This window comes from Anabrus simplex, chromosome 1, assembly GCF_040414725.1.
Source record: "Anabrus simplex isolate iqAnaSimp1 chromosome 1, ASM4041472v1, whole genome shotgun sequence".
NCBI classification, from domain to species: Eukaryota; Metazoa; Arthropoda; class Insecta; order Orthoptera; family Tettigoniidae; genus Anabrus; species Anabrus simplex.
The window spans coordinates 318647004-318911055 of NC_090265.1; the positions used below are offsets into that span (position 1 = coordinate 318647004).

Below are 264052 nucleotides of genomic sequence, written 5' to 3' on the forward strand. Positions count from 1 at the left end.
AGTATGTAAAAATAAAATTTAAAAATAATATTATACACAGAAATATAGAAAATATGTTTTCAATCACTCTAAATATCCTAATTTGTAAACATATAACAAAATTTGAACTGTAGCTAATGAAAAAAGAAACCTGTATTTACATATTTACACATAACACAAACACTACCAAACACTACAAAAACATGCAATAGTGAATACCTCCCTTCACATAAGGATAGTGTCAGGAAGTGCATCTGGCCATAAAATAGGGCCAGATTCACATGTGTAACATTGTTTGCACCCATAACCCCATAAGAGTGTGGGAAAATTGGTGGAAAGAGACATAAGCCTGCTCTCAATCACAATAAACTGAGTAACGTATTGGGTTTTTGCAATGGTTAATACATCTTGAGAGCTTCTGCCCTTCGACCTGTAAAACCTATGAAGTAGGTTTAAGAAGGCCTATCTCTATACATGAAGCACATGGTTGAAATTATCATTTAGTCCGCCTGGTGGCCATGATCATTAAGGGGTTGAAGTCTAAATGGTCTGACACCATGGTTAGCCAGTTCGAGTCCCGTTGGTCGAAAAAATTTTCATCATCAGAATGTTGGCCAGCAGGGTAGGAGAGGTGGTGGTATACAATTTCTAGTCACTGGATTGCGTGCCAAAAGCCTGGATTAAATTCCAAACCTCTCCGCAGTGATCATACGGAGTGAGGGCACATGACGATGTTGATGGTGATTCGTCTGTCGGATGGGGATGTTCAGCCTTGAGGAGACCCCTTGGTGCTATTCGACAGGAGTAGGCCATGTGCTGACACCCGGTTCACCCTCTCCCTTCCTACTATCATGTATCACGTCGTTCATTTCATCTCATTAACTCTTCTGATGAGGTTGACACCAGGAAGGGCATCCGGTCATAAAATTCTGCCCCGACAGATTGATCTCATCTTACACCCGACCCCGTACAGAAACGGGATAAGGGTTGGACAAACAAAATAGTTGAAATTATCATTTTAATTTTGGAGAGAATAAAAATAATTTACCTGTAAATTTTTCATCCCAAGTGCAAGATCTACTACTTCTCGTGTACTTCTCACATTAGTGAGTATTGCTTTGCATAAGGGATCATCAAAACGAACACTGGCTGCTGCATTAAAAATAATGTGTACATGTTCTTGTAAAAGCTGACGATCTTCTGAGCTGAGACCCAATCCCAGTTCTGCTACATTTCCTCTTATTAGTTTTATTTTATTTAATGCATCGGGCTGTACTGTTCTTAAGAGGTCGAATATCTGTAAAAGAAACAGAATAATTTGATATAAAAGAATGCAGACACACATGGATTAATGACTCTACAATAGTATCAAACAGTTATCAATGATCTGTGTTTAGGGCTGTTGCCCAGGTGGCAGATTCCCTATCAATTGTTTATCTAACTTTCATTAAATGTATTCAAAGAACTAGGAAATTTATCAAACATTTCCCTTGATAAATTACTTTGATCCCTTATTCCTCACGCTACAAATGAATAATTGCCCCTATTTGTCCTCTTGAATTCCAACTTTATCTTCTTTCTTTTAAAAGCTCCACTTCGCCGATGGTACGAACAGTTCAAAACCACGGGATGTCTGTGCAAGGGAAAATCAACAGGCCGGCCTAGTGTACCTGAAGAAACGGTTGAGCGTGTGCGACGCAGTTTGAACGTAGCCCGCAAAAGTCAACTCGTTGAGTGAGCAGGGAAATGAACATGCCTCGTTCGACCGTTTGGAAAGTCGTAAGGAAAAGTTTGCAGTTGCGCCCTTACAGTTTGCATCTGCTCCAAGCAGTGTCACCAGCTGACAAAGTGAACCAGTTTGAGTTTTGTACAAGTTTTCAGGAGCGTATGGAAGATGATGGATTTTGTGACAACCTTGTCTTCAGTGATGAGGCAGCATTTTTTATGAGTGGTAAAGTTAACAGGTACAATGTATGAATTTGGGGGACTGAAAATCCCCATACCTGTGTGCAACACATTTGTGACTCTCCGAAGCTCAATGTTTTCTGTACCATCTCGAAATTTGAAGTTTATGGTCCCTTCTTCTTCACTGAAAAATCCATTATGGGGCACATCTACCTGGATATACTGAAGAATTGGCTCATGCTACAGTTGGAGACTGATAGCATGAACTTCATCTACCAACAGGATGGTGCTCCACCTCATTTCCATGTTGATGTTCGTGACTTTCTGAACAGCAGACTTCCAGAAAGATGGATTGGTCATATCGGGAATGAAGATCACGCCCTCATGTCATGGCCTCCACGCTCTCCTGACCTCACCCCTTGTGACTTCTTCGTATGGGGCTATGCGAAAGGCACAGTTTTTACGCCACCATTACCGGCTGATCTAACAGAACTGCGGGCTTGCGTTATCAACGCCTTTGGTCAAATTGACAGCGACATGCTACGTCGGGTGTGGGACGAACTTGATTATGGAGTTGATGTGTGTAGAGTCACTCATGGAGCATACATCAAGCACTTGTAGGCTCATTGTGAGTTTTTCTGTCCGTCTATATAATTTTGTAATGTTACAACAAATAATAAACAAACAGGAATTTTTTGAAACCGCTCAAATCATTTGTACGCACCCTGTAGATATATCTTCATTGATATTATTTTCATTTTCTTATTTTCATATTCTATTCTGTACTGATGTTAGATTCTGTTACTTTTTTGTTTCACTCCATTTTCATCACTCAAAATTTTATTCCAAAACTTATAGAAGAGATAACACCCTGGCTTCTTGCTTTTCATACCTAAATTATTTATAAGGTTCAGCAGGTACTCAACTAGAATTACTACTTACTCCTGGAGTAGTACTCACTAGACTAAGAGCAGCTTTCATTCTTTAGATGGGACTGGTAGTGTGGGGTCTATCAGAACACATTGCAACATGGCTTGAAAATAATGCTACCTTCTGCTAGGAGTTTAGTGTCCCCAGCTAATACAGAACGAATGTGAACAAAGGTATATGGTGAGTGCAGTCTATCTGTCATAAAATGGGGAAACTATGCTTAAATAAAACTGTGATTGGTCACAAAAGATCACACACCACCTCTCACAGGTTATCTATTTCTGATTTAAATAATAATTTAATGAAAATGAGAATCAAAATTTGACTTACCACATGGTTACAGTATTCTTTAAGACGATCTCCTGGATCGACACCTTTACGGGTTCGAACAAGCAAGTAGATGTCACCTACATCTGGGCAGGAACGCAACAACTTTTCAGTTATTACCTTGCCAAGTAAACCTGTACCTCCAGTTATGAATACATTTTTTGCAGCAAAATACTCTGGAATGCTCTGAAGAGGTTTCATTTTTCCAGTGTTCTGAAAAGAATAAAATTTAAAGATTAGAATAGTGCTGTATCTTATATTTTGATATGAACTAACCTTTGTTTTCTGTCCCCTTTGAACAAATATTTCAAAGCTACTAGTTAACGCTATAGTCTTCAAGAGAAGTTCCTGTACATTGGGGTGATATTGGGTGATTTCCGACTTAAGAGTAGTGTTACGAAAATGTTGCGAACTTTGGATTGGAAAGACTTGGGAGTAAGGAGATGACTTGCTCAGCTAAGTTTTATGTTCTGAGCTGTCAGTAGAGAGATGGCGTGGCATGACATTAGTAGATGAATAAGCTTGAGTGAAGCTTTGAAAAGTAGGAAAGATCATAATTTGAAGATATAGATGGAATTCAAGAGGACAAATTGGGGCAAACATTCATTTATATGACAAGGAGTAAGGGACAGGAATAATAAACTGTGAATCAAGGTGATTGCATGCATGAATGTGTCTTAGAATACTTTGTTACGTGGCAAGGATTGGCATTAAGAGAGAACTTGAGAAGTGCCATGGCAGGAAATCGAACAAGGAGAGTCTCTGTATTGTAGTGCAATGCAAATGGAAGCAATTTATCAAGGGAAACGTTTGATGATTTCCAAGTCCTTTGAAATATTTAAGGAAAGGCTTGGTAAATGACTGACAGGTAATTGGCCACCTGGGCAGTAGCCCTAAATGGAGGTGATTGATTGATTGATTGATTGATTGATTGATTGATTGATTGATTGATTGATTGATCATATAAATAGTACATATGACATTACCTGTTTGATATCCTGAAAGTATTAAAGAAAATTTCCTATGTTAACATAGTTCAATGTAGCTGTTATACTGTACTTTGCCATGTGCAGGCAGTACCATGATGATGTATTCCAAAAGTGAATACAGTAAATTATAAATTTCCTTAAAATCATTGAATGCACCTGCTGGCTCAAAATTTATAACATAGACACATGTCTGATTTTATATGGTAACTGTATGAGTATCTGTTAAGTTCCCATCAGTTATAATTCATGCACTGGGCTTCAAAATTATACTTTCAGTACTCCTCTGAATATCATTGAAACTATTTATATCCATATTGATCAGAGGAATAATCCTAATGATAAGCTTAATATACTATCCAAAAAGTGAAACATTCTTTTTGATGGAATATACACACAGCTTGGCTTCAGCTAGCAACATGCAATCTTCACCTAACCTTACCCCCTCCCCCACCCCCCCAAGTTAGACTTGAGCTGTTATTGCATGAATACCGTTTTCAAGTTTCCCAGTCCCTTTACTCTAACCCAGTCTGGTCTTAGTTCACTAGGATGCTGCTAGAGGTCAGAAGCTCACTAAAGTTGGCACCACCCCCTGTGGGTGGGGGACAGCAGATGAAGAATACACCCATGGTATCCCATGCCTGTCATAAGAGGTGACTAAAAGGGGCGGCCAAGGGATGATTATATTAGAACCATGAAACTCCTTGTGATTAGTACCACCACGTGGGGAACACCATGGGTTGCATTAACTTGCACATAGTACCACTATGTTAGGTACCAAATAGGTTTGTGAATAGTAGCAAATGAGAGCACGACGGCTTTTACAGTACCTGTGATTAGTAGCACTATATGAGCAACACCATGGGATGACGGAACCCATGGTTCTGGCTTGCCTGTGATTAATATCCACTATATGAGGAACACCATGGGATAGTACGAGTCCCTGTGGTTAGTACACTTAGGTGATGAACACCATAGGTTTGCGCTGCCTGTCAATGGCACCGCAATGTGCGAAACACAGTAGGTCTGTTATATATGTGCGAATTTCATTACCTGTGAGTAGTACCATCATATGTGGAATAGCGCGGATCTATGCTACTCTTGATGAGTACCGCAACATGACAAATACCATGGTTCTACTTTTCTAGTGATAAGTACCATTATGATGGGCCGATGACTTGGATTTTGGACTCCTTTCGACTACAAGAATCATCGATTCAGTATTGTTCTATAGAAGCAGTCCCTTGGTCAGTAATACTATTGTTTTACGCCAGCTTCTGTGCATGTGAGGCACTGTGTGTCAGTTCCACTGATCGTTTTAAATTCATATCCATCCATTAATTCTTCATCCTCACATTTTGAATATATTGTGGTCAGTGGAGGATTTCGGGTTTTTAATTTTCATTTTGTCTCATTTTGTACCATAAGGGGCCGATGACCTAGATGTTAGGCCCCTTTAAACAACAAGCATCAATCGGTCATCAATCAAAGTCGGCACCATGTGCTATTCTGTTATTGCATGAGGCATGTTTCACAAGTGAGTTCAGTTGCTGCCAGTTCTTTGGTTGGACAATATGTCAGCAAGTGGAAGGGAAGGATTTGTGAACAGTCCAGAATCATTTAGTGCAGTAATGTCATCACAATTATTAAAAGACTGGGTATCAGCATTGTGATCTATGTTTCTAAGAATGCCATCTGCTAAAGGCAATAAATTCATCATACAGAAATTTGTGCAACTTCATTACCATAATGGTGTTGTATCAGGGTCACAGTCCTACACTCCTAACTATGTACCATTTACTGTCTTAAGGAGAAATGTTAGCTTTCTCAGTTTTAATTATTTGAGGCTACTTGACAAAAGAAAATCTGGTGTAAAAGCAGACAAAAATGTTGATGTTCTTTCACTAATGAAATACTTAAAACCTGAAAATGTTGAGAAATATGAGAAAGTCATGTCTGTGCATAATGATTCTGTAGAGCCTGATGATGAATAATCATGATTTTGGATAATGATGTGGCATTAGCAAAATATTTTGAACAACAAAATAATGCAATATCAAAATTCAAATTATATTATTTGTGATCTTGTTTTTTGTTTTCTTTTGTTTTTGGAAATCACTTTGTAAATAAAAAGAGGAATAAAAGTTATTGTTCAGAAAGGAATATTTCTAATTTTATAATGATCCTTTTCTTTTGTCAAAGAGAGAGGAATGGGGGGAGGGGGGGGGGGTTGCAGCGACTGTAGCCTAATACCTTAGCTGGGGAAAGTGCAGAGGCAAATCTCTCTCAGCCTTTCTTGCAACAACCAAAGAAGAAAAGAGGTGAATAATAAATAAAGAAAAATCAATTTAAATTTTTAAAAATTTTTAAAAGTTAATACATTTTCAGTTTCTTTAGGAATCTGGTAGACATTTTAGAGGTCCCAGTTGGGATAATTTGCCACTTCTGTTCTCCTATAATGAGTGATCATGCTTTCCTAACTCCCTGAGCAATACTTGTACAAGGCCCACCCGGAAAGTAGTACCCATTAGCGCCGCATGAAGCGCTGACGACTCGGGTAGCCGCTGGGCAAGGTCAGACCACGTCAGTGGCTTGTCTGCCTGCTCTGTGCGAGGTTGCGTGATCCTAGCATTGTCTGTGTTGTGTCTGTGATCATTTAAAATGTTTAAACAAATTGAGAACCCCGCCAGTTGTGAAGTGAGGGTCGTGATTAAATTTCTTAATGCACGAAACGTTCGACCTTGTGATATTCATCGCCAATTAACAGAGGTGTATGGAGACAGTGTGATGGACGAGTCGTCTGTTCGGCGCTGGTGCCGCAACTTCAACCTGGGGAGGGGGAATACACACGACGAGGAGCGTTCAGGGAGACCATCTGTCATTACAGACCAACTGCTGAGCGCAGTAGACAAATGCGTGAGGAACGATCGGTGCGTCACAATTGATGAACTCTGTGAACATTTTCCTAATGTGTCTCGAACAATTGTTCATGAAATTGTCAAAGACCATCTGCATTATTCAAAAATCTGTGCAGGTGGGTCCCTCGCATGCTTGCAGAGGAGCACAAAACCAAGCGTATGGCTGCAGCACTGAAGTTTCTGGGACGTTATTCCGATGAAGGAGACTCTTTCCTGACTCGCATCATTACTGGAGACGAAACATGGGTTTGTTATACATCACCTGAGAGTAAACGACAGTCAATGGAGTGGCATCATGCTCATTCACCAACCTAACCAAAAAAATTCAAGACAGTTCTGTCCACCAGGAAACTCATGACAATCGTTTTCTGGGATTGCTGAGGTGTACTGCTCATTGATTTTATGGCCCGTGGAGACACAATTAATGCTAATGCATATTGTGAAACATTAAAGAATTTATGGTGAGCAATACAAAATCGACGGCGAGGTCTATTGTCTACAGGCGTCATTCTCCTTCATGACAATGCCAGGCCTCATGCAGCTGCGATAACACAACAACTTTTGCAGCAATTCAAGTGGGAAACCTTCGACCATCCCTCGTATAGCCCGGACTTGGTCCCTTTGAATTTTCATCTCTTTACGAAGCTTAAATACTTTTTCTGGCGGGAAAAAGACTTGACAACGATGAAGGACTTAAACGAGCCGTGACTACGTATCTCAATACACTGGCGGCGGAGGACTATGATGCTGGAATACAAAAACTCGTCCCACGTTATGACAAATGCCTAAATTTGCTTGGAGATTATGTGGAGAAGTAGTGTAAAGTATGCTCTTTCCAATAAAAATGTGTATGTTTGTTAATATTTACTCCTGTGTCTTTATTGCACAAACGGGTATCACTTTCCGGATGGCCTTCGTAAATGACAAAATCTAATATTCCTGCTTCATGCAATAAAAGCATGCAAAATAAAATTTTAAATAACTCTGTCTTTCTTATTAGTTAAGTATTGAATCAAATTCTTTGAGAAATAAATTTCCTGACACCATTAAATGTCTCTAAATAAAATTCAGTTTGATTCCAAATATTACCGTTAACATGGAACATTTATAAACTTCATGCTTCTGTTTCTCAAAATAATGTAAATCTACTTATGCTGTTATTGCATCCAACTCCTCAATTATCCTTTTATTTTAGTTTTTAATTTTTAAAAATATTAGAAAGGGAAGAACATTATTTGTTCTGTTTTTTATAACTTATTAAAGATTTTTCCATATTGCACTTTGCATGTACAAGTTTTTTCTTCTATCAGTCAATCTTCAGTTATCTGCTTTTAGTGCTGTTACCCAGGTGGCAGAGTTCCTATCAATTGTCAAGTCCGGCCCCGTGGTGTAGGGGGCAACGCGTCCGCCTGTCACCCGGCGGCTCCGGGTTCGATTCTTGGTTGGGTCAGGGGTTTTTATTTGTAAATGATTAATATTCCTGGCCTGGGGACTGGGTGTTTGTGTCATCCTTAACATTCCTTTCCTCACATTCAACACTTTACACTTCCTCCATTCCAGTTACACGCAGGTTCGTTTCACATGGTGCAAGTAGTGGCAAAAGATCTCTATAGGTCGATGTCCTGAACAAATAGCATAAAAAAATTAAAAAAATCAATTTTCAAAGTAGATAAGTTTCATGTTCCTATTGATGATGGACAACTGTGGTATGGGGGTAAATCAACCTAATCAATACAATGCTGATGATGCACTATATGTTCTATGATATGTTAAAGGAACCCACAAACAATGTAACAGCATTTAACTATATCTAATTGTCCAATTGTACACATAATCAATGTCTGTATTTCCACTCCATGTTTCATAGCCAAACATAACTGATAATTCACCATTGTGTTTTGTGTTGCTATATTTAAGATATGCTAGCATTTTTAAAGTTGGCCATCAGCAAACATTAGAATGTAAATACATCATCTTATTAGGTACCGGTGCTATACTGATTCATTTCTAGGTTAACTTATAAGGCTGTTGATGACCCCAACTTGGGTCAAAACTGGTCCCATATCTATGTATATATGTAAATGTAAATAATACAATGATTTAGTAAATAAATTTGTATCAATTAGGTGGATTTAAACCCATACCACAGTTTCCTATCAGTTGTGTACCTAACCTTTTCTTAAATAATGCTTTGGAAGAATTTTGAAAATTTAATCAAATTATAAATTATTCCAATCCCTAACAATTCGTCCTCTAAATTAAAATTTGTCCCAATTTGTTGTCTGGAATTCAAACTTCATCTTCATATTTTGATCTTTCCTACTTTTAAAAGTTTTGCTTTTACTTATTCGTCTACTAATGACATTCCACACCATCTCTCCACTGATAGCTTGGAACATGCCACTTAGTTGAGCATCTCGTCTCCTTACTCTGAAGTCTTCCCAGCCCAATGTTTGCAACATTTTCATAACACTACTCTTTTACAAGTAATATAGGCTATGACATGTTTAGCCAGTATTTTCAACTTTGAACAGTTTAAGGATATTAACATTGAACGTTCCACCTTACAATACTTACAAAAGTTTTTGTTCTTAAAGCAAAGTTATAGGTACATTATTTAGTTTATTTTCCGGATTGAACCGTGTTGTTGTTGTTGTTGTCTGTACATCACGTACAGTTCACCGATGTTTCGAATACATTGCAGTATTCTTTGTCAAGGCGACTGAAATACCCCTACCGATCCGAGGTAGTCAGTGCTACTCGATCCGAGATAGTCAGTGCCTGGGAGACTGACTACCTCGGATCGAGTAGGGGTATTTCAGTCGCCTTGACAAAGAATACTGCAATGTATTTCAAATGTCGGCAAACTGTACGTGATGTACAGACAACAACAACAACAACAACAACAACAACACGGTTTAACCCAGAAAATAAACTAAATAATTCTTCACACTGTGGAAGCTTCACCTCTAAGGTTATAGGTACATATATTGTTTCTTTGGGTCATCCTCAGCCTAGTGAAAAACGAAAGTTAAATAGTAAAATTAGCATATCAAAAATGTAATTTACATAATCTTAGTGTGCCATTTGACAAAAATGGTGATGTGAAATCCATTTGAAACATCTCATCATTATTCAAGTATAAACAAATCTTACGTTTGCAGACACACAGGTTAAGAGAGAAATATCATGACTTGGTCTTGGTTCTATGCTGCTATTCATAAAATGTGTTCCATTAATGGGTTAATGGGTTATAAACATCTCAATATTGAACAAGTATAGAATGTTATGTTTGTTCACATACAGGTTAAGAGAAAAAATCATGACTAGCAGTTCAGTCTTGGTTCTATGCTGCTAACAATAAAATTAAGCCAGGGATACCTATGTCATGTACATTCTTCGATACATCGTTTTTCATGACAATATAACAGAGCTCAAGAAAAAGCCCATTATTGACAATAATGGTATTTTAAATAATCAGAAATGTACCATAATATACTTCTATAAAAACAAAGCAAATGCTAGATTGTGCTATGGAGGAGGGGTATGACTTAGAAGTGGGCAGTTTTATGAAAGAATCTGTTTCAATATACTGTTTAATCAGTGTTTACATTATTTAAAGAAATGGAGTGTGTCATTTTCAGAATTGAAGTGTTCTGAGTGGATGAATTTAAGAGGTTATGTTCATGTAAATGATATTCAGAAGTGTGTTTAGTTTTGGAATGAAAAGGGTTTAGAGGTTGATGATGTAAAGTGTTGTGATTAACTGTGTAATTTAATATGAAAAATTACTGGCAGCCATATTGTGAGATATCTGACACATGTGATTCAAGACATCTAGCAACAGTTTATGAAACTACGGTACTGAGCAAACTTAATCTAAATTTATTGATACTCTCAAAGGGTACAATGTCTGTTGATTTATACTACTAAGTTACGAGTAACTTCTCCTCAGTTACAGATCATCATCTTCATCTTCATCACATCAGTATTACCATCAACCAACCTGCCTGGAAGACTGCTGTGAAGTTAAAAACTAGCTAGTGCAACTCCAACATCAGCTAGTTAACAGAATGGATATCAACTCCACCTCATGGCATAGTGGAAATTAATAATCCCTCCTTAAAAGCTGCAGGATTCAGTCTAGCCTGCCATGCCTGGTGTAGTTTTAAACCATTTAAGATGTGGAGTAGGAAGAACTGCTGCTACTCTATACAGTTGGGAATAGTCAACTTCCCACTTCTGTGACTACAGAGAAGTCCAGCAAACAATAAAGCACATTGTGCTAGATTGTCCACTTTGTGCCTTCCCTGGAAGTATGGAAGACCTTCATTCAGCTTTGCCTGAAGCATTGCAATAGATACAAAATCTAGATCTCCTTCTCTAGTCCAGTCTGAAGTGATGTAAATGCTGGTAGTAATGAGAAGTTATTCACATCTTCTGTTGGGTGTATATATTAGCCATAATATAATTAATCTAATAATGTTATGATTCTTTTTTTTATTTTTTATTTTTTACTTCTAGGTGGAGCTTTTCTTGTAACAAGTTCCTCATTTTTCTTCATAATTACTTTCTATTACTTTGGTTACTCAATTATACTTATAGTCCACTAGTATTTAAGTTATTGTTATTTTAAAATTTCTGAATGTTGTCATGTAAGCATCATATGCTAAATAAATAAATAACCACTAAGGTTGATAATACTGTATGTGAAATATTGTTGCTTAAGAATGGAAAATTCAAAAGTAACAAAAACCTGATTTTACAGGAGAGTGATAAAGCTGTCCTACAGTTGAAAATGGAAAATTGTATCAATTACAAGTTATGAATTAAATTTGATAATATTCATATTGATTAGCACAAAAAGTTAATTTTGTTCTATTAAGATTTTCACGTTGCACTGTAAAGTATTTGCAGATAAGGTCATAGAATATGGGATGACCGTGTTGGTTCGCATCAAGCAATTCTATTGGATATTTTGTCATGTGGTCTCCACAGAACAACGTCGAGACTTTATATAGCCACAGCAAAATTCTTAAATGACATTATAAAACATACTGTCACTTACAACAAATTACTTATTGGAAATTGAAAGAAACCTATTTCTTCCAGTCTTTAAATCTGATACACTAGTACTGAAACAGATAGTGGGAATGCACTAAGTAAGGCCATTGGAACATTATATTTCATCTTTGGTGCCTGGGCAGGAATAGTGGGTATGTCACTTAGCTTGCTAATTTGAGTAGAGTTAGGACAACTTGGATATTTAATTCGAGATGACCAAATCTACAACTTAATTGTTACAGCCCATGCATTTGTAAGAATTTTCCTCATAGTAATGCCTATTATAATTGGGAAATTCAGAAATTGATTAGCCCAACTTATACTTAGTGCCCCAGATATAGATTTCCCTTGTATAAACAATATAAGCTTTTGGATATTGTCTTACTATAAATCTGATACATTAGTACTGAAATGTTTTCTTTTCAAGTAAGAGTTATTTATCCTTGTCTCTCTGATCATGCTGGGGTGATGTTATTATAATTTACTTCAACCTGGTAAAACAAAGGAAAATTTAAAATCTCTGGTTTTAATTAATATTAGAAAAATTACAAAACAGTTTATTGAGTTACTTAATAGTTATTTAGTGCATATGTTTTTAGAAAACTGGGCTAAAGAACAATATTCTGCTCCAGAATGTTGTAATATGTTTTTCAGCGTCATTATTGAAGCGTTTAAGTATTATTGCCCTCTTATATGGACTAAGAAATCTACTGATCATCAGAAAACTAAACATGAGATAAAATGGTATACTGCTGAGCATGAAATTTTAAAAAGAAAGGTAATTCTATATACTACATAAAATCCAGAACACATTAAATACTGAAAGAGAAGATGTTTGCATATGAAAAAAATATAAATTGGCACTTAGAGAAGCTAAAATTTCTGCAGATATTAATTTTATACAAAATTCTAAGAATTTGGGTAAATCAGCTTGGACAGTAATTAATGGTGTCACATCTTCTAATCTTCCAGTGGCTACAAATGACCCTAATTTGTTTAATAATTACTTCGTCATTCAGTTAAGACATCTGTTCTAAATTTTGACAAACAAGTAGAATGGCTATTGAAAAGCTGACAAGCTTAAATTTCAAAGTGACCACATGTGACATTTTAAATGGAGAATGGTCAACAGTGAAGAAGTGGAAAAAGTTGTTAATAATATGAAACCTTTATCAGCAAGGATCACTTTGGCTTTACCAATAATATTTTAAAATTGCTCATTAGTTCTATCTCTATTCCTCTGACAAAGTTCATAAATGAATGTCTTCAAAATGGTTATCTTCCAGAGCAACTAATCATTTCTAGGGTAGTTCCAGTCTTCAAAAAAAAAAAAAAAAAAAGTGATAGGTCAGAATGTAGCAGTAACGTTCACTCTCTGTTGTTCCGATTTTCTCAATTTTTTAAAAATATGTGATGCTAATACAAATTTGTCAAAATCTCAGTATGGCCTTATACCAGGAAAATCAACAATAAATGCACTGGATCCTGTTATTAAATATGTGACTTACTTGACTGAATTCCTTAAACTCGTGTTGAGGAGCATGGGGCTGAGACAAGGTTTCGCCATCTGGTTCTGTGATGTGCCATTTGTTTCAGCTTTCCCCATGTATAACCAAGCTGCTCACTCACTATCTCTACTGATCTCCTCCATGTCATCTTAGGTTTTCCTTTCCTCCTCTGCCCATGGAGATTCCACTTGAGAGCTTCTTTTGCTATGCTGATTAGTTAATGAGTAATTTTGAGGAAGGGTCCGGCTCCATGGCTAAATGGTTAGCATGCTGGCCTTTGGTCACAGGGGTCCCAGGTTCGATTCCCGGCAGGGTCGGGAATTTTAACCATAATTGGTTAATTTTGTTGGCACGGGGGCTGGGTGTATGTGTCGTCTTCATCATCATTTCATCCTCATCATGACGTGCAGGTCGCCTACAGATGTCAAATCAAAAGACCTGCATCTGGCGAGAGCCGAACTTGTCGTCGGACACTCCCGGCACTAAAAAGCCATACGCCATTTCATATATATATATACATACGTATATATATATATTTTTTTTTTTTTTTTTGAGGGAGGAAATTATGTTAAGGTTTCCCTATGTGACCTTAGTAGGGCTTTTGATTGTGTACCACTGATATTCTACTTGATAAATTAGCATATTATGGTATTTCTGGAAATCAACTTAAAATTTTAAGGTCATACATATATGGTTGAACCCAATAAGTGGCAGTAAATGGAGTGTCCCCAAAAGAGCGAAACACTAATGCGCGCACGACGATGTTGTACAAACAACTGGAGTTTAATTCCAGTTATGCGAATCGCCTTACTAGAAACAACAGAACGTCGTCAGTAGGCTGCATGTATAGTGAAATATGGGATGCCTTAAGGGTCTATCCGTCCCTTTCTCTTTCTCATCAAGATGAATTACTTAAATGTGAATGTACAAACGAATACTGTCCTATATGCAGATGACTCTACTTTTCTGAGCTCATGTAAAAATCGTGATGAACTATTGTTGTTGTATGAGCACACATTTGAAGAAACTAAATCATGGTTTAAAATAAATAGTTTTCTCCTTAATGAAGGGAAGAGAAAACTCAAAACTTAATTTTTAACCTCAAAAATCAAAGGAATGAATGAATGTTAAAATTCTTGGATTACATCTTGACACAAAGCTGACATGGAAAGCCACATTTAAAGATATTTGTGCCAGGCTATCCCGAGTAACATTCCTACTCTGTAATTTGAAGCATGTAGTAAGTAAAGCATATGTTCAGTTTGCATATTTTGCATTTTTTCAGAGTATTTTTGGGTATGGTCTAATATTTTTTGGCAACAGTGTGCACATAAGTGATATGAAAAGAAAAATATTCACACCATTGCCGGCATATCCCCGTACTCTCACTGTAAACTACTATTCATTGAGCTGTCTATGTTAACAGTAATCAGTTTATATGTATATAATACTGAGCTCAATAGCTGCAGCCGCTTAAGTGCGGCCAGTATCCAGTATTCGGAGGATAGTAGGTTCGAACCCCACTGTCGGCAGCCCTGAAAATGGTTTTCCGTGGTTTCCCATTTTCACACCAGGCAAATGCTGGGGCTGTACCTTAATTAAGGCCATGGCCGCTTCCTTCCAACTCCTAGCCCTTCCGTCCCATCGTCGCCATAAGACCTATCTGTGTCGGTGCGACGTTAAGCAACTAGCAAAAAAAAAAAAAAAAAGTATATAATCTTCTGATACATATGAAGAGTAAGCCCAGTAATGATTTGCCAGGATGTCAGAACACTATACATACCTATGGTACTAGGTCATCTTATCATCTTGATATGCCATGGTGTAGGTTAAAGAAAACTCAAAAATATCATATGGTGTTAAGTTCAACCCTCTATAACAAATTATGTCAAGAATATCGTCAGCTACCATTGAACATTTTCAAACAACATCTTTATAAATGGTCATTGGTAAATCTATGGTACTCAATTGCCGAGTGAACTGAAGAGGACTGGAGCGGACTACACTAACTTTGAGTGTTAATTCCTAGGTTTGTATATATTCGGAAGGGGTAATGTCTTCCACTGTATTTGCTTAAATACAATGTGTATCTAGTTATTTAAATATGCTATGTATAACGGGATTTATTGACAATATCTTTAACATTTTATTTCTTTCTTCCTGATTTCAGTTGAATGGCCACTATGCATAGAACTGGATGAGAGTCCTCTGCCAGATGTTACTAGGATTTAGAGCCGGGATAGACTGACAGAGTGTGAATGGACAGCAGCATCGCTGTACCACCAATGGACTTTTTTTACAATATTACAATTAATTTGTTGTTACTCGCACCAGTCAATTTACTTGAGTACAACTAAGTTTTTTCAGAGCATAAATTTATATTCATATAGAAGTGTATCCATTGGTATGTAAGATATTTTGAGGTGTATATAGTTTTATTATTGGAGTAAGCTTGTTTAATTTATATGAAGAATATCTATATCTATGCAGGGTATCTCAAACCTTTTGGGTCAAATTGAAACAGTTGATAGTGGGTCCACAACCGCTTATGTTAAGATAGGAACCCAATGGTCGGAAATGCATATTTACTGTGTTATGGACAAACACAGTGTACACCACACAACAACAACGTAGCTCATACTAATTATTCAGAGTGAATACCGCCAGTCTCAGTGCATGTATTGCAACAGCGGAAGTAGTTCTGACACACTCTCGCAAAGATCCCGGGTGTCTGTTGTACACTGGAACAGAGAGCGCACACTCCTGACCACCAAACAGACATACTATACACAGCTTAGCTCATAGCCATTGCATCAGACAGCTTTTGATGTGTCCATGGTGGGGTGTGTTACTGTGTGCAGTGCATGATGTGTTACTCGTCACTCTAGTTGGCAGAGGTGCAGTTAATATATGGTGCGGCAGGATGTAGTACCCGTAATGCCGAACGAATGTACAGAGAATGCTTTCCCAACAGGCGTCATCCTAAATGGCAGAAGTTTATCTCTGTAGATACCAACTTACAAGAGATGGGGTCATTCACACCACAGAGAGCTGGCCAAGGTTCCCACCAAAGACATGTCCGAACACCATACTTTCGGGAGATGGTGTTGGGTTGTATGGCTGACCACCCAGCAATAAGCACCCGTCAACTTGGCTGTGAAACGCGCACTTCGAAGGATACAGTGTGAAGAGTACTGGCGGAACAGGTATTTCACCCCTATCATGAAGAACTTGTGCAAGCACTGGGACTAATGGATTTTGAGCTCCGTGTTCACTTCTGTCAACGGATTATCCACCACAGTGCTTTTGTACCAAACTTCGTACAGTTTGTATTGTTCACGGATGAGGTCTCATTCACCCATAATGGTGTTTTCAACAACTGCAACAGCCATGTCTGGAGTGAGGACAACATGCGGTTTGCACCATTTCAGTGGCCACCAGTAACAATTTTCTGTCAGCGTATGGGTGGGCATTGTCCAAGATCATCTAATAGGACTTTATTTGCTGCCTGCTCGTTTGACTGGTCCATGTTACCTGGTGTTCCTGCAAGATGTGCTGCCACAGCTCCTGGAGACTGTACCCCTTGTTGTCCTCAAACAGAGGTGGTTTCAACACGATGGTGCACCAGCCCACTTCAATGTTAATGTCCGCGAGCACCTGAACAACACATATCCTCATCGTTGGATTGGAAGAGGAGGTCCTGTCCCATGGCCAGCGTGATCGCCGGATCCCACTGGACTTTTCCCTCTGGGGTTATATCAAGTCGTTGGTGTATGAAACCCCCTTAGAAATGGATGAAGAACTGCTTGCTAGGGCCCAAGCTGCCTATCTCCCGCTACAATAGACACCAGGGATCTTTGAGAGAGCGCAGCAAAACTTCATGCGCCATTACCATGCATGCATTGAGACTGGCAGTCATCACTTTGAACAATTACTATGAGCTATGTCTTTGTTATGCAGCTGTAAGCCTTGTATGTCCGCAACGCAATAAATATACATTTCCGACCAGTGGTTCCCTAACTCAATACAATCGGTTGTGGATCCACTATCACCTGTTTCAGTTTGACCCAAAAGGCTTGAGACACCCTGTATATTAATGTATTATGACAAAGGCTATTGCATTTTTTGTTTAATGCCAATTCAATTATTCAATAACTCATATTACTTCTGAAGCCCTTGAATTGCTTTAGATTATGCACTGTCACTTATTAAAAAATTTCCTTTGCATCTTGTGAATTGTACTTTATATGCAGAGACAGATTTTGAATATATCTCTGTGTAGGCCCACTGGACACATGCCTAGGTGTGGTGGCATTGGGGGACAGCAAATTTTGGCTAATACTATTTGTTTATTTTTACCTACAATAATATTTTTGTATTCTTTATGTAATTGCAATAAGAAGTTCCTGCTTCATACTTTTGCTATTCATTCCTAGAATAATACACCCATCTTACTTTCCTAACAGATAAGAAACAAACATTTAACCCTAGACCCAGCGTCCTGGTTGTTTTTGTCAACCAGCGCGCCATTTTACGCCGTAATTCCTAGAACTGTCAGTCTTTCACCACCTCGCAATTAATACCTTTGCTATCACTCTTGACCTTCACTTCAGTTGAGTTTCGACAACAGTAGAAGCGATACGTATGTAATTATTTTGAGCGAACTCTTGGAACCCGAAGCTGGTTGACTTTGTCAACCGCGCGCCTGGTCATGTAAGTAAAATTTATTTCTTTAAAATTTCCTTTCCTCTGTACTTTTCGGGTAATTAGGCAAAGTCAGGCGTAATTACATGTAGTATATTTCTATTTTAGGTTTCGTTTTATCAATAATGAAGACATACCTGACATTTTGAGCCAGTTGTCCGATGAAATAGAGGACTCTGCCACAGATTTTTTGGATGGGGAGGAGGAAATTCTAAACGTATCGGATCAGGATCATAACAGTAATACGGAGCAGGAGGCTAAATTGGACAGTGAGATCGGGTGAGATGGAGGAACAATTTGGTCCATGACGGACTTTTCAAAACTTACTTCGAGGGTAAAATCAATGAATATTGTAAAAATACTGCCAGCACCGGAAGAGGAGGTGAGGAACGTATCAACAGAAATTGACCGTTTCATGCAGTTGAATAAACTCTGAGATGGTCGATAAACTATTATACTGGACTAATTTGTACATTTCTAGAAAGCGGGACAAAATGAATTACAGCCATAAGCGCGATGCTAAATGCGCGAACTGCAGTGAAATTATGGCATTGCTTGGGGGATAAGGTGTGAAAGATTTGTTGGACATGGCAACAAAGTTTATTTTTGATCCAGTCATCTTTTTTGCTATTTTATCTGATCATTTCATTGTATAATTGTGCAAATATTAAAATATGACCATTATTTTAATTTAATTATGTATTTACTGCTTAACTTATTTTAAATAGGTGCAGTATTCATGTCCCTATCAGAATTAGTTCACATGTTCATGATTATCCATTTTAAGTACATTCAGTTTAATCACTAATACAAGTTTTTAATTTTATTTGGAGAATAACATTGAAACAAAAGATAAAACGCAGTTATCATAGCACCCTGACTACTTTACCGTCGCTTTCCATCATGGATTCTGCTGCAGGACTCTTGTGGAACGTTTTGCTGACAGCGGCTACCTTCCCAGAGGTTCGGTCAAAACTTCTCCTGCTTTCTTCCACAACCCTAAATGACACCACCAGGAGAAAGCCACACTTCTCCAACTCGGTGATTGCTCCCGGCAGCTTGTTGAAGTTTGAAGATGCTCCCGTTTATGCAGGGGGATATTAGCTCCAACCATTGCAGTGCACAGGTCTATAAAAAATTGTTGTTTGTCGCTGTGTACAATGGACAGGTAGGAAAGCTGCGATGACACAGCTTTCAGTACTCATGTCAAATGCATCGCAGTATTTCTATGTTCATCAATATGGTATTTTTTCACATTTTGTTCTGAGAAATAATGAAATTGATTTAAATTACAATGTTCCTATATCTTAAATCTCTCCAGGTGGGCTAATTGGCAATAATGCTTAGTATAATCATACATTAGTTTCATAAGAAAAAAGAGACTATTAGAGGTGATGTTTCTAGAAGTATAAAACTTTAAAGTAGGATCAAGAGAATTCGTAATTTACATGGAAATATGCCCTCAAAAATGTTTAGTTATAATTTGACAGTTTCCTGTCGAGTTCACCGGGTGAAAAAATAATAAAAATGACGTGAAACTATACCTGAGTAGCGTAGAGGAGAGATACTTCATATATGATTGCCAGGGACTCGCCAAGCTGCCCCTAACAGTATTCTTACTTACCCAGAGAAGAATTAAAATGGAGGCACTATAAATCTCAGATTTGTGAACATTTTACATGTTGCTATTCGCCGACTTCGGTTAGCCGGATCAGCTGTCATGAAGACTATTTTCTGTTGCCTGCAATAGATCCTGCATCATTTGTGCCCACAAGGCTGCCACCCTCGTTGAAAATTAGAAAACTGCGTGATTTGAAATTGTCGTGGCATGCGCCCATAATCTTACTTTTTGTCACAATTTAGCAAGACTCTAGATGGGATGCTAGAGCTTACGCACCCCAGACTCTCTTTGCTTGCACCCCCCTCCAGCACAACGGTTACTAACCGGACCTCACCAATCCAGAAGAACGGTCTTTTCACTGGCCTGATCTTGTAAAGATAGTCTTTGCAGTTTTGTAAAACATGCTGTGACATTGTCCAAGCCGTGCCATCCTGTATGTCTAGTCTCTGTGACAATGTCCCAGCGTCCACCACATTCGATCTTCACCCTATGTTTCGCTAAGGCTTAGCGGAAGCGCAATAGAGTTCACTATAACCTACACATAGCGCCGGTGAAAGTTACTCATGATTTAAAAGAATTAAATTTCAGTTGTAGTCCGCTTCTGTGGTGTAGTAGTTAGCATGGTTAATCGCCACCCACGGAGGCCCGGGTTCTATTCCCGCCTCTGCCACGAAATTTGAAAAGTGGCACGTAGGCTGGAACGGAGTCCACTCGGCCTTGGGAGGTCAACTGTGTACAGGTGGGTTCGATTCCTACCTCAGCCATTCTCAAAGTGGTTTTCCGTGGTTTCCCACTTCTCCTCCCGAGAAATGCCAGGATGTTACCTACGATAACTTAAGGACGCGGCCACTTCCTTCCCTCTTCTTTGCCTGTCCCTTCCAATCTTCCCATGCATTCACAAGGTCCGTGTTCAGCATAGGTGAGGCTGTCTGGGTGACGTACTAGTCCTTCTCCCCAATTGTATCCCCCACCCAAAGTCTCACGCTCCAGGACACTGCCCTTGAGACTAGAGGTGGGATCCATGGCTGAGTCCGAGGGAAACCCTACTCTGGAGGATAAACAGATTAAGAAAGAAAGAAAGAAAAATAAAGAAAATATTTGTTGTAAATTTCTATTTTCACAGGAAATGAATCAGTGTTCAAAATACCGATTTTTAATTTTCATACACTCTGTGACAAAAGACCACCGACATTCTAACTCCTAGTTCAGTAATTAAATTATTTAAATTTTAAATTTAAATTTTAGCAATATAAATTATTGAAAGTTCACGACTAATATAGCATTGCAACAAAACAACTTTCCACAATACGTAATTTAATATTCCTATAAATGCTACAATAAAATGCGATCATAGTTCAGTCACAAAAAAAGGATAAAAGGAACAAACGAACTTACTACAGCAAGCTTGGCAGAAGACTACCCTTTCATCCGTAGTGAAATTGGGATCACCTGTGGTCCACCGCTTCAGCCTGTAGGTCTTCGACGATTTTTCTTTGCAAATGACAATTTTTTTGCGTCACGCCGACACAGATAGGTCTTATGATGACAATGGGATGGGAAATGCCTAATAGTGGGAAGGAAGTGACCGTGGCATTAATGAAGGTACATCCCCTGCATTTGCCTGGTGTGAAAATGGGGAACCAGGGAAAAACATCGTCAGGGCTGCCGACAGTGGGGCTCGAACCCACTACCTCCCGGATGCAAGCTCACAGCTGCGCGGCCCTAAGCGCACAGCCAACTCGCTTGGTGATTTTTCTTTGGGCATTGCCACAGACACACTTCTTCTTCACAATAAATCACAACACGTTCTGAAGGTAAAGCGTACGCGTACAACAGTTCACATCGAGAAGGAGGTATAAGGGATATGGGTTATGCACCGTAGTTCGACGTTGTCAAATTGTTCCTTGTTTCTCATGACGGAAATTTCCCAAGAACGATTTCTGGTGACTTCTGAGAATTCCCATTTTTGTTAACGGGGTAAACAGATCATAAGAAATGAGAAGATAATTCTGTCGAGCACATCAGTTACTGGAAGAAAATCGGCTTCTTTAAAATAGATTAAAAAGGCATCAAATAGGCAAATATACTCAAAGTAGGCACAAACCCCTGAAATAGGCATTTATAGGCACAATAAAACAAATGTAATCTAGCTTAATGGACCCTAAAACGGATTTATATATCAAAAGCCTATGTTTCTGAACACAGGAATAAAATAGGCAAATAGGCAAATTCCCGTCTCTATTAATAACGTACCTGTCATTCTGAACCCCTTTCTATTTGTCAGTTTTGTTTCACTGCTGTTTGATTGTATGTCGGTGACCCCTTCCCCTTGTTAACCACAATCTCTAAAGAGGAGCAACCTGTCCAATATCTACTAGAAAATAATGAAGTTTGGTTGGTGAGTTTTCTACTGTCAATGTGAGATGGAAACCTCAAGGGTGAATTTACCTTTATTTTTAAAGTTATCAGGTTCTGAATACTCTGGTTTTAAATATTATTTATACAATATACCATATTCTGTTGTTATTTCAAGTACTTGATTATTACTGTTTTCTGGAAGGCACATGGTTTGACTGTGCCTAGGGGTGCAGAAACACTAAATTTGCCACTATTTATACCTATTCTGCACTTTTTAAAAGTATTAACTTTTTATATCTGAAATGAAAATAACCAACACACTTGAATATTATCCAATATATAATTACTGTATTTAATAGTAATCTCTCTTCCAACCTATTACAGTGAAAATGTCAGCAAATCACAGGCTGCATTTTATAATATACTACAATAGAGTAATTATTCAAGTATGATATTTGGTTAAGAAACATATATCAACTTACTGGATACAACAGAATGTTCTCACTGGCTTCTTCTACCTCACTGCAATGGCAATGAACTCAACAGAGACAGTAAAAGACACAGGAAATGATAATTAAGAAAATCCACAGTCATTAAAATTGCTTAAAAAAAAATTTGTTTAGAGGACATTTGCATATGTACATAAGAAGTTCCTGTGTGAGTTCAGATCACAACCAATCATTGTATGCTAATCACTGAAAATACACATGTTTATTCTACCAGCAATTCTCATGTAGCAATAAATTATTTGTGAAATGGAAAATTATATATTCTCATTCATTATATCCTGTACTTCTATAAGTATAGTACGCAAACCTTTTCTTGAGCCCTAAGCTCCATAGTGCTGAATGGGAACTAGGGCTCAAGAAAAGGTTCACGTGCTATATTGAACACCTACAATAACAGTTATGCCTGATAACTGACATTTTATTATTAAATCTGCAATGTGTGTTAATAATAATAATAATAATAATAATAATAATAATAATAATAATAATAATAATAATAATAATAGATAAATCGATAAATCAAAAAGATCCGCATCCCTTATAGAAATTGCTTGTCCAAACACCTCCAATCTGCAAACAACAATAGCCACAAAGATATCAAAATACACAGAACTGGCAATAGAAATACGTCTGTGGAAACTAGAATCAGTCACCACAGTTCCAATAGTAATATCATGTACCGGTGTTTCCAAAATGCTTGCACAGCTCTCTGGCCACATTAAACCTGCATCATCACACATACGTAGAACTACAGAGAGCCACCCTCCTGAGCACCTGCCACATTGTGAGAAAGTTCTTAGGAATGAATATTCCTCTGACTTAAAGCCAAACAGCATGAAGTTCCAGGCCGCAGTTCCAGTAATACTGAAGAACAGATTCCCAAAACGGGGAGATAAGAAGTTGTCTGAAGTTGTTTGTATTTATTGTATAAATGTATATGTTGTAATTATTTCTGTTGCAAATATTTGTAGATATATGCACCTGTAGTTTCATAATCAAGAGGGTGACTCCTTGCTTAGGCCGAGTCAGCCCATTATGTTACCGGCACAAGCCGAGCCTTCCTAAATTGATACAAATAATAATAATAATAATAATAATAATAATAATAATAATAATAATAATAATAATAATAATAATAATAATAATAATAATTATATATATTTTTTTACGAGGGAAGTGTGAGGGTCCGCACTCCACAAGTGTGTGAGATTCCTACTCACTAAAACCCACACACCCTTTTCCCATGACGTATATCTCCGCCCCGGAACCGCTCTCGCATTACTTCAGGGCGGTGTCGTGCTAAATAATAATAATAATAATAATAATAATAATAATAATAATAATAATATGGGCTCACTCCTTGATTGAGCACTGCAGCCTTCAGTTCACAGGGTCCTCGGTTCAATTCTCAACTAGGTTGAGAATTTTAGCATCTAATTAAATCCCTTAGTTCGTGAATTGGGGGTTTGTGTTCATCTTAATACACAACTTTTCATTTACACGCACCACACCACATTGGCAACTACTACAGAAACATACGATAATAAATGCATCTCTCCACATAGGGTTGGCAACAAGAAGGACATCTGACCAATAAAATAGGGCCTAGTCCATTACATGTGCAAGTCTATGATATCCGAAGCCATCTCTTTTCAGTTTCGACTCAGTTTTTTTTATAACTGTTACAGTAGGTTCTGCAGTCTGCCGACGCATTCTACGCTGGAGTGGAGAAGAAAAAAAAGGCTTCATTAAGTTCTAGATTTTCAATTCATGAGTATTTAAACAGAAATAAACATAGATGTTTATACATTTCTAAATATTTGAGTGTGATTTGATAGATTCTGATGATGTTCCGTTAAGAAAAAAAAATGTCATTCTATTTTAATTAAGTTGTTTCTTTTCCAAGTATAATACCTTTACCATATTATTTTTTTGCAGGTAGTTTATAAATTTATTACTCAAAATTAGTTTTGACAGACTGAAAGACCTAACAGTTATTAATCAAAATTTTAGAAAAGGAAGAAAAAGAATCGCAGAGCCATGGCTATTGTGTGCAGAATGAATTGTAAGTACTTTTGATTCTTATCAAGTGCTTTTAGAATAAATCAATGGCATCTCTGCCATGCAAAAGTTGAGGGAGGGGACAGAAGATGTGTATCCCTGTCTGTGTTCACTGCGGTAAAACTTCATTTTGAAAATGTTGAATTATTTATTTATTTAATCGTATGGTGATTTTATACAATATATACACAAGGCAAAATCAAACTTTAAAGTCCATCCTTCTCAGCCATTCAGTTAAACCGGGGGTGAGAGCGAACAAATCGTCAGGAGTGCAAGGGTACAAATGAAGAGGACAGCATTGGACCAGGTGCTCAATCATCTGTTCTTCCAGGTTACAATCACACATTGGTGAACTATAATAATTTCGTGTGGCTATTTCTAGCCGAGTGCAGCCCTTGTAAGGCAGACCCTCCGATGAGGGTGGGCGGCATCTGCCATGTGTAAGTAACTGCACGTTATTGTGGTGGAGGATAGTGTTAAGTGTGGTGTGTGAGTTGCAAGGATGTCGGGGACAGCACAAACACCCAGCCCCCAAGCCATTGGAATTAACCAATGAAGGTTAAAATCCTCGACCCGGCCGGGAATCGAACCTGGGACCCTCTGAGCCGAAGGGCAATACGCTGACCATTCAGCCAACGAGTCGGACAATGGTGAACTGATCCAACCCCACATGTACCTGAAGTAATTGCAACAACCATGTCTAGTACTTAACCTGTTGATACAGCACCAGAGATTCCTCGGTAGGTCAGAACCATTTGGCTTCTTTGTGGGATCAAGATGGTGGACACTTGTTCCCAATGTTTTTGTTGACCACTCATGCTTCGAGCTTTCATTTAGGTCAAATCCATCTGCAATGAGTTGCCCTGCAGTGACACTTGCTGGTCTTCTTAATTGCAGTCGCAGCAGTGATGGATGACAGAATTCTTGGTGCATTGGCAAAGAGGGTGATGCAAAGATTTTCTTGGCTTCCCTTAGTAGAGCTTGCCTCTGTCTTAAGTGAGGTGGAGATATGTGACTCAGCACGGGTAACCAGTGACATGGAGTTGATTTGATGGTACCAGTAATGCAGCGCATGGTATCGTTCAATTTTGTGTCTACCATCTTCACATGTACACTTTCCAACCAGACAGGAGCATAGTACTCAGCAGGCGAGTAGACAAGGCTGATGCCAGTTAAGCGTGGACAATCAGCAGAGGCTCCCCAGGAGGTACCACAGAGCTTATATAGTATGTTGTTTCTTGTGACAGCTTTATGAGAAAGCTTAGTGATGTGCTCTTTGAAGTTTCGGGTTGAAAGTGGCTCCAAGATATTTTGGAAAAGGATTGTACCTCAGCATTTGTCCACTGAGCAGAACTCTTGGTTTGTAGTTTGCAGCACGATTCACTGGATGGAAACAAGAGACTTCAGTATTTGGTGTGCTGGGGATCGATCAATCGATCGATCAATCGATCGATCGATCAATCAATCAATCAATCAATCAATCAATCAATCAATCAATCAATCAATCCTGATCTGCATTTAGGGCAGTCACTCAGGTGGCAGATTACCTACTGTTGTTTTCCTAGCCTTTTCTTAAATGATTGCAAAGAAATTGGAAATTTATTGAACATCTCCCTTGGTAAGTTATACCAATCCCTAACTCCCCTTCCTATAAATGAATATTTGCCCCAATTTGTCCTCTTGAATTCCAACTTTATCTTCATATTGTGATCTTTCCTACTTTTAAAGACACCACTCAAACTTGCTCGTCTACTGATGTCCTCCCACGCCATCTCTCCACTGACAGCTCGGAACATACCACTTAGTCGAGCAGCTCATCTCCTTTCTCCCAAGTCTTCCCAGCCCAAACTTTGCAACATTTTTGTTACGCTACTCTTTTGTCGGAAATCGCCCAGAACAAATCGAGCTGCTTTTCTCTGGATTTTTTCCAGTTCCTGAATCAAGTAATCCTGGTAAGGGTCCCATACACTGGAACCATACTCTAGGTGGGGTCTCACCAGAGACAAATAAGCTCTCTCCTTTACATCCTTACTATAACCTCTACTCTCATAACCATGTGCAGAGATCTGTACCCTTTATTTACAATCATATTTATATGATTACCCCAATGAAGATCTTTCCTTATATTAATACCTAGGTATTTACAATGATCCCCAAAGGGAACTTTCACCCCATCAATGCAGTAATTAAAACTGAGAGGACTTTTCATATTTGTCAAACTCACAACCTGACTTTTATCCCCATTTATCATCATACCATTGCCTACCGTCCATCTCAGAATATTATCGAGGTCATTTTGGAGTTGCTCACAATCTTGTAACTTATTTATTACTCTGTACAGAATAACATCATCTGCAAAAAGCCTTATCTCTGATTCCAATTCTTTACACATATCATTGATATATATAAGAAAACATAAAGGTCCGATAATACTGCCTTGAGGATTTCCCCTCTTAACTTTTACAGGGACAGATAAAGCTTCACCTACTCTAATTCTCTGAGTTCTATTTTCTAGAAACAGAGCCACCCATTCAGTCACTCTTTTGTCAAGTCTAATTGCACTCATTTTTGCCAGTAGTCTCCCATGATCTACCCTATCAAATGTCTTAGACAGGTCAATCGCGATACAGTCCAATTGACCTCCTGAATCCAGGATATCTGCTATATCTTGCTGGAATCCTACAAGTTGGGCTTCAGTGGAATAACCTTTCCTAAACCCAAACTGCCTTCTATCAAACCAGTTATTAATTTTGCAAACATGTCCTATATAATCAGAAAGAATGCTTTCCCGAAGCTTACATACAATGCATGTCAAACTGACTGGCCTGTAATTTTCAGCTTTATGTCTCCAGGTCTTAAAAGAAAGTTGACATCATCTTCAGGTCCTCCATAAGAATTTGTTCACCGTCTTCAAAGTTACTGCTCTGTGCTACCAGTGCGATGTCATCAGCATATATGAACTTAGTTGATGTTGTGGTTGGTAAATCATGAATGTACAAATTGAATAGCAAGGGTGCTAAAACAGATCCCTGTGGTAGACTGTTATTTAGTTTTCATTTGTGGCTTTTAGTATTACCTAGAAATACTTCAAATTGTCTTTCACTAAGCATGCTAGATATTAGATTCACGATTTCTCGACTTGGTACAACTTGCAGTAGTTTGTAGATCAGTCCCTGTCGCCAAACAGTATCATATACACATGCCAAGTCGATGAAAACAGCTGTTGACTTTAGTTGTCCTTGAAAACCAGCTTTGATATGTATAGTTAGGGCAAGAACTTGATCGGTGCAGCTGCGTCCATGTCTGAATCCAGCTTGTTCAGGAGGAGTAACAGCTTCAATGAACAGAGCTATTCTGGTTAGGAGGATTCGTTCAAGAAGCTTGAATATGCAACTAAGCAGTGCTATTGGTCGATAACTTTTGGGGCTGTCCTCAGTTTTGCCAGGTTTGAGAATGGCTATAACTTTTGACAGTTTGAATTGTCTGGGCAATCTGTTCTCTTGGAGTATGTAAGTGAAGAGAGAAGTGAGCCAGTATATACAATGCGGGCCCATGTTCTTAATAAATTCATTATAGATATTGTCGGGACCAGCAGCCTAGCTGATTTCAGTTGTTTAATTGCATTTTCTACTTCCACTGTGGAAAAGGGTCTGGAAAGCAGCTTGTTTCTCGGGGCACTGTGCTTGAGTTTAGAAAGGTTACATTTTACTATTCTGGTATGATTCTTGTCCCTCTTTGTCCTTGTGGGGTATACGATCCTGTTGGCAATAATGTCAGGACTCAGTTTAGGATGCAACTTTTTGGGGTGTTGTTTGCCAGTTAGCCCATTCAAGATTCTCTAAGCTTTCCTGCTTGACTTTGCGAAGTTCATTTCTTTGAGTGTAGCTTCCCATTTTTCTCTTCTGCTCTTATTTAAAGAGTGGAGTAGCTGTGAGCCCACTGTTTGATTTCCAGAACTTTGGTATTCTTGGTATAGGGCCTCACTATCTTCATTCCATCCAGGTACATATTCCTTTCTGTAACCCCTAGGAATGTTGGACTTGTCAGCTTTGATAACTAGTTTAACAAATTCGTCGTAGTTATTTGCTGTTGGCTGAAGATTCTCCGCAGCTAGACTGGAGTCAATGACTTTTGTGAATCCATCCCAGTTGGCTCTTTGAAAGTTCCATCTGGGTAAGGGCATTGAGTTTACAAGGGGAATTTTCAAACCAATTTCCACCCTAAAAGGTCGGTGTTGACTGTTTGGGAAGTTGGACAGAACAGTGCGAGTGGTGTTGAGTGGTTGGTCTAGTTGATCTTTAGACATGAATGTCAAGTCTAGGTTGTAATCCTTGTTCCGGCGTACGGAGTGGAAGGTTCCCTTGTCTTTTACATCAAAAACCAAATGCATATTGTTAGTTTCTGCCCATGGAAGTAGAGACTCCCCATTCACATCCACGGTGACATACCGCCAGTTTGTGTGATGGCTGTTGAAGTCTCCAGTGTATATAGAAGGGTGATCAAAAGCTGGCAGTACTGTAGGAGCCTAATTCACACATGGAGGCTTATATAGATTGACAATTTTTTAGTCATTTATCTGAATTGCTATGGTGTAAATGTAGCCATCTTCAGTTCAACCAATTACTTGCACTCCGTTTAAACTTGACTTCACATAAGTGGCTATTCCATATTGTGGATGGTGGATAGCTTCGACCAGTGTATAACCGGATATTCATCCTCTACTCTGGAGATCCTGTTCATCTTTGGTATGGGTTTCTTGAATGTTGAGAACATCAATGTTAAGGTCATGCAGTTGTTATTGCAGATACTCGCATTTGGCAGAACTTACGCCTTCAATATTAAGTTGCATAATGCAGACTGGGTGTTTCTCACCTCTAGTTTGATGGTTCTGAAAAGAACCGTTACTTGTTATGTTTCTGGGCATATTGTATATCACCTTTAATGCTGTTACTCGTTTAGCACCACCCAGGGGTCACGTGTAGGGTAATTTGTGGTAATATCTATGGCCGTGACTAACCAGGTACATATTCCTTCCTGTAACCCCTAGGAATGTTGGACTTAGCAGATTTGATAACTAGTTTAACAAATTTGTCGTAGTTATTTGCTGTCGGCTGAAGATTCTCTGCAGCTAGAGTGGAATCAAGGTCTTTTGTGAATCCATCCCAGTTGGCTCATTAAAAGTTCCATCAGGGTAAGGGCATTGAGTTTACAAGGGGAATTTTCAAACCGATTTCCACCATAACAGGTCAGTGTTGACTGTTTGGGAAGTTGGACAGAACAGTGCAAATGGTGTTAAGTGGTTGGTCTAGTTGATCTTTAGACATGAATTTTGAATGAAATACCTCAACAAATACAACAAATATTTGACATTTATTATTTCTATGCATCTGTGAAGAAATATTCGTAGATTCTCGGTGAGAATTATCCCCCCTGGTCACAATTTTTCCACACCCAGCTAGGGACTCTCATGATAGTATTCATTTACAATTTTGATATTAATCTCTTCATCGTTAACTCCATCTTTCATTGAAGAAAGTTTGCAACTTATCATGTAACATGTTTGACTAGTTGCATTCATTGCAAATAATCTTCTGGTTCATAGCTTGATTGACCCAGCGTTCTACCAATTCTCTTTTTCGTCTGGTCTATTCATTGCATGCATTAGGATCTTCCTCAAGGTTTTTGTGCTTCAACTTTCCCTTAATGATGGTTTTCTCCAGGTTGTCTTCTTGCCATTGTACTAAGTGTACTTTGGCCTCTTGGCAAAGATCAAAGAATAGACCTGCAGAGTTCTCTGGTAAAAAAATGGAAGATAAACATTTCTTCACATCTAGTTCACTAAGAATTGATTTGTTACATTTCTTCTCCCTCCACAGTAACCATGACATCTTCCTATACAATATCTCAAAAATCATCAATCCTTTTCTAAACTTCTGCTCTGACTGTTCAACTTTCTGCACTATAAAAGAAAACTGGGAAAACAAGGGTCTTCAGCAGCCTTAGTTTGGTGTATCTACAGTGTTTATCATATGATCATTCCAGATGACTGTCAGGTCTGGTATATGCCCTCACTACAGTCTCTAAAGCATATCTCAGGTGCAGGGAAAAGAAGACGCCCAAAGAACATCCTTGAGTTATGCCCTTGTTCATAGAGAAGGCTTCTGAACTCCCTTTTAAAGCAGAAGTTCCTTGAATGTTCTCTTGGAATGAGACGATTATGCTGAATAGTTTTGAGAGGGCAACGGATGTTCTAAAAGCAACCTGAAGAACCTGCTCTTACTGACTAGCACAAAGACTATTAAAAGAAGTAAAAAACAAATCGGTTCCACCTGATTGATACTGTTTATTTACCTACTTCTTTTAACAGTATATAACTTTGATACGTAAAATGCGGATGATCGCTTAGCACAAAGGCTTTCACCAAATTAACAAATGAAATGAAGAGTGGTCTCTCCTGCTTTAAGCACTTCTCTTGAAGCTGATGTAATGTAAAGATCATGTCTACTGTGGACTGGCCAGCTCTAAAGCCACATTGTGACTCTGGGTAAACATGAACAGCAAGTGTTTGTAGGCGCATTAATATTACTCTTGCACAGTCTTTCCCAACTATGCATAACACATTTAGTTCCATATCCGAACATGGTCAGATTAGGTTTAACATGTGTCAAGTCCCAGATCTGAATTCACGCCAAATTTTTATGTTGGGGCCTATGACCTTTCATGTTAGGCCCCTTTAAACAACAAGAATCATCATCATCATCATCATCACTTTTCAGGTTCAAAAGTATGTTAGATGACACAGTCTATAATTTGCCAGTAGATAGTGGTAAGATGAACATTTTACTGCAGCTTGGGGTAATTTCCTGTGTTGCGGGCTGTGTGATCTAAATAAACATGTGCCTGTCTCGAGGTCTCTGAAGTGCAGAGTTGTATTCAAGTGGCACTGAATTATTTAATGAATAGTCATAGCAAGCAAAAGAAATCATGCTAGATCATCTTGTGAGCGGTGGTGGCAGTGGTGATTTTTGTTTTAAGAGGAAGTACAACTCGGTAATCATCCTCTTTGAACAAATGAAGTGGAAAAGAAATTTAAAATAAAACAAAATTTATTCAACGAAGGAATTTGAAAACTAAGTACAAAATAAAACAAAAATTATAGAATTAAGCCAAAAAAATTACTAACGATTCAAAAGAGAACATGCATTCCCTGAGTAACAGTACACTTGTAATTTACATACCCTTGATTAATCCACTGTCACACGAAAAGCGAATGATGAGATCAGAAATAGTTGCACCATAGGCTAATATGTGTTTGTTTCCTGCAGGCCGAGGCTCCGTCTTAGGCACTCTGTGAGGATGTGGGCCACGCTGAAGTCGGCACCACAAGAACCCACTGGGGGGTCTTCCCTCTTTAGGAGATAAGAGTGCGTAGATCGTCCATGATTTATTCTCCACAATACTGTGGCCTCTCTCCATGAAGGCTGGAAAGAGGACCGCCACACGGTGGTTGTCTTCTTAATTGCTCTCAGCTTGTTGGGAGTTCGGATAGCTAGCCACTCCGATTCCCAGGATGCCAAGATGGTTCAACGTAGCTGAGACGTAGCAGGTACATTAATAGGTCTTGGAGGTACAAATATCTTTAGCAGGTACATTAATAGGTCTTGGAGGTATAAGTACCGCTTCCTTTGCAGCTTTATCCGCAAGTTCATTTCCCGCAATCCCAACGTGGCTTGGAAGCCACGTGAAAGTGATTCTGGTGCCAGCATCACTTAACCGGGCTTAAAGGTCATGAATCTGCTGCACCAGTGGATGTTGTGAGAAACAGGTTTCAATAGAGTGCAGAGAGCTTAATGAGTCAATATACATAAGAAAATGGTTTCTTTTGTCACCCAGTGCAAACTGCAAAGCTTGTAAGATGGTGTAAAGTTCTGCAGTATATACGCTACATACACTGGGAAGCGAGATCTTCATGCTCGCTTGATTTGTCAGGTACAATGTTCTTAAACTTGGACATGTCAATTATCTGTGTGAACAGAAAGAGGAAACGAAGTGTAAAAATTTTGTTTTGCAATTTCGAATGTCTACTAAACATGTGGAATAAGTGTGTGCGTGTACTTACTACCACGGCTAGCTTATCGGTGTATGCTGTTCGGGAGCACGTCGTGCACTGCTCCGTGTACGCCTGGGGCTGGTGCTTGTGGCTGTGGAGGGGAGGGAGTGGAGGGGCAGCACTCTCAGCCAACACATCAAGGAGAGCCAAGCACCAACTGAGCCAGCACCCTGCTCCAGCCAGCTCACCTACCGCCAAGCGACTCCTCGAGTACCCGCACAGCCTGCCAGCCAACCAGAGGGCAGTTCCAAGACTGGCAGCCAATAGCAGCCAGAATTCAGCCACATTAGCCAGTCTGCCTAAACATTGTGCAGGTAAACAAGCAATTTGTCTGGTGCTCAGTGTGGTTACCAGTCCGTGTCTTGTCTCGGCATGATCCGATTAAAACTAAACCTGATACGACTGGTACCCACTGAGTGTGCCAAGTTAGATGCAGGTCCTCACAAGAGTTTGACCATTTCCAGTTCTTCATGCCCCCAGCCTTCCAACCATGGACCCTAACCACGCATATCCACCTACTTTCGACTACTTCCAAGCATGATATAGACGTTGATTCCCATAGGAAATCTGAAATATTTGTCCTGAATGAGTAAATTTATAATACCAATATAAATGGTCCGTTATTGAACTTTATAAATTTTCCAGCTAACCAGTCATACCAGGAATGAGTTAGCTGGAAAATTTATAATGTTCAATAACGGACCATTTATATTGGTATTACTTCCAAGCATTCGGCAACCTAGCAAATCCTATATCATCCCCCAGTACCGAACCCACTACCTCCTCCTACCCACCAAGTATGGACCATTCTGGTGGACCGAGTAGCTGGGACCCATACAAAACCTCATACCCTACCGAACCTACAGAAGAAGAAGAAGAAGCCACTGAAGTAGACATCTATGAACAACCGTACCACTACTTTAAATATGACACTCCCTTCCCAATATCCCCGAAATGCAAGGCAATTATCCTTCACCTCATGAACCCAGGACCAGTACCAATCACACACCGCCTAATAATTGAAGTTCTCGAATCAATCATACCATGCTACATAGCAATAACAGAAGAAACCCACAACAACCTCCTCATCATAACCCCGATCAAAAACATATTCCTAAATACCATCCTGAACCGCCTCGCAGGTATTGAAATCCCTGCTCCATTCGTAGTCAACCCACTAAATAACACCTCAAACCAGCCAGAATCCACAGAAACAACCACATCATCTCCTCCCCCACCCACGCAGTCCACCGAAACACTAACCAACCCGCCACCACCTACCGAGTCATCCGAAGCCCAAACCAACCCACCACCATCTACCGAGTCAACTGAAGCCCAAACCAACCCACTCCCCCCTCCCCTGCCACCACCGCTCCCACCACCACCCACCAAGTCCACACAGGCCCAAACCAACCCACTACCACCACACACAGATACATCCACGTAGACTGGGAGCAGGCGTAAAAAACTTACTCCCAAGACGCACACACAAAAAGCACTACCGCCAACACGAGCCAACACACTCCCACGCCCATCCCTAATCACACAGTGCATTAATTGCCTCAAATTAAATCACACAGCAGCTTCTTGCTCTGAACCCACCTGCTGCAATAGGTGTGGCATTCCCCACCGCCATACAGATTGTAAGGTGCCAAGGGACCAGGCGAAGTGTGCCAACTGCCAAGGCAGACACACAGCTTCATTTCCTGGCTGCCTATTCTTCAAAGAGGCAATTAAGGCACATTACAGACAGTCCTGTCACCTACATCCAAATCCAGTACCACCCCCATTACTCAACCTCCCAGTCTAACCCCCATCACAACCGAACCCAAGACCTACCGCAACCACCCCCACTCCACACACTTCAGACACAATCACCCTGCTTCACCTACTAATACTGAACCTGCTCTCCAACGAAACCAGTCTACCACTCCCCATACCCACAACCCAAGTGCCAACACATCCCCTGACCCCCACCCATAACAAAGTATGAATCCTGCCAAGCCCAGGTCTCACTTCTGTCCAAGTTTTCCTACCAAGAAACCAAGTCTGACCTGGCCTTCTAGTCTTGTATCAACCCCACAAACAGATCACAACCTCAATCCCAAATTGCTAAACCCACAACAACAGTAACCACCACCACCACTACCGAAGCACTAGAAGCAAACAGGACGCCGAGGCGGGATGCACACTCATGCTGCAACTACAGATGCTAAATTGTTTTTCAAAATTTATAGTGCCAATTAACAACCGGTACACGCGAATAAATAATATTCTGTGAAAAAACAGTGACGGGGCCCACTGATGCTAATATCGCTACTCCTGCAGTTAAGCAACATTGGGCATGGTCAGTACCTCGTTGGGTGAACATCCAGGTCTACCACCCGCCACTGAAACAAACACAGCTCATTAAAAACAAACACAACAGCCATGGTATAACACACTGCGAAGTTCGCCTTTCCAAATAACATTCAAGTACAGTAACTTTTCCTGTGAATGCTAATTTCCTAATTAACATTATTATTATTATTATTATTATTATTATTATTATTATTATTATTATTATTATTATTATCTTTATACTTATTTTCCAAACAGTCCAGGTGAGGATCGCTAAAGCAAAACTGGTACTGGAGCTCAAATTAAATTACAGTACATTTGGATGGAGGTGCGGTAGAGCGGGGCATGTCTTCTGGCGGTTCCTTAATGTGTACCGGGTTTTGTTTTTTGACTCTTTTTAGGTAAGTGTTTTTTAAGGGAGGAAATTTGGTTTGGCGTACTGGTCCATACTGATATAACAGTCTTCCATTATATTGAGTAATGGGCCCTTGGGGTTTATACTTAGAATCTGCATGACATTTTCAATGCTTGTAAATTTATGTTTGTAATCCTTAATATGTTGACCTATGGTTGAAAAGTGATTATGTTTTATGGCATTAATATGTTCATTATAGCGCATTTGAAAATTTCTTCCAGTACGTCCGATATAACTGGCTTCACAATTGTAACATTTCATTCGATACATTCCTGAATGGCTATATTTATTGTTATCATTGATGGATTTAGTATTGCGTAAAATTTTGGCATTGTGTGGTTTTGTAGGCTATTTTTAGGTTGCATTCTAAAAAAAATGTTAGTTATGGAATAGATGTGGGTGTTATTGAAAGTGAAGAGTACGTAATCTTTCTTGGATTTGCATGCTCTGGTTAGTTTTGATTTAGGTTGATGTTTTATCTTTTGAATAATTTCATTGATCTTTTCTTTCTTGTATCCATTTTGTTTGGCTATTTTGTGGATCAGGTTTAGTTCTTTGTTTAGTTCTTTCTGTGATAGAGGTATGTTGAACACTATATATATCATGCTATGATATGCTGCTTTTTTGTGGGTGTTAGAGTGGATTGAATCTATTTTTATTGTGTTGGATGTTTGTGTAGGTTTTCTATATATTTTGTATGTTAAATGATTTTCATGTCTAGATATAGATATGTCTAGGTAATTTAATAGTGTGGTTATTTTCTGTTTCCATTGTGAATTTTATGAGTGGGTCTATTCTATTTAGTTGTCCTAATAAATGAATTTCATTGGTGCATTTATTATCTAAAATAACAAAAATGTCGTCTACAAATCTGTATTGGAAAAGAAATGTTATCAATTATGCTAATTTCTTGATACTCTAGGTGATCTATATGAATTTTGGCTAGTAAACCTGATGCTGGGGATCCCATTGGTAGACCTTGTTGTTGGCAAGTGGTGTCATGAAATTTGAAATAGTTATTGTTAATACCAAATTCAAGTAAGTTTATAAATTCTTCTATTTCAAGAATGCTTAAATTACTGTAGTCTTTAAAACTGTTTTCTATTAATTTTATTGTTTTCTTTGTAGGTATATTAGGGTACATATTTTTTATATCATATGATACTAAGTTGTGGTGTTGCTCAATTTTTAGTTCTTTTGTAATATTGCAAAATTCTATTGAGTTCTGCACTGTTTTTTAGCTAAAAATACATAATGTTTTTTAAGGAATGCTTGAATGAATTGTGAAAATTTGTAAGTTGGACTTGATCTGTAGTTTATGATAGGCCTGATGGGTACATTTTCCTTATGAATATTCGGATAAGCTTTCGCAGTCAGTAATTTAGGGTTCATTATAGTCAGTTTTGTGATTACCTGTTCATTTAAAAGAAAGTGAGTATTTTTTAATAATATTTTAAGATTTTTTGGATGTTGGTGGTCGGGTCCTTATGATTGATTTGGAAGGTATTATCTAGGAAACACTGTTTAGTTTTTGCTATGTATCTGTTTTTGTCTATAAATTACTTAGACATATCTATAACTAGACACAAAAATCATTTAACATACAAAATATGTAGAAAACTTACAACACAAACATCCAACACAATAAAAATAGATTTAATCCACCCTAACACTCTCAAAAAAGCAGCATATCATAGCATGGTATATATAGTGTTCAACATACCTCTATCACAGAAAGAACTAAACAAAGAACTAAACCTGATCCACGAAATAGCCAAACAAAATGGATACAAGAAAGAAATTATCAATAAAATTATTCAAAAGATAAAACAGCGACCTAAATCAAAACAAACCAGAACAAACAAATCCAAGAAAGATTACGTACTCTTCACTTTCAATAACACCCACATCTATTCCATAACTAAAATTATTTTTAAATGCAACCTAAAAATAGCCTATAAAACCACACACAACAATGCTAACATTTTACATAATATTAAATCCATCAATAATAACAATAAATATAGCCATTCAGGAGTGTATTGAATGAAATGTGACAATTGTGAAGCCAGTTATATCGGACGTACTGGAAGAAATTTTCAAATGCGCTATAATGAACATATTAATGCCATAAAACATAATCACTTTTCATCCATAGGTCAACATCTTAAGGATTACAAACATAAATTTACAAGCATTGAAAATGACATGCAGATTCTAAGTATAAACCCCAAGGGCCCATTACTCAATATAAAGGAAGAATTTTATATCAGTATTGATCATTATGCCAAACCGAATTTCAGCCTGAATGAAATCACAGATAAAGTAAATATCCTTTTCAATACCGTTATCCCTTCCTTAAAAAACAATTACCTAAAACGAGTCAAAAAACAAAATCCGGTACACATTAAGGAACCGCCAGAAGACATGCCCCGCTCTACCCCACCTCCCTTAACAGCTACTCCTTCCACCCCTCCACAGCCACAGCCACAAGCACCAGCCCTAGACGTACACGGAGCAGTGCACGATGTGCTCCCGAACAGCATACACCATTAAGCTAGCAGCGGTAGTAAGTACACACACACTTATTCCACACGTTTAGTAGACATTCTAAATTGCAAAACAAATTTTTTACACTTCGTTCCCTCTTTCTGTTCACACAGATAATTGACATGTCCAACAACACAACTGTGAAGAGGGAGCATTCGCATTTACTAAATGCCACACAATGAGCCATAAAATGGAACAAAATAATATGTCATGATATTTCAGTGCAATTAAGTAACAAAAAACTGAGGAGTGCACGTCTTAAAACAAACAACCCACACTGGTGAACATACCATAACATTACTTTAACTCACTTGTGTATTTATAAAATGTTTTATTAATATAGATTAAAAGTTTTAATGTGGATCACAAGAACGCCATGGAACAATTCCAAGTTTAAGAACATTGTACCCGACGAAATAAGTGTTACTGATGAGTAGAATAGTGGAATTTTTAAGTCACAAATGCAGGTCATGCGAACTTCGATGATTGTTTTAAACACTACAACTCCATTGTTCATATCATTTGACATTCTTTACTGGTTTTATATTTATAGTTATGTTAATATCAGATAATACAGTATGAAACATTAATGCAATTAAGTAGCATAAGAACTGAGGAGTGCATGTCTCGAGACCAACAATCCACACTGATGAAAATACAACAACATTGCAGAAACTCACCTGTACATTCACATAATGTTTTATCAACTCAGATCAAAAGTTTTAATGTGAACGCAAGAACACTATGAACATTTACAAGTTTAAAAACATTGTACAGTGAAACTCGGTTAAGAAGTTCCCGCATAAGAAGTTTTCCCGCCTAAGAAGTGTGATATTCTTGGTCCCTTGATCAGTTGTATTAAGATGTATGTATACTTTTCCCGTTTAAAGTGTTCTGTTGTAAATATATTTTCTGGTTAAACAGTTCAGATTTTACAGCCCCTTGAGATAGAAAACATCCGCTCCAAGCAGCCCATGGTTAGAATCCTCCAGTCTCTGCGCAAGTTTTACCCTGTGTTAGACCGTTCGCATGCTCGCGGTGTGTCTCCGGTGTCACGGAAACTGTGCGGCACATTCTCTTTGCTGTGCGGGCTTGCCAAAGCCATACGACGTCACGCTATGACAACACGGACACCAGATGCTCACTTTCACCTTGTGGAATCGAATTGAACCCATCAGTTGAAATTTCCACTCCACCGTTCCATCTAGCGGAATAGAATCAAACGGGATTCTACGTTGGAGTTGGAAACATAAAGCACGCAATGGATGGTTTGATAAAACTTTAATGCAGTAATTTGCGGGCCACGACAAGGTGAAGTCATTAATCGAGGTGGCCTAAACATTAATTAAAAACCGTAAAGTGTATTTGTCCACAACATTACTGTTAATCTACCACAAAATTGAATATTCTAACCTGTTTGATTTTTTTATTCCCTTGCTTATTTCCTTCCAGGCATTCTCTCTTACGTTGTTCTTGCAATAATACTTATGGATCTTGCCATAGAGGAAATTACGTTTTTGAACTAAACTGATAAGATTTTCCGTGTCCATTATTAGTGAGGTGAACAAAAACAACTTCCCGACTCTATGCAGGAAACAGCCGACTTGCCAGCAGCCAGCTGATACACATGCCGCCAAACAGCCGGCCGATAGATCCCGATCGTTTACGAAGTTGAACGAATGTTGATAGCCAACTGGGTGTTGGTGGGAGGCACACAGAGGCATTGCAATACCACGTGTTGGCATAAAATTGAAAGTTATTTTTAATTTTACCTTTATACGAGCTAAACATTGTATTATCGTGTCACTCGTAATTATTACATCGCATTATTAGAACATAGCACAAGGATGAGGAGACATGAAATAAAATTCTCGCGGGGAAAGAAAGTGTTTAGGTTTAAATGTGCTAGCGTTGCTACTGCGCCTTTATCACTCCCACGTAATACCCCAGATACTTTTCCATGCACTCATTTCTGCAACTTCGAACCTGTGTTTCTTTTCTTCATTACCTATAGCATGAAGAGGATTGAAGTGGGTGAATAAACTCAATACTGGCTTGGCCATGCGGTACTTGTGAAACAGCCAGAAACTACACCCATTGCCGTGACAACCAGTAGGAATTCAGGGGCGAATTAGGCTTAGGTTCTAAGAATCTCTAAGAATAAATTGCCAGATTTCCCATTTGTTGCCGTTATCCTTGAAGCAGGTGTCGGGGGTGTGAGGAAGATAGAAAGCACATGCTAACAAACTGTAGTACTCGTCTTGTCTTTGCGTCTTGTAAGCCTAAGCTACGGATTGCCAAGCATAGTGTAGCATCATAATTAGTATGAATAGGAGTCGGTGAAGTTAGTTGTACTTGTAATATCAATGTACAAACGTTTTAAGTGAAAATGAGCAGAACTCAGAGGAAAGAGATCAAGCGAAAGGCACTAACAATAAAAGACAAAGTGGAGATTATAAGGAAAGTGGACTCATCTACACTTTCCTGTGTTGCTTTGGCAAAGAAGCTGGGGATGCCGTTGTCTACTTTGAACGGCATTATAGCGAAGAAAGAAGAGATCTTTGCTTCTGCAGGGAATACTTCTGCAAATTGTAAGGAAGTTAAATCTGAAAAGGATGATGAAATAGAACAAGCTCTGCTAATATGGTTTAAACAGCAGCAAAGTTTAAACATACCTTTCAGTGGGACTATTGTGCAGGAGAAAGCCCCATGCAAGAAAAGGGTACTTTTTACCACATCGAACGGGTGGCTGGACCGCTTTAAAAATTGAGCCGGCATCGTTTACAAAACAATTTGTGGCGAAGCAGACAGTGTAAGTGCGGAGGAAAGGGAAGCGTGGAAGGAAATGGTTCTGCCTGCTAAAATAAGCAAACCTTGCAACGTTTTTATATAATATGTTCCCTTCTCTTATCAACTATATTTATAATACGGTATGTTCAATTATTTTACTTTATCTCTAAAAATATTGTCATGATAATAAAATTTTTATATTGTGGCTTTCTGTTAGCAGATCTTATATATCGGCCTATTTCATTATTGTTCACAAACAAGGAAATCTGTTGGCAGTGTGTTTCACATGTATTTCAAAGTACAGAATAAGTTTTTGGGCATTACCCCCTTTTAAGAAGTTTCCTGCTTAAGTTTTTTTTTTGCAGTCCCTTAAAAAACTTCTTAACAGAGTTTCACTGTATTTTAATTAATCATGTTATTTATGAGTAGAATAGTGAAATTTCAAGTTTCTAATGCAGGTCATGTCAACTTCGACGATTGTTTCAAAACCATGAAAAAAACATTATATTAATACTATAACACCAATATTCATAACATATTCTTTATTAGATTATGTGATGTTTTATAATTATATGTTACATTAACATTAGATTACATGACCAATCCATCCTAACGCCCACAAAAAAGCAGCATATGGTAGCATGATATATATAGTGTTCAACATACCTTTATCACAGGAAGAACTAAACAAAAAACTAAACCTGATCCACAAAATAGCCAAACAAAATGGATACAAGAAAGAAATTATTAAAATTATTCAAAGGAGGTCAAAACCGGTCCTGTATATTAATAAGACAAAAATAAAGTATTGATTAGGTGGAAAGCTTCCATCTTTATAATTGTGTATTCCCTACTCAGACTGGCATGAGCCAGAGTGACATGAAATTCTCAATAAACATTGGCAAATTTCCCTGAAATCCCCACTTGTGTAATGTGGAGAGAACCCCATTTCGCCAGGTAGTATTGTAAGCTTTCTCCAGGTCAAAAAACACGGTGACTGGGTGTTCCTTCCAGAGAAAAGCCTCCTGAATGGCGCTGACCAGATGATCGGTGGCAGACCGATGAGAGCAAAAAGTACGCTGGTAGTTAGACAAGAGGCCTTCCTATTCCATGACCCACGCAAGACGCCAGTTAACCATTCTTTGAAATAGCTGAGAAAGGCCATTTGTCAGGCATATTTATCGTTCTCTATATGCGATTTTTTATTCTACAAAATAAAAATATCCCACGAGAACACGTTTACGTATTTCTAAACAACTTTATTATCACTACGAAACTTATCCTAGTCTCGTCAAACTCTACTTTTTAAACAAAAACACCACAGTCGTAACCTTATTTCTTTACTGCCAGAAGAAAAAAAAACAATCGCTCTCTAAAACAATCTACATAGAATATATACATGTTTCACATCAGAGACCTAATGGTGCTGTTTCTTGACGCCATATTGGAAGTCTGTGTGTCCGTACGTCTGTTGCTATGTTAACCAGGATAAGCATATGTACGTTATACGTCCATGGACACGAAACATAAATATATTAACATAATACTTTCGGCTCATCGTAAAACTTCAAAATATGATTATTGAAGGTTTCATCATAATTAGGATATCTGTCCTACGATAATTATCCCCCCTAAAACCTTCAATACTCATCCCGGACCTTCCCTTCTCCAGGTCCCAAATTACATCTAGGCGTCTTGATATCTATGTCTTCAGCTATTCCATCCTCTAGGACAGGCATCGGTGCATGTTGATCCTCTCCGAAGTCCGTACTCCTCCGGGACCCCCCAGAGAGTGCCCACTCTCCGGTCCCTCCGCTCTCCTGTAGGGGTCGAGATAACATCTTCTCCTTGAGAAACCTTACTGCCATTTCAGTCGTCTTTTTTCTTTTTCTTGGAAGATTCACCTGTTGTATCTTCTAAGCTTTTCTCACCATCCTTCTCGCTTTTTTTCTTATTTTCAGCTGTTTTACTATCTGATTGATCCTTCTCTCCAGATGCCTTTTCGGCCCTTGCTTCTTTTTCAGCCTTTTTCTTGCCAACTTTTTCTGAAGAAGTCTCTCAGCCTCTTTGCTAAGAAATCTATCTTCACGATAACGTACATATTGCAAGTAATGAAAATCATTTTATTTTCCGTATTGAAAGAATCTCAATAATAATAATATAAAAGAATTTATTGGACTCCAACCTATTCAATACATTACTGGATGTTAACATTTTTAGTTAAACATTGTTAAAAATGGAGACATGTTTCGCCCTCCATGTGGGGCATCATCAGTCATATCAAAGCACCTCAAAATTAAACCAGACGTCTGGTTGGAAATTATGAGCAATATTTGTAAGAAAGAATACATTAAAAACACGTACAAAGTCCTATCCAAAACGAAATAACAACAGACTAGTTACACATAGTAAAATACGCTAGTGGTTTCTTAATATTAAAATGAGGTTATCATATGCACAGTATAAAAATGGAAGTAATCAAAGTCCGTATGATATTGAGTTCGATGGTAGTTCTGCGTAGTATATACAAATGTTGGCAAAATAAAACACAATTTATAATTACTGTACACTTATTTCTAATTGTTAAAAATGATGAGGTAAAACATTCCAATTTCACTATTTGTAATTTGGCTCCAACCAAAATAATTCGCCCTAGGATTCATGAGGTAGTCAAACTCCGTTGGTTACTCTCTATTTGAATGGAGTGCACAGTGCAAGTGAACAGCTTTTGTTGATTATAAAACGAGGCTGTGCTAAGACAGAGTTAAAACAACACCAGCTTCAAATGAAGATAGTTAAAAACATCATTAGGTTCTTCCTAGTTGACTAAAAATTTGCGTATATTTTGTTGTTGAAGTGTGGGAAAGTCAGTTGTTGGTTGAATGGGCAATGGTCGAAAATGTTGTGCAGTGCAATCGGTGTTTGAGCTGTCCTACATGTGAGGGAAATCTGAAAATGGAGGATTTGTCTTAATTAGTTAAGTGAAATGACGGAAAAAGAAAAGAAACGGGAAATCATTGAGAAATGAAAAATGTGAAAGTTAAAAATTTACCTTGAAAGCTGTTGAGCTGTTGCCTAATTGTTAGGAGGTTTGTGGAGCACTGGCTGTCGCTAATGTCCTGCTCCTCGTGTTGTACGTGTGACGTCTTAGAGGAGGGGAGTGGATTTGAGAAGGCGGCGCTGTGGGTATGTGATTGGCGCTTGGGGAGGAGTTATGTGTATTGGAGGGAGAATAGGGGCGTGATGAGTTGAGCGGCTTAGTGGGGGTGCTTGGAGAGCTTGTTTTGAGGATGTTAACAAGTCTTTTGTCTTTCAGATTTAAACTATTGAGCGAAAATATTAATTGTTCGTAAAGAGGGCTTCGGTTGTCTATTGGATCATTTAAATTCTTATTCTTATTATATTTTTGGTCCAAAAAAATGTATAAATTTTCGAACTCGGTCATGAGCCTGCCTTTATCTAGTCTTTTTAAAATTTGGAGATCCTGTTCGATTGTGGTAAAGCTATGTCCGGTGTCTTTCATATGGATGCTCATGGCTGAGTGTTTATTGTGCTTTTGGGCATTGAAATGTTCTGCATATCTAATTGCAAAGCTCCTCCCAGTTTGACCGATATATGAACTGTTACATTCAGCACATTTCAGTCTATAAATGCCAGAGCCCGAAAATTTATTGTTGTCCGAGTTTATCTTATTGTGGTTGAAAAATAGCTTTTGATTAGAATTATGGGTCTTATAGGCTACCCTAATATCATGTTTTTTTAGAGGGGTAGCAATTTGATGTATAATGGGGTTAATGTAGGTGAATGATGCATATTTAGGCTTATTAATTTTTATTGGGGAGAGGTTTGTGGCCAATTTCAATTTCACTTTATTGATTATTTTCTGTATGATTGAGGGATTGTATCCATTGAAAACAGCTATTTCTTTTATGGTACTTATTTCTTTTTTTAAATTGACGGTTGACATGGGAATTTTTAACGCTCTGTACACTAAACTGTAAAATGAGGCTTGTTTGTGCGATTGTGGGTGAAGAGAATTTTGTTTTATGGTTGTGGGAGTGAATGAAGGTTTTCTGTGAATCTGGAAATCGAAATTGTTTAAGGTCCTGGTGATTGTAATGTCTAAAAAATTGATGATATTATTGTCCTCATCTTCTTTAGTAAACTTGATGCAATTTTCAAGGCTGTTTAAGTAAGTTAGTATGTCTTCACTATTATTGCAGCTTTTGTCTATTATTGCTAGTGTGTCATTGACATACCGTAGCCAATGACACAAACCGTTAATGCTGTTTGTTATTTTACTATTTTCGAGGTTGTCCATATAAATTTCGGCGAGTATTCCCGAAATGGGATCACCCATGGCTAGACCTTCTTGTTTGTATATCTTATTATTGAACGTAAAATAATTGTTATGAAGGACGAAAGTTAGTAATTGTAAGCATTCTTCTATTTCTAACTGACTTAAGGTGCTGTGTTTAGAAAGATTAGTTCGTATGATTTCGATAGTTTTTTTAGCGGGAATGTTCGAGAACATATTGGTAATGTCAAATGAGCACATTATGTGGTTAGGCTGCAAATTAAATTTATTTAAAGTTTCGCATAATTCTATTGAGTTTTTAATAGGGTGTTTATTGTGAAATGTGAAGTGTTTCTTAAGGAATTTTTGGAGGAACTGAGAAGTTTTGTACATTGGGCTATTTCGGCTATTTATGATGGGTCGAATGGGAACATCATTTTTATGTATTTTTGGCAGTGATCTGACGGTGGGTAATTTGGGATTTATATTGATGAGTTTTTGATGTTCGTGTTCATTAAATAAGGTGAATTTTTTAGGATTGTTTTTAAATTACGCTGAGTTTTTAAGATAGGATCTTTTGAAATTATTGAGTAAGAATTATCGGAAAAGAAATCCTCCGTTTTTTTGACGTAGTCGTGTTTATTCATTAGGACTACGGCATTGCCTTTGTCGGCTTTCGTTACTATAACATTATTGGTGTCTACCTTTTTTCTTAATTCGTGGGTTTGTTTGAGAATGGTGAAATTATTGATGTCGGAAACTTCTTTTATAAGGGTCGGTAATTTCTTTTTTATCTCATATCTCACGTCATTTTGTCTGTCGAAGGGAATTTGTTTATTTATATTGGATTCAACTTCGGCTATTGTGGTAATTATATCCTCGGCTTTATTTGGACTAGGCCAATTATATTTTAGGCCTTGGTCAAAGAAATTGATTTCATTATCCGAAAATGTGGTGTTACATAAATTGATGGTGGTTGGAGTGTTTTTCCATGAGGGGGTGAAAGTTTCTCTATTTTTGTTTAGGTTTATGGATTTAGGTTTCTTTTCTAATAGACATGTCAACTTGTGGTCTAAGGTTTTTTGTTTTTTGTCTAATATGTTCTGCAATTTACGTGCAATGTGTCTTTGGTATGAGCTCCATTCGAGAGGTGATAATGATTGAGCAGTGATCAAATGTTCCCGGTAAAGCTGCAGGTTTAATAGAGATTTTTTTCTATACATTAGTTTAATTTCATTTCTAAGCCAGATGGTGTTGACTTTATTTTGGACGTCTTTAGATTTGAGTGTTGGAATGTTTTTCCTTTGAGTTGATTTTAAGAAATTCGGCACCAGACCTAATCTTAAACATTATTTTAAGAATAAGATATCTTTTGAAATTTTACCGATTTTGATTTTGAGGTTTTGATATCTATTTTTATTTTTATTAGCCTGGTTGGCTTTATCATTGCAAGTAATGAAAATCATTTTATTTTCCGTATTGAAAGAATCTCAATAATAATAATATAAAAGAATTTATTGGACTCCAACCTATTCAATACATTACTGGATGTTAACATTTTTAGTTAAACATCGTTAAAAATGGAGACATGTTTCGCCCTCCATGTGGGGCATCATCAGTCATATCAAAGCACCTCAAAATTAAACCAGACGTCTGGTTGGAAATTATGAGCAATATTTGTAAGAAAGAATACATTAAAAAACACGTACAAAGTCCTATCCAAAACGAAATAACAACAGACTAGTTACACATAGTAAAATACGCTAGTGGTTTCTTAATATTAAAATGAGGTTATCATATGCACAGTATAAAAATGGAAGTAATCAAAGTCCGTATGATATTGAGTTCGATGGTAGTTCTGCGTAGTATATACAAATGTTGGCAAAATAAAACACAATTTATAATTACTGTACACTTATTTCTAATTGTTAAAAATGATGAGGTAAAACATTCCAATTTCACTATTTGTAATTTGGCTCCAACCAAAATAATTCGCCCTAGGATTCATGAGGTAGTCAAACTCCGTTGGTCACTCTCTATTTGAATGGAGTGCACAGTGCAAGTGAACAGCTTTTGTTGATTATAAAACGAGGCTGTGCTAAGACAGAGTTAAAACAACACCAGCTTCAAATGAAGATAGTTAAAACATCATTAGGTTCTTCCTAGTTGACTAAAAATTTGCGTATATTTTGTTGTTGAAGTGTGGGAAAGTCAGTTGTTGGTTGAATGGGCAACGGTCGAAAATGTTGTGCAGTGCAATCGGTGTTTGAGCTGTCCTACATGTGAGGGAAATCTGAAAATGGAGGATTTGTCTTAATTAGTTAAGTGAAATGACGGAAAAAGAAAAGAAACGGGAAATCATTGAGAAATGAAAAATGTGAAAGTTAAAAATTTACCTTGAAAGCTGTTGAGCTGTTGCCTAATTGTTAGGAGGTTTGTGGAGTACTGGCTGTCGCTAATGTCCTGCTCCTCGTGTTGTACGTGTGACGTCTTAGAGGAGGGGAGTGGATTTGAGAAGGCGGCGCTGTGGGTATGTGATTGGCGCTTGGGGAGGAGTTGTGTGTATTGGAGGGAGAATAGGGGCGTGATGAGTTGAGCGGCTTAGTGGGGGTGCTTGGAGAGCTTGTTTTGAGGATGTTAACAAGTCTTTTGTCTTTCAGATTTAAACTATTGAGCGAAAATATTAATTGTTAGTAAAGAGGGCTTCGGTTGTCTATTGGATCATTTAAATTCTTATTCTTATTATATTTTTGGTCCAAAAAAATGTATAAATTTTCGAACTCGGTCATGAGCCTGCCTTTATCTAGTCTTTTTAAAATTTGGAGATCCTGTTCGATTGTGGTAAAGCTATGTCCGGTGTCCGGTGGCACAGAACTTCGTTCTATCAGACAGTGTATGCCGGAACTCTTCAGTTTCCTCTAGCATGTCTCCATTTTTAACGATGTTTAACTAAAAATGTTAACATCCAGTAATGTATTGAATAGGTTGGAGTCCAATAAATTCTTTTATATTATTATTATTGAACGTACATATTGTCGTAAGTGTGCCCTTGAGTAATAATGGATGGTTAGAACTCTCTCTTGTTCTTCATACCATGACAAGTAGGTACGACACAAATCATAGTAATACACCCCCATCTTCCAGGCATATTCAGCACCTATGGTTTCAGTTTTGGCATTAGATTTGGGTTTGATTTCCTTCTCTTCTTCTCCCCCGGCTTTCTTTTCAGCTTTTTCATCTCCTCCGCTTTCTCCTTCCTCACCATCAACAGAACCTACTGAATCAGAATCATAAAGTTGACAAGGTTGAGCTCCTTTTCATCATCCTTTAGACCACTCTCTTCATCGTCACTCTTGGATTTGTCAGCCAAGAGAGCCTTGAACTTGATGTGATCCAAGGAACACAGATTATGTTCATAACACATTAGTGTATTGAATCTTTGTTTACACACCTGGCAATATGGATTCAAGAATTTCACCATATTCTCATGATCCTCAGAAGTCATGTGTGTTGATTTTGGGCTGCTTGTAATTGAGCTTACAAATGGCACAGAACTTCGTTCTATCAGACAGTGTATGCCGGAACTCTTCAGTTTCCTCTAGCATGCGTTGCTTTTGACATTGATTCATACGCATTCGCTGCAAGGTCTGATTATGTAATAATGATTGTTTCCTCATGGCATTTATGTGTTTAGGTGAACAGAGGTGCATTTTGTACTCCTGTACTGTGTCACATTGTATTAAGCAATGAGGACAGGACAGATCGTACGCAGGTTTCTTTTGTTGACCTTCAGTTGTAGAATGAGCATCAAAATCTTGATCTTTTGCATTGTTAGCCTCTGAAATGGTTTTCTCTTCATCTTTCTTCTTCTAGACTTTGTTTTCCAAGGTGTTCATATCACTCGCTACTTTATCTACCGGTACATCTAATTCTACGCTGTTGCTTTTGTCATAAATTTTTGAAATATCCTCTTTCAGATCTTTAACCCAGGAATCGATTCGGCCTTTTATCTCTTGAGACTGGGCCTCGATTTTCCCTGCGAGTTTTTCAGATTGTGTCCCGATCAAAGTAGTTAATTGCATAAGCATAATGCCTACCCGGTCTTTGGCTTCCTTCTCCGAGATGACTTCAAAATCGAAACTGTCCGGGTCTTCCTCGTTTTCTATCAGATCCTGGTGCAGCTTCTCTTGTAGTTCCGCCTTGCTCCCAGCCATCGGTAACACTTGGGATGCCAGTGCCTTTCGTAAAATCACTACGGTCATTTAATCAATCTTCATCGTTAACTTTCGGAAGTCCTGTCGCGGTCGCCAATTTATCGTTCTCTATATGCGATTTTTTATTCTACGAAATAAAAATATCACACGAGAACACGTTTATATATTTCTAAACAACTTTATTATCACTACGAAACTTATCCTAGTCTTGTCAAACTTTACTTTTTAAACAAAAACACCACAGTCGTAACCTTATTTCTTTCCTTTAAACATAAGAGTTTCATTTTTGGTCCGTATTGAACTGAGAATGGAAGATAGGAAAGACTAGAAAGGGTCCACCTTTTCAATACAAAAATGTTATAGTTTATTTATAACATGTATTTGTACTTGGGACTAGTTTCGACGCTGTGTTGGCGTCATCATCAGCCAAAAAATGGGAAAATAGGCCAGTGTGTAGGCATTCATATTACACAAGGTGTCGAAACACAGCGTCGAAACTAGTCCCAAGTACAAATACATGTTATAAATAAACTATAACATTTTTGTATTGAAAAGGTGGACCCTTTCTAGTCTTTCCTATCTTCCATTCTCAGTTCAATACGGACCAAAAATGAAACTCTTATGTTTAAATGAAGCAGCCAACCAGGCAAAGTCGGTAGCCTATCAATACTTGGGCTTAAAAATCAAAATTGGGAAAATAGGCAAGGATATAGTATTCATCAAACAATGCATTACACAGAATTTAACCCCTAATTTTTTGAAAAGCGTCACGAAACAACGTTTCGTCCCTCCCCATCAACAGAATGTTCAGGTTAGGACAAACAAACTTTGGTTAGAAAATGAACTAAAATTTCTCTATAAGAAAAAGTCGTTTTTAAATCATCGATTATATGAAACTCACTTAGAGGCAGCCACCTTACTCTCAAATGCTCAATGGAATCTTTTTCAAGACGAAGTCCAACTCAAGTTGTTCAATATTTTGTCCAAAAAACAGACAACACTAGAGAAAAAACTTGAAGCACTTAAAAATAAGGTAAAACACAGCAACTCCCCTCCAAAACCGAACAGCAAGCCTAACCTCGCTAATGACACTCTACAACAATTCCACCCACCAGTAATTAATCTTTCCACCACCAACTTAGATGAAGACGATATAAGAATTCTTTCGAAAGGTCCAAAGCACAACTGGCCTTGTTTCAACTTGGCCCTTACAGCCTCCAAACTTGTAGTTGAATCAGAAGTTGCTATCAGCAAAATGCCACATGAACTACAAGACGAACTCAGAATGGATGTAAAAAAACAATTAAACAAAAGTTTTTTCTCAAAAAATCGCACTGCGACCCCTATCACCAAAATCAACAAAGATTCCCTTACTGAAAGAAAGCAAATTCTCAATCTTAAAAAGAAAGTCAAAGACAACCACCTCATCATTACAAAGGCCGACAAAGGCAACACAACAGTCATTATGGATAAAACAGATTACATTCAAAAAACCAAAACTTTCTTAGATAATGACTCCTTTTCGATAGTTAAGAAAGACCCAACACAATCAATTCAAAGGCAACTGAAACAAATTCTAAAAAGCACATCTTTTCTCCTCACTGAGCAAGAAAAACAAAAGTTAATTACCATGAACCCAGGCCTACCAACAGCTAAAGCACTACCCAAAATCCACAAAACCGGTGTCCCTATTCGACCCATAATAAACTACAGACCAAGCCCCTTATATAAATTATCTCAGTTTATCCAACAATTTCTTAATAAACATTATAAATTCTCATCAAATAAATCTATCAGGAACACTATAGAATTAGTGAACAAACTAAACAATTTCAAGCTTCAACCATATCATTCAATGCACTCCTTTGATATAGTCAACATGTATCCCAGTATAAAAACCAACTCATTATTCCCGATCATCGAAAAGAACTTACTTGCTAACAATCAACTAAGTGAACTAGAAGTTCAAGACTTTATGACCATACTAAGATTACTAATTAACAATAACTACTTCACATTCGATAAGATCATTTACAAACAAGATGGTTTGGCTATGGGTTCACCAGCCTCAGGAATTTTAGCAGAGATCTACCTTGATTTCCTAGAGCACACCGCCATCGACAATAACATCAAATTTGCTAATATCCAATTCTGGGCGAGGTACGTAGATGACACATTTATAATCCTAGACGAACGCTCCATAGACGCACCATCCACCCTCAAAAACCTTAATAACATTGATCATGACATTAAATTTACCTTAGAATCAGAGACAAACAACTCCATCAACTTCCTAGACCTAACAATCAATAGGCACCCCTCTTCGTTCACATATAGTATCTATAGAAAGCCCACTCAAACGGCCACTACTATAAGAAATGACTCACTACACCCCCAAACACACAAAGCGGCTACATATAATAGCTTAGTAGACCGAGCATTCAAAATTCCGATGTCAAGAAAAAACTTAAATAAAGAATTGAACACCATCCGCTCTATAGCAAAATTCAATGGATATAATGAATCCTTTATTGAAAGAATAATCAATAAATTCAGACACCGCCCAAAAACCACCCTAATAAAAGACAATACTAGCACTGCCACGTTTTCCACATTTACCTTCAATAAAGAAATTTACAACGTCACTAACGTCCTTAAAAAACACAACGTTAAAATAGCCTTTCGTACTAACAATAGAAGCACAGAGATTCTACACAACTCTTCATCAATAAATAAAAGTAGTCCTTTTTCTAAATCAGGTGTATATAGGTTTTCTTGCCAAGACTGCAAAAGTTCTTACCTAGGGCAAACAGGACGCAGCTTTAAAATCAGATATGCAGAACATGTCAATGCCATAAAACACAACCGTTTTTCCGCGGTCGGCCTACATATAAAAGAATTTAAGCACAACTTTACTGAAATAAATCAAGATCTTGAGGTACTAGATATTCTAAACAAAGGTTCTCTCCTAGACGTCACTGAAAACCTCTATATTCATTTAGACCAATATTTCAATCCCAACCTAAACTTAAATGATATCTCAGAGAAACCAAAGATCCTATTCGACTTTCTCATTGAATTTTTCAAAAACATGAATATCCCGAAAAACAGATCGGTCTTTCAGATTATGCATAATACTTTGTCACGCCACACACTTTCACCACATCACCCTCCATACTTCCCTTCCTTCCACTCCTCCTCCCCTACCACTCCTCCCCTCCCCCCTCCTAATCCAACAATGGCCGCTACCCAGACCTAAACTATACAACACGCTCTGTTTCTTCTTCATCTCGCGACATAGCTTTTCCGCTTCATGTCCCGCAATAAACACCACAGAAACCTGCCCCCCCCTCCTACACGTAACGCTGCAACAATACACCACAAATACTGGCACAGTCAACCTCCGAACTCTCAAAAACGTATTCCTGAATACCAATTTTATATTCTTGTCGAGCTGAATACCGGACCTGTGAAGATTACAAGATTATTTTGTGCATCTACAGAATGGTGTGTTAATGAAGCTATGTAATATAGAGAGAGACTTTCATAGGTGATTAAATGAAGAAGTTATATCATGTTCAAGATCATGCTTTCACATCTCTACACAGTATTTAAAATACAACTCTTCTCAGAAGAACTCTTAAGGTTTCACCTTACTCTTTCCTGCCTGCTGGCTCTTTAGAAATGTATGCGCGTGCGTTTTTGTATTCAGGTATCATTCAAGGCAAATATTTTCGCACTGCAAGTTGTGTGGTTAAGCTCATTTTTAATATGCATAACGATGCATTTGTTTCTACATTCGGCCCTGTTTTCATCTCCTCGTAAGATGTGTATTGTTTAATGTAACACCTTGTGTAAAAATTGGGTTAAATGAAGGAGTTATATCATGTTCATAATCATGCTTTCACGTCTCTGCACAATATTTAAAATGAAATTTACCGTTTGTCTTTATAGCTATTGTTGAAAGTGAAGGATTATTTCCTGTTGTATATGTTTATCAGGAACTCAAGTGAGACTTCATTAGCTAGTCGGAACATAGAAAAAACGATGAACTCTTCTCAGAAGAACTCTTAAGGTTTCACTTTACTTTTTCCTGCCTGCTGGCTCTTCGGAATTGTATGCGCGTGTGTTTTGTATTCAGGAATCATTCAAGACGAATATTTTCACACTGCAGGATGTGTGGTTTAGACTATTTTTAATATGTATAACTTTCCCTGTTTTTATCTCCTTGTAAGATGTGTATTGTTTAATTTCCTATTGTGTATGTTTATCAGGAACTCAAACGAGACTTCATTAGTTAGTCGGAACATTGAAAGTATGATGAACTCTTCTCAGAAGAACTCTTAAGGTTTCACCTTACTTTTTCCTGCCTGCTGGCTCTTTAGAAGTGTGTGCGCGTGCGTCTTTCATTCAAGAATCTTTCAAATTCAAATATTTTCGCACTGCAAGTTGTGTGGTTAAGCTTATTTTTAATATGTACAACTTTTGCTCTCTCAACGATGCATGTGTTTCTACATTCGTCCCTGTTTTTATCTCCTCGTGAGATGTATTATTTAATGTAACACCTCGTGTAAAAAATGGGTTAAATGAAAGGAGTTACATCACGTTCAAGATCATGCTTTCACGTCTTTGAAAAATGAAATTTACCGTTGGTCTTTATAGCTATTGTTGAGAGTGAAGGAGAATTTCCTGTTGTGTATATTTATCAGGAACTCAAGGGAGACTTCATTATTTAATCGGAACATAGAAAAAATGATGAACTCTTAAGGTTTCACTTTACTTTGTCCTGCCTGCTGGCTCTTCAGAAATGTGTGCGCGTGTGTTTTATACTCAGGAATCATTCAAGAAGAATATTTTCGCACTGCAAGATGTGTGGTTAAGGTTATTTTTTAACATGTATAACTTTTGCTTTCTCAACGATTCATTTGTTTCTATATTCATCCATGTTTTTATCTCCTTGCAAGATTTGTATTGTTTAATGTAACACCTTGTGTAATATGAATGCCTACACACTGGCCTATTTTCCCATTTTTTGGCTGATGATGACGCCAACACAGCGTCGAAACTAGTCCCAAGTACAAATACATGTTATAAATAAACTATAACATTTTTGTATTGAAAAGGTGGACCCTTTCTAGTCTTTCCTATCTTCCTTATTTCTTTCCTGCCAGAAGAAAAAAACAATCCTCTCGAGAGAAAACAATCGCTCTCTAAAACAATCTACATAGAATATATACATGTTTCACATCAGAGACCTAATTGTGCTGTTTCTTGACGCCATATTGGAAGTCTGTGTGTCTGTACGTCCGTTGCTATGTTAACCAGGATAAGCATATGTACGTTATACGTCCATGGACACGAAACATAAATATATTAACATAATATATTTGGCTCATCGTAAAACTTCAAAATATGATTATTGAAGGTTTTATCATAATTAGGATATCTGTCCTATGACATATTGGCCTATAACTATCCAGAAGTTTTGGATCTTTACCTGGCATGGGATATGGTATCACAATTCCCTCACGCCACTCAGATGGAAACACTCCCTCACTCCATATTCTGTTAAATAGGGTGAGGATATCCTTGAGACATTGGTCACTCAAATGTTTAATAATTTTATTGAGGATTTTGTCCGGTCCAGGAGCCGTGTCTCTGCACAGCGCGAAGTGCACTCTGCAATTCACATTCCGTAAAAGGCACGCTGTAGGAATGTGAAACACTAGAGGTGAAGGAGAGATGGTGTGCCTCTGCCTCGCTCTTAATTGGTAGAAATGCAGGGTCTATCTCCCAGAGCTGAACGTATCTGCGAAATGTGACACGATGTCGTCTGCAATGACTGAAGGAATCATAACTATATCTCCATTAATGGAGATTCCAGAAACTGAGGTCAAGTTGTGAACTCCAACAATACGGCAGAGTTTTGTCCACACTTGTGATGACGGAGTGTGTGCCGTCATGGAAGACACATATTTTTCCCAAGTAGTTTTCTTACTTTCTCAAATAAAAAAACAGGCCTTTGCGCGCAGACGCTTAAATGTGATATGATTGCCCATCGTAGGATTCCGATGATAATGCTTAAAAGCCCATCGGTAATCACGTATGGCTGCTGCAATTTCGTCGATCCACCACGGGACCTTTTTCCAGCGAGGAATAATGGACTAGGAAGGAATTGTTTCCTCTTCAGCAACTAGAATTCCAGTAGTAATGGAAGAAACATGGTCATCAACAGACTGCAGCATATCATCATCGGCCATCACTGCACATTTGGAAAATTCTGGCCAATTCGCTCACTGAAGTAACCAGCACTTGGATACTTAAGACTGTCTGTGATTCAAGAGAGATAGAATAATTGGGAAGTCATCACTTTCATAGAGGTCATCGTGTACTTGCCACTGAAGCAGGGGAACTTACGCACAGCTGCACAAAGTGACATCCAGGTGTGAGAATGTGCCATGTGCACTGCTGAAATGTGTCAGTTCCCCTGTATTTAGCACGCAAAAATTGAACAATCGCTCAAGCATCCTCCCCCTAGCACAGGAAGACGGAGAACCCCAGAGTGTGTTACGGGCGTTCACATCTCCCAGCATGAGGAAAGGGGGAGGTAACTGAGCGTTCAAGTCTTGTAGTGCATGTATTTCAAGATCAAAGTTCGGTGGAAAGTATATGTTGCACACCGTTGTCATTACTGGCAACGGAGCGTGAACTGCAACTGTATCTAGCTGAGTACGAAGCTGAACTTTGTCACTGAAGATGTTGGAGCAAACTAGAGTACAAACGCCCCCACTCGCTGCGCTATCCACAGCTACTCTGTCTTTGTAATACAGACAATATCCTTTCATAGTCGTATCATGTACAGGTCTCAAACGAGATTCCTATAGACAGACTATGGAGGCCGCAGAAATGGTTATCAATTGACGCAATTCAGCTAGGTGACAGTGATAACTATTGCAGTTGGTAGCATTATGAAATTAGGACATTTGCGTGCCCTTCTTTCGGTCAACTATCTGCCAATTTCCGCCATCTTTGTCGGTGTCCTTTTTGTCATTGTAACCATCTACAATAATGATGGCTTCAGTCTCCATTGTGTCCTCAGCAGAGGGTGACTTGGAGACTGAGTCCTCTGATTTTGAATGGAGGGCCATCTTCTTGGGAGAACTGAGTTCCCCAGAAAGGGATCGAACATGAGACCGTCGGGGACGTTTCCTTATTCTTTGAAGGAGAACCAGCAGATGGTTTGCTGGTCTTCTTCGGGGATGCTGTGATCCCCGATGGGGTTGAAGAAGACTTTTCTCCAACTTCTTAGGGGAGCACTGGTGCTTCCCTTTCTCCCACTGTCACCAGCCCTGAAGATGGTTTTCCATGGCTTCCCATTTTCACACCAGGCAAATGCTGGGGCTGTACCTTAATTAAAGTCACGGCCACTGCTTTCCAACTCCTAGGCCTTTCCTATCCCATCGTCGCCATAAGACCTATCTGTGTCGGTGCGACGTAAAGCCAATAGCAGAAAAAAAAATTCTTCTCTTCCTTGACATATGTTTTGGTAGGAAGGCTGGAAGAAGATTTTCCAGTCGTATTTGGGGAAGTCATTCCTCCCCACACTTGTAGGGGAGGATTTCCCAGCAGAAGATGCCTGGGAAGTGCCCTTTCCAGATGTTTTCGGCAATAACATGCTTATTACACGTTATGAGTCTCATTATGATAGCCGTATTGGAGTACAAAATGTAAAAGTTTCAAACAAATTTATTTAAAAACCACCATTCAACTACTTTAAAATCTCTAAGTCTAAGATACAAATACTACATACAGGTTAAAATGGGACATGTTTTGCTTAGGCTTTGTAAGCATCTTTAGCCATACTTAATATAAAGCTAAGTCAGGGCCCTGAACTGGGTTTGTCATTAAAGTATAATAGTACAATAGTACAATAGTACGTAAAGCCAATAGCAGAAAAAAAAATTCTTCTCTTCCTTGACATATGTTTTGGTAGGAAGGCTGGAAGAAGATTTTCCAGTCGTATTTGGGGAAGTCATTCCTCCCCACACTTGCTTTCTCTAGGTCTACTAAACATAAACACAACTGCCTATTCTTCTTGTAGCATTTTTCAATTACCTGGCGCATACTGAAAATCTGATCCTGACAGCCTCTCTGTGGTCTGAAACCACGCTGGTTTTCATCCAACTTCCTCTCAACCACTGATCCCACCCTCCCTTTCAAGATGCCAGTGAATACATTGCCTGGTATACTAATCAATGAGATACCTCGATAGTTGTTGCAATCCTTCCTGTTCCCTTGCTTACACACATTCACATAAACAAATAAAATCTAGTTTGTGGAAAAAGCAATACTTAAATGCAAATAAAATTCAATAATGAACTTGTCATAGTATTATTTGTACATGGAATGAATACTAGTGTTCATCTAAAAAAGTACACGTTAGTTATTTGTAGAACGAGACAGTCATAATGATCTGACATACATTTGGATTGTACAGATTGTTTGATATTAATGAAGCGTGGATTAATTAAAAATGTCGAAAAATAAATCTTCGAGCGTTGTTGACTGAGAATCAGGTACATAAAATACAGTAGAGTTGTTGACTCCAAGTGCTTATGTAATAAGGTCAAAAGGCACTTGAAGCATCAGTATAGAAGTGTTGTGTCTCCTCTAGAATAATCTTTGTAATAGATTGTAGTCGCGAGCTGTCTAGCATAGATTCAACAAATAGGGTGTTCAATAAAGCCTTAGATGTGGGAGAAAAAATGAATTTTGCTGCTTTTACCTTTACTGACCCGGCTATATATCGTATAACCAGTCCGCTAAAGAAATATGACGTCAAAATCGAGTATAAAACTCGTAACATGAATCGTAATATATTTTTTAACTCCAATAACGTAAATTCAATACACAATAAATTTTCGAATTCACATAAACAAGCATCTTTTCACAGTCTGATTTATAGAGCACTTAGAATCCCATCCGCTTAAGATGGAATGACGTGGGGTATGTATGTATGTATGTATGTATGTATGTATGTATGTATGTATGTATGCATGTATGTACCCTGTCATATGCTTTCTCTAGGTCTACTAAACATAAACACAACTGCCTATTCTTCTTGTAGCATTTTTCAATTACCTGGCGCATACTGAAAATCTGATCCTGACAGCCTCTCTGTGGTCTGAAACCACGCTGGTTTTCATCCAACTTCCTCTCAACCACTGATCCCACCCTCCCTTTCAAGATGCCAGTGAACACATTGCCTGGTATACTAATCAATGAGATACCTCGATAGTTGTTGCAATCCTTCCTGTTCCCTTGCTTACAGATACGTGCAATTACTGCTTTTGTCCAATCTGAAGGTATCTTACCAACACTCCATGCTAATTTTACTACTCTATGAAGCCATTTCATCCCTGCCTTCCCACTATACTTCACCATTTCAGGTCCAATTTCATCTATTCCTGCTGCCTTATGACAATGGAGTTTATTTACCATCCTTTCCACTTCCTCAAGCCTAATTTCACCAACATAATTTTCCTCCTCCCCATGAGCATGGCTGTTCACAACACCACCAGGATGATTTCCTTTTACATTGAGAAGATGTTCAAAATATTCCCTCCACCTCTCCAGTGATTCCCTGGGATCTATTATGAGTTCATCTGAATTACTCAAAACACTGTTCATTTCCTTTTTCCCTCCCTTCCTAAGATTCTTTATTACTGTCCAGAAAGGTTTCCCTGCTACTTGACCTAGTCTTTCCAGGTTGTTACCAAAATCTTCCCATGACTTCTTTTTGGATTCAACAACTATTTGTTTCACTCTGTTTCTTTCATCTACATACAAATCCCTGTCTGCCTCAGTCCTTGTTTTCAAGAATCACCATGTTGGCTTCACCGTTAAACAACCTTCGGCTGATGGCCGGAAGCGCTATCTGTCAAGGAGTATATAAGTCATATATCACATCCGGGGAAAATATCGACAAAGATGTCGAGGGCAGTCAAAGAGTATGATAATTACCAGAAGTGCACCACCAAGGCAAGCTTGATGCGGCACATGGTGTGCGACTCCACTAATACGAATGCGTTAAGGCATTAATTTTTTTAAATGTGCTCAAGTTACAACCAGTGAGCTGTGCTGTGTTATAGTGTTGGAGTACAACTTTCAATTGCACGCCGGTTCATTTGGCAACTAAGGTGAGTGTGATGAGGTAATTACGTTACTTCTGCTTTACCCTGTTCAAAAGGTGACCTGGAGTATAAACATGCTCATCTGCCCAAAGACATTAGCTCTCTTAGGGAGTCAGATTATTTACCACCATCCAACACACAGCGTTGAGCTGCTGGCTGGATGGTCAAGTCCATTACTGTAGCAGGATGTCCTGGTCAGACACATTACACTTCAACATACATCCTGGCCAATCCAGGCTTAAAAATCATGTCATGAACTTACAGCCAGGGGTGCCCAAATTCTCATAATTTTAAGACAATTATGAATGCATACTGTACCTTATATCCTTTCAAATTTCAGAAAGGTTCATTGTTCTCAGCCTTATGAGCAATGGCAGGAAAGAAATTTTGGACCAAATAGCAATACATGGAGTGAAATAACCAAGATACAGTAACTTGGAAAGTAGACAACATAAGAAAAATGGGATACAGTAGATTCCTATTTCAGTCAAAAGAGGTGCAGTTCTACCTATTCACAATCAAGCACAGAAATAGGATTTTCAGGAGAAACAAAATTTTAGGGTTTGTTCTGGTGCTGGTCATGTTGTTTATAGGCATTTGTAGATTTTGCTTAAAAAACGTTCAAGAGAGTTAAATGTTACAGCATATCACTGGCAAAATAGTTAATGATCTTGGCATTGTTGGCGATTATTGCTGCTCTTCATGTTCAAATATTGCACTGTTCACGTACGGTCAAGAAAACGGAAATAATAATTAATCTCTGATTCCTGTATTCTGATATTTGTAGTTCTGCATAGTTCAAGCCTCCAGTCTGCTTTGTACCATAAATCTTTCAGTATTTAAGACAGGAAAAAACAGGAGAAATAAGTGTTATTTATTTTTAAAAGTTATTACCTTCGTACAGTAATATGTGGAACGGGCTGAGAAGTGCTATACGATATATCATGTCTATTGCCTCCACAAAAGTAAAAGCTGTGGAAGTTACAACTCCATATAATAGCCTGTTTTTATAAGTATTCTACCAACACAACTACACACAAAAAGTGAATATTATTTCCTATTAACCAACCCTAAGTCGAAACAAAGAAAACCTAACTTATGTAACCTAGAGCATGTAATTATAATGATCACCTACCTTCCAACCTAGCTGCTCTATTTGTCCTGCATCATTTCCAAAGCCAGAGCTGTGAATACCTTCCACTATCTCTACACTACAGCTTTCTGGAACACCCACATGTGTATCATACACCACCCATCACTAATTCTACACGAACTTATTGTACATAAATCTACAGCTGGTGACTTCTACTATGTCAGCTCACCTGCTCTCCTCTTGACCTTGACCTGTTATATCATAATTTCTTCTTCTCACTGGCTGACTTATTTCCCAGTGTGTGTATACAAGCTGATCCCTCCCCTGTTATTAATGTTATGCTACCACTGGAGAGAGATATTAACCGCTCATCTGCAGGCTGAGCAAGATAGGATATTGTATTTCTTCAGTCCTCAGCCCGAATGCTGGTTGGATCCTCAACAGCTCCTCCATTTGCTGTCATAGAGCACCTAGGCATCACTGAAGGGATGTACTAGGGAAATAAGGAGTGAGGTAGTTTCCCGTTGCTTTTTTCAGTGAGCCAGAAATTGCTATTACATATCAGTCTCTCAAGCCTACTAAAATGCATGCACCAGCTGACCCTATCAGCAACATTTTCACACCATTCATATCAGGGACTGGCTGCATAAGGAATGGCATTTCTAGCATTGCTCATACCTCAGTTGCTTTCATATTGTCAAAACCAAGGATAAGACTGAGAAAGATCAATGAAAGTAACAAAATTTCTCTAGCTTATACCAGAAGTCATAGCACACTTTAAGCACTAGGTTTCACCAGCAAAGGTGCGAAGTTATTACTACTACTGTACTAAGTTGTTTTAATTCCTAACCTGAAAGGGGGGGGGGGTAACTTGGCCAAGGTTGTATTACGTCAGACAGAATGTTCCATTCTTTTCCATCGTTAATTTCTTCCAGATGGATTAATGATATGAAGAAATAAACCACATCACCGTATAGCCTAATTTTTTATAGTCATAATTCCCAAGTTTCATGGAGATCCGTTAAAATGTACGAAAGATATTAGCAATTATAATTCCCAGGGGATACTGAATAAATAGACAGGCATTTTGCTTGTCAAGCCAGTCTACCTTGTGCCACAGTCGAGGCCGGTCGGTCGGCTGTTGGTCATGCTGTTGCCGTGATGTTAGTCACCAGTTTGACTCTCCGATGGAAGTTTAAGTTCGCGTACTATTGAACTCTGATTCTACAACGCATCTACAAGACTTAGAAGTATTACAGTATCGTTTACGTGTGGTAATAGAAATTGCATATGAGTTGAAACGTGAACAGTTAAGGTGTTTAACTATTTAAAGGAACAATGTGATTCGAACTAGTACGATACTACGTTACCAAGTACTCAAACGTAATTTGATGTTTAAATTACAAGAGATGATAGAATTTGAATGACAGTGTTTAAACTTCACAAAGTGATTTAACATTAAATACTAAAAGTGATAAAACCTTGTTGTTAGTGGAACTTCAAAACTGTACATAATTTTGTATTTAACCCTAACAAGTGATAAACCTGTGCTAATAGCGAGACGTAATTCAGTACTTCAAACTGTACAGGTGATTGAATTTTGTGACAGTGTTACTCTACCAAGGTGTTAGAACATTTCGTCAAATTATACGTTTATGTTACATGCTACTGACACAAGTAGTTGAATTTAACAGTGCTATCGAACTTAAGATTTATTTTCCAAGTGACCATATTCACGATAGAACATAGCCTTAGAACTGTGGTTAAATAAACTGGTACAGTTAACATTTCTTGTGTTGAACCCAGGACGGTTCTTGAAAGGACAGTGTTTTCTTTATTTAATTGTGAACGGGACTAAATTCATCCCAGAACAAATTCTTTGGTTTCATTTATTTCTAGAATTAATTCGAACTTGAACTGTGTAAAGTTTGGAAGTGGAATATTTTATTTTTTACGTCACTATTCAGCCGAAGTTCTCATATTTAACTTTGATAAAGTGACGTATTTATTTTCCGTGGTTGATACCTCACGGATGTAATTTTGAGTTAAATTCAAGCCATCAGCAATAACGGTGTTCATTAGTTAATCCCACTGTGAAGTCAATTGAGTGCAGACCGCTACTAACTATTATCTCATTTGTGCAGACCAGTTACTTAGGATCTATTTCATGCCCAGTGCCACGTTACAACCAAGACTACGGTTGCTCCTAGACCATCCAAACCTCCGAGATATTCGAGACCTTCCAGATATTCAAGACCGGCTCGGAAGATGGTGGCACCATAAGCAGACATTGTGACCCGCAATGTATCAGGGCCAATTCCGCCCCCAAGGAGAAGTACTCATTATAACTGCTGTGCTGAGGTGATGTTGAAATCTGACTTTATTTTATGAATAAACTTTTTTTTAAACAATTAGTGTTCCATTATACTTATCTGACTTCCCTCTCCTCTGTAACAATTCAGATAGTGACCGGTCACCCCTGGGCCGAGTTTTATGTTCAGCTAGCCATCAAAACAAACTTTTACGGTTGCAGTATTCAGATTTGTTATGCAAGCCATTTCCACTGTGGAGCTTTATGTATGACAGTGATTAATTCCCCATTATTTACTTCAGCATGCTTGTCTTACAAGTTCATTATTGCTATCAAGTACCGTGGTGACATCAATTGTTCCAAAGAATGAAGTTGTCAAAATTCCAAGGAAAAGGAACATCGTAAACTCCTTTTTCTCCTGAAACTCCTATTTCTATGTTTGATTCTGATTGGGCAGAACTACCCTCTTGTGCCTGGAATAGGAATTAATTGTATCCAATTCATCCTATGTTGTCTACTATCGAAGTTATTGTATCCTGGTTCTTTCACTCCATGTATTGTTATTTGGTCCAAAATGTTAGGGTCTGTTCTGGTGCTGGTCATGTTGTTTATGTATAAGCATTTTTGATTGTTGTTAGTTGTTGTTTGAGTGTTGTTTATGTATAAGCATTTTTGATTGTTTTTCGTGCTATTGCACTAGTTTATTAATTCTCAAAATTACTTTCTATTGTTGTAAGCATTCTAATTTGTTCTTAGATTCTGAAATATCCAAATTGAGAAAGAAAGTATTTGTATGGTATAATAAAAGATTTCTTTGGATTTTATCATTCCATGTTAATCAAAAGACATTATTTGGGACAATTTATGTAGCAGTATTCCTTACCTCGTGGAGTGATTCAAATCAGTCTTGTTTGATCATATTCACTTTTCTATTCCTGATCACATTATCCTCTCCTGAGCCCTCAGCTTCCTGTTATGCTTAGTGTTCTTACCTCTTTTTGTATAGGACTTATAATCATGCGACGTTGCAAACCATAATCAAACAACTACCCCTTTGCATAACCTACCAAATACTAACAGAGCTACTCAATGTAAAATTTAAATAAATATCACCAATCTCGATTACTAGCAACAAACACTAAACAGCAATACTGTATATATATATAATTGGATGCTGGTATATTTGAGATTAATAGACTCAAAAACTACTGGACCGATTCCGCTGAAAATTTCATAATTTGTTCTTATTACTTCTGAGAGGGATTATGAAGTGATTCAAAAGAAATCAAATAGGTACTTTTGTTATTATGAGTAATTTTATGTAATTTTATTAAATTGCAAAGCCGCACCAAGATTGGATCAACTTGATGGACGGACTGTCACTAGGCGACAGCAGCTTATGCTATACTATGATAGTCCGGTAATAAATGCTGTATGTAGGAGGATGGGAACACACCACCATGTTTTATAAAGTACCTTTTTTTTTTGATAGGAGGTTCATTCTTATGCCTGTTATTTGGAAATAGCAATTCAACATGCCGTGATCAAGTTGTACTGTACTTTCATGTCATAGGACCAACTTTGATAGGTCTGCCCAGTTTGAAGAATGTAGCTGTGTATTAGACGCATAAAATATTTAGGGAACTATGAAAAATATTGAATATCAACAATGGAAAGACATGAGTTATCATCCACTCCTAACAAAGAGCAACTGGGGGTTCTCAACAAGCAAAGGTGAGTCTATGTAATCTATATATATGTCATTATAAGTGGATGTGTATGTATTACATCTTAGAAACCACTGGAGCAATTTCAACGAAACTTGGTACACTTGTATATATATATATCTGCCTGCTGTCATTTCTTGATGGATACAGTACTTTTGCATCCATCTCTTGGCACAGGCCAGAGTAAAGTGTAGCTTCCACCGAAGTCCCAGTCAACATCCATGGCTGTGACAATATGGAAGCTGCTGGGGTATGAGTAGTGCTGAGTAATGACATTCAGAGCACGACTAGTGCGTCTGAGTGTTACGAAAGGTGCTGCTCATAGGGTCAATCATGCTGCAATAGTACTTTCTGACCCAGTGAGGAAAGCAATGGCAAACTACCTCACTCCTCATCTTGCCTAGTACACCTCATTTTGGTGCTGTCATTGGTTTTTGGGGTTTCCTTATAACCGCATAACCTTTAGTGGTGCTATTTGAGGATCCAACCAGCCTCTGGGCTGATGACCTAACAGACACACACACATATATATATATATATATATATATATATATATATATATATATATATATATATATATCAGGTGGCTGGCCCAGAGATGCAAGTACAAAGGGAAGATGTGAGACAGGCCATCAAAAGTATGGGAATGGGCAAAGGCAGAGGACCATCAGATATGAGCACTGAGATTGTGAAGGCCTTAGGAGAAGAAGAGTGGGATTAGGTATTGGGCTTGTTTTGCAAACTGTCTGGGATGAGGTGAATATCCCAGATTGAAGAAAGAGCTGCATCATACCAATACAATTGTAAAGGTGAAGTCAAAAGCTAAACCACTGTTCTCTTCCTGGGAAGTAAATGAGGAAATTAGAAGGAAGAGGGGATGAAAGAAAGATTCAGGGAGAGAATTGTTTAAGGACTAAATGAACAAGGAGGGAGAATCACCAGTACTGGATTTATAAATGAGCCCAGGGCACCAAACTTCAGGTGAGCAAAATTTGCTATGAGGTAATGATTTATTAACGTTGCTCTATAAAGGAAGAATAAAGGAATATTTTAATTGTATCATACATTGAACTAATTTAATCAAATTAATTTTATATTTTTGCCTAAAATTATACAGTTGTTAGTAACTAATATTTATTTTATGAATAATGTTTTCAAATGATCAGTGTAGAAGTTAGGGCAAGTGCTAGGTGAAGACCGATAAGAGAGACAATTATGTATGATATGTATCTTGTGCCTGTAAATTGGAATAGTTAATAAAATTAATAAGAAAGACAGAACTGACATACACACATCTTCCTACCCAGAAGAGTGAGAAACTTTTAAATTTAAATTAAATAGGGTTTATCAAATACATAATACAAATAATATATTGAAGGGCCAAGTGCAGAAGATGCCTTTGTCACCTTTCTTAGTTTCATGGGAATTAGGATTTATTTGAAATGTTATTTAAATTAACATTGTTCTCCTGAGCAAGTCCGTCCGTCCGTCCTGATCTGCATTTAGGGCAGTTGCCCAGGTGGCAGATTCCCTATCTGTTGTTTTCCTAGCCTTTTCTTAAATATTTTCAAAGAAATTGGAAATTTACTGAACATCTCCCTTGGTAAGTTATTCCAATCCCTACAGCTCGGAACATACCACTTAGTCGAGCAGCTCGTCTTCTCCCATTTCTTCACATCCCAAACTTTGCAACATTTTTGTAATGCTACTCTTTTGTCGGAAATCAAATGCCGGGGCTGTACCTTAATTAAGGCCATGGCCGCTTCCTTCCAATTCCTAGGCCTTTCCTATCCCATCGTCGCCATAAGACCTATCTGTGTCGGTGCGACGTAAAGCAAATAGCAAAAAAAAAAAAAAAAAAAAAAAAAAAAAGTCATCCTCCCCAGTTGTATCCCCTGACCCAATGTTTCACACTCCAAGACACTGCCTCAAGGCGGTAGAGGTGGGATCCTTTGCTGAGTCCGAGGGAACAGCAACCCTGGAGGGTAAACAGATGAAGTAAGTAAGTAATAGTAAGAGGCACCAACACTCAAAAGTGCCACAACCTACCTATTGACTCTAAGTTCCAGTTAACAGTATGTTATGCGAATTAATCATCAAAATCATAGACTATGAAGTAAAAAATGCACTAAAGAAACAGTGCATAGTATCATTCAATGGAAAGAGAGTCCAAGTTTTGGGATTAGCACTTGCATACGTATAGAGAAAATAAGGAAGAAAGTATGACAGTTAAGGTAGTTGACATTAATTGAAGATAGGTTAATAACTGAGGACAATTGGATAGGATGAATATGTAAATATCACATAGATGTATTGGAAAATGAAATGTTCCTCATTAAATTCTATGAGTTAAGGATTTATGAAAGCGTTATACAGAGGAGAAATTTAGGTGCAAGTATTCTTAGGTATTCAGATAAGAAGATGACTTGTGATGTAATTACTAAAGCCTAAAGAAGAAAGACAGAAGTAAGAAATTAAAGCAGAAAATAGATGTAGAAGAGAAATATGGAAAAAATTATAGTAAATGCCAGAAAATGCCTTACAATGTGAAATAATGGGTTACACTCCATGGTACTGTTGAAATATTAACAGCCACGCTTAGTACTATTTGAAGACAATTGTAACCTCCAATAGTATTCCACAAATATTCTGTAGAATAGCAGCTTGACATATCTCTTACTTTCTACCCAATGGACAACCACAAGATTACAGGTATGATGACAAAAATTGCATTACATTACTTCCCTGCTGGCAAGCAGCCAGAGACATTGCCATGGTAACCAGTAGATTCATTGTCGGTCTACGAGGGTGTCTGTCACTTGGCGCAGAGTATGAAACCTGCAGATAATAGTAATTTTCTCTGTCATTTGAAGAGTAAGTGAAATTATGTAGATAACAAAATGTATTTAAAATGAAGGGACGTTTCACATATAGTGTACAGATTTTAGAGAAAATCAATAGTATATGCAAAAATATCAAATAACCCATTTGATTTTCCCGACAAATCCCCAGTCTATTAAGTGATTTTAAAATCACATGCATATCAAAACATGCTCCTGGTAGAGCAGACACTAAATATGAAGTTTGGTTGAGATCTATCCAGCTGTTTCAGTATGATGGTGGAAGAGACAGACACAACAGCAAAAAACTACTGATATGGTCTTTTGAGTTGACCTAAAATGGATAAACATCTGAAAAATTGGCAAAAAAAACACAATTACAGACAGCGGACCCCCTACAACTTTATTTATATAGATTAATACAAATTTGAAATAAGTGTATTAAAGCATTTTACATGTACAAAAATATCACCCCTGAAGGTGAAAGTAACTAGAATCTATTCTTTTAATTACCTTCTTGATTAAATTCTTTATTTTAAATAGAATAATTGTGAGATGGGCAAGTTGTGTGTCAAATTCATCAATTTATTCAATATCATCCTTATTACCTTGATCATTACCATTGTCGTCACCTCCCTTGGCCTGTATGGTTTCATAGGAAATTGTCTTTTTACTCTCTGGTATATACTGCAAGAGGTGCAGGATATTATCAACTTCCTTTGAATTTAATGCAATATAGCTTGAATAAAAGAAAGATAAGGTATTGCAATCCCTCTGTAGAATCTTTTTACTTTCATTCTCAATTGGTTACACACTGAAATGTTATATGATCAGTCATGATGTATCCGTCAGATACAGGTATGATGTTGCCTGAAAGTACTCAATTTTTTTTAAGAATTCAATTTATTAGGATATGGCATTTATTCATTTTCAGAGAGTTTATTAAGCCCCTTTCTAAATAATTAATATATCATAGATATACACAAAATGTAAACACCAAAGATTAATATATAGGCTACACAACTTAGAAAATACCAGTTCACATTCATGAACACAATGAGTGTTATAGTTGAAGTGTCCATCTTTATGATATATACCGTACACATTTTACAAGGAATATACCAACCATTTTCAGTAAACAATCAGTTTACATGAACATGCACACACATACACAGTGACAACCTACAACACAACAGACTTGATAATACATACAAATACACATATTAGAAGTGAATACGATGAGTGATATTGATCTCTTTACATTTCTTCTTGTCATGTCCACTAGCCATCACTCACTTCCCAAAAGATGTACAGATTATTTCAGCATGTTCCAGACATAAATACTTCTGATATTTTACACATTTGTACTTCATCAACCTTGTCCATTTCAACTCATTCTGGCATGTAGACCATCACTTCCCTTTTGCCACTTCTGCTTTCTTGTTTCCTTCCATTAAATTTTCTTCTGCTGGATTACATGACCCCTGCATAGTTTCTCCCCTTCTCTGAAGATATTTGCTTACCAGCTCAGCAGATAACCTCTTCAGGAAGAGTACACAAGTTTTTATTTCATTCTAGATTACCTGAGAATTTATTCTACAGATATTGAGTATTGCATATAAAACTACACTACATTGTAAGTGGCAGACATTTTATCCACAACATTGACTCCTGATATTTCTCCATGGTAAAATGTCACAATTTCTGGTTTTTCCTGTGGGGCCTGTCATCACATCTGTGGTATCATCATAATGCAAAGTCCGACTCGTTGGCTGAATGGTCAGCTTACTGGCCTTCGGTTCAGAGGGTCACGGGTTCGATTCCTGGCCGGGTCGGGGATTTTAACGTTAGTTGGTTAATTCCAATGGCACGGGGGCTGGGTGTATGTGTTGTCTTCATCATCATTTCATCCTCATCACGACGCGCAGGTCGCCTACGGGAGTCAAATAGAAAGACCTGCACCTGGCGAGCCGAACCCATCCTGGGATATCCCGGCACTAAAAGCCATACGACATTTCATTTCATTTCATTTCATTTCATCATAATGCAAAGATGATTTCAGGTCTACATTCTTGTACTTTATGGGTACATAAGAAAACAATAGTCACCTTTTCCTTGAAGCCAAAGAAGCTTGATCCTTCTGGCCTGTTTTTAGTAGATACAAATTCAGCAAGAAATTACTTCTTGTCTTTTCTTCAAGGTTGATGACGACTCCAACTGTTCCGTGCTCCCGATATATATGTGTTTTTTCTTACCTTGTGCATATTTCTTCGCTCCTATAGACATTGAACTCCTACGTTTTCCGTCCATCTGCTGCCTTGTCTGCCTTACGACTGTTGTGCTCCCTCCCCCTCTCCGCGCCACCCCCTCTGACGTCACCTATTTCCAGCACTTTCCACGCCTGCCCTCTCCGGCCTATATTAACTCGGCGCTTCGCCTTGATCGGCGATCAGGTGTGTGCTTCATGTTGTGATAAGCAGTGGGAGGTTATACCGTTCGCGCGGCTGGTCCATGCTGGTTTTAAAACCTGTGTGGAACTTTCTTCTTCTGGCTGGGTGAGCAGACTCATATTTTATCATGTTTTCATGTTAACATCTTTCTTGCTCCTGGTAGACTTTGTTACGATTATCAACTTCGAACCTTGGTCTCTTTTGGACTTAACTGCGATATGGAGCACTGCCCTCACTTCTGTGAAGGTTAACAACGGTGATGAGGGAGTTATGGTTGGCAGATTAACAAGTGACTTGGAACTTTACTCATGTGTTGAAATGAACCTTATTTCGAACTGCGTATTCGCAGCCTGATCCCTGTCTGTTCTATCACACCTTTACCTGTGTTATTGTTTTTTCTTATCCTTTCCCTTGCTCTCTTTCTTCTCGTGTTTTGCCTTTATCACTTCCTATTCTCCTTTTCCTAATGAGAAATTGTAATGGTACTAAATGGTTAATCGTGGTCTGTGAATCTGATAGGTGTTCTTTCCATTCAATTGTTTAAAATGGTGCCAATCTTGTTCTTAAGTTAAATGAATTCAGTTCGGGGGATTAATATAATAAAATAAATAATAAATGCGTAATTGCATCTTGGCATCCCAATGCTTACGGAATATATCATTCCTTTTGAGTAAAAATGAATAGGACCCCTTTTTCTAAAATATCTTCGTGGCACGTACTTGTTACGATGTTGGTATCATTGTGAGAATTTGGACCTAGTCATCTGTGTGCTACTATAAATGTACTTGTACATATAGCCATTTTTAACTTTATCTTCTGTAATTTCTACTACTCTTGTACCTGTGAAATACCAAAGATAATGAGTTCAATTACTATGTACCATGTCTGTAAGTCCTTTCTCTTGATACCGTTGTAATATATGTCTTGCTTTCTTAAAACTTGCTCCCTTGAGTTTTATTATTTATTTGATGTCCCTTTCACATTAATTCTAATGCTCCTACCACAGAACACCTCTAGGAAAGGGCCTTGCTTTGTGTTCTGCACGCTGTGTTTGTGATGAATTGCATATTGCCTCGTGCACGCTTCCTTCTGCTCAGCTTGGCCTGTTACCTACTGTAAATATTGTTCATTACCTTAAGATTAACTGGGTTCTCCCCTTCTCCTAGCTTGACATCGTGGGTGAACTGATCTAACTAAAAGATACGTAACACAACTCAAGTCGAAACTAGTCCTATATCTAGGTGTGTGTGTGTGTGTGTGTGTGTGTGTGTGTGTGAATAATGCAGTGATTTAGTAAACAAATTTTTATTGATTAGGTGGATCTGACTCCATACCACAGCACAACATTTTACAGTTATTTACAAATTTTGTGAACAAATCCCGAGCTGCTGCAAGGCAATCAATTTTCCTTCTTTCTTCCCTGCTCGAGTGGTCATTGAACCTGATGCACCTGATAAGAAATTTGAAATGTCGTAATGGATCATAAGCCTAAACTTCTTACCACCATCACCATCTGTACCCCGCAATTCCTGTAAGTTCTGCTTGCTGCCTCTCATTGCCCTGCCACATAGAGTAAACCAATAAAAGCTTTTATTTCTACTTTGCTTGTGAACTTTACATCCCTTCCTCTGCTGAAATTGACTTGAACATCTCCTATGTACTGATTTGTGTACTTAACTACATCATCCAGCATATCTCTTCCAACACTAAACAGCTCCAAGAATCCAATGGCGTCTTTGCATTTCTTGCTTCCCTAATGGCTTCAGGTAGCTTAATCAGCATATTCTGAGACCTCTGACATACTTGGGAAGAACACTGCTCCTTCTCCAGCTTCATCACACCATCTTTTCCTATAAAGTATGTACCAGGCTAATTTATAGAATAAGAGTTATCCACATTTACCTCACTCTGAGCCATTTTCTCTTACCTCACCAATATCATCACTTACGGATCCCTTGTCACTGATACACATTATCATCATGACTGTCGCTTGCACATAAAATTGAACAAATTAATTCAGCATCATGTGTGTTTTCTGGGTAAAAGTGCTCCATGTTTACAGCCACTAACATACATACTCAAGGATGCCATGCCTCATCACAATCAGTGAGCTGTATCCCACAGATACGAAGACAAGACTAATATGGAATGTAAGGACAGAAAGACAGGAAACTCTGACAGGGGATTCCCAGAGCAGCAATAAGCAGCCACAGGAAAAGCATGGGCCATCAGAACATATAGAAACATGTTGTGATAAAAGACTTGCATATCTCACAGATACAGCGCAACTGACGGAGGGTTAAACAGAGCTATTTTGTATATTAGTTCTATCATGGTCTCCCCAGCCTAGGGTTTATGTCTAGCCAACATTCTGCTAATTGGCTATGCCTGAGACACAGGTCTTTAAAATTCTTTCCAAATAAGATTCTTCAATCCAACACTAACTACTCATTTATCTGTCATGTTTCTGTCAGCACAAAGACTGTGTTCTACACAAGCAAACTGAAAAGGATTTTTGTTCCGCATTCTTTTATCGTGTTTATATAATTACTAGCTGGTACCCACAGCTTCGCTTGTGTGGATTTCGTAATTTGATAAAAGTAATCGTTCCTCAGTACTGCGCTGAGACATTATCTGAAAATCCTTAAGGTATAAAAACTCACCGAATAATTGAGTTTCATTTACCCCAGAACCTCTTTGTAAACCATGTTTGTGGTATTGTTTTCTGGGGCTAAGATGACGAGACTACTCGCAGAGCTAACTCCGGAACATGTGACATAGAACTGTACATGTGAGAAACAATTCTCTCTCAAGTCTAAAACAAGAAATACTTGTTTCTTTATTTTTAAAGGAGATTCCAAATACCTATTTCCACGTCTGAATCATCTTCAGTTTTTGAGATATAAGTATCCCCATTAAAAGAATTCAACCCCTTTATAAGTCCTTCTCCCCCTAATCCCCCCCAACCCAAGTGGATTTTCCAAAAACAAAATATAAATGTTTCTTTATTTTTGAAGAAGATTCCAAATACCAAATTTCACATCTGTAACATCTTCAGTTTTTTGAGATATAAGTATCCTCATATGAAGAATTCAACTCCTTATTAATTATTCAGAAAGGGGCTTAATAAACTCTCTGAAAATAAATAATTAATATATCACAGATATACACAAAATATAAACACCAAAATTTAATACATAGGCTACACAACTTAGAAAATACCAGTTCACGTTCATAACCACAATAAGTCTTATAATTGAACTGTCCATCTTTACGATATATACCGTATAAGGCTTTTTTCAAAACAAAAAAATACATGTTCCTGTATTTTTAAAAGATTTTCCAAATACCAATTTTCATGTCTGTAACATCTTCAGTTACCAAGCTCGATAGCTGCAGTCACTTAAGTGTGACCAGTATCCAGTATATGGGAGACAGTGGATTCGAATCCCACTGTCGGTATGGTTTCCCATTTTCACACCAAGCAAATTCTGGGGCTGTACCTTAATCAAGGCCACAGACACTTCCTTCCCACTCCTAGCCTTTTCCTGTACCATCGTCACCATAAGACCTACCTGTGTCAGTGCGAAGTAAAGCAACTTGCGAAAAAAAATTCAGTTTTTGAGATATAAGTATCCCCATTAAAGTATTCAACCCCTCTTTCAGTTCTTTTCACCTCTCCCCTTTAAGTGGATGTTCTTAAAACAAAAATACGTTTACTTTATTTTTAAGGCAGATTCCAAATACCAATTTTCACGTCTGGTACATGTTAAGTTTTTGAGATATACTGTAGATATACTCATTTTCAAAATTTACCCACTTTTGAAAACTTTTCACCACATTAAGTGGATTTTCCAAAAACAAAAGACACATTTCTTTATTTTTAAGGAGATTTTAAATACCAATTTTCACATCTGTAATATCTTCAGTTTTCGAGATATAAGTATCCTCATAAGAAGAATTACCCATTTTTCTGTCCTCTTCACCCTCTTAAATGGTTTTTCCAAAAACAAAAGAATATGTGTGTTTTTATTTTTAAAGGAGATTCCAAATACCAATTTTTATGTCTGTAACATGTTAAGTTTTTTAGATATATTCATTTCAAAAATTCACCCAATTTTCACTTCTTTTAACCCTTCCTAAGTGGATTTTCCAAAAACAAACAAATATGTGTGTCTTTATTTTTAAAGGAGATTCCAAATACCAATTTTTACATCTGTAACATGTTAAGTTTTTGAGATATATTAATTTTAAAAATTCACCCTATTTTTCACTTCTCTTCACCCCCTTGAGTGGATTTTTCAAAAAAGAAAAATTGTTTCTTTATTTTTAAAGGAAATTCCAAGTACCAATTTTCATGTGTATTTCATCTTCAGTTTTTGAGAGATAAGTATCCTCATAGAAAGGATTCAACCCCATTTTTACTTACAGTATTTTTACGTTAAGTATATTTTCTGAAAACAAAAAACACACGTTTCTTTGTTTTTAAAGGAGATTTCGAATACCAATTTTCAAGTCTTTAAACTGTTAAGTCTTTGAGACATAGATATACTCCTTTTATTAAATTCATGCCCCCTTTTCACCCTCTTAGTGAAGGAATATCCAAAATTCCTCCCGTGGTGAGCACCTACACTGTAATATTAATGTATCCCTAAAATTTTATTTCTTTACATCCAGTAGTTTTGGCTCGGCAATGATGAATCAGTCAGTAGTCAGTCATACAGTCAGGACATGTTATTTTATATATATAGATAATAAGGATTATGCAGTTTGTCTTCTTTCTTTAGTGCTCTGTCTGTTAAGTCTTCAGCATGGAAGCTGTTTGGATTCTCAACTAGCACCACCAAATGTTTTGCAGTTATAAGGAAGCCACAGAAACCGATGGCAGTGCCTTACTGAGGCGCATGATGTAGCACGAGTGAGGGAGTTTCCTATTGCTTTCTTCACTAGGCCAGAAAATACTGTTGCAGCGTGATAGACCCTATGAGCAGTATTGTTGTTGTTGTTGTTGTTGTTGTTGTAACCTACGACTATGACTTTATTGGTAAGTTACTCCAATACAAAGCTGATATCTCTAGACAACAGAAATATACATATAACGATAACACTGTACAGATGTATTAGGGAACAGAGTCTTGTTTCATCTTGTTTCTGCCTGTCCAGTATAGGGCTGGTAAATTGCCTTGTTTTTATTGGGTTGGGTTGAGTCCTGTGCAGTGAAGTAGGTGTTTCGAGTCCATCACTAATCCAGTAATTTTGCAAATGGTACACTTTTCCGTGAGATATATTTTGATTCTAGCTAGAAGTGCAACTAAGCAGTCATGTCCTTTTTCCAATCTGAAGATCACCATTGCTTCTTTCCTCAGCAGTATTGTAGTCAAAGGAATATGCACGTATATGCCATATGCCCTCTGCTCAACTCCACTCATTAGTGTATGCTTTCACATTTGGTTTCTTTTCTTTTTTAATTTCACCATTCTGTCAGTGTTTTAACACTGTAACTATCCTGTCGTGTTTTTCGAAATGTCATACTTGTACACAACCTGAATATAGTCTCAATAAATTCTAAACAATTCATTCAAAGTGTTACAAACAGTATTACCTTCAGGTATATGTGAAGTCTGTTTTCACCTTTGTACAATTGATATTGGTGTACGAAGGAAAATATCCTCTTTTGATTGTGCAAGTTTCTGCTACTTTCTGAAGTCCCAATGTTTCCCTGACCTCCTAGAAGGCATGTGATGTCTTGGTCGTTCTGCCTTTGTTCCTCTTTCAGAAAATCAATAAATCTCCATAGCGATGGATGGTGCACCACCATCAATTTTTGAAACTTGTTGTGCCAACCTTCCACAGCATTGTTGATTCTGTGTGATCCACTGATTGTTAAACTGTACACATTCCAAACATCTGGAGTGAAGCAAAGGTTCACCACTCACTTTCATCCTTGAGTTTGATGACCCCTGAAGTACGCATGAAATGTCCTATTGGATGAGAAAAATATTGGACATCTTTTAGTATTGGACATGATTTCGGATGGATGAAAATCTTGGATGATGTGCCCTGAAACCAGAAATGGTCATAAAATGGACTTAGGTATTTCTCACATTTGGGCCTTCAATTATCACTCTCATATCATTCAAATGTTTTCATGTATTTCAGAATTATAATTTTGGAATCCCTTTTGTAGTTATTCATTGACTCGGTACGTACAATTAATGTGATGATGACAATCAATGCTTTTCAAGTGACAACGGTAATATATGTGCAGTATCAATGCACAACTTAGGAGAAACCAGAACTAACTGATGAATGGCAGAAGTAAAATTTGAAATGGCGTATGGCTTTTACTGCTGGGAGTGTCCAAGTACAAGTTCGGTTCACTAGATACAGTTCTTTTGATTTGATGCTCATAGGCAACCTGTGCATGATGATGAGGATGAAATGGTGATGAAGATGACACATGCACCCAGCCCCCATGTCAGCAGAATTAACCAATTATGTTTAAAATTCCTGACCTTGCTGAGAATCAAACCTGGGACCCCTATGACCAAAGGCCAGCACACACTGACCATTTAGCCATGGAGCTGGACAATGACAGAAGTATAAGAATGCAAAGACTTATGAGGGCGAAGGAGAGTACATGCAGCTAAAGGGTAATAGTTGAAAAAAAGCTTGTAGTATTACATGACTATTGTTACTCTGGTTATAGCTGTAGGAACACAAACATTATGTAGAATCTAAACTACAATAATGTGACTTTTCATTTCAAGAATCTGCATTTGTTGGCCAGAATTCAAACCACAGCTGCCTTCTTGAGAATCCACTGGCAATTTAATTCAGCTACTGCATTGCAAAATGGCTGAAATAGAAGTTTTTGAAGACTGCATGGCTGAAAGAAAGGGGAATTCTGAAGTCTGGCCTCTTGGCTGAATGGTCAGTGTTGAGGCCTCCAGTTCATAGAGCCCTGAGTTTGATTCCCAGCTGGATCAGGGATTTAAATTGCATCTGGTCATTTCTCTGACTAGGTGACTGGATGTTTGCCAATGCACTTCTCTTCATATTCAAACAATACATCACACCACCAACCACCACAGAAATACGCGATAGTGAATATATCACTCCACTTAAGTTTGGCATCAGGAAGAGTATCCAGCCATAAAACAGGTCTAAGTCCACAAGTGCGACCTAGACCAAGGAGTGGGAAATGTGGTACCATACAAGAAAAATAAAATTGTGAAGACAGATGCATGGTTTGGTCATGAGGTCAGATGGGAAAGATAAACTGGAAAGATGGGTGGAACACAGAGCAGCTGTCAAGGAGAAGAAGTAATGAACTGGAAAAAGAGGAAGCTGTTAATGCAGGTAAAATGAAAGGCACAATTTTAAGGTCAGAATTTGCAAGAACACTGAAGATCCATCGTAGGAACGAGATACTCTGCATAGTTGATACACATTTAATGGTTGGAAGCAGCCTTGACAAAGATATTATATTTAGCATATAAGATTTTTAAAACATGTGAATTATTATTTGGTTTTAAAAAGAATGTGATTTTCCCTGAGCTGTAGAAAACAGGTGCTGACATGTGTGGAAACTACTACACCATCATTTTAGTATTACTGTTACATACAATTTTAACACAAAAAGAGAGAGCCAAATGAATGAGAACTGGCAGAAGATCAGTTTTACGTTTGAAGAGAAATAGGATCACACAAATCAAATTACTGACTGTATATCTGATTGAAGTTTTGCCATATATGCTGCTGTATTATCTCAGTCCACAGAGAATTAGTGGAGTTGCTAAATGGTATAGTACTGGAGAAAGTAGGTGTAAAACATTAATTAAATTTTAGAAATAAGTCGTAATGAAGTCAAGTGATATGAAAAACATCACATTTGGTGGAATAACCACAGGGTGGCTAGATTGAGAAATGTTCAGGGGCATTCTAGGTTAAGAGGGTCCATTTTACTCCTCAGGACTCAGGATATCTTATTATAAATTAGAAATAACAGATATGAAGGTAGTGAGAATGATTGCTGGTATAAGCAAGCCCAGATTTAGGGTGCTTAGTGCCCTGAATACAACCCATTTTCATACTCTGAACTGTTACATTTTATGTGGAGCCTACAGAATAGTAATAAAAGTAATAATTTTAGGATATGTGAAAATTTTAATAATAAGGCAGTCATAGTTGAAGTTTTATGACTAATTTATAAAAATAATGTAGTAGCTATTTTATTTCAGTTAAATGGAAAATAAATTAACATTAAAATATTATGCCATTAAACTGAACTGCAAAGTGATAGCATTCCGAAGCGTTCCCGGTAGAAGCCAAGAAAACCGTTGCCGTCACTGCAACGAGATAGAAACCCTCCCTCCATGTTCCTACAAACCCTGTTTTAAGTACTTTGAAGAAAAGTATTACATACCCACCAGTTGCTGGGAAGTGATTGGGTTACTCCTCAGTGCACGAGGATCTGTCACAAAATTTTCAATGAATTTCTTTCTTCATTTTGGTATTCCCATTTTGTATCTAAAAGATATTTGTTTAGATGTTTTACGAGATTCATTGGCAATGGTAAATCATCATTTGTATGGTGTGTGTAAAGATAAATAAAGTTTCCCTGATTGGGATTAGCTGTAAGGCTACAACAGGGGAAATTCCAAATGTTAAATATACATATAAGCTCATTTTATCCTAAGATAAATAGTGAAAAAATTAATATTTATTTGATGCTGTTATCGTGTGGTATCCCTCGTTCTAGGACAGCTATCCCTTTTGGATTCTCTCTCTCTAAATGGCAATAATAAATTATTAAGTTCTGGCCAAATTTGCACCCCTCAAAATTATGGCACCCTGAGCCCATTCATAAATCTGGCACTGGGTTCACAGGTGTGGAAACAATGGTAGGAGGGCATTCAGAAGGAGTTAACTTTATGTGTATATAAACTGGCTTCGATGGTGGGGTCATGTGAGGCAAGTGGTGGAGTGGAGTGTAGGTTACCTGGGAGAATAATGAACTCAGCCATGGAGGGAGAGACCAAGGCAATTAATGATTTAACACGTCATCACACGCTCCCGCGGCAATTTGCCGCGTTTGAACAATAATGCTAATATCTTCCTTTGTTGTCTCCAAGAATGAGCCGGCTGTCAGGTATTCTTCCCCCCACATCTATGTATAACGACCGTAGCCTAATCCAGTTCGTCGCTGTCTCCCCTCTACGTCAGTTAACATTTGTGTTGGTGGTGTCACGTTATGTGAGTAGAATGCTAACGTGCGTGCTATCGCGTACAAACATAAGTGAGCATATTGCTAACGGGCGAGTTCTCGCGTATATTTTATATGATACAGTTGTAATATTTCTGTTTTATTGTTTGCGCCATTATCTGGAAACGGATCCGTACGACGTACAACAAGCTACAGTGAGAGATTTAGTGGACAGTGTTCCAGAATGTCATTCAAGAGAATTAGGTAAAGATACTTCTGATTATAGTGACGTTGATGAAACAGATATTTTAGAGCATGTTAATAGTGACTTAGAGAAGAGTGTTTCAGAAAAAACAATGCAACCGTGTGAGGTTGGTGACCAACACCACACCCCACCGTCCAACGAAGAGGGACTGGACCTTTCAGTAGGCGCTCAGGGAAACCATCTTCAGGGCTGCCGACAGTGAGGTTCGAACCCAATCTCTCCCGAATACTGGATACTGGCCACACTTACGCGACTGCAGTTATCAAGTTCAGTAAGGCTGCTTTCTGTAGCAGCCATATCCATCGAGGATTCTCTTGGTAAGGTAATGTGGTGGTTTTTCATTGCCTTCTACACCGTAGTATCATGGCCGATGACACCAGACGAAATCCAGTGAAGAGCCGCTCCAAAGTCATTCTTTGTACACCCGAAGTTGGTAATTACAAGCACTGTTGGCCACTGTTAATGCAACTTGTTTGAAAATGCCTAAAATATAGTATGCGGCAATTTGCTAACGGGGCGTGCTATGATGTCAGGTCACAGCCTTGGAATTGCGGCAGTTTGCTAACATAGCGTGTTCTCGTGTTGCACAATATTTTAAATTACTAATAAAGATTTACAATTCTAAATATGATGTTTTGGTAAGTAAATTCTCTTTCTTACAATGCTGTTAAAGTTTTAGGATTGTTCTCTTCATTTTAAAATCAGAGCAACAATATGTAACGTGCGTGAGCAAAAGTGCCGTGGGGCGTGCTGTCATGTAAAAATAAGGGGGCGTGTGATGACGTGTTAATGATAAGTAGTTTAGAACTAAATTAGGCCATAGAACTTGTTACAAATAGAGATCTTGGAGGTATATAATTAAGTTGCAGAAATTTGCAAGCTGAATGCTGAAATGCATAACAATTTATGATGAAGATGTCTGTCTGTCTGCCTGTTAGGTTTATCAGCCCAGAGGCTGGTTGGATCATCAAATAGCATCCCCAAAATTCATGTGGTTATAGGGATATTACAAAAACCAATGGTGGCACCAAAATGAGGCATACTAGGCAAGATGAGGAGAGAGGTAGTTTGACATCGCTTTCCTCACTGGGCCAGAAAGTGATATTGCAGTGCAACTGACCCTATGAGTAACACCTTTCATAAGAGTCAAATGCACTAATCATGCTCCGAATGTCATTAATAATCACCACCCATACCCCATCAACTTCCATATTGTCACAGCTATGGATGAGACTGGGACTTTGATGGAAGCTACACTTACTCTGGGCTGTGCCAAGAGACGATGTTAAAGTACTGGATCCATCAAGAAATGACAATAGGCAGAAATGAAGATACAGGGTGTATCCCTGATGATGTTACAAACTTTCAGGGATGATGGAGGATGGCAAATGGATCATTTTGAGATAAGGAACCATATTCTGGAAACGATCGAGTCAAAAGTTAAGCAAACTTCTACTCATTTAAGTCCCTTTACCTGCACAAGTTTCACAAGCTGCCTCCATTTACAACAAATGCTCAAAATGGCATCCCCTGTGTCAGTGCAGGCATGGCATCATCGAACAAAGTTCTGTCACAGCCGTTTGAATATCTCTGGTGTCATTTGAACAGCATTACAGGCAGCAAGAATTCTTGCCAAGAGATCCTCTTCAGTCTTGGCACGTGTCTAATGTACAATCCCATGTCGTTGGCTTCCAGCACGTTAAAAAACTACTGTGGGACAAAATTCTGACACCCCGACATCTGTTAAGAATGGATGGACATTAAACAGCTTGGATTATTAATAACCTTTGACTCGAAGGTTTCTGGACTACGGTTCCTTATCTCAAATTGATCCATTTTTCATCCTCCATCGTCCCAGAAAGTTTGTAACATCATCACGGATACACCATGTGTATTAATTTGTGTAGTAGATAGCTGTTTTAAAAGTGGAGTGATTATTATATGGTATTTATATTTGTGTACCTAGCACTCTTCACCTCAAACAATGAAAAACAAAATGACACTGCAACTTCAGTACGGCTACCAGATATTTGACTTCTACCTACACTATGCAAGATTTACTTCTATGCATTGAGCATAGAGGTTAAAAATTATTTACTATGCTCAAGAAGGATGGAATTTTAAGGTACCATATGACTATGTTAATAACATTAAAGACCACCAACACTGAGGTAGACCTAAACGATGATGACAGGACACCATCAATGCAGAAATGAGAATCTGTAGTACACATCTGACTGAAGCTAAGAACAATACAAAGTGGTGAAGAAAGATCCAAAGAACAGACCCTGCACCAATTGGGACAACACTAAGAAGATGATGATGATGTTCAGGATGATATGAAAATATTACAATAGCTAGAAATCAAAAACATTATGGACAAATATTTTGATAGAAGGCAGTTTGGGTTCAAGAAAGGTTATTCCAGTGAGGTTCAACTTGCAGGATTCCTGCAAAATATAGCAAATATTTTAGATTTGGGAGGTTAAATGGACTGTATCACAATTGTCCTATCCAAAATCTTTAATAGGGTAGATAACAGGAGACTGCTGACAAAAATGAGGGTTTTTAGACTAGCCAAAAGAACAGTTGAATGGGTGGTTAAATTTCTGGAAAACAGAACTCAGAGAATTAGAGTAGGTGAAGCATTATCTGATCCTGTAATGATTAACATATTCAATCCCAGCCATTTCCTGAGCCAGCATGTTTTCTGGTGTGGTACGCCCTCTGTGGGGTGCATGCAATCAATCAAACACAGTGATGCCGTGTTTCTTTTTTAATGGCAAAAACAGACCTACATTCAGAGGCCATCCATGCTTACCAACCACCGTTTATTTTCCATTGGCCCTCCCCATCCAGTTACCACAGGCTTCAGGAGTATGTCTGGCTCACCCTAAAAGACATTACTGACCTATGGTCGTGCAAAGTATACTTTGGCCTTGCAATATGTACCCATGGCCAGTAGACAGTAAAAGCGAAGTGTAGTAATCACAAAAATTCCATTATGGTAAACCACATCATATTCTAGTGTTAAGGTATTAAATCCAAATAAGATTTATTGGTAAACCTAAGATGCTAAATGCATATTGAACTTTTGAAGCTTGAAATTTTTCTCACCAAATGCCTTAAGGCACTGGCAAAATTTTATCTGACTTAAGTCGGATATAGGAGTGAATTTGTTAAGATAGTGGTCCCGGAGGGCAGTATTATTGGACCTTTATGTTTTCTTATGTATATAAATGATATAAATAAATAACTAGAATCACAATAACTAAAAATATACTTTGTGATATCTGAAGCCATCTCTTTTCAGTTTGGACTCAGTTGATTTATAACTGTTAGGTTCTTCAGTCTGCTGAAACTAATTTTTAATAAATAAATTTATAAGATGCCATAAAATGGGGTGAATCCGATAAAAATGGGGAATTTAAAAATATCCATTCACTGCAGTTAGATCGCAATGTAAATTTGAATTTTTTACAATTCAGCTTTGATGATGTTAGATCCACAAATTAATTTATATTTTCTTCATATTTTCACCTATCATTTACACTTAATATTTGATTGGTTTCACCTCACAAGGTTGGGTGAATCCGATCACTAACTTATTTTGCAAATAAAAACAGAATCAATCTACCAATGTGAGAATCTCATCACTGTTATTTTGTAGTTTTAAAATGTGTGCTAAGTATTTATAACTATGTATGAAGGTACAGTCTTAGTTTTTAAAGACAGGATAATACACTTGACTCTAACAGTTTTACGAATGATTCCCAAACAAATCAAACTGCACAATTTCTAAGTGGTAAAATGATATACTGTGAACATTACGGATGATTTACTCATTAGCATAATAATTTATGGCATTAAATCTATGTATATAAAAGTGAAACTATGTGTGTTTGTCTTGAATGGACACCAAAACTATTGACCAGTTTTGCTGAAAATTTCACAATTTGTTCTCATTACTTTAGAGATGGTTTAGGAAGTGGTTTGAACAAAATCTGATGGGTAGTTTTTTTATGAGTAATTTTATATAATGAATTTAATTGCAAAGTTGCACCAAGATTGGATCGACATGATGGACAGATTCACAACTATATATTTATTTATTTTCCACCTAGTCGATACAATGATTGCTTAAGGCAATTTAATGGTTAAAAGTGGTACATGTTTCGTATATTATCAACATCTTCAACCACATAACACTGTTTAGATGAATCAATCTTATGTTAATTTTAAGGACACTTCCTCTAAAGCATTACTTTGTCAATTTATGTATTTTTCATTTAAACAGTGTTATGTGGCTGAAGATGTTGATAATATACGAAACATGTACCACTTTTAACCATTAAATTGCCTTAAGCAATCATTGTATGAACTAGGTGGAAAATAAATAAATAGTTGTGAATCTATGGAAGTGCAATACGGACCATGAAGCTGATTTTATGAAATGATGGACAGATTGTCGCTAGGCGATAGCAACTTATTATAGTCCAGTAAGAAATGCTGTATGTAGAAGGATGGGAACATGTCACCATGTGTTATAAAGTGCCTTTATTGCTAGGAGGTGTATGACAGTGCCTGTTATTTGTAAATATCAATCCAACATGCCATGTTTGAGATGTACTTTCATGTCATAGGACCAACTTTGATAGGTCTGCCGAGTTTGAAGTATATAGCTGTGAATCAGATGTAAAACAATATCTAAGAAACTGTGAAAAATGTAGAATATCAACAGTGGAATGACATGAGTTATCTCCCACTCCTAACGAAGAGCAACTGGGAGTTTGGAGGCATAGTCCCCAACAAGCAAAGGCGAGTCTATATAATATAAAAATTGAAGTAAGTAGGCTATGAGTATAAATTACACATCTTTTCCTAAACCACTGGAGCAATTTCAACCAAACTTGGTACACTTATGACTTACTATCTGGATACAAATACTGTGGGGGAAGCCACTCCTAGGGAATGGGGTGGGTGGGTAGGGGTTCACATATAAAAATAATCGTATCTACAGTCAGTTTTCATGGTTGCTGAGATGAACAGTGACACTAGAGATGTCATTTAATTCCAAGTTCAGCCCCCATTGGCATAGAGGGTGAGAAGGGGTAAAAAAGAAAATGTCCAAAAAATGATTGAGATTGTGTGTGTTCTTCTCATGAGACAGAGAATAGCTCTCAACCAAACTTGGTACACATATGACTTACTATATGGAAAAAAATACTATGGAGGTGAGAAATATGCTAGGAGTAAGGAATGGGAGGGGATGACATGTAAAAATAATTAATAACCAATATTAATGTTGAATCTATTGTTTATATATCACTGAGATGAATTGTGATGCTCTAGATACTGTTTAAGTCCACGTTCAGCCTCCATTCGGACAGGGGCTGAGATGGTGTGAAAAGTAAAGTAAATAGTCTAAAATGACCAAGATCAGTGTTGAATCCACAGTTTTTGGGGTCGCAAGGCTGATTGGCGACAATCTTAATGACAATTAGAATTGTGTACACCATGTCTATAGTGCAACAGTTTTTTTTCTGAAACAGCACATGTCAATAAATCTTAGTTTGGAGATATCCACCGAAAACGTACAGGAACGGTAAATAATATACACATTGTAAAAGCACTATGCTTTATAGGTAGAGGATATTGAAATCTGTGTTTTTTATTGAAAAATAAAGGAATTAATATTGCAGTAGTTTAGGTTTGTCGGAAATTATATCCCCTTGACATGTGCTGTTTTACCAAAAAAAATGGGTGACAGAAATTAATTTGTTACAAAATATCTTTATTTTCACTGTTTTACAAAACTGTTTGGTCAGTATTCATTCTAGTCATCGCCGAACACATCTTTGGTAACTGGCCAATTAACAATCTCATTGTAGAAATCAAGATGCTCTTCTGGAATATACTGCATTGTTTTCCTTATATTCTGTATTTTCTTCTCTTGAATAGGCAGTCTTTCTCCTGAATATGCTAACTTTGTAGGGAACGTTATGACTCTCATTGAATTCCTGATACCTAGATTGAACGTATGTACCACTAGACCATCAATGAAATCTCGAGCTTGAACAGTATTCGGCATTTCACTTGAGTATGTGAAGTGATTGAAGAATGATATCTGGAACGATTGTTTTTGGTCTCGTGGAAGTCTGCGATTCATTGATTCCACAGATAGGCAATTTTTTTAAAAGAATGAAGGCCACCAATATTTGAAGTCAATAATATCTTTGAATTCAACCATTTTAACTATAAACTTTCTTTGACTTGTGGACAGTACAATCATCTCTGTATAATCTTTGGGAATGTAAATTCTGTTATTTTTCCTTACCACTCTTTTTACTGCAGCAAAATGCCTGTCATTGGATAAATAAGAGTGTCCTCTTTGAGGAAAATACTGATTAATTGTCTGAAATCTGCCCATAGTAACCAAAGCTAAGAAAAATCGTATGACCGTGTGGTTATGATTTTGTCCAGGGCAAGAGTCTGAAAACACATGGAGGTGTTATATCGAATTAGGCATTTCATTGTTAATGAAGTCCAAAATAAAAGAGACAACCTCATTCAGACCTTTATGTCCTTGCCCCTCATGATATGTATAAAACTTCGTCTTATTAGGACCCAGTGATGTGACGCTAAATATATTCACTGTTAACTGACAGAAGTAAAAAATATCTTGCACAGGGATATCTGACAGAGGCAAATTTTGCATATAATTAAATGTAATAGCAGCAATTGAATGGTCTTCCAAGCATTTCTCTTTGACAAATTTCATTTTGGAGTAAAATTTCTTTGCCCTCCTTTTGTGTATAAGTAATTCTGCTGCTGCAACTTTCTTTGCTTTGTCATTTAAAGATGGGTTGTTAATTTTTACTGAGAGTTCTTCACAATGGGAACATGTATCCACTTATGGACGACCAAAGGACAGGGTTAATCTTTCCTTAAAAACATTTCTGAATAAGCTATAAGATACTTTAATGCTAGGATGTTTTTCTTCAAAACGTTTGTGCATCAATACTAAGTTCAGTTTAGGATTAAGATATTTCACTTCTTTGCTTGTATAATGAGCTATTTTTGTAGGAAAACTCTTGATATGGTCAATTATTGCTTGTATAACATCACCTGGTTTAGCATTGGCGGGAGTAGATTTTCCTCTTCGATCAATGGCTGGAGTTGAGAGAGCAACATGGCTACAAATCCTACGTAGTCGTCCAGCGGTGACAGCTAAAATATGCATAAGTGCCTTTTTTGCATACCTGAATTCTACCATGAGAAGTAGTTACACTACATACAAACGTGTATCCTTTTGGTTTCTCCCTGTCCCCAAGTCTTGGACGTTTACTTTTAACGTCCATTCTTGCAACAAGCCCCAGCAGAAATGCGTCTTGTTCATCCTTTGTTTGGAACTGCCGGAACTGGGTATGGATCTGTTCCCTGTCTTCAGGAGTTGTACACTGGAAACACATCCCACGACACCTATTTGAGAACATTAATATAATGTAGTAGATGGCTATAAAGGCATTTAACACGTCATTTATGTTGTACAAAGAATATCCCCTTAAAAGTCTTATCTGCAATCTCCTCTTGGTTTTCTTTCAGGTACAATGTTGCCTCGATAATTAATATATCCTTCTCCAGAAATCCTAGCCTTTTTAATTACTTCTCATTTATATATCTTCCTCTTTCTTTTCACATTCATTTCAACGATTTCCGCATCTGCACTGCACTCCATGTCTGTATATTGCACGTTCACGCTCATTTCAATTATAGGTGCAATGTCTGTCAGCTGGATTCGTGGAACTGCCGATTGGATACAGCAAGCCAGTTCATTTTACGGATAAAGTGCACATGTCAGTGACAAGTGCTGTTTCTCCAACAAACTATTATTACCAGGCAGAGCTACCGGATAAAGCAATGCAGTGACCTGTGTAGTTTCTGCAGAAAACGATAGATCTATACTTAAAGACTGTATTACTTGCCTTAACTCAATTGTGGCAAAATCTTGACATGTGTCGTTTCAAAAAAAAAAAAATTTATACATACTACTTTTTGGAAAGGATCATACATTTCCCAGTCAATCTGGGCTTCCACAAGGACAAAGTTTTACTAAAAAATGAAATAATCTAAAACTTGAAATCAAACATATATAAATAACTCTAACACTACATAATGGATCATAAAATATCAACCGACATCTCAAAAAGGAATTCTACAAAAATACACTTCACACATAATTAACAGGCAATACAGATCTTAAAGGTAAACATTCACAAATTATCTGGGCAATGCTGGGTACAACAACTAGTAGACTATATATACCATGCCTTCTACCTTCACATTACCTAACCTTGATGTAGAGGAGCATGAGGTAAATGAAAATAGAGGAGGAGGATAAAGAGAGTGCAGAATTAGAACTATATGATATCACCATCGTAAATTCTCCTACAAAAGGAGGGTTGTTATTGTTATTATTATGATCATTATTAATGAAATGCGCACAAACTTTGCAAGTAAATGATTACAGTTTTAATCACTGAGACATTGGATAACTGGTTTATCTCTTTTTTGACATTGGAAAATGTGGTATCTCTCACAGAAAAGCCTACATAGTTCACATATGTATCCTGGATCAGGTTGGTGGTGCCCATTCATCTTGCATATTCTATAGTGATAGCCAGGCTATACCCATGATGTGGGGTGGGAAATTACGAGGGTTCACACCCTCAAATAAAAAATGACTTGACAAATTTAAACAGCACATACTTTGAAAATTAATCTCATTAAATGAAAACTATTATGAAATCCAGACTTTGGAAAATAAAACAACTGAATTTTAACCTACAAAACTGCAGTCTTTAAAAGTTTCTCTATGAATATAGCAGTGTCATATACTGATGGCTACCAAGGCTATCGGTGAACCCCAAACCTCAAATAAGAACGATGGACATCTAAAGAACATTATAATGTAAGCATCTGATAGATCGTTCCATTTACAAAACTTGTAAGCAATGAGAAAAAGCATCGCTCATATTTCTGAGAGCAAGGCATCGGAGACTGATATTGCAGTCCAAGCACTGCGTCCCTCTCCCCTCGCCACACCTCACACATCCTGCTGCTGAAATCTGATAGGTGCAGGGACCGAGGGGATAAGTGTACTAGGCTTCAGTCTCTCAGATCACCACTGCTAACGAAGGAGTGATAGCTCAAAGACTCGAAGTTCTCTGGAAGTTTTGATCTGGTGAACAACCATGCGTTTCTCCTCGTATATACTTCTGACTTAATTAGATAGATAACAGAGTGCTGATATTTCACTCCTGTTTACTTCTATATCCTTGTAGAAAAATACTGCAAGGCTGCTGTTATAGGAGTAATATAGTTTTCCTTTTATAGATATTATTATTATTATTAGCATATGGCAAGCAAATTATATACATAATATACAATATATACACAATAACAAAAAAACATTGATTCACTTCAGGCATTAGTGTTATCTCTTATATCTGAATGTCCAATTTATCAATCTACTGTAGTGCTTCCACTGTTGGAGATAGGAAGTCTTCCAAACTACCTGGATAAGCCCGTAGTTGACACTCGCTTACAATGTGGGGAATAGTCTGGCGAGGGGCTCCACAGTCACATTCTGGAGATGGTACAAAGTTCCACTTGTAGAGAGAATCCCTGCACCTTCCATGACCTGTCCTGATCCTGTTCAGTCTGGACCAAGTTGCACGTGGCAGTTGGGATCCATTTACAATATTTTCCCTTCTGAAGATGTTATGCAGGGGCACGTCGGGAGAGTTATTCCAACAGCCTTTCCACTCCTCCAAAGCATTGAAGTTGGTGGACGTCTTCAGAGCAGCATCACAAAGGGGTGGATGTCATGATTTCAGTCTTTTGAGACTAAGAGCTGGTATGTCATTTAGAACAAGTAGCAGAGGATTCTTGCAGGTCTTGTACTCTCGAACAAGAGCTCTGGATCTTCGTAAGTCAGGAGGCATTATTCCTGACGACAGTGGGAGCCAGTTAACTGGAGTTGATCTGATGGTGCCAGATATAAGACACATGCTGGTATTCAATTGTGGGTCAATATACTTTGTATACGGACTATTAATCCATACTGGAGCACAGTAGTCAGCAGCAGAGAAAACCAGTGCTAAGGCTGAAGAGCGTAGGATGTTTGCAGTAGATCCCCAAGTAGTACCAGTTAGCTTCTGAATAATATTGTTTCGGGTTTTCAATTTCTTCGACAAGTTCAAAAGATGTTGTTTGAATGATAAAGTCCGGTCCAAGGTAACACCGAGATATTTTGGATACCTATTGCGATTAAGTACTTGATTGGAGAAGGTAATATTTAGTTTTAAGTTAGCGAGCCGGTTGCTCAAATGGAAGCAAGAAACCTCCATTCTGGCTGTACTGGGTCTGAGTCTCCATTTCCTGAAATATTCTGCCAATGTGGATAAGTCCTGAGTCAAAATGTCTTCAGTTTTCTCAAAGATCTTGTGTTGTGTGGCCAGGGTCAAGTCATCAGCATAGCAGAACTTCCTGGATATTGTTTCTGGAAGATCAGAGATGTACAGATTAAACAGCAGTGGCGATAAAACTGATCCTAGGGGCAAACCATTATGCAGTTTTCTCACTGAGCTTTTCTTTTCACCTAAACAGACCTGGAATTTCCTGTCGCTGATCATGTTGTTGATAAGCTGTGCAATCGTTCTGCAGGGTATAGCTCTGAGTAATTTATAAATCAATCCTTCCCTCCAAACGGCATCAAAGCCAGCAGTGAGATCCACAAAGACAGCAGATGTCTTAAGCATTTGCTGGTATCCGGCCTCAATGTAAGATGTTAATGAAAGTACTTGATCACAGCAGTTTCGGTTAGGTCTGAAGCCTGCCTGATCCACAGGAATGAGTTCTAAAATGGTTGATCCAATTCTGTTGTAGATAAGCCTTTCAAAGAGTTTGTAGCAATAGCTAAGGAGGGCTATTGGTCTGTAACTTTCAGGTCTGTTTTGAGGTTTTCCAGGCTTCAATATGGAAATAATTTTAGCTTTCTTGAAGTCAGGTGGGATTTGTCCAGTCTGAAGAATGTCCGTGTAGAACTGTGCCATCCATCTCTTTGCATTGTCTCCTGTATGTATGAGGAATTCTGGATGAATTCCATCGAATCCAGGTGCCTTACCAGGTTTTAGTTCTTTGAGGGCCTCTTGAATATTAAGGGCTGTAAAGGGACGTGAATAGCTAGAAATGCGAGGTACTGATGATTTCAGAGAACGAAGCTGGCATCTAACATACTTTGTATGCTTCTTATCAGCTGGAGCTCGAGAAGTTGTTACAATATGGGAAGCTATTTGGTCAGGTGTCACCTGAGGTTGACCCTTCACTACTGGTGCACCTTCTCCTAGCCTTCTAAGAAGGCCCCAGGCCTTTCTGCTAGAATGAGTCAAATCTAAGCTTTCAACAGTTTCAACCCACTTTTGTCTTCGACGATCATCCAAGCTAGCCAGAAGTTTGTTAGCAGTTTCCGCATCTCTGTTTTGTTGGAAATTCTTAAATAATTCCTCATTCTGGGCATTCCAGCCAAGAACATATTATTTCCGATAACCTCTGGGCATACATTTCTTAGCAGTAGATATAACTGTGCCAACAAAACGTTGATAACTTTGGTGATCTGCTAAAATGAAATGCAGTCTTTCAGTGTTAGTGTTTTGTTGGTTGGATTCGAACCTGTAATCATGGGTTGTACACCACCACTGATCTACTGAAGAAGTTAATAAGCCAGAGAATGATGGGTATGATCGCTGGTAATGTTGTAAGATTGTACATTTTAATTTAACAACAACAACAACAACAACAATAATAATGCATGGCATCTGTATAGGCTTGGTGGTGACCTAATGAGAATGAAATTAATGGCAAAGACGTCATAAACACCCTGTACCTAATCCAGCGGAATTAAGAGTACAAGGGGGTTGATCCTGAGAATTGAACCTGGGCTGTCGGACCAAAGGCAAGCATTCTATGCATTTAGCCATAAAGCCGGACATTAATTTGCTAAATCTTAGGCTAACATCTCCACTGATAGTATTGGAGTATTGACAGTAACAAAGGCCAAGGCAGTTGTTTGACAACACAGCAGGCTACTCTGTTGGTTATTGGCTCCAGCTAAAAACGCTTAAGGCTTGACATTCACTAAACCAACTATCAAAAAGGAGTAACTTAAGTCTAGTGGTAGTCTATGTTTTGATCCCAGCATACGCCATTGGAATATAGTTAACAAATTTACTGAAAAATTAATTAAAATATTAATTTTAGCGAGATTTGCTTGCTTTTAATATTTTAAAAACATTTTCACTATCATTCAATTATTTGTATTTACACATTGGACCAAGTTATTCTTGTCTAAAATGTTTTGATTGGGCCTTTTATTAGGGTAGTATAAATACAGAAAATGGGAAACATAAAATATATTGTAAGTGTTAAAATAACTATGTATTTCAATAGTTATATGCTTAGAAACTTACCATAATCTTCAATTTTTGACTCCTTTATTATCAGTTCATGTGGATCATGTTTCAGACATAGGAAGTTAAGAGATTTTTCTACTTTCCTGGCCTTTTCCCAATTATCTGGGATCAGCACCAACATTGATTTAGCCCTGTTTTATGGATGCCAGATGCTCTTCCTGAAGCTAATCCTATGTGGGTGAGGGGCATTTATATACTGTTCTATGTTTCTGTGATGATTAGTAGTGTAATATGCTATGTGTAGGGGAAGGTGCAATAGGATGATCAAAAACACCGTCTCTGAACTAGAAGAATTAACCAAACGTGGTTAATATTCTCGGCTCATCCTGGGAGCCCGACTTTCAGATTTAATTTAAGAGCCTGAAATAAACATTCTTAAGATCATTTTTGATAATTTATAGTGAAGGGTTCAAATAAATTCTTTTTTTTTTTTTTTTTTTTTTTTACAAAATATTCAGTTCTTAGTCTTAAATTTTGCAGTGTTCTACTAGATTTCATCCAGAATGGATGTTGCTCATTCATGCTTATAAATAGGAATGAATTATTTTTAAACAGTTTGTGATGGTCACTAAACAACATAATTTTGAATTTTCCTTAGAATGTATGCATTTTGTAAAACACTTGCTTGTGTCAGCCGATTTACAAAAGGCCAATGACATTCTAAATAAATATAATCTCCTTATGAGAAATCTGGTTGCATTGAAATCACATTCCTTTCAATTAACACACGTTGTCATTTGTAATACTCTAACTTGTTCATACAACAGGTCTATAATATTAATGTTTGATACCTTTACATCAGAATACAGCTTCTGAATTCTAGCCTCATTAATACATTGTCTCATGAATTATTTTATGATTCTCTTAAGCCTTCAGAACTCTGACAAGTTTCTTGTTTGCCTCAGCCATAAATTAGCTGTCAATAACTAAAAACTACCTTACTATTCAAGAATATGCTTCAAATTCACATTCCTATCTAAGTTAATGTAATCATGGAATGAAGCATGTTATATACAACTTTAACTAGTTCTAAATAAGACTACAAGATCTCGCATATCACTTTCAGCTAGGAAAAACTCATTTACGAAGACATAAAATAATATTAACCCATATACGTTCTCACATTCAACAGCAATGATACGGGTCATGATAAACGAAATGTTGGAATTTAGTGGGGAGAATTGTGATATTAGTGAAGTAAGTTCTGCCGAAGGGGAATTCGTAAGTGACAGGAAATTACGTGGAATAAGTACTGCAGGCTCGAATATACAGAGTTTGGGTGTAGCTGATGCGAATGTTCAGCAGTCGCAAAAGAGACAACAAATGTTCGATTCCAGTTCAAGTAGCAATCATGACAGTGACAGTTGTGATGATAATACTGATTACATTCCAACCATTGCAAGTTCTTCATCAACTTATACTTTAAATGGACAAATTCCTGCTTTGATCCAAATTTCCATCGTGATGTAAAAAGAGTGCTTTTAGGGAAAACAAACCTGAGTGAAATATTTAAATTACTTTTTATGACAAGATATGCCAGAACATAGCTGAACAGACAAAAGATGCCGAGCAGGACCCACATAAAACCCAGTTTAGTAAGACAAAAGGAAGGAATCGAGATCAAGACCGTGTCTGAACAAATAAGGACGAAATAAAGCTGCTTATGGCCGTACTGTTGCCGCAGGGGATTGTACAGAAACCTAAATTAGGACACTATTTCTCGCAATCGCTTGTTCACTATGTCTATTTTCTATGAGCTGATGACACAGAAGAGATTCTTTCTCACCAGACTGAGTGGCCTGGCCGGCCTCCTGACCCTAACTTGACAGGTTCGATTCTGGCTCAGACCGGTGGTATTTGAAGGTGCTCAAATATGTCGGCCTCTTGTAAGTAGATTTACTGGCATGCAAAAGAACTCCTGCGGGACTAAATTCCGGCACCACAGTGTCTCTGAAAACCGTAAAAGTAGTTAGTGGGACGTGAAGCCAATATTATTATTATTATTATTATTATTATTATTATTATTAGATTTCCTCCACAGCTTTATACATATCTCTGACAATGAGGTGAATAATGCACAACTTCTTCCAAAAATATACGAGATAAATCCAGTATTTGACCACCTGTTAGCAAAATTATCGGAAGCTTATACCCCTGATGGCAAAATGTCAATTGATGAGAACCTCTTGCTATGTAAAGGGTGGCTAGGGTGGAAAGTTTACATAACAGGAAAACGATCGCGTTTCGGAATGGAATTATATAAATTATGCGAAGGCGATACAGGTTATATAACATGACCGGCTTCCGTGTGTATCATAATGAACAACTGCTAATTCTATTCAATAAACCAACAGTATTCAGATATTAGAAGTTAATGCAGACATTTGTAAGGTCTAACAAAGAAATTAGAGATATAAGCAAGAATCTTGAAAAGAAACATAATCTTGTTTAATTAGAAGGCTTTGAAGGTTTCCCAGGGTGAACAGTCTCCACCACAGCCAACTTCCAACAGAGAGGAGGAAGATTGTCCTCCTTCAGAAGAACAACTGTACCAGTAGCTAGGTTCTCCTTGGGACAGGTCCATTTTTTCCTCTGCTGCAGTGAGTTCAGGTAATCTGCAGACCACCTCTTCCACAACTGCTGCTGCATTGACTGGATACGCTGCCATCGAGACAATCTGTTGATGGGCAGGTCAGTAATGTCAGGCTCAGGGATGGTTGTAAAGGGGGCACCAATTAGGAAATGAGCAGGTGATAAATAATTAAGGTCACTGGGGTCATTAGATATGGCAGATAGGGGGCGAGAATTAAGACAGGCTTCTATCTGTGCAGTAAGGGTACATAGCTCCTCAAAATGTCAATAGCGCATTACCAGCAACTCTTCTCAAGTGGTACTTCATGGACTTGACAGCTGCTTCCCACAGTCCGCCAAAGTGTGGAGAGCTGGGAGGTATAAAGTGCCACGTGATGCCTTCCATCGCTAATGAATTCCTTATCTCTTCACAAAAGCTGGTTGAAAGGAATAGTTTTTGGAGATCCTGCATTCTTCTATTGGCACCAATGAAGTTAATCCCATTATCACTATAGATGATGGAGCATTTCCCACGTCGAGCTATGAATCTCCTCAGGGCTGCCATAAAGGCATCAGTAGAGAGATCACTCACCACCTCCAGGTGAAGAGCCTTGGTAGCCAGACAGATGAATAATGCAATGTAGCTCTTCGTTGTCTGTTTGCTTCTCACATTTCCCCTCTTGACGAAGAAAGGACCAGCATAATCAGTTCCTACATTAAGAAATGGGCGACTCTGTTGCACTCTGGTAACAGGGAGCTGTCCCATCAATTGTTCAGCTGTTGACGCCTTGAATCTAAAACAGGTCAGGCACTTGTGGATGACTCTTCGAACAACTGCCTTAGCCGTGGGAATCCAGAATCTTTCTCTTAACGATGCAATTACTAATTGAGCACCTGCATGTAAAAGCCTAATGTGTTCTGCCATCACAACAAGGTTTGTGAGAGCATGCTGGGGAGGAAGGATAAGCTGGTGCTTATTGTCATAAGGTAGTTTTGAATTTACTAGTCTTCCTCCTACCCTTAGCATTCCCTTATCATCTAAGAAAGGATGTAAATCTGAAATTTTACTTTTCCTTGAAATGCAACACTTAGAGTTGAGACTGGCTATCTCTTGAGCGTAACACACTTGCTGTGCAATTTTGATACAGGAGTGCAAGGCCATCTTCAGCTCTTGTGTACTTAATATCCCTAACCTCTTGTCTTGAGGATTGGCACTATTGTGAATAAATCGCCAACAATATGCAGTAACTCGAGTCAGTCGGGACAGTGACAAGTACTTCAGCATAAGTTCATCCCAGTTTGTACCTATCAACGTAACTACAGGAAGTGTGCTTCGTGACTCAGGTAGTTCCTCTTCTGCATGGGCTGAGCTTGTGTCTGGCCATGATTCAGTGGGCTCAGTTAACCAGGATGGTCCGTGCCACCACAGGTTCATACCTCGTAGTTGTTCTGGAGCAACACCTCTGGATATTAAATCTGCTGGATTACAACTGGTAGGAACATGTCTCCATTCAGCCTTGTGAGTGTATTCTTGAACTGAAGAGACTCGGTTGGCCACAAATGTTTTCCAGCGAGTAGCAGGAGATGCGATCCAGGCTAAGACAATGGTGGAGTCCGTCCATAGGTACAGCTTGCTGACTGGCAGAGACAAAGCTGGAAGGGTCTTGTGGAGTAGTCGGGCAAGTAGTAGCGCTCCACACAGTTCAAGTCTTGGTAGTGTCAGTTTCTTCACCGGTGCTACTCTGGATTTAGAACATAATAATCTGACACAGGTCTGTCCCCCTTTGTCGACAGACCGTACATAAAGACAAGCTCCATAAGCTTGTTCTGAAGCATCAGAAAAACCATAAATTTGTATATCAACAGGGGGTCCCTTACATGTGACTAACCGTTCAATATAAAATTCTCTTACTGCCTGTGGCTTAAAGTGAAGTTCTTCCCATTCTCTGACTAGTTGAGATGGTAGTCTGTCATCCCAGTTCAGATTGACTAGCCAAAGTTTCTGCATAAAAACCTTGTAAGAAATTACCAAAGGGCTGACCAACCCAAGTGGATCAAATATTGATGCAATAACAGATAAGACCTTTCGTTTAGTTACATGAGAGTCAGCATGATAGGGACTGTCTGAATACAGATTGCCACAAATGAGAAAATGATCAGTAACTGGATGCCATAACAGGCCTAAAGATTTCACGCTAGTGCCTTCATCAAGACTTAAAGGCAGCTGGGTTTCCCTGTCCTCTTCTGAAACTGCTTCTAGTAATGCTGGGTGGTTTGAACACCATTTCCTGAGGTGAAATCCTCCACTCTCTAGTAAATTAATAATTTCAGACTGCAACTGAAGAGCATCCTGGATATCGTCACAGCCGCTTAATAAATCATCAACATAAAAATCTCTGCGAACAACTTGTGCTGCTCTGGGGAACCTCGATTCTTCATCTTCAGCAAGTTGCTGCAGGCATCTGGTAGCTAGGAAGGGTGCTGGTGCTGTACCATATGTTACAGTTGTCAGTTCATAGTGAGAGGGTGGGTCCCTAGGTGATTCCCTCCAGATAATCCGCTAAAGTTTCCTATCATCTGCATGAACCATGACTTGCCGATACATTTTAGCAATATCTGCGGTGAAGGCAAAGGTATGCATTCTGAATCTTAGAATGATAGAGTAAAGATCCTGTTGTATTGTCGTTCCAACCATTAATATGTCATTCAATGAAATGTTGTTAGAAGTTTTAGAAGATGCATCAAATACTACCCTAGTTTTGGTAGTCAAGCTACTAAGCTTAAAAACTGGATGATGGGGTAGATAATAGCTTCCACCTTCATTCCCTGACTGAGTAGATGTATCCACCTTGACCATATGCCCCATCGCCTCATACTCGTGAAGAAAGTTAGAGTACTCGTGCTTAAGTGAGGGCTGCCTGCTGAAACGCCGTTCTAATTGAGTTAGTATTGACATGGCATGATTGAAGGAGTTTCCCAGAACCTCAGGTTTCTGCTTGAGGGGTAAGCGAACTATGAATCTACCTGTAGCATCCCTAGTAGTATTCTCTGTAAATGATTTTCTGTGGCTCTCTCTTCTCTTGTCATGACTTGTGACGTAAGCTCTTCTATTTCCCAGAACCGTTGTAGTTGGGTGTCTAACCTGTCCTCTGATTTCAAGAAACATGTAGTTAGAGTAGGATTTTTCTCTTCCCTACAATGGTAGTGTCCAGCAATAATCCATCCTAGTTCAGTGTCTTGAAGGATAGGATAATCTGGTGATCGAGTTCTGTGCCCAGGTTTCAGTAATGAAAAGAAATGTTCTGCGCCTATTAACAATTCAGTGTCACCTGGCTGGAAGAACTTGGGGTCAGCGAGCTTCAAATCAGTGGGCAAGTTCCAATGCTCATGCTGAATGTAACTACTGGGCATGTTACCTGTGATACGTGGAAAGACAGAGCAAGTCATACTCACAGTGAAGTTACTTACAGTGGATTGCAATTCTAACTGAACACTGTACCTTGATTGAGAAATTGAATCATTTATGCCACTGATTGGTATGGGATTCTTCATTTTCTTAAGGCCTAATCGCTGTGCTAGACTTTCGGTGCAAAGATTAACCTGGCTGCCACTGTCAAGAAGTGCCCGGCAGACCTGCATTTGCTCCCTAGAATCTAGTACCTTGACCATGGAAGTGGACAGCAGAACCCCTACAGGGTCTCTTGTATTGCAGTATGTGTGAGGGGAGTTGGATGCAGTTTGATGGGCTGTACCTCCCTCTCTACCTGATGGATTATGTAATGAGGTGTGATGCTTCCTACTACATAATTTACAGCCACGTGATTTGCACTGTTTGGCAGAATGCTGTGTACGCAAACAGTTAAAACATAAGTCCATTTCTTTAACCCTTCTTTGTCTATCTTCCACACTCAGAGCTGCAAACCCTTCACATTTAAATATTGGGTGATTACCATGACAGCAGGGACACTTTATGAGACTGGTAGTGGTGTAAGTGTAACGTGGTTGAGTATCCCCTTGAGGTTTAGACTTATTTCTGTCAGCTTGTTGTCTGTGCGATGGTGCACTGTGCTGTGAGCTAGGGAAGTTCTCCAGAGCTTGCCGTTTGTGCTCAACAAATGACAGCAAGTCATCAAGTGATGGAACCCGAGTGTCTGCCTGTGATAATTCCCAGTCTCGTCTGGTACAAGCATCAAGTCCTTGAGCATACAGTTGAGTCAAAATAACTTCATGCAGTGGAATGTTAAGTTCTAGGGCCTTGAGTGCATTCAAATGACTATTAAAAGTGTTAGAGTACCTTAACAGTTCTGTGGCTGTTTCACTGGAGACTGATTTTAAAGTTAAGAGTGCCTTAACATGAGTAGCTGCTATTAGTTTCTTGTTCTCAAATCTGTCCTTCAACATTTTCCACGCTACCTCATAATTTGCCTCTGTGATGGGTAAATTTTGAATTAATTGGCTGGCTGGGCCCTTGAGAACAGATGCTAAGTAGTGAAATTTCTGGACACTTGGCAGATTATTGTTGTTATGAATCATAACTTGAAAACTGTCTGCGAATGAGAGCCAGTTTTCGTATTTTCCATCGAAATGTGGAATGTTAATAGCCGGTAACTTTAAACTCGCGACACTGCTGACCTGAGTTCTTCCTGAATCTACCGTGTCGCGTGATGACTCTTCAAGGCTCGCTATTATTTTACTCATTTCGCCCTTTACCTTGTAGTATTTGGCTTCGAATTCGGCACGCACCTGATCATGAGCTTGCTCGTTTTCAACGTCTCCTAATTCTAATTCTGACTGCACGTCATCAAACTTCGACATTAATGCACTCATGTCTTCGTATCGCAGTTTAATTTCATGCGAATTCGAATGTTGTTGAGCGATGAAATTCTCAACGAAAGTTTCCGAGCGAGTAAGTTGCGCTTTAAATCGCGACCTCTGCTTAAGTAGCCTTTGCCTTGTTGAGGATTCCATGATGGAGGGGGTAAGACAATAACAAGGAGAAAAGGAGAGCCTTAAATGAATAGTACTGACCTGCCTTCTCAGTTTAGTTTACCTCTGGTGCAGGAACATCGAACCTGGGACTGCCAGATGATGTCATTAAAGTGAACTTCCAAGTATTTCCATGTTACTGTAGAAACTAGTCGTCCATACTACACGCCACGCTGCTTTCACAAGGTCCTCGTGGTGTAGATAATCCGGCCCGTAATTGGACCATGTTTTGAACGTAATTCACTCACTTGATTAAATAACAACATTTATTACATTTACAACACTTATAACACATTATTAATACATAATACTGAGTACTAATGGGCTGATGCCCTCGGTAATAGTCAGTCACATGTTCCCGTCTCCTCACGCACGAGGCACCCAAGCTTAACAGTCTCTCATTCCCTTCCGTCCACACCACTTCCGGCTGGGTGCTGAAGGGTGCTGCTATCTGTCCTAAAGTGGTAACGAGTAACTAGGTGGTCCAGCCATAGCTAGGCCGGAACACTTCCTAAAGTTTTGTTCTATCTTTTCAATGAGAGATTTTTCGTATTTACGTTTCTCAGTTCTGAACACCCTAGCTGCTTGGTCACGTTGGGTTTTGTAGGTTTCCCAATCATTTTCTGATTTCGTAGAGTAGTACTGTTTCCACGCATTGAGTCTTTCTTGGAGGACTGAATCGCAGGTACTATTCCACCAGGCATGCTTTTTGCTTCTCTTGATTTCTGCAACGTCTTTGGCGCCCTCAATAAGGAGACTTTTGGCGTTGTTAAAGTCACAGTCATTTGGTCTAGCCTTCTCCTGGAACTCCTCGACCCTTTGCCAAAGTTTATCATTGTCGAAGCGTGTGATCTGTTTGGTTGTCTTCCTTGTGTTTGCGGGAATTGGTTTGAATTTGATAAGAGACACATAATGATCTGAGGCCACATTGATGCCTTTCTTTACCTTGACATTCATAATCTCAGGGCTGTTTCTCCTGGAGATTGCAACATGATCAATTTGGAACTCTCCGAGAGCTTGGACGGGAGAACGCCAAGTCATTTGCTTTCTGGGTAGATGGCGAAAGTGGGTCGGCATGACTTGCAGGTTGTGATTTTCGTAAATGGACACCAGTCTTTTGCCGTTGGGATTGGTTTTTTTGTGAGCAGGGTAATTTCCTATAACTTTCTTGTACTTCTGTTCATGACCTAGTTGGGCATTGAAGTCACGCAAAAGAAGCTTAACATAGTGTTTGGGGATTTTGTTTCATTTTTCATCCAGTAGGTCCCAGAAATTATCAACTTCGTCTGGATCAGACTTGTTCTTATCGTTTGTAGAAACATGTGCGTTAACTAGGGCGTAGGTTTTGTTCGCGCATTTAATTGTGAGTATAGACAATCTGTCATTCACAGGTTCGAAATTTGCAACCGATTTAAGGATCTTGGTTCTAACAGCAAACGCGGTTCCAAGCATCACAGCTCCATTGAGGATTCCTCTTTGCGCTTTGCTCTTGAAAAATCGGTAGCCTTCGGATTAAAAAATCTCAACATCTGGGTACCTTGTTTCCTGTAGGGCCATTATGGATATCTGATTTTTGTGAAGAGCTTTGGTGAGGGTTTTCAGCTTGCCAGTTTGTGTAAGTGAATTTATGTTGAAAGTTGCTAGAAAGGTTTTAGATTTTGGCCTGAGTTTTTGACTTTTCGGGGTAAACCGAGACGCTCCGACTCGTCTCTTGCATGATGTCGAGTCTCCCCCAAAATCCGAACAAGACTCGTGCACCGTGGCGTTCACGAGGAGGGATTTATCTGAAGATTTACCCCCTGGGGTATGTTTCTTGAAATGTTGTGCCATCATGCTTTTTGACTTCACTTTGCTTTGGACGGGTACCCATCCTTTTACAACTAGGGTTGTTAGCCCTAGAGGTTGCCTCAAGATGTTTTCTGGCCTCTGGTCATTTACCAGTTTTCGCCGTAACCCTGGCAAGGGACCAGTTTTTTTTTTTTTTTTTCACGGTGGTATTTTATTTCCCTACAACCCTCTGACTCTGCTGGCGGCAGAGCCAGCGAGCTTCCCCAATTCCAATGGGACGCGCCCAATGGAGGTAACCGGTAAATCCCCACACGGTTGTTGTCGTCGTCGTCGTCGTTGTTGTTGTTGTTGTTGTTGTTGTTGTTGTTGTTGTTGGGCAACCAGCCTCCATCTACTCCAATCAGAAGGAATGTGGAAGTTGTCTGAACTTCGAAAAATGGAGGCATCAGCAAAAGGGAGGTCAATATAGGGGGGTTAAAATGAAAGATATCCTAGGCCTTGCAAAGTTAATAATGCCAGAGTCAAAAGAGAACAAGTATTGACCAAGGGTGGTCAGATAGGAAAGATGAAAGTGAAGAGCCAGACACAAGTAAGTGGAAACAATGCTAGACTCATCTATGGCAACCATGGATGCCAACCCACGCTCCCAAACTGAGAGCCCTAGGCCCCCTTTTTAGTCACCTCTTATGACAGGTGGAGGATACCGTGAGTGTATTCTGCCACCCCCATCCACAGGTATTTTATTGCTCCTATAGTGTTTGTCTTTGGAGCCTCTCCCCTTGCCAAAAAATCATTCCCCTGCTCAAAAAATATTCTTGGGGATGGCCTTGGTGATAACCATGCACTACCAAAATGTTGGAGCTCTTGATTCATGCCTGTCTAAAATCAGTTCATCAAGGTCTCTGTTGAATAGAATTCCAGCCAAATATCCTTACGCTTTTCCTCTCTTTTTTGTAGTAGTCATGTCCAGCAAAATGTAGCTCAGGTCAAATTCAAATTGTAAATTTCCAATTAAGAATGTCTAATAAAAAAAAAAAAAAAAAAAAAAAAAAAAAATTGAGAAAGAAAGTTTACTTTGTCTTTCTAAAAACAAACATGCATCTGAGGCAGAAAAAGCACAAATTGTTCAAAAGGTTGTCTAGGATACTTGTTTTCGAGCTCGTCCCAGAATCTTCTTATATATTAGCATGATCGGATTCACCCAACAAAATTTAAATATTATAATTAGATACAGATTCACAAATGTGGCACACATGAGAAACATCTGCTGACAGTTACAATTGTTAGTACTGTGCACGACAACTTACCATTATTGTCGACCAGTTCATCTAGAACTCAAAACAGTGATCAGTTATGGGACTGTTGTCATGGTACCGTGTCAACATTTCCTATTATTGACAAATAGGCAAATGGTCAGATTCACACAATCTGATCAGAATCACCCCATTTTATGGTACCTGAAACAAAGAAATGGTAACAAACCACAGTGGAAGAAATACAAAACCGAATAAATGGACAGATGCAACTGAGCCCGTGTTGTGGAACTTTTACACACTTATTATTTGTATGGGGCTAGTTAGGTACCCTAAAATATTGAAGTATTGGTCAAAGCATTTCTTATACTGCTTCTGTTCTTATATTTTTATGTATTTTTTATATAGATAGATAAGTCTTTATTGGCGTACTTAAAGCCATTGGGCCTTATCTTACACTAGAAGGCCTTAAGGCATGGAGTGTGCATATTGAAAAGTTTCTTAATTAACGTATCTCCAGGTACCCCTATTATGTTCCCCATCATAAGAAGTTAGTTATTTTTCCTTCTGTACAGACAAACCAGAAAGTTTGAAAGCATAATCTGTGAATGATGCACAGTGTGACTCCATTACATACAATGCTTCATGAGACCCGCGGGTCTCACTGTCCAGAAGTAAAGAATTGGCGTGATCTCCCAGTGGGTGTCATAGTTGCCAATGTGTTAATTCCTCCAGCTTGGGAAGTGGATGTTTGTGTACGTTTTAATATACATCTTCATTTGCATACAGAACATCACACTACCAACCACCACAGGAACATGCAATAGTGAATACATCCCTCCACATACAGTAGTGTTGATGTCAGGAGAGGCATCCGGCCATAAAACAGCGCTAAATCTATACAAAGTACAAACTCCAGGTAATTAGGAAAATGCCAAGAAGAAGAAGAAGAAGAAGAAGAAGAAGAAGTAGAATAAGAAGAAGAATATTGGTTCAGTTCTGGTTCATTTGTATTCCAAGCCACACGTTTACATCTTCAAATGTACAACATTTCAAAAATATATATTGTCTTTCTTTCTGCACTTTTTGCTATTTCACATCCATGTAAATGTCATGCTCTAGGCCAGGGATGGCAAACCTTTATTGTTGCTAGTGGTTTTACGTCGCACCAACACAGATAGGTCTTATGGCGACGATGGGATAGGAAAGGCCTAGGAGTTGGAAGGGAGCGGCCGTGGCCTTAATTAAGGTACAGTCCCAGCATTTGCCTGGTGTGAAAATGGGAAACCACGGAAAACCATTTTCAGGGCTGCTGACAGTGGGATTCGAACCCACTATCTCCTAGATGCAATCTCACAGCTGCACGTTCCTGACCGCACAGCCAACTCACCTGGTGGCAAACCTTTACCGTTTAGCATGTCAGTTAAGGTCTTGTATATTATCTTTTGCTGCTAGTGTGCCATCAGTTATATTCTTTTAAAATCATCATGAAATTCCTCTTTTGACTTCAGTTAGGTGACTGCATAACATATAAATCCATTTGACTGAATTTTCATGATTTATTTTGTAAACATAACTGAAAATTCAATTTTTAAAACAGGTTAATTTTAAGAGTAAGGTATACCTTTGCTTTAACGTAACAAAAAGTGCAAAAAATATGGGAATACTTCTTTATTAAAGTGTAATGTTAAAATATGCTATGTTTTTCGACCTATTTATTACACGTTAAATCATCATCATTGTACAGTTCCAGTTTCCCGGGTACTGTTAATGAGCTTCTTCCACTTCTTCCTGTCCATATACAACTTGTCATGAAGAACATCATTCACTGTCCATCCTCTGGTAACTAGATCAACCTTGATCATGTCCATCCATGGGGTTTTATGTCTTCCTGCAGGTCTTTACATGTTAAAAACATTAGCATATGTGGAATGTTGTCTGACGTGCTACAGAAGCCCTGTTTGAGGTGGCACTCGACAAAGGTTCGCCATCCCTGCTGAAAGCAAATGTCTCTGGAGATCTTTTCTTTCCTAATACCGTATTGATATTGTGAGAAAGTTTCTCTTCTTCTAAAAAATTTTCTTTACATAGATTAGCCTACATTCTATTTTCTCCTTTTCCTGCAATCACTACTTATTTTCTATTTAAAACTTCCACAAAATTTCATTTCTTCCAGCGCATAGCAGCATAGAATTAGTGGTTTCTGGTAAAATTTCAGAGAGGCTGTTCATTGGATTTCTAGATACTCAAGAAAGTATTCATACACGTGAAAATGCTAACTATTTATACATTCATGGTGTCTCTGGATATATTGATATGCACAGGGACTGTAGGGATTACTATAGAATGAGGCATAATATCTGAACGTTCTTTGCCCCTTTTCATTGCATCAAGAGGTCTAGATCGTTGATTGTACAGGTTGAGTCTGACATTATGCACCTCATAAAAGTATTCCTACACCAAGAAAAGAGTTCCTTGGAGTCACATGCAGGGCCCTTCCCAGGCCTATGTACATGCAGTGACACGCAAGTATTGCAGTCCATGTACAATTGCTGTGTACGCCTGCAGTTGACGCAAGGTCCAAACAAGCACAATGGGGCAAAAAGGGCATGAAACAATGGAAGAGGAATGGAAAATAATTATTAAGCTTCACAACGAAACAAAGTCCCTGTCTGAGATTTCACAAATAATCAATCGAGCGTCTAGGAGAATTTTTTTGTTAGTATAAGGAACCGCAAGAAACGCCTGGAATTCACTTTAAAATGTGTGGATAAGACTGACGAATTTTGGAAGCATGTGATTTTCACCGATGAAAGTAAATACAACATATTTGATTCCATTGGGAGAAGATAAATGTGACAAAAACCAAACACAGAACTGGACCCCAGAAATCTCACTCCTACAGTCAAACATGGAGAGCACTCCATTCTTGTCTGGAGGGCCATGAGTGCTGCCAGTGTTGGAAATTTGTGTTTTATAGATGGAACCATGGATCACAAATGCTACATAAATATTCTCAAAACACATACCCAGTGCTAGGAAACTTGGTTTGGAACATAATTTCTTGTTCATGCTGGACATTGATCCAAAACACATCGCCCATAATACAAAGATGTGGATACTTTTCAGTGTGCCAAAGCATCTTCCTACAGCCCCTCAGTCCCCCGACACCAATCTGATAGAGTTAGTATGCGAGATACTGGACAGAAAATTATGATCCTCGGTAATTTCCAACAGGAGTGATCTCCAAACTGCCATACTGGAGGAATGGAACAACATTGCATCATCAGTTACCGAGAACTTAGTTGCTTCCATCCCACGACAACTGCAGGCAATAATAAAGGTAAAGGGGAACCCAGCAAAGTATTGAAAAGTGAAGAAATGTCTCAGACTGGATATGGTGTACTAATACTTTTTCCATGTGTAATTCTTTAGGTTTTTTGTTTCAGACATACCTTTATATTCTAAGCAATTATTGATGATAATAAATAACTAATATTCCTAATGATGCAATCCCTGTTTTATTTATATTATCTTTTGATATTTGCCCTTAAATCTACACATATATACATCCTGTTCTCGCATAATGTGATGTGTACAAATACTTTTTCGAGTATCTCTATAAATTTCTATCCCAACATTACTGAATAATTTGTATTTGATAAACAATGAACACAGAGGTTTATTAACAAGACCAGCATTTACCCACAGCTTCATGTGAAATTCCTTCCAGTTTGACATGAATTTCAACCAACAGTAACGCGCACCTATTCTCCCAAGAAACAATTGAAGTACTTCAGAGCTTCATGTGAACAGTATGTAAAGCTTGTCAGTATGAGTGTAGCCGGCAGAAGCAGCATGCATGATAGTCCCTCGACCAGGCATGGAGAAGTTTGAAGAAGTCTGGACCTTGTGGAAGCGGGTTACCTTTTCTTACTCTTTGCCTTTGTCTAGTAGGATGAGTAATCCATACAAATGATGGTGAGCTGAATCTTCCATAGAAGAAGCACATGTGACTTTTTAAACACTTATTAAAGCATACTACTAATTGAAAGCAAATATTGTATTATATATTGTAGAAATGAAATTCTGTTCCTTATTGTGATTAACTTCTGTTCTGTTCATTTTCAGAAGATCTTGGAGGTTTTTACTGTACTCATCATGCATTTTACCTACAGCTTTTCTGACTCTGTGCTGGACATGTGAGATTCCTCCGCTGTATGTTTGAAATGCCTCTTTAACATGTAAAAATGGGCAATGTTTTGGCAAATCAGCAGAGTTACGATGAAAATGCATGTGAACATTTGTATAGGAAATGTAATTCTAAATCTTGTATGTATGCTCCTTTCTTTGTAAGACTAGCGGATTATCAGTTATTTTGGTTTATGTTGGATAAATCATGCAGCAAAATATAGAAAAGCATTTTTTTCCTGAAAAATTGTTAGAAAGAAATTTTTTTCTAGGAAACTGAATATTCTCAGTTTACTTAGTAGGCTCCATAACTTAATAGAACTAACCGTTAGGCAGCTTATGACTATTTAGTTCCCAGGTGTATACTTTACTCCAACTTGCTTGAATAGTCTTTACATGAAGGAAAGACAGACAGTCAAATAGACCAATATTCAGATTTATATATTAGTAAGAATGAATAATGTTTATACCATGTGAACATACTGACTTGTTTCAACAGCTGTTTCTGGAATGGAGCCCCATGGTAGTGCTGAGAGACCTGGCACACAGCTCTGGATCAATATCTAGACCAGATAATCAAAATATGTAAGGATGATTAACACACATGAGGAACCTAACCGCTTTAAAGTCAGGAAAGCACAATATTGTTGATACCTGACAATATCTAGCTTATATGCACAATATTAGCTGCTCTTATTCATAGGAAACCAATGGAAATTTGAGTGGTGTGAAAAACAACTGTTTCAGAGTAGGAATATATTATGAAATGAAAACCTACAACTTATTTTCCAGTAAGTAACCAGGTGAGGGATGGAATGAATGAAGCCCCCATCCTGCGGCAAGGATAGGAATTGTGGCGGCTACAGAAGCTTGTTGCACTCCTTTGGGGCAATGATTAGTGACTGACAGATGAAATGAAATGATATTGGAGAATGTTGCTGGAATGAAAGATGACAGGAAAAGCCAGAGTACCCGGAGAAAACCCTCTCCCGCCAAATCTCATATAGAGTGCCCGGGATTTGAACCACGGAACCCAGCAGAGAGAGGCCGACGTGAGAGGTCGCAAAATGATCACGAGCAGCAAATGAAGAATGAGGCCCTAAAAGTAAATTAAAAGTGAATTCTTTTGGTGTGGTAAATCTTTCAGGATTTTTCATCATCCTGAAGGAGACTGGTTTTGATTAAAATGGATTGAACATTTGTATAAGTGCAAGGATTAATTCTTCATTCACTGTTCATTGTACATTTCGAACTGTCCATTTTGTGACCTCTGACAATGACATATTTGTGGGCTTCTATCTCCTGTAGATCATCATCCTATTCAGAGACAGATGCTTTGCACCACACCAAAGATGAACTTTTCATCATTCACCTGAGGGTAAGGTTTTTTTTCATTAACAGTCATATTATGTATGTGAACTAAATGTTCCATGATATTTGCACAATATCAATAATGTTGTTCTTTCATAACTGTGGAGTGCAACAGGTTCCTTGTTAAATGGTCAAGATCTTCCTATCAATTCTCATGTTGGAATATTTACCTGAAAAAGAACACATGATGCCAAGAAGGTCACTTAACCTTAACTAGCTCTTTGAAGTTTGGGTCATCATGTGTCACGATGTACATTACTTTTATCCATCGGTGCTGACTTCGCAAACTTCCCAAAACTGCAGAATAAATAACTAAGTTTTAGCCCATTTTACAGAATTAATAGTAATACTTTGTTCAAAATGAAATCAAGGATTGAGGGCATGTTTTTAATTTATAATTGTTAGGTTCTTCAGTCTGCCAAAACTAACTTTGAATAAATAAATTTATAAACAACCTGAAAAAAACAACATACAGTAACAGAATTATACCTAAAAAGAAAGAAACAACTTAATCTAAAAGCTTAATTTCAAATTGTTAAGTTGTTCATGGGAGTGTAGTGAGAGTACGAACGAAAGAAAATAAATTGGGATATGATTAAAGTAAGCAGAAAACAAACTCTGGTATGCTTATTACTTTGTATAGCATGCAAATACAACAAAAAATTTATCTTAGGTTTTAGAAATAGACTATCCTTAATGTGTGATTTTACAGGAAATGTATTGACTCCATCTTTTGGGGTATTCAGCTGACTAGACTCAGGTGACTTCTTATAGCTCGTACTCCTAGCCAAGGAAGCCTTAGTTGAAATGGACTCGGCTCAGATGCCTGCTTCCTGTAAGAATACTCTGAGGAACACAGGTCTTGGCATTGTTTTAGTGACAAAGAGCTTCATGAGATCTTTTTATCAACTCTTACCCTGAAAAAAAAAATTCTTAATTAATAATTGATCTATGCCATCTGCCTCTAATTGATGAAAAGAAATACATTAAGACTGAAGAAAACTTCTAGATCATTCAGAGAGGTAAGGGAACATGCCAATTTCAACATCTATTCTATTCTATTCTGTACATTTCTACCAACAACTGCCAAGAATTCTTTGCTTATTTTAAGTTTTGACCTCAACCTTGACTCCTGTTTGTGAATTCAATTGTGAATGCATGAAGCTGATTTAATGGGAGCAAACAGAAATTGCCAGTAATGGAATAAAACATACAAAACTGAATGAATTGCATATTGTTGTTGCATAGATTTACCATTAATTTCCATAAATCCAAAGTTCCCGTATATTGTGACACTGCATTGTTTAGTTGACCAGCGGTCAAGTTACTCATTGGTTTCTATCATATTTCTCAGTGGAGAAGGCCATCATCCACTTTGGGAACATCCGACTGAAAATGGCTCAGGTAATCTATCCTGTAAGTTTGATTTTCTTTACGAATAGAAGATATTTTAATTCTAATGTAAACAACTTGTGAGTGATTTAGAGAGGAATATTTCACTGTATAATATTTCACCAGTTTCAAACGAAACCTAGTTTTACTGACGGCCAGGGAAACATTTTCAAGATAAATTATTGCTGGGAATTTGACTCCTTGCTTAATTTTACTATTATTACTTCTTATTTTGGAGCTAGCTAGTGACTCTTTGGCTATCAGCAATTTGGACTTATATGTATTGAATTGCATTGAATCATCTTGAGCCTTCTGTGCATTTTCTTAGCTGGAAATTAAACTAATTTATTTAATTTATTTATTTACTTACTTATTCATCAAAGTATCCTCCTTTTTTCTATGACCTTTAGTCTATCCAATAGCAGCAATTGGGAATTAGAAGTGGTGGGGAGGGGCACACAAATGTATAGACAACAAAAAGTACCTGGGTCCAAAGGATATAAAGGGGGAGGTGGGTAAACATCAAAATTGCTATAAAATGGTAAGTTTTTTATGCTCTCTCAGCAAATTTCAATAGGTACATAAAGGTAATAATTGTACCATACAATAAAACTTTCACCAAAGGAACAATAATTACGCATGTATTACAATTAAATAGAGGTTCGGTGTGATCATACAGATAAAAAATCATTTAGTACTTGGCTACTCACTAACAAAGTACCTAACAGACACTGGATAGAACTGAATAGACACATTGACTGAGCGAGAATGACAGACTACAAATGCGTGTGACAAGCGGGTGTCCTTGGCAAAAATATACCCCTGCTACCCTTCGTCAAAGAACGTGCTGCACATTTCTCCACAGTCTCCACTACTTGCTGTGGCACTCGACAATTTAGTTAATAATTAAAGAAAAGAATCAGCTCAAAAGACAACAGAGTTTATACAAATTGTTTTTAATAAACATTTAAGTTTTTCTCCACAAAGTGGAGGGGGAGACTCCCCCCTCCCCCCCTCCCCCCCACACACACCACACCACACCTCTTCATCACTACTGAGTCTATCTTTCCAGCAATATTGAAACTCTCAGAATAGGATAAGCTTGGAGGAGAAGAAAAATGTTTATTATCACTAAACTATTTTGTATTCAAAGATTCTGTAGGGACTGAAACAAATGAAAGTTAGGTGATGCAAAGGCTGCAGATAGGGGATATGTTAAGACCTACATAATGTCGCACAACTTTCAATCAATCAATCAATACTGATCTGCATTTAGGGCAGTCGCCCAGGTGGCAGATTCCCTATTTGTTGTTTTCCTAGCCTTTTCCTAAATGATTTCAAAGAAATTGGAAATTTATTGAACATCTCTCTTGGTAAGTTATTCCAATCCCTAACTCCCCTTCCTATAAATGAATATTTGCCCCAGTTTGTCCTCTTGAATTCCAACTTTATCTTCATATTGTGATCTTTCCTACTTTTATAAACGCCATTCAAACTTATTCGTCTACTAATATCATTCCACGCCATCTCTCCGCTGACAGCCCGGAACATACCACTTAGTCGAGCAGCTCTTCTTCTTTCTCTCAATTCTTCCCAACCCAAACATTGCAACATTTTTGTAACGCTACTCTTTTGTCGGAAATCGCCCAGAACAAATCGAGCTGCTTTTCTTTGGATTTTTTCCAGTTCTTGAATCAGGTAATCCTGGTGAGGGTCCCATACACTGGAACCATACTCTAGTTAGGGTCTTACCAGAGACTTATATGCCCTCTCCTTTACATCCTTACTACAACCCCTAAACACCCTCATAACCATGTGCAGAGATCTGTACCCTTTATTTACAATCCCATTTATGTGATTACCCCAATGAAGATCTTTCCTTATATTAACACCTAGATACTTACAATGATCCCCAAAAGGAACTTTCACCCCATCAACGCAGTAATTAAAACTGAGAGGACTTTTCCTACTTTTAAAACTCACAACCTGACTTTTAACCCCGTTTATCAACATACCATTGCCTGCTGTCCATCTCACAACATTTTCGAGGTCACGTTGCAGTTGCTCACAATCTTGTAACTTATTTATCACTCTATAGAGAATAACATCATCCGCAAAAAGCCTTACCTACGATTCCACTCCTTTACTCATATCATTTATATATATAAGAAAACATAAAGGTCCGATAATACTGCCTTGAGGAATTCCCCTCTTAATTATTACAGGGTCAGATAAAGCTTCACCTACTCTAATTCTCTGACATCTATTTTCTAGAAATATAGCAACCCATTCAGTCACTCTTTTGTCTAGTCCAATTGCACTCATTTTTGCCAGTAGTCTCCCATGATCCATCATGATGTTTGTATGAGTGACCAAAGGCATATGAGGTCTTGCTTCTTGATGGAACACAACTCCATTATTTTTCTGTTGACTAGTTCTGGCCTCTTCTATTGAGTGTTTTTAATTCCTCCAACTGGCTAACATATACTTGTGAATTGTGATTACTTAGTGACCTAACAGTGCAGAATGTCTTTGAAACCCCATCAGACATCAACTGTTAATTGTTTCCCGGACAGGTTGTGAAAATAGAAGTGTTTTGAAGCTTCAATAAATGTTAGGGGTGTCTTACCCACTTGTCTGTGGTTTGAAACCAACTAATGCACATGGGATTTTAAAAAATGAAGTCATATCCTTGTGGTTCAGTTTCCATATAAAACTAGATCTGCCTGTTGCTTCTTAAAAGGTGCCATTTCTTGCATCTGTCTCTTGGTACAGGCCAGATCAAAATGTAGCTTTGATTGAAGTTTCAGTTTTATTTATAGCTGTGATAGTATGGAAGCTGCTGAAGTATAGGTGGTGCTGAGTAATGATGTTTGGAGCATGGTTACAGCATTTGAGTGTTATGAAATATGCTACTCAGAGGGCCAGTAGTTCTGTAATAACATTTTCTGGCCCAATGAGGAAAGCAATGGCAAACAACCTTGCTCCTTATCATGTCTTATACACTTCCTTATAGCGCTGCCATGGTTTTTGCAGTTTTCCTTTAACCGCATAACATTTTATGGTTTTATTGAAGGATTCAGCCAACCTCTGGGTTGAAGACTTAACACATTGAACACTGAGAAGGTGAAGTTAGATCTTATACTGTGGACTGAGCATTTTAGTGCGTATTCATATTTTAATACAAAAATAACTGATAACCTTACTTATAATCACAAACCTAGTTTGGATTCGGCAACGTTTGAGCTATGCATACATACCTTGTTTTTCAAAATTGGAGCTAAACCACTAATTTTATAAATAAATATAAAAAAACTTTTTTCTACTTTCAATTTTTTCATTTCACAATGCATATTAAAACATGAAAAGTTATGTATTGACACACACCACAATACATTTATGAAACACAACATACATACTAGTCATTGAGAAACTAAACAAAATACATTAATTGTGGAAACTGGCTCTAGTCGTTGGCCGTGCGAGACCATGTGGCTATGAAGCTGCCTCGGTAGTACCAACTTAGTATCATAATAGAATTAGGTTCTGATAGTGTGCTGCTACCTGGTATATTTTTAATGAACTACAAGCACTGTGGAATGTGTTCGAGCACTATGCTAATGTTTGTAGTATGTTGTAGCGGATATATAAGCACTAGAACTCAACGCCGTACGGCGTATGTCCCTCGTCCTCTACGGAACATTACCATCGATGTATGGCACACATTGCTCCTCTTCAAAGTGTTAAAAAACTAGAGGTTCAGTGGCTATGATCATGATGTACACACTCAAATAAAACTACAAACTTGCTTTCTTTACTAAACATTCATGGACAGTCCTTTAGAAAATTCCCAGAATCTCTACTAACTCTGAAGTCATTAACTATGTGCTGGCATTTGTGTGTATCTTTATGAATGATTATCCACTGCTGAAGGTCTTCTAGAGCTCTCTTAGTTTTCTTGGCAAGTACCCTTCAGCTCTGAATTCCAAAAACCATTCCTGAACTACAGTAAAGATTCAGCAGCAGCAGTCCTTTCATTTACCGGGCAACTTGGCCGTGCGGTTAGGGGCGCGCAGCCGTGGGCTTGCATCCGGGAGATAGTGGGTTTGAATCCCACTGTTGGCAGCCCTGAACATGGTTTACCATAGTTTCCCCATTTTCACACCAGGCAAATGCTGGGGCTGTACCTTAATTTTTTTTTTTTTTTGCTAGGGGCTTTACGTTGCACCGACACAGATAGGTCTTATGGCGACGATGGGATAGGAAAGGCTTAGGAGTTGGAAGGAATCGGCCGTGGCCTTAATTAAGGTACAGCCCCAGCATTTGCCTGGTGTGAAAATGGGAAACCACGGAAAACCATTTTCAGGGCTGCCGATAGTGGGATTCGAACCTACTATCTCCCGGATGCAAGCTCACAGCCGCGCGCCTCTACGCGCACGGCCAACTCGCCCGGTGTGTACCTTAATTAAGGCCACGTCCGATTCCTTCCCATTCCTAGGCCTTTCCTGTCCCATCGTCGCCATAAGATCTATCTGTGTTGGTGCGACATTAAAGCAAATAGCAAAAAAAAAAAAAAGAATCATTTCATTTATTCCACAAATATCTTTATTCATCTGTGCAATATTTTTAACCCTCCTTATTAGTATCATATGCTAAAAATGTGTCTATGTTATCTGTGTACATAATTCAATGAGAGACCGTAGTTTCTACTACTGCTACTGAATACTGAGAGGCATAATCAAGAGACAGTTTCATGTGATTTTACCACATGTGTAATATATTATTATTTCCGTATGGACCCTGTTGGATCATGCATTACATTTTTGATTCACCTTTCTAACAGACCATATTGCTTTTATTCTTTCACTGTGTGCCTGTTTTCTTTCCTCCAATCTTTTAGGGACTTCATTCTCTGGCTTTACTACTCATCTATTTACCTTCTGATGGTAAATGTTTCTGTCCAGTATTTCTGACGTTTCTCTTTGGGCCTTTTCCAGATCATTTTTAACATCTTGTATCCATGGTACGTTCTTAAGTTTTTCAGTATATGTCAAAATCTTGTGGGTTAGCCTTGAAGACAATAGTCTGTGAACATGTCCATAGAATTTCAATCTTCATTTCCTGATGTTTGTGGCAAGGTTGAACAGTCTTTCTGTATCATTGCATGATTTGAGTCTATACCCTTTGTCTTTTGTTTCTGGACCCAGAATTTTCCTCAAGATCTTCCTTTCCTCCTTCAAGATGTTTTCTAGATCACCTTTATTATTAAGTACTAAGATTTCACTTGCATACAGCACTTCAGGTTTAATCACCATATTATAATGTTTGATTTTTGTATGTATGGACATGCATTTCTTGTTGTCACGGGTTCTCCAATGTGCTCTTTTGATTTTTTGTAATCGGACTTTCTGTGCTTCCTTTTCCAACCCTGTTCATTCTAGGATCTCAATGAGATATTTAAAGTATGGAACTCATTTGATCTGCCCATATTTTTTTTGTAATTCCTGAATGTTGAATTTAGTGCAAATAAATTTGTCTTCTCGAATGAGATTTGTAGTCCAGTTTTCTGAGCACAATCCTTGAGGACTTCAATCTGTTGGATCGCTGATATGTCACTGTCTGTTAGTATAGCTAGGTCATCTGTGAAAGCAATTGACCTGTATGTCATCGTTCTTTCGTCCAAGTTGAATGGGTTTCCAGTGCTTCTGAGCTTTCAATTCCTTCTCCCATTCTCAAATGAATTTACCAAGAACAAGGTTGAAAAGCAGCAGTGACAATCTGTCATCCTGTCGCATGCCAGTCTTAATCGCAAAGGGCTTAGATACTTCACCCATGAATTTCACTTTTGATACTTGTGTGATATACACGGTGCCCACAAATGATTGGAGCGGTTTCAAAAAATCCTGTTTGTTTATTATTTGTTGTAACATTACAAAATTATATAGACAGACAGAAAAACTCACAACGGTTTATGTGCCTACAAGTGCTCGATATGTGCTTCATGAGTGACTCTACGCACATCAACTCTATAGTCAAGTTCGTCCCACACCTGACATAGCATGTCGCTGTCAATTTAACCAAAGGCGCTGATGATGCAGGCCCACAGTTCTGTTAGATCATGTTGGCATAAAAACTGCATCTTTCACATAACCTCATACGAAGAAGTCACAAAGGGTGAGATCAGGAGAGCGTGGAGGCCATGGCATGAGGGTGTGATCTTCATTCCCAATACAACTTTTTGGAAGTCTGCTGTTCAGAAAGTCATGAACATCAACATGGAAATGAGGTGGAGCACCATCCTGTTGGTCTCCAACTGTGGCATGAGCCAATTCTCCAGTATATTCAGGTAGATGTGCCCTGTAATGGATTTTTCAGTGAAGAAGAAAGGACAGTGAACTTTAAATTTCAAGATGGCACAGAAAACATTGAGCTGGGAGAGTCACGAACGTGCTGCACAGAGTACGGGAATTTTCAGTCCCCCAAATTCGTACATTGTGCCTGTTAACTTTACCACTCAGAAAAAAATGCTGCTTCACCACTGAAGACAAGGTTGTCACAAAGTTCATCATCTTCCATACGCTCCTGAAAATTTGTACAAAACTCAAAACGGTTCACTTTGTCAGCCGGCAACAATGCTTGGAGCAGATGCAGACAGTAAGGGCTCATCCGCAATCTTTTCTTTACGACCTTCCAAACGGTCGAACGAGGCATGTTCATTTCCCTGCTCACTCAACGAGTTGACTTTTGCGGGCTATGATCAAAACTGCGTCGCAAATGCTCAACCGTTTCCTCAGGCACACTAGGCCGGCCTGTTGATTTTCCCTTGCAGAGACATCCTGTAGTTTTGAACTGTTGATACTTTGTTCTAAAATTTCATCGCACTGTTGTCACAGATTGGCTGGAATGAAATTCCAGAACAGCATACGCTTTTTCACTGTTAATCGCTATCTTGGCAACTGTTGGAGTAGAGGATGCATCATGTCTGCCGGATGTTGCCACTGTTGCGTTCTCGCGGGCATTGGGGGAAGCACAATGTCTGGAGGGCTATTCAAACAAAACTTCAAACTTCAAAATTCAAACTTCAAACTTAACTTTGAGGAATACTTGGCTTACAACATCAAATACCATCACCATATCTCTAATAATTTGGCTAGAAATAATTGACAGAACCGCTCAAATCATTTGTGTGCATCCTGTATATATAGATACAGATAGTATAACTGGGTGTGGAAAATTTTTCTCTCACCTAAATATCAGTCGATGAGAGATGTGGAGAAAAAGCAAGTAAGGAAGCATGCTAGTAGTTTTATGCAACTCTCAATATTGTGATTATAGCCATTGGACCTGCAATTTTATGTGAAATCTTAACCACACAGATCTGATTTTTCTTTTCAAAAATCCTATATGCATTGATCAAGATTTGCACTGTAGCTACCTTGATGAGAAGTCAGTGATCATTTCATTTGATTACCACACCCTCAGATAATGAAATAGATGGCAGTAACTCTCTAGACAAGATCTTTTAAAAATAAAAGTTAACTCATTGCATGAAATTCTCAAAAAAGATGAACATTTCAATTCCTCCCTACTATTCCTTCCTACTATGACAATACCATTTCCACTATAATTATCATTTCTCCTTATCCAGATGCAGCCAAGTCAGGATAAACAGAATTCCTCTCCACAACTCTTCAACACCATCACTATAGTTTTGCTAAGGTTCCATTCTTTTATGCTGTTCTTAAGTAGGTCCATCCAATGTAATCTGAGTCTTCTTTTGGCTTCTTCCCTTTCATTTGTAACTCAGTAGTTTGTTTTGTATTCTATTTCCAATCATCTAGACAGATAGATAAAGAATGGGTGAACCCTGCCTTCGCAGGGCTCCACACGTAGGTCTGTGAAGACCCTTTGTGTCCCTTAAACAGGTTTGCCTAGCCCAGCACTAGTGCTCCTATAAAGGATACCAGTGTCCAGATGTTGGCATTCCTGATGTCTTCCAGGCTCACGAAATGTGAGCCAAGGTATCGATGTCTAGTGCTTGCAAGAGCCTCGCACTGACATAACACATCCGCGGAGGTCAACTCCTCCCTACCGCATCTTCTACATATCGGATCCTGACTGATTTTCATGATGTGTAGGTGTCTCTGTAAGGTATTGTGGCCTGTCAACAGTCCAACTACCATTCACATTCTAGTCCTATTCAAATTTGTCAGGACCTTTTTATAACTTTGGCTAGGCCCTTTGATAAGTTCACGTGCCTGCCTTGCTATAGTTAACCTCTTCCAAATGTTTAACTGAGACTGGTTTGTCCAGTGGGATATTACCAGTTTCACACTTTGGAGTGACACTCCCAAGAAGGGCTCTGGTCCTATGAAAGGACCTTTTGAGCCTTGTTTCGCTAGTTTGTCAGCTTCTTCATTTCCACTGATACCCATGTGCTCAGGGACCCATAATAGGGTAACTGAGCTAAGTTCACACAGCTGATCTAACATCCTTTGGCATTCCCATAACATTTTTGATGTTGTTTTAACTGCACATAGTGCTTTTAACGCTGCCTGGCTATCGCTGCAAATGGTGATGCATCTTCTGTGTCCAGGCATGTTCCATATATATACAGCACAGGCCAGTATTGCGTATACTTCGGCCTGGAAAACAGTAGCGTATTTACCCATAGGTAGGGAGAGCCTTGTCTTAGGCCCCCAGACCCCAGCGCCTGTGCCCGTCTCTGTCCGCGAGCCATCTGTGTACCATGTACACCCCCCAGACCTAAGACAGGCCCCAGGATCTGCGGCCCACTCCTCCCTTGTGGGTATCACCACTGTGAACTTATAATTCAAATTAAAACTGGGCTTCATCAGGTCCCCGATCATCATTGTCGTAGGGCAGGTCTGGTGAAGCCTTGTAAGAATAAAGGCATGACCTCTATTCAGATTCTTGAAGGACCATCCTTCGAGTGACCAGAGGCGGTAGGCACTCATTCCCGCTATTTCCTTAACATATAAATGTAAGGGGAGAAGACCTAGGATGGCCTCCATTGTACATAACGGTGTAGTATCCAGTGCCTCTGTTATTCCTAGACATGCAAGTCTTTGGACACTGTTTAACTTGGTGGTCACAGTTTTACTCTCCAAACCTGGCCACCAGACTAAAGATGCGTAGGTGATCGTGGGCCGTACAATAGAAATATAGAGCCACTGGACCACCTTAGGTCCTAGGCCCCAAGTCTTTCCGACGGCCCTCCAACAGGCCCACATAATCTTGCGAGCCTTATCCACTTTATGGTCTATATGTTTCTTCCAACTCAGTCTTGCCTCAAGGATTACCCCTAGGTACTTAACTGAGGTTGTCTTAACTAATTTTTTCCCAAATAGGAAAGGCTCTGACAGTCCGTCTATCCTCCTCCTCCTCCTGGAAAAAAAAACCGCGAGCTCCGTCTTGTCGGGATTAACCGACAAGTCCGTGTCGTGGCACCATCTTTCCATCCTACGTAGGGAGCTCTGTACGAGCTCTGAAACCGTACTGGGGAAATTTCCTACCACCATCAGGCTAATGTCATCTGCATAGCCTTGGGCGTAAATTCCTCCAACATTTAACCTGGTAAGTAGTTCATCCACTACTAGACACCATAATGTTGGTGATAATACTCCTCCCTGTGGACACCCCCTGTCTATATTAGCTCTCAACATTACTGCATTGAGGGTAAACAGAACTTGACAGCCCTGCAGTGAGGCCATAATACATTTTATGAGCATCCTGCTCACTCCTCTTCTCTCTAGACTAAGTTCTATGGAGCCCAAAGATGTGTAGTTAAAGGCCCCTTCTATATCTAGGAATACAACCATAGCAAGTTGTTGCTGATCCAAGGCACTCTCCAGCCTAGAAACCAGCTGGTGTAGTGCCGTCTCAACCACTTCCCTAGTTGATATGCATGTTGATGAGGATGCAGGGGACAGTCTCTTAATACTTTCTCCCTGATATGTCTATCCACCAGTCTTTCCAAGGTCTTAAGAAGAAAAGACGTTAGACTGATGGGTCTATAATCCTTAGACCTTCTGGGTTTGGGTATATACACTACCTTCGCCTGACGCCACAAAGAGTACACGTACCCCATAGTGAGACAGGCTCTAAAAATTCTGACCAGGTATGGTATAAGGACCCCACTCGCTTCCTGAAGAAGCGCCGGGAAGATCCCATCCATTCCTGGGCTTTTGTAGGGGGCAAAAGATTCTAATGCCCACTTCACACTTCTTGGGGTAACAATCTCTGCTGCTTCCTTCCAGCCACTTCTATCGGGGCTGAAAGATCCGCTCGATTCTATTTCACTATTCATGACTGCTGAACCTGGAAAGTGGGCATCAAGCAGTAAGTTCAGGGTCTCCCTCTCTGTGGATGTACATCCACCCGAAGGTGACTCCAGTGAGCCCAGCCTTGCCCTTCCATCCAAGGTTAGAATTTTATGAAGCCTTGCCGCTTCATGTTGACTTTCAATGGAGTCACAAAACTGTCTCCAAGATTTCCTAGAAAACTTTTTGACTTCTGACTTGTACCTTCGTTGTGATTCTTTATAAGAATCTAGGCTTTCTTGATCCTGAAGTTCCCTGTATTTATTCCAGAGCCTTCGTGTGTTTCTCCTCAGGTGTTCAAGATAACTATTCCACTTGAAGCTTCCTGTTACTCTTTTTGCCTTAAGGACTGGGCAGTTTAATTCATAAGAGGTAACCAGTGTCTGTGTGAGAAAGCTCACACTGAGCTCCAGCTCCTCTTTGTTCTTAATTATGTTTGAGGGTCCTCCTTCCAGTCCCCTCTTCATGTCCTCCCTGAACAAAGTCCAATTGGTTCATCTAGGGTTTCTATAAGGTAGGATCTCAAAGGAGCCATCTATATGAAATACAATGTGTCTATGGTCTGACAAGGAAGGCTCCAAAGAAACTTTCCACTTTAAATTCCTGTATGATTCCCATGGAACCCAGGGCAAGATCTATGATGCCCTCACTCCTGTTATTGATGAAGGTAGGGGTATCACCTATGTTCATGATCTCAAGATCAGTTGTACATAGAAATTATATGAAATGCTCTCCCCTTTGGTTTGTATGTTTACTTCCCCAAATGCTGTGATGAGCATTGGCGTCACATCCTACTATGAGGTTTAGTCCTTGTTTCCTACAGTATATCACCAGTCTCTTGAACTCCTCTGATGGGGGTGGAGGTTCAGAGTCTCCTGGGAAATATGCAGAACAGACAACCAGTTCTCTTGGCTGTCCGCCCTCTTCATATCTCACTAGAACTGCTACAAGGTCTCTAGTAATGAAGCCTGGTATAGCCCAAGCGTTATGATTCTTAACTAGTATACATGCTCTAGGCTTTTCCTCTGCGACTCCACTGAATAGAGTGAAGCCTGCACATTTTAGTCCCATGATATGCCCCTGTCTAAGCCAGGGTTCTTGTATCAGGGCAACCGAAAACCTGCCTTTCTGGATACTTCTGATAAGTACCCTAGAGGCCGCTATACAATGTTGTATGTTTGCCTGTATGAAAGTAATCATTTCTTACTTTTATGCAATACTTTACCTTATGTGGTCTCCGGAACGTGCAGCTCCGTCTCCCGCAATGAATTTTGAGGCTTGGCTGGCCCTGGTTCCTGTCCGGGCTCCCGCTCTTCGCCCCCGCTGGTCTCAGTGTTGTCTGTGGTGGGGTTGGTCCTCTGCTTGTCGCGCTTGCCGCCACCAAGGTGAAGGTAGAAACATGCACCCCGCAGAAGATCTTCTTCCCCACCACTTTCTCCACATCTCTGGAGTCCATGCAGACCACAAGTCGGACACCTCTCTTCTCCTCCTTGCGGTCGTAGACCCTCCAGCTGTTGGGATTTAAGCCATGGTTCTGGCATGCCATTCTTCCCAAAAGGACGTTATTGTCCTTTGGTTCTCCTGGTATCCAGACCATGACTCTCTTATAGGAAAGGAGTTTATCCATGCCCACAATTGTGAGCCTAGCTTCTTCCCACGGTTGTATACCTGTAACAAGACTAGAAAGCCATGCTACAGTCTCATCATTCTCTGCAATAATGATGGCCGCACCTCTCGACAGATAGCAATCCAGGAACTGAGGCTTAATGGGCCCCTGCTCCGGAAGCTTGTCTATCAGATTGGCGATAGCCTCCTCCACAGATTCCACCAGTTTCTCGGTTAGCTGCTGGTCAGGATATCCTACAGATACTACGGACATCCTGATCCCAGCTTTAGCTATCCTAGCATACTCCACGTTGGGTTTTTTGTGGGTCTGCCGATCTTCTTCTGGGGTTGCCCCCAACAGAAGTTGTTTTCCCACTGGCATCTTGGTGGGTGGAGTCCTCTGTGCCCTAGAAGCAGAGCCCTTTTCAGGGTCCCGCCTTTTGTGCCCATTGGATCCCCCCACAGTCGTTGCTGTCGTGGCAGTAGAAGGCCTCTCAGCTCCAGGAGTTAGGCCCTCTTTGGCCTGCTCCCGGGCCTTTAAAGCCTTCTTATACCTCCTCTTCTCAGCGCCAGAGCACTGTTTCTTCTTTTTCTTCTGGACTAGTAGATTGCCCACCTCTAGAGTGAGCTCTCTTACTGTCGAGGTCGTGCTGTTCGAGGGTATCTCCGAAGAGTCCCCATCGGTTGTTGCTGAACTAGTGTTCCTCTTGGAGGCCCCAGAAGAGCTCTCCGGTTTATGGGTAGCTACGGTACTCATTTAGGTCCCACGAGTAGCTAGGGAAATATATGTCTGCCCAGGCAGAGCCCCGCATACCCGGGTAAGGCTACTTGCTTCAAGAGGGCGCCAAGTATCTCAAAGGCTCCGTTCAGGACACATCTCCCGTGTGCCATGCACCCCATCGGCATGGGTTGCGTTACCCCTTAGGGTTGGGTGGTGCTTTAGCTTCCTCCTCCTTGTATACCAAATGGTTACCCAGTAGGGCTCCATTCGGCATCGCAAGAAAGGAGCGATTAGTCCCCCTCACCACGCAGAGGATCTTCAATTGAAGAGGGTAACCAAGGTTAACCCCCTACAATTGTAGAAGCACACACGAGGGGGTTCCATTCATCTATTTAAAATGTCCAAATATCAGTCTATATTTCTCCATTTTGTCACTCAACAAGCTCCCTGTATGGATCAGGGTGCCATGCCACTTTCTACATAATATCTGTAGTTGTCATTCTTCCTACTTATTTTGAAATTTCATGTTAAAATATGTTTAGATTATTTCACATTTATTTTCATGTTTTAAAGTCTTCCCTTATAATTGTTAAGTGTTAACCTGCCTGTACAAGGTTAAGTGTTGAAAACAGAAGAGAAAAACCACAATACAACTGTAATGATACTTTAATTGCTCCTTAGAATTACCGACTGGGGGCGGGAGTCATCTTTGATCTCTAATGATGACACAGAAATAACATGTGCAAGAGTAGCTCTTGCAGTAGAAGTAGTAGTAGTAGCAGTGTTATATTCACTGTGTTATCTCATGGTTCATAGGTTTCATTTGTTTACTTTATTGTCAATCATAGGTGAGGTATTTTATTAGATTTTGATTAATCCAAAAGTTCATCACTTATCCTTTTGAGGGACTTGAGGAGCTCTCTTAAGAATGTTATCTTTACTGCATTACATCATGATCTAAGGGTTAACAAATCTTTACTGTATTACATCATGATCTAAGGGTTAAAAATCCATGACAAAAATCTTATATCGAAGAATTGATTCTTCCAAGAGATAGAAAAAATCCTCAAAGACTTGATGACGGCACTGAAATCTTGCTTTTGTCAGCTCCCGTAATGATTGCAGGAAAATTTACTATGAAGTTTCAGATATTGTGATCAGCTGTTTCCAGGATCAATTTTCTACAGGTGCTATGACTCACTGCAAAGAAAATGAAACATTTCTTCTTTCTAAAACTAAATATTGCAGTCATGAGGCAGCCTTTTATAAGGATGACTTTGACCGTGAAAGATTAATTTTGCAAAGAAATGTGATGTTAGATGTGTGTGCATATAAAGAATGTATCATTTAACCCGCGAGTGGTCGCTAGCCGAAATATAATGTAAGTGGTCGCGCGTGAGACTTTCTCTCACATTAAAATAAATATGACATTTTTCACAGTTTTGTGAAATTTGCTACTGAAATGAAACACAAGTTCTACCTTATATATTTTAGATAAAAATGAAATGATTAGCTGTTTATTAAAGACACAAGTTACTACTTAAAATAACATAGGCAATGTACATAAAAATAACTTCCGTACTGAAGTTGTAAAAAATAGAATTTCACACATGCATTTATCTAGTAATATTTACATATAAAGCAAGGTTTTTGAACATAATAACATTTTCAAAAACAAGAAGTGCTCATAATACAAATACTAACGTGTACAACAGGAGCGAGTTTCCCGCTCCACTTCAACATAACACCAACGTCCTTAGTCGCGCAATGAGAGAAACTCTCACGCAGTGCTCACGGACACATAGGAACCTTTGTTCTGACTAGGGGAAGGGGTGCTTACCCTTCAAATGTGAATCGCTCTACTCACGACAGTTATAAACTCAGCTAGAAGAGGGAACAGTCACCTCCCTTTCATCACTGTGAAGTAACATCACAATAAAAAGTAATCATCATCATCATCATCATCATCATTTCCCTTTATCCAGTTGTAGCCGGGTAGGGGCAAATATGGTTCCTCTCCACTTTCTTCGGTATTTCCACCACTCCTCCTCCAACACTGTGTCCCAGTCCAGGTTTCTTTCTATAATGCTGCATTGGATGGTATCCTTCCATCTCAATCGTGGTCGTCCACGGCCTCTCCTTCCTTGGATTTGCATTTCCATCACCTTTTTTGGCATTCTTTCATTGCTCATTCACTTTATGTGCCCAAACCATCTTAGTCGGTTTTTCTTTATTCTGTCATTCATTTTTTCCACTCCAATTTCTTCCCGGATTTTCTCATTCCTTATTTTGTCTCTTCTACTCTTCTGTATCATACTCCTCAAGAACTTCATTTCGGCTGTCTGTATTCGACTCTCATCCTTCTTTGTCATTGTCCAAGTTTCTGCTCCGTAAGTTGTTATGGGTACGTAATACATCTTGTACATAGTATCCTTTGCTTCCGTTGGCACATTTTTGTCCCATAACATGTTTCTTACACTATGATAGAAACAACTTCCAGCTTTAATCCTTTTACTAATCTCAGCATCCAGTCGAGCATTCTCCATTAATTCACTCCCCAGGTATTTAAACGTTTCCACTACTTCCAGGGGCTTGTCTGCAAGTCTAATCTGACCTTTCCCTTCTTTCTCCCCTCTAGTCATAACAAGAGTTTTACTCTTTTCTACACTTATTTTCAATCCACTTTCTTCGATCTAAAAAGTAATATGAGAGAAAATCTCATATAGCGACCACTCGCGGGTTAATGTATGGATGACTTAGTACGCTTCTTTTCTTCAAATAAACACGTTAACAAATTAATTCCAGAGGTGGTTAAGTTGATAAAGATTGCTTTAAGTATACTGTACCTGTTTTTACATGTACATCAGAACATTCTTTTTCCTTCCTGAGAAGATGAAACACCATCGTGTGAGGAAAACTGAATGACAAACCAATCGTGCATCAAGAAACAAAAAAAAAAAAGTGAACCTTGAAACTGTGGTGAACATTTTCATCGACTGTTTGTTGGAATATATTCTGTATGAGTGAAAATCAGAAATTCAGCAAAGATTTTAATTTTTTTACTAAAGACATATGACTTTCAGTTCTCTTTTATTTTTAAATTAACAGTAAGTGCCCATTATTTTTAATTTTTAGCCAACATAGGACTACTTAGTCAGGTTTATGGAGGTTTTCTTCTTTTTGTCAGCCCAATACTGTTTCATCCTTTCTGAATGTAATTTTCTTTCTGCTTCTGGAATCACTCTTCCTATTCTCTGCTTGTTGATTTTTGTCTGTAGTCTAGTGTGTTTATCTTTCAATATACTGAGTGTATTTGTTTTGTATTTTAAATCTTTTGTAATATGCAACTCTCTTATGTCTTATTTAAGTTCTGCAATCCATCTAATGTTATTCTTACTCTTACTCTTCCACAATTTTTCTATTATTTTTCTACTGATTCTATTTTCTGGTGACCGTATTACTGTAGATGGCCTAAGAATGATATTTGTTTCTTTTTCATTGTGCTAGTCACAGGTTCTATTTCTTTATAAACTGTCTCATTGGAAGCTAGCCTCCAGACTCTGTTTACTTGATAATTTACAGGTTCTCACTATTCTCGTTTCTAACTTGAGTACTCTATTCATTGCAATTGTGTTTGTTGTTTTGAATAATGTTTCACTTGCATATGTAATTTGTGGCTGGGTGACTGTTTTGTAAGTGCTCAATTTGAGACAATTTACTTTTGGCTTAATTTATTATATTTCTAACAGAAAACTCATATGCAGTATCTCCTACTTTTTCTCATGATTAAAACATACCTTCACCTTTCATGTGGATAAATTTTGTTTGTACTCATTTATTATTGTTGAAAAAGTGCCTAATCAAACAATAGCTTTTTCCATCAAGTATTGATCATTCAAAAACACCTAAAACTGCGTTTTCACAAGGATTAAATGACGAAGTTTTCCACTCCCACCTCTTTTGGTGTGTGAGTTAGAGCAACCGCACTGATTTTCAAAACCCAGCACCCTTGGTTCAGAGTCTCAGTTGCTGGATACAAAACACAAGAAAACAAGTGCAATATATGCAGTTCAGTTTCAACTACTTGCTCAATTTATCTTACATTTTTTTGGTCCAACAACTTTATAAAAAATCGCAAAACATTAAAACAAGACTGACAGTTAAAGTAGACTTAAAGCGTATGATACTGAAAACAAACACATATTATTATTAAAAGAATGGGAGAAACAGCTGATGAATTTGATGCAGGGGGAGGATAAACCAACCATAGGCCACATAAAAGGTAGGCAATTATAGCCTAAAGCATTAATAAATTGAGAAAAATGGTACCGTATTATGTAAATTGCAAGTGGCCTGTATTTTAATGCTAGGGTTGCCTTTTATGTTAATGTACTCATCCCCATGAACATGTGACTTTATAATTTGTACACAAGAACAGTCCACAGCTCTGATAGCATAAGGGAAGGTAAAATGTTCTTGTCACTTAGGCTGTGCTTCCTGCATCTCAGCAATATTTGTTGGAATTTTTTCAATAATCTGTTTTCATTCCTATTAATGTCAAAACCTGCAAAAAATCTTTTGACACACTGCTCTGACTTACACCGATGTCTTCACCAACTCCACCCTGAAACCCAGGATCACCAACATAACACAAGAAGATTCTTTCTCTCTCTCTTTTTTTTTTTTTTTGCTAGTTAGTGCACAGTGTATTGCTTCTTTGGAATGTCCGAGAAAATGCTCCATTAAACATTCAACATGTTCCTTACTGAACCTATATAACACTTTGTAATCAAGTTGAGATGATTCTCTGTGAAGTTTACATAATTTCCTTTTCTGATTTACAACTGTCATAAACTCTGCCATGTTAAACTTAACACTATCACTTGGAGATACTTACTGAATTAGCTTAAGAAAACACAAACAAGCACTACATGGACTGTGTGCCTGCTTTACCTTTATTCACCAGAAATCTGGAACACCCCCTCTGCTACTTGAGTGACTGGAGTATGTGCTCAAAAGCACAGGTCTGCTGTGACTGACTGCTACCAACCAGTGGCTGAGTGCCCATTCTAAATTTGCAAATAAAGAGCGTGTGCTAATTTTTATTCACACCACCCATTGACTTGGACCATAATTTAGTAATGATGAAGAGTAGACTACAGCTGAAGAAGAGAATGGCAAAGACAAAATTGGCCAAGTTAAACCTTGGCAAAATGAAAGAAGGCATTAATGCACATCAAAATTTTAAAGAGATGACAGATGAGAAAATAGGGTCTGAAATTACTAAAAACACATGGAAGAAAAATTGAATTTCCTAAAGACGGCACACCTAGAAACAGATGAAAACTACTTTGGAAAGGAAAAGAAGCCTGTTTATAAGCGTTGGATTACAGAGGAAACAATTTGTTAAGAAGGAAATTACTTTCAAAGTAAGCAGTAGATCTCTTGGAAGAATGAAGGAAGTATATTACAATAGGAGAAAAGAACAATGTGGAAGAGCAAGAAACAATTAATAGACTAACAAGGAAATTGAGACAAGAATGGACTGAGAATAACTGTAAAGAGATAGAGAAAAATATGGCTGAGGGTAATACTGGAAAAGCATAATGTAGAAATCAGAAAATAGTTTAGAACTAGGAAACACTCTCTTAACTTTCTGAGAAGGGAAAACAGAAGGATGGAAAGAAAACATAGAAGAATTGTACCATATAGCAGACAAATGCCTTGCATCCTGGAAAAGGTGATGATGATGATGATTGTTGTTTAAAGGGGCCTAACATTGAGGTCATCGGCCCCTAATGTTACAAAATGAGACGAAATAAAATGACGAACTAAAAGTCTAAAATTCTCCACTGACCAGAATTCAAATCATAAGAACGAAGAATGGACATGAATTTAAAACAATCAGTGGATGTGACCCGCAATGCCTTACATTCACAGAAAATGACATAAAAGAATAGGATTACTGACCAACGGACTGCTGCTATAGCATAACACTGAAACAATGAGGCTTGCAGTCTAAAGGGGGGTCCAAAATCCAAGTTATTGGCCCCTCATAATGGTACTGATCGCCAGAAAAGTTGAACCATGGTATTTGTTCTGTTGTAGTACTAATCAAAAGTAGCAGAGACTTGCGGTATTCCACACATTATTGTACTACTCAGAGGTTATGAAATTCAACATATAATACAGACCTATGTTTTTCTCACTTTGCGGCACCATTTACAGGCAACACAAACCTATGGTGTTCATCACATAAGAGTACTAACCACAGGGACCTTCCACTATCCCGTGGTGTTCTTCATATAGTGGGAACTAATCACAGGCAAGGCAGAACCATGGTAGCTATCATCCCCTGGTCCTGCTCATATGGTGGTACTAATCACAGGTACTGCAAAAGCCGACCGCACGGTGCTCCTGTGTGCTACTAATCACAAACCTATTTGGTACCTAATATAGTGGTACTATGTGCAAGTAAAAGCGACCCATGATGTTCTCTGCGTGGTGGTACTAATCACAAGTAGTTTCATGGTTCCAAGACAATCATCCCTTGGTTGCCCCTTTTAGTCACCTCTTACGACAGGCAGGGGATACCGTGGGTGTATTCTTCATCTGTGTCCCCCACCCACAGGGGCTTGTGTGTTTGGTCCGCGAGAGGTATTTTACTTCCCTCAAGTCCACCGGCAAGCCGGTTAGGAACCCCCTATCCGCCACCTGGGACGCGCCATGTGGGAGTATCATCTCTCCCTCTGCTATGCCAACGTAGCAGGTTCGTGGTCCTGGAAAAGGAACATGAAGTTCAAGAGGAAGATATTGACTCACCTGTTATGGCAGTGGAATTCGACTGAGCTCTATATGAATTAAAGCATAGAAAAGCACCAGGACCAGATCTAATACCTGGCAAAATCCTGCAGGCAGTGGGGGTAAAGAGCAAAATTAGCCTTCACAAGTTGATTAATGAAATGTATTTGAGGGGAAGTATTCCAGAAGACTTTGAATGGAAATCTTGATTCCTATTGCAAAAAAGAGGAGGGCACAAAAGTGCAAAGAACATAGAATGTTAAGCCTCACATCTCATACCTCAAAAACCCTAACAAGAATTATCTATCATCAAATGGAAAGGAAAAGTGAAGAGAATCTTCCGGAAGATCAGTTTGGATATTGCAGAGGTAGAGGAACCCGAGAAGCCATACTAAATCCAAGACTGATCATCAAGAAAGCTCTGCAATTAGATAACTCCTTACTGATAACTTTCATTGACATGGAAAAGGTATTTGATCACTTACAATCACTTTGACTGGAATGTTAAGTTCAAAGCCCTAAGAGACCTCAAAATAGACTTCAGAGTTTGCAGAATTATATGATCGAGCTATACAAGAACCAGATAGCACTGATAGGGAAGCAGAAATTGGAAGCAAATATCTCCAAATAAGTGCGGCAGATATGTGATATATCACCAAATGCTGTTTAATATTTATATTGAAGAAGCATTAAAAGAATACTGGGTAAGGAATACATGCAAGGTTAACATTAATGGAAGGCTGTACAACACCATATGCTTTGCAGATGATATTGCACTGCTTACAGAACCAACCGTCATATGGAGATTACTTTAGAACTATTGAAGAACTTGCTCAACAAAAATGTAGTTTGTAAATAAGAATAAAAGAAAAGTAATGAAATGTACCACAATGGAGAAGGAAAGGCAGAAGTCAGATTGGGTGGAGAAAAGCTATCACAGGTGGAAAATCTTCCCTTAGCTTGGCAGCTTAAATTCATCTGACTGTAGGAGTGAAAAGGAGATAAGAAGCAGAATAGCACATGCCAAGGACGCATTCTATAAGAAAAGATCATTTCTGACATCTAAGGCAACTAGCACAGATATTCACAAGAAATACATAAAAACATATGTATGGAGTGTTGGACCTTATGCATCAGAAAGCTGGACTCTTATGGTCAGGGATTTTTAAAAAATCCAGGCCCTTGAAATGTGGTGCTGGTGCTGCATGCCAAAAATACCACGGACCCAGGGCCGGATTAAGGGGGGGGCTAAAGGGGCTGCAGCCCCGGGCCCCGCGTGCCAAGGGGCCCCGGCCCTTGGCTGGACCTAAAATGGTATAAAAAGGCCTGCTGCTCCACCTCCGTGCATGTATATGAATATTTACGCTCGCAAAATATCAAACAGCGCTCTTCCTTCTTATCAGCTGTCCGCGTTAGTATTTCATCGCTGCTAGAATCAATTACCGTCCGGAGATACGAATCCTCGCTACTTACGCACTGCAATTATAGTAAAGGTTATTGTTGACGAAAATTTTAATCTGGCAGTTTGCGAGTGCCGGCAGAGGGAAAAGGGGGGAAGAGGTCTAGGAAGTTGAGCGGGAGGGGACAGGGGAAGCGCGGTGGAATGCGCATGTAATACTATATCTTTGCATAAGGAAGAGAACTTCCAGTTCACCTCTGATTATTGAACCATTCTTAAGTTACAACTGTATTGTTCCTGTAAAATGGATAGAAAATATCCTAGTGGTGCTAAAAAGCGTAAATTAAAAGAACAACATTTGAAAGAAATTGAAGAGTTGCCGAAAATATCAACATTTTTTGACAGGAAGTCTACAAGTGCATCGACGACTGAAGAGACTGTTACTGGTGAATTGGAATCTTCCACAGGTAAGCGAATAGTGTCATATCTAAGTCTGCTGTTTTATGAGAGATTAGGTCTTTACGGAACTGGAAAGCATGAGCATTAGGAAGATGGTTTTAGGAACAATGAAAGGGAATCCTAATGTGTATTTTAAACTTCAGTCACATTGTATGGAATACTCGAAGTAGTAAATAATAAATTGCCGACCTCGTTGGTGTAGTGGTAGCAATAATGACTGCCACCCCCGGAGACTCAGGTACCTTCCCCGGCATTGCCTGGGGGGGTGCCTTCGTATGGGGTCTCAATAACTTGATCAGGGCACTCCGAATTAAACCCAGACCCGACACGGTGTGGTCACACGTTTACTTACTTAGTAATAAATTATTTAATAAATACACGAATTAAAAAACCCCAAAGGTCTACAGCCGCGGAGGACCTTGTCTTACCAAGTGACTGCTGCCCAACCTCTAGGACCTGCAGATTCCAAGGTGTTGTGTGGTCAGCACAACGCATCATCTCGGTCGTATTCTTCGTTTTCTTGCCCGGGCTGCCATCTCATCGTCAGATGACTCCTCGATTGTAATCATGCAGGCTGATTGAGCCACTTGCTAGCCCTCAGGTACAGCTGAAAATCGCTGACCTAGCCGGGAATGGAACTCTAGGCCTCCGGGTGAGAGGCAAACACGGTACTCCTACACCACGGGGCTGTCTAAATACACTAACACACAAGTAAATTACTTGTGTTCTTATGTTGCAGGTTCAGATTTAGTACTCAAGAATGAGGCCGTGTGTGTCATAGAGCCTGGTTGCAGCTCTGCCACTGCTAATGGCAGTCCTGCTTCAAATCTTCCTTCTGCTGATCCTGGTTATTGGCCTGAGTGCATGATGGACGAGTTTAGAGAGCAATGTATTCAGCTACCGGGCGAGTTGGCCGTGCGCGTAGAGGCGCGCGGCTGTGAGCTTGCATCCGGGAGATAGTAGGTTCGAATCCCACTATCGGCAGCCCTGAAGATGGTTTTCCGTGGTTTCCCATTTTCACACCAGGCAAATGCTGGGGCTGTACCTTAATTAAGGCCACGGCCGCTTCCTTCCAACTCCTAGGCCTTTCCTATCCCATCGTCGCTATAAGACCTATCTGTGTCGGTGCGACGTAAAGCCCCTAGCAAAAAAAAAAATGTATTCAGCTTGGGCCTCAATACTTTCAAAATCGTTCAGTTACGGGAAAGTATCTTGAATCCAAACAAGTGCAAAAATCGCAAAATCGTTATTTGTCAGACAGTTTGTTTATGCGCAAACTCAGAAATGGAGACTCTGTTGAAAGGATTTGGCTTGTATATTCACCATCTACTGGAAAAGTGTTTTGTTACCATTGCAAATTACTTTCAAATGACAAGATGAACTCTGCATTTTCTTCACATGGTTTTTGTAACTGGAAAAAAGCAGACGAAGCTGTCAGTAGCCATGAAAACAGTATAGAACATAGGAATGCAATTAATTCTTGGCTGTATAGGAAGAAAATTTCCTCGCGAATTGATAGTCAGTTAGTTAAACAGATAACTTTAGAGTCCCGGTACTGGGGCGAGGTGTTGAAACGAATTGTGGCAGTCGTAAAATGTTTGTGTGTGCGAGGACTAGCATTTCGTGGAGAAAATGAGATTTTTGGAGTGCATAATAATGGGAATTATTTAGGAATCCTTGAACTAATTTCCCAGTTTGACCCTTTTCTGAAGGAGCACATTTCAAAACATGGTAATGAAGGAAAAGGGAAGCCTTCGTATTTATCGAAAACAATTGCCGAAGAACTGATTCATTTAATGGGGGAAAAGGTGTTAAATACAATCCTAAGTGAAATAAAAGAATCAAATTACTATTCACTGATAGTAGACTCTTCCCCGGATTGTGCTCATGTAGACCAATTGTCAATTGTATGTAGATATCTTCATTCTGGGGAAGTCAAAGAAAGGTTCCTTTATTTTAAGGCTATAGAAAGCCACACAGGAAACTCATTGTTTAATGAAGTAAAATCATTTTTGGATAGCAAAAGCATACCTTTGAGTCAATGTAGAGGTCTTTCTTGTGATAATGCGGCGAATATGTCTGGCCAGTACAATGGGTTCCAGGCACAACTAAAGAAGGAAAATAAATTTTCCCCGTTCATGCCTTGTGCAGGACACTCATTAAATTTAGTCGGAGTAAGTGCTGTTGAATCCTGTCGTGAAGCTTTGAAGTTTTTCGCTTACCTACAACGACTGTATGTTTATTTCTCAAGCTCTCCTCGTAAATGGGCTATGTTGACGAGAAATTTGGAACCGCACTTAAATTACAAACTTCTTCACCTGAAGAGTTTGAGTCAAACCAGATGGTGTTGTCATTATGAAGCAGTGAAAGCCTTGCGTATCAACTATGACAATATTTTGTGTGTATTAGATATTATATGTGAGAATGCTGAAGAAAAACATGAGTCCCGGAGAGAAGCAAAATCACTGAAAAATAAGTTCATGAAATTTGAATCGGCTTTTATGTGTGTCTTTTGGCATGAAATTTTGGAAAGATTTGATAAAGTTAGTGTGAGTTTACAGAAACCTACACTAGACTTGTTAACAGGTTGTAAACTTCTGGAGTCTCTGGTTACATTCACAATCAATGAAAGAGGTAATTTTGACAAATATGAAGAGGAAGCTAAAAGGTTATGTGAAAAATATCTCACAGGTTTTGAGCACAAATCTGAAAGACAATCAAAGAAGAGATATGCTGATGGTAATGCCCTTAACGAAACTATTCTGAAAGGAAGAAAAGAATTTGAAGTAGAAACATTTTTGGTGATAATTGATAGTTTATGTAGTGGACTTAATAATCGCCTTCAGTCTTACAAAACATTTCAGTCATTGTTCCAGTTTCTAGTAGACTGTAAGGCTTCGTGTACTGTGGATGAAACTTCTCTTAATAACTGTTTACAATTTTACCGAGATGATCTCGATGAATCTTTGAAACTAGAAATTAAACATTTTTATGATTTCATTAAAAGTGTAGATGTAGTTACTTGCCAGGAGATAGCTAAATACATATACAAAAATGATTTGATTAGTGTATTTCCAAATGTATTTGTGGCATTGAAATTGTATTTGGTAATTCCAATAACCAATTGCAAAGCAGAGCGTTCTTTCTCTAAACTGGCACTAATCAAAAATAAATTACGGTCAACCATGCTTCAACCAAGACTGGACGGTTTGACTATCATGTCTTTAGAACATGACATAACAAATGAGTTGTCATTCGATGATGTTTTACAGTCATTTGCAAATCTGAAGGCAAGGAAAAAGACAGTTTTAATGTAAAAGTTATTCAACTACCAATTAGGTCAGTTCAGTACAGCATCGATTATCCGAAAGTATTCGGGAATGGGAACGATCAGATAAGTGAGTTTTCGGGTAGCCGATCATTTGCGAAAAGTCTGATCCTACGCCATAAGAGCAATGGAGTAATACTGAACATTTTCAAAGTTTATCTGTTTCAAGCTTCCGTCCTTATTGTCAAATGCACTTATAATCTTTGAATAGGTATCACTCTTCATTTAAATGTTCGTTACTGTGTTCTTCCAGCTCCAAATTCTTGAACTAATCTTGACCCGCCAACACCATCTTTAACTAGCCTATTTTAAATTTATCGGAAAAACATAAAATGACCTGTGTTCCTTCAGACGTCTTTGCGAACTGTACAATCATTCATTTCATTTCAGTACCTGCCACAAGCGAAGATTCATGCGCCACTGACGCCAACGGCAGTATTGTTAATTACGTCGGAGTAAAAAATAGGTAAACGTTGGATGAAAAGAGTTACAATTGGCTGAAATGGACCTCGATTACAATTATAATATATTTTAACGATATTTCTGTATTTTTGGATGCGAGGCTGCTGACGTAGGAAGGAGAAAACGTTATTTTGTCACAGCACTTGCGGATATGCATAACGCAGATATTTCAATTTGCTGACTGGGACACTTTCTGTTAGCCGATATTTCTCTTGATCGACATTCGGATAATCGATACTTTACTGCAGGCAGGAACGAGTTTGCCAATGATATAACGAAGGACAATGTAGTATTATGACTTGTAAACAAGTAGTACAAGTCATAATACTACAATGTCCTTCGTTATCTCATAATACCACTTGTGCTAGCTTTTTACATGTTGATTTAGTTTTAAATTTTAGATTTTAAATTCATGTAATGCCAATAAGATAATGGGAATGAGTTCGTATTAAGTTCTGTTTTGTATGTCGATTTGATAGTGATGATGAGACAAATGTAAAATATGTTTTGGCATTATGAAATATTAACATGAAAAATAGAGAAAAATTGTATTCTATTTCAGCACTTCCCTATTCATCAATTTAAGTGGAAGTAGTTCTATAATGACTTCAGTATGCTAGTCTTACGTGATGTTATGAAGAAGGGGCCCCACATTTTTAAATAGCCCAGGGCCCTCAAACACCTTAATCCGGCACTGCATGGACCAATAATGTAAGCAGTGAAGAAATGCTAGAAAGTTTGAATGAAAAATACCAGCTGGTAAAATGATTAGAAAGTAGAAGAAATAGATTCATAGGTCACCTCCTAAGACATTCAAACTGGTGCCCTAATATGGTGGGGAAGGATGGAGGCAAAAAGAGAAGAAGACCAAAAATAGAATTTATGACTGGCATTAAGAATGGATGATTGTTCGCAACAGTAAAGTAGTTAGCACTGGAGAGAATACCTCTATCTGAAGATGGCAATGCTGCCCACCAACCATGTAAGACTGAAGAGATAAAGAAGAAGGAAGGATTTAAAGGAGAGGGCATATGTCTCTGGTAAGACCCCAGTTAGGGTATGGGACCCACAACAAGATTGCTTAATACGAGAACTGGAAAAGATTGAAAGGAAAGCTGCACGATTTGTTCTGGGCAATTTCTGACAAAAGAATAGTGTTACAAAAATGTTGTAAACATTGAGCTGGGAAGACTTCGGAGTAAGAAGATAAGCTGATATTCTAAGTGGTATGTTCTGAACTGTCAGAGGAGAGAAAGCATGGAATAACATTATTAGATGAATAAGCCTGAGTGATGTTTTTTAAAAGTAGGACACTTCATAATGTGAAGATAAAGTTCAAATTCTAGAGGACAAATTGGGACAAATATTAATTTATAGGAAGACACATTAGGGATTGAAATAAAATTTATAAAGGGTGTTGTTCGATGAATTTCCAAGTGCTGGCAATGCTGTGTAATGTATTATTGCATTTACAAATTTTATTCTGTGCTTGACAAACTTCCTTCACTGTGTTGACCGATCATCTGATGTTCCACCTATGCCTGATGACACTATTGCTATGATCATGGTGGTACCACTGATGCATGCTAGTTGCCTTTCTAGATATTGCAGATCATTGCAACTTTAATCATTTACACCCATTTGATGGTACATATATGTTCCAAATTGTGTCAAAATAGGACCTTTCCTTCTGATATTTCATTATTTTTGTCAGTGAATGTGTTTCTTTCCAGCTACCTGATAGCTCATTATCATATTTGATAGTTTCAGGAAGATGATGTGGATGTTATCCCAGATCAGACTATCCCTGAGTTCTTTGCAGAACAGAACATCCTTGTGACAGGAGGCACCAGCCTACTGGGGAGGATTCTCATAGAAAAACTTCTACGTTCATGTCCAAATATTGGCACTATCTACCTGATTGTTCGACCTCAGAATGGGGTCAGTCCAATTGATCGCATCAAAGATTTTGACAATCATGTGGTACGTCGACATATTATTTTGATCAGTTTCTAGAGAGACATTTATGATGTGAATGCATTATTATTTATCAGGTAGGATATATAATTTAAAATTCCCTCATCCACTAGAAAGAATTAAAATGATTTAATTATTTTTAATAACTCTTGGTCCATTGATTTATCTTCCAAGAAAAGAATCGACTTGTCAGGCATTAGATGAATATGTTATTTTGTTCACTAGATTTTCCAGCGGTTGAAGGCTGAGCATCCAAAGGCACTTGCAAAACTCAGTGTATTGCAAGGAGATGTGGGAGAGCTAGGATTAGGTCTCAGTACAGAGGACCGGCAGCTTCTTGAGAGCAATGTAAGTTTTGTCTTCCATTTGGCAGCAAATTCACACTTGGAGGATCCTCTGCAGAAAGCTGTGCTTGTAAACTCCAGAGGAACTCGAGAGACAGTGAGTTTGGCACTTGGGATGAAGAAACTGAAAGTAAGTTCATGGAGAAATGTGTTTCCTTCATAATTACCCAAGGAAATCTGAATAAATATGTTTCCTTAACTATATACCTAGAAAACTAAAGCCTCAATTTTTTTTATTTTTTTTCCCAGGCATTTGTGCATGTATCAACCGTTTTCAGTAATGCTGACCACTTTGTTGTTGAGGAGAAATTATATCCTGCTCATGGTGACTGGCGAACAATTATCCAAGCAGCAGAAATGTTAGATCCTCCCACCTTCAACATCCTTACTAAGAAGTAAGTGATTTATCTCTGGATATGAAGAAAATTTAGAATATGAATCAGTGGAAAGACCAGTGCATGGTATTCCCGTATTTACTAACATAATGGATGTCCTCACAAAGTTTGTTCACTGTACGGTAATTTAGAGTTTAAAGTGGAGTTACATGACCTTGATATTCTGAAACTTTTATGTTACTACTAGCAGTTACCCGCGGCTTTGCTCACGTGGATTTCGTAAAGTAATAAAAGTAATCGTTCCTCGATACTGTACCAAGACATTATTTGAAAATCCCTAAAGTATAAACATTCACCGACAAATTGAGTTTCCTTTACCCCGGAAACTCTTTGTAAAACACATTTGTGTCATTGCCTTTTGGGACTTACATGAAACAGTCTTCTCTCAAATCGAAAAAAAAAAAATTTTTAAAGGAGATTCCAAATATCTATCTCCATGTCGTAACATTTTTAGTTTTTGAGATAGGCTATAAGAATCCAGATAAAAAGTATTTAACCCCTTTATCTATCCTTCCCATTTTTCAAAAACAAAAAGAAATACATGTTCCTTTACTTTTAAAAGAGATTCCAAATACTAATTTTCGCATCTGTAACATAGTAAGTTTGTGAGATGTAAGCATACTCAAAAAAATTATTTACTTCTTTTTTCACTTCTTTTCACCCCCGTTAAGTGCCTTTTCTGAAAACAAAAATCACGTGTATCTGAGGACATGTTTGGTTCGCCAGGTGCAGGTCTTTCGATTTGACGCCCGTAGGCAACCTGCGCATCGTGATGAGGATGAAATGATGATGAAGACGACACAGACACCCAGCCCCCTTGCCAGCAAAATTAACCAATGCTGATTAAAATTCCCGATCTTGCTGGGAATCGAACCCGGGAACCCTGTGATCAAAGGCCAGCACGCTAACCATTTAGCCATGGAGCTAGACACATATATTGTAGATGTAGTGGTACTCATTTTCAAAATTCACCCACTTTTTCAATTCTTTTCAACCCCTTAAGTGGATTTTCCAAAAACAAATAAATACGTGTTTCTTTATTTTAAAAGGAGATTCGAAATACAGTACCGACTTTCACGTCTGTAACATCTTCAGTTTTTAAGCTATAAGTATCCTCGTAAAATGAATTCAACTTCTTTTTCCCTTTTTCCCACCTCCTCTCCCATTAAGTGGGCTTTCCGAAAACAAAAAAAAAGTGTGTGTTTCTTTATTTTTAAAGGAGATTCAAAATACCAACTTTCACACCTGTAACATCTTCAGTTTCTGAGATATAAGTATCCTCTTAAACAGAATTCAACTCCTTCTTTACTTATTTTCACCCCTCCTCCATCCCCAAGTCAATTTTAGGAAAACAAAACAATATGTGTTTATTTTTAAAGGAGATTCCAAATACCAAGTTGCATGTCTGTAACATCTTAATCTTTTAGAGTTATAAGTATCCTCATACAAATAATTCAACGAATATTTCAATGTGGATTTCTGAAAACAAAAGCAGACGTGTTTCTTTATTTTTAAAAGAGATTCCAAATACCAATTTTCATGTCTGTAACATCTTTTTTTGAGATATAAGTATCCTCAAAAAAAGAATTCAACTCCTTTTTCAGCCCACCCCCGTTAAGTTGATTCTCCCCTAAAATGCATGTTCCTTTATTTTTAAAGGAGTCTCCAAACACCAATTTTCACGTCTGTAACCGTCAGTTCTTGAGATATAAGTATCCACATAAAAATTCAATTTTTTCACTTCCTTTCACCCTCCCTCCTTAAGTGAATTTTCCAAAATCAAAGGAATATGTGTTACTTTACTTTGAAAGGGGATTCCAAACACCAATTTTCATATCTGCAACATCTATAGTTTTTGAGATATAAGTAGACTCCTACAAATAATTTAACTAATTTTTCAATTTTTCATCCCCGCCTAAGTGGATTTTCCAAAAACAAAAATGCATTTCTTTATGAGATTCCAATCACCAATTTTTACGTCTGTACCGTCTTCCGTTTTTGAGATATAAGTGTCCTAATACAAAGAATACACCCACTTTTCAGTCCTTTCTACCCACCCCTCCCCCCTCCCCCAAGTGGTAATTCCGAAGACATAAAATACGTGTTTCTTATTTTGAAATGGATTAAAAATACCAATTTTCACTTCTGTAACATGTTAAGTTTTTGAGATATGCTGTAGATATGCTCATTCTGAAAATACACCCTCTTTTTTTCTCCTTAAGTGGATTTTCCTAAAAAAAAAATGTATGTCTCTTTACTTTTACAGGAGATTCCAAGTACCAGTTTTCAAGTCTATAACATGTTAAGTGTCTGAGGTGCAGTGTAGGCCTAGATATGTATTTTTTTAAATTCCACCCCGGTTGTCACTCCCGTTCACCCACTAATCATTGGATTTTTCAAAAACAAAAAATATGTGTTTCTTTGTTTTTGAAGAAGATTCCAAATACCAATTTTCATGTCTGTAACATCTTCAGTTTTTGAGATATAAATATCCTCATAAAAGGTATTCAACTAATTTTCCCCCTTTTTATATCCCCTCACTGGGAATTTTTGAAAAAAAAAAGAAGGTTTCCTTATTTTTAAAGGAGATTCCAAATACCAAGTTTCATGTCTTTTAACTTTAAAGTTTTTGAGATATAGAAATCCTCATTTAAAAATTTCACCCCGCTTTTCACCCCCTTAGCAACAAAAAAATACGTGTTTGTTTACTTTTAAAGGAGAATCCAAATACCAAATTTTACATCTGTAAACTTTTAGAGTTTTGAGATATAGATACACTAATTTTAAAAATTTCTAAAGTTTTACCCTATTTGTCACTTCTGTTTAACCCCCATTAATTGGATTTTCCAAGAACAAAAAAAATACATGTTTCTTTATTTTTATAGGAGATTCATAATGCCAATTTTTAGGTCTGTAATATCTTCAATTTCTGAAATATAAGTATCCTCATTAAAGGCATTCAGCCCCATTTTCACCCCTTTTCACCCCTTCTAGTGGGATTTTCCTAAAAACAAAATACGTGTTTCTTTATTTTTAAAGGAGATACTAAATACCAATTTTTACATCTGTAAACTTTTAAAATTTTGAGATATACATACACTCATTTTTAAAATTCACCCCCCATTTCACCCTGTTAGCGACGCAATATCCAAAAATCCTCCCTTAGCGAGCACCTATGTTATAATATAAATGTATCCTCAAAATTTCATTTCTTTATTTCCAGTAGTTTTGGCTCGCCGATGGTCGGTCGGTCGGGACAAGTTATTTTATATATACAGATTTGTAACAACTTATATCACTTAAAAAGGAAACAGTAGGATCTCTCAGATCCCGCACCCAAGTAAATGGCAATTCGAAAACAATGGCACATGAAAAGAAAAAATATTCATGGTAAAGTTGGTAAATTTGGGTCACTCTTAAGCTACAGGGTTCAGTGGTTAGAGATAGCTCCTCTCCTGTAACACTTTCCTTCCTTGATAGCGCTGAAATAATTAATAACATTACTGGTAAAAGAACTAAGACCAGGAAGAAGATTATAGAACTCACAATGTAATATAATTGCACTGTATTGAAGGTCAGTTTTTAAAATGTCAGAGAATGGTGTGCAAACAAGTTGATATTAGAGTCATGATTAAGAAGTTCAAATTGTTTGCTTGCCAAACCACAACCTGGGTTATTCAGAGAAAAACCATTGTACAGTGTCATACCCCTCCGATTTCTTGTTGTTGTTAAGTACACCCAGATGGCCTTCTCTTCAATCGCAAGGGTATGTACAAGTTAGGGGGTTTGTTTAGAAGGGTTATAGGGAGGTACATTGTAGGGAAACATAGGAACTAGGAAGCAAGGAGTGTAGAGGGAGCTGGAAATTAAGTAAGGATGACATGTAATTACTGTTAAACTTGGCCACATGAACTCTTTGGAGTAGAAAGTTAACAAGAGCATGCTATCTGTGTTTTTATATACAGTATTTATTTGTAATTTAGAGAATTCTTCAGTGATATTCTGTTCTTGTACATTAAGTTTTATTATTTAATGTGGACTGATGTAATATATGTAAGATTTCTTGTATGTTTTTAGTGGATTTGATATCTAAATGCCATACCTGGCTCATCTATATATATAAAATAACTTGTCCTGACTGACTGACTGACTAATTCATCATCGCCGAGCCAAAACTACTGGACATAAAGAAATGAAATTTTGGGCATAGATTCATATTAAGATGTAGGTGCTCGCTAAGAGAGGATTTTTGGATATTCCTTTGCTAAGGGGGTGAAAAGGGGGGTTGAAATTTTAAAATGTGTGTATCTATATCTCAACACTTTAAAAGTTTACAGATGTAAAAATTGGTATTTAGAATCTTCTTTAAAAATAAGGAAATACATATTTTTTTATTTTCAGAAAATCCCAATAGTAGGGGTGAAAAACAGTTAAAAAGGGGTTGAATGCCTTTAATCAGGATACCGGTACTTATATCTCAGAAACTGAAGATATTACAGACCTGAAAATTGGTACATTTGATCTCTTCTAAAAATAAAGAAACACGTATTTTTTGGTTTTTGGAAAATTCAATTAATGGGAGGGTGAAAAGGGGGGTGAATTTTTAAAATGAGTGTATCTATATCTCAAAACTTTAGAAGTTTACAGATGTAAAATTTGGTACTTAAAATCTTCATTAAAAATAAAGAAAAACGTATTTTTTTGTTTACGGAAAATCCCAAAAAGGGGTGAAAAGGGGTGAAAAATGGGCTGAATGCCTTTAAGGAGGATACTTATATCTCAGAAACTTAAGATATTACAGACCTGAAAATTGGTACATTTGATCTCTTTTAAAAATAAAGAAACACGTATTTTTTTGTTTTTCGAGAATCCAATTGATGGGAGGGTGAAAAGGGGGGGGGGTGAATTTTAAAAATGAGTGCATTTATATCTCAAAACTTTTAAAGTTTACAGATGTAAAAATTGGTACTTAGAATCTTCATTAAAAATAAAGAAACACATATTTTTTTTGTTTTCGGAAAATCTAAATTGGAGGGGTGAAAAGCGGTAATAAATGGGTTGAATGCCTTTAAGGAGGATACTTATATCTCAGAAACTTAAGGTATTACAGACCTGAAAATTGGTACATTTGATCTCTTTTAAAAATAAAGAAACATATATTTTTTTGTTTTTGGAAAATCCAATTAATGGGAGGGTGAAAAGGGGGGGGGGGTGGATTTTAAAATGAGTGCATCTATATCTCAAAATTTTTTTAAAGTTTATAGATGTAAAAATTGGTATTTAGAATCTCCTTTAAATATAAAGAAACACGTTTTTTTTGTTTTCGGAAAATTCCAGTAGGAAGGGTGGAATAGGGTGAAAAATGGGTTGAATGCCTTTAATGAGGCTTGTTATGTTTCAGAACCTGAAAATATTACAGACCTGAAGATTGGTGTTTGGGATCTCCTTTAAAAATAAAGAAATATTTTTTGTTTTCGGAAAATCCAATTAATGGTGGGGGGGGGGTGAAAAGGGGGTGAATTTTTAAAATGAGTGTATCTATATCTCAAAACTTTTAAAGTTTATAGATGTAAAAATTGGTATTTAGAATCTCCTTTAAATATAAAGAAACACGTATCTTTTTGTTTTCGGAAAATCCCAATGGGAAGGGTGAAAAAGGGTGAAAAAGGGGTTGAATGCCTTTAATGAGGCTACTTATATTTCTGAACCTGAAGATGTTACAGACCTGAAAATTGGTATTTGGGATCTACTTTAAAAATAAAGAAGCAGGTATTTTTTCGTTCTTGGAAAATCAAAATAATGTGGTGTGAAAAGGGAGGGGGGGGGGGTGTGGATTTTTAAAATGAGTGTGTCTACATCTTAAAACTTTACAGATGTAAATATTGGTATTTAGAACCTCCCTTAAAAATAAAGGAACACATATTTTTTTGTTTACTGTAAATCGCAATGGGAGGGGTGTAAAAGGGTTGAATGCCTTTAATGAGGATACACATATCTCAGAAACTGAAAATATTACAGAACTGAAAATTTGTATATGGGGTCTCCTTTAAAAATAAAGAAATACGTATTTTTTGTTTTTGGAAAATCCAATTAATGGCGGTTAAACAGGAGTAACATATTGGGGTGAATTTTTTGAAAGACTATATCTACAGAATATGTGAGAAACGTAAAATGTTACAGACATAAAAAGTGGGTATTTGGAATTTCCTCTAAATGTAAAGAAACATAGGTGATTTGTTTTTGGAAACTCCCCTTAAGGAGAAATAAAAAGGGGTGAAATTTTAAAATGAGAATTTCTACAGTATATATCAAAAAACTTAACATGTTACAGAAGTGAAGAATGGTATTTTTATCTCTATTAAAAATAAAGAAATGTTTATTTTTAGTTTTCGGAAATAATACTTGGGTGGAGGGGGGGGGGGGGGTAAAAGTGACTGAAAATGGTGTTGATTTCTTTTAATTAGCCTACTGATATCTCATAAATGAAGATGTTACAGACGTGAAATTTGATATTTGGAATCTGCTTTAAAAGTAAAGAAACACGTATTTTTGGAAAATCCAATGAAGTGGTGGGGGGGCTGAAAGAATTGAAAAATTAATTGACTTAATTGTATAAGAATACATACATCTAATAAAAATAAAGTTGTTACAGACGTGAAAATTGGTATTTGGATTTCCTTTAAAAACAAAGAAAAACGTGTTTTTTGGGGGGGTAATATCTTGCGAGGCGGGAGTGAAAAGGAGTTGAATTCCTTTCACGAGGACACATAAATCAAAAACTGAAGAAGTTAGAGTCGTGATAATTGGTATTTAGAAGATCATTTACTATTAAAGAAACAAGTATTTTTTGCCGGATAATTCACTTAGGGTGGGGAGGGGGGAGTATGAAAGGAAGTGAAAATAAGTGAATTATTTTTATGGGGATACTTATATCTCAAAACTGAAAGTAATGGACGTGAACATTTGTGTTTGGAATCTCCTTTAAACATAAAAACATGCCTTCTTTTAATTTTTCTGGGCGGGGGGAATAAACTTAACGGCGGCGGGGTGTAAAAGGAGGTGGGACCAATTGATTTTACTGTTCATAATGTACTTATAAGGAGCCTACGTTGTTCACGCATCAGCGTGCCGGCCTTTCACAGCTGGGTTCCGTGGTTCAAATCCCGGTCACTCCATGTGACATTCGTGCTGGACAAAACGGAGGGGGGACAGGTTTTTCTCCGGATACTCCGGTTTTCCCTCTCATCATTCATTCCAGCAACACTGTCCAATATTTCATTTCATTTGTCATTCATTGCTCATTGCCCCAGAGGAGTGCTTAGGCAGCCGGCACAATTCCTATTGTCGCCGCTAGATGGGGCTTTATTAATTCCGTTCCTGACCCTGTCGAATGACTGGAAACAGGCTGTAGATTTTCGATGTACTTATTCTGATCATAAACCAATCATTTTTAATCTTTCCTGGGTTCGATTTCAACAGCCATCTTTTCCTTCGGAGAACGTTCTTGGATTACAGTAGACTCTCTTGGCATATAAATAAAAATTTAAACACATTTGAAATAAATGATAGGAATGAGATTGACCGTCAAATTGTTCGCCTCTATAATAAGGTCAATAATGCATGGAAGTATGTCATTCGTATCACCAGAAATCCCGCACACTTGCCTATGCGCAACATTGGTGCTGGTCACTTTGTCAACAATGACAATGGCAGCAGATGTAATTTACTGCCAAGTAGCGGTCTTGTATCTTGCTGTGGGGTCCAGAACATCTAATAATAATAATAGTAATAATAATAATATTCTGGACCGTTGTCAAATTGAGCAGACCACGCTGGAAACGGGTATTGGACTGATAATGACTAGGAATACAGTCTGCCCGCAGGTTCAGTACCGCCAAGACACTCAAGACGACACCACGCCGGATCTCCTTCAGGATTTGATCCATACTAAAAATGCTTATAGGAAAAGATGGCAAAGATATAGGGACCCAACTGACCACGTGGAATACCTGGACCTAGCCCGGGAAGTAGGAAATCGATTGCTGGAAAGAAAGATTGAAAAATGTGAGGAACTTTGCCGTAATCTTTCAGAAAACGAGTCAGATCGCAAATTTGGCGGATTCTCTCAGAAAATGAGTCAGATCGCGAATTTCGGAGGATTATATATAAAACGTTAAGCATTCAATTATAAATTTCAGTATAATACCGTAGCGAAGCACAGGTATCTTGCTAGTCATTTATATTTATTTACCTTGGTCATCAAAGACGTAGGATTGGTGCTTAAACAACATGTTATAATATTATCATTTAGACTTTCACGGCCTGTGTAACTATTCATGAGATATCTTTTTGGGCTTATGCCGTGTAATTAATTGTAAACACACTCTATGCGTTTCAAAAGGAACCTTGCCTTTCTTCATCAGGAGGCAACAAAGAAATGAAACGACATATGAAAGGTTGCTAGGAGAAAACAACAAGGAACTTGAAATGGTGCCCTAAGATGTAAAAGGGACGCCATTTTAGCCCCATGCTGGAGACAAACGAATGGCAACAGTAAAGTATTACTCTCTAATGGTTCTGATAATAGGTAGCCATGATTCACTGAGGTTTTAACCTGTATCGCGGTTGAAATTATCTGGGTGTTTACGTATTTCAACCGTCTCCCTGAAAATTCTTGGGCGATATTGCTTTATATGGGTGAGAACATCCACTTCTTGGAACAAGACATCATGACCAGGTGTTAAGGCATGATCAGCAACAGCTGATTTATCAGGTTGGTTGAGTCTGATACATCTGGTATGTTCTTTGATGCGATTACACACTGTTCTCGAAGTCTGCCCAATATAAACCTTGCCACAAGTACAGGGAACTCTGTAGATACCAGGTTGTTGCAATTTAGGCAAACTATCCTTAGTTGGTCGCAGGAGTTGCCTAATCTTAATTGATGTTTCGAAAACAGTTCGTACACGCTTTTAGCAATACGATCCCTCATGTTATGTATGTAAGGTAGGTAAGCAGTTCCTTTTACATCTTTTTCCTTAACAGACGTCCGATTATGTGTCGATTTCAGAACCCTTGAGATCAAAGCTCTGCTGTAACCGTTGCTCTCAAAGGTAGTTCTCAAGGTGTTAATTTCCTCTTGTAGAGCTGACACTTCACAAATCCTCCTGGCCCTGGTAGTCAGAATTGTAAGGATACCATATTTCTGGGCAGGGTGATGGTGAGAATCTGCGTGGATGTTCCCGCCCTTATAAAGCAATATCGCCCAAGAATTATCAAGGAGGCGGTTGAAATACGTAAACACCCTGATAATTTCAACCGTGATACAGGTTACAACCTCAGTGAATCATGGCTACTTATTATCAGAACCATTAGAGAGTAATGCTTTGCTGTTGCCATTCGTTGTCTCTATCTGGGGCTAAAATGGTGTCCCGTTTACATCTTAGGGCACCATTTCAAGTTCCTTGTTGCTTTCTCCTAGCAACCTTTCATACGTCGTTTCATTTCTCTGTTGTCTCCTGATGAAGAAAGGCAAGGTTCCTTTCGAAATGCGTAGAGTGTGTTTACAATTAATTACACAGCATAAGCCGCAAGATACCTCATGAATAACATGTTATAAGTTCGTATGTTCAGAATGGTGGGAAGCAATCAATATGACAACTAACCTTGTCGCAGTTCACTCCTTACCGGGAAGATCCCAGGACAACACCCTCTGTCGTCATTGCCACAGAGAGTATAGGCAATAATTTTCATGTTAACCCGTAGAGCGGGGCTTGCGTCTCCATCCGCACTTCAAACTCTGCGCTAGGTTGGGCGATGCGGCTCCAGACGCGGGACTGTTTTTATTTTTTTCTTATCTTCAATATTAGGCGCGAGCCTTGAAACTTTCCTCACATGCTTTGGAAGGTGCTGCCATCTTGACGATTTTTTTCGAACTACGTAGTAAGAACGGTATTGCGACAGGGAATCCCCTTTCTGTTTCGTTCGTATTTGTTCAGTGCAAAAATCGCTTAAGCGCCGCATCACATTCAGCCCGTGCATTCGTCAGTAGGCCGCATGACTGGCCCTGCGCTGTACTAAGTTCACGATAAATAGAAGCTTCAGTGTGTTCCTTTTGCGTTTTTGAAATGTTTATTTTGTTTTATATCATAATACAGTATGTTTAAAAGGGCGGGGGATATTCCAAGTGATTGTACTATTCGTGATATCCTTGAAAATAGCGAAGATGAAAGTTGTAGTGACTTCAGCTCGGAAAGTGACGATGAATCTCCGTTATTAGTAAATATTCCAGGAAGTAGCTTTTCTAGTAGTGTTCCAAGACCGGTTCAATCGGTGCGGAGTTCGAGTTCCAGTGAAAGCAGTGAAACTGAAACTGCGAATGACGGTAATCCTGCTGCTGTACAGGGTGAATGGGATGTGCGGGGTTGTAAGCGAGCAAGATTTCCAACAAATTACAATGCTGGAATTCAGGGTGAACTTTTGGATAAGAAACAGCCCGAAGAAATTTACGAATTTTTTATAGATGACGGACTTTGTGATCTTATTGCACAGCAAACAAATCTGTATGCTCAGCAAATAATTACCTCAAATTCGTTGATGGCAAAAGTGAAAAGAAGAAGTCGTGAGAGAGACTGGGTACCCACTAACAAAAATGAAATAAAACTTTTTTTAGGAATCTTATTACTGCAGGGTATTGTTCAGAAGCCGAAATTAGTCCATTACTTTTCTCGTAATAAACTGTTAGCTACTCCTGTATTTTATGAAATTATGTCTGAGAAACGATTTTTCCTTTTACTTAAATTTTTGCATTTTGCGGACAATGAAGCATATAATAGACGGGTTCAGCCGAAATTGTATAAAGTGAAGCCAGTTCTAGACGACCTATTATCAAAATTCAGAACTGCATATACTCCAGACGATCGCCTATCTATCGATGAGAGCCTGTTATTGTGGAAAGGTAGACTGGGATGGAAGGTATACATACCGAAGAAACGGTCGCGCTTTGGTATGGAATCTTATAAGTTATGTGAAGCTAAATCTGGGTATGTGTGGAACCTCCTATGGTATACGGGGAAGGAAACTGATCTGGTAAACGAAGTTTGTGGAATAGATATTTCTGAGTACACTAAGCCTTCCAAAGTTGTATTTACACTGGCCGAAGGTCTGCTGAATAAAGGTTATCTAATAGCTGTGGATAATTGCTACAGTAGTCCGGAGCTATTTGACCTGCTCAATGACCTTCAGACAGATGCTGTAGGCACTGTAAGACCGAACAGGAAAAATCTCCCAAAAGATGTTATGGGGAAGAAACTAAAAAAGGGGGAAGTTGCGTTTGCTTATCGTAACAAACTCATTGCTCTCAAGTGGAGAGACAAGGGGGATGTGTGTATGCTAAGTAGCATACATGATGCCGAAATGCACACTGTGAAAAACAGGAAAGGGGACACAGTAGAAAAGCCTGTCATGTGTATAGATTACAATGACTCAATGGGTGGGGTCGATTTATCTGATCAGTGTATGGTCCCGTACAGTACAGCCCGAAAGCGAATCAAGAAATTCTACCAAAAGATTTTCAGGCACTTGTTGGACATAACAATGTTCAATTCCTTCGTTATTTATCAAAAACATGGAGGAAAATTCACTCACTTACAATTTCGTATGCACGTTATCCAGAAGCTTTTTGACAAGTATGATAAATCAAGCCCTGCTGAAGCCCAGCCAGTCAGATCAGTAGTGTCACTGTCAAATGACCCTTCGGATCGATTCTCGGGAAGGCACTTCCGGGATTTCAATGCCCCTTCAAAGACGAAACCCATTGCAAGCAAGAGATGTGTTGTTTGCAATGCAAATAATAAAAGAAAGGAGACACAGCACTGCTGCAAAATCTGCGATGTAGCACTGTGCCCGGCTCCTTGTTTCGGAGTGTACCACACAGCTAAAATGTGAACTGAGAGGCGTCCATTGAACGTGTATTGTGAATAGTGTCCCTAATTGTGTAAACTCGTGTGTGTGCGTGCGTGTAGACAGTGACGGCGACTAGCGGATAAAGAAATTAGAAACAAAAGGGTAGGACCTACATTTGAACTGCGAATTTAATTTCTTTTTTATACGGCTAAAATGCAATAAAAATGTTATTTTTCCCCAAAATGTGGAGGAGCACTACCCCGCTAACCCCCTCCCCCCCCCCCATTGTCACCGCCACTGCGTGTGTGGATATATAGACTAGTTAAAATCTATGAGTGAAATTAGTGACTCGGCAGTTTCATATCCAGAACAAGAGAAGAAAGTAGATATTCGGTGAGTACATTTTTCTCTGATCATTTTTATATTCTTCAATAGCGTAATAATAGTAAAGTATAACAATATATTATAGTGCTTGTGGGACTACAATGACAGTTTGATTCGTAAATGTTTACTGCTTATGTACAAGTTTCAGAAAGTAATTATTACAATGCCCATAAAAAAAAAAAAAAAAAAAACGGGAAATATGAGACTTATGCGTTTGTTGCACTAAAAAACGTAGTGCTTAAAAATCATTCTTTATCGTGAATATACGGTGCAGTATCGAAATTAATGTGTCTTATTGTCACAATATACAAGTAATCTTAGATAGATACATGTCGGGTTGCGTAAATCCAAGTATTTAAAAAAATAAATAATGATGAAAACACCTCCCCACCGTAGTGTGTAAAGAGGAAGAGCTCGCTCCCCACTTAACGGGTTGAAACCTGAATTGATAGATATGACTTTATTTACAAAAATAAATGTTTATATCCACCTAATTAATACATCAGATATGAGATAATTAAAATTAACTCATTCAAATTTTTTTGTCTTTAGTACTAATTTCAATCAGTGTAATGATCAACTTCGGCTAACAAATCAATTAACAGGATAAAAACACAACCAAGAAATGAGTACACAGATCTAAAACATGAAGGTGAATTATCCCTTTAAAGAAGTCAAAAGGGACTGTGAAAATCCTATAAGAAAAGAACACAATGAGCAAGAGAATATGTACAATCAATGGAGTTAATGACTCTAAAAGTTAAGTATATAGTCCATAATATTATTGGCAATATATTGGCTTGAAATCTTGATGTCTAGAATTAAAATAAAGTGACGGCCACTTCAACTTAAAATATCACACTGAACATCTAGACTGTTATTTCTGAATGAATGTATAAAAGTATAAAATGTGCCTAGGCACATAAGATTTGTGTGTCTGATTGCCACTAGTTGATTATGGAGGTTTTTTGTATGGCTGTATTCTATTTTTATCCAAGGTTGTGGTGACATCCAATTTAATGCGAGAGGAAGAAGTTAAGTCTTAAAGAGACGGGAAGACAGAGTCATATCAATCAGCACGCTGAACGAGGCATGTGATAGGATATCTTGAAAGAGACAAATTAAACAGGACTCAGAGTTGATAGAAAGATGAAAATAAAGAAAAAACTGAGTGTAATTATTTGGCTTACCCCTTGGACATCACCACAACCTTGGATAAAAGTAGAAACCTCCATAATCAGACACACAAGTCTTTTGTGCCTAGGCACATTTTATACTTTTATACATTCATTCAGATATAACAGTCTAGATGTTCAGTGTGATATTTTAAGTTGAAGTGGTTGTCGGTTCATTTTAATTTTAGACATGGGGCCGATTGCAGATTTAGATGATGTCTATGGTTAAACACTGTCTAAGTATGGCTGCCAAAATGCTGAGACATTATTTATAACTTATACACTGTCTAAAACCGATGTTCAACCGGCCATGTTTAAACACTGCCGAGAACACTGTTTAACCTCAAATGATTATTTAGTGTAGGCTTATATAGACAATATCAGTAATATATATACATATTTACAAATGAGAAACAAAGTAATTTGTTGCCAGTGATGCTTTCACGGCCCGTACTTATAGAAAATAATATTTTCTTGACACGGCATAAGCCCAAAAGCCTATACAGTATCATGTCTAAAAGTAATTTGTGCTTCATAATTGAATATCTAGTTCTTCAATCCAGTTTACAGCATCTGGAGTTACCAGCAAGAAGTCAGCTTCATCACCGTAATAGGCTTGAATCTTGCATTCCCTGATGATATGATGAATAGTCTGGGGTGGAGCTCCACAGTCACAGTCTGGATTAGGTAGCTTTTTCCACTTATGGAGAGTGGCTCTGCATCGGCCATATCCTGTTCTGATTCTATTCAGGGCTGTCCAGGTCTTGTGTGGTAGGTGGAAACCATTTGGAAGTCTTGGACCTGTGAAGAAGGTATGCAGCGCACATCGGTTGCTACTTCCCATCGACCTTTCCACTCATCAAGAGATTTAAAATCCTTAGCAACCATGTCAGCAGCATCACATAAAGTTGGATGGCATGATTTTAGTCTATTAAGGTTCAAAAGTGGCAGGTCACTAAGCATGGGTAGACTAGGATTTCTGGAGAACTTGTGATATTCCTTCATAAGGGCATTAGATCGGCGTATATCAGGTGGCATTATATCAGTTAGCAGTGAAAGCCATTGAAATGGAGTAGATGTGATTGCACCAGATAAGATGCACATTGTGGTATTAATCTGCGTGTGAACAAGCCTTGTATGATGACTGTTCAACCAAACAGGTGCACAATACTCAGCACTTGAATACACCAAACCCAAGGCTGAAGATCACAAGGTGGTTGCTGAAGATCCCCTGGTAGTTCCACATAGTTTATGGAGGATGTTGCTTCGAGACCTCAACTTTTGTGCTAAGTTCAGGAAGTGTTGTTTGAAGGATAGTGTATGGTTCAAGATGAAGCCAAAGTATTTTGGGGGGCCGATGACCTTCGATGTTAGGCTTCTTAAAACAAGCATCATCAAGGTATTTTGGGTTCCAATTATGACAAAGAATTCTGTCTCTGAAACTGACATTCATTTCATGTTTGCCAAACGATTATTTAAATGGAAGCAAAACACTTCAGTTTTACTCATACTGGGTTGAAGTCACCAGATTTTGAAGTAGTTTTCCAGTAAAGACAGGTCTTTGGTCAGAATCTTTTCAGTAATCTCCATTACATGACCTTGTACAGCTAGAGCACAGCTGTCGGCATAGCAGAATTTTCTGGATGAAGTGTCAGGAAGGTCAGAGAGATATAAGTTTAACAATAACAGTGAGAGAACTGATCCTTGGGGCAATCCATTGTTTAGCTTCCTCTCCTTGCTTATCTTGCTTCCAGTGATTACTTGGAACTTCCGATCACTTAACATGTTGTTAATCAGTTGAGCCATCTTTCTGCATGGTATGATATGAAGAAATTTGTAGATAAGGCCTTCCCTCCATACAGTGTCAAAGGCAGCAGTAAGATCAACAAATGCTACAGATGTTTTCAGATTCATTTGATATCCTGCCTCTATGAAGGATGTTAGTGACAATACTTGGTCGCAACAGCTTCGCCCTGGTCTGAAGCCTGCCTGTTCAACTGGAATATGTTCTAGGATTGTGCTATTTATTCTGTTATTATCAACCTTTCAAAAAGTTTGTAGCAGCAGCTAAGATGTGCAATGGGTTGATAGCTTTCTACCTTGTTGCTGGGATTGTCAGGTTTCAGAATAGAAATTACCTTCGCCTTCTTGAACTCCAATTGAAGTTGACCAGTCAGAAGGATGTCAGTGAAGAACTCTACCAACTATTTCTTAGCATATCCTCCCAAATGATTCAGGATTTCTGGATGGATGCCATCCAAAACCAGGTGACTTAAAAGGTTTGAGGTCCTTCAGTCCCATATCAATGTCTAAAACTGTGAAGGGACGTGCATACTCAGATGAGGAAGATGTCTTCTTTTTCAGATCATGAAGCTGTAGTCTAACATGTTTGGTACGGTATGTTTCTTGTCGGGAGGAACTCTTGATGTGGTTAACCTCAAATGTGAGGAGTGAATCACAATCAGAGGTTATGCACCATGAAACATGTACTTTGTATTATTATAGCGTTGAGACGATCCTGGGAAGAAAGGTTAGTCCGACCGCCTCTCTCTGGGTCATCCACTGTGAAACCATAGCAATGCTTTTGAAATGTACAGGGAGGTACAGCTTAAAATAAGATTTTGTTCTTCAAAAGACTTGTTTCTTGAGACTGACAAAGGGACAGTCTGGTAACTGTCAATTTGACTACAATTCTTGGCAACCGATATATTTTATTATATATATGGCATAATTTCCATGGAATTATAGTTCACTTTGACTACATACATGTCAGAATGACTTGTCTCAATCGTCAGAGGGCTATCACATACCTCAACCGAGAGGGATTCACTTATGTTTACTGCCAAGTAAGCACACATAATAGTGACAACTAAAAGGTAGGTTGTATTTTTTTTTTATAATCGTCACGCTAATTCAGATGAATTTTCGGCAAGTATAAGATAGGAAAAGGCAAGTGGTGGTGATGGTGGTGATTATCGTTTAAAGAGGAGGACTGGGGAAGAAGAGCCGTGGCCATAACAGCCCTAAAATATGCCTGGTGTAAAAATAGGTAAACTGCAGAAAACAGTCTTCAGGGCTGCCGATGATGCATTTTGAACCTATGATCTCTAGAATGCAAGCTAAATTTATATGGTCCATACCTCATTCGGTTACACAGTACTATTGTTTCATCTTCCCTTTGCTGAAGCTATTTATGAGTAGATTACACTCACCGTAACAGCACAATATCAAAGCTACACTTTCTCATACGGTGGCGTGTTGCTTTAGTGTCGATAATATTATGAGATTTAACTTCCACCGAAAGAGATATCTTATCTCTGGGCAAGTCATGCTCATGATTAGCCATATTTGAGTAATGTGTAGGAAGATCCAGCTGACTAGCGTTCAGCGTGCTCACTGACAAATTTCATTGTTTGAAACAAGCAAAGAGTTACATGAAAGATACTTCTATCTCCATTTCTAACCAATATTGAAACTTTAAACGATGTCTATCTAAATACCGGCTGAACATTGTTTATGCAATGGAAGACCGTGCGCAAGTTAGACATTGTTTGGGTAGACATTGTCTAAGGCTTAAAACTAGTCATCGTTTCTGCAATTGGCCCCAAGATTTTAAGCCAATATATTGCTAATAATATTATGGACTATATACTTAACTTTTAGAATTATTAACTCCATTGACTCTAAATATTCTCTTGCTCATTGTGTTATTTTCGAATAGGATTTTTACAGTCCCTTTTGACTTCTTTAAATGGATAATTCACCTTCATGTTTTAGATATCTATATACTTATTTCTTGGTTGTGTTTTTATCCTGTTAACCCATTCGGTGGGCGATGCGGTGAGATCCGCAGCTACAAGTTGCTTGCTCGGCGGAGAACGCGAATATAACCACCGATTCTAAATTTTTTTCTCAGTTGCCTGCCTGCAGAGGTTTATTTCTTTTTCAGCAGCATATTCTGGATGAGTCTGCCCTCTGATGTGAATTTTTTCAACTATGTTCCCCCAATTCCAATGTGTCATCCACAAGTTGTATCATAAAGAACACGACATACGTCCAGACAAGAACGACCTAAAGTCTAATAGCCTCGCGCTGAATCTTTAGCTCATCGCCTAATCGTCCCTTGGATGAAATAATATTGCTGTAGAAGGTATTTCTACAGATTATGATATTAAATAGACCTCTCTGATGACACATTAGAACTGTGACCTGATTTATTATCCCCAGTCTTGAGTTCTTCCTTTGCGACTGGAGTGTGTGTTTACTGCGAGTTACACAACATTTAATATAGAATGCATGTGTTCCATAATACAGGCAAAATTCATGATTTTTTTTTTCCAAACTGCAGAGACCAGGTTTCTATTCAATTCCTTTTCTTACATATTTTTGCTAAAATATCTAAAAGGAATTACTGGCCCCCACCATTAGAGGAAGATGATTTACTGGTCATGAAAAAAGAAATGTTGGAATGTAGTGAGGAGGATTGTAATCTTAGTGAAGTCAAAGGGGAATTCATAAGTGACAGGAATTTACCTGGAACAAGTACTGCAGGCTCAAAAGTATGGGGTTCGGGCCCAGCTGATGAGAATATTCAGCAGTTGCGAAAGAGAAAACACGTGTTCAATTCCATTTCGAGTAGCAATCTAGACAATGACAGTGGTGACATTAATACAAGGGTCGAGTCATAAGTCATGGCAACTATTTTTTTTTCTCGCGAACAGGAGCCAACACGGAAAATCGAAGATATGCATTTGGAAATATAGGGCATGTACTTATGCACAGTGCCTGAAGACAAATTCTGACTTCAGGAGATTCTCGTAGGAAAGTGACAGAACACAGGCCATTGGTAAACATCGTTTTATTATGGTATAGACAACAAATACACAAGACTACGTACAAAGAACAGGTCACCACTGGTTACAGACCTTCGAAATAATCGCCCAAGATTTCCACTGTGCATTGCCAGTGGTGAGGCAGGCACTGAATACCACTCGCTGCATGTGTATCGCTAACGTGTGACACCTCTCTCCAAAATGCTGTTACGATGTCCTCTTTGTTAGCAAACCGTTGTCCACGCAGTGGCATGCACACCTAATACTTCCTGCAGCTCTGCATGGCTTTGGCGTGCATTTCTGCTGCGGAGAACTGCTATTTTAATATACGATCGTTGCTCTTACTTGTTGACTTCCATTTTGTGATGCTCTCACTCACACACTGAACTTGGGGGCATGCATAGACCCACACTGTTGTTTACATACACCATCTTGTGGCATCATACACGAGTACATACCGTATGTTTCAAATGCATATCTTAGATTTTCCATGTTGTCTCCTGTTTGCGAGAAAAAAAATAGTTGCCATGACTTATGACTCAACCTACGTATTAAAACCAGTGTAATTTCTTCATCAACTTAGACTCAAAATGGACAAAGAAGGTTCCGCTTTGATCCAAAATTCAATCATGATGTATAGGGAGAATTTTTAGGGAAAACAAAACTGAGCAAAATACATGAATTAATTTTAGATGACGAGATATGCCAAAACATAGCTGAACAGTCAAAAGATGCCCAGCAGAAAATCGCACATAGAACCCAGTTTAGTAAGATGAAACGAAGGAATCGAGATCAAGACCGGGTCCGGACATATACAGATGAAATAAAGATTGTTATGTGCATACTGTTGCTGCAGGGGATTGTACTGAAAACTAAATTACGACAATATATTCCTCACAATTGCTTGTTGACTACTCCTATTTTCTATGAGCTGATGAAACAGAAGAGATTTTTCCTCATCAGGCTGAGTCGCTCAGACATTTGAGTTGCTGGCCAGCCTTCTGACCCCAACTTTGCAGGTTCGATCATGACTCAGTCTGGTGGTATTTGAAGGTGCTCAAATATGTCCGCATCGTGTCAGTAGATTTACTGGCATGCAAAAGTACTCCTGCAGGACTAAACTCCAGCACCTCGGCATCTCCAAAATCTGTAAAAGCAGTTGGAACGTAAAGCCAATGATATTATTATTATTATTATTATTATTATTATTATTATTATTATTCCTCCACAGCTTTTTACATTTTTCTGACAATGAGGCATATAATGGACAAATTTCTCCCGAAATATACAAGATGAAGCCAGTATTTGACCACCTGGTAGTAACATTTTTGAAACCTTATACCACTGATGGCAAAGTGTCAATTGATCAGGAATCAGAGATAAGGGTGTTTGCAGATGATGTTATTCTGTACAGAGTAATAAATAAGTTACAAGATTGTGAGTGGCTGCAGGGTGACCTCGATAGTGTTGTGAGATGGACGGTGGGCAATGGTATGATGATAAATGGGGTTAAAGTCAGGTTGTGAGTTTCACAAATAGGAAAAGTCCTCTCAGTTTTAATTACTGCATTGATGGGGTGACCTTCATTGACCTCTGACCTTCACTGAGTATGTTGGGTATTCAGCCCGAAGGCTGGTTTGATCCTCCACAGCTATGCCAACAGCTGTCATAGAAGGCCTATGCATCACTGAAGAGGTGTACTAGGGAAATGAGGAGTGAGGTAGTTTCCCGTTGCTTTCCTCACCGAGCCAGAAGTTGCTCATATATCAGTCTGCCAAGCCCGCTGAAATGCACGCATCAACCGACCCTATGAGTGATATTTTCATACCATTCATAACAGGGACTGGCTGCATAAGGAATGGTATTACTAGCATCGCTCATACCTCGGTCACTTTCATACTGTCAAAGCCAAGGATGAGACTGAGACAGGTCAATGAAAGTAACAAATTTATTCTAGCCCATGCCAGAAGACACAGTGCACCGTAAACACTACATCTCGCCAGCTAAGGCATCTTCATTGAGGTAATCACATAAATATGATTGTTAATAAAGGGTACAGATCTCTGCACATGGTTATGAGGGTATTTAGGGGTTGTAGTAAGGATGTAAAGGAGAGGGCATATAAGTCTCTGGTAAGACCCCAACTAGAGTATGGTTCCAGTGTATGGGACCCTCACCAGGATTACTTGATTCAAGAACTGGAAAAAATCCAAAGAAAAGCAGCTCGATTTGTTCTGGGTGATTTCCGACAAAAGAGTAGCGTTACAAAAATGTTGCAAAGTTTGGGCTGGGAAGACTTGGGAGAAAGGAGACGAACTGCTCGATTAAGTGGTATGTTCCGAGCTGTCAGTGGAGAGATGGCGGGGGAGGACATCAGTAGACGAATGAGTTTGAGCGGTGTCTTTAAAGTAGGAAAGGTCACAATATTAAGATAAAGTTGTAATTCAAGAGGACAAATTGGGGCAAATATTCGTTTATAGGTTAGGGATTGGAATAACTTACCAAGGGAAATGTTCAATAATTTTCCAATTTCTTTGCGATCATTTAAGAAAAGGCTAGGAAAACAACAGATAGGGTATCTGCCACTTGGGCGACTGCCCTAAATGCAGATCAGTAGTGATTGATGTGTATATCTTTGTTTACTTGCCCAATTTTGGCTGATGATGACATCTGAGACGTTGAAACCGGTACGAAATAAATAATGTTGTGATTTTGAATTAGCAGCATACTTTGTATTGAAAAAGGTGGATCAATTGCACTCTTCTTTATTGTTTGTTTAACTGAAAGAAAGCGACCTAGAAATCCTCGAGAGAGTGAAAGCAACATTTCTAAACATAACACTTGGTGTATCTAGATTCACCCGTTCAAGACTTGTGTACAAACTTACCCAGGAGGACTATCTAATACAAAACATCAGAAATAGTATGCTCCTGCCATCCATGGCTGGTAGTATTACCTCTGCTAACAGCAAAATTCTGTTTGTCACACATTGTACAAGAAACTTTCCAACGAAGATAAGAAGGGATATTCCTCAATAATAACCAACATCTGCACTCTTAAAAATTAGTATTATCGGGCTGTTTTTAAGTCCGGTGGAATTTCGTCTGTGTTACATATTTTGAGAATTAACTCATACAGCTGTTGCGTGAGTTCCTCAACTCCTTCCTTAGAAACATCTGCTGGTATGCAATAAGGTTCTGCAACTTTGCATCACTTTCCTTGTTTATTGTTGGTAGTTCATACAGGCTAACTTGCATTCACCTTGGCATATCCTCATCATCATGTTCATCATCGCTTGTCCTGCCTAGTCCAATGTGGCTTTGTTGTCTCCATTTCAGTTGGTCATAGACTGTGTTAGAGTATAGACTTACTCTCTTCATGTTGTTGTGTAGTGACCCTGGAGTATAAGGAATCACATATAAGAATTGTGCACACTTGCTGTAAACTTACATTCTCTCTAAAAGAGGTCTTATATTCATAATTTAAAGCTTGTAAATTTGCTGCAATGTGAAATTTCATAGTTATGTGTGTCTAGTATTGGGACAACTTATCCATTTCTTTAGGATAAGATTTTAAAGAACAATTTTGTTTGTTGTGCTCCATTTCCGCAATTCATCTACTGTATCGTAAATGAAGAAGTAAACTTTTTCGTTGATTGAATTTTTTCTCTGTTTCAGATTACTAGGCAGATTGCACAATACACACATATTTTCAAAATCACTTGCAGAACATGTTATCAATGATTTCAAAGAGAACCTTCCAGTCATCATTATCAGACCATCAATACGTAAGTATCATTATTCTTCTAAATTTTGATTTCCTTCTTCACTGTTAATACTGTGATCTTCTTGTCCTGGATTTTTATAAAATTAAATGTTTGAAATTAAGGCCATGCATATCTACAGTCCACAAACCAACAAGGATATCAACAAGCTGTTCATGAACTGCCTCACCCCTACCTACTTCCTGGGGCGGTTAACGAGGTAGTGACAGAGTGCCATGGCACTATTAGAGTAATAAAGAAAGAATATGAGATCGTTTTCCCTCACAAGAACAGTTTCTGTTAGATTAAAATTTCAAGAAAATGTATGCATATCTTATTCTGTCTTCATTTGAATGAGCATGCAAACTGACATGTGTTCTGGTGGCATTTATCGGGTATGTAAGCCAGATCTCATGGTCACTGCTTCCAAACATAATGGCTGGTTTACACGTGGACAGTGTTTAGTACAGTAGTAAGTGGTAAGTTACTACTTACCTCACGTAAGCTTGTTTAAACGTAAGACAGCGTTTAGTACAGTGGTACATGGCAGTTTGTCACTCAAGCCACGTGATTCAGTCGTTCCTGTGTCGTCAACTAGATCAGAGATAAGATGGACGGCAATCAACAACATGTAATACTTGTTAATGATGTTATTCGCTGCGTGTTAGATAACATTTTAGAGAAAGTTGAGGATGAGGTTACTAAAGTTAGGAGAAAAAGAGAATGGGAGCGAAAATGGATTACCAGAAGGAATAATCTCGGGGCAAGTACAATTCTCTTTAAAGAATTAGCCGAGGAGGATCGACAGGAATATATGTTAACCTTGTGAATGTCAGAAGTAACATTTAACCCTCAAACACACGCGTATGGGGTGGAATCCATCCCAGGTCTTTTTATTTCTTAGTGAAATGTACAAATAACTTTTCTGTGCTCTCTCCGCTCTTGTACCTTTTTGGCTGGATCCCCATAGAAAGAAGTTACATAATCTATCTTAAAATCTCCAATTAATACAGTAATTCATATTTTACAATACAATGATATGTGGGGTGGAAAGCACCCCCACGCGTGTGTCTGCGTCCTAAGATCTGGCGCGTGTGCTTGAGGGTTAATGAGTTACTGCATAAAGTTGAACCAATGATACAAAAGACGGATACAATCATGAGTAGTACATTATCAGCAAAGCTGAAACTGCATATCATGCTGTGCATGCTCGCGACGGGAAATAATGTCCGAAGCCTTCATCATTTCTTCAGAGTTTCCAAATCCAGTATATCTTTAATGATTCCCGAAGTATATGAAGATATATATATACTGCTCTGAAAGATTTCATACAGGTAAGGAAAAATACAAATACATATTGGTTACAATATTATATATATGCAATTGTTTAGCAAAACGACTATTATCAAAGGTTTATTGCTTTTAAATTTCAGTGAATACACATCAAAAACCTATCACAATAATTAGTATTGTTTCAATTCTGCAGTGACTTAAAAGCTTCTGTCCATCTAGCCATTGTTCTCGGCAATTAGAATGAACGATCAAAAGAAAAAAAGAACTCACAACGATGATCACCTCTGTAGCTTTACCCACAACTTATGAACTTGACTAAATTGCGCCGGTTTGCACGTGGTAAGTTGCAAGTACAGTGCTCCCCCACTACTCCGATGGGTGCGCGCGCAGCTGGTGAGAAGTCTACTTGAAAGGAAAAATAGACTGGATTCTATTCCACTTGACTAAATAGTTACTTAATCGTTTACTTACCACTTACCACTAAATTCACCGTTCACACGCTGCAAGTCACTTAAAATTAAATTAAAAATTTAGTTACCACTAAATTACTGTCCGCGTGTAAACAGGCCATAAGACACTGTATAAAAGACTGTTTGGCTCAGTTTAGTTTTATATGTATTTTATTTTTATTTTTATAAGTTGCTTTACATCACACCAACACAGACAAGTCTTTTGGCAACAATGAGATAGGCAAGGGTTAGGAGTGGGAAGGAAGCGGCCATAGCCTTAATTAAGGTATAGTCTCAGCATTTGCCTTGTGTGAAAATGGGAAACCACTGATAATCCACTTGGGGGCTGCCAACAGTGGGGTTCGAACCCATTATCTCCCGAATGCCAGATCACAACTGTGCGCCCCTAACCACATGGCTACTGGCTCAGTTTATATACAGTATATGTTGTTGAAGGCTGAGAATGTGCCAGTGGTTGCACGATGAAAAGCTTCAATTTCATCCGCTGGAGTACAACATGTACAAGCACGTGTCAAAACTGCTTTATATTTCGACCACTAGAATTGCCACAGTACAGCATGTGGCAAGCACAACACCCAGAATTACCAATATAGCAATTTTTTCACTGTATCTGATGATTATTATATCTTTTAACAAGACAATCTTCATTCTCTCTTGTTAAAATAGATGCCTAGCAACTTTTTAAAATGTGTATTAGCAACAGAAATAAATCTTTCTCTATTTGTAATGTAACAGTCTGGGATATTTGCAGTGAATTTAGCTCAGTTTAATGTAAGTTGGAGACACAGTTACCTTTACGTACCAGAATGCAAGCACAAAATATCAAAATTGTTAACTTTTCTAGTGTTTGTTTTATATGTTTATGAACAGCATCATTAATTATTTTTTGTGTGTAATGATATCGGTGCAGCAGATTACCCTTCCAAATTTATATATTATGTGTGTAAAGTAGCCTTAAAGTTGAATGCAAGGAATGTTTTAAATTTCAGTTTTGCGGCAACTGAAATTGTGACCGAGTGTATGTGCATGTGCGAATGTTGGCAATGGCTATGGTTATTTATTTCTAAGTGTGGCAAGCACATGTTACTTTCAGTACCATTCATATTAGTTCTTTTCAAGCTGTTATTTGAGGTTTTGGAACAAACACTTTTGATGAGAAGGCCCGACATATATTTTCTCTTTTTTTTTTTCTGAGAGGCTTTTAATATTTCACTTCCAAATATATATATATATGTGTGTAAAGTAGCCTTAAAGTTGAATGCAAGGAATGTTTTGAATTTCAGTTTTGCGGCAACTGAAATTGTTACCAAGTGTATGTGCACGTGCAAATGTTGGCAATGGCTATGGTTATTTATTCCTAAGTGTGGCAAGTATGTGTTACTTTCAATACCATTTGTATTAGTTCTTTTCAAGCTGTTATTCGAGGTTTTCGAACAAACGCTTGTAATGAGAAGGCCTGACATATATTTTCTCTCTTTTTTTTTTTTTTTTCTTTCTGAGAGGCTGTTAATTTGTTCAATAATTTTCTTAAAAAAGATATTTTAAGAATAATGCATGTGGCTTAAAGAAAACATTTATATTAGTTTCTCAATTTATAAATTTATTTCAATTGGTTCTACATTAAAAGAATGGTCATGTACAATAGCACAGTCAAATAATGTGATATCGTGTACCAGAATTTTCTTTCGACATTAAAGATATTTACAAAAAGATACAAAAATTGAAAGTTATGAAAGCAGCTGGGATCGATAAGATTTCTGCGGATATATTAAAGGCAATGGGTTGGGACCAGTGTTGCCAACACGAGGCTTTTCCCATTAAATCTAGTCTTTTTCTCTTCGTCAGTGGGTAAATTTTAACACATGGTGGGCAGTGGGAAATCTAGTCCTTTTGATGCATATGTCAATGTGTATTTTGGAGGCTTTTCCAATTAATGTTTTATGCAGTATGATAGAGTGTGTAGTAATGTAATCGTTCAAATTCAAGTACTTGATGTTGATAGTCATGATACCAGCGATATGGAAAAGAGCTGAACTGTTGGCAGTACTGATATGTAGGGGATTTCCTTGATTCAGTGCATATAGTAACAGTGGTTAAGTGGTTCCAGCTTGAGAGTGGTTGAAAGTACGTGTATCTGGTGATGGTAAATACTGTTTACGCTTTAATGATTGTGTTTTTATAGTGTATACAAAGATATATACATATACATATGAGATGTGTGTGCCCTTCCGTACAATTGGCAGTTTCCCCATGCATGTGCTAGCACTTTGCTCAGAAATATTGAGTTTCTTATAAGTGAGATTTATAATTGGTTCTAAAAATCTTCCCTTAGACAGCTTGCATACAAACACATTTACCAGGCTATCAGTGATGGCCATGAGCCTTTGAAAATAGTTCAGTCCTATAATACTCAGCGATTGATAGAAAAGTTAAACAATGGTTGGAACTGAAAACACATTTTAGAATTGTTAGGATCAGTGAGAATATTTATACTGCAGAAACTCTGCATTGCTATACTTAAAGAACAAGACAGTTTACCTGCTATTCTTTAAAGGGATTTTTGAGGATGTTATAAAAGTAAATAAAGCCTTTGAATCAAACAAAAGTAAATAAAGCCTTTGAATCAAACACAGCAGACCCAGCTAAACTCTTAACACATTGAAGACCATGTCTTAAGGTGGCATATGGGCAGGCAGACCACTGTATTTTGAAGGATTTGAAAAAAATTGTAGAAAATAGTAAGTTGCAATTGTAACATGTTTATATCATCAAAAAATTAAAAGTGTCTATTTTACAGATTAAAAAGTTGCATTAAGATCTACTGAATACTTTTCACATTACACATTTTCCAATGGTATGCCTTTTACAACAACAAAAAAATGTCTGTCAACAAAGTCTTGCACATAATGAGCTTGAGTGTGGAATAGTTTGAAGCATGCAGGTAAACAAAGTGCTACAGAACTCATTCGACACTACCAGTATGTCTCTCTTCTTGTTACTTTCCTATTTTCTGCTTTTCTTTCATCTACACAGACTTTGCAAGTGCACGTTGGTTGTGCTTTCTTTTCTGTAGGAGGAATTCTCTAAACAAAATGCCATCCTAGCAATTTGTTGGAGGCTGTGCTTGATCCTGGTTGCTGGTGGACATCTGTTCCAGATTTTACTACAAGAGCTTCACCTAACTCAACCATGAATTGTTGTAGATGACATTTTTTTTCTGGTACCTGCATTCTGTGTTTCCTGGTACAACACAAATGCATTTGTGATTACCATAACATGAAGTTCGAAATCAGAGTCTGGATCTGAATCATCTACCTCTTCTGAACCACTGTCATCAAAAATCTCCTGTAACATCTCTACAATTCCACTTTCATTCAATGATCCACTCATGATAGCAGCAGAAAATGACAAATCACAGACTAAACACTTTGCACGATGCAAACAAAATGGTGAAAGCATGTGCCTTGAGCAGCTGGAAGCGTGGCGTGTAGAAGTGATCACCTGCAAAAATAAGCTGCTATAAGTTCGAGAAAACAATGACAGAGGACTCGAGTGCATGGTATAACTGTTATAAAAGTTCTACAAAGTGGTTTATATAGTTTCCACCTAATTCTCATTCAGGCTGTGTTGACAATCTAATAAATACCCGGGCCCAAGTTAGCCTCAGGCGTGGTCAGTCTGCGCTGTTATCCCACCCCAATACACATTCAGGCTCGGTCTCCAATGTGTTAACTGACTTATAATTATTGATTGAATCATTGGGAAAAAACTGCTGTATTGCCTACATTTAAATTTGATTATACCATTAGTGACTATGAAAACCATCTTAACCCTAAACTACTTATGTGAAGGTAAAATTGGAAAGATGAAGCTGAAACAAAGTCTCACAGCAGAAAATGAACAGTTAATTCAAAGACGCTGTTCATCTTTTGTCGTTTATTTGATCAAAGAACTGCAGGGATGACTTCCTGAAAATATGAAAATATTAAAAATTGTTGCTCGACTAAGTTCTGGTCATACTCTTTGACAAATTGATTCCATTAATGGAGATGTTTAGCATCCTACCAGAAGTAAAGGGTAAAATAAAGGCTCAGGGGGGTGCAGTAAACTTAAATGGCAGAATGTCAGCAGTTCTAGAAGTTTTTGGTGCGAAGTCATTACTTATAGAGATGCATCAGATTTAAAGAACTAGCAGCATTATCTATGTTACTGTATCTTTGCCTTGGTCAAATTCAGAGGTGGAATGGTTGTTCAGTCAAATGAATGTTGTAAAAACCAAAATTAGAAATAGGATGGGGACAGAGCTATTGCAGTCAATCTTGACAGTTAGAGCTGGACTAAAACAGCTTAGTAAATGTTGCTATGAGCTTCAACATCTACAGCCACTTCAGAAAATGAAGATGGAGGTGTAGAAGTATTAATTTTCTAGTTTTGGTAAGTGCTCATTGATGATTTTACTCTGTTTTAACAGCTCTGTGGGGCCTTATGCTAGCTTAATACAAGTAAACTAATATTACTGATATTGAGGGGTATATGTAGGGAGTGGGAAGAAAAATCAGTGGGTTTTATGTTTGATTCGGTGGTTTTTCCTGTGTATTTAATGGCTTTATTCACGTTGATGATGGCAACACTGGTTGGGATATAGAACCATATCTGAATATTTGATTACTGTTTGCTTGAAGAAGCTATACCAAATGAATAGAGAGTTGCAATTGATGCTCCAGTGTACGAAGGAAAGGGTCATAGACATAAAGTGGATAATTATTGGCCAGTCAGCTTGAGGTGTGTTACATGAAAGCTTTGGGAAACATTTCTTTCTGATTTTATTAGACATGTTTGCAAAATTACTAACTGATTTGATAGAAGGCAGTTCAGGTTTAGGAAAGGTTATTCCTGTGAGGCTCAACTTGTAGGATTTTAGCAAGTTATAACAGATATGTTAGATTCAGGAGGGTAGATTATGGAAAATTATTGGAACAGACAAAAAAGTGACTGAATGGGTGGCTAAATTTCTCGAAAATAGAACTCAGAGAATTAGAGTAGGTGAAGTGTTATCTGATCCCATAATGATTTAGATAGGGGTCCCGCAAGGCAGTGTTATCAGACCTTCATGTTTCCTTATATACATAAATTATATGGGTAAGGAACTAATATCACAGATAACTATTTGTGGATGATGTTATACCATATGGAGTAATAAATAATTTACAGGAATGTGAACAACCGCAACTGCAAAAAGCTCTCAACAAAGTTGTGAGATTATATATAACAAATTCTAACTTGTATGTTTGGGAAGTTCCACCAAACCTACAAGTTGGTATTTGTTATTTATAATACTGTAATTTATAATAACTCCACTGTGGATCAAGATGAAATTTATTTGATAGCCATCAATACCTAGTCTCTCATATTTGGAAATCTAATTTCTGCATTAGTCTGTAATTGCTGGGATGTCAGTTGTTGGTCAGTCTGAAAAAATGAAATAAATAGCATTCTAGTGAATAATTAAATGTTAAGAATAGAATGTAGTTCTACATTTGAAATTTAACTTGCCCTCCCTTCCTCATCTCCCAAATCTTCATCCGTATCCATACTTGGTTCTAGAGGTTCTATGGAAATATCCATGCCTTCATCAATTTTCTGATCATAAATAATATCCAAGGCTTTAGCTTGTGAAAATCCTCTCCTGGTGAAAAAAATACATCGATCAATATCACTGAGTATAAGCGTCTAGCAGGTTCAGTTTAGTTCAAGTAATTTACAAATAGTTCTTCACAGAGCATTACTTAAGTGTCTTCAGGTCTTTCAGAAATGGAAAGTGTTACATCATGAACACCTTGACTGAATACCACCTAACTGATACCCCAGTATTTCCATGCCTGTGAGATATGTTGATTAAAATTTCATCCTCATACGTCCTAATTTTTAGTACAGGAAAATTCCATTCCTAAAAATGGCAGCTGGTGCTGTTGGGTGTGGCTAATGTTACCGTCTCCTTTCATGTAGAGATCATAACACAGTATGCCTAGAGGACGTGCACGGACAGCTTATCACCATCTTTCGGACTTTTTGAAAGGTCGAGTCATTTGCATGAGACATAAGGGAGCATCATACCGACAGATTGCGCACACAGTTGGCTGTAGTGCAATGACTGTAGAACGAGTAGTGACGAAGTGGGCTCAGGACAACAGTGTGGCACGAAGAGCCAGCACAGGTCCTTCCAGAAGGACTACACCGATAGAAGATCATAGGATTTGTCGGCTGGCTCTCACAAACAGACGGATGATAACAGCTGAAATCCAGGTAGAGGTTACAGGCAGAGTGTTACCATGAACCGTCGGGAACAGATTACTGGAAGCTGGGTTCAGATCTCGAGTTGCCATGAGTTATGTACTGCTGACACCAAACCACAGACAATGGAGATTTGCATGGGGCAGAGCCAGAGACAACCGGGATATTGAGTGGCATTCTGTGGTGTTCAGCAATGAACCTTGCTTCTGTTTGTGATGGTCAAATTGACATGAACATGTCCGTAGAGGACCTGGTGGAAGGTCACAGGAAGCAGTGATTATCGAGGCGCATACCTCTCCAACTCCTGGAATCATGGTGTGGGGAGCAATTGGATATGACAACAGGATCGATTTAAGACTTGTTGAAGGGAGTCTAAATGCTTGCCAGTATGTGGCGATTGTCAAACCCTTCACGATGAGGGTACCAAATGACATATTCCAGCAGGCTAATGGAAGAGCCCACACTGTAGTTCACAATAGAAACCCCTTGAGGAATGTACGGATTCTTGACTGGCCTACCCGGTCCCCTGATTTGTCACCCTTAGAGCATGTCTGGGATGTGATGGGAAGACACATAGGGTCATACCAGCCTCCAACCTCCAGCCTCCAGCCAGCAACCTTCATGAACTGACACAGCATGTGTTTCAGGCATGTAAGAAATCCCTCAAGATGACATTCGGAGGCTGTTTGCTTCCATGCCACACCGAATAGAAGAGTGTATTTATGACCATGGGGGTCATACCCCTTTCAGACCTGAAAGAAAACTGGTGGTGTGAATTTTTGTTTGTACTTCAAAAACTGACTAAAATGCTCTTAAATACATATATTTTTAGTTTATTTTACAAAATAAAAATTAACATCTGAGAAAAAGCACCCACACAATTGTGCGTGTCAGGACTTAATTCACTACTTACAAAAATGAAAAATTACCTCAATGCATGTGAATATACATATGTACATGATCAAATATTCTATTTTACAGTGGGGAATAATTTAAAACAATTAAATCTCCGTTCAAACACAAGTAAATGTTACATTTTCTACATTGAGGATGAGTTTTGCCTTTACTGCCCTTTTGGCATCAGCACCCTGTCGTTGGATCTGCAAGAAAACTGGAGGTGAGAATTTGTCAAAAACTTACTAAAATGCTCTCAAATACATGTTTTTTACAGTTTATTTTACAAAATGAGAACTTTCAGATAAAAAACAGAACCCACACAATTGTGTGTGTCAGGACTTTATTCAATACTTACAAAAAATAAAAAATAAGGAAATTCAGCTCAGTATATGTGAACATACACATGTACATGATCAAATGTTCTATTTTACAGTGTGGAACAATGTATTTTAAACAATTGAAATCTTATACATTACATGTCTCACGTCGAGTACTAGTTCTGCCCTCACAGTCTTTTGGTGGCAGCACCCAGCACTCTTGCATGCATTGCCTGCAGGGAAACCTAACCCGCACACTTGTGTGTATCAACATTCAAAACCTCATGGTATCACGTACGATGTTGTAAGTTCACAATTTACGTTCGCTAAACAATTTACACACTTCGTTGATTATATTCTGATATTCAGTAGAGCTTCTAGATTAATATGAATGCAATAAATAAATACTTAATTTTAGGCATTACTGCTTCCCGCCATCTTGTCAATGAACTGTATCTTTAAACTCTTCTTCCTACCCCCCCCCCCCCCCAGTGGTCAAGCGCTAAGTAAAAACAACTGAAGTACATGCTACGAGTCCCGCACAAGCACTGCAGTCCAGTCTAGCGCCAAGAAAACATCAAATAAGCTCAGAGATAAATAAAATACGAACCCGCACAATTGTGCGTACACGGTTTGAAAGGGATACCTCATACTGATGATAATGATGCTGATAATGGACAGTTCAGAATGGACTGAAAGTTTAATGATTTAACAACTGTTATTTGATGAACATCTCAACAAAGTTTGATAAATATCTAAGTGGTACTTCATGGTGTAAGACTTTCCATTTCCGCTAGTGTATAAAGATAAAACTATGTACAGTCATAATTTGATACGAACAACTGTCAGTGTAACAGAGCTTCGATATAAGTCAAATGCTTGTAAATGATTGATCAATTGGGTTGAAACAAAGGAAACAATTTTGAATTATCCATGAATATGCATTAGAATTGGGTATTCATGTGCTCATTGCTCCTGAGAGTCCACCACCACTGTTCTCTTCTCTCTTCTCACAATCCTTTTTACTTCCAATTTCTTTTTACTTCTATATTTTGGTATTCACGGTCTAACTTATGCATTTTCTCATCTCTCAATTTTGTAATGTTGTTGAGCCTTGAGCTCTACTTGTTATTGCCTGAGCTTCTTATTCTCTTCCTGTTACTTTGTTATATTGACGTGATAGGAAAGAAAATACACATTTTTCAAATTTTAATATGTTTCCTCAAACTTTAATTTTTTCATTATACAGCCTTTTACCCTCATGCTTCTTTCTCTCTCTACTCCATAGAAAACTCAGTTATTATTATTATTATTATTATTATTATTATTATTATTATTATTGTACCAGAGGTACACCTAGTCCGTTCATTTAAATTGAGCACCTTTCAGAAGGCCATCTGTGATTTGAACGGCGAAATGTCTAGCTGAAGAGGTTTCAAACTTTGTCTTCAGGTGCCTCTACTGTTGATTATGTGCCCCCTCTGGTGAGAAGATGAACAATTAATTTTCAAGAGGATTTTGTATTCATCAGTTTGCTAAACTGAAGCATTGTTTGTGTTCTTAGGTTACTAGCACTGTTATCCCTACCTTCTTTATGTAAATTTTTGACCAATCGCCAATTTGGGATATTTATTAAATTAGCCAATAGAAATTGAGAGACCGAGCTCGATAGCTGCAGTCGCTTAAGGGCGCCAGTATCCAGTATTCAGGAGATAGTAGGTTCGAACCCCACTGTCGGCAGCCCTGAAAATGATTTTCCGTGGTTTCCCATTTTCACACCAGGCAAATGCTGGGGCTGTACCTTAATTAAGGCCATGGCTGCTTCCTTCCCACTCCTGGCCCTTTCCTGTCCCATTGTCGCCATAAGACATATCTGTGTCGGTGCGACGTAAAGCAACTAGCAAAAAAAAAAAGAATTTGAGAGTGTGTTCAGGGCTCCGGCCCAGAGAGATCTGGAACCTTCCTCTCCGCTATAAAAGCTGGGACCTTTTGGGCCATGTTGTCTTTTCCATCAGTCAAGAGGTTTAGAATATGTTGGAGGCAGGGGACAAGCTCCGCCCATCATCGGAAGGACCACCAGCTCAAGGTAATGGCAGACATGTAATAGTCTCAGAAAGCTAACTTGAGAGGAAGGTTTCAAAATTCTTTCTTAATGTAGATCTCTATCTTTCAATGTAAATTTTCAAACAATATTCTAACTTAGGGAATAAAGAGTGTGAATCCTCTTTTAATTCCCATTCAACTTGGTATTGGGATGACTATGATTTCCTAAAATTTAAACTTTATCTCTTCTTTTGGAATTTAACTTTTCTCCATCTAGTCACCTCTGTATTATAGGCTTAGCCTCTGTAGCTTTGGGCCATAAGCCCATATAGGTTTTTTTTTTTTTTAAAGAGCTTTCAAAGGAGTGCAAGTGTTTGCCTCCTAGCATTTTGGTTTTTGGCCGACAACTTTAACCTTTCCTTTTGATCACTAAAGCCATCTAGAATGGGCACTTATTGCCCCTGTTAAAGTTTAACTATTTCTATTTAAGTGTAACTTAGACTGTCGAGCAGATAAGACAGTGAAAACTGTTTGTATTGACATAATGTAAAATTTAGATTGTGCCATGGAGAGTATTCTCCTAGAGAGTTAATTGTGTGGAGCAAAGGCGCTCTTTTGAAATTTCTAACTTGGAAGCTTCAAGGTCATTCTGTAAATCATTGTGTACCTGATTGTTCTAGAGTATTCTAATATTGTTACTAGAGCTGACAAGCTAACCTTTATCTATCCAATTGTCATTTGATGTTGTTCATCTTTCAATTGAGGAGAAAAAAAAAAAAAAAAAAAAAAAAAAAAAAAAAAAAAAAAAAAAAAAAAAAAAAAAAATAAAATTTCAATTCTTACAGTTTTAAATTATACTTTGATCTTTTCTCTGTCCTCCCATTCATGCCTGCACCTTCTTACACCTCTGTGTTCCTCGGAAACTCCATATCAATTATTGTTATTGTTCTTCTTCTTATTATTATTAAAATCTACAGTTTGGGCCTCTAACCAAGCTTGATAGCTGCAGTCGCTTAAGTGCGGCCAGTATCCAGTATTCAGGAGATAGTAGGTTCGAACCCCACTGTCGGCAGCCCTGAAAATGGTTTTCCGTGGTTTCGCATTTTCACACCAGGCAAATGCTGGGGCTGTACCTTAATTAAGGCAACGGCCGCTTCTTTCCCACTCCTAGCCCTTTCAAAATCAAATCAAATCAAAATCTCTTTATTTGCAAATGAGGTGTCTACCTCGGTGGCAAATGGTACACTAAAATACATTATTGTCAAGCACTAAATTTTAAATTAACAGGAGACGAAGAAAATTTTCCTAGAATACAATATTATACAATTTACGCTAATAATATTTTCTATTAAACACACACATCATCCTTCATAAATTTATATTGTTTACAAAATTCTACTTATAATATCTTACAAACATAGTCAACTTATATACAGTACGGTATGTGAAATTACTTCTAATAATACTATACAACTGGTATAAGATTAAAATTAACATTGAATTTATTTACATATTTATATTTTACCCATTTTGGAACATAAGTAGCATAACGACCTGCTGCGTCTTAACCAGAGCCCCTTTTGCCACCACTTTTCAGAGTTCCTGAAGGGCCTTCACAGCTACCGTAGCGGTCCCAGGGCCCTCGAAGTCCCCACTGTACTTCACCCCTACAGGCAGTCCCCTACTTGGGCTGTCCAAACTCCTTAGACCAGGGGATGGAATTAATTTAATCACACACATTTATTATTTGCTATATCCTGCACTGGTCGAATGCCCTCTAACATTTAATTTATTATCTCTGTTGTTGTTTATTCTCTTCTTGAATATCTGTACAGATTTTGGAAAAGGATCAAACACTACCCCTGGTAAACTGTTCCACTCCTTCACGCCCTTCCCAATGAAAGAAAATTTACCCCAATCGCTTCTGCTAAAATTCCTTCTAATTTTGTACTTGTGGTCAGTTCTACCAATATAATTATTTTCCAACCGAAGCCTCTCACGGATATCTCCCCATGCTTCTTCTCCTGTATAGGCTCTATATAATCCTATAAGTCTACTTTCCTCCCTTCTCTTACTTAAAGTTTCCCACAAAGTTCCTTTAACATTTCTGATACACTACTCTTTCTCCTGAAATCCCCTGTTACAAACCTTGCTGCTTTCCTCTGCACACCATCTAGTTCTTTTATTAGGTATTCTTGGTGAGGATCCCAAACACTGTTTGCATATTCCAATAATGGACGAACCATACTTAAGTAACATTTTTCTTTTAATTCTTTGTTGCATCCTTTAAGTAGCCTCATTATGACATGTAACGATCTGTATGCTTTCCCAACAATGTCATCCAACATGACCCTTCCAGTGCAAATTACTTTCAAATCTCACACCTAAGTATCTGCACTTGCCATCTTTTGGGATAACTACCTCATCCAAAGTATATTCAAATTCAGTTTTAAAGCTCCTGTTTGTAAAAGTTGTAACAGTTGATTTGTCTCCATTAATCTTCATATTATTTTCTTCAACCCATTCCTGGATACTGTCAAAGTCCCTTTGTAATTCTCAACAATCCTCAATGTTATTTATTTCCCTATAAACAATTATGTCATCTGCATACAATCTTATTTTCGATGTTATATTGTTCCCTAAATCATTTGCGTATATTAAGAAAAGTAACGGACCGATTATACTACCCTGTGCAATTCCCTTCCAGACTTTCTCTTCCTGTGATATATTATTTCCTACTTTGACTTTCTGAACCCTTGAATTTAGAAATGTTATCCAACGTATAACCTTTACGTCCAATCCTATTCCCTCCAATTTCTTTAATAATATTCCATGTTCCACTCTATCAAAGGCTTTGGAAAGATCTATGGCTATGCAATCTAACTGGCCTCCTGAATCTAACTGATCTGATATGTCCTGCTGAAATCCCACCAGTTGTGCCTCGCAAGAAAATTTCTTTCTAAATCCATACTGGCTCCTCATGAACCAATTTTTATCATCACATATCCCTCTGATGTACTTTGCTATTAAACTCTCCAGTATTTTACAAACTATACTGGTCAGGCTGATTGGTCTGTAGTTCTCTGGTTTCCTTTTATCACCCTTTCCTTTATAAATTGGTATTATTATAGATTCCTTCCATTCCTTTGGTATCACACTATTATTTATGACATAGTCAAAGAGAAATTTTAAATAAGGCACTATATACCACCCCATTGTCTTTAATACCTCCCCAGTAATTTGATCACTTCCTGCTGCTTTTCCTTGCTGAAGCAGTTGGATTTCTCTGAAAATATCTTCATTTGTGAATGAGAAACTTCTTGTTTCCCTCTGTGTCTCTCCCTCTCTATCTTCTGTTACGGTTTCCAAGTCCTGACAATCTTCTACTGAATCACGGAATTCCCTACTAAAGAGGTTTGCTTTCTCAGTATCTGTTAAGTAGTGTTCACCCCCTTCTCCCACCATTGTAGGAATTTGGATTCCTTTTCCTTTTTGATTCCTAATATATGAATACAGCTTTTTCCATTTCCCTTTGTGGTCATTACCCTCTTGAAGAATGCCATTCATATAATTCTCTTTTGCTTCCTTTTTCACTCTATTCAGTTCCCTCATTAGTTGTTTTCTAGTTTCTCTATTCTCCCTACCTTCTTTGATTTTCCTGTTTACTATTCTACATTTTCTTTTTAATTTTCTTATTTCCCTTGTGTAATAAACAGGGTCTGAGGTCATTTTACCCTTCTTAACAGGTACAAATCTCTTCTCTCCTTCCCAAATTATTCCTTTAAATTTAGCCCAAAGTGTATCCACATTATTCCCTTCACTTATCCAACAACTGAATTGTGATTTAAGGTAAGTCCCAAATTCATCAACTTTAGTTTTTCTGTATAATTTCTTGTCTTTTGTGACCCTCTTATTAAGCATTTTTGGTACGAGTCCTACATCCATTATTACAGCCATATGGTCACCTATTCCTTCAATTACCTCAGTTTTATCAACAATTTCCCATGGTTTAACCAAGAATACATCTAGCAAGTTATTGAGACGAGTTGGTTCTTGTACTACTTGTGTAAATCCTCCCTCCCAAATTAACTTATTTGCCAGTTTCTGTTCATGGGCTTCACTTGCAGCTCCATTCCATTCAACTTCAGGCAAGTTTAGATCTCCCCCAATTATTACTGTATCATTATTGTTTTTATGAGTATAATCTATTATTTTCTCAAATATTTCCATATCTCTTTCCTCTCTTCCAGGCCTATATGTTCCTATAATTCCCACCTCCTTCATATTATTACAAACTAATTTTATCCCTAATATTTCATCCCTTTCATCAGTAAACCATTCATGCGAACAATAAGTTTCCTTCACCAGAATAAATACCCCTCCTCCTTTTTTATCTCCTCGGTCTCTACGATAGACTGTATACCCTTCTGGAAATACTTCTGTATTACCCACCCCTTCTCTCAACCACGATTCCACTCCTATCACCACATCCTTCTCATAAGATTCCATCAATGTACCGAATTTTAATTGTTTATTTACTACACTCTGACAGTTTACCAAGAGCAATCTCAGACCTCCTTCCTCCCTAAAACTTGACTGTTGCAATGGGGTAACGTTTGACTCATGAGTTGAGAACTTCCCTGGAACCCAGATCCTTGTACATAGATCTTGATTTAAGGGTCTGGGTTTTCTGGCAAGTTTCCCTGTATGTGCCAGTTTAGTGGTATGGGTTTTCTTAAGTACCGATTAGTTTGCAAATCTCTGTTGATAATTGTAGCAATTTGTCTACAGAGAGTTGCTTTTCCATTACCATTTAGATGTAACCCATGTCTAGTGAACATTTGCCTGCCAAGACCTAAAGTATCTACTACATAAGACATTTCTAAAACTCTTACATAATCTCTTGATTTTTATATTTACATCATGTACAGCTTTGTTCACACATGAGTCCTCTAAAAGGTCATACCTGGGTGGCACATTTACTACAATTACTTTTGAGTCATGTAGTTTGGAAATCTTACCTCTGAGAGTCGTAATTAGTTCCTCACCTTCATTTGCAGCAATGTCATTTGTACCACTCACAATCACCACATAATTGTCCTTCTCTGACACAGGATCACAACTTGAAAGGACGTCTTCGGTTTTGGCACCTGGTTTTATTAGTCCTAAAACCTCAGTCTCTGGATTCTGCAGCTCATCCTTGATGCCTTCTGCCATACCCCGCCCTTGACTGTCTGCGTAGAGATGAATCTTTGGCGATCTTGACTTTCGGTTGGTTTTCTTACCTCCACTGGATTTAAAATTATTTGGAAAACTTGGTGTGTCTTCTTCTGGAACTTGCTGCAATAACTGAAATCTATTTTGGCACTGCAAAGAGTTTTTTCCCGGTTTTAAGTTGTACGTAGTTTCTCCCATATGTTTAACATTAGGCCTAAAATGGCCACGCGTCACTTCCGTCCATGGCGATCTTTCTTCTCCAATGTCTTCTTTATCTTCCAGTTTCTTTATTCTGTCCTTTAAGCATTCATTTTCATGTTTCAGAGCGCATAAGTCCTCTTGTAGCACTCCTAAAATCTTAATTATAGTTTCGTAAGTCTCTCTTTCTTGTTGTTCTGCCTCACTATCAGTTTGTTTACACTCGGGACACAGCCACTCACTTTCTTCAATATCAGTCCTATTTACAATATTTGCACAACGAAAATGGTACGGTACCATTCATCACACTTACGACACAGAATCCCATTTTTAACTACTCTTCTGCATTTGCCACATTTTTCACTGCATCTTACACCATTATCTACTACGGATATCACAGACTCACACACAGTAGTCGCCATCTTGGTTGCCTTCCCATCCTGTCCCATCGTTGCCATAAGACCTATCTGTGTCGATGCAACGTAAAGCAACTAGCAAAAAAAAAAGTTTGGGTCTCTTGAGACCATGGTTAACACTTGTCAGCCTTTCTGGATTTCCAGTACTCCTTCATCTAGATGAAGGATGTAGTTATTCACTCTTCAGACCACTGTACACCAGGTTGTTCTCTCACTCTTTCCAGAAAATCATTTAAACCATGTGTCCAAGTCCTGAACTTAATTCTGTCCTGAACCAGTTTCTCAGAGACACCGGACAGATTGTCATTCAATGCAGTTGCTTATGGAGTGGTACATTTCCAAGTCATGAGAAGATCAGGAATTGTTTTAGATATTCTGGTGTGAGGTGTTTGAGACAGATAACTGTAAAACATAAGACAATGCTTCTTCATAACAAGTGGGAGCTCTACAAGTTTATAGTAGATACAGCTCTGCATTTGACCTCAGGTGATATTCGCTTTCAGGATTTTGACATGGGCTGAAGACCTTTCTTAAGAAGTTCCTCTTTTTCATTTGGCTCCTCTCAGTAGGGTGAGTGAGAGCCAAGCTCTCAGCATCATATAAAGCTTCTGGAGATATTACTATTGTATAGTAGCAGTATTTGTACTGCCATGAAATTGATCTGGACTGATAATTGGGTTTGCAGAGGTCAAAAGCTGTTTTCATGCATTTAGCCTGATATTTCAGAGCTTCTATCTCCAATGCATTAAAGGAAATGATCTGTCCAAGATACTTAAAATGAATGGAACATTTGATATTTCCATATTTGGTGTGGAGAATGCAGTGGTATTATTAAGGTCAGACATCATAGCTTCAGTTTTACCAAAAGATATCTGGAAACCTACAGCTTCAGCTACTTTTTGTAATATTTCAACCTCGAGGCAGGCAGTGCTGAGTTCATTTGTCATCTGCTGTTAGGACTATACCATCTGCAAATACAAGGCAGTCCACATTCACTGCTTTGGATCCAGTGCCAAGCCTAGTCTGTTTCTCCACTCACAGATGACCTTACCAAGAACACAGCAGAAAAGAATGGCTGAGACCCCATCACCTTGATGAACACCAGTCTTAATCTCAAAGGATCTAGAGATTTTGCCCATGAATTGTACTTGTGAATAGGTGTTGGTCATAGTTTGTTTGATGATGGAACAAGTCTTGTTGTCCACACCCATTTCCTTGACGATATAAAAAAGAATGAATCGATCGACAGAGTCATAAGCCTTCTTGAAATCAATAAAAGTCAATACAAACGGTTTGGTATGAAGAGATATGATCTGATGATACTCTTTAGTTTGTTGCAGAAGCAGATCTTATGGAATCTGTGATTCCAGGCTTGAGACAGTTTTTTCTGAGCTTATTTACACTGTTCAGTTCACTATGGGTGTCTTTTTTTCTACTAAATTGATCATTAGAGTAGCAGCATTCTGAACTTTCTTGGAAATGTCTTCTCACATGTGTTATTCCCGAGACTCAAACTCTTTGTGGTAATCATGAATGACATTTTGATTTATCATGAGTCCGTTGATACAAAATCCATGGATCTTCAGTATTTGGGATCTGTGGTGGGACTTTGGTAAAAACCATTTTCTAGCCTTAGTTAGATAATGGTCTGAATCAATATTAGCACCTCTAAGCCCTTTCACATTCTATATCACAACATGGTTTTTCAAGCATTCACCAATCAGTTCTTTAGTGCCAGATCATACATTTATGATAATTCTTTCTGAACCGAGCTCGATAGCTGTACTGTTAATAAACTTAACCATGATAGGTTAATATTGTGTTTGGTCCATATTGACTGGTCTGAATGTGTAATATAACTATTTATAATAGTTTATTTAAATCCGCCTTGATCAATGCGGCCAGTATCCAGTAATCGGGAGATAGTGGGTTCGAGTCCCACTGTCGGCAGCCTTGAAGATGGTTTTCCGTGGTTTTCCATTTTCACACCAGGCAAATGCCAGGGCTGTACCATAATTAAGGCCACAGCCGCTTCCTTCCAACTCCTAGGCCTTTCCTATCCCATCGTCGCCATAAGACCTATCTGTGTCAGTGCGACGTAAAGCAAAAAAATAAAATTCTTTCTGAAGTAGGTGGTCACGATATTAAGGTTTATCTACTTGCAGGTGTCATTGAGGCATTTTCCATTGTGGTTGGTTTGGGCGTGGACTAGATGTTCATCTATACTTTATCGTAACTTTTGCTCCTTACCCAAATGGGTGTTGAAATCATCTTAAAGAATGACTGGAGTCTCAAATCCAGATAGGACATTATCAAGTTGAGTCCAAAAGGTCAGTTGATCAACATTTAGGACAGTCACCCAGGTGACAGATTCCCTACCTGTTGTTTATAGTCTTTCCTTAAATAATTGAAAAGAATTCCGAAATTTATCGAACATCTCCCTTGGTAACTTTCCCAATCTCTAACTCCTCTTCCTATAAATGAATATTTGCCCAAATTTGTCCTCTTGTATTCCGACTTTATCTTCATATTGTGATCTTTATTGCTCTCAGCAATACTTATTTAAAACAGAAAAACTACAGACATATATGACATACAGACCATCTATAAACCACACCAGAAGTTAACCCATTATCTGCACCAGTGAGAGACGTATTATAAGTACAGGCCCCTGGAGTCTATCAAATTGAATGTACATGGGTGCCTGCAAGATGTTCTCCAGGTGGGGGGCGGGGGCACGTTAACAATTTTCTTCAAAATAGTATAATATAAAAACCAATATAACGTCAACAACATTAAATTGTTTACAGAAATTTCTGATTATAACAGATGCTAGATAGCTGTCAGTAAGTTCAGTTTATGAAATAATCTGGTATGATATTAAACAATTGAACATCAAACTTTTTAGAATTGCAGGTGGGGCAAGTGCCCCCCCCCCCCCCTAGCTCCCTCTTGCGAGCGCCCAGGTGAATGTAGATGTGGTACATGTTATGTAGGCAAAACAAAAGAACATATCTGTCATACTAAGAGACAAGACACAGAAAATCAGCAATTCTTGGATGACTATTATACATAGATTAAAAGATGCAGGTTGCAACATGAACATACAGGATAAACCTCAAGTTACATAACAGCACTGGCAATTCCCAGCTACCTGGCTGTGATACATACATTTCAGAATTCTCAAGAGACCACAAAGGGCTTACATCAGGCTGAGAGAGAAGGCTAAAGGCCAGCATAACAACTAACTCATAGTTAATTAGAGCCTGGGACTCTGATTACCTCAGAGCGAGTAGGGGTATTTCAGTCACCTTGACAAAGAATACTGCAGTGTATTTGCAATGTTGGCAAACTAAAATGTACAGAAAACAATAACATGGTTCAACCCAGAAAAAGAACTAAATAACTTGGGAATATATCTAACAGAAACTTTATCAGATGAAATGGATGTAGAACCGGAAACGATGGGAAGAGAGTCCTTCTGTTTGAAGACAGGAGTGTATGAAGATGTGGAGAGCGTCCTTGTTCCTTTTATGTTATTATGTTTATCTTGTCCCTCTTTTTATCTTTTTTATCTTTTTTTTTTTTCCTACTGACCTGTCTTCATGTTTATCCTGTTATTTGCTCTTTTTCATGTTCTTGTCTTTGTATAAATGACTGATTTGTCACTTGTTTGTTCCTTTCCATTGCTGATATTACTCACTAAGTGTTGGAAGGCAATGTGTAGGAATGAGGAGGCTAAGGAACAAATATGACATATAGATATGTTTGTACATCTAGGCTGCAATAAGTATGAATGCAAGTGAAAAGACTTCCACAGGATAGGGTATCATGAAGAGCTGAATCAAACTAGTCAATATCTATATATATAAAATAACTTGTCCTGACTGACTGACTGATTCATCATCGCCGAGCCAAAACTACTGGACATAAAGAAATGGAATTTTGGGGATATATTCATATTAAAATGTAGGTGCTCGCTAAGAGAGGATTTTTGGATATTCCGTCGCTAAGGGGGTGAAATTTTAAAATGAGTGTATTTATATCTCAAAACTTTAAAAGTTTATAGGTGTAAAAATTGGTATTTAGAATCTTCTTTAAAAATAAGGAAACACGTATTTTTTTGTTTTCAGAAAATCCCAATAGGAGGGATGAAAAAGGGTGAAAATGGGGGAAAATGGGTTGAATGCCTTTAATCGGGATACCGGTACTTATATCTCAGAAACTGAAGATATTACAGACCTGAAAATTGGTACTTTGGATCTCTTTTAAAAATAAAGAAGCACGTATTTTTTTGTTTTTGTAAAATCCAATTAATGGGAGGGTGAAAAGGGGGTGAATTTTTAAAATGAGTGAATCTATATCTCCAAACTTTTAAAGTTTGCAGATGTAAAAATTGGTATTTAGAATCTTCATTAAAAATAAAGAAACACGTACTTTTTTTGTTTTCGGAAAATCGCAATAGGAGGAGTGAAAAGGGGTGAAAAAGGGGTTGAATGCCTTTAATGAGGCTACTTATATCTCAGAAACTGAAGATATTATAGACCTGAAAATTGGTGTTTGGGATCTCCTTTAAAAATAAAAAAACATGTATTTTTTGTTTCTGGAAAACCCAATTAAGGGGGGTGAAAAGGGGGTAGGCCTAATATTTTAAAATGATTGTATCTATATCTCAAAACTTTTAAAAGTTATAGATGTAAAAATTGGTATTTAGAATCTCCATTAAAAATAAAGAAACACGTATATTTCGCTTTCGGAAAATCTTAATAGGAAGGGTGGTAAAGGTTGAAAAAGGGGTCGAATGCATTTCATGAGTCTACTTATATTTCACAACCTGAAGATATTACAGACCTGAAAATTGGTGTTTGGGATCTCCTTTTAAAATAAAGAAACACGTATTTTTGTCTGTGGAAAATATAATTAATTGGGGGGGGGTTGAAAAGGGGTGATTTTTTAAAATGAGTGTATCTATATCTCAAAACTTTTCAAGTTTATACATGTAAAAATTGGTGTTTAGAATCTCCTTTAAAAATAAAAAAACACGTATTCTTTTGTTTTCGGAAAATCCCAATAGGAAGGGTTTAAAAGGGTGAATAATGGGTTGAATGCCTGTCATGAGGCTACTTATATTTCAGAACCTGAAGATATTACAGACCTGAAAATTGGTATTTTGGATCTACTTTAAAAGTAAAGAAACACGCATTTTTTCGTTTTTGGAAAATCCAAATATTGGGGGTGAAAAGAGGGGGTGAATTTTTTAAAATGAGTGTGTCTACATCTTAAAACTTTAAAATTTACAGATGTAAAAATTGGTAGTTAGAATCTCCTCTAAAAATAAAGGAACACGTATTTTTTTGTTTCCCGTAAATCCTAATAGGAGGGGTGTAAAAGGGTGAAAAATGGGTTGAATGCCTTTAATGAGGATACACATATCTCATAAACGAAAGATATTACAGAACTGATAATTTGCATATGGGATCTCCTTTAAAAATAAAGAAACACGTATGTTTTAGTTTTTGGAAAAGCCAATTAATGGCGGTTAAACAGGAGTGACAAATTGGGGTGAATTTTTTGAAAGACTATCTACAGAATATCTTGGAAACGTAAAATGTTACAGACGTAAAGAGTGGGTGTAAATCTCCTGTAAATGTAAAAAAATATAGGTGATTTGTTTTTGGAAACTCCACTTAAAGGGAACTCAAAAGGGGTGAAATTTTAAAATGAGAATTTTTACAGTATATCTAAAAAAACTTAGCATGTTACAGAAGAGAAAAATGGTATTTTTTTATCTCTATTAAACATAAAGAAACGTGTACTTTTAGTTTTCGTAAATACCACTTGGTTGGAGGGAGGGGGGGGGGGGGTAAAAGTGACTGAAAATGGTGATGAATTCTTTTAATTAGGCTACTAATATCTCAAAAATGAAGATGTTACAGACGTGAAATTTGATATTTGCAATCTGCTTTAAAAGTAAAGAAACGCGTATTCTCGGAAAATCCAAAGAAGGGGGGGGGGGGGGTGAAAGAATTGAAAAATTAATTGACTTAATTGTATGAGAATACATACATCTAATAAAAACTAAAGTTGTTACAGACGTGAAAATTCGTATTTGGACCTCCTTTAAAAACAAAGAAGAACGCGTTTTGGTGGGGAAACCATCTTGGAGGGCGGGAGTGTAAAGGAGTTGAATTCCTTTCATGAGGACACATAAATCAAAAACTGAAGAAGTCAGAGTCGTGATAATTGGTATTTAGAAGATCCTTTACTATTAAAGAAACAAGTACTTTTTGCGGGAAAATTCACTTAGGGGGGGGGGGGGGGGGGAAGGAGTGTGAAAGGAAGTGAAAGAAACTGAATTATTTTGATGGGGATATTTACATCTCAAAACCGAAGGTAATAGACGTGAACATTGGTGTCTGGAATCTCCCTTAAACATAAAGAAACAAGCATTCTTTTAAATTTGTTGGTGGGGGGGGGGGGGGTTGGCGGTAATTAAACTTAACGGCGGTGGGGGGTGGGGTGTAGAAGGAGGTGAGACCAATTGATTTTACTGTTATTAATGTACTTATCAGGATCCTCCGTTTCTCAGGCGGCAGCGCGCCGGCCTCTCACAGCTGGGTTCCGTGGTTCAAATCCCGGTCACTCCATGTGGCATTCGTGCTGGACAAAACGGAGGCGGGACAGGTTTTTCTCCGGATACTCCAGTTTTCCCTGTCATCAGCCATTCCAGCAACACATAATAATAATAATAATAATAATAATAATAATAATAATAATAATAATATTCCGGACCGTCGTCAAATGCGCGGACCGCGCTGGAAACGGCTCCTGGACGGGTAATGACTAAGAATGCAGTCCGGCCGCGGGTTCAGTGCCACCAAGGCACCCAATATGACACCACGCCGGATCTCCTGAAGGATTTTATCCATATTAAAAATATTATAGGAAAAGATGGCAAAGATTTACGAACCCAACTGACCGGGAGGAATACCTGAGCCTAGCCCGGGAAGTACGAAATCGATTGCTGGAAAGGAAGATTTAAAAATGGGAGGAAACGTGCCGTAAAATCATAGAAAACCAGTCAGATCGGGAATTTTGGTGGATTCTCGCAGAAAACGAGCCAGATCGCGAATTTCGGCGGATTATATATCTAAAACAATAAGCATTCAATTATAAATTTCAGTATAATACCGTAGCGAAGCACGGGTATCTTGCTAGTACTGTATATTAGCATTGCCATGAGTTAAGTGCTGAATGTAATTAAACATTTCTTCCTGTGTTGGCAAATTTAAAAAGTCAATTTTAAGAAACCTATTTATATGAATCTCTTTATTTACAGTTTTGGCAACTCTGAGAGAACCCTTTGAAGGCTTCACGGATAAGATGACTGGACCTGTTCGCCTGTTCACTGCAGCCAGTAAAGGCTTTCTTCATGTAGCACTGTCTGACCAAACTGTGACCCAAGACTTCACTATGCCGGATGTGGTTAGTAAGGCAATCATAATAGCAGCTTGGAAGCGGGCTTTTCAACAGTAAGTATGCAAGCATGTTCATTGTACTGTACAATAGGTATTTTACCTTACCATAATAAAACCATCACCTGTGGCTTTAAAAAAGACCCATTTATCAGTCTTTTATAATTCAGTATTTATTTCTTGGAAAGCAATTCAAGCTCTTATTATGAAGAGCCTTATGATAAATGTAAGAAATTTATTTCTCTTCCACCTATTCAATACAACTCAATATGTTAGAGTTAAATCCTCATTAAAATAAGAATTGGTACTACACCCTTCCGGGCCTCGAATGGAAGACCCGCGCATAAGAATGCCTCCACATAACAGGGTAAACACCCACGGATGAGACTTGAGTAAGGAGCGGCTCGACTTGCCTAACGAGCTTTGAACCGATCACCTTCCTACTTTCTGTGCTGGCCGCAGCGGCTTGAGCACTTGGGGAGTGGTTACGTTCGAAATAAAATAAAAATAAAAATCAACAACAAATATTTAAGATGGAGCCTTATGTAATGTGAAAGTAGGATTCTCTGGGTTCAACTGTCTACTGGATACTGCTTAGCACTGCTACAAATGACAAGAGGCATATAATTGGGGGTTTACAAAGACAATGAACTCTCCGCATACGGGAGGAAAAGAAAATAATTAACACTTTAAAATTCGACTAGCCTATGGGCGTCGTCTGCACAAAGGTATGACTGAGGTTTTGCGACCACTACTGTCTATCTTGCCCTCATTAGTTCGTACCTTTTGTTCAATTTTTTATATTCTGTCGATCACACCGTGAGATGAGCTGATGTCCCTACACTTACTAATTTATGTTCTTAGCACGTAATTAACCGGTTCCTGCACCTACATGATTACCATATTAAAATATATATTTACATAATACATAGACAAAACACACATACCATTAGCTAAAATCCCCCCCGGACTTCCCGTATCTGTCACCAAGACCAAACAATGTGGAACAACAGTTCTGTTTGAACTCAAAATAGATGCACATTAAATACTATACACACAGATATATACACATCATGCATAAAGGAGGCTATTCCTACAAGGAAAACATAGTTATCAGTATCTTCTGCCTCCGGTGCAAGCCTAATGGAAGCTTGCCCAAGGTGACCCCTGCTGATCCGGGGCTTGAACTGGATGAATCCCAACTAAGAGGTGCATTCCTGAAAGAAAAATCCCTAACTAGCTACAGTCTCATATCACCGGATATTGGGGGGAGATCCCTACTCATTTATTAATTACCTTCTATATTACCGTGATATTCTCATTGATCGAAGTGTCTTAGCTGAACTAGTTAAAAACAACAAGCAATTAGGGGGAGATCCACAGCCTCAAGCCTTAACTATAATAGCCCAGCAGGGCCGCTCTGTCACGAAGGGCGAGAAGCAAACACTCACAAAAAAAAAGAAGAGGAGGGGACGGTCATTCACTTCATATGACCATTTCTCATTCATTGGCCACGCCAGATTCTTCTCTCCCTCACAATGTCCAGCCTTCCCTTCTCGGGGACATATATCTATGGCCCACTTCATTTGTTTATTCATCTTACCGCAAAATTCCCAAGAAATACTCATTTATTCCATACATTCTCATTCTCCTTGTAGAGCGATCACTTCCGAATCATCTCATCATAAAACTATCTGGGCATTCGGCCCTCTCATTACGTCTCATATCACATATCTTCTTTCCTTGGGCATAGGACTCTTATGATTCCTCAATTCCACGCTTCCTCTTCGCTCACCGCTCAAGGTTATGCATATATTTATATTTTTACCATCCATAAGACTCTGGCTTCCCTGAATCTCAGCCGGTTGCATACAAAAAAAATTCCATACATTTCTGGTTAACTAATCAAGAATCACGGGAAACTCGCGATCTGTCCCTCACTATTATCCCTAAATAACACATTTTATGCACCTCTCTCGGTCAGGATTTCTTCTCTCTTGTTGTACATGCACTTATTATATGTGTAAATTACACATGCATCGTCTGATTGACCCATGAGTTTCCCCAGCAAATACGATAGCAATGTTGGACATTAACTAGCAACCTTTGGACATGGTTTTCCCTGCTCATTTATTATTGTTCCAGCCATCCCTAGGGGAACTCGCATATTCTCCTATCCTTGTCTCCCTTACTTGCTAGGATATTCTACATACTACTAAGAATAACCCTTCATGATGGACTAATCATTAAGAAGAAAACAAATGGGTTGTCCGGGGAGTTAGCTTCCCTTGAATTTTAAGCTAACATGATCAAGAATAATAAAATTTCCATATTAGGACATGCATTATTTTACAACATTTAGGTATTACAGAGGAAAGCTCATCCTAATACCGGTTCTACATTAACGTGCTCAGATATATATTGACATCACTCATCTATTTGGTGGCCGTGGTTTTTCCTTCCACGGGAGACCCATGGCGGTGTTTACTGCTGCATGGCCTCAGCGCTGTAAACGGGTGTGCTGTCCTTCACTCCTGGTCCACACAAATCTGACATCCTGGAGATCTCGTTCACAGCTGAAATCTCAGAGTAATCCACATGTGTAACACTTCACCACTCGTCACATGGTCTTCTGTTTACCGCAACACGAACACAGAGTTTACACCGAGAACAAGCAGGTCATGCTAATCACAGCGAGCGCGTTCACAGCATGAATCGGGTAGCTCACAACACTTGAGCACCCTGACTTAGAGTAGCAATTTTGGTGATTCTGATTTACTAATATCACGGACTCATTTAGGCCGGCACTGTATATATCCGAAACCCGCTACTCGTTTATAAATTATGCCCGCAGTTTATTTAATGACATGCGGCACAGAGACATTCGCCTAGGCTCGCTTGGTTTCCCGTCCACACTTCACAAAGGCTTCGTATTTCACGGCCGCGACGGACACAATAGCACTGTCTCAGTATGCGGTCAGTAGGGTTCGGACTGTAAAACTGGAGCACAATGTGACACAATGTCCCTTCTCAACGACCCGCTAAGAACTGTCTTCAGCGAGGGTCAGCTCAGCTTTTATGGTATACGCACCGGAAAACAATGGGCGTAAACGATTCACAGTTCATTAAGGACAGCAGCTCCTTTCATCCCAGGAATTCAGAACATTTAAATGGTGCATATTGTAACCCTCTCTTTGCTCTCTTATTTTGAACCAGGCATGCCCTACCGACGATCGGCAGATTCCACGTAATTCGCTTCCCGCTTTTAATTATTCCATGAGCGTCATCTGGGGGGTGGAGTCAATTTTGAGCGTGACTCTTAGCTTGGGGAATGCTTTCTCGTTCACATGTGTTTGCAATCTGTTAAATCTGGACATCTGGTGACCTCCTTTCTTCCCCTGAATAAAGTATTACATATTTTTAGTCTGGGATACGCAGAAAATTCAGCTCTATTCATTGGTGTGTCTCACATAATTTTCCCATGTCTGGATCAAAATATCTTATTATCTTTACACGCCAAAATTCGACGTTGGCACTTGTGAAACGTGTATAAAAAACCGGAAGTTCCTTCTGTTAGTTTGGATCCCTGGGAAACTACGCCAAACCTAGGGGCGTGTTTGACTACTCCAGCATCACGTCATATCTCCAACTCTCTCTGCAAGTTGAGAGGGCCTTTTCACGGGGCTTGGCTCCTGCTCCATCTTCCCTTTGTTTTCCAGGCGCTCTTTCACGGGTTCCGTTCTGGCCGGACGTTGCTTGATCCCCATCGCCCATACTACTACCAATGATGCGACCTTTAGAAGTGTTAATGAGGTAGAAAGGCACCTATAATTCCAATGAGCTGTACAGGACACTGTACGGTTTCAGTACATGTTTTGCCCTTTCATATGAGGCATCATCAGCCATATCATTACCTCAAACCATATCAGATACCTGGTTAAAATTGATCTAAAACCGACTACAAAATTGAATAGGCTACATTAAAAACTTCACTTAAAAAAAGCTGTCATTATATGAGTAACTTGATTTAGGTACAAGTGAAAATTACAATATTGATGGCCTTGAGCCATGGTCAATGTTGAATATGAATGAAATGAAGGAATAAATATGACATGAGCCCAACTTAGCACACTGGGGCGAAACGCTGGCAACCAGAAATGAGTTAGCTGCAAAATTTATGATGTCTAGAGTTCGTGGTTTATAGCAGTTAAAAATCAGTGATTTAGCGTTTTGATTTTCAAATTTAGCGTTTTGTAGCATCTAAACTTCTCAAATTTAGCATTTTGTAGCAAATTGGTTAAAAATAGGCATAATTTGCTAAATTGCACACACAACAGTTGGGAGTAAAATCATACTGTTTAATCACACATTGCTTGTCATGCAGTTTTGAATTCATTATGGAAAATAAGACAAACATCAACATAAGACTGCAAGAAGTATTAACGAACACAGGAATATGCTTATTTTCAAATTTACAAACACAATTTCAAAGTGAAAAATACTATTTTGAACGTATTTATTTATCACAGTACAACACACCTACAAGGAAGAGGAATTTCAATGATGATTTAAGTACAACATGCCAATTATTTAAAAGGTGTCCTCCTTCATTTGAGACCGCCTATCAGTTACAATTATGTTGTACTTGCTTAAAAAAAACTCTACATCGACACTGTCCGTAGAGGCCCAAATGCACAGAAGTGCTGCCAAGGAAAGCTTGCAAAACACTTTTTTCTTCTTCAAGTTTTTGATTGAAGGCCATCTGTATCCTTACATAAAAATGTCCCGATTTGTGACTTTCTGCATGCTGTTTGATCGTCACTTCGCTTCTACCCATGGCTAACAGACAATAAAATAAATCGCTACCGTACTTTTAAACAGAACTACTACTCAACACCAATGTCAAGAATAACCGACTAAGATCAAGGGTCAACACACAAAGAGAATGAACGTGGTGCTTGAAAGTGTATTTGCTGTTTGATTGACTGGTCTTTGCAGTGCTCTTTAGCCAGTGAAAGAAATTCCACACATTGAATGATTTAACCCTTTGGCCTGCCATTACTTGTGAAAGGAAATATTCCCTTACATACTATTTATTTTTCGTCACTTTAACATAAATTTGATTAATCACATAGGCTACATAAGAATACACAAAGCAAAGTGAGCTTTTAGCTCAACTATAGTAACAGGAAACCAATGTTTTTGTTCGTAAGTATTACTGATTTCAAGGGAAGCAGATAAATTAGCAAGAAATGTAGAGGCATAGGTATTGGTTTCCTTAGTAACGTGATCCCAGAACTGTGGGGTTAGAAATTCATTCCCTAAGTCCATTTCTTTCGGATTATTACCCAACCCCCTCCTCACTAGAGTGAATTTCAAAAACTGGTTTACACGTTACAGAAAGAGGCTTATTGTCAACAAGATCATAATTCCAAGTATCATTTTACTAGACTTCTCAACGGGCGAGTTGGCCGTACGGTTAGGAGCGCGCAGCTGTGAACTCGCATCCAGGAGATAGTGGGTTCGAACCCCACTGTCAGCAGCCCTGAAGATGATTTTCCGTGGTTTCCCATTTTCACACCAGGCAAGTGCTGGGACTGTATCGTAATTAAGGCCACGGCCGCTTCCTTCCCATTCCTAGGCCTTTCCTGTCCCATCGTCGCCGTAAGACCTATCTGTGTCGGTGCGACGTGAAGCAAAAAAAAAAAGAAAGAAAACTAGACTTCTCACTCGCTCTTATTGCATTCTGGTTTTGTCACGTAGTTTCAATTGGCACTATCATCTCGGAACTGAAATCGGAATCACTTTCATCACTGTCATTTGAAGAAGAAGTATTTTCACTCTCCAGAGAATCTTTTCCACTTTCAACATCACTATTTTCAAATAAACTCATCCATGCCGCGCTTGGATGCCGCCATGATTGTTTACAACGAGCGGCAAAATGAGGTGCTTTTTATTTTCCGTATTTCAGCTCAGAGTTACTATTTACACAGAGAAAATAACTTCAGATATCACCTGACATCAATCGGTTAGGCTGCAAAACAAAGAGAATAAATCTCTCCGACCAGCTAACTGCGATAATGAACTTATAGATGTTCTGTGCACCAAGACGGAAGTGCCCGTCAAAGCATGTTACCGCTTTACGATCGTAATGAGCGCCGTAATAATTATTTCCCCTGAAATAAATAACATTTATATCTTAATTTTAAGAAAAATGCATAGTTTTTAAAAATATATGTTTATTTCGTATAAAACTGAGAATTTCGCATCTATTTCGCATAAATTGTATAATTTCGCATTTTGAACCAATTTCGCATTTTATCGCAAATTCGAAATCGCTAAAAACCACCCGTACGGGTCATATAAGATTAAGGCACATACACTGACAAAGTTTCGGCATATTTCGCATTTATCGCAAATGCTAAAAATCACAAACTCTAATGATGTCCAATAACGGACCATTTATACTTGTATTATAAATTTACCCATTCAGGACAAATATTTCAGGTTCCCTATGGGAATCAACATCTATATCATCTGATGGCCAGACAGGCATCAATTTTTGGTAATGAGACAAATTCTCTCAAAGTGCATTGACACTGCCGGTGGCTCCAAGTAGCCTACGCAGTGGCCTCCACGGTCTGGTGAAGGAATCGAACAAACTCCCTGCTATGGTATGCTACGCCTCCACAGTATGCACTAGCCATGCGTCTTGGTAGGTGTGCTATTTACCAACTGATGAGCCCAACTTAGCACACTGGGGTGAAACGCTGGCAACCAGGAATGAGTTAGCTGGAAAATTCATAATGCCCAATAACGGACCATTTATACTGGTATTATAAATTTACTCATTTGGGACAAATATTTCAGGTTCCCTATGGGACTCAACATCTATATCATACTGGATAATGGCCGCACTTAAGCGACTGCAGCTATCGAGCTCGGTGAAACTCTAGCTATCATAGATTGGAATGTTATCAAAGAAGAAGAAGTTTTGGAACTTCTCAATAGTCTTGATCAGAGTATAAAATTCACTATGGAAATGGAAATAACAGCTCACTTAATTATCTAGACATAACAGTAACACGCCATAGAAATAATGACTTGGCATTTAACATTTACAGAAAACCAACTTACACTGCTAACACCACTAAACAAAATTAAGTACATCCTGAAGCTTACAAAAAGCATGCTAGAGAGAGCTCTAGAAAATCACGCTCTCAAAAAAAGTTTGAAAAAAGAAGTCAAGACTATTCGCGAAATAGCTGTGAGCAACGGATTTAGCACAATGTTTATAAATTAGTTAATTAGCAAACATAGAATCAAACCCAAAACTACTTTGATGAAAGAATCTAAAAGTAAGGAAAAATATGCCACATTCACATTTAATAATAATAATAATAATATACATATCGTCACTAACATCCTAAGAAAAAAAAATTAAATGTTGGATGGTCCACCTTTTTCAATACTATATTATGCAATATTATTGAATTACATTACTAAACTAGGGACTAGTTTCGGCCTTAGCTGGCCATCTTCAGCCTCAATGTAACACATGTAATAACTAAACAAATGTAAAAACACTCAATTGACATGAAAACTAATGTACAAACACACAATTAACATTAAAATCTGGGATGAACTAAGTGTAAAATGTGAAAAATAAATTATTCTCTAAATTCTTAGCATCAATAATATTGCATAATATAGTATTGAAAAAGGTGGCCCATACAACATTTAATAATTATTATTGTGATCACAGTTTAATACAGATCAAAACCATGAAGTTTATATCCTATGATAAGAAAACATAACCTAAAATTGCCTTTAAAACCAGCAACACCAATGAAAAAATAATATTTTACTCACACACAGTAAATAGTAGCAATACACAAATTCTGGAATAAATAAACCAGAATGCCAGGGATGCGGATCAACATACATTGAACAGACCGGCAAGAACTTCCTGATAAGATAAGCTATACAGAACACCGCAATGCTTTAAAATATAATTGTTTCTCGGCCATGAGCAACCATCTTAAAGACCACAATAGGTCAAGATCTAAAAATTCTACAGCGTGAACAAAGATGTCCATTACTCAATATTTTAGAGAATTTTCACATTAGTATGGATCAATACAAGAATCCAACTCACAACTTAAACGAGATAAATGAAAAAAAGAACATATTATGCAAAACTTTCATCCCGATTATTTACAGTAAAAAAAAAACAAGATCAGAAGAATTCACAACTGCCACACTCAGTTTCAGTTACTATTCCCAGACTACCTGCAAGTCTCACCCCATTTCCCCACTCCACCTCCTCTTAATGGCACGTCACACATTTTCACTGTGGGAGTGCATCAGTCGAGAGCTGGACTCTGCAGTCAGCAAACACGGGAAGGACAGACGGGCCATGTAACATAAGCTGTTTTCATCATCAAAAACTTGCTTTTAACGTTCCTGTTAGTCACATTCTTTTCAAAACTTAATTTGGTTTTCTTTATCCACATTACAGATTATGAATCAGATGGTTCAACTTCACTAGCAACTTACATAATGTTAGCCTCTGGCTTAATACAATAATTGAGAATCAACAGTGTACAGATATACGTATCTGAACTGCATCAAGGTGCAATGAGGAAGTTACTATAAAAGACCTCCAGCACAAAAACTTTTATAATGACCATCGCCTCATATTTTATTTCATCATGATTTTTAATGAAAAACTTTTTAACAAGCACTGTATACAATCGTGTGTCTAATGTTTTTTAGATTATTATAATGTATTTTACTGAGGATGACTCTATGTTGGGTTTAAACACATCTAATTGAAAGCTCATCTTAACTAGATGTACATTATGTATTGACTAGGAGGATAATTAAATACAATTTAACAATTTGTAAAATGTTCAACCATCAATACGGATCAAACATGAGATTTATAGTCAGTAATAGTCTATCTGTTTCAGAATATTTTTAGGAAGCCTAGGACCTGTAGGAGTGATGGAGTCACACTGAAAATAAGTGAATTAAACGAAATTCTATGGGCAGTTATCAATATTGATAGAAAGTAGAACTAGTTGCATCAGCAAACAGGATCTATGAGGATGTGGGGTGGGAGATGGTAGGAGTTAATGATGTTCAGGTAAAAGGAGATAACAAGGAAAAGTTAGAAGATTATATGGTGTTAAAATGGCAGGATGTGAGGTCGGATTGCTCATTAGATAAACCATAGCAACATGTCTTTTGATCTTCACTGGTGTTAGGCAAAGATTGTGTAATGATCCTTAGAATTAGTATCAATTGCTCTTTCTGGTGAATAATTATTTAACATGCCGTATATCAGTAGTATCTTTTCTAGGGAGATGCACCACCACAGAAGCCTAGGTACTCGACTCCCAATCTGGATGTTGTGGGATTGAATCTCGGCAAGTTTGGGTGGGAATTCACATGGAACAGTAAATGATAGCAGTATAGGCATTCAGCTTTTAAACCCATGCCAAATCCTAAATTGATCCTGGGTGCTCCGTCAGTTCCATATAAACATGGAAAAGTTGCTTTGAAGAAAAATAAAGAAGGTAGGATCCTTTCCATCCAAAGGCACATATACTTATGCAACAAAATTTACATACTTGTCGTTCATCTGTGTTTCAGATCTAAGATTCTGCAGATTTACAATGCCTCTACTTACAAGTCTATTGCTGGTATGACAACTTATCATTTTCGAGAGGTTGGCTATTCCATCTTGCGTAAAGCACCACCAAGAGGAATCTACACTCAAAATTTAACGCTTACAAGATGTACTTTCATTTACTATTTATTGTTCTATTCATTTCAACTACTTCCAAGCCTAATTATTGATGGACTGCTGCGTGTTTTTATTATGATGAAGTCATGGTAAGTAACATTTGATGTAAATGAATAATTAATTTTCCAATAGCCATCACTAAAGATGCCAAATTTTTGTAGATGGTAGATATATATTTTTTTAGAATTCAGTTTTCTTGAAAGATTTAGGAATACATTGTGAGTTTCTACCTACTAGAGAATCTCATTTCATATTTACCATAAACTACTTTGTCTATAATATAATCACTATACAAAAATTAATTTTTCAGATGTCCTATAGGTCATCTTCATTATTATCCTAAACCATCTCCAGTTTCCCGGGTGTGGTATAATAGCCTCCTCCATCTCATCCTGTCCTTGTACCATTCTTCCTCCACCAACTTGTCCCAATCATGACCTCTCAGCAGTACATCGCTCTTAACTAAATCTATCCATTTCCTTTGTGGCCTTCCCAAGGGTCGTCTTCCCTCTACCTTTCTGTCAAATTCCTTCCTTGCAGTTCTGTTTACTGGCATCCTCTTCATGTAACCAAACCACTTCAGTCTTGATATCTGAATCTTATTGAGGAGAGAATCATCTATTCCTACTTCTTCTCTAATTTTCTCATTCCTAATCTTTTCTTTCCTGGTTTTCTGGATCATAGTGTTCTATCTAGTGCAGAATGTTATCAATCTATCAGACCAGTTTGATAAATAAGGCAATAGGACCTCTTGTTGCAGAAAGACATGCAACTCCTACATACATTTATAAAACATAGTATAGACTTGGTATGTACACTTTTTACTTATTGGCCTTATATTTGTGTAAGAACTTGTTCTTGTGGGTCAGTGAGGTATTTATTTGTGCATGGAAGAAATCCAGGTCAAATGTCTGATATGGATATGGCAGCTTGCTGAACATCACTACTGGATACTAATCTTCCTCCACCTGAATGCTTTTACAATGGTCCAAAAGAAACGTTGATGTCATGCCTGGACAGGATGGTCCATTAGCTCTCAGTGGCAGCACCATAACAACTCATGTGGGCGCTTGACTGAGTGTGGCCTAGTGTTGTGGAACTGTATAAAGCCTGTTCACAGCATAACAGATCTTTTTCTACGACGTCCTGAGGTGCTGATGTGCCCTATAGATGGCAAAATAGAATCACACTACATATCTCAACATTTGACTACCTTCCCATCAGCCCCAGCATTTTATAACTGATATTTAGATTGGTGTAAGTCTTATTATGTGCGGTGTTATGCTCATGAGACAAAGGAGTGACACGCTTGCTCTATTTTGATTTGAAATTATAATGAAATAGAGAACAATTCATATGCATGAGTCCTTATTGCATTACTTATTGAACCACCTACATAACTGAATATTTAGTTTTCATGACCATATTGTAGACCTACTTCAAGTAGGCCATGTTGAGTTCATACAGTACATACCATAAAAAGTTAGGTACAGAGTAAGAATGGCTAACCAGAAACTGGTGGATGTTTATTTGAACACACCCCTCTTCATATACACAGATCATATTAACCAACCAGCACAGAGACCACACAGTAGTGTATACACCTCTTCACGTAAGGCGTGCACCAGGAAGGTCATCCAGCTGTAAAAGTGGAACAAATTCACATGTAGTGCTGACCACAAATAAATGAGAAATGGCCAGGAGGAGGAGGAGGAGAAGAAGAGTTAAAGTATTCTGATATGTTATCTGGTTTGTAGGGGACATGCTGTTACTGTCAATTTTGTAGTACCACATTCACTGTGCAATATGGGAGAAACATCTAAAATTGTTGTAATAATGTTACAACCATGTGAGTTAGCTGTACGATTAGGGGCACGCAGCTGTGAGCTTTCATTTGGGAGATAGTGGGTTCGAACCCTAATGCCAGCAGCCCTGAAGATGGTTTACCATGGTTTCCCATTTTGACCCCAGCTAAATGCTGGGGCTGTAACTTAATTAAGGGCATGGCCACTTCTTACCCACTCCTAGTCCTTTCCTATCCCATTGTTGCCATAAGACCTATCTGTGCTAGTGTGACGTACATCCAAATGTAAAAAAGAAAGAAGAATGTTACACGACAATGTTAGACCTCACAAAGCAAACACTGTGTTGTTTATAACATTTGTACTGAACTTAGTCTGCATGACTTGGATCTCATTTTAAAGCAAAAAGGCCATTGCATGAAAAACACTTTGCCAGTCCACAAGACATAATAACTGTGAATCAGCACACATCAAATCTCATGCTGCTGATGAATTTTCCATCATCGCTGTCAATGGGAATGACTCATATGACATCACATGTCACACACTTCGAAATTTGTTTCCAATGTTAATATATTATCAGGAGATAAAAAGAAGTTTGCCATGACTTATGAATCAACCAACATATTTAAAAGATTATGTGAAGTTTTGTAAGAAAGTGATAGTACTGGTATAGATTGTAGTATTTAAACAATTCCCTTATTCTTCTATTGATATTACAATTCTGTTAATATGACTTGATCATATTTATGAATGTTCATTAAACTGTTTACAACAGTACTTTATTACTGGATTTTCCACCAAGTGTAACAGCATGTGAGGTAATTAATCCATGCGTGGTTAATAATGGGAGTTTGCTGTGTCAGATTCATCAGATCAGCTACATGTGGAAAGATCTTGAACTCAAATTTCAAAAAAGTGCAACATTTTCAATTCTACTCTTTGTAATGCACTATCTGATCAAAATTATCCAGAAATCCCTCTGTACACATTAACTAAGGCTTAGATGTCACTATGACCACTACTGCTGCTGCTGCTGTTGCTGTATAAGTTGGCTGAGGTTTCAATGTTTATCAGCACTATGAGATACCTACAGAATGGTTGAAGCAGAGGCGTTTAGTGATTTGAGCGTGGATTGGTTATTGATTGCCACATCTGTAAGCAATCAGTCAGGGCCATTGCCACCTTTCCCAGTTTGCACAAGTTGATGGTATGTGTTTATGAAGTGGAAATGGGAAGAGACAACAAAACCATGGCTAGGGTCACGTGTGTTGACTGTCAGGGATCGTTGAGCAATGAAGATTTCTGTCCTGCCACTAATTGTACGGCTACCACCATCACTGGACACCAGGCTCAGGTGTTTGACCATAAACTGCACATTTTGCTGGTGAACGCTAAGTGCCAAGTTCAGTGGTGTAAAGAGTGCTACTAGTTCACAGACGACTAGAGATGAGTGGTTTGGAATCATGTTAAATCAGGTGGCAGTCAGATAGGAGGGTTTGATTGTGGTAAATAGTGGGTGAATGATACAAGCCAGCGTGAACAGTGCACACAGTGAAATTTGGTGGAGATGGGGTCACAGTGAGGGGGGTGTTTTTCATGAAAGAGACTTGGTCTTCTCATAATGGAAATAAGTAAGGATATATTAACTAGCTGTGTGTTGTTTACAAGAGAAGACGAGTTTGGATATGATCACTGAGTGTTCCAGCATAATAATGCTTTCTATCTATTTGTGAGTGGTAAGATTCCAGAACTGGACTGGCTAGTCCAGAGTCCCAGTCTTAATCTCGTTGAACACCTCTGTGATGAATTAAAATGGTGAATTCACTTCATACCCCAATGATCCACATCACTAAGTTCGCTGCAGTGCAGCAGCAAGAATGATCTACCATTCCCTGGAGACATTCTGACACCTGATAGACAGTCTTTCCTGAAGAGTTTAAGTTGTAATAAAGGCCAAGAGTAGGTTCACTCCATATTAAAGTCCAGTTCTGAGTAGTACATCAAAGAAAGAGGAACGTTTCAAGTAGCTGTCAGGATATTTTTGATCAGATAGTGTATATTTAACCCTTTGTGATCCAGTTCATTTTGCAAGTTCCACCAGTGTGGTCCAAATCAATGTTGCAATATTATCATATTTAAGGGAAGGGATAGAAATTGACCTGAATTTTGAAGATGCCATATGGATTGAACAATGACTATCTTCTTCTTCTTGGTCTTTTTCCCAGTGTTTGGGGGTCAGTACTTCATGTGGATTTAGGCCAGTTTGAAGGCCAGATGCCTTTTCTGACGCCAGCTCATGCTGGAGGGATGTAATCACTATTGTGTGCTGTGGTGGTTGGTAAAGTGACGTGTTGTGTGTATATGAAAATGTGTACTCAAGTGATGAATTAACCATATGCAGTTAAAATCCCTGGCTGGGAATCAAACCCAGAGTCCCCCAAAATTGAAGGCTATTATGCTAAGCATTCAGCCAAAGAGCCAGACATGAATTGAACAACAATTATATTACCTATTGTTTAGTCTGAGATGTTTAGTGATACATTTTACCCTTCCAGTCAGAGATGTAGATTCATTCATAATAATTCAACTTCACTAGACTTGTTGAAATTCATTACCTAAATCACACAAATAATAATTGTCTTACCAAATGTGTTGGGTATGCAGTTCAAGTCATGTAGCTCTTAGCTTGCATTCAGGAGATAGTGGCTTTGAACCTACTGTTGGCATGCCTGAAGATGGTTTTCCATGATTTCCCATTTTCACATGGACAGAGATAAGTCCTATGGCAACAATGGGATAGGAAAGGCCTAGGATTGGGAAGGAAGTGGTTGTGACCTTAATTAAGTTACAGCCCCAGTGTTTGTCTGGTGTGAAAGTGGGAAACCATGGAAAACCATCTTCAGGGCTGCCGACAGTGGGGTTCGAACCCACTATATCCCCAATGTAAGCTGACAGTTATGTCACCCAAACTGCGCGGCAACTCACTCAGTTTCTCATTATCTAATTTGAGAACTTGCTTACACAGTCTCCATAAGTGATTACTAATTCTCTGTGCTTACTTGTGTTGCAGGGTGATTTATATAAACCGAGTAGTTTCCTAAATGACTCCATTTCCATCTGATAGCAGATAGTAAGATCTGATTGCTTTCTAAATTGCAAAAATCAACCTCATTGTCCGTATTGTTGTATAACATATATGGATAAATCAACAACAATTGTTCCACCTAATCGATACTTGATTTACCCATTTACGCTTATTTACGCTTTCTAAATATGAAAAAACTCTGGAAGATTCACTAACCAACATATATCAACAAATTATCTTTGTTAGGCATCAATTGTTTCCTAACTTTTGGTTTTTGCTGGCTTGCTTGTTGTTGACATAAATATGTCTTATGGTAGGTTATCTGAAAATTTGCGTCACAAAATTAGTGATTCAAAATGTGTGACATTATGTTATGTAGCAGCTATGCAGGCTTTGATGTGGGATGTTAGAGTACAGATGGTTGATATGATCTTGCAGGTTGTTGTCATGGATGGCAAAGAAGCCTCATCTCATTATACTCCAGAGAATTTATGATTTCATTCATGGTAGTTTCATAGGCCCTGGGTCAGTTTTAATCCTACACTTGTTGATTTCAAATTCCATACAGAGTAGATATCTCTGAAAAATGATTCATTAGATGAAAATAAAGTAATCATTATCAATTTGAGTTTCATTTGATTCTCCCAAAGGAAAATTTGACACCATTTTTTACTGTACATTCATTCAAGATGCAGTACACATTGCCTCAGTACGTGTTTTTAGTGAAAAGTTGTTGGATTACGGAGTCCATCATAGTTGCACAAAGGATGTTCAGGAGAGAGTATCATGTGTGCGATCCTCGTAAAAGAGACGTGAAAGTTGGAAACAACTAGGTCTTTGTTGAGCGAGTCTGACAAGCATCATATGTCTGGTTTGGCAGACGTGGCAGAAGATGTTCAGACCAACACCTCCTAGATAATAAGGCCTAACAACAGCGTAGTGACGTCACGCTACGGAGGCGATGGCAATGCAGAGAAACGCGGAACATAGTTAAACACAGACATGATTTTAATATTTTTTGAGAATGGAATAATTTATTTACTAACAAATAGCGTTTCAAATTTGAAGGATATTGAATTATACTGTCGTTAATACCGTATTTTTGTGACTCTGCCATTAAAGATTAACAGCAGACAGTTGTAAAACACGACAGCATTTTGCAATGTTAACTCACTTAGGCCGAATTGCTAACATCACAACAGAATGTTAGAAACATATTTCAATTTAAATAGGCATTACGTGATTTTAAAAGAAAACTAGCTCGAATAATATTAGCATAGGCCTAACATCTATGCTGATGTAGCATCACTGGCAGTATATGCACATGAGCCTACAATGTTTCCTCCCTTGAAGTACATGTATGGTTATGAGAATTTCACCTACCATCGATGTTACTAATTTGTAATTCTGTTCGAAACCTTTATGTATTCCAGAAAGTATGTAAGTTTCTAACCTAATATTGGACTACCATTCGGACGGGAGCCTACTCTTCTAAACGTATTGACATATTGTGGCAACATTAAATTGCTACTCTCTCATAAATTTGTAAAAATCGCACGGCGCAACAGCCCTGGAGGGCTTGGCCTTGATCCTGCTCAGCCCGAACGCCTGTAGATTACGAGGTGTCTTGGGTTCCGCAGGACGAATCCTTTCAGCCGTTATTCTTGGCTTTCTAGACCTGGGCCGCTATCTCACCGTCAGATAGCTCGCAAATGTAAACACGCAGGCTGAGTGGACCTCAAACCAGCCCTCAGATCTAGGTAAAAATCCCTGACTTGTCCTGGAATCGAACCGGGGCCTCCGGGTAAGAGGCCTCACCACGGGGTCGGCCATAAATTTGTAAACATGAGGAGATATCAGACAGAAGGTTGAACAAATAACAAGAAAATCATGCACATACTCCTTTATGAACTAAGAAATATTTTAACTATGGCTATTAAATTAACTGTGGGGACATCATCCTCGTCGGTGTTCAATTCACGAACTAGGACTAGAACTAACGTATTTCTTGAATCTTTCTACACATTGTTACACTCATTCCTTGTGATGCAGCTATGATGTTTTGTAACTAAAGAATATACCGCATTTGTATTAGTAATTTTGTCCACATATTCATTAGAAATATTTTTTACTTTAATAAAACCCGTTTAGAATAAAGGCCATGTCTTATAAGATGATTACATATGCCATGCAGTATGGTTGCCTTGATGTATCGACGTACAGAAAAATTAGTTACGTTCCCTTCATCACAGTACAACAACCATCAGGTAACAACGTGTTTATTGTACTTTTCAGCTGTGTTGAAATTCTGTGTATGAGATATGTACTATCTTCAATGGCTCTGTTTATTGCTCCTTTCTATTCTACATTTTTGCCTGGTTCTTTTAACTACTCCTCTTCCAAGACCATGATTGTCAGAGACAGCAGTGGCTTATATCTTTTACAACTGCCCATCATATTTATAGTCACATTCTGGCAGGATCAGTACCAGTTACTTCCCATAAAATATCACCGACTTTGAAATGTCTGTGGCATACCTGTAAAATAATGTATCACCGTGAGCGAAATTCGTGCATTTACAGAGTGAATCGGCCTACACCAGCAGCTCCTGTAGGTGGTATGTTTTAATGCGTATAATAATAATAATAATAATAATAATAATAATAATAATAATAATAATAATAATAATAATAATAATAATAATAATAATAATAATAATACCGTTGAAATAATGTATCCCATGATTGTGATCTAACATAACCTTATAACATTGAAGAGTAAATATGCCTACATATCACCAGCTGTTGCGTGTAGTTAAATACGTCATAGGCCTATACTCATTATGATTGTGTGAGAATGTAATAATAAGAGTTACTCACCATTGAGTTATTAATAAATCTGTAGTCTTGTCTTGGAATTGCACGTAAACATATCTGCCGCATAACCTCGTCTTTCGTAAACTTAATGCATGCACTTCGTTATCACTGCCGGAATTCTCCTTAAAGATGAGTACGCAACACATCAGTACCATTACGTACAACGGTATTAACAATTGGCACCATTAAACGAATTAAAACTCTTCTAATTTCAGCGTTACATGGCCAAACTCATTGCTGTGTTATTACTGAAAACGTTCAAGCTTGCCTCCCGATTTTGACGTCACAGTATATTCCCAGAACAGTTGTGAGGCCTTATATATCTAGGAGGTGTTGTTCAGACTCGTTTTGTTTCAGTCTCCTAGCCAATCATTACCGTACATTGTTTATCTCAGGAGGCGGGGTATTCACATCCTATATGTCAAAGAGCAAACAAGGTAAAGAAACTGCGGCCAAACGAGATGACTCCTATTCAAAAGTTGCAGGAGCTGGATAAGGAAAAAACAAGTCCATTATTGCACATGGTTCTTCGAATTTACTGTACGGCTACTGGAAATTCTAAACATCACATGGTTCATAGATGAGTCCTAGTTCCATCTGACTGGTTATGTGAGTTCTCAAAATACCCACATTTCGACCACACATAACCTATACGGCATTCATGAAAGACCCCTTTATCCACAGTAGGTTGGAGTTTGGTGTGCAGTCTTGGCAAACTGAATAGTGGGTCCATTCTTCTTCTGGGATACGATGAACACACACTGGTACAACAACATTTTCCTGCAATTTGTCAAGCAACTAGATGACATTTAGCTAACTCAGGGTTATTTTCAGAATTTTTGACCACCACGATCACCAGATTATTTCCTGTGAGGTTATCTCAAGGATGAAGTGTATCAAAATTAACCGCAAACAATTGAAGATTTGAATACCAACATCATGATGGAAATCAATGAAATAGATTAGGAAATGATGAAGGAAACTGCCAGGAACATGGAGCGATGGGTACGGCTGTATATACTGGAAGATGGAGGTAATTTCCAACATCCGCAGTGAAAAATTAATGTCACACAGTTTCTTCATATTCGGAACATAGTTGCATCTTCCTATCTGCTACAAGACAGAAATAGGGCCATTTTGAAAACTACCTGGTTTATATAAATCACCCTGTATCACCTATATGATATTTCAATCAATCAATCAATCAATCAATCAATCAATCAATCAATCAATCAATCAATCAAGAGGAAAGGGACTGGTAGGAAAGGGAAACATAAAGTAGAGGACAGAAAGAGGGAGGTGGAACAGGATAGTGAGAGGGAGGAAATGGAAGAGGAAGTGAGTTCTGCAGGCATCAGGAAAGTTAAGGGAGACTAGGAGTGGAAGGGATCTAATAAGGGTAGGGTTGAGGCTGTAAGTCATTTGTAATTTTTTTGTTTTTTCTTATATTGAAAAACAGTATTATCATTAATAAAGTATTATTATTCTCTTGGCAGAGTCTGCTTCTGACAGCTAGATGGTTCTCTTCGAGTGTGGCAGTGGTGATTGGAGTTTTAAGGGGAAGTACAACAGGGCAGCCATCCTCCATAATTAACACTAATCAACAGGAATGATGGGGGAGGTCTAACACTTCGAAGAATGAGGGTACCAGAAAAAGAAAGGGAAGGGCCACCAAGGGTGTGAAAACGAATGACACCCTAGGCCTCACAAACCTAACACTATCAGAGTTGGAAGAGAACAAGAGCTGGCCAAGAGAGGTCAGGCATGGCATGGGTTGTAGTGAAGAGCCAGGAAAAATAAATGGAAACAATGCCATACTCAGCTAAGGGACCCATAGTTGTTAGTAAATGCTCCTTAGTTGAGGGCCCCTTAGGGGTTATCCCATTTTGTTTCATCTTACAACAGGTAGGAGCTACCATTCTGAATAGAGTCTGATTACAATGGACATGCTTATCCCCACACAACCAGCAATGTCTGTGTATGATGGGCTGCAGTATCTTATGCCGATAATGCAGTGCCTGAATGGCTGTCTAATACAAACAGCCTTCTCTCTGCTTGTTGGCCATCAATTGACTTTCACACTGAGCCATAGGGCCCTTATCATTGATGAGCTGTGATGGGTCCTGACAGTGCACTGTTTAATTGCCTTAGATTCGTTAAACAATGACACACCTCACTTCAATGCCATTATTTCTTCAGTCCTGTCCAGTATACACCTTGTGATAAATGTCATAATACAACTTCTGTTAGGAGTTCCAATTTTAGTGAACAGTTATGTATTATCTGATTATAATTACCATACCATCTTCAACCATAGTACACTTTTGAAATTAAAGATCTGAATTACAAATAAACATTATTGATATTTCATATGAATAATACTAGCTGATGTACCCGTGCTTCGCTACAGAATTCTACGTTGTATACAGAATTCTAGGTTAGGTAGTGTACATGTTGTGAGCAAGATTGTCTTAGCTCTTAACGTTACCCTAGAAACGTGGCAGGAGGTCACCAAACATCTTTTCTCATATGAAGACTGAGGGAATTTTCACTGTAATGGTAGACCCAATTTCATACCACCAGTCACAATCAGGTTGGGATGTTTTCATTATAATGCCTTTTTACATCCTCAGAAAGACTGTCTTAGTGGTTTTCCCAACTGAAATGAACATACAATGACGTCAATAGGAATGGCGCGATTAAAAGCAATGCTTTCATATTACGAAATGCTCGTTCAAATTAAACATCACACATTTTCTCACTTTTAACGAACAGGAGTACGCTGCCTATCTAACAGTCCAAAGTTACAGACCTGGAATGAACAAACCGCAGACAGCCGTGATCCGTGAACACTCTTCGGCTTTCTTCGGCGGGGAGAGGGTCGAATAGTGGAGATTCCCAGGGCAGAAACTATGCCCAGTTACTATTCTGTTTCCTAGGAGTACCCGATGAGTCGGAAAATATCAATTCACTACACTGGCGGCGGAAAAATCTATCTGACTTGAAGGCAATTTTTTCCTCCAAGCCAGAAGAGAAAACCCCTCTTCACTGCTAGTTTGGAATAAATTGAATATTGAATTTAATAAAAGTGAAGAGAAAGAAATGGCTCTTTTCAGAGTTGAATTTTGAGTTATTTAGTGAATATTGTGGTGCTATAATTTGGAAAAGGCCTAAATTGTTATTCTAGACCAGGCCATACTACTACTACCACTAAGTGAGGCTCTGCCTACAGTATGCACACTGCTCATTCAAACAGCGCGTCAGAGTAGGGATCGAATAGCTGAAATACTATGATGATCCAGTGTGTGACGTACCAGCTGTATCAGAAAATGTATGAACCAGAGGAATGGCATGCTAAAGAAGAAAGTTTTCTGACTCCCCGGCTTTTTGCCGCCAATATTCAGTCAGGCTGTTATACTCGGTACGCAGCAGTAATCCCATCTATCGGAGTTGAGAGGCAGCATAAGAGACAAAGGACATCACGACAAACAATGGTCAATGTAATGTTATTGTTGATCAATGTTATGCACTTTCGATATTATACGCCTTCACATTTCGTTTTCTTCCGACTCTGAAATACCACTCTTATCATAGTCGGTATGGTAAAACTGAATAAAAAGGTAAATGATCAGAAATTGTATTCTCTATAACTTTTTATATAGTACGTTTCGATAGGTATTTAAAAATTACATTTTAGGCGCCTTCCCCTAAACTACAATTTCATCAAGGATGAATAAAATTGGTTAGAGCTTAGACTGTAGTTTCTTATTTCCCTACTCTATATACCAATAATTTTCATTAAATTCTGTTAACTCATTTTCTCATGGCTCGGCATTGATATGGACTTAGCAACAAAAATACAAATTCATGAATATCTGTGTTATCATAGCCGGTACGGTAAAAATGTATAAGACATAAATGGTCAGAAATTTAATTCTCTATAACTTTGGTTATGTAGTATTTATCGATACAATTAATAATATGAATATTTGAGAATTACATTTAGGCCTTTCCCTAAACTACCATTTCACTCAGCGTAAATAAAATTATTCATAGGATAGATTGTAGCAACATATTCCTAGACTTTGCATACCAATTTTTATGAAGATAGGACTACTAAAAACATAAATATTTGAAAATTAAATTTTAGGCCTTCCCCTAAACTACCATTTCTATCAGCGTGAATAAAATTATTTATGGCCTAGATTGTAGCGACTTATTCCCCGACTTTGCATTCCGATTTTCATTAAATTCTCTTTGGTCGTTTTCTAGTGATGCGTGTACAGACAGACAGACAGACAGACAGACAGACAGACAGAAATTACGGAAAAGTAAAAAGTGCATTTCCTGGTTACTGTGGACATGACCGATGCAGAAATACCATTCTTTTCAAATTCTGAGCAATGTACAGACAAAACTCTTATTTTATATATATAGATTATTATGGTGACATACTGTATTTCAATAATAGGCACTGTTCTAAATTCTTACTTCAGGAAACAAAATGAACAATAACATACAACAAGATAAATGTATACAAAGTTCCATCAGTAGGTATACTTATTAATGTTAGAAGTGACAAATTTTAAATGTTTGTGTCATGTTTACAGCATCTTTCTTTTCTACTTCTCCCCATCTGTTAGCCTGTTCAATCCCTTTGTGGGACAAAGGCCTCTCCAGGGCCTTCCAAATTTACCTGCCACATTCAGTCCTCATCCAAGTTGGTCCTGTAACCTGCTCACTATATAAATTACCCAGCTTCACTTTTAAGCCCATTGCAAAGATCTAATCTTGTGCCTGATTTTAATGTTTCATAAAGAGTCTTTTAAATAAAAGCCAAGTTTATTCAGGTGTTTGTTTGAGACTAAGTCTGATTACCATATGCAAGAACAAACAGTACAATGTATTGCTGGACTTCATATTTCAACAATTACTGTACTGTTGATCTTAATTTCTTCCTTCAACCCTGCTTACTTTTTTCTTTAATCTTAAGTCCAACTTGTTTTCTGTGCTATTTATGCCTTCTGTCATCTTCTGAAGCTGTAGGAGGCAATCTGAGAAAAGGACAATTTTATCTACGAACCTTAGAATTGAGAGTTTCTTACTATCAGTATTGTTGTTGATGATGATGATGATTATTGTTGCTTTACTGTGCCAAACATGTCAATGGCCTCTAGCGAGCCATATTGATACCGTACGGTTGTTGCTCTTCAAATATTCATTTTATGTATTAGTACTTGAACCAGTGCCTTGCACAGTGACTGACATGACATGAATTGTGTACAGGTTTTCATAGAAGTATGTGGCTAATTGTCTATTGTAGATTTTCTTGTCATTTGCAGATCCAAGGTACTGTAATTACTATCTTTTTTTAGATCTTACGTCACTCTCTTTTGACAGATTTTTCCAGATTGTACTTCTTGATGCCATACCTGATTGTTCTCTTGGTGAGTTTTTTTAATTTCACATATCTGATTTTGCTCCTTGGTCTCCTGTTATTGCTTTTCCTTTCTCTCTTTTTCTCATGTCTAAAGTTCTTTTGCTAATTTGTGTCTCTTTCTTGCTGATCAAATGAGATTATTTTGCATCCTGTTTTATGTAGTTGGCAAAAGTGCTATTGTATTCCAAGTAGTCTGTATATTTCTCTTCTAATACAGCAAATCTCTTCTAAAATTTGACAGTGAACATTTGTTTGTGCAGATTATCAAGTATGATTGATTCCTGAGATTTGGACCTTCTCCCCCCCCCCCCCCCCTGCCTTTCCTTCTTAATATTAAAACTGCTCAATAATAATAATAATAATAATAATAATAATAATAATAATAATAATAATAATAATAATAATAATAATAATAATAATACAGCTACAAACAATTACAAAAAGTACATCATCAAAGACACCAGTGTACTCTCCGACAAATGCAGACGATGCTCCATTCATCTCGAGACCATCGACCATATCACTGCGGGCTGCCCAGTACTTGCCCCCGTAGAATACACGAGACGACACAATCATGTCTCGGGAATCATACACCAGGCACTTGCTCAGGAAAACCAATTAATTCAGGAGCGTATCCCTTATTACAAGTACCATCCAAGACCATTCCTGGAGAACGAGTCGATTAAGCTTTATTGGGACACTGCTGTAGTGACAGACAAAACAGTCAACCATAACAGGCCAGACATCATACTGGTAAACAAGAAAACTGGGACGACTTTCATTATTGACATCGCTATCCCCAATGACACCAACATTGACAGGAAGTACAGTGAAAAAATCTCCAAGTACAAAGAACTTGCAGAAGAGATAAAGAGGATCTGGAAGATGAAACTGGTACGAATAGTTCCTGTGATTCTGTCAGTCAACGGCCTCATTCCACACATACTTCACAAGAGTCTGCGAGAACTGGGTCTTCCACCGAACATCTACAAAATTATGCAACATTCTGTCCTGTCAACATGCAACATTGTGCGATCATTCCTCTCGCAAGAATGAAGATCCCGTGATCTACAGTTTTGTATATACCTGTACATCAACGTTTGTATTATAATGTGTAAATAGTTTAATTATGTAAGGCACTTGGTGCATCCCGTGCCCCATTACTACCCATATTTCCTGTGGAGAAGTGTATGAATAATAATAATAATAATAATAATAATAATAATAATAATAATAATAATAATAATAATAATAATAATAAATTTCCTTTTGCAGCTTCACCCATGTCAGAATATTAATGACAATTTTCCATCTTCCTCTATCAAACCACCATTGTTTCCACTCAGCTGTGTTTCAGTCCAGGTTCCTTTTTATTATACTGTTCTTGGTCAAATTCAACCATGTTGTCTGGTTGACGCCCTGTTCTACTTCCTTAAATCTTAGCCTCCAGCATCTGCTTCAAAATCCTTCCCTCCTCCATCTTCAACATGTCCAAATCCTTTCAGTTTATTTCTCTGCATTCTGTTGGAAAACTTTTCTACTCCGATTTCCTTCCCGATATCCTCATCTTCTGTCCTTTCTTGTTTTTCTTATTGTACTTCCTAAAAATTTCCATTCACTGGCCTGAATTTTAACCTCTTCTCTTTTCTTCAGAATCTAGGTCTCTGCCACATATGTCAGCATGGGGCAATAATTCATCTTATATATCACCTTTCTACACTTTCTTGGTACTTTCTTCTTCTGGATGAAGTTCCTCACATTCTGTTAAAATTCATTTCCCTGTTGTATCCCTTTATTGACCTCCATGTCCAATCCTGCTTCATACATCATTTTGCTTTCCAAGTAATTGAAGCTTTCCACAACTCCTCATTACAGTTGAAAATTCCTTTTATACTGATTGCTTTTAAACACTGGCTACCAAGTCCTACTTTTATCTGTTACTTTCCTCCTCTTCTTTCCAGTGGCAATTGCAATTGTAGTTTATTGAATATACAGCGGCAAATATTTTTAACATTGAAAGAACTCAGTCCATTTATGCTGAAGCAATGGAAGTTTCCAAATCATAACTTCTTGGATTTGGAGAATTATTTGCTGCCATCAGATACTGATGATTTTCAATACTACTTGGGTGAGATAGATATTCACAAACATTATACAACTTGTGCTCAGATGGCTCTCAGACACATCTATAAGGAGAAATCTACTTATGAAGAAAATACTGAACTTCAGATTAGGTAAGTGAATATGGAAGAATGAAAATCACATGTATTAACTAAGTTCCTTAGTATATTTAGGTTTGTTCCTTTAAATCTGCTAATTTACTATTTTCATAAGGTAAAACTGTAAGAATTGTCTATAATTCTCCTCTTTCATTTTTTTTGTTTTAATTGTTATTTTCTCTTTTCTTTTCCTCTTTCATTCCTTATAATATAAGCGAATTACAACATAAATCAAAGGAAAGTTGTTGGGTTGATGTTTAGTGCAAGAGGTACTATTTCTTGCAAAATGCTGGAATTGTTTAAAACAATATTACATGTGACAAGCTTTAACAGCATCATTTTAGATAAAAACCCGTATTGACTATAAAATCAAGTAGCGGTTATTTAAGGATAATTTAAACGTTATATTTAAACGACGATCCACCTATTCAATACATAATCATTTATTAAATCTAGTACATATTTTATCCTCTACGGGACATCATCAGCTAGAACAAATCACACAGTATATCAGATATAAAATGACATTACTAGATTGGTAAGACAAATTAAAAACATTTTCATACACAAGGACTTGGTATCCAGAAATGTTCATTCTTAAATGAAATTGAAAGGAATGTCTATCAAAGATCTTAAGGATCTTTTATCAAGAAATATTTTAAATCAAAGGTTTTTTATTCACATCAATGTTCATCTTATGATTTTACAAATACAACTGTTAGTTTCCATGAACTTTGTCATCAAGAATTTTAATGAACAGTTTACATTCATTTTATTGACTATATGACTTGAAACTTTAACAAAGTTTGCTACCGGGCGAGTTGGCCGTGCGCGTAGAGGCGCGCGGCTGTGAGCTTGCATCCGGGAGATAGTAGGTTCGAATCCCACTATCGGCAGCCCTGATGATGGTTTTCCGTGGTTTCCCATTTTCATACCAGGAAAATGCTGGGGCTGTACCTTAATTAAGGCCACGGCCACTTCCTTCCAACTCCTAGGCCTTTCCTATCCCATCGTTGCCATAAGATCTATCTGTGTCAGTGTGACGTAAAGCCCCTAGCAAAAAAAAAAATAAAAAGTTTGCTAATAATTTGCTAATAATTTATTTTAAATGTCCTTGTGTATAAAAGTGTTTTTAATTTGTCTTACTAATCTAGTAATGTAATTTTATATTGATATATTGTGTGATTTATTCTAGCTGATGATGTCCCTTAGGGGAAGAAACATGTACTAGATTTAATAAATTATATATGTACTAAATAGGAAGACCATTTAAATATAATATTTAAGTTATGAATGTAGGTTTTCATGGCTCATAGTATTAACATAAATAAATAAATAAATAAATAAATACTGGATTAAAGCCACTATATTTATTTAATGAAGCCGAGCTTTCAGCCAAATTGCATTGGCCTTCATCTGGGCATGTTAAGTTCTGCTTCCTACAGTGAGCAAAGAAATTCAAAGAAACGTGGAAGTCATGACTGTACTATCCATGGCCTACCCCACTAATTGGACTCAAGGATCGTCTTACTGTGATTCACCGCCCTCTGTCGATGGTTTTGTGAGTGCGTCCCGCTGTTCCATGGTGGTGTTATGCATGTCTTTCTGCAGCACAGGTCCCCATGTATTTGATAACTTGAAGCCGTCTTCCCTGTTGATGTTATGTGGGCGCAGCTCTATCTCTATGGCTTCTCTTACAAGTTTGAACATAGAAGTCTTTTAAAGGCACGATGACCTTCGCCTGGTCAAAAAGGATTTCATGGTCTGTACTGTAGAAATGTTCTGCTGTGACAGACTGACTAATGGCATTCTCCATGGAGGATGAAAGAGTGACATTCTTTACCAACCTAATGTGTTCTTTCACCCTGGTGCTGACAAGCCTTTTCGTCATGCCAATATATGAGCAACCACAACCACATGGAACTTCATACACGCCTGGTGTTTCAAGCTGTGGTTTTCCTTTGAATGGTCAAAACAGGGATTTGAGCTTCCAGTCTGTGGTGAAAACTGGAATTATATTGTGCTTCCTAAGAATGCGCAATATTCTGTCAGTTATACCTGCCACATAAGGAAGGAATACTTTCTTCTTTTTACTGTAGTTCTAGTTGGTACTATCCCTGTTAGGCTCCTTGATCTTCACAGCTTGTGCTACATCTCCTGACGTGTAGGCATTTTTCTTCATGGATGTTGTCAGTTCTCTTAAGATCACGAAACAATTGACAGAGGGCAGTGAATCACAGCATGACAATCCTTGAGTCCAATTAGTGGGGTAGGCCGTGGATAGTACGGTCATGACTTCCATGTTTCTTTGAATTTCTTTGCTCACTGTCGGAAGCAGAACTTAACATGCCCTGATGAAGGCCAATGCAATTTGGCTGAAAGCTCGGCTTTATTAAATAAATATAGTTTGTTTGTTTGTTTGTTTGTTTGTTTGTTTGTTTGTTTGTTTGTTTGTTTGTTTGTTTGTTTGTTTGTTTGTTTGTTTGTTTGCTTGTTTGTTTGTTTGTTTGTTTGTTTGTTTGTTTGTTTGTTAAATATTTGCTTCTTGATTGTTTAAAACAATGTAAATTCCTGAGAACACACTTGAGGCATTTGTCTTTTCAGTACTGATCTTCTCCCTTAATAATACATATTATCACTTGTACTCTTTTTGATAACATAAACAATGAAAGTTAGACTCATTCTGATAGGATAATTGAATCAAAACTGGTCCTTATTTATTAAATTTGTGTAAATTACCGTTTGGAGTGTTGATTGGTGGAACATCCATCGAACAATTACTATACAGGAAGTCATTCTAATAGCCATGTACTAAACAGGTTCAAAGATATAATCTTGAGGTTTTTAATAAACCTTTGTTCTGATGACTTGATTATGAGGTTGATCCATTGGGAACCCTTGGTTGGAGTGGCTATCAATATGCTATATATACTGTGCCCATTAGTTGCGTAGAATCACAAGGATCCACAGTAGTGGACCATTTCTTAGTCAATAGAATAAACGTTAAGGAATAAAGAAAAATAAAAAGTATTTAAAATACCCTAGAAATTAAAACAAGATGTGAAGCAACCACATTTATTAATAAACTAGCATTTGTATCTGTTCTTTACACAGAAATTTGCAATGGAATATATGTTTCCTTCATGAAATTATACTTACATTAACTTACAATGGTGAGATATTCTTATTCTACTAGGGTCACTTAGCCACCTCCCCTATGGTGTTGTGCCAAACATAATAATAACAATGTTGAACATACAAAAATAGATAGAGACTTTGATTCAAACCACAACTATCAACTATGGTATCTGACAATATCTACAGGCTGGGCTATTCAATTAACTGGCTAGCTCACAGATAAATCGAGATACTTATATTGAAATAGAGCAATTATTATCTGCCTATTGCCTTTAATCACAGGAATCAAAGATGAGGCCATTTATGTTATTCTTACTGTAGCAATGAACTAAAATGTTTTGTGCATTAAACAGTAAAATAGTGTGCCTTAATTTAATGCAAGTAGGTAATTAAAAAATAAATAAGCTATTAATGGACCAAATACTATTATACATACTGCTATAAATAGAAACAAAACAAAACAAGGGAATTACGATAACTGTTTCACATTAATATTGCTAGTGTATTCCAAAAAGCAATTGTGCTTACAAGTTGTTCTAGTTAGCGATAAAGAAAAAAATGTAGTGAGCATGGAGTGGAATTGAATCACTGCGATTTATACCCTATCACCCACATGCAGATAACGTAGCAAAGTTTGGGCTGGGAAGACTTGTGAGAAAGGAGACGAGCTGCTTGACTAAGTGGTATGTTCCGAGCTATCAGAGGGGAGGTGGAATGATATTAGTAAACAAATAAATTTGAGTGGTGTTTTTAAAAGATCATGATATAAAGATAAAGTTAGAATTCAAAAGGACAAATTGGGGCAAATTTTCATTTATAGGAAGGGAGTTAGGGATTGGAATAATTTACCGAGGGTGATGTTCAATAAATTTCCAAATTATTTGTGATTATTTAAGAAAAGACTAGGTTAACAACAAACAGGGAACCTGCTACCTGGCCGACTGCCCTAAATGCAGTTCAGTGGTGATTGGTACGGTGCCTTTACCAACTAAGCTACTACATCCCAGTGTTTGACCAAGTTGTGTAACTTCGACTTGTTGATGATGTATGATATTAATGGGGTTGTCAGAAAGATAGCTGCTCTTTTACCTTCTAGAAACAATTTCCTGCACTATTTGCTGTTTATGGGTTACGCATCACTCTAGACATTGGATCTCAGTGACGTCTACAAGCCAAATACTATGTATGCTTCTGTTTCATGGCCAGTATTGTATATGTTTACCTTGATTTGGCAGTCTCTAATGTGGCATTATTTGATTTTACCTTGCAGCCAAATTTTGTGCAATTGAATGTACATGTTTGTGGGTCAAAAATGTGCATTCTTTAATTTAATATTTATTTAGAAAATATTTTCTGTAATATGGTGATCTTTTAAAATTCTCACCATTACTTCAAAAAATATGTTTGTAATGACACTTCTTCATATATTTCATATCCCATGTATTTTTGCTAATTTTTTTACAACTGTCATATTTGCATATGATTTTCAACATAATTCAAAAACTATTGAAGATACTCTTGAAATTTTGCATAGCAGTGTCTTTATATATATAATATGCTCAAGGCTCTTTTCTTTTTACACAAGTAATTAAACTTTCAAAAAATAATTATTACAGCAATAAATTAGAAAAACTGATATGAAAGGTAACAATTAAGGAAAACATATTTTCTGAAGGAATATCTTGGGAGAGTCTTTAAATCATTTCAGGGAAATAATCATGTAGATATTCAATGAACTGAAGTATTTATGGTGCAGAACCCAATTTAGCTGCAAAAGGTTAATAAGCAAATTTGATAATTTTACAGATAATCATGAGGCTTTTAATAAATCTGAAGATTATTTCATAAATGGTAGTGAATGTCAGTTAAACATGCAAAATTTTGTTTGAGAAGCATTTGTAGTCACAGAGAAACATTTGAATTTTACTTAAATTTAAGTTAACAAATGGTATACTATCTCTGACCGTCAGGTCAGGTACATCCTGCTATCGTATGCGACAGTAGACGGTACTACCTGTGACTGGATTGGGCGGCTGTTACCAAACCTGACAAACTAAGGGAGAATCAATGGCTATGGGCGGAGGAGTTCACCCTTAGGGGGCTTGTTAAAGCCATTGTGTAGGAAATGACACATAAATTCATCTGGAAGCTGCTGCCTTGCAGATGTGGCAGGGGACTGCTAAAGGCTAAGGGAGATAAACCTGACAGAAAATTTTCTCTAATGTTAGGCCTAGCAAGTCAGTTGGAGAGTAACTGCAATCACTTTCAACACTTATACGAGCCTCAGATGCAAACAAAGAACTCGGAGTAGACAACAGCACCCACAGACCCACGCCATGGCTTACAGCCTGATGATAGGCCAAGCCTGCGATTGTGCAACAACCCTGGAGAAGACAACACACTTGAATAGGAACATTCAATGTACTGAGTTTGACTGAGAAAGGTGAAGAGTTAGTGGATATCATGGAGAGAAGGAAAATATCAATTCTAGGACTGAGAAAGGCTTTTTGCGGATGATGTTATTCTCTATAGAGTGATAAATAAGTTACAAGATTGTGAGCAACTGCAACGTGATCTCGAAAATGTTGTGAAATGGACAGCAGGCAATGGTATGTTGATAAACGGGGTTAAAAGTCAGGTTGTGAGTTTCACAAATAGGAAAAGTCCTCTCAGTTTTAATTACTGCGTTGATGGGGTGAAAGTTCCTTTTGGGGATCATTGTAAGTATCTAGGTGTTAACATAAGGAAAGATCTTCATTGGGGTAATCACATAAATGGGATTGTAAATAAAGGGTACCGATCTCTGCACATGGTTATGAGGGTGTTTAGGGGTTGTAGTAAGGATGTAAAGGAGAGGGCATATAAGTCTCTGGTAAGACCCCAACTAGAGTATGGTTCCAGTGTATGGGACCCTCACCAGGATTACCTGATTCAAGAACTGGAAAAAATCAAAAAAAAAAGCAGCTCAATTTGTTCTGAGTGATTTCCGACAAAAGAGTAGCGTTACAAAAATGTTGCAATGTTTGGGTTGGGAAGAATTGAGAGAAAGAAGAAGAGCTGCTCGACTAAGTGGTATGTTCCGAGCTGTCAGCGGAGAGATGGCGTGGAATGACATTAGTAGACGAATAAGTTTGAAAGGCGTTTATAAAAGTAGGAAAGATCACAATATGAAGATAAAGTTGGAATTCAAGAGGACAAACTGGGGCAAATATTCATTTATAGGAAGGGGAGTTAGGGATTGGAATAACTTACCAAGGGAGATGTTCAATAAATTTCCAATTTCTTTGAAATCATTTCGGAAAAGGCTAGGAAAGCAACAGATAGGGAATCTGCCACCTGGGCGAGTGCCCTAAATGCAGATCAGTATTGATTGATTGATAAATGGAAAGGTAAAGGGAAGAAAGAGTTGAAGAAAAACTATACCCTCTACTGGAATGGTAACAACAGAGAGATGAGAAATGGAGTACGATTGAATTGTCTAAAGAGTTAGATGGTATTATAGAGATCCAGTACATCAATGAGAGGATAATAAAGGCAACAGTTTACCTTGGGAAAGAGAAGCTGACACTGCTACAAGTGTATGCCCCTCAGGCAGGTTGCAATCAAGATGAAAAGAACAAGTTTCTTGAAGACCTAAAAGAGATCATCAGTGAAGAGAGGACAATCATCATCGGGGACCTCAATGCATAGCTCAGGACAGACAAGAATGGTTATGGTTATGGGACCACATGGCTATGGGAGAAGGAATTCGGAAGGTAAAGGGACTTCTGCATAAGAAACTGTTTGGTAGTAAAAAACAGTTGGTTCAACAAAAGAGTCAGTCACAAAATTACCTGTTACAGCTGGGATGGAAAGAGCAAGACAGCCATTGACTATGTCATTACAGATAAAGAAAGAAGTAGACTTGTGACTGACGTCAAGGTGATTCCACGTGAGAACCTCAATAGCGACCACTGGTTATTAGTAGCAGATCTGAAAAACAATGTACCAAATATAACAACCAGGAAATTACCTAAGATTAAGGTGTGGGAACTACAACAGATTGGAAAAAGGACCGACTATCAGAAACGTGTAAAAGGACAACTGCCTACGGAAGAAGTGGAGAGTTGTGAGGTAGAGTGGATAAGACTTAAAAACACGTTGATAAAAGAAGCAATAGAGGTTTGCGGGAAGATAAGTGCGAGAGTAAGGGAAAAAGAGACATCCTGGTGGAATGAGAGAGTAAGATCCTCAATAAAGGAAAGGAACATGGCACAAAAAGAACAATATAGAAAGAAATCCAAGCTAGAACAGGTAAGGGATGAGGGGAAGATCAGAGACCTCGAGCAAGTTTACCGGGACAAGAAAGTGAAGAGTTAAAAGAGTAGTAGAAGAGGAGAAGATAAAGTGCTGGGAGAAATTTACTCAAAAACTGAAGGGAGACAGAAGAGGCAATATGAATCTATTGTTGAGAGTGATCAAAAACGAAAGGAATTCCGTTGAAACCACCAAAGCAATTGAGGATCCAAATGGAAACCTGGCCGGGAAAGAAGAGGACATCAGAGAGGTTCTGAAGAATCAATTTGATCACCTATTGAACAGGACAGCATCAGATCAGAGAATAAAAGAACCATCTGTTGAAACCTGCATAAAGGTACCTCCCATTTAATGGGCAGAAACAGAAGATGCCGCAAGAGAAATCCCCGGGAATCGATGAGGTCAGCACGGACATGATTAAAGTAGCAGGAGTCCAGGGTTTACAGTGGCTACACGAGAGTGCTCAATGCAGTTTGGAAAGATGGCAAGATACCTACTGATTGGAGCAAGGGTGTCATTATCCCCCTGTTTAAGAAAGAAAATCGCTGAAAATGCTCCAACTACCAGGGAGTAACACTCCTTTCTCATGGGCTTAAGATTCTTGAGAAAATCTTAGACAGCAGATTGCGAGTCATCTTAGAGCCACAGTTTGAAGAGGAACAGTATGGCTTCAGGCCTAACAGGTCCACAACAGACCTAATCTTCAGTGTTCATATGTTAATGGAAATATATTGGGGAAAAGGCAAAGATCTGTTTATGGTTTTCCTGGACATTGAGAAGTCATATGACAGCATTGCAAGAGAGAGAAGATATGGGAATGCCTGAGGAAAAGGAATGTGCCAGAGGGACTGGTACTGGGCGAGTTGGCCGTGTGCGTAGAGGCGCGTGGCTGTGAGCTTGCATCCGGGAGATAGTAGGTTCGAATCCCACTATCGGCAGCCCTGAAAATGGTTTTCCGTGGCTTCCCATTTTCACACCAGGCAAATGCTGGGACTGTACCTTAATTAAGGCCACGGCTGCTTCCTTCCAACTCCTAGGTCTTTCCTATCCCATCATCGCCATAAGACCTATCTGTGTCGGTGCGACGTAAAATCCCTAGCAAAAAAAGAGGGACTGGTGAGGAAAGTTCAGATGCTGTATGAGAACTGTACCAGCTGTGTGCAATTAGGTGATGGACATTCATCCTGGTTCAAGACTGAAAGTGGAGTCGAGCAAGGCAGTGCACTATCCCTATTATTGTTTATCAGCATCATGGATGACATAATGAAGAACATCAAGAAAACCTCTGGTGATCTAAGTGCAATGGCCTTAGCTGATGATGTTATGATCTGGGAGAAACTGAGGAACAAGTACAGTCAAGACTCAATGAACGGAAGGTTAAGTTCCAGAAGTTCAATCTCAAGATAAGCAAACTCAAAACAGTAGTGATGGCAATAAACAGAGAGGGACAACCAGCGAACATCATGCTAGGAAACCATCCACTAGAAAGTGTGGAAAGCTTTACATACCTTGGTAGCGTAATATCTCGAGATACACTAGCCACAAAAGAGATGGCAAATAGAGTGCAGAAGAGCTTTCACTTTTACCAGCAAGTACGAACACTACTCTGGGATCCCAAAGTACCAACAAAATCGAAGCTGGGGATGTTCAATCAGTACTTCATACCAATATTAACCTATGGTATTGAAACCTGCACCCTCACTAAGAAAGACTCATCAAGGTTGCAGGCATCTGAGATGAAGTTCCTTAGGTCCACAGTTCAAAAAACCAAACTGGACAAGTTGAGGAATGATATGGTTATGAAGGAAGCTGGGATTGTTACATCATTGTTAGATCGGATCAGCATGTCCAAACTGAGGTGGTTTGGGCATGTAATGAGGATGGAGCTAACAAGGACAGCATATGTTAATTTGGAGTGATATGTGGCAGGGAAACGGATGGTGGGAAGATCAATAACCCATTAACAACAGAACGTATCTCAATAATACAGTACAGAAGAGGCTCGCCAACAGTACCCGGAAAACTGGAACTGTAAGACAATGATGATGATGATGATGATGTGTTCTGGTGCTCTATATACCCTGTTTTGAAATGCTGATAATGAACACAAGGTATAGGTATGAAACATTCCTGTCCCAGGAGTCAGTTAATAAGGATGGCAAATATAATCTGTTGAACATGCTCCAACAAGGTAACCTGTTCACCATAAGAACTGTGGAGATGTCATTATCATACATTGTTAATTATTATCATCACTGTATAATGGATGTAAGCACGAAAATGATTGTCATCATTGATATATTCATGGTTGTTTGTTTAAAAGTTAATAATCCATTTAATAAATATTATGATCTTACAGTATATCCTCTCAAAAATTGTATTTTTATTCCAGGTTGATAATCTTACATTACATCCTCACAAAAATTGTACTGTATTTCTTTTTAGGTTGATGATCTTACAGTATATCCTCACAAAAATTGTATTTCTGTTCCAGGTTGATGATCTTACATTATATTCTCACTACTACAAGTACGTTCATTGCTGTATGGCTTCTGTTCCAATATTCTATTCCAACAAAACTGTTTTATAAACTTATAAATGCAATAACAGCTGTGTTAATGATTTGATATGTTTATCTTATTCTTGTAAAACTCATTTCTTGTTAGCTATGTTTCAAATAAATATTTCAAAAGTAGAAATAAAGAAAAGTAAGTTTATTCATCTAACTAAATCAAAAATAGAAATTCAGAAATAGGAAAATACAAGAATTAACATAATAACAAGTCAGTGTGGAAAGAGGAGCAAGGGAAATGAGAGACAGGACAAGGACAACCTCCACATATCCAAATGTGGCTATCTTAATATAAGAGGGCTGTAAATACAGTAGTGGCAACGTAGTCCAGACACTTGCAGGAGACCGGGCATGTGCAAACAGGATATGGGAGCAGTCAGGTGGTGCTCTTGTCCTCTAGAGAGTGCATTTGATGGGCATCCAGTTGAGAGTGTTGTTGCTATGGGGTGTTGAAATGAAGAGTGTAGATTTCGCTGCTCTAATGCATGTTTTCAAAAGGTGATCAATGTTTGTGGATTAAAATTGAACTTGCCCATGGTAGAAATGCATCAGAATGTTATCAAGGATTACGTAAAGCCTGTGGTGAGAATGCATTACCGTATAGGACAGTTGCACAATGGGTTAAGGCATTTCGTGCAGGTTGAAGTAATGAAAATAGACTAATTCAAAAAATTTGATAGGAAAGTATCTAATTGTGTACAGGTTGCATCATACAGAATTACAAATGTTTTAAAAAATAATCAGAAGATGAATCTTCTTATTACTTCAGAAGACTAGTGTCAAGTGAAAAGCCAAGATTTTTAATGTGGACTAAAGTCATTTCACAGCGTATTTATACTTTTAGCTCAGGGTTTACAAACCCCATTTTATTTAATGATTGTGTCCATATTTTAGTTTTACTTGTATAAATGAATAGCTGAAGTTGACAGAGTCAAATGGTCGAAACTAGTCCTATTCATAAAAAATAAAATGTATTGACTAGTTGGAATAAAAACATCAGCTTACAAACCAAGATTGTAAAAACTGAATTTGGCAAAAGGTAATAGACTTTGTGGGTGACTACATTGAAGGAATCTAATGTAAATGTACTTGTTAGTTCATTAAATACTGCTGTCTATCAATATTGCCACTACTTTATTTACAGCCCTTGTAGATGGACTCTCTCCTCATCAACATTTATTGTTGTACATGTTCCTATCCTTGAGGCACCCTGTTGGAGGCCTTTTCTTTTCTGATTATATTTGGTATATACTTCACCTGCATGGTTTACCAGCTCTACATGTTCGATGGATCCAGCTACTGTATCAGAATGCCACCAGTTATATCCGATGTGTGATAAGGAAGAGAAGGCCATATATGAACCTTCTATCCCCTTTCACCTTAAATCATATAATCTATAATCTAATCTCTTCTTTGGTGCAAGGGGCACAATTCTGACATCATTGAATCAATCAATAACCACTAATCTACATATAGGGCTTTCATCCAGGAGGCAGATTCCCTATCTGTTGCTTAGTTAGTATTTTCTTAAATGGTTTCAAGGAAGTAGAAAATTTATTGAACATCTCCCTTAGTAAATTATTCCAGTCCATAATTCTTCTCCCTGTAAATGAACTCTTGAATTATTCATCCTCATCTTCCCTACATATAAAAACTCCTCAAGCTTATTCATCGACTAATGTCATTCCATGACTTCTCTCTACTGACAGCGGGACAAAATTCTGGCATCTTGGTGTCTCTGAAAACTGTAAAAGTAGATAGTGGTACCGGTACGTAAAGCAAATAACATTATTATTATTATTATTATTATTATTATTATTATTATTATTATTATTATTATTATTATTATTATTATTATTATTATTATTATTATTATTATTTTTGCCTTTGCTGGCGGGACCTAGTGTTTACAGTGCACTATGTCTTCTGGTATGGGCTAGATCAATCTTGTTACTTTCATTGATCTGTCTCAGCTTTATCCTTCGCTTTGACAAAATGAAAGTGACTGAGGTATGAGTGATGCTAGTAATGCCATTCCTTCTGCAGCCAGTCCCTGCTATGAATGGTGTGAAAATATTGTTCATAGGGTCGGTTGGTGCATGCATTTCAGTGGGCTTGGCAGACTGATATGCAATAGCAACTTCTGGCTCGGTGAGGAAAGCAACGGGAAACTACCTCACTCCTCATTTCCCTAGTACGCCTCTTCAGTGATGCCTAAGCCATCTATGACAGCTGATGGCGGAGCTGTTGAGGATCCAACCAGTTTTCGGGCTGAGGACTAAACATACATACATTATTATTATTATTATTATTATTATTATCTACTGTCAGCTCGAAACATTCTTAGTTAAGTAACCTGTCTCCTTACTCAGAGCTCTTCAACAGTGTTCATAATTTATGAATTTCATTATGGTCTGTACTGACAAGCTGATGGTATTGAATAGGTGGGCCTTTCTCTACCCTTTGACAGTCTTCAGCAGTAGGTCAAATTGGGAATTGAGATACTCGATACCATTACCAGATTGTAAAATCTTTATCTTTGCATTTTTCTGTGTTTCCAAATGCTTTCTGAAGTTCTGAAACTCATTAAAGAATTCATTCTTCTGGCAACAAAACTTTACTTCGCACCATTCAGTCGACGAATGTGACAAAGTAACGCATGTTTCCATTCAAGGAAACTCTCATAGGACCACAAATGTTGGAATGAATCAGCTTCCCTGGTTTCATTCTCCTATCAGATTTCTTTGGAAAAGGGGGTACATATCATCTTTCCTTGGAGACAGATCTCACATTCAAAATCCTCTTCAGTATTGATGACTTTGATTCCCTCTATCCTTTTATTCTTCACTGCTTCACATTAATCTGTTATGTTCAGATGTCCCGATTGAATGTGCCAGTCCATAATAGGCCCCTTTCGTGTATCTTCAGCTTGGGCAATTTTCCCCTGTTCTTCAGTGTATGACCCATGAACGTAACAAAGGACAAGCATACTCCACTTATGGCCTAATCATTACCCTATTACATATTTTCTGTTAATAGGCTATGATAAGGTATCATTTTGATACCCTTGCATGTGTAGTTGCAGAAATATCTATGACAAACTGATGACAAGACAGCTCTGTCTAGAGTAGCACCCAGGTACTTTGCATTCCTAGACCACCTGATAACTTTTCCAAAGAAGTTCAGACCAGCTTGCTATCTGCCATATCTATTCATGAAAAGCATAGTATTTGCCTATATTAATTATGATTTTCCATTTCTGCTCAAGTGTGTCTGAAGGTACTGTTCATGTACCCACCACAAGACCATATGAACATGTCGTCACCATATCGATAAGCTTGACTTTCAATTGGGGATGCTATAGTCCATTCCCAGGGTCACACCATAATCAAGATAAATTTTGGGATGACTAAACATCTCAGTTTCCTTCAAACAAATTTTTATACAATTTTAATTTATCGCATTTATGGATTGGAGGTTGAAACTCATATGCTTTTTCAAATCTATTCACTCCATATGGCCATAATAATGTTATGGTCCAGCCTATTCCCTACCAGTATCACCCATTCCCTGTTCTCCAGTGCTATACTAAAAGATGCTGTAAATTCCCAATATTTAGTATACAAATTAATTTTCTTTTAAAGTCACACAGTGGGGGGGGGTTCTTCTGCATTTTGTTGAATTCTACCTTTGTGACAAGTAAACTAAACTATTACTTCCTCCCTAAATAAATGTATTTTAAACTAGACTCATGCTTTTGTAAAATATTTGCTTTCTTCCTTGTATAGTAATAAATACAGAGAATAGTCTTATTAACAAGGGAGTTAGCACAACTTGTGATCACAATTGCAAAACTTTCTGGTTTGTATTTAAGTGTTTTACATGTACATTACAAATATGCGCACAATATGTGCTATCGACAATTACACTGCACTTTACAATCATGCGCATATTCAGGCATCGAGTTCAAAATATGGGTTGTTGATAGCTCTTGGCAAAAGATTATGAGGATTAGCATGTCCACAGAGTATAAAGTGCCAAAAACAGAGTTGCTTATCACAGTAGGAACACTTCATAAAGGCTTGCAATGAGCAGTCTTCCGAGTCACATGGCTTTTGAACATAAAAAATACGTTTGGGTGGTGATTGAAACCTCTCTGGTCTGAAGTCATCATATCCAGCTACAGTCCAGGAGTACCGAACAAAGTCAGCAAAGACTGGAGAACAGAACTGATTGTGTAAGAATGCACATCAGCAACAAAATGGAATCCCTCGACGATAGTGTGAACTGGTAGTCGTTAAGGATAATGTGATCTTCAATCCGCTTCAGCACTGCCTTGAACTGTCAGATGAATAAAACATCAAGCAGCTGAATGTAAGGTGTGCACCCAGCAGGGATGGTCTTGACTGTATAGACCATATTTTGAGGTTGGATAGCATCGATATGCATTCTGTCACCATATGTCCCGAGGGAATCAACCAGAAGAAGAGACTCCTGTGCTGCATATGGGAAGTAGACATATTGAAGGAATTGTGTCATGAATTGTTTCATGATTAGGCCGGACTTTGAAGCAACTTGAACTAGATTTTGTGGTTTCAGCATGTGTTTTGCTACTCACACTCCAAACTGACCATTAGATTACTGGTAAATAACCAGCAACGTGGGAAACATGTATCCACTTGCCGAAGTAATGGGTTTGATGGTGTAAGAATGAGTTGTTGCATGATCACTCCACATCGAACTTCTTATCGACTTCTCTCCCTTGTAATGCAGAGTTTGCAATGAGTGAAGTTCTTTTTGTATACCATTTTGATCGGTATTATAAATCTGTATACATTCCATGGTATTCATTAAGGACATTACCTCTTTGCGGAACTCGTCATAATGTTTCTTCACGTCACCGTCTGTATTCCAGGCTTTAGTGGTTACACATTTTGTTATTGCCTGTGAACCAAGATGGTGTCTCTGTTTAAACCATGCAACCCATCCATGGATAGATCCAGTGAATCAAGACAGTCCTATTTCTCGAGTCTTTTCTAAACCCCAAGCACGAAAATCCCTATCGTGAACATTAGCGCCTAGAACAGTTCTCGCCACCCTGAATTTTTCAGCTACATAATCGTCAAGCAGGGGAAGTTTTGAGCACTGGCCTAGCTCCCCTTTTTCTACTACGTGACGTAAATATCATAGATGATGTACGTCTTGCACCATATGATATCGTTTCTGTACTGTATTGAAGCTTAATCATTTGGTTTTCCCAGAATCTTGGAATTAAATTATCTCCTTTACCTTTTCAAAAGACACAGCACCCCACCTCTTCCTCTCTGGTGGGCTTGGCAGATATGCAGACAACTGGCTTCCATCACTTTTTATTAATGACTCTTCCTCACAGTCAGGTTTTGGACCATCCATAATGTTTTCACAATCAGATAAGTGTTCCTCTGCATATTCTTCAATATAGTCTATTGTATGTTCTTGATATATATTATTACCATTGGTTGCCACTGTTTCGTCTGTTATATTGATTATGAATGCAGCTGCATTTCTCTCACTTACCGTAATTTCTCTGGATCTTCGTTTTTGTTCGTAATGGCTAAAAATTATACTCACTATATTGGCAGGATTTATTATCACACAATTACGGTGACAGTGACTCGCTACAAAATTGGAAACACCACAAACAGAAGGATCTTTATGAACGGTCGAAGCAGATACAACACAGACGGAGGTCCCTATTATACTAGCTTCCTTGCCCTTATGCGGAATGTCTGTCTGGTTCCCCTAGATGTCGCATTGGCAACTGTGTCGGGTGACCTTGGACACGGCGCAGCGTGTGTTGACCATAGCATACATGTACTGTACAATAACTAAAGTAGCTAGAGAAAATTACTATTTGCTTTACGTCGCACCAACACATATAAGTCTTATGGCGACAATGGGATAGGAAAGGCCTAAGAATTGGAAGGAAGCGGCAGTGGCCTTAATTAAGGTACAGCCCCGACATTTGCCTGGTGTGAAAATGGGAAACCACGGAAAACCATCTTCAGGGCTGCCGACAGTGGGGCTCGAACCCACTATCTCCCGATTACTGGATACTGGCCACACTTAAGTGACTGCAGCTATCGAGCTCGGTTAGAGAAAACTTTTACGGTGTCTAAAGTTACTAAAGCCACAATATCATGTTCGATATGGTCTACTTTGAGCGGAATAGTGAATCTTCGTAACTTACAGTGTAATTGGTGATGGCACTTAAGTTATACAGTGTTGTAATCAGCACCTCAAACATATTCATGCAAACCACAAATCACCTGCAATTGCGATCACAAGTTGTGCTAACTCCCTTGTAAGTGGAACACCCAGGTGTGAAATGTCTTAAATGAGAGAGCCCAACCCTTCTATGTCATAACACATTTCAGGCTTTGGTTTCTAAATTATCGTTAAGTTGTAAACTTCAGTTTCTGTCCCTATTCACGGCATTTGTATTATACTAGACAACAATCAATCTTAAAAATGTGCCATTTTGTTTTTGAAAGGAAGTACAGAGAGGTATGGTGTGGTATGGTGGCTAGACATATCTTCAATTTGTATCTTGAATACCACTTATCACTTCAGTAGTAATTATTATTAACAAAAATGTGCACAATGTGCAAAATACAAAAACTATATTACATTACTCTAGTCCTAGTTTTGTTATTGATATTTGTCTTCAACTGCAGATATTTTCATGATATCTTTCACAGTGTTCATTACACAATTCACACACACAATTTTCGTTTGGGTGATGAAATCTCTTATTTTGGCAGAAATTGTGATGAAAGCGATATGTTGCATATTACGTTATTACGTCTCGAAGCTCGTAATTTGCTTGTTTCCAATTATCTGTCATTATGGCATCTGTTGAATGAAAGTCATTTCAGATATAGCTGCGCTTTTCTATGAAAATTTGGAATGTATTCTCATAGACCTTAGTGTTTGGTAGGTGAATCTGCATTCTGATGTTTTCTATGAAGAAAGTTTCTTTTAGTGAGACATAGATCAGTCTTGATGGTGCTGCCTTCCCAATACCCAGGATTTGTTTCATATAATGAGCTTTAACTTTCTCTAACGTTATCAGGTCGTTAATTTTAAGTTTATCCCAGATTATATGGATCCCATAAGTTGCCATTGGTGCTATAGCTGTTTTAAATAGTATCAGTGCTGTTTTTGTTGAAGGTTTTTGTGGTTGTTGAATGTTGTAAATTGCTGATGTTCTTTGATATGATTGTTAAAAGATTCCAATGTTGTTTGAAGAGTAACTCTGAGATATTTTAATTTTGGTACTATTTCTAGAGGTTTATTCTGAAGGGTAAATGTATCTTTTGGAGAGAGTTTACCACCTCTTCTGAAGGTCAATTGTTTAGTTTAGTTTGGTCATGATTTATTTGTAAGTCATTTTTTAGGGCCCATGAAGTGTGTCTGTTTAGTACCTTCTGGAGCTCTTTTCTATCTTCTGAACCTATTACCATATCATCTACATAGGGAATAAGTATTGCTGAACTGTCCTTAATGATTGTCTACTGTCATGACATAGAACAGTAATGGGTTAATTGGATCTCCTTGTAGAACACCATTAGTTCAGTAGTAATTGAATAGGTGTTGAATGTGGAACATAAAATAGATATGGGTTCTAAGGTCACAGTTTTTATATGTGTGGCTTCTTCTTTGTACAAGTGTACTGTATAAATCTTTCATTGCAACAAATGCAATTTTGTTCTCAATGCCATCATAAAAATGGTGTTGTTTTGACGACAAATTGCAGAATGACTTCCCATATACCAGTATTTTAAAAAAACTGCTTTCTTGTAGTAAATGCATTGTCATATTTGCAGTTGGTCATGGTGGAAGATCTTAAATTATGGATCTTATTACATCTAAAAACATATAACAGCCCTTCAGGCTGCCTTGACCTCTGAAAACCTTAAAGTTATTTTCTCCTGTAAAACCTGACTATTAGTGTTTGGAATTGGCTGCAAGTGAGAGTACTTTTGCTTTTCATACAAACACAATCACAGTTTTGATTCTATGAACTGCACCTGTGAAATTGTTAGAGAAGTATTTGCAAGAAAGAAGTTCATATGTGCCCATCAAAAAGCCAGGGATACTATTGTGAATTTGTTAAGTACTGTACACCATGCAGAAAGCTGTTTGTGAATTGGAAGAGGCTAGGTTTCTATCAGTTTTTTAAGTTAATTTATTTATTTATTTTATTTTTTTTATTTATTTCCACATTGCCTTTTACAAAGCTTACCACAAATTACAAAAGGCAGTATATACATAGATAATTTAACGAACAACATAAAATGGTTGGCAAAAGAAGAATAGAACAAAACAAATATCTTGCAGACAAACAAAGTATCTTCATGTATAAACACTTGTTTTTAAATTCTAATCAGTGCATTCATTAATATTATCAGTAAAAGAAATCCTTCAGTAGTAAGAAATACTCTACACAACAGATAAAATGTACAATAAAGTGATGTACCGCACATAGCAATATACTGAATATACAAGTAGTTAATACTTTATTAATGGTAATACCATTTTACATAACAGTAGAGAAGAATAAACAAAACAAAACACACTAAAAAGAAAGTTCAATGGAGTATAATAATAATAATAATAATAATAATACTTTATTAACGGAAATACCATTTTACATAACAGTAGAGACGTATAGACAAAGCACAGTAAAAAGAAAGTTCAATGGAGTATAAGTAGAAAAAATATGTACAGATATATACACAAGATATATTACAAGTAAGCACAGGAAAGTAATACAAAAGTAATACAAAACACAGTAAAAAGAAAGTTCAATGGAGTATAAGTAGAAAAATATGTACAGATATATACACAGGTTATATTACAAGTAAGCACAGGAAAGTAATAGTCAATTCTGGAGATTATGTAAGTGAGTTCTAAATTTTGACAATGAGCAGTTAAATATATCAATATCCACTTTGTTTAGAGATCTTGACATTCGTTCAATTGGCCCACTGAATGCATAGTTGGTTCTATGCCAATTTGTAGACAATGTATTCTTGAACCTTGTGCGTCTGTCTGGTACATGTACGTTAATTTTTGCAAGGAGTTGTGGACAATTCACCAAGGAATGAAGCAATTTAAAAATGAAGAGTGTATCCAATAATTCACGGCGTTGTGACAGGCTATGAAGATTTAAGGACTGTTGTAGGGATGTATAATCAACATTATCATATGAGAATCCTGCTCTAAAAGAATACAAACGAAGAAATTTATGTTGTACTGAATCTAATCTATGGATAGAGGTCAGATGAGAAGGGTTCCAAACTGATGAACAGTATTCTAGTATAGGGCGTACCATAGATACATACAGCAATCGATAGGTAGCTACGTTTGAAAATTCCCTAGAATATCTAGTAATGCAACCCAATCTTTGAAATGCTTTCTTACAAATATTTTCAATATGTTCATTAAATGATAGGTTATAACAGAATAAAACACCAAGGTCATTAACTTGTGAAACAGGAGTTAGAATGTTGTTATTACTAAATTTGTACGGAAATGATATTTTCGTCTTGTTTTTAAAAAACGATATTATTTTACATTTCTCATGATTAAGTTTCAACCCATTTTGATTACAGTACTTTTCCAGATGATGTAAGTCTTCTTGAAGTTTTAAACAATCAAGTGGACAATTAATTTGCATAAAAATTTTTGCATCGTCAGCAAACAAAAGCAATTTAGAATTCTTAAGTATATTTTTAATGTCATTTATGTAGAGAGTAAAAAGTAAGGGTGCAAGGTGAGACCCTTGAGGAACTCCACTGGTAACAATAATAGGCACAGAAAAATGATTCCTTATTTTAACAATCTGCAGGCGATTTTTAAGATATGATTCAAACCATGAGAGGAGAGGCCCATTAATTCCGTAGCCCGTTAGTTTTTGCAGCAAGATATCGTGATCGACAGTGTCAAAAGCTTTTGAGAAGTCTGTATAAATGCAGTCCGCTTGGGAGTGGTTCTCTATTGCATCCAAGAGGAACTGATAGAATAAAAGAAGATTGCTACAGGTTGACCGTCCTGAAAAGAATCCATGCTGCTCATCAATGATGATGTTTCTAAAGAGAGGTGTGATTTTGTCAAGAATTATTGAGTCAAATATTTTGGAAATATGAGAAGAAATGATAACTGGTCTATATTGTTTTATGTCAGTTTTTTCACCATTTTTGAAAACTGGACTAACAAATCCTTTCTTCCATTCCACTGGAAAAACACCTTGGTTTAATGATAAGTTGAACAGATAAAAGAGTGCTTCACATAAAATAAATGAGCAGTACTTGAGCAGGTAAGTTGAAACACCATCAGGTCCTACAGTTTTCTTTAATTCCAGAGATATCAGTTTGTTGTAAATTTCTGCCTTACTAATGTTTATAACTGATAGATTGACAGAGAAAGAATAATCATATGACATACTACTACTATTCTGATAAGAAGAATAAACAGATGAAAAGTGGTTAGCAAAAAGATTGACAATATTTTCTCCAGTATCTGCTGTAACTTCATTAAGATGCATTGTTGAAGGAATTGAAAATTCTCTAGAATATCTAGTAATGCAACCCAATCTTTGAAATGCTTTCTTACAAATATTTTCAATATGTTCATTAAACGATAGGTTATAACTGAATAAAACACCAAGGTCATTAACTTGTGAAACAGGAGTTAGAATGTTGTTATTACTAAATTTGTACTGAAATGATATTTTCTTCTTGTTTTAAAAAAATGATATTATTTTACATTTCTCATGATTAAGTTTCAACCCATTTTGAATACAGTACTTTTCCAGAGGCAAACAAATGACATGTTAGTCTGTTAACAATTCCATATAGTAAAATTAGTACATTTAACTACTATAATCCGAAAATACAGCAAAAAGAAATGCTATATGCATTAGATACAATGTTTATTAAAGCCGAATATACAAATATACTGGACATGCAGGAAAATGTAGTATTAATGTTAGCAATTATATTTAGTGAAATTAGCACATTTAAATAATGTTATCAGTACCAAAATGGCAGCAAACAGAAATACTCTAAGGTACTCAATATAAATATTTATTATGTGGTCAGGTATATACAAGTATATTGGATATCATCATCATCATCATCATCATCAGTGTCTAAAGGCAATGTCTTTTCTATGCAACCAATTTTCTCTTTCCCCAGCTCCTCATTTCATTTCATAAAAGGAACCATAATGAAGACTCTTTTTCAAGTTTTGAAGGAATTTTTTCCTTGGTGGTCCTTGGCCTTACTTCCCTATGATTTTTTATTCCAGCAGATTGTAAGAAAGGTATTATGTTGCAAGATGTGACCAATGAATTTAGCTCTTCTTCTCTATATTGTTAGCACCTGTTCTCTCTTCCCTTAAATTGCTTGCAGAATACTTTTGTTTGTTCTCTTTTCAATCGATTTAATTCATAGTATTTGTCTCCAGACGCACATCTCAAATGTTTCCAGTCATTTCTAGTCCTGATCTCTGATTGTCCAAGATTCACAGCCATACAATAGCACACTCTATACAAAAGAAATCACAAATTTCTTTCAAGTTCCAAGTCTAAATATGCACTGATTAGATTTCTCTTACTACTAAATGCCTGTTTAGCAAGTGCTATTCACCTTTTGATCTCTTGCTTGCTTGCTTGCTAAGAAGTATTGGACATGGAGGCAGATAAATAATATTATATTTAGTAGTAAGGTGAGATTAATATCAGTCATGGGGAAACTTCACAAATCAGAGATGTGGAAACCAATGTGAAGCAGAAATTCATGAATTGGCATTGCAAATTCAATGTAATTAACATTTAAGGCTATATGATTAAACTGTTCACAAATTCTAAGAAATGGTGAATATCTTTGACTAACGGACGGAGAACATCTGCAGCAGAATGTTCATGTGTCCTCAGAACTTTACACTGAAGTTCACCCTAGGAAGCAAATCGCTATAATCTTTTATTCCATTTGTTATTTTATACAGAAAGACATGCTGATTAACTTCTCTTTGATTAATAAAGAGTGAAGAATTTGAATTCCTGGAGTAAGTATTTATAAAAGACTCCTCTCTTTAGAGTCAAACTTTTATGACGTAAGTAGTAAAGAATTCTAAGAAATTTCTCCTGAACCTTTTCAATATCATTCTTGTAAGATTGGTAATACAGATTCCACACAAAGCATCCATATTCAAGTTTGCTTCGAACAAATGTATGATACAGAGTGGTCAAGGCATGTATGTTTTTCAGTCCTCTAGAGTTTATGAAACCTATGGACCTGTATCCTTCATTGACGACCTTTCCAATGTGTGTTTTGAAAAACATTGTACCGTGCATTACAAGCTTTACTGAGTCTGTCTTCCAAAGGGTTATATTATTCATTTTATGATTAAAAAAATTTCAGTGCTTTTTCCTGGAAAATGTCAATATTGAAGTGTTTATTAATACTGAACTGAATTTTATCGCTGATGCTCCAAACATAAATATTGTCAATATTTTTTTCCTGTTTCAATGAATCTTTACAAGTAGTTATAGTTTTGTATAACTTTAATTCATCAGTAAGAAAAAATTTCAATTTGAAAGTTCAATAATCCGAGGGAGGTAATTCGTGAAGATCATGAAAAGAAGAGGTCCCAATTTGGAACCCTGTGGTACACCAGAATTTACAACACACAAGTATGATTTGGCTTGAATGTGTTACAAACTGTTGCCTACCAAACAGGTAATAATAAATTAGAGTAAAAAAAGGAGCATGGTAATCCATAATTTACCGGGCGAGTTGGCCATGCGGTTAGGAGCACGCAGCTGTGACCTTGCATCCGGGAGATAGTGGGTTCGAACCCCACTGTCAGCAGCCCTGAAGATGGTTTTCCGTGGTTTCCCATTTCCACACCAGGCAAATGCTGGGGCTGTACCTTAATTAAAGCCACAGCCGCTTCCTTCCCATTCACAAGCCTTTCCTCTCCCATCGTCGCCATGAAACCTATCTGTGTCGGTGCGACGTAAAGCAAATAGCAAAAGAAAATCCATAATTTGATGGTTTGTATAACAAAAATTTGATCCAGCCTGTCAAAGGCTTTTGAAAAATCTGTACACATCATATCTACCTGCTTTGACTGTCCAGTGCATTACAAATATCTTGAGTTTGTAAGGTTAGTTACAGTGGACCTTCAGTGATAAAAGCCATATTGCTGATAATTCTACAGAATATTATTTGCTAAAAAAAACCTTTACTGGAATGTTAATTACAGAAATTGGTCTATAATTCTTCACTTTGATGTTATCTCCTGATTTGAGGACTGCTTAATTTCCAAATGTCAAGAAAGATTCATTTAGAATTAAATTATAGATAAAATATAAAGGTTCCCTTAGTACTTCAGTAAAACTCTTCAATACATATGGTGGTGTATCATTGGCACCACTTAATTTACTAGGGTTTAGTTTCTTTACTACTTTTGAATATTAATTTTCATCAACAATAAAACTGGACAAAATATGAGGTCGTTTCTATATCCAATGCTGTAATAGAGTAAAAAGATACCTGCTGAGAATAAACTCCTTTAAAAAATGAAACAAAGCCATCTGCATATTGAACTATATGAGATCATGATACTGAGATACAGTTAATATACATTTTCATACAACTACACTGTACTATATGAATCATACAATGCTTACAAAAAGCAGTATAGGCCTACTCGTATTTGTGGATTACCATTCTATTCATCATTTCATTGACGAGGTTACCATTTTATTGATGTAACGGACCTAATAATTTAAAATGCCACTTTCTATACAATATCATTTTGTTACCAGAATGATGAGGACCACAACAGGATTGACCCTCAGAATAAATACATCACAATGAAGACATCAAGAAAAAGAAAAAGGAAAGTGAATAAACAACAAAAGAAACTTGCAAGGAATAGTGGACTTAAGTACACTACAAAAAAAAAAAGGTACAGTGATCCAGGTGAGAAGTGTACTTGGTGCTTCTTGTAAATGTGCTAAAAAGTGTTTTGAATGGATTGGAGAGGGGCTTATACAGAGTATAAACAATTAATTCTGGAACATTGGGAACTTCAACAGACAAAATGCTTATATGTTTGATTGCATGCAGCTAGAACCCATAAAAAGAAGATATACAGGCAATGAGATTAGTAGACGTAACAACACTGTGCGATACAGTGAAATAAAAGATGGCAGAAGCACTGATGTCTGTAAAGTTGCATTTTTAAGCATCCATGGTTTAAAGTACAACAGAGGTAGGGTAGAAAATATGCAATCAAAAATGCAAACAAGGGCTACTACTCCACCAGACGATAGAAGAGGCAAACACAAGCACAGACCACATGCCTACTCAGAGGAAGACGTGCAGTTAGTTAAGAAACATATAGAAGGTATTCCAAAATACAAAAGCCATTATAGAAAAGTTAATGGTGATCAATTCTGTGTGTCAATAGAATATTCTATACACAGTTGCTACAACCACTATAAAGATGAAGACTGTCCTGATATCAAAGCAAATCCTGTATATTTCGATAATTATAATCACATTTTATTGAAGATTTCAATATTTCTTTCAAACTGCCCAAATCAGATACTTGCCCAATCTGCGATTCAAATGAAATTGAACTGACGGCTGCGAGAAACGACAACAAAATATGGAAAAGTTAAGACAAATAAATGTACAAAAGGAATTACATCTCAGAAAAGCTCAGGCAGGCCAAGATAATCTAAAAGTACAAACAGAGCGGGCAGTTTTGGATAAAGATATCCATGTAATAACTTTTGATCTACAATAGGCATTGCCCACTCCTAAACTCTCTACAGGACCAATGTTCTATAAGAGGAAATCGTGGACATATAACTTCAGCATTCATCCCTGTAATTCCTCACCCGGTCATTTTTTGATTGGGATGAAACATTAGCATCCAGGGGTTCAGATGAAATAGGCAGCTGCTTACTGAAGTATTTTGAAGATCACGATATACGAGGGAATAACTTGATTGCAATTTCAGACAACTAGTCCGGGCAAAAGAAAAACTGTAATATTGTGTATGTTTGGATGCTGCTTATTGCAACAGGAAGATTTTCCTCCGTTCAGCACCACTTCCCTATTTCTGGACACTCCATGTTGCCAAATGATCGAGACTTCGGTGTTGTGGAGAAGTACGTTCGTCGACATGTGCAGTATGTATACGCCCCTAAAGACTGGGTGGACATCTTGAAGAAGTGTGGCCAAAAGAGACCGTTTTGTGTCCATGTTATGAAATCAGAAGATTTTGTGTGCTGCAGTGACATGAGATGTTTGTTTAGTCAGAAGAATATCTCAGAAGAAGGGCACAAGGTGTTACTCCGAGATGGTGTACGTCTCATCCTCACTGCAGACAAGCCAGGGATCATGTTGCTATCAAATACATTTAATGGGGAAGATTGGCAGATAGTAAACTTAAACAAACGAGGTCATCCTTCAACCTTTCAAAGTACCAGTCTTCGAACAAAGTATTCCGGGTCACTTCCAATTGACGCAAAGAAGAAACACGACCTCATTTCTGCACTGAAATTGATACCTCTTATTTACCACGACTTCTACAGGGCCATAAAAACTAAGAAGACATCTACAATTGAGGATGAGTATGTAGATGCCACTGCAGACTAGATGTGACAACATTCAGCATTCTTGTGCTAGTTGCAGGAAAACAATGGTATGCCACAACATAAGTTGCCATTGCAAAGAAAATAGAATAATTTGTACATTATTAATTCAATGTTTATATATTTTTCTATTGATTTGTATGCTTCAGTATTTGAACAGTAAATACCAGTTGCATTACTAATAAAATGTCAATAACTTTTGTATGAAATATATTTTTAAACCTTTCCAATTGAATATCTCCTTGTATAGCCAGTGTGGGTTACCATTATTTTTCCCCAAACCCTTCATGTGCTTTTGACCTCTTCTATCAACTGTTGAGCTATTACAGCATTTCTACAAAATCAAAGAAATTTTCCATGCAGTCTATTTTTCAGTTCTACATAGTTACTTGCATGAAGGAGCGATATCAAATTAATGGAAAGTACAATAGTAGCCCCAGTATACAAGGGTAAGGGTGACAAACATGCAGCAGATAATTACAGGGCAATGTTTGCAAGCTCTGGAAAATCATTCTTTCTGATTACATTAGACACATTTGCAAAATTACTAACAGGTTTGATAGAATGCAGTTTCGTTTTTTTTTTTTTTTTTTTGCTATTTGCTTTACGTCGCACCGACACAGATATTTCTTATGGCGATGATGGGATAGGAAAGGCCTAGAAATTGGAAGGAAGCGACCGTGGCCTTAATTAAGGTACAGCCCCAGCATTTTCCTGGTGTGAAAATGGGAAACCATGGAAAACCATCTCCAGGGCTGCCGACAGTGGGGCTCGAACCCACTATCTCCCGATTACTGGATACTGGCTGCACTTAAGCGACTGCAGGAAAGGTTATTAAAGTGAAGCTTAACTTGCAGGATTCCAGCATGATATAGCGGATATTTTAGAATTAGGCTGTCAAATAGACTGTACTGCTATTGGCCTATCCAAGGCTTTTGATAGGGTAGATCATGGGAGATTAATGACACAAATAAGACTATTGGAAGAGACAAAAGAGTAGTTGAATGGGTAGCTATATTTCTAGAAAATGGAACTCAGAGAAATAGAGTAGGTGAAGCATTATCTGATCCTGTAATGATTAAGATAGGGGTTCCGCAGGGCAGTATTATTGGACGTTTATGTTTTCTTACATATATAAATGATATGGGTAAAGAACTTGAATCACAGATAAGGATATTTGTGGCTGATGTAATACTGTGCAGAGTAGTAAATTAATTCCAGGTTTGTGAGTGACTGCAGGGGGCTTAATACATTGACTGCACATTTGTAGAGCATGACATATCCACCAACATGAGCAAGATATTTGAGTGGAACTCTTTAAAAGTTGTAATAATTAGAGTTTTGAACATTGGTAGGTCGAGTTATATCAAACTTGTGGACTTATCCCACTCACGCGCCTGTCGCATGACCTGCACGATGGTTGAAATTGAGAGGTAATACCGGTTATCGGACGAATCAGACGCCAGGCGCATGGGTAGTTTACTGTGCATTATTTACCACGGATAGCAAACAAATGCATAAGTATGATTACAAATATAAATGTATTCATATTTACACATCTCTGTTATAGATGTTGATTTGCATAGGGTATTGGTATTGCATCTCTATTATACATTTTTACATCACAATATCTTTATCATTGTAAAACTGCAAACTGCCGAGGTGTTATTTCTTCTGCCTAAGCACGCAATTTATTTGGTGGACTTTGTGATGTTGGAGGAACTGCATTGTCAGCTATCTGAATAAAATATAAAATTATAACATGAGGATCATGACTCAGTCAAAAATGATTACTACAAGTTCCTTCATGTTACTCATAAATATGATGGAAGAATAATGACATGTACAAATTCAGTCCTTTCACTGAATTTCCTCTTCTTCTTCTTCTTCTTATTATTATTATTTTGAGACCACATTGGATACTTAAATCAACCCTTTGGTTTGTCGATATCTTGGTAGGAACTGTCTGAACCTTGCAGTCCTCCCAGTACTTTTTCATACGTGTTGATATTCTTGCCCTTTCTTGTGTAAAGAATGTTCTAGTTGGAATTTTCTTCTTTGTGAATGTAAAAAGTCGTACTTTTTAGTGTTGTGTTTATTTTTTTCTTATCCATAATGTTATCCGCTGTAAGGCCAATTTCTTTCAAATACTCCCTAATTTCTTTTATCCATCTGCATCCAGTTGCAGTAATTTTTTGAAGCAAGATTGTACTGCACTAGCTGTTCCTGAAGTCACGAATCTGGCATTCTCAGGATGTGGCCAAACTATCCGAGTCTTTTCTTGCTCATGATATCAGTAATGGGTTCTAATTTCTGATATACAACTTTGTTAGGTACTATTCGCCATTGCCCATCTTTTTGTTAGCTTTTATTGATACAAGTTCTTCCAATTCGTCTTTCGATCTTCTGTAATCTGCCAGTTTTGAATTGTTCGTTTAGTTGGAATTATGTTTCTGCAGCATATGTGGCTTCTGACTTTATACCTGTATTATAATATTTGATTTTTGCATTGATGAACAAACATTTCTTTTTGTACATTTCCCATGTTAATTTTTGTGCCTTAGATAACTTGTTTGCTCTTATCTGAATTAAAAGTTTTTCATTTAAATTATTTGTTATTAACTCACTTAGATATTTGAATTGTGTTATGATTTTAATTTTAGTACCATTAATATGTATTTATTTTAATAGTGTTGGTTTTTGGAGCATAATTTCTGTTTCCTCAAATGATATTTTAAGGCCAATTTTATTTGCAATGGTGTGAAACTCTGATATTGGAGTTTTTGCTTCATCTAAATCTTTGGCTAGTAACGCCATGTCATCTGCAAAAACAAGGCAATTTGGATTTTCCTACCTATGTTAGCATTTGAAGGGCATTTTCTAGACCATTCTCGCATGACCATATCTCGTGCACAAGTAAATATTAATGGTGATAAGTCATCACCCTGCCGTAACCTAGTAGTTGCTTCAAATGGGTCTGATAATTCGCCACTGAACTTTACTTTTGATTTGGTCCCTGTAAGAATTAATTTTATCATATTTACTAATTTAGGATGTAATCCCATGTGTCATAAAATTTTTAATATGGATTTCCTGTGAATGCAATCATAGGCCTTCTTGAAGTCGATAAATGTTATCACCATATCTCTATTTCTTTTTCTGTTGTAATCCATTATCAGTTTGTGGCTCATAATTTGGTGAGGGCAACTCCTCCAAGGCCTCAAACCTGCTTGATATTCTCCTTGTTCATTGTCAAGTTGAAATTTAATTCTATTGAGAATAGTTCTAGAGAAAATTTTGTAAATAATGACCAGGAATGAAATCCCTTGATAGTTATCAGGGTCTATTTTGTCCCCTTTTTAGGTAGTGGATGGATGATGGCTGTTGTCCAATGATCTTGGAATTTTTCTGTAATCCAGGTGTTGACTAGTTGTTGATGAAGGGCAATTATTACTCAACTTCCAACATATTTCCAAATTTCTGCAAAGGTCTGATCTTCTCCAGGTGCTTTAAAATTCTACATGCCATTCAGTACTGTGTAAACTTCCTTAATTGTAGGAGGGGTTATATTCTTTGTTGAGGATGTTATTGGTGTATTGACATTTAAGTGAAGAAATTCTATTGGTTCTTTACAATTTAGGAGTGTTTTGAAATATTTAGCCGGGATTTGTGCATTGTTATGATTGGTATCAGTTAATTCACCATTTCCATCTTGTAATAATAAGGTTGAGGCTTCATACTTAGCCAAATGTTTTTTAAAATTTTGTAATAATTCCGTGAATGTGATATTTTGAATTCCTCTTTAATTGAGTTCAGAGTTTCTTTAAGATACTGTATTTTTATTCTTAAGGTTTTAGTTGTAACTTTCTGCTGTTGAACTAACTTTTGAAAAGATGCTTCAGATTTTCGGGACTGGTATAAAAACCACGCTTTGTGCCTTTTCTCAATCATCACATTCATTATTCCACCACTGATGTTTTTTACGAGTTTTATTGGGGCCAATCCTTCTGCAGTTTGCTGAAGGTTACTAACTGGGTAATCTATGTTATCTGTGATTTTAACTTTTATATTGCTTTTTGATCATTTTCATTTTTAATTAGCAGTGTAGGATCTATTTTCTTATTTGGTTTATAAGCTTGTTTTTGTAGTCTCCTTTGGGGAGTTAATTTGATTTTAATTTTAACTACATAATGATCTTAGCCTGTGTCTATTCCTCAAAGAACCCTGACATTATAAATTTCTTGGTCCACAAGTACATGAGTACATGAGTACATGATCTAATTGCCATTCACCTTTAGTGTAATTGGGATGTTTCCATGTTTTGAGTTTTTGTGGTTTTCTCTTAAAATATGTAGATTTTGATATTAGGCCATGATTCCTGCAAAGATCAATGAATTTTTGACCAGTTTTGTTTGTTCTCTTCTGAGCAGGCTATTTACCAATTACATCACGATATCTACATTCTCTTCCTAGTTGGGCATTAAAATCTCCCATTAATATATTCACATGGTTTTTAGGAATATAATTTAGGATATCGTCGAACCGGTCCCAATAGTTTTCTATCTCTGCATGGTTTTTTAAAGAGTTATTCTTATCATTATGGTAGGAGCATGTGCATTATTTATGGTATAAATTTTATAGGCTGTCGTTATCATAAGTGTTCATCATTTCATCATAATCATGACGCGCAGGTCACCTACGGGAGTCAAATCAAAAGACCTGCACCTGGCGAGCCGAACATGTCCTTGGACAGTCCCGGCACTAAAAGCCATAAGCCATTTCATTTCATCATAAGTGTGGAGATCCTTGAGGAGTGAGATTTAAACTTTTGTATAGAATTTATTAGTTTAAGGCTAACCAAAAAACTTGTTCCAAACTGGGGAATATTTTTTGTCACTCTCTTTCCTGGTATACCTTTGTAGAGTCTGTACCCTTGAAATTCCAGTGCGTTCTGATCGATGTTTCTAATTTCCTGTAATCCCATAATGAGAACCTTGTGCTGGTCCATTATATCAGTTATTACTTTTAATTTGCCAATGTATAGAAGGGAATTTACAAATTGTGTTGCAAAATATGACATATGTTTGGGTTTAAATTTTGACTTAGGTTCTGCAGTCTTGTCTGTATGTGGGTATTTCAATGCCTCCGACTGCATTGATCTTCAAGGTGGTAGCCCACCGTATCCGAGTAATGCCTTCTCTGACCATTTGGTTCAGATAGTGGAATATTCCTTTGAAGACTTTCCATAGTTGATTGTCGAGGTATAACCTGTAGTGGGACTAGGTCCTGAGTTAAAACTCTGGATGTAATCCAGGGAGGTGATAATGATTTATGAGTTGTGATCAATAAAGTTGTGAGAAAATTACTACTGAGGTATTGAGCCTTTTTAGAGGTTGACTTTGAACTTATTGCAGTAATGGAAATTATTTCAAAAGCGGAATCACTTGTAATTCTTTTGAAGTAATAATAAAAAGAAAATTCAGTGTCTTACCTCGCATTGAAGTTGTCTTGCTGCTCAAAGATCCCAAAAAGAATCATGACAATATGATTAAAATTACGGAGAGGAAATAAGTGGGAAACGGAATACACATGTGTAAATCTGGCTACGGATGAACCTCCTAGTAGAATGGACTTATACGATGTGCGAGATGACAAAGAGAGTCTTTGTTACCATGCAGGAAACATCTAATTCACATTTTCTAGCACATGTCTCATCACACGCCAGGCGCGTGCTCTGCACATGCTTATAAACTAGCGTCACCCGCCCAGCCAGTGATCCGCACTGAACGTGTTAAACAATATTGTGAGATGGACAGCAGATAATGGTATGAATGGGAAGATAAGTCAAGTTGTAAGTTTCACAAAGAGGAAAAGTCCTCTCAATTTTAATTTTGATGGGGTTGATAGTACCTCGATGTTAACCCTGCAGCACGGTGGATTTAAATGCCCGGTCGTTTCTGTGCTGCGGAAGGAGTTCTGAGCATGGAGTTTAAAAAAAATTCTCAGACTTGTGCAAGGCTTTATTAAAAGCAACACAACTGTGGTACTATTTTACGGATTTCAATAATACTGGAACTTAATTTTTTCATTGAGGACATAATTGGATAAATATTGAATAGTTTGGAGGGTCCCTGATACGTATCAACTGCCTCATTGTTGTTGAAATGTGTTAAATTACTAATTGATTGAAATCTATCCATTGAAATAATAGGCCCAAAATTGGCATAGACAGAACAGAGTTTTTAGAAAAATAGTTTTGTAGTGTAGGCTTTTGTACTGTACCCATTAGCATATAAAGAGCAATCACAACGTAAATCTCGTCCTTCGTGACTGGTTCCAATCCTGCATTTTGAAACGAAGGCAATAAGCCCTTAGATAGGATTCTTCACCCAGCATAAAAATCTGTTTACAAACTATTCGTTCCACTAACTCGTCCACGGAAAACATTTTGTAAACCTTCACAGCACCACCATGACGAATATAAGACCAAGTGTGAGGACACAGCCATTATAGCATGGTAGTTTGTGGTCCCGCCACTGCAAGCACTGCAAGTGATTATATCCAACACGTGCTTCAGTAGTTCCGACAAGCCGGATATAGAAATGTGCGGGAGACGTTACTCCGCGAGATATTTCAGTGAATTGAATTTTCTTTGCTTTCAGTTCCTAAACTCAGTTCATTTTGTGTTGTGTACTTCAACCATGTATCTGTCTAATGCGGCTTCATAAATTTAATAGTACAGCATGCCGTATTGTTTTGTGCCTGGCTGTAAGTCAGGCTGTGGTAGAGTATTTGATGATATGCAATCATTTTACCATCGAAGGATAGAGATCAATGTGAAAAATGGCTAGAGCTATTCCACAGAAGGATACTGAGTTAATGCATAATAGCAGAATTTGTCAAGTTCATTTCTCTGATGATTTGATAGTAAAATCAGATAATTTTCTAGTGAATGGTTAAAAAGTGGATATCTCTCATGTGAGATGGAAATTATGTTCAGGAGCAGTGCCTCATATTTTCCCTAATTTGCTGAAATACCTTTCAAGTGAGATTCAGTCCCGTGAAACTCCCAACAGGAAAAAGAACCTGGACACCATCAGGAAAAAAAAAAAGAAAAAAGAAGCTTGAAGACGGGAGTGCAGCAGCGAATAGGGAATTAAAAGGTCAGTCTAATGTTGATCAAAATTTGGGTCGTTATCTGAAGTGCCAATTTTCTTCAGAATGAAGGAAATCCAGCAAGATTTACAATCTCAAACATTCGCCAAATCTTCACGCAAGCTTTCAAAAGTCCAGTAACCAACAAACTGAGTTGGTAAGTAGAGTATTACCTTGAAATAGTTTATGAGTGTTCCTTTTAATATGCTGGGAGTTATGTACCGTTTATCTGTATATATACATTCCAGTAACCTGTGCTTTCCGCAATATGTTATGAAGGCTGTAGCTCTTATTTCCATGTATGATTTTTTCAATTGTACCCTACCATGGTATTTTCATTGTAATCTCTCATTTTAATACAGTGTATATACTTATCAGTTATGGAGTAAAATGTTCCCTCTGGCATCATTCCTAAGAGCAACTGATTGGTACCTGCTGTGGAGCTTGCCCGCTCTAGGGCTACCTGGTGGGTTGTGCTTGAACTCGAGGAGTCCTCACACTTGTTCTGATATCGTCATGCCACCACATTCCCCACCTGCTTCATTCTGAGGTCCTGGGTTCCCTATAAACTGTTCTATTTGACCCACGTAATTAGACACATTTTCCCATAGAAATGTATTATCCGTGGCATGCACATTACCATTCTGCGCACAATCACTTGTATCTGATTCCGAAGCGAGGACTTCGCATACAGCGATATCATCCAGATCACTCAAATCACCATCTGAATCTAAAAAACTTTCATCAGGATCACTCAACTGTTCTAAAACATCCTCTATTTCCACACTCGATAACCCACACTTGCTTGTAGAAGCCATCTCCATTCACGACCGATGAAATCCAAGACAGCGTGTAATAAAGAAAAAAAGGACAGGACTGAGTGGTATGTTCCAAGCTGTCAGCGGAGAAATGGTGTGGAATGACATTAGTAGACGAATAAGTTCGAGTGGCGTCTTTAAAAGTAGGAAAGATCACAATATGAAGATAAAGTTGGAATACAAGAGGACAAATTAGGGCAAATACCGGTATTCATTTATAGGAAGGGGAGTTAGAGATTGGAATAACTTACCAAGGGAGATGTTCAATAAATCTCCAATGTCATTGAAATAATTTAAGAAAAAGCTATGAAAACAACAGATAGGGAATCTGCCACCTAGGCGACTGCCCTAAATGCAGATCAGTACTGATTGATTGAACAGACTCAAGATCTATTTGTCAGGATAACCATGAAGTGGGCTCTCTAGAATGTTCTATGCATGAATATCAGGTCAAAGTTAAGAAACCTCATGTGTACAGATAACATTTCCTTCAAAGAGGCTAATGAGAAATTACACCCTTCACCGTATAACCCCCAACTCCACCCACAACACTTTCCACTCCTTTCTGCACCGGACCCAGAGTCATCATTTGAAACCCCTAGGAAACGAAAATTTACTTCGGTCACCGTTTGGGAACCACGGCTAGTACCCTTGCCAGGTTATGATAGAGAGGGATATCTAAGCATCCTTCGTGATAATAAACAACATGCATCTACTGCTAGTAACCTAGTGTCCTCTGTTAACAAAGTGAGAGGCTTCTTCTTTCTCTCAACCTGTTCCAACGCCCACCAGTGTGCCATCACTCTCATTCTTGATACAAAGGCCCATCTTCAAATGGAAATCACAAATACTCTCTTACGAATGTTACAACTTCTAGGGCCCAAAGATCAGTGGTCCCATATGGTGTAATGTAACTAGTTTCCTCCAATTATATGATAAAAATCCTTCAGTGGAATAGTAGAAGTATCCTCCCCAAAAACCATGAATTACTCGTATTAATACAGGAATATTTACCACATATCATCATCTTACAAGAAACATGGTTCCATTATACATCACATTTTCACCTTCAGAGCTATAATATTGAACAACTCAATGGCAATGGCTATGATGGTATAGCCACTTTGATAGCCTCTAATTTGTCATATCTGCTCATCTCAGTCCAGCATCATATCCCTAATTTGTATGTCCTCGCTGTCAACCTTTTAAATATGTGTTTAGTAAATATATACTGTCCACCTGACTTTTACCTCACCAGACAGCAGTGGAATACACTTCTTAATCAATTTGCAGATTATCCATCCTTAACCATTGCAGCGATTTCAATTCACACCGTACTTCCTAGGGTTGTGCCTTTGACTCCTCTAAAGGTAACAATTTACTTAATACTGCCTACGACCACCAATTATTAATATTGAATGATGGGTCACCCACAAGGTTAACTGCTCCTGGAGCTCCTCCAAGTGCAGTAGATTTATCCTTGTGTAATATATCATTGTTGTTGTTAGTCGTTTAGTCGCTTTCGACTCTCCGTGACCCTATAGACCGCGCCATTTCTTCCTGTCGTATACTATTTTCCGAAGTCTTTCTAAATTGAGAGCCGTGGCTTCCTTGATGTCATCAATCTACCTCATCCGTTGTCGCCCTCTTCTCCTGTTACCATCAGTCTTCCCCAGCATTGAGGTTTTTCCAGTGAATCATGTTTTCTCATAATATGACCAAAGTACTTTATTTTTTGCCTAAGTATTTGACCTTCCAGTGAACAGCCTGGGTTGATTTCCTGTAGTATGGACTTATTAGATCTCTTTGCAGTCCACGGAACTCTAAGGAGTTTTCTCCAACACCATAGTTCATTAGCTCATAACATATCCTGGAAAACCATCAAGGATAGCCACCTGAGTGATCATTTCCCTATCCTACTCACAGTCGGAGTCAGTAAACCAAATCGCATTCAAGTGTGTCAATGATATAAATCCTATCATCGAACACTCAAAAAATTTTAGTCCAGATACTTTTCATAATTATATTTTGTCCTATATGCAACAATATGGGGATGTCCCACTAATATATCTTCAATTAATGGCCCTCATCAAACAATACTTAGATCTGTATCATCCTGTAGTGGTGACTATACCAACATTTGTGCATACCGCAACAAAAATACATTGATGGAATAATCAATGCCATCAATTACTTAAGAAGAGAAACCAGCTTTTTCAAGCCTATCGTAGTGACTTAACACTGCAAAATAATTTCTCCCTTAAGAAACATACTGCCTCCATGCGCAAAATTTTAATAATAAATGACGCAAGGCTTGGATATCCTTCATTTCCAATTTAACAGTGGCTACAAATTCCAAAGTAATATGGCAGGCCATAAGATCCTTGTCTCATGTTCATCATAACAATGGAGCAGCAATTCTGGATCGAGAAACCCTTCAAGAGTTTTATCATCAGTTAATGCCAGATACAGTTCTTCCTATCTCCCCACTAACTCCTCAGAAGTTTAGTTCTCAATTTAGCACATTACTGCAGTCCATTTTCCTTATGGGAACTGGAATTTTTTATTAATAAGAAAAATCTACATCCCCTGTCCCGATTATATCACTTACTCTATGATACATGCCTTGCCTCCACAAGCTAAACAATTATTGTAAACTATTTCAATCATATTCTGGTTACAACTCTGACCCCTCCAGAATGGAATGATTTCTTCTTACTTCCCATACAAAAAACAAATATACATCCCCTGACTCCACGCAACTACAGGGGAATTGTTTTGGGTTCTTATCTTAGAAAAGTGTTTTTGAAGATACTATTAAATCGTCTATTATGGTGCCTGGATTATTACAATCGGTTACCTAAATACCAATATGCCTTCATACCAAGGCGAAGTACACAGGATGCCCATAATATTTTTATTATGCACATTCTGCTTGCAAAGGTTAGAAAAAATACTTTGATAGCAACGTTTATAGATATACAAGGAGCATATGATAATGTTATGATTGACCTTCTCCTACGAAAACTCCATTATCAACACCTACCCCATAACTTCCTCACGCTAGTGCGCAATTTATTGATTGATCGCCGATTAATTGTCAAAGCACCCAAACACCCAATACAAACTAGGTCCACTTCACAAGGCCTGCCTCAGGGGGATATATTGAGTGGTTTATTTTTTTGCATTGTACTTACAGGACTTGGAAAGTTTGGCTGTCAGGTCAGCTAGAATCGTCACCTTTGCAGATGATATACTTATTTACGCCAGTCATGCAAACATAGCCACATGTAGGCGCAATTTAACGGCCACTCTACGAGAGGTCAAGGCCTGGTTTTTGGATGATGGTGTTCAACTTTCCCCTACTAAATGTTCCACCCTGGTCTTTACACATCACAGAGAGTATGATACCTCTCCCATCATGATGGATAACATAGAAATTCCTATTCGCACCTCTCATCGCTATTTAGGCATACTTATTGATTATAAATTATCTTGGAAATATCATTTTCAGAAACTAAAGCAACAAACAAATAATTATGTCAATATTCTTAAATCACTCGTTAGGCGACAATGGGGAGCAGACCCAGTAGTTGCTCTTTCCTTCTATAAAGCTACAATCCGATCACGAGTGGATTATGGTGCTCATCTTTTTGACTCTTCTTCTGCGACTCAGCTTCGGACCTTAGATCGCATACAAAATAGTGCCCTCCGCCTTTGCTTAGGAGCCCTAAAAACCACTCCAACTAATGCGTTACTAGTAGAAGCTGGAGAGCAACTATTGTGTATACGAAGATTATTACTAGCCAAAAAATATCTACTAAAGAAAATGTCCGCGACATGCAATGTTATTCTCCCCAAAATCCATGAACTTCTACAACGTCATCCCCAGCGAACTATGTCACAACCCGCCTTGGTTATGACATACATACAAATTTTGCCATATAAAACTCACTTCTTCAGTGTTCCATCCTGCCCCATTTAGCTTTTTAACTTGATATCCTATATTACAAACCACAAATCATTCTCCCCTCTATAAATTCCTTCCATGCTGGTTTAACTACACTTCAACCTACCATGGTAACTATCAAACGCCTTAGATCATCCAATGTGGATATAGGACTTGATATTTATACGGACAGATCCAAAAATAAGACAGGAGTAGGAGCTGCCATTTACATACCCCAAATTGCAATCTCTCAAAAAGTGTCCTTGCCATCAACACTTTCTATTTTCACAGCAGAAATGTTTGCTATCCGGCAGGCTCTCTTTTTTCTCAATAATTCACATCACAAAAAGAGTACCATTTATACAGACTCAATGAGCACCCTCCAGTCGATAACCTCTTTCAAAACATCTCCCAATTGGTATGTTTACAACGTTAAAACATTAATTTATGACCTGGAAAAGGCTGGGCACTATATTACACTGGTTTGGATACCGGAACATAAAGGTATTATTGGTAATACCATCGTTGGTCAATTGGAAAAAGAGGCGGCCTCCAATACAGGTATAAGAATTGACGTAGCCCAACCTTTAAGTGATTTACTAACCTCAGTTAAACATGACAGCAATAAGCAGTGGAATGAGCTTTGGAGCGATACTTCCAAATATAAGGGCCACTATTAATATGAACTTCAATCCTCTGTCGGCACGCAACCTTGGTATTATAATGGGCATTATTCCCGTCGCCATATAACAAAAAATATTATCCGTTTACGATTTAATCACGCACTTACACCACAATATATACACAGATTCCATCTCCAAACGTCTGCTATGTGTTTATGTGGTGAGGTAGCGAGTGATGCAAATTATATATTTTTAAAAATTGCAAATGTCTTGATGTACCTCGAAATTTTTTTTTGGAAAATTATTACAGTTAAGGATTCCGTTTCCAACTAGTACCGGTATATCATGTTTGCTACATCAATTTTCTACGTCCATCTATATATATAAAATAAGACTTTTGTCTGTACATTGCTCAGAATTTGAAAATAATGGTATTTCTGTATCGATCATGTACACAGTAACAAGAAAATGCAGTTTTTACTTTTCCGTAATTTCTGTCTGTCTGTCTGTAGGTATATATGTATGTACACGCATCACTAGAGGACGGCTGAAGAGAATTTGATAAAAATCGGTATGTAGAGTCGGGGGGTGAGCCGCTACAATCTAGGCTATAAATTATTTTATTTACGCTGAGTGAAATGGTAGTTTAGGGGAAGGCCTAAAATTCAATTCTCAAATATTTATATTATTAGTGGTCATATCAATACATACTACGTAACTAAAGTTATATAGAATTAAATTTCTGATCATTTACGTCTTATGCATTTTTACCGTACCGGCTATGATAACACAGATATTCATGAATTTGGATTTTTGTTGCTAAGTTCATATCAACGCCGAGCCCCGACAAAATGGGTAAACAGAATTTAATAAAAATCGGTATATAGAGCCGGGAATAAGAAACTACAGTTTAAGCTTTAAACAATTTTATTCACCCTGGGTGAAATGATAGTTTAGGGGAAGGCACCTACAATTTAATTTTTAAATACCTATGTTCTTGGTCCTATGGAAAATTACTACCGGTATATAACAAAAGTTTTAGAGAATATAATTTCCGATCATTTATGTTTTATTCAGTTTTACCGTACCCACTCTAATAAGAGTGGTATTTCAGAACCGGAAGACAATTAATAATGTGAAGGCCTGCAATATCGAAAGCGCGTAACACAGATCAACAATAACATTACACTGACCGTTGTTTGTTGTAATGTTCTTTGTCTCTTATGCTGACATTCAACTCCGATAGATGGGATTACTGCTGCGTACCGAGTATAACCAACACCTCCTAGATATATAAGGCCTCACAACTGTTCTGGGAATATACTGTGACGTCAAAATCGGGAGGCAAGCTTGAACCTTTTCAGTAATAACACAGCAATGAGTTTGGCCATGTAACGCTGAAATTAAAAGAGTTTTAATTCGTTTAATGGTGCCAATTGTTAATACCGTTGTACGTAATGGTACTGATGTGTTGCGTACTCAACTTTAAGGAGAATTCCGGCAGTGATAACGAAGTGCATGCATTAAGTTTACGAAAGACGAGGTTATGCGGCAGATATGTTTACGTGCAATTCCAAGACAAGACTACAGATTTACTAATAACTCAGTGGTGAGTAACTATTATTATTACATTCTCACACAATCATAATGAGTATAGACCTTTGACGTATTTAACTACACGCAACAGCTGATGATATGTAGGCATATTTACTCTTTAATGATATAAGGTTATGTTAGATCACAATCATGGGATACATTATTTCAACGGTATTATTATTATTATTATTATTATTATTATTATTATTATTATTATTATTATTATTATTATTATTATTATTATTATTATTATTATTATTATTATTATTATTATTATACGCATTAAAACATACCACCTACAGGAGCTGCTGGTGTAGGCCGATTCACTCTGTAAATGCACGAATTTCGCTCACGGTGATACATTATTTTACAGGTATGCCACAGACATTTCAAAGTCGGTGATATTTTATGGGAAGTAACTGGTACTGATCCTGCCAGAATGTGACTATAAATAAGATGGGCAGTTGGCAAAGATATAAGCCACTGCTGTCTCTGACAATCATGGTCTTGGAAGAGGAGTAGTTAAAAGAACCAGGCAAAAATGTAGAATAAAAAGGAGCAATAAACAGAGCCATTGAAGATAGTACATATCTCATACACAGAATTTCAACACAGCTGAAAAGTACAATAAACACGTTGTTACCTGATGGTTGTTGTACTGTGATGAAGGGAACGTAAGTAATTTTTCTATACGTCGATACATCAAGGCAACCATACTGCATGGCATATGTAATCATCTTATAAGACATGGCCTTTATTCTAAACGGGTTTTATTAAAGTATAAAATATTTCTAATGTATATGTGGACAAAATTACTAATACAAATGCGGTATATTCTTTAGTTACAAAACATCATAGCAGCATCACAAGGAATGAGTGTAACAATGTGTAGAAAGATTCAAGAAATAAGTTAATTCTAGTCCTAGTTGGTAAATTGGACACCGAGGATGATGTCCCCACAGTTAATTTAATAGCCATAGTTAAAACATTTCTTAGTTCATAAAGGAGTATGTGCATTATTTTCTTGTTATTTGTTCAACCTTCTGTCTGATATCTCCTCATGTTTACAAATTTATGGCCGACCCCGTGGTGAGGGGATATAATGCCTGCCTCTTACCCGAAGGCCCCGGTTCGATTCCAGGCCAAGTCAGGGATTTTTACCTAGATCTGAGGGCTGGTTTGAAGTCCACTCAGCCTGCGTGTTTACATTTACGAGCTATCTGACGGTGAGATAGCGGCCCAGGTCTAGAAAGCCAAGAATAACGGCTGAAAGGATTCGTCCTGCGGAACCCAAGACACCTCGTAATCTGCAGGCCTTCGGGCTGAGCAGGATCAAGGCCAAGCCCTTCAGGGCTGTTGCGCCGTGCGATTTTTACAAATTTATGAGACAGTAGCAATTTAATGTTGCCACAATATGTCAATACTTTTAAAAGAGTAGGCTCCAGTCCGAATGGTAGTCCAATATTAGGTTAGAAACTTACATACTTTCTGGAATACATAAAGGTTTCGAACAGAATTACAAATTAGTAATATCGATGGTAGGTGAAATTCTCATTAAACTATACATGAACTTCAAGAGAGGAAACATTGTAGGCTCATGTGCAAATACTGCCAGTGATGCTACATCAGCTTAGATGTTAGGCCTATGCTAATATTATACGTGCTAAGTTTTCTTTTAAGAACACGTAATGCCTATTTAAATTGAAATATGTTTGTAACATTCTGTTGTGATGTTAGCAATTCGTCCTAAGTGAGTTAACATTGCAAAATACTGTCGTATTTTACAACTGTCTGCTGTTTATCTTTAATGGCAGAGTCAATAAAATACGGTAATAACGACAGTATAATTCAATATCCTTCAAATTTGAAACGCTATTTGTTAGTAAATAAATTATTCCATTGGCAAAAAATATTAAAATCATGTCTGTGTTTAACTATGTTCCGCGTTTCTCTGCATTGCCATCGCCTCCGTAGCGTGACGTCACTACGCTGTTGTTAGGCCTTATTATCTAGGAGGTGTTGGTATAACAGCCTAACTGAATATTGGCGGGAAATAGCTGAGGAGTTAGATAACTTTCTTTCTTTAGCACGCCAATCCTCTGGTTCATACATTTTCTGATACTGCTGGTACGTAACACACTGGTTCATCATAGTATTCGATACCTACTCTGACGCGCTGTTTTGAATGAGCAGTGTACGCACTTAAGTCAGAGGCTCAGTTAGTAGTAGTAGGAGTAGTAGTATGAACTGGTCTGGAATTACAATTTAGCCCTTTTCCAAATTATAGTACCGGTACCACAATTCACTAAATTAACTCAAAATTCAACCCTGAAAAGAGCCGTTTCTTAGGAAAAGCTTCTTCACTTTCATTAAATCTACATTAATTTTATTCCAAATTAGCAGCGAAGATGTGGTTTCTTCTCTGGCTTGGAGGAAAAATTGCGTCCACGTCAGAAAGTTCTTTCCTCCGCCAGTGTAGTGAACTGAGATTTTCCGACTCATCGGGTACTCCCAGGAAACAGATAAGTAAACGAGCATAGTTTCTGCCCTGGGACTATCCACTATTTGACCTCCCCCCCCCCGAAAAAAGGACGAAGATTGTTCACGGATCACGGATGTCTGCGTCTTGGTTATTCCAGCTCTGTAGCATGGGACTGTTAGTTCGGCAGCATAGTACTGTTCGTTAAAAGTGAGAAAATGTGTGGTTTTTCATTTGATCGAGTATTTCATATGAAGGCGCCATTCCTACTGACGTCATTGTAATGACCCATGTTCAATTCAGTTGGGAAAACCAGTAAGAGAGTCTTTCTGAGAGTCTATAAAGGCAGGCGGAGAGTGAGTGTCTGCCATTACAATGAAAACTCCCCAACCTGATTGTGACTGACGGTAGGCAAGCTGGCCTACCATTACAATGAAAATTGCACAACCCAGTCTTCATGTGAGAAAAGACATTACTGACTTGCCCGTCGTGCTTCTAGGGCAACGTTAAGAGCTATGCAACTTAATACAATCTTCCTCACAACGTTTACACTACCTAACTTAGAATTCTGTATAAAAATTAGAATTCCGTAGCGAAGCACGGGTACATCAGCTAGTCGTTAATGTAATTAATCACTTTCTTGACCAAGGTCAGCTTATCCTTTAGATAGGTACTACCAATACGCCGACAACAAATAGCTAAATAGCTTTTCGTCATAGCGTTTTTATAAAGATCCCTTGTAGGCAGGCTCTTCACCTTTTTGTTTTATATTTTAAGATTAGGTCCTGTAACTTCTCTCACTGGTTTTGATAGACACCGGTCATACATTGCTAGTTAGTTAAATCTTTCGTCGTTACTCCGCCATTCTCCTTGTATTGGTAACCCGTCAGCCCTCACTCATGTTTTGATTTTCCTTCAGCACCTATCTCCCATCATTCCTCTCTTTTGTAATATCCTTTATATGTCGATCCGGTCAAGTTTGTTAAGTAGGAAGACACCGAAACGGATCACTCTGGCGTGAAGATTTGTACCCTGTGTCCCTGTGTAACCTTGTGTACCCCCCTATAGATTTTGTATTATTCTCATCCCTAATTGTCGCAATGACAACACAATTATGGTCTACTCCCCCGGTGAATATTGATTGTAAATAGTCCGTGTCTTATTGAGTATTTATCCTTATAGTCATGTCTATCGAGCAGAGCATCAGAGTACCCGGACTACCATTCTTATATTACAACTTTACGGGAAGGTGATCCACTCGAATCTGTGTGCATGGTCTAGAAGAAGAAGAAGAAGAAGAAGAAGAGGTGCTTACATTTCTAGTGAACTCATAATGTGATACTACACTCCTGAACACTTGACTTCGTCATTTTAGATCATATACCACAGTTTATCCCTTTTATCCAAGCTAACTTAATGGGCAAGATAAAATAAAGCCCAAGCAATATCATCAAGAAAGAAGAAGAAATACTTTTCACTCCAAGGAGAAATGAATTAAAACACAAACAGCTTCTATCGTAACCGCTAGATCGCAATAAAGTACACGCGTGTACCGTGTGAGCAGTGCTCGTCACTCTACCGCGTGCGATGTTCACTAAATGACGAGCAGTGCTCGGCACTCCACGCTGACAGGTTAATATAAGGAATGATCTTCATTGGGGTAATCATATTAACGAGGTTGTTAAGAAAGGTTACAGATCTCTTCACGTGGTTATGAGAATATTTAGGGGTTGCAGTAAGGATGTAAAGGAGAGGGTGTATAAGTCTCGATGATGATGATGATGATGATGATGATGATGTTTGTTGTTTAAAGGGGCCTAACAGCTAGGTTATCGGCCCCTGTATAAGTCTCTGGCAAGACCCCGGTCAGAGTATGGTTCCAGTATACGGGATCCTCACTAGAAATACCTGATACAAAAACTGAAAAAATTCAAAGAAAGCAGCTTGATATGCTTGGGTGATTTCTGACAAAGGAATTGTGTTACAAAACTGTGGCGACCTTTGAGCTGGGAAGACTTGGGAGTAAGGAGATGAGATGCTCGACTATGTGGTATGACAAAACTACCTTTAAAAATGTTCCACCAAATCAACACTTGTTAAGTACTGGACATCATGGAGTCATCTTCTGTTCAAATATTAAAAATAAGAACCATAGTACATGCATACATACAGATAAAAAGTTACAAATCCGTAATGTTAAACCGACAAGTGTTCTGGAAAATTCTTCCTAGGTGTCCTGTATTTTTTTATATTTATAAAAGTGTCTCTTATTTAAAACTAGGAATATACATATATAATCCGTTCAGTTGTACTGTATGTGTGCGAGACATGGACACTAAATGAGCGTGACAAAAACTTTCTACGGGTGTGGGAGAGAAAGATCTTGAGGAAGATTTTCGGCGCGGTTCACGATCAGGGAGAGTAGCGCATCAGGACCATTGCATAAGTCTATGCCCTGTATGTTGACCTCGAAATAGTCGCAGAGGCCATAAAGAGGAGACTTCGGTATCTCTGACACATCGTAAGGATGGACCAGGACCGGGCAATGAAGATGATCCTTGACCAACATCCTGGCGGCCAACGAAGGCGGGGGAGACCAAGGACAAGATGGCTAGACAACGTCTCGGGATATTTGGAGTTGATAGGGATCCAGGGCTGGAGAAGAAGAGCTCTTGACCGAAAGGAGTGGGCAAAAGCTATTGAAGAGGCCAGAGTCCTTCACGGGCTGTAGTGCCAGGGAAGTGAGTGAGTATATATATATATAGCAATATTTATATATAGGAAAAGAGTATATTTAAACACTAAACATGTAACACATCTGGAAGCATCACATAATCTTCCGAAGTTATATTGGGGAAGTTTTCTCAATTGTACACATATTAAAATAAAAGCCATTACATTTTGAAAACATGAAATTGACAATAAGAAACTTGAAAACCTTAAAATATTTCAACCCCATCATAATAAAGGCCGCCCTCCCATGTCCTTACTGAGAAGGCAATTTGTTCCGCGTAAAGAAGTGGATTTAACCCAATATAGTCACTAGTGAAATAGAACATAAATTTCAGTCCCCCATTAAGAACATTTCTAAAGTAACATTTAATGAAACAGAACTTGACATATTGAGTAGGAGCCTCAAGTACATCTGGGTTGCAGGTTCTTCACACGAAGAGATGCTAACAACAGTAACAGAAATACAACAAACAATCAGAAAAATTACTCATAGAACAGTAAGATGAAGGTAGATTCCAGGTCAAAGTAAAGGTCTTCCTCAGTATATCAATTATCTCAGAAATAATAATAACTATGAAAGTAACCTCCAACAGATTTTGAGATTAAAATATAAAATGAAAACCAAAACCTTATCGTAACGAAAGCCGATAAAGGCAATGCAATATTAGTAATGGACAAGGAAGACTATATTAGTAAAACACAAATATTTTTCAAGAAGGAAATTTAAAGGTCATCAGTGGCGGCCGGTCAGTACGTGCTACCGGGCTCCAGCACGTAGCTTGGAACTGTAAGGAATATTATTTATGTACAGTACAATTATCCTGGTGCCTTTTCGTTGTTTTGAGTACGATGTGAATTTGTGTTTTGTGCAAATCAGGACGAGATCTGTCGAACACCTAGCGCCGTTCTCCCGGGGTACAAGGCTCGTGCTCATGTGAAGTGAGCCCTTGCCTGTAGCCTGAAGGAAGCAATACGCAGGCGCAGCCAAGCTTGCAACACTCCCCCTAGCCGGCGGAGTATACCGTAAACCGGGATCAACTTTCACTGATCCCGTTTATAGTTACTTCCTCTCCCGCAAGGGGGTAGAATTACTCGATGTCTCCTGCTACCCGGAGCGCAGCGAGGGATCCAGTCGGCCGTGCTTATGTTGAACGTGGTAAGCGAATCTGCCACTAGAGAGTAGCATCGTCTGGGTTCGAAAGTAAAGCGTAAGTGGAGGCAATCTATCTCACACATGCTTATTAAAATATCCATCTTCCTTTTGTGCCAAAAATAAGGAATTCGTAGGTGAGTCAAAGAATCTTTGACTGACCCTAAATGTCATCCCGCATTACAATGTAATTTACTCTGGTGAAATGAAATAGCGTATGGCTTTTAGTGCCGGAAGTATCCGAGGACATGTTTGACTCGCCAGATGCAGATCTTTTGATTTGACGCCCGTAGGCGACCTGCGAGTCGTGATGAGGATGAAATGATGATGACGACAACACGTACACCCAATGATGGTTAAAATTCCAGACCCTGCCGGGAATCGAACCCGGGATCCCTGGGACCAAAGGCCAGCGCGCTATCCATTTAGCCATGGAGCCGGATATTTACTCTGGTAATACGGGAGGTCTCAATGAATCAGTTGGCAGCTCTTTCAGTTGCTTTGTGCGGTTTTAAATCTCGCAGTTATATTACTGGTGCGTGTTTTTTCTGTCATTGTGTTAATGCTAAAGTTTATACGAAGATTTATCAAATTATTTATCCACTGCAGTGTATATAAACTGAAATTAAATTAGTGTTCTTAGTGGGGATCTATATTCCCACGATTCTATTTGCACTGATGTAAGTTGCGCCATTAGGTTAGTAAAAACAATATTTCTCCAATGAATTATTTATCTCGTAGACAGTTGTCGAAGAATTCATCTGCTTCCAAATTAATGTTGTTTTTGTTTGTTCTGAGTTATAAATTGTGAGAAAAGTTGTATTATTATTATTATTATTATTATTATTAGTAGTAGTAGTAGTAGTAGTAGTAGTAGTACCAAGTTTGAAGTATGAGTTGTTCATCATGGCAATATGCAGATTTAAAACAGCGTATTTAGCTTGTTTTTTGTAGCACGTAGGACGATTTTTTCACGAACCGCCACTGAAGGTCATTAAGAATTTAAAAGATTTACTAAAATATTTCTTTAATTTTAAGTGGACAAAAACTTCACAGGTTTATTAACATGTACCCCAGTCTACCTACTGCTAGAGCACTTCCCAAAATTCAGAAACCTAATATTCCAATCAGGCCCATAATGAATTTCAAACTAAGCCTTACCTGTAAGTTAGTCTAATTCATACAAAAGTTTTTTTAAAAGAAACATTACAAATTTCAAGCTCAAAAGTCCGTCAAGAACAAAATTGAATTTTGTAATGTGACTAAGAAACTGGAGTTCAAACCATATCATTCATCGGTATTTTTCGATGTGAAGAACATATATACCAACATTGCTATTAAGAATACCATATGTTGTGTTTTCGATGTAAAATATGCTATGGTGAGAGAAGTGTGGATGCACGGGATTGGCAGCAGTGGCCAAGCCGCATCATGATGCGAGAGAGTGAGTAATGGCTTCCTATGTTTATGTTGTTATGGTGATGTGTTGTTCACATTGATTGGATAAATACCGGTTGTAAGTGTAATGTGACTAATCATTTAAGAACCTTCGTTTACTGATACGTGGGTAACGTAAAATTAACATTGTGGCGACCGCGACAGGATTTACTGGTCTTGATATTTAAATATTGCGTTCGGAACGGAAGGAAGACATTGTGAAACATGGCTGTCGAATCCTCTATTACAATGAGGAAGGTGAAACGTTCAAGGTTTACACGGCAACTGAACATTGTCAAAGACGAACTTAACGACAAAGAATTGGATCACGAAGGAAGAAAGAGGAAAGTCAGAATCTCCTTTTCCTAGCGTCAAAAGAAGAACGAAGATCTTCTGATGCTGGAAGGTAAGATCTTAGTCTGAAGGTAGAGGTGCGTCATGAAGGCTTGGAAGATGAATGCCGTGTGGCCGATGGCTACCAATGACTGTTCCTTGACGCCGAGGTAAGTGTGAATGAAATATTAACTCACCCGACGAACACACTTGATGATTCTAGATCAACAGTGGTGCTGATACGCAAGTAGGCGGAAATTCAAACTCCCGAAGCTGGAAATACGGAAATTTGATGGTGATGTGAAACAATCGTTACAGTTCTGGGGTCAATTTGAAAAGATAGATAAGGACCCAGACATTGTACCAGAGGATAAATTCCAGAATCTAGTGCAAGCTACTGTTGAAGGTTCTCGTGCTAGGGAAGTGGTCGAGAGTTTTCCACCTACCGGTGAAAATTATATTTAAAGCTGTAGAAAGCCTGAGAAATAGAAGTCTAGAAGTGTATGTTAGAGAATTGTTGACTTTGGTTTTGAAGAATGCTTCCTCTGTAAATGATTCCACTTCATTGTGTAGTCTCTATGACAGTCTAGAATCACAAATTAGGTCACTTGAAACTTTGGGTGTCACTTCAGTGCTGCTATGCTATATCCTCTGATTGAATCATGCTTACCTGAGGAACTGCTGAGGATATGGCAAAGAAGCAGTACTTTTATAACCACTGGTGATGGTAAAGATATGTTAGAAAATATTATGACATTTTTGAAACTCTATGTTGGATCTGAAGAAAGAATCAGGTTAGCAGTAGCAGGCTTTGGTATTCACGATAATGTGTACGATAATGTTCAGACAGTATTGTCATGTAATAAGTCTGCCACTGCTACTGAGTTGCTAATAAACAGCAGGGTAGAAGACAAAAGACAGGGCTGCATTCTTTGTGATGGTCGGCATGAGGTTTCATGTAGTTTTAAGGCCCAGAAGCTCAGCCTACCAGATCAACAAAGGTTACTGAAAGATAAGGGTGGTTTTTGTTGTTTTGAGAAGGGTCATTGCATAAACAGATATAAAATTGCTCTGAGATGTTTGGTTTGTAGCAAGAATCACAATGTTTTAATGTGCCCAGATGTACCTAGTAACGGAAAGAAGGATTCTAAAAATAGTTCAGACTCACATAGTTCAGACCACAAACATAAAGATCAATCGAAACAACCTCCCTAAGCAGCACACTAACCGCCAAGTTCTTTTGCAGACCTTAGTTGTAATTACTAAGGATCCTAGATTTTCTGTCTCAGCACGAGCTCTGATTGATTCAGGATCGCAGAGATCCTATACCAGGAAAGAGATTATGGAAAAATTGGGTTACACATCACTGAGGAATGAAACTCTTAAACACAGCCCCTTTGGGGTTGTAGAAACTAACGTGAAAGAACATTTATGTTATAAAGTAGACTTACAAAGTTTACAGGGTGAATTTCTATGTAATTTGGAAGCTCTGGATCAGTTTGTCATATTTGATGGTATTCCTTCAGTCGAAGTATGGCGTTGATTGACAGGGATTTCAGAAGCTAATATTTCTTTAACTGATGTAGAAGGTAGGGATAGACCTGTCGACGTACTAATCGGAGCAGATGCAGCAGGTAAATGAATGACAGGGTGCTCAAAATGATAGACTCGGGACTAGTGGCTATAGAAACCAAATTAGGATGGACGGTGATGGGTTAAGTACCGTGCTAATCGGCGAACAACTTAGTAGTGGAGGTTACTTCGCTGCTCATCAATGACGTCAGTGACCTCTGGAAGTTGGACACAATCGGTATCTCGGATTCGGCCATTCAGAAGTCCAAAAAAGGGAGAGAATTTGAGATCCGAAGAAGTTTTCAAACGTGGATTGACAAAACTGACGATGGACGCTATGAGGTACCTTAGCTTTGGAATGAAGGGCATTTACCTCTTCCAAATAACCGAGATTTGGCATTGAAGAAGCTTGAATTCCACAACTTGAAAACTGCATGACCAGGATTTATTTAATTCCTACGATGATGTCCTAAGTGAGTGGGAACTGCTTGAAATAATCGAAGAAGTTCCTCCTCAGGTATCTATGGTTTATGGGCACTACTCGCCACACCGAGCTGTCGTGAAGGAAAACAGCACCACTAGGGTGCGTCCAGTATTTTATGCATCTACCAGGAAGAGAATCTCCCCCTCTCTCAATCAGTGTTTAGAAAGTGGACCTAATCTCATTGAACTCATTCCCTCTGTCTTGCTCAAATTTCGAGAAAGAAAGTTTGGTGTAACAGCAGATATAGAAAAAGCTTTCCTGAAAATTAGTATTAGAAAAGAAGACAGAGATAATGTGCGCTTCTTCTGGTGGGATAAAGAAGACCGAGAAAAGGTTAGAGTTTTTCGACACAAACGGGTGGTGTTTGGATTGAGATGTAGCACATTCATTCAGTGACAATGTCATTATTTTTAGGAAGCCTTTCTCGAGGACAGTCGAGATTTCTTCTGACGACGCAGGACACAGTTCCCTGCGAAACGTAAATAATTTTCCTCTTATTTTCTTGACACGGCATAAGTTCAAAAGCCTATACAGCATCATGCCTATAAGTACGGGCCATGAAAGCATCAATGGCAAAGTTAAAAACCTCTATGGGGAGGATACTTTTAAGAAGGCTTCAAAATTCAGCAAATTAAGGAGAAAGAAGTCTATTCTTCTTTCTTCTTTGAGCTTTCTATTGAGATGTATAACATCATTCCCAACTGTGTGAAGCTGAAGCACACGTTAAATACGCCGAAGGCCAGGAGACCATATCACCGCGCTAGCAAGGCTCTTGTGATCGAGAGAGTGCATAACACTAGTCGGGAACTGGATTCAGTCTCCCGAGAGTTGTTTCGTTTACACCTGCTGTTAAGCAACACTCTCTCGCGGGAACTGTGGTTGACTTTCGATCGCATTACTGCTATACAGGCCGAACGAAAATTCAACCAGATGTCATTCAGACAGAAATCAAAGTTCCTCCGTCTAGCTCAGAAACAGGCGGTCCCTCGCACGAACCCGGATGCTAGTAAAACTGTCGCCAATCTTTCCAAGAAATCCTTGGACGAGAACCAAACGGCAGTTCTAGCTAGGCGTCTTAATTTCGCTGTCGTTCCCTCTGAAATTCCCACTGAGGAGTTAATTACTTCCGTTGAGGCAGCCATCCACAAACTACCTACGGATGAGGCTGAGGAGTTAAGACAGAAATGTGTGAGACTCATAAGGTCCGCTCTTGTACCCGCGCCCATTTTAACAAGAGGCGAAAAGAGAGCTCTGAAGGAACTTAGAGGTGATTCTGAACTGACCATTCTCTCAGCTGATATGGCCAATGCGACAGTGGTTATGGACACTGACGAGTATAAGATCTCGGCTATATTGTCACAGCCTGTTTACAGACTGAGCTCACGTGACCCCACCACTCGTGTGTCCAATGCCACCGTGAAGCTCATAAGGCAATCTTCAGTTCCAAAAGACGAGGCTAAACATCTGTCCCCGGGGGGATGCAGTGCCACCTAGATAATATGGTCTGCTTAATCCATAAAAAAGATGTTCCCCTCAGACCTATTGTTAGTGCGATAGGTTCTCCTACGTATGCTCTGGCTAAATACCTAAGCAAATTGCTTCAGCCACACATAGGGCATACTGAATCATACGTCATGGACTCTCGGTATTTCGTCAACAAGCTGTCAACCATAACCCTTCAACCTAATGCACTTTTGGTGAGTTTCGATGTGGAGTCCTTGTTCACTAAAGTGCCGATTTACTCGGTCATGTCTCTCATTGAACACCTGTTCCCTGAGGATATTACTAAGCTATTTTACCTCTGCATGACTTCCAGCTATTTCTTGGGGGTGGGAATTTTTACGAAGAGGCGGACGGAGTGGCTATGGGAAGTCCACTTTCGCCCGTAGTGGCTATTTTCTTTATGGACCATTTTGATGCGGAGGCTATTGCTTCAGCGCCCATCAAACCTATGATATGCTGGAAGTATGTTGATGATGCATTTGTGGTCTGGACAGAAGGTCCTGAGAAACTTCATCTATTACTAAACCACCTAAATCAGCAACATCCTTCAATAAATTTCACTATGGAGATGGAGTAGGACGGATGCCTTCCTTTCTTGGATGTTCTAGTAAGAAAGGAACCGGATGGCTCCTTAGGAAATACCGTCTGTCGTAAGCCTACCCACACAAATCGCTATCTTCATGCAGATTCTCATCACCATCCACCACAAAAAGGCATTCTCACGACACTCGCCAAGAGGCGAGACGAATTTGTGACCCATCACATATCCAGGTGGAGATGGACACGCTCAAAGTCGCGTTCAAGGGTAATGGTTACAGCGATTTGCAGATTCATTGAGCCTGGCATCCCGGAGAAACGACCAAGCACAGCTCACAGAAGGAAGAAGTGAAGGGAACTACCTACTTGCCTAACATTCACAACGCCACAGATCGAATTGCCAATGTCCTCCGCAAAAAGAATTTTAGTGGCACCGCCACTAAAATTGCTCACAGTCTGAGTAAAACCAAGGACAAATTGTCCCCACTTTTATATCCTGGGGAATAAGAAATTCCCTGTACTTGCGGTAAGGTATACATCAGCCAAACATGCACGTCCATTGGTACCCGTATCAAAGAACACGAACGTAATATTCGTCTCAACCAACCAGACAAATCGACAATAGCTGAGCACGCTCTATCGTCGGGTCACGATGTCATATTCCAAGATGCTGGAGCTCTTACCCACACTAGACGCTACAGGTCCAGGATTACACGGGAAGCTGTGGAAATACGTAGAAATCCTAACAATTTTAACAGGGACACCGGCTATCAATTAAGTAATACCTGGTTGCCAGCCATTAAGAATTTACGTAGGTAGTTCCCTTCCCTGTCCTTTCACTATTGTTATTTCGTCTCGGTGTTGTCCAAATTCATACGTTCCTCGGCGCTAGATGTTTCATTCCAGGCTTGTGTCTATATCATACACCTGTCAAGTTTATATGTTACGTACACACGTTATGTGAACCACTTAGTCTGATGGTTCGATCAGCTTCCGCTTCGAACGCTAGCGTTGTGCCACGTCCTGGGAGTCATCTGGTGGCGAATAAACGTACCATTTCCACTTTTATTATAACGTCTAAATTTTAAAGAATCATTGTTTAGGAAGCCTTTCTCGTGACAGTCGAGATTTTTCTGAGGACGCAGGGCACAGTTCCCTGCTAAACATAAAGAATTTTCACCTTATTTTCTTGACAAGGCATAAGCCCAAAAGCCTATACAACATCAAAGCTTGTATATTGACAATGTGGTCATTAGTGTTGAACGTGAGTCTGAATTAAAGCACTTCATCAGCGAAGCCAGTGATACTATGAAACTTGAGACATTAATTTAAGGGGATGGCAGTCCGATCACTACAGTTTTGATTCTACTGTAAAAGTTGGGGAGTTAGGAATGTTTCGGGACACTGTTTCGGATACCCTGACTTTAAATTTAGAATGGATGGACAATTTTGTACTAGGTGAGGTGACAAAACGTACTATCCTTTCTGTTCCTCAAAAGATCTTCGACCCAATTGGTATAGCCAGTCCTGTATTACTAATTCCTAGGCTATTGTTGCAGAAACTTCGGAGGAATGGGCTGTCATGGGACGAGGAGACCGATGCTGGTACTCGAATTGAATTTTTGACGTGGTACCAACATCTTTCACTTCTTAGGAATTTAAAGATACCACGATGGTTATTTTATGTAAGAAGGGACACTAAAGTAAATATCCACACCTTCTGTGATGCCAGTGAGGTAGCCAATGGAGCGGTTGTATTTATAAGAATACGGAATAATAAAGTGAAGGTATGTCTTCTAGCTGCCAAAGTACGAGTAGCTAGTAGCTCCTATTAAAGCTGTCTCCATTCCTCGCTTGGAGTTGATTGCTGCGGTGATAAGAACCAGATTATGTAAATTCTTGCGAGATGGGCTTACATTGAAGTATATTGACTATCATTTCTGGACAGGTTCTTCCACGGTTTTGACCTTGATCCAAAAACAAGACAACTGGACAGTGTTTATTAACAACCGAGTTCAGGAAATACGAAGTCTGACTCTTCCCGAATCCTGGAAACACGTGCCTGGTCATCAGAATCCTGCAGATCTTGTCTCAAGAGGGTGCCGGGCAGACAAACTGTTAAGTTTGAAACGGTGGGAGGGACCAGATTGGCTGAAAGAACCTCCACGAGATTGGCCTTCGGGAGAGATAGTTGTGAACGAGCAGGTGATTCGTCAAGACATAGACGAGTCGACACAGTTGGTGAGCTGTCTTATGAAGGAATCAGTTGTCTGTGAATGGTGTCATACACCCAAGGAGACACACAACAACCACTGCAAATATCATGGTTTTAGCTGGTACTATAGGTATTTTTCAAGCTACGACAGAATCGTGCGAATGATGCCGTGGATGAGGAGGTTCATCCATAACTCACATAAAACAGGATCAATGAGGAGGGGAGAATTGTT

At 38.1% G+C, this 264052-nt stretch overlaps 2 protein-coding genes across 5 annotated transcripts in view; one reads left to right on the plus strand and one right to left on the minus strand.

The window, feature by feature from the left end:
* The window catches only part of LOC136856743 (fatty acyl-CoA reductase 1), a 193810-nt gene extending 170931 nt beyond the window's left edge, over positions 1-22879 (minus strand). The window contains exons 1-3 of the mRNA XM_067134825.2: positions 22783-22879; positions 3145-3354; positions 1028-1276 (exon numbers count right to left, since the gene is read on the minus strand). Of these exons, the coding sequence (XP_066990926.2) occupies positions 1028-1276; positions 3145-3342 (447 nt within the window). The 5' untranslated portion in view covers positions 3343-3354; positions 22783-22879. The remainder of the gene's footprint in view (positions 1-1027; positions 1277-3144; positions 3355-22782) is intronic.
* Positions 22880-109656: 86777 nt separating this feature from the next.
* Positions 109657-220633, plus strand: LOC136856744 (putative fatty acyl-CoA reductase CG5065). 4 transcript variants are annotated; one of them, XM_067134830.2, is made up of 9 exons: positions 109657-109770; positions 136647-136859; positions 137079-137327; positions 137447-137592; positions 159565-159674; positions 184132-184324; positions 193928-194170; positions 209249-209521; positions 219435-220633. In XM_067134830.2, exons 1-9 carry the CDS (start codon positions 109762-109764, stop codon positions 219565-219567), a joined length of 1569 nt encoding a protein of 522 aa, XP_066990931.2. In that variant the 5' UTR covers positions 109657-109761; the 3' UTR covers positions 219568-220633. The 4 variants fall into 4 exon arrangements, with proteins under 4 accessions (XP_066990931.2, XP_066990930.2, XP_066990928.2 ...); XM_067134829.2 differs by having other exon boundaries at positions 109682-109770; positions 136641-136859; XM_067134827.2 differs by having other exon boundaries at positions 109686-109782; positions 136641-136859.
* Positions 220634-264052: the final 43419 nt, after the last annotated feature.

Bases quoted from the DNA above. Each gene is read 5' to 3' on its own strand.
- LOC136856744 (XM_067134827.2), top strand. From the start codon at position 109,762: ATGGCTCAGGTAATCTATCCT. The intron at 136,860-137,078 runs GTACGTCGACAT...TTTGTTCACTAG, and splicing joins AAGATTTTGACAATCATGTG to ATTTTCCAGCGGTTGAAGGC. The intron at 137,328-137,446 runs GTAAGTTCATGG...TTTTTTTCCCAG, and splicing joins TTGGGATGAAGAAACTGAAA to GCATTTGTGCATGTATCAAC.